The 288,358-nt window shown below is 39.3% G+C and overlaps 2 protein-coding genes across 2 annotated transcripts; both read right to left on the bottom strand.

The window, feature by feature from the left end:
- Positions 1-8,728: 8,728 nt before the first annotated feature.
- LOC134489759 (heparan sulfate glucosamine 3-O-sulfotransferase 3B1-like) lies at positions 8,729-47,282 on the bottom strand. The gene is made up of 2 exons (XM_063292625.1): positions 46,589-47,282; positions 8,729-11,876 (listed from the first exon to the last, which is right to left on the bottom strand). The coding sequence occupies exons 1-2, from the start codon at positions 47,140-47,142 to the stop codon at positions 11,258-11,260; spliced, it is 1,173 nt and encodes a 390-aa protein (XP_063148695.1). The 5' UTR covers positions 47,143-47,282; the 3' UTR covers positions 8,729-11,257.
- Positions 47,283-70,347: 23,065 nt separating this feature from the next.
- LOC134489760 (protoheme IX farnesyltransferase, mitochondrial) lies at positions 70,348-213,484 on the bottom strand. Its single transcript, XM_063292626.1, has 7 exons — positions 213,278-213,484; positions 210,493-210,619; positions 209,422-209,743; positions 195,426-195,550; positions 120,309-120,379; positions 95,044-95,276; positions 70,348-70,942 (listed from the first exon to the last, which is right to left on the bottom strand). Exons 2-7 carry the CDS (start codon positions 210,583-210,585, stop codon positions 70,536-70,538), a joined length of 1,251 nt encoding a protein of 416 aa, XP_063148696.1. The 5' UTR covers positions 210,586-210,619; positions 213,278-213,484; the 3' UTR covers positions 70,348-70,535.
- Between the last annotated feature and the right edge of the window lie 74,874 nt (positions 213,485-288,358).

Consider the following 288,358-nt stretch of genomic DNA (forward strand, 5'->3'; position numbering starts at 1 on the left):
TTGAGTCTTTATTTATTTATTTATTTGGACCCCTGAAGAAAAGGGAAATCCAAAACTAAATAATTGACTCTTGAGTCTTTATTTATTTATTTATTTATTTATTTATTTGGACCCCTGAAGAAAAGGGAAATCCAAAACTAAATAATTGACTCTTGAGTCTTTATTTATTTATTTATTTATTTATTTATTTATTTGGACCCCTGAAGAAAAGGGAAATCCAAAACTAAATAATTGACTCTTGAGTCTTAATTTCAGATCCTGGGACACAGTGTTTGGAGAGCAGATTGCTGGTTAGGCTGAATTCTTCTCCTGTGACTGAAGGAGGAACTCTCTGTCAGATTGTAGGAGCAAAGCTTGGTTTGACTCCCATCATTCAGCTGTGCTAGAGAATTACCTTGGGCTATTTCTTTAAAATACTTTGATTTGCTTTCATGCCAAGAAGACATATTAAAAAATAATTCACAACCAGATTAATGAAGGGAGGGAAAGTCATTAGAAATAAAAAAAAATGAGATGATTCTGCTATAGATGTGACTGATGTCAGTAAATAAATCATATTTGGCTGACGTGACTTAATTAGTTAGAAATACAGTCCTTTTTTTTAAGTTGCTTCAGTTAAGCTTCTAAGCTTTTGACCCATAAATTCTGAGCTAAGTATCCCAGATGTCAAGAATATTACTATAGCTCTTTACTCATGCCATTTTGATATAAAAACTGTATAATTCTGAAAGATTTGAGTTAATCTTTTCTAGAAGGCAAGATTCCACATTTTAAGGGTGATTATTTTGAAAGGTGATTATTTTGAACCCTCAGATATCTAAGGATTGGCCCTCATGTCCATAAATGAATTTATCAGCTGATGGTGTGTCTTAATAGGTGCATTTGTTATATTTCTATTTTCCTAAGTATTATCTTTTATAAGCATACATTAGCTTATAAATATGGAAATATGGAAGTTATAGTTTCCTGATAACTGAAGTAAATTAGGTTGGGGGAAGTTGAGATATGTTATCTGAAAGCACCTCAACATTTGTACTCCCAAGGTTATCATATTTATTCCACTGGGAGCAGGAGGTTTGGGGAAGGTACAGTGTTTTCTGGTATTATTTTACTTACAGCAAAACTTGCTCACTCCCTTGGAGTGTATGAGACAGCCTCCTCCTCTGGGGCTCTGCAGAATTCTAGGGTACCACAAGAGGCTGCCAGGGGCTCCACAAGAGACCATGATTGAAAAAAATAATCATTTTTTGAACTCCATGCACTGCACAATCCCAGCACTTGCAGTGGTGAGAATTTTTACACACCATGACACAGCTGCCAGCCTGCCACTTTGCTGTTGTCATAAACATTCTAAAACCTGGACTGTGTAAGTTAGAAGTGAATTGATTTTGAAGTGTTTGTATTTTTTGCCATTTTATGCAAGGATTCCCTTAGACCTGAGGATTATTTCAAGGGTTCCTCCAGAGTAAAAAGGTGGAGAAAGGCCAGTGAAAGGGATCCTATGGGTGTGAAAGGTTTATGAATGTAAAGCACACTCTGTATTCCAGTGGTCACCATGATGTATCACGTATATGATGTGAATTTTGTTGATTAGTAATGACATTCCTAGCAGGCATGGATCGATCAATTTAGCATTGCAGATCAATCGACTGGCAAAGCCTGGTGCTGAACTCTTAGGCCAGGTGAGAGTCTTATGTTTTGCTACACTACTGGACTTGAGGGGAACACACTGGGAAACCAAGCTAGGATGCTGCAGGCAGCTGGAGAGATGCTTACAAGGAAGGACAGCACACACTGGCTCAGTATACAACTACCACACATCACTCATGAGAAGTTCACTCAAATTCCTTCCTAAGCTGTAGATGACTGCCCCAAATGCTGTACCCTTTCCATGTTCAGTAGGATATATAACATGAACATAAACAAGACATACTTCCATAAGAATGTATTCATTATAGATTATATTCAACATCTCATACAGGATCGATCAACACTGTCCAGTCCTGACTTCTCTAAAAAGGACTATGTTGTTTATGTTATATTTATTTTATATAATTGAGTCATTGTTCATCCTCCATAGAGTTCTAGGAGCTCACAGCAATAGCAGTTAAAACCACGAAAGCCAAATAGAAAATATAAATCAACAGCTAAAAGGCACTCAAAGAGCATTTTAAAACATCATAAACAGCAACTGATAAAAACAGTACTGAGGATTATTTTGTTAGGGTCTTCTGAAAATAAGATTTTCACTGACTTCTGGAAAATGAGGAACTTTAGGTTGGGAAAAGCTGAGATCATGATCAGAAAGTATCCCATCCCTTTGAGGAAAGGAACAACTGCTAAAAAGACCCTTCTCCATTTCTCTCTTTCTGTCCCTTCCTTCTCAGGCATAAGCAACCAGGAGAAGCTGAAATGACATTATGTGTGACACAATGTCATCAGGCAAAGGGTGTCAATTATGCAATTTGCATCAGTTGCATCATGATTGATGCAAATTACAGAATTTGCCTCATTTGCACAATGATGTAATGATGCACATGTCACTTGCACCCCCAGTGGCTGCTCATGCACATATACACACACATTTGTGCTCATGCATAAATACAGAGAGAGAGAGAGAGTTATATGCATAAATAAGATAACTTTTGTAATTTTTTTCTACTTATTAAAGAATACATTCTATATCACTTCTCCTCAAAATTTTCAATCAGCTTACCATAAGATGTTAGAACTCCAGTAGAACCACTATGTTTAACCAATTAATAGAAAGCTTACACATTAAAATGAATGGGAGGCAGAAATGAAGTAAAGTGAAATGAATCCAATAAATAACCATCTTTCCCATTCACATAAGGAAGGCCTGGGAGAAATGATGGTCTTCAGAAGGAGCCTAAGCAGTGTAAAAGTCCCTTGGAAATCAGGAGGGAAGAGACTTTTTACCAGCTTACCAATTTGTGGCATCTGAAATAGGACTTTTCCAGGTAATCTTAATGATTATAATGTGAATAGTTACCTACTGGGTCCCAAGTTTTTTAGCTGAAGCTACCCAAAGATTTTGAAACATGTGACTGGTTCACTTTTCCCTTGATCCTTGGGGCTTCCTATGATTTCTGGCCTCTGAGTGCAATAGAGGGGCGCATTCTTCTACATAAATTTATACAGTGGGATGACATCTCAAATAAAACATTAAAGTGTTTTTAGCATGGTTAAGCTGATACTCTTTGAAGCTGTTGGTTGTGCATTTCCAGGGAAAAGCAATTCCCTTTGGAAAGGGAAATAGCCTATTAACCTGTTTGTGACTTCTTGTGTTAATCTACAAATGTGGTTTCTATTCTTTCAAACATATACAGGACTAGCTCAGTCTTTTAAAAAGCCATGCCAAAAGTACACTTTGGACAGATTCTACAGACAATTTTCCATTTGGCTGAAATGCTTCTCCCTCTTCATATTTATGAAAATTGCTAACACCTAATAAATACGAAAAAGAGACTGGTTTTCAAAAAGCTAGACATGCCTATATCCCATGCAGCTGAACTTTTCTTATTTACCTTCAGGCATTTGCTGAATGCTATTACTGCTTGGGTGGGGGGACTATCTGAGTACCAAGGCTGTGCAACAACTTAGTGCAAATGCAGATCTCAAAGTAGACTGGGGCAATTTGGAGTAAGTTGCTCAGCTCTATTTGGTACATGCAAAATACGCAACATTTGCTTTCACCAAACAAAACCATTCCTATTGCCTGGGATGATAGTAACCCTGAGATGGGTGAGGGAATCATATTCCTAGACGAAGCTTCAACCATGCTGAGGAGGATCAGTTACAGGAACATCAGTGTTGACTGAATGACATAAAACAGTTGTGATGACAAGAATCAGGTCTTGTCAGCCCATCAAGAAGGACCAGTTCAGAAAATAGACACACAAGAAATACTAGTATTATTATACAGGCTATAACAACAGAAACTTGAAAGCCTGACTGTGTTTCCCTTTCCCTTCCTTTTATACCAAAGAGAATTGATGTGGGATGATCTTTAGTTTCTTTCTCATACTTCCCAGGCTTGGGTTTTACTAACAGTTGACACATACAGTATCTCCAGGGTTATCTTTGTGCTCCTGTACAGGTCTGTTTACAATGAATCTATCTTCATCTAAGATTTGATCATGCATAATAAGGAAGAATTGGCATGTATCACCAAAATCTGTCTTATCAGATAACTATGAGGTTGATGGGAGCCACAGACCTTTACTGGGGGAATGGGCTAATTAAGAAGTTCTACCCCCACCCTGTGTCTGATGGACCAGAGGGCTTTTGGGTGGCACTTGGGGACTTTCCCAACAATTCAGAGAGCAGCCTCTGGAATATGGAGATGACTAGGAGATTGGGGAAATTGCTCCTAAGTGATCTCTCTGGATCTGCCATTGCTCCTTGATATATTGGGGAGCTTCAGGAAATGAAATGAAGAGATGCCTAGGGTGATGCTGGTGGAAGAGTGAAGTTGTTTGGGTATAGGCTTACATGTGAGTCACACAGTATGAGCAGTGAAGCATAGTTATTTTTTCCTTCTTCTTGATAGCATCAGCAGAATGCTATCCAGCAGCACTGTCCTGAGTAACCGGGACTTGTTACAGTAGGATGAGGTAAAAGATCCATTAAAGTGGATGCTGTGATTTTTTAGCTGGACATTTTGTGGATGAAATTGCTAAGATTATGCTAGGATTATGAAGAACACAAATCATAGTATATAAACACTAGGAACATAGAGAATGTAAACAAATCATAGTAAGATGGGATGGCATGAGTTGCTCCTGCTTTGGTAAAACCTTAATCAATCCTAATGTCTGAAAAGTTGAATGGGTCTTGAGAGCTAAGAGCAGAGAAGCTAATTAGAGCCTGAGAAGGATCCTCTGGAAAGTAGCCTGGAGCTTTTGAAGAAGTAAAAAAAGATGCTGGAAAAAGAATTGCTAGCAAGAAAAAGAAATTAATACTAATATCCATTTTGCCTCACAGACTTCAAAGTTTCCAATAATACATTCTAGCTTTTAACATCTTCTAATCAAGTCTTATTTTGATAGGAGAGGGGGCTAAATGGCCATCAGCTCTTCCTTCACCTGCATCATAATCCTGCCTACATTGATCATTCTCAGGAAGAATAGCTACTGTAGATGCTGGATTGTTAGGAAAGTCCCCAAGTGCCACATGGAAACACTTTGAATACATCAGGCTTATGGGGCAGACCATCTTAACAGGTCTGCCATCCCTATGTTGGTCTAGAACAGAGTATGCAACTTGACCAGAAAGTGATCTGACCACAGTAAAGGACTGGTGGTAGCTTCCACCAATTTCAGATACAATGGTCCAATGAAAGTACTAGCTCTAACTTGTGACTGCCAACATGAGTATGGGTTGATAACCTGGGACAGGACCATCCTGGATTCTTAGCTCATGATAAAAGAGTAGTGTGGCCAGAAGGTGTTTTATCCAGCTTTGGCTGGTGCATAACTTCTGGCCATTCCTGGAATGTGAGCTGCTGATTACAATTACTCATGCCCTTGTCATCTCTTGATTGGATTGCTGTAATGCACTTTACATGGGGCTGCCCTTAAAGACCCCCCAGAAACTTCATTTGGTACATGTGGCTGTCCATGAGAAAGTGGGTCAGACATGTTATTGACATGATTCACCATTATTGTGTGAGCTGCATTGGCTCTCAGTTTGTTTCTGAGTTGCAATTAAGGTGCTGGTTATCACCCATTAAGCCCTATATGTCTTGGAACCTAAGTATCTTTGAGACCACCTACTCCATGAAAAATCTGCCCACCCAATATATACAGGTAGTCCTCACTTAGCAACCACAATTGGGACTGGCAACTCCATCACTAAGCCCCACAGTTGCTAAGTGGAAAATCATGTGACTGCAATGGGCTTATGACATCACTTCCCATTTTGTCGTTAGAATCACCACAGTCATTAACCAAAATATCACATGACAGCAACTTGCAATTTTACTTCCATGTTCTCCATTAGCTCTGCTGGTCAGAAGCCAGTTGTGAAGCACACAAATGGTGATCATGTGACCGCAGGACGCTGCAATGGTCATAAGTGTGAGGATTAGTTGCAAAGCTGTTTTTTTACACTGGCATGAATTCAAACAGTTGTTAAACAAGAAAGTCAGCAAGTGAGGACTACCTGTATAAGCAAAGTACACATGTTTCAGGAAATCTAGTAAGAGTGGGCTCAGGAGCAGGCATTCTCTGTAGACCTCCCCTCCTATGAAACAGCTTGTTCCTGGAGGTGAATGTAACCCCTTCCCTCATCTTTTGAAAATTTATTTTAGACTGGAGACTAGAATTTTGTTTTTCTGTGTGGAATGGAACACCATGGAATTATACTTTTACCTGTAATTATTTTTTGTATTATTTGTACTACCATTATACAGTAACACACTTGTTATTGTATTATTTCTAAAGGTTCTATTGCAGATTCTTAGCTATAAATTGCTTTGAGTCAGTCAAGACTGAAGTGGTATAAATGCAATGTAAATAAGTAAACAATTGTCTTGAGTGTTCATTTATCTAGAGGGATGGGGGGATCTCCTTCAGTAGAAGGCTTCAAGCAGAGAGAAGGACCACTGTTGAAGAAAGGCCTCCATTTCTTGTATTGTGGGAGACTTCTTTGGTTAGACCCAAACTAATTCTATTGCTCTGGCTCAGCCATTGAAAACAACTTCATGAGTTAAAAAGAACTGAAATATATTGGAGATTTCTTTTTTATCCTATAAAAATTCCAGGTGCTTTCCAATACTCACCTTATGATGCACCTTTGATAGCTGACTTTGATAGTTAGCTTTGGGTAGATCAGTAGACATTTTAGAGGCAGGAAATCTTTTGGGAGTTGTTGAGATAATCTATGCACCACACCCAGTTGGGGCTTTGTCCATCACAGAGCAAAAAAAAAATCTGGCATATTCACTGCCATAGCCATCCATTCACCATCCATTTATCTGTTGTATCTGAACACCAAATACAAATCTATTATATTTGGGACACAAAGATTGTATTTGCATGACATGTTTATCTATGGTTTATGGAATTAACCCCATTTTCTAGTTTGTATACCATACTGACATTTAACTACTACAAAGGCTAAGTATGCATAACACTCCAGGCTAAAATGTACTTGGCATATTGTGGTTCAGCGTGCCATACATACACAACAGTCTGATAGAAGAGCACAAGGCAGTCATTTCATCTTACCAATTACAATTGTTTGTTAAGTATACACCATTTTTACTAATATTTTCCCTAAATATAATGAATACATTATTTTCATGAACATATCCATTTCATAGTTTTTCTACCATGCAGTTTACTGTCCATATTTACAAGTTGCAGTTAGAAGAATACATTTCTTCTCATTTTGCCCCTTAGAACTGCAGGGAGGAGGGGAGAAAGGAGCCCAATGTCTGAGAAGAGGAATTTTTTAAATGATGCTTTGGATGCTTTACACACCTCTTTCATTCCTTAACAATCCCATCAAGTTCCTGCAAACATTAAAGGGTTCAAATGTTTCATCCACATTCATCTAGATGGGCTTTGAGGTCCACGAGCAGGTAGTGGTGAATTACCTGTCCTAGGTCCCTAAGGAGGAGATGCTTCAGGCATCTGAGTGACCAAGAGCATTTCTGAAGCCTGGTTAAAACATGTATCTAAAACTGTAATCTTTCTGTCATTGCCAAGCACATGCCAATTGGGATTTCCCAGTGATGATCTTACGCCTTCTAGAGCAGAGTTGGGAGCAGTGCTTTCCAGATCTTGGGGAACTGTGGTCTCCAGCATCCCTCATCATTGGTCAGACTTTGCTGGGAGCTCAGTTCAGTAACAACTGGGAAGACCAAAGCTCCCCCACACATTATCACAATAAAAGCCTGGAAACCAGAAGTGCCATTCCCCTTAACCCATGTCCTTAGAAGGCAGACGTCTCTCAACCTTAGCCAAGGCTTTTAAATACTTTCTTCTGGTTTCTCAACCCTTATCATGTATCTTGCAAGGAAAGCTGATGCCCAGAACAATTCTGCTTGGCATGTGGAGGGAGAAACCACGACAGAGGAACCACTGAATTCCCAACCCTGCCCTGTTTACCCAGACAGGGCAGACAGTGGGGATAGTAGCATTTGAGAGGGGGTGGGGGGTTCCTTTTGCTGCAATATAAGTGTGGTTTTGTTTTGGTTTCTCTCTCTCTTTTTTTTTTGTTTAACTGCCTTTCAATTCTTCCAGTGGGTGGGAAATAAATGATGCCACCCCTAAAATACATACAGTATTTTGTGCATGTATCCACATCCATGTACACGTGTGTACATGTCAGTCAAGCAGAAGGATTTTGCTCTAAAAATTTCTTTATTCTGCCCTCTTTTTTGTCCTCTTCACTGGTGTTAACATGAGTATGGCTTGATAATGGCCAACTGTTCTTCTGCAGAAGAACTGCAAAATCTTTGGGGCCCGGAGCTACCCTGGGCAAGGCCATGAAGTGACATTTTTACAAAAGTAACATAAATGATGCCAGGGATGCTCTGTAGCTATCTCAGCAGTGCCCTTCCACCATAGAACAGATGCTTTCCTCTGATATCTCAGGGCAGAATATTACCTTCTACATTAGATATTTTTCCAAAGTTTTCCAAACAAAGAAATATACACCCTTGATTTGTCAATCAAGAAGAATGAGATAGCCTCCATGATTTGGTAAAATATATTTTATTTCTTCAAATAGTATGAATCAGAATTCCATTTTCCTAGAAACCTCTGTGTAAAATTAATTTGTGTTGTACATACCACAAAATATTCAATTTACAGTTTTTGCTTGTCATTCGTTTCCTTTTACACATGTACCATTCTAAGCCATAATGTGTTATAGCAAACTCAGAAATATTGCTAATATTGGGACATACTGCAGTGCTGAATGGAACTCAGCCATAAATTAATGTTATAGGGTAAAAAGACATCTAACCACACCTCCAAGTTTTGATGTATATGCTCTTGCGAATGGAACAAAAATTGGCAATATTTTATGAAGACTATTATCTATGCAGTTCAAATATCATATGATACATGCCCCTCATGGCTACTATAATATTTAGGTAAGGCCTCTTCAATTAATTGGTTTCAGAAGGTTTCCATTGAGTGGGCTGTTCAGCCACGATTAGCAGTTTAATGTTTTAACAGTGAATTGATGGCAATATCATCACTCAAAAAACACACACAAAAAAACAAGGTATATGGATACCATACCTACTATGCTTTGTGCAACTAGGGAAGTATCCTTAACCCATTCCAAGAAGAGATAGGAAAGACCAAGCATTCGCTCAGCAGTCCAATCCAAAAATAAAAAAAATACAGCTTTTGAAATGGAAAACAAGGCACCTAGAAATTAAAAATCACTCCAACGTTCCAGAACAAAGGATGTTGCTTGACTGACTGTATGAGAAAGCCATGTGGCTATCAAATACATATCAGAGTTAAATGGAAGTGTATTTTGGTGGCCATATATGCAGGATCTTCTAATGAGAAGAAGATTGGTCCAAATGTCTTCTTTACTATAGTGCTGTTTTCCATCAGATGATATAGTAAATTCCTCAAGATCAAGGATGCCCAAAATAAAGGATATTTACAGAAAAAATCTATGCCCTTGGCCAGTGTGTATAAATGAGTTTGCATATGTATTGGCAGGGTATACAGGTATACTTCTGAGGATTCCCTCAGATCAATTTTTTCATTGAGTCACTCACTATATCCAATTATTTCTCAAGGTAAGAATAAATCTGATAATCCCACCCAATCTGATCCATATTTGTCTTCGGAACTTTAAGAACTTATTTTGACTCCGCACAGTAATGCACTCAGTCTCACACATATGGAGAACAAAACTTTTGAGCAAGCAAGCAGTGACAAATCCTCTCAATCTGCAATGGGCTTTGTCTCACAGAAGTGGCCACCCTGAAGAAACTCACTCTGACATTCATCGCAGGACAGTGCTGTTGGGTATATACACAGAAGATAGCTGAAGGATTTGTGGAATTATTTGGTGAGGTTTGGATAAACGATACTTCCTGAATATCCATCCATCTCCAGTGCCTCTTTCGGCAAGTTTTGTAAAGTGTGCATTCAGCTCTGATCTATACCATTTAGCAAGATTTATTAAATTGAGTTCTAATACTGTGCTTTTGTGCTTATATTTAAACCAACTCTGTGAGGGAAGGAAGACCCATATGGGTTGAATGTGGCAATGAGCTAAAGGCATTAGCTTGTTTCGTGGGATAGGACACCACTTGCAGGATGAGCCGTCTTTGTGAGAAATAATCTAAGAATCAAAGTGGGATTCAGAAAACAAACGGAGGCCTCACCCTCCTCTTCTGTAACAGCAGTTTGAAAACTAAGCTTTAAAAAATTTAAATACTGTGTCGTTTGCAGTCTCCCAAGTAAGCACTTCACATTTCTTCAGCAGGAAGAAGTTCAAGCTGGACTAAATCCGCATTGTTCCCCCATCCAAAAAGCAAGAGATCAGAGAAATTGTAGGTGTTCACTTTGGAGCTCTACCATGTCGCAAAGCCTCTGTGAAGGGGAAGAATGCTAAGATTTGGCGAATAAAGATGGGGAACAGGAGGCAGCAACAGCTCCATAGCTGGACACTGTTTCCTTCTGTGCATATGCCACACCCAGCCGTGAAGGCAACTGCCTCAGGCTTAATTTTTTTTTTTTTTTTTACTTCCAGGCTGTTTCCAAGTCAACAAAAATACAAATGTCTGTGGATTGACCTAGGAAGGAAGAAAGCCCAGAGATGCAATATGAAGGGCCTTGTACAAAATTGTTTTGACATGCCTAGTACCCGTATCGGAAAAAAAAAGAATAATTATAATTATAATAAAGATTGTGCTTTTCTCATTGTCTCTTAACCATCATCTCCCCCTCCCCCCTTTTTTATTTTTAACATTAAAAGTTCTCCTGGGAAAACACCTGGAAGCACTTTCCAGCACAAGCCGAACCCAGACCACAAGGAACCGGGCAGGATTCAGCATGGTGGGATGTTCAAAATAAACAAGAACACAGCTATGAGCTACAGTGGGGTTAGGCAGCTTAGTGAATTAATTGCTTAAGAATTAAAAAATAAATTATTATAAAATAGATTTCTGTACATTTTACATATAGACCTATCTACATAGGTGGGGGGAAAGCAAGCTGAAAGACAGGATCAATGCTTGGAAGTGCCGTCAATCCCAGCCAAAGTCATGGCCGGTCATCTGGTAGAACTTCATGTTGAACGGCCGATAGAACTCTCGCAGCCTCTGCACTACTTTCCGGTCAATGTCGGGGTGGGTCCGTCCTTTTGTTTTGCCCAGGCAGTGGGGCTTGCTGCTGCCTTCGGCCTTTTTCAGGCATGGGAACCCCTTGGTTTTGTTGAAGTAGAAATGTTTGTCTGTGATGATCCTCTTGAGGCCTAGAAAGTCCTGGACCCGGCCCAACTCGCCTGCTGGATCACTGATCAGTCTCTCCCCACTGACAAAAAGGATCTGCCTGAGGGGGAAGTACAGGAGCCAATTTTCCAGGTGCTTGGCATAAATGCCAATCTGGATGGCACTCCAGGAGGTATCGATCAGGCCCGTAGTCCTGTTTTTGAAGGTCAGGCTCTCAAAGGTGGGGATGTCTGGCTTCTTGGAAAGGGTTTGCGTGTAGTCAGAAATGGCTCGGGTGACCGGGTCTCTCACCACCACAATGAGCTTGGTGTCCTTCGACATAGCGGAGATGCGAGCTGGTGCTTCCTTAGTGACAAAGTAGCTGGGAGTCTTCTCCATGGTGATCTGGCCATCAAGAGTTCTTGGCATCAATTCCCTGCAGAGAGAGAGGGAACAAGATCGGCAGACTGATGAGAGGCATTGGTTCAAAAGTTCATTTGTTTTTTACTATTTTTACTACTCCTGCCACTGACCATTTAACCAATTCCTGCTACTGACCATTTGGCAACAAAGCAAATTCACAAACAGCCCCAAAGCCAAAATATATCCAAACATATATAGTCCGAAATTAATTAGCTGGAATAACTTACAAGATTCAAACTGATGGATATCTGATTAATTTGAAATATAGCAGGAAAATTGGGAAGGGTATACAAGCCAATTACACTGGCAAATGTGATATTAGATCTCACAGGGCCAATTCATGCAGCATCTGATAGGAAAGTCCCACTTAGGGAAGGTGGGATATAGAAAGGTCTTTCTCTTTGTGTCCTATTTCAGATCAGGACCACTATTCCTTTGGCCTATCTGCTTTTGTCCTCTATATCAAGAAGCTACAAGCTATTAAAACATTGCATGGATCAGACATAGTTCACCAAAGAAACGCACATGAATGTATACACAAACATATGCTCCCTATGCTATTTATTACTAATGGTTATCATTTTATTATTTTACTGATTTTACTGTATTAAATTGCCTTGTATTCCATGTAGAGAACTCAGACTCTTGAACAGATTAGAAATACAATAAGTGTTCAATGCTGTTGACAACTAGTAAAATACCTTGCTCTCTTCCAAGTAGAAAAGGTTAAATGGGCCAACTGATTTGACCAAACTGTAGGATAAAATATCCCTCTGACATTCCAAATTTCCTACACAAAGGAAGTAATAACAAAGAATAACCAAACAGCTGACTTATCATCTGGAAATTTACAATCATTGCTGTGGGTTCTAATCAGTCTTTCCAGCCCATGTTGCTGTGCAGAGGTCTAGGCTGCAACATTCCAAAACCTGGAGGATATCAAGCTGAGGAAGCCTGCAATGCGTGTTCATTCATTATAAGAGGCCAATGCGCACCAAATTTTTGAGTTGCTTTCTGTATTACTTTGCATAAAGGGAGAGGCTTCGATATATATTCTTAACATTTGAAGATGCTAACTATATTTTTTAAACTAAGCAATTGGTTAAAACAGTAATTTATAACCAAATAATTACCTGTGAATTGAGAGAGGAGGCCTACATTAGCAGAGAAGCATAAATGATGCTGTTGAAAGCAAATGAAAGGATGGAGATGCAAAGGACTGCAGACATCACTGCTGAGGAGTCTGCAAGCCTTTAGAGATTAGTTTTGGGAGGGGCCGCTTCCCTGCTGAATTTTAACCATTTTTGTAAGGACTAAACCGGAGTTCTCTCTTTCATTTTTGTTCCCCTTTCATTCTCTATTCAATGGTCTTTTCTTCTCTCTCTCTCCATCCAGTTTTGTTTCCCACTTTTGCTCTCCCAGTGCTTTGGCTTTTATCCCATCTCCATTGTCCCTCCCTCCCTCCCTTCCTTCCACTGCCTATCTCAAATTCATGACTCTGTGCAGTAAAAAACATCAGAAAACTATAAAAACAACACAGACATAATCAGGACATCGCACAATTTCTCTCTCTCTCTCTCTCTCTCTCTCTCTGTGTGTGTGTATACACACACAGAGACCTAAATGCACATACACATAAACATATGCTGTCTATTCTTCCTTTGATCAGCCTCTTCCCTAAACTGGGGCCATCCAATTGTCAATGGCTGACATGCATCGTGTTTTAGGTCACAGGTACGTAATCTGCAACCCTAGGCCCACAAGCAGCTCTCAGCCTCATTGTATGTACCTTCAGAATCTCAAATTCTGCACCATTCAAAAATACTCTTGGAAAAGTGGTAGGGCCTTGCTAGGTCAGCTTGTATATGAAGAGGACAAGACAGTGAAAGGGAGGGAGGGAGGAAGGGAGGACCAAAATGAGACAGAATGGTTAGCCTCACACACCATGGCTCTGGTTTCTGATACTTAATTCAATTCTGCTTATATCATTGGCATGCATCAATCCTCCAATATATTGCCATCTCTGGTTTTGCTGAGTGATCAGCTGAACCAGACTCTCTTCAAATGGTTTAAATGGTATAAGAGTGTGGCCATAAAAAAGAAGTGACAAACAAGCTCTAAGGCTAACTGGGCAATGTTTTGGCAGGAGAAGGAGGACTGTCCTACAGACCCAATGGAACCACCTCAAGCTAAGACAAGTAACAGGCTATGTGGTTTAAGGTTTCCTCCACAAGATGCTGGCATAGGTGCAGCAATGTACTTAGCCTACCAATGGATTAGTCTGCTTTGCCTATTAGCTACTTAGTCTTCATAACATTACTATCCTGCTCAGACAGTTCTAATCCCCGAAGTTCTTTAGTCTAAACACACAGAAACCCTGAGTGCAGGAAACAAGTTCCTCAAGAAAAATGCCACCTTGTTCTGTTGTGAACAACAGTTCAGAGAGACAGATAAGGCACCAAGGCAGATGACAGGTGGCCATGTGGTAATCCAATCACAGAAAGCTTAATACCTTTTGTGACAGCATTTTGTCTGTCCAGAGGGATTCTCCTCTAATCTGTTGACACTTCTCAATAAAGAGAATTGAGGGGGAAGGGCTTTGCTAAGGAAGAGTGCATAGGATGAGGAGAAGCGCTCCACACGCTATGGCTATGTGAGGCGTACAACAAGAAGATGGCACATACTGACAGCTACACTCCTGAGCTTCTACTGTAGAGCCTAAAACTGTAGCAAGTGGAAAGCAGGGATAATTCATGCTGAAGGCCTTTCTTGCAGAAAATCCAGGGTGTATAGAAACACATTCAAGCCAACAGCAGATAAAGAACAGGACAGAAGAGAGGGTCTGATGTCTTTAAAAAATGCATGGGACATTTTCTGTTTTCCATTTTTTTTAAGGAAACAGCTGCCGTAAGATGTGGCCACTTCTTTGTCTGAGTAACCCACCCATCTTATTTTCTTTCTGAGGTTTCTCAAATATTAGTCAGCCACTGGGCAATCCACTGTTGCCTTGTTCACTTTCACAGTGAAGAAAATAATAGGATCTTCTCCACCCAATGAATAAAATGAGGAATAAGATGCAGGATTACAGCTGTCCATAGAAGGGCAAAAGGTCCATTGCTGGCTCCCAGCTAGAGGAGCGCAAAAATATTTTGAAACTGAAATGTTCTAACCTCACAAGAGGTTGTTCAACCTATTCCAAGGTCATTTCCAGAACACTTAGAAAGACGTGTTCCTTTGTTCATCCTTGAAATGTTTTGCACATCTATTCCCAGCAGCTTTGAATTGAAGTGCCATCAGTTGTTTCTTAGATATAATGGAAAGTTTCCAGATATGCTAAAAATGCAAGGAACATTTTGAAGTGGGGTCAGAAAACTGCCAAAAAATAATTCAAGAAGCAGTCTTGAAAATCAATTGACATTGCAGTCATAAACTTGGAAGAAGGGTGGCAGTCCATGTTGATGGAACCACATATTGTAGAGGGAAGAGGGAATTGCCTTGAGGAACAGGAAGAAGAGCTCCTTCCAAGACAACAGTCAGATACAAGAGAACTGTCTCTGGGGCAGGAATGTAACTTGAGTAAACATCTCAGACAAGACTCTTCCTAGTTCTCAGGAAGATAAAGGTAGGGAGGGGGGAAGTGCATTCAGACTTGCAAGATTCTAGTACTATTGCTTTATAATGAAAGTAGCCCTGACCTACATGACATTGGATTCCTAGTCCTATCTACCTTGAAGGACTGACACATATCCATAGTCTTGCTGGTTTGCTGTGTTCAGATGTTTTTGTTTTGTCCTCCCATTGATCCAAGGGTAGGAAAACAACTCTGCTGGCATCAGGACTGTCATAGTTGAAGATATTTTCAAGGAATAAGGTGGCCTTAAACTCTGCATCTTGACAAACTTCTAAAGTATTCCATTTTGCTGAACTGGATGTCTACATTTGCTTAACTTCAGGCAGTTTTTGACCAGCTATATAATTACAGCCTATCTACTTATTGTCTTTTATGTAAATGTATCAAGGATACATTGATATGAAGCAAATCCCACAATGACAACAACATTCAGCATTCTTTCAGTCAGAGCCGTATGGTACTAGCCAAAACTTCAGTGCAAACATCTCCAACATCATTATTGTAATGAAGATAATAATCATTTACATGTAATACTGCTAAATGTTTTATTCACTTTCAAGTAATTCATCTTCATTTTATTCCTGGTTATGCAACAAATAACTGAGAGTGAAATTCTCTGTCCATTGGCTCCCACAGTCCCACAGTCAAGCTGGAAGCATGGTTGAAGCTTCTCACCAATTGGACAGTACTAGCAAAAACCTTGCTTAACATTGTCCTTATGACAAATGGTACAAGATAAAACAGAAAGATAAAACCAGTCTTCCATTTTATAAGTTGCCTTTATCCTTCAAAATTAAGATTTGGGGATTCATTATTCACCAGCTAGTCAAAATTCCAACCAAAATAGTGAATGTACCTGGGCTGAATAGCTGAGTAAAAACAAACTGTAAAATTATTACAGAAGAATTGTCTTTTCAGACTCAAGCACAGAAGAAGAAGAAAACAGCAGAAGCAGGTTTAGGTTTTCAAAGAGAATAAGTATCAGCAGGATTATTGCCAGTACAATAAAAATAGTAATATGCAAGTCATGTTCTTCCTGCCACTATGCAGGAAACAAATTCTAGATGTTTATATCTATTGCACTTTATTGCATGGTAAAGCAATATCACTCCCACCCTCATTCAAAAAACCCATAGGAGGCATTACTATGTTGAAGAACCAAATGTCTCAGCCAAAATTTAGTGGAATAGAAGTTAAATAAGTACCACCAATGGTACTGTGGTTAATGTGTGTGCTTGCCAGATATTCACAGTACTGCAAGCTGCTGGCAAGAGACACAATACACGTAATACACATCTCTATAAAGAAGAAATATTCTCTGTCACATGTGCAAAGTCAGATAACCCCCCCCCCCATTCCATCCTCTGCTAGAGATCAAAAAATGAAGTTTGGCTGTTTTAAAACTAGGAGAAAACCCCAGTGAAAGTGGGGAAAGAGGATGGTTAAGGAATGGGCACTTCCATCTCTCCAACAACCTCAGAGGAAAGCTTGGAACACACAAGATGATGAAACAATCTAGGAACTTTGAAGCAGAGGAATATTTTGCTTTAGAAAGTCTTATATCTCTGTAGAAATAGGTAAAAATAGCCAGGAACATTAAACTGTTTGATTTGTTGTTGCATGTGGTGCTAATTTTCTATATATCTCTATGTAAGTTAGGATATTGTTTTTATTCACACTTCAAACTGGGTTCTTTTCCTCTACAGGATCTTGTTGTCAACAGCAATATTAATTTGGAATTCTCTATCTCATCTCATTACAAAGTAGACCATCTTGTGGTTCGCCTAGAGCACTGAATTTTCTTTTAGATCTTCCTTCAGTGGCAGTGACATTGCAGTAATTTATCTTTTTTCAATGTTGCATGTTTGCATTTTGAATATTTAAAGTTAAAAATTGGGTCCCTCCTTGTGGGGGAGATGGGCGGTTTAAATTGAGTTAAACATAACCTCAATTTTTATTTGTCATAAAAATTGAGGTTATGTTTAACTTCTTTTAAAATAAAGTTTGTTTTTGTTTATCTCTGGTGAGATTGATGTATCTCCCAAGGACAGAAGGGTCTGAATAATGCAGTAACAGACCTCTCCATTTCACAGCCAGGAGGTTGCACTATATACATTATTTTGCATTTTGCATTTTTTAACTTTTAATCACCATAAAGGAAGCACAGGTTGTTCAAGCCCTATCTGTCTCACACACTGGGGTTAAAGGATGGATGCTAGGTAAGGTGACCCCATGAATAAAGGTGGTGGAACATGAACTGCCAAGCTGCTATGTCAAAGCAGAAAGAAGGGCCAAGGATCCAGAGAGCTTCTGGGAAATATCCAGCCTTCCATCCTAGGGGCTCAGCCCTCTGCCTCAAGGACTTTTAAAACCATGTATTTTTAAAAAGAGAAGCAGAAGGAATCTCCAGAACTCTTACAAACATAATGTACATATTCAATTTAACCTATATGAGGTTTTTTTTTAAAAAAAATTAACTTACTTTGCACTTGAAAATTGTAATGCACAAGCACTGAATAGATTCCCTTGCTCTAACCCACTGCACCAGCTACCTCTATGCTGAGCTGTAATTTCAAATGCCCATTCTGCTGCCTGAGGATCCTGATGGTCTGTGATTATCACTCCTAATCTCCCATAGTTCAAATACTTGGAGCTGGGTTGACTTTCTAATATTCCATGGCAATTCACAGCCTACTGAGCACTAGTACAAAAGTAATACCAACCTGGATTTCTACCCTCCTGTCCTGGAGCAAATGGGCAGGGGATAAGAGAGAGAGATTTCTCATCTTTTCAATATATATTTCACAAGATTGATTATACAGTGCAATTTTCAACCAGGCTGCCAAAAATCCTGATTAGAGCAAATTCTTATTCCTTTGTACTCACCTGGCATTCTGTCAAGGCTTCTTATTAGATAAATGCATTTCATGCATTGTGTGCCTTGAGGCAACCTGCTTCTGGAAATCCAGTCCCTTCTATCACAGATCAGAGTAAGATATTTCCCATAGTCTTCTTACAACATAGGTGAGAATAAACATTAAAATGTCTAGTCTCACTGCATTCAGTCAATACACATTTTGGCTTATGTCTTCTCTCAGAGACACCCATCCATTAGCAAAGATTGGAACTCAATTGCTAGATCAATTAACCTTTCGCTTCACCCAAGGTAAGCTTCAAGCATCTCTGGTCTTCTTTAAAAATATATAGGAAATTATTCACTCAATTGAATACTGTACCATGTAGAACTTAACATTCTGGACTAGCATCTTCCATTATCCTGGCACATCTCTTGTCACTGGTCTTTAATCTTCTCACCAGATTGTCACAAGCCATGTGTATCAACCCATCACAAGTACTCAGTGATGCAAACAGAAAGCAAGCTGTTATTTGCAGGTAGTCTGTCATTCTTTGGGAAGATTTACACTGATGCAGAAAACTTTTGGAAGGTGTAAGCATATCCAGAGAAGAGAGGCAGCCCTTTGAGACGCAGAATGCAGCTCTTCAGATATTCTAAGATCCTTGCCTATCTACAACCAAAGTGTAAGTTGATAATTACAGTCTGTGACATTCCTGGACATAGTATGGACACATAGCTTTTTTACCTAATTTTCCTTCTAGAAACTAAAATATTTAATACAGCACCAGGACTCTGATTCATGCTGCTGAGATTGGATGAGTTATTTATGATTTTAATTATTTCTATTTACTTAGCTGTGCTTTTATTGCTTTGTGTTATTTGTAAACCACTAAAAGTCATACTGGAGTATGGTAGTATATAAACATTGTAAATAGATAGATAAAATAAATACATTATCGTGGGATGGGGGTTCTACCTAACCCCAAAACAAACATGAAGCAACTTCACTTCCCAAAGTTTGCTACATCATCTACCTCAACCACCCAAGGCCTGGAGGGAGCTTGTAATTGGCAAGACACTGTTAGAGGACTTTACACAGGTATCAGAAGCCTGGTGTTCAACCTCCAAAGCCTCTATAGATGTAGTCCTCCAATTCTAGCCTTTCATGAGACAGAACGGAAAATAAAGCACATAGGAAGTAACCACCATAGTTATTGTTTAATTAATTTTAATTACATGTAAATTAACTATAGTACAGCTTTTGTCCTAACTCTGCTTACTTTTTTGTAACCCTTGGTATGCCACCCAAACCTCAAGCATGGCTTTTGGCCTGAAAAAAAGCCACTGAGCCTGTTTTGCAACATGGCACTTCTTCTACTCTTAGTAAAGGTTCTCTCTTCCAAGTGTATTCTTGAAGAAAAGGCTAGTCTGTTAAGGCTGGTCACCTTGATGACATTCCAAAGGAAGGGTCCCTCCATTTGGATGGATAGAGTGCTTGCAACAAGCAAGGCCAAGGGAGCTTTTCCTTTGGGGATCTGCTGTTCTTGGTTTCCTGCAGGAATAATCAAACAGCCCCAGGAGGCAGGATCCTATCCTCCCTGCTGCCTAGCGTTACACCACCACCTCTGTGTTCTTGCCCCAGGAGAGGGGGTGTTCTGTACTTCTTTGGCTAAGTCACTTTCATACAGCTCCAGGTTGTTGGCCCAGAAAGAAGCTGGGGGGAGGAAATGGAAAATGAGCATGGGGACTGGATCGTAGTTAGATTAAGAGGCCACCACTGTTTATGCAGCAGTTTCTTTAGACACTCTCTCATTATTATCAGGGATTCATTAGCATGGCTTGCCTGGAGTCAAGTAATCTGTAGCCATTTCCTGCTTAGGATTTTATTGTTTTTGGTCATGTTAGAGAAACAAAAGGCAAAAGATTTCTTGGAAATAAGGTGACTCAAAAGAGGCAAAGGCAGGGGAGGAGGGGGGAGAGAGAAAATGAAACAAGAAAGTAGTTAAGGGCCTTCCCAACAAAAGGATCTTCTTCAAAGTGCTGTTCTGCTATCCCTCTTTATTTTTTAGTTCAATTACTAAGGCTTTTCCAGCATCTTTCAAGCAACATACCAAACGGTACCATATTCCAGGATGAAAGCTTAACCTCCATTCCAAAGTCCTTCTGTTTTATTAACCCAAAGCTTACGGGACAGGGTCCAATGGTTATGAGAGGTGGAGAGACCTGCTTAACGTTCTCTGCTGGCAAAGGCGTTGGATGACGCTCTGGCTTCACTAGACCAAAGGGTTTGCGCATTCATTAATACTGTTGCTCCCTGAAGCTGCATTATTCATAAGTTTCCTTAGTTCTGAGAGCAAAGGGGAGGGAGAAAAAACGCTATTACCAGACATCAGCAACTTTTATGCTTTGCATCCAGCCAAGTAAGCAACCCACAGATTATTTTAACAATGAATCAAAAAGAAGCCACAACTGTTCCTAATTTGGTATTTAAAGCCACAAGAACTGCAATGCACACTTTGGTTGCAGCCCTGCTATTTTGTATCTGCAGAACTCTTTGGAATAAAGTTGCTCGAGAACTTTGTACTGAAACACACTGTCCATCCCTGCAGGTTCAGATGCTAATCCCTATGAGAGGAGAAAAGGGTTCAGAACACTTCAGTTCTCCCAATTAGATGATCCAGATGAGACTGGAGTAGTGCACTAAAGCAAGAGGGCTGGAGAAGTTTAAACATTAGATCTCCCCCAACACACACACACACACACACACACACACAGCAAGCACAGACAAGGGCTTTTTGGCAGCAATCACGGGTGAGTGAATACATTTAAATTCAATAAGGGCTGCTTCAAAGAAGTTAAGAGTAACACAGAAGCTTTTCAAGTGGCCAAGAAGGAATGTAAAATTTGAGGCAGTTCCAAAAGCAGGAGACATTTGGACATCATGATTAATTAGGTCTTGCTTCCATGTAGCTAAATTGGTTAAACTGCATTTGTTTTGAACTTCGCACTCATACAGCTCAGCAAAAGCTGGCTTAACAAGCATTCGAAGAAGAACGGAAGAAAATTCAAAACTGCAAAAACACGGACCTCTCCTGGACAGAAGGAAGCAAATAGACGCCAACTCCTATAGGATTTAATATGGCTAGCTAGTAGAAGAGTTTGCTAGAAGACAAAAGAGTGGTAGTCTTAAAATGTATATTAAAAATCATATATTACGAATTTGGGAAACCAGTCATGTGTATCATATGTACGTTTATTAAAATTTTAATATTTTAAATTTTAAAATATTTAAATATAGGGAAATGTCAATGCATCATTGTGATTTAGTGATTAAGGATAAAACCTTCTTGAAAAGAGCTATAATATCTCAGCAGCATCTCAAGATTTTTTTTCAAGGACTCTTCCTCACAGTCACCTTAATGCATTTCCCTCCTGCCCTTGAGTTGAGAGGAAAGTACATTGGCATAAATTGTGCTGCCTCCACAGCCTACCTTCATTGCTCCTGAGCAACAAGGCCATGCATTGGGCTCATCCTCACACAGTTTAATGTGGGGTAGTTTCAAGGCACCACTTGATGGTGGATTCCCAGTTGTCCTTTCCTTTCCAAGCCTCAGGGTCACCTACTCTCCTGAGCATGTGGTAAGACAGGATTTGGGAGACTATGGGTGCCCCATCAGAGTGGTCAGTTCAATCTGTTTTCTGTCATAGAATAAGTCCTATGAGGGGAAAAGGAAAGAAAAAAGAAAGAAAAAACTAACAGCAACATGGGTTGAACTGGAAGGGAACCCTGTGGATCTGCATTTGGACTCAGGGCAGATTTAGGAAAGAACTGAGGTTCCCCATTCTCCTGTTGAGTTCAGGGTATTCTCAGGCAATTATCCCTGGCCACAAAACTTTAAAGTTAGGGTCAGGGGATATGGGAAGAGCAGGGGGAAAGACTGGCTTGGAAAAGTCTGAATGGATGCCTGCCCACTTCCCCTGTGAAGCCAAGTCAGTATTAATTGCAAAAGGTTCTAGAATCTCAACAGCTACAGAGATTACCAGCAAGGATCTGCTTCCCCTTTCACATAATAGTTTATTATTATACCACTACCTTAAGAACACATTTTACTTATATCAGCCTCCCGAAACACAAAGTACTTGGTGGATATTTTATCTGAAACACTGATTCTCTGAAGTAAAAGCAGTCATCTTCTGAAAAAATACCGAAAGTCCAGACTTTTCCAACCTGATGCTCCCCAGATGTGTGGGACTGGAATGCCATCATTGTTGTCCACATATTGAAACACCTCTGAGCAGGTGATGTTTGCTTTGTCACCAGTCTGCTTTCCAAATACAGACAAGTATTTTTTGTAAAAAATGTTACAGTACTGTACAGAATCATTTCAGTCTTCAGAATACTCAGAAACCAGATACCAAGCCACCAAAGAAGTTATTTTCAGTCCACTCCAGTGAGTGTCTCGAAGCCTGCCATCTCTCTGGAGATGATGTGGTTTCCATTTTTAGCCCCAAAGCATGGGCAGCATTTCTAAAATTTGATTACTTTGTCTGTAGCAGAGAGAGAACTCCCTGAATTGCAGTTTAGGTGAAGCAAACTGATCAGGAACAGGCAGGCAGATATGAGACACAAAAATAAAGATCTGATTTGGGTGATTTTGTGGGAAACACTTGCTTTCCTCTTACTGCAGCAGGAGATTCCTCTTCCCTAGAGCCATTTTGTTTTATCTTGTTCTGTCATTCAGGCTGGGGCCTCTAAATACCAGCCCACCTCATCACCTCCTCTCATCACCATCACCCCATTCAGTCTGCTTCTGTCCTTCCTTAGTAAGAACTAATCCAACTTCAGTCTGAAGAGGGAGGGAACTTTGAAACTGCACAAAAGACACACAGCTGCAGAGAGGCAAATGCACAACGTTCAAAGCCCTGAACTGGATCAGCTGAACAGTAGCAGCTTTACAATTTCTTACCCTTGGCCTGACTGTATGGCTGTAGGGGCAGGGGCACACTGACACTATGCTGGTGAAAAGCACATAAATGGAAAGCAGCTTTCAATGGGGACAAAGTCATTTTATTTAGCCAACAAGTGCTTTGATTACTGGACAAAATATCTGCACAACAACAGCAGCTTAACATCTTTCCACTAATTCTCCCTACCTTGAGGACACCAAGGAAGGTCAAACAGGGTCACTTATGAAAAAAGGGACTTCCTGATAGAGGAGCTAGACTTCTTTGCCTTTTCTACCAAACAAAACAAGACTTTCTTAAAGGCTATATCCAGACCATTTCAAGTATAGACCTGATATTCTTATTTCTCAGCTTGTGTGAACAAGTTCTCAATTCCCTGAATGATTTTTTTAAACATTAACACCATCTGACCTGGTCTTTTCCTCTTAGCTGCAGTTACTCCAAATACACATTTTGTCCTATTCATCAATGGCACAGAATCAATACCTCCTTCTTATCAGTGGTCTTTCTAATGGGCAGATATGAAAAGATTTAGATAAGAGATGCTTTTCAGCCAGCTTGGGAGCTAAAATGATTGAGCTAAAAAGACAAGGAGGTTTTACATATAGGCAATACTCAACACAGATCACTCCTACCATTGTTTATTTACAGAAACTTCTGAAGAGAGACTTTTCACATACCTGCAGTGTCCCACATTTCTCCTGTCATTGTACAGACCAAATGTCCTGGACCAGCTTTGTCACCATAAATAATATCACATATAAGCAAGTGTGATGTAGCTGTTGAAAGGTTGAACTATTAACTGAAATTGAAAAAGCCATAGTTCAAACTTGACCTCTGCTTTAATTCATTTGGTAGCCTTAAATAAATCATACCCTCTCAGCCTCAGTCCTTCTATTCATCATACAGGGATAATAATGGTTGACTTAACACCACCCAGTAAGGCAACCGTTCCAATGAGATCATTCAAGTTAGCATACCGAATGCTCAAAAATGCTGAAGAAGCAAAAGGAAACTTCAGAAATCAGCAACACTGGAGTTCAGTTTGAAGTTGTGCATTCAGTAACTCACAAATGTGATAAAGAAAACAGCTTTGGGGTTTACATCCTTGCAAGCCACTTCAACCAAAGTACAACTGGTCCTGGGAGCACCAATTATTATCTTATACCTCCTGCTGATCCATAACATGATTTTGTATGGCTCTGACTTTGTATCTTGGGTCAATCCATTCACTGTCACCTGCAAACTACCATTTGTGGTTTAGCATTATTCAACAAGTCATGGTTTAAATAACATTATTTGGGGACTCCACTCAGTACTCTCCTGTAGAAGGTAGGATGAGATATAGAACAGTCACTGAAAAGCCATCACCCCATTAATACCAAGAAAGAATGTGCTGCTGGGGTGCTCTCAGGAGCAAGAACTGCCAAGTGAGAAGAGCAAAGTGAGTGGTAGGAATGATGAACTATGCAAATGCCTCCAAGCAGCAAGTTGAGTTATAAACTCTGACACAATGTCCTTGATTTGCTCCATCAGCTTTCCCTTCTGCCCTATCTTTAAACAAGATAACCTATACAGATTAAGCATGTGAGGTGCTTCTCCTTCTTTTTCACCCATTCCCCCCCTTTTAGGTTGAAATTCCCCTCTTCTTGACATGTCAAACCATAGGTTCCTCAGGACTGTAGCACTTGGAGTGATAAGACCCTGGAGGGGAATGTTACAGAAATTAGGATTCTGGTTCTGATAGAATGCACTAGCTCTGAGGTGCTTTCAGCATAATTCTGTGCATATTTTCTTGGAAGATCAGTCCCATTACATTCAATACATGTTATTCTTAAGTATGTTTATGGCTGCAGCCTGAATTATTACAGGTTTTTAAGACTTTCTAAGAAGGACTTATATTTACTACCCCACCGGACAGGTCAGAGTAAGGACAAGATGAGAGACGAAATTTTTAATCACATCCTGTTCCATAAGGGGGTAGAACAATATGTCAGAAGTTGAAAAGGTCACTCTTTAAAACTACTTTATAACCAGAAGGTGACCTCAACAATGCAAACTGCACAATAATTTGTCTCATGCTGGAATAAGAGGTCTAGCAAATTAATATACTGTTGATCTTCTCTGCACACTGAGCCTTAAATGCATTTTAATACAAATGGGATTGCCTTCTCCAATCTCCTATTATTGGATGGGTGATTAGTCATAGAGACAGACAGACACTGTATCTGAAAGTGAATTAGCCTGGTCGTGAACAGGGAACATCAGTTACAAGGCATGTTTAGAATGGAAGCCATTGCAGCTCTAGACTTGTGAACATAGCTAATTTTCTGAGGAAGTACAATCTCTATAGGTCTATCTATACAGTAAGTGCTAATAAGCCATGGCATGAAGCTATAGTCTTTTTTTTTTCCTTTTAACATAATCACAGAGGTTCAGCTGCCTCCCTGTCTGAAGGTTAAGGAGCCTAATTATCAGGGTTACTCACACTGTGGAAGGGGGATACAGTTCAAATACTGGGGCAAGATGAACTGCTGATAGGGCCTCCTTCTTTCTTACAAGAATCTTGTGACTCACTAACTGAACTCAGTTTACATACAGCCTGAGCCAGAAATTGGTTTTTGTTCCAAAACAAAAGGGCTCACGGTCCTTCCAAATAGAAATCCAGTCCTAGTCACCCCAACCCTACTTCTCTTCAGCAATGTAGTTGAAGGGAAGGGCAATCAATTCCCCCTTATTCAACAGCTAGAAGTTAGATATCTTTGTTGATCTACTGCTGTCCAGTCCACCCACAGATCAACCTTCAGCTCTTCATCCATGTCACAGTGACCTGTGAATGGCCCCAAAATATAATCAACGCAGCAACAATAGTGATGTGATAGGTGCAATGGCTACCATTACTTCTATATCAACAGGTCGCCTGGAAAAACAACTCTCCAAGCATGGCAGGATTTTAAGCTGATAAAGCATCTCAGCTGCAAGATGCAAGAAGTAAACCATTAAGCTGACAGGTGGATACAATTTGCTATACAACCTTTGAAATCAGAGAGATGTGTAAGACCAGCAGACTTTCTCTTCTGATTTTCATGTTGCTTTTCCAAGCAAACAGCAAATAAATTAAACTTTCGAGGAGGGGAGAGAATCAGGTTTGTCCTGTGTACTGAATAAGTATCATATGTGTATCTGTCTGCTGGGTAAAAATCTGGGGTGGATATTTGGGCAACATCCTGGCTATAAGCAACACTTCATCTTCTGGAAGCCAGGGAAGATGAGCTAAGACATGCTGGGCAATGCAGAAAGATTGGAGAACTACAGGCACAATAGTGATGCTCAGTTCCCAGAGTGAGCACCCCACTGTCAGAGAGAAGGGCTTGAGGGAAGGAAGGTGCTACTCTGTCCAAGAGGGACATGATACCTTAAGAGAGTCCTGCTCTTTATGAGATAAACTGTGTTAATTTCATACATTTATATCACACAATTCATCCTGCTTGCACCACAGAGAGGTTTACAAAAATGCTCACACAAATACAGTTTGCAGTCCTGGAAACTGTTAAATATTTTTGTTTATGGAGCTTCTGCTGGAGTTGCCCATTTCAGGCTAGCTAGCCAGGCAAAGCTGAGGCCAAGCCTCAATGGATGGATGAGATAATGGCATAAGAGAGGAGGGATCTGAACTTGTTCAGCATGCAGAAATGCTTTGAGACAAGCCAGGCTTCACAAAAGAGATGCTTGCCAGTAGGAAGAAAATGAAAGCATTGGGTGGAATTTAACACCTGACAGGAGGCAGACTGATCCCAGGAGGAAGAGTTAACTGGAACTGGGGAGCATTAGCTTCAAGACAAACTATCCTCAGGCTAGAACTGTGAACAATTTTCATAATTCAAAGACAGATGGGGTAGGGTGAAAGCTTAATTCTAAAACATGGGTACACGGTAAGGCAGACTAGTTCAGGGTGCCTTGCAATAAAGTAGCATAAATCTATTTATACCAATACATAAAATGAAGCCATCCACCCTTGGAGAAGGGCACCATGTATCCATGTGAAGGCTGGAAGCTTCCAAAGCAAAAAAAAATAATGCTTGGTTTGAGAAAAATGCAGTTGACATCATGAAAACAGGGGAATGGTGAGGATCAGAAGAACTTCCTGGACCAAAGCTCTTTAAGAAGAACAGGGAAGAGTATATTAGTGGAGTGCCAGTACAATAAAGAGGATGGAGTGAATCTCGTAGATTTGTTCACAGGACTGCTGTGGGTAGCAAAACAGTATCAAGGTTTTGCTCATTTTTCTTTGAATACATGAACTCAGCATCATCTAACAAAACTGAATCGTGGAAGTTTCAAGACAGGCCACAAAAGCAGATACTATTCACCCAGGGCATAGTTAAACAGGAATTATTCAGAACACTATAAAAGTGGATTAGATCTATTCACAAAGAATATTAACCTTAATGGGGGGAAGAGAGAGAGAGAGAGAGAGAACATAGAAAGTCAGTAATCTCGGGAAGGCAAAGCAGGATAGGCAACAAAACTTGGATAGACAGAAAGGTTCCAATATCTAAAACAGCTTTTCCGTGAACTGGTACCTTCCACATGTGGAAGACTTCAGTCCCCAGGCAGGTTGGGAATTGGAATCCAGCACATCTGGTAGGCACCGGGCTGGGGAAGGCTGTTGAAGAGAAATGGGATTCAGATACTTCTAGCTTAACTATTCAGATAGCATCAAGGTGTCTTTGACAAAGAGAGCGACTGAGGCATGAAGGTGCTCTCTGCTGTAGGTATATATAATTTCTAGTTACACAGATAAGTTTTAATGAAAGACTCTGCATTTCCAGCTCAGTAATTTGACAGGGACAGAACAAGGTTGTAATTAAGAGCGGCTCCCCTCTCTCCACTGTTATGAAGAAAACTGGCTGTTCATCAGGGCACATTCATTGCTTCCTCCTGGCTTACCGGAAGCTGCCACTTACAGGGTAGCAATTTCTCTCTGCAGTGATAGGAAGAGAATTTAAATCAAGTCAATGCCTCTGTAATCTTAATCATCCAAGTTCACAGGAACTCCTGCACAGCAACATGTTATTATAAGTAGCCCTCTGGAATGAGTGCTCTTCATTTATTCAGATGTTTTGGATGATCCCCAGGCCGGTCTGAGATTGCTGAACAGCAATTCATATCCATTCCAACAAAGCTAAAACATCTGCCACCAGCCGGGATCTTTAGATATTTCAGGGATGCACTCTAGGGCAGGAGCAGCCAATATGGTATTCTCCAGATGCCTTGGACTACCATTCTGCCAACTGCAGCCAGCATGGGAGATGTAGTTCAAATACTGAAAGGCATCAGGCTGCTAATCCCTACTTTAAGGAATAAAAATATCAATCTGTAGCCTTTACTGATTCATCCCGATAAGCATTAGACCCACACGGGACTTCACAGAATTGAGCTTCTGCAACTGATTACCTAGCTCTTCCAAGGAAATCAAAGCACCTCAGCTCATCTATTACGTAAGTTCCATTAACTAAAAGGTTTGGATGACAGCCCCCGCTATTTACTAACCAAGTAAAGGCAGTCAGAGAAACTTCTTCCATTACAAAGATATATGAAACTTCCCAAATCCTCTGAACAAGAAACCCACTCTTAGCAAACTACAACTTCCACTCCCAGTCGGAACAGCTGATTGTCACCAAACCTTGAAATTGAAGCTTCCCTGTTTGGTCCAAACCGACCTCCTCCCAGGCCCGGTTCAAAGTTACTGCTGCCCATCGTTAAGTCACGGCAAAATGCAGCTTTGCATACGTGCAAGTGGGCATCCCTACCTTAATAACACAATGTAGGAATATGAAGGTATTCATAACCTGGCTTGTTTCATATGGCAAATGTGCCAAGTTTAAAAGGTTTCTAAAATTGTTCCTACAAATGCCAGTCCAGGTTCTCAAGCTCCATATTACAGGATTTAAACCTTCAGCCCAATGCCCTACTTGCTTCAATTTCCCCACAGATGCCTTCACAGCCTAAATTTAGCACTCAAAGACCTTGTCCTCTATTTCATGCTGAAATATCACCCTTCTTAATGTTTAAAACTTAAAGATCCATTTGGTCTCCACCCCAAACGCACCATTTTATGGGATCTTCCTAGGAGAAAAATGAAAGTATGCTTGGAACCAGAAAATAGAAGTGAGCATGGCAGCAAATCTAACAATAACTAGCCTACAGTTTCACTAGATAAGCTAAACACTTCACAGTTTAGCTGTGGAAAAACACCTGCTCACCTCAAACTTTACTTCCCCAACAGGAGAGTCTCTCACTGCTACTGTTGCTTCTTTATGGAGGGAATAGACAGTTTCATTGTCGTGTTTGCATTTAACCTCCTATTTTAAAAGTAACCAGGTGTCTTCAGATGTTTTGTACTACCAGCTCCTTAATATTCAATCTCTGATTATGCTGCCTCCAACACATCCTCACCAGAGTAATAGTTTTAAGGCATCATAATGGAAGGATGGGAATACAGCACCAAGCATCTCATAACCCAACCTTCTGGACCAGATGAGGCAATAGAACTGAGGGAACACAGACTTCTAAAATCAGGTCTAACAACTTCCTTTAATCTTAGAATAATCTGAGAGACATTTGAGGCAGGCAAAGGGACAACTCGACCCTGACCCAAACCAATAAGCAGCTGCCCAAAGGGCCATGAGAGGCAATCGTGCAAAGATGCATCTTTCCTTTCTGCAGAAAAAGAGATGAGGGTTCCTCCTCACATACGCACACACCCGTATTTCTTTTCTTTTACTCTCCGCACATTTGCATTACTGGGAGGGATACATGAAGGGAAACAGATTTTTCAAGGATGACGTAGCACTGAGTAGATATTTACCACATCCCTAGCCTGTGATGGTCTTAACTGCTGCAGAAGGAGGACTCACTTTCAAAAATGCATGCTGCTACAAGAACATTATTGGCAGAGGCCTCTATCCCATCAATCCTGCAAATTCAGACAACTTAGCCACTGTTATCAAGACTTTTGCGGAAAGACAAGAGATATTTCTACCAGTTAACAAGACCTGGAGTGAAATCCTAGCTTGCCATCTGGCATTGGAAAAACTAGTCCACGCCCTTCCCCAGCTTGTTGCCCTTTAGATATACAGTGCTGTGATCACATCTCCCTGAATTCCCAACCTACAGTGGGCAATGACTAGCTGGAAATTCTAGAAGATGTAGTGCAAACACAGCTGGAGGCCACCAGGGCATAACAGCTGGCTTGGTGAATAATATTGTGTCAGTATTGCAGTAAGAAATAAACATGCTTTGGCCTTTTGCAAAATACAACTCAATCCAACTGCTAATATATGTATATATTCAGATTATAGACACTACATTCCAACTAACCACAGCTCTGTACATCGCTTTCCCTTCTATTGAAATTGGCTTTATTCTTTTGCTGGATAATCTAAGAAATGTTCCCCTTTCCCAAGGAAAAATTGGATCCTGATTACTGGACCATACCAAACAAAAGATTAACCTCTCCAGAAAAAGTTGCTCAAGACGTATTGAGGCTTAGGGCCAAATACTGAAGTGCCAACTCCCATAATGACAGCAGCAGAATTACTTTACTTCAGCTTGATCCATACAGTTTTCTTGGCAAGGTTATGAAAATAGTCTAGTGTACCATTGCCTTCTTCCAGGACATTTTTTCAACTCTCCAGACTAGCCTACAACGGACGCGGTGGCGCTGCGGGTTAAACCGCTGAGCTGCCGATCGGAAGGTCGGCAGTTCGAAGCCGCGCGGTGGGGTGAGCTCCCGTGGCTAGTCCCAGCTCCTGCACACCTAGCAGTTCTAAAACATGCAAATGTGAGTAGATTAATAGGTACCGCTTCGGCGGGAAGGTAACGGCGTTCCGTGTCGTCATGCTGGCTACATGACCCGGAAGTGTCTACGGACAACGCCATCTCTAAGGCTTAGAAACGGAGATGAGCACCGCCCCCTAGAGTCGGACACGACTGGACTTTACGTCAAGGGAAACCTTTACCTGTACCTTAAAGAGTTGGAATTAAGAGTTCCAGTGACTGGGAGTCTGAAAGAACATCAAGTATGGTTTTTTTATGGTCTTGAGTTCAATTCATCACAAGATTTTTTTTCCTCATGCTTACTATCTACCTCAAGGAAGATTTAGAAAGGGTTGGCTGTCAACCTCATTATGTTGGAAGTATAAAATGAAGGAGGGGCTGAATGAGCAGGATGATCTTTAAATGGAAGATCATACATTTTTATTAGCTCACTTTTCCCATCTTCTTACTCCTTTCTATAGTTTTTTGTTCTTTAGTTCTTTTCTAAAGGGAGGTCCTTGAACTCTGGGCAGTGAAATGCTCAGAGAAATCTTATTTTCATTCCTTAAGTCATGAAAGCTTCAAATTAACAGTCTAGAGTGGCCCTCCAGCAATTGGAATCAGCAGGGGCCAGATCTAAATAAATAAATAAATAAATAAATAAGAATGTGAATATGTGTAACACCGTCCAAGTTTTTTTATCTTCACTTTTTTAAAAAAAAGAATAAAAGGTGTAGCTAATTTCTTTTGAGTCAAACTTGACTTCCAGTATCTTTATGGCTATACCCACATAGTCATGACAAAAATAAACACATAGAGTCTCACTGCCTTCTTCTGGGTTAATTTTTCAATATCTCAGTCTAACCTACAGCCCTGGGATTTCCTGGTCATCTCTCATCAAAATACTAACTAGCTCAGCCCTGCTTAGCTTCTGAGATTAACCAGGGTCATTCAGATACTGCTGCTATCTGGCTACTGCTTGTAGGTGCCCTTTCTTTTGTGTGCATGTCCCAGGCACACACAACTTCTGTGCCACTGTGCAAAGCACTTGCTACAACAGTGGGAATTTTTGATCCATTGTAATTGCTAATGGAAAGCCAGTTTGGTGTAGTGGTTAAGGCAGCAGATCTCCTAACAGTCAGGAATAACGCTTAGACGAGAAGTAGGTCTCTAGTGTTTATTACTGCTACATAAGACCGAAAATCCTAACAAACTGAAGAAGCATGGGAAAAACCCAGACAGATAAACCCCAAAGGTTAAGGCGGGTCTGATCTGTGTCTCTTTGAATGGCTGCTTAACTCCTCAGTACTACGCATGCATTTTCCCCCCTGGATAGAGGCCCCCTCCTGCTCGCCATCAGGACTCATGACAGCAGGCTAGATACCGGGAGACTGTGAGTTCTAGTCCTGTCTTAGGCACAAAGCCACCTGGGTGACCTTGGTCTAGTCACTTTCTCTCAGTCCTGGGATGGAGGAGGCAACGACAAACCACTTCTGAAATCTTGCCAAGAAAACTGCAGGGACTTGTCTAGGCAGTCGCCAGGAGTCAACACTGACTTGAAGGCACCAAATAAATAAATAAATAAATAAAAATCACTAATGCCCTGACTTAATGGTGCCAATACAAAGGAAGTCAATTTGTATTGAGGGAAATCATCAGCTCATTCAAAAAATTAGTTGGCATTTCTCTAATATTCCATTTTTTTTAGCTGGGTTTATTTATCATAAATGTGAGCACTCTATGGCAGTAGGCAGCAAGTAGCTTTAAACACAGGTGTAGTAAGCAGTTAAGATTTTAGACTTGCATCTAGGAATTCCATGAGCAACACTGGGGCAGCCACTTCCTCTTAGTCCAAGCCACCTGAACAGAATTGTTTCTAGGGGGTAATTGTGGGTAAACCTCGTGTGGCGCAGAGTGGTAGCTGGCAGTATTGCAACCAAAACTCCGCAACCTGGGTTCGATCCCAGTGGAAGCTGGATTCTCGGGTAGCCGTCTCAGGTCGACTCAGCCTTCCATCCTTCCGAGGTCGGTGAAATGAGCACCCAGCTTGCTGGGGAAGGTGACAACTGGGGAAGGCAATGGAAAACCACCCTGATAGAGTCTGCCAAGAAGACATCATCACGAAAGCGGCATCCCCCCAAAGGGTCAGACATGACTCGGTGCCTGCACAGGGGACCTTTCACACACACAATCTTTGTGTAAACCATCTTGAACTCTCATTCTCGGATGGGATTTAAATGCAATGAATGAACAAACACATAAAATATTATTACTGATCAGTGGTTGGCGTGTTCTTCCAAGATGCCAGACAGGAGTGTTTTTCCAGTCCTACTTCAAGCCTGGAAGGCACTGAAATAGAAAATTGAGCCTTGCAAGGATTTTCATTTCTACCACTGCAATTCGCCCTAAAATGTTGAAATGTTTTGAAGCTTTTCATTTCTCTGTTTAATTTCTTCCATGTTCGTATTTAATTATGAATAAAAAAATATTAATATTAGTAATAGTGATGCCTAAATATTTTAAAGATTTATATACTATTGGCATCCCTAAATCTCTTTTTATTTCTTTTTGAATTTTTGGTGGTGTGTGAAAAAAAATCAAATGTCATTTGTGAAAATTAACTGATAGTCCTGACACCTCTGCAAATTCCTCTAACTCCTTCTTAATATAGTTGGCTGAATGGGAAGCATATGAGAGACAGAACCATATCATCTGCAAATAGATATAAAAGATATGTCTTATTAATCAATTTTATCCCATAAATCTGAATGTTAGATCGAAGTGCTGTTGCCAGCGCTTCTATAGCTAAATTGAATAATAAAGGTGATAAGGGGCAACCCTGCTTGGTATCTCTTAAAACCATAATAGAATCTGAATCATAACTGAATCAACCATAATAGAATCTGAATCAAACCTTATCTGGAATATAGTTGGTCCATAAGTACACTCAATCATCATACAAAAGCCAGACACAAATTTAAATCTGTTTAATATTTATTTTAAGAACTGTAGTTTCATAAAATCAAAGGTTTTAACTATACCTAAAAAACATATGGCGAGTGAAAGTTTATTAATTTTACTAATTTGTATAATATTTAATAATTTCCTGATGGGGTAAATATATTTTGATTTGGAATAAAACTAGATTGATCTAGATGAATAATTTTACTTATAATCACTTTTAAATGGTTAGCTAATAATTTAGTATATAGTTTGTATTAAGAAGTGAGATGGGTCTGTAAGATGCCAATTCCTGAGAATTTTTACCCAATTTAAGAATCAGAATTCTCTTAGACTGTTTCTAAGATTCTGGTAAGGGGTCCTCCTGGTGCAAAGTATTGCATAAAAGTAGAAATTCAGGTATTAAAATTATTTGTAAAATTCCCCTGATACTCCATCAGAACCAGGAGATTTTCCATTTTGAATAGTGTTAAAGACTTCAGAGATTTCTGAAAAAGAGAAAGGAGATTCTATAAATTGTGCTGTATATCCTCTGGAACTAATTCTGGGAATGTTACTCTATTTAAATATTAATTTTTTTTTTAGTGATGGATTATTTGAGGAATATAATTGTTGAAAAAAAGTTTGAATTCTTTACTTATATATTTGGTTTTAGTGACTATTTGTCCATTGGTGTTTTTAATTGCACTAATACATTTTTTCCTTAGCTTTTTTCAATTTATTTGCCAGTATTATAGGATTTTTATTATCATGTTCATAGTATCTTTGCTTAGCAAAAATAATTTGAGAGGAGATTTTATCTGTCTCAAAATCATCTAACACTCTCCTTTCATTTACTATCTGTTTATATACACTAGCTAACACAATTCTGTTGTAACAAGGTTTCTTCAATTGCCACATTAGAAAAAATCACAAAGTTAAAATAATGAGACATCAGAGGCGGGAACCACAATTCTATCAAATTTGGATGGCTTTTATGGTTGACCTTAATAGCAGCATACTGTAATATGGTAATACTTTACATATATGGTAAATTTGTCCATGTACAGTAACTATCTCTTTACCAACTTTTTAGTACTGCAGGGTTCAGTTTTGTTTGTATTTTCTCCATTTTTTTTGTCTGTGCATCTTGGATTTACGTTAGTTTACTTACTTGATAACATTATTTATGTTTGTTTGTTAATCATAATTCAATAAAAACAATGAAAAAAATCTTTGGACCCTAAATCAAACTGGAGCTGCCACAACTTACTTCACTCATACATTGCACCAGACACATTGCGCCCACTAGTAGTTAAGTGGAAAGTTAGTAACTAATATAGCTAAAGTAAGCCTTCCAAACCATGGCCCTGCCAATCTGTTTTTAGACTGCATCTTTAGTCTTTACCAAAAAGCCTGAGAATTGATTATGTCAAACAGAGGCCAACAGTTTTAGATAGCTCCACAATGCAGCAAATATTTCTGTGGATGATAAATAATTTTACACTTTTTAGAAATCTATTCATATATAAGTTACATGAACATGCCCCAAAGCCAAATAAAACATGAGGGATGCTAGAAACAGAGGACAGTATTGATTCTTTCTCAAATACTACACAAGTGGGCGTTGAGCATGGAAATCTTGCATACAATGCCACCAGAGCTCTTCAATCACTTTGGACACCACACAGAGACAACAGGTAGCAGTGGATAGCCTTGGTTGCTTTCCAATCCTGTAATTAGACTATAAGAATAAAGGAGACCTGGTATTTGTTATGCTTTGAGGCCATATGGTTAACTACCCAGAGAGCTCTGGCCTATTTATTATCTTCTTAACTCATTGATCACCACTCCTCTTGACAGAAGGGCAAAGACTTGGGAGGAAGAATGTCTGTCATCTTTCAGCACTAAGGAGCTGATGGTGGCTTAGCAGCTCTATGCCCTACTCAGCTCAGGGGTTGAAGCTTCTGTCTTTTGGCACATCCAAGAAGCTGCTTGATAAAGCAAACATCATATGTAGTTCCTGGGTTAATATGGTGTACTGTATGCATTTTCAGATGCAGCCAATATTTTCAGTTCAACTAGCAACTCACACTTGGAGTGAGCACCATTAGTCTGATCTATCAAGTATTGAGTCTTGTTAGGACTTGTTAACAATCACCTCTTGCAGAAAAGATTCTTATACTGTGCTATAATCTATTAAAACAAAACACATCCAACATTATGAGTTGCTCAATGGTAATGGTTGATGGTTGATGGTTTGTTAAATTGCAGAATACATTGAGGAGTTTTATAAAGTTAGAACTATGGATGCAAGGTATAGGAAACTTCAGGATCCACACAGAAGTATAGATTAATTGTTTGTGTATGTATACATATAGTTATTGGTATAGGTATATCAGAAACAATATACAACATATAACATTTTATCAGTACAGAAACTGAACTTGTCCCTATAGGGTAAAAAAGGCAACTTAACATCGTTCATGTCCGAGTAAGTCAAGTAAAGAGATCTGTCTACCCTTTTAAGAATTAGGCAACTAAAAAGATTGTGCCAAGGAACTCTTGAGTTCAGCATTATACAGGAAGGTGAAGAGATGCAGCTCCTTACAAGACAAAGATACCTGCAGAAAATCTCATGATCGCTTTCCTTCCTGCCTGCCTGCCTTCCATCCTATCAAAACTGTGCCATTTTATTACTTAGCATGAAGTCCCACCACAACTTAGAACCACAACATTCTGGATTCACCAGTCAAACATGCCCAGTCTACTACACACTTGATTTTTGGTTGATGAGGGATTTCATCTGGGCAGGTGAGACTGTGAAACCTGATCAGGGAAGACAAAACAGTTCCCATCAGCGAAGTGCTGGGAAGAATACAATAATTAGCACCATATCAGGAGGCATGCATGAAAAGGCAGTGCACTGAGTTATCAGCAATAGTAATCATCCTTGTCATCTATTTAAACAATGAATTGTTTAAATAGAAATCCCACAAAAGCATGAGGGCCTTGCTGATGGATCATAAGAGCTCATTCTTTCTTTGGGATCATGTCCTTTGTAACTGACATGCTGCAACAATCTCCCTTGCTTTGGGATCTGCTGGAAGGCATAATATGCCTTGTATTGCAGATTAAAGTAGGAAACAGAGACTCCATCTTGACTCCTATTGGGCTCTTGTCTCCAAGGAGTTTCAACTATTCAAGATGCTGCAGATACAGTCTGAAATAGAAGTGGGGAACCCTGAAGTTGAAGTAGCATGAAATCAGTTCTAGAATCTTACTGTTTGGTTTATTTCTAGACACTGCATTGGGCAAAGTGTGTTGAGTTAATACAGGATTAATGCTTATTTTAGTATTGGAGTAGGCAATCTGGTGCCTTTCAGACCTCATGGACTATAGATCTCATAATAAGCAGGCATGCTCGATGATCATAGACCAGTGTTTCTCAACCTTGGCAACTTTTAAGATGTGTGGACTTCAACTCCCAGAATTCCTCATGGCTTGCTGGGGAATTCTGGAAGCTGAAGTCCACACATCTTAAAGTTGCCAAGGTTGAGAAACACTGTTACAGACTAAATGAGATGCAGCCTATTCTAATTTATATTACTGAAAACTTGCACATGCACCAATTAGGACCAGCTTTCTTAGATATCACCCCGTCTAAAAGGGAACAACAATATAGAAAGTCTCTCATAATTTGCTCTGAGAATGTTATTTCCTCCAAGAACAATGTAATCAAACAGTTTTAGGTCCCTGAACTGAACATTAACTTCAGATACATATAAACTTCAATAATGATGAACACCAATTTCAGAGTAGCCCACAGAGTTCAAGAATCTATTGTGTGAAGAACACCTGTCAGCCTTCAGAGCAGCTGTATCTTACTCATTTGGTCACCTTCCTATATGGTAGCGCAGAGATGCTTCAGAACTATCCCAACCAGCCTGCCTAAATCAAGGAACAAACAATGAGGATAATAATGACCATATGCAAGGTTACTTATGCTCAGAATTCCCAGAGAAACAGAACAGTGAAAACAGGAAGCTCCATGCAAACTTTTTTAGGGCGTGGGAGGAAAGAAGATGAAAATGCACATGTTTTTGCATTCAGAAGCAGAAGAAAAGGGGGATAGATTTCCCCATCTCCAAAGAAAGCTCATCTCTACAATCCTTGGTCTAAAAGGGAAGAAACTGTTTAGTAGAGCCAGAGTTTTAGCAAGCTATCTGAGACGGGGAACAAGGAACAGCTTCTATTCTCTCCGGGTTAAATAGCCATTTAGGCAATTTATACAGTCTGAAGGCAAACAGGATCAATTTCAGCTCCTTCAAAAGGGCAGCTAACATTTGACTGAGCATTCCAGAATCCACACTGTATTTATTTTTCGTTTTGACATTCCCAAAAAGACATTGGTTCCATGCTTGTGAAGGCTTCAACCTCAGCCTCCCATGGAAGGCTGCTACCACCAGTTACTCCTTTTGGAAAACAGGGCCTTGTGATCAAGGGAGGCTTGAGGACAGACTACACACAGCTCCATTTGGTGACTGCAAGAAACATTCCACCCATACAAGTTCAGCACGAAGGGTATATTACAAAGTGTTGGATAAAACCATATGAAATTCCGTATTAGCTATTCCATTGCAAAACACTGAGCAGACGGGTTTAACTATGTGCCCCTAAGTAGCCTGCACACGTTTCAGCACTGCAGCCATCCTTATCACCTTCACCAATGGCAGCCAATTCCCAGGTTGCCTGCTTAGGTTTACTTCCTAGTAAACCCCAGGGCTCCTCGGAGATCACATTAGACCTCCACAAAATCTTGATTAGGCTCAATGCACCTCTTTTATTTTAAAAACCCAAATAACAGAAGGGGTAAAAATCCTGCCCTTGCCCCCCTCCCCCATTGATGTCCCCATGCTTGTTGGTGTAGAGAGCTAGGAAAATGACCATGGACTGTAGAAGGCTGTAAGGGAAACAACAGTTGGAGAAGAAGCACGTGTTAAGTTCAGAGAGGTGGGGGAGTGCTACAGAAAGACTCAGACTAGTGCGCCCCCCACAACTCCCTGGGTAATAAGAGGAAGGGACGTGAAGACGCAAACAGACCTGCAGGATTCTGTTTTATAGCCTATCTCAATAAAGTATGGTCTGACTCTTACTGTGTTGCCTGCTCTGGGCTACCTTGAAGGGCTGACATCTATTGCCATTAAAAAAAGGCTGTTTAAAAAAATGGTGCTTCCAGCCACAAACTTAGCAATGCCCTGATAACAGAGTAATGTAACAGTGAAAGTTGTTGCACATTAAGAAAGCACTTCTGAAAGTTTTAAGCAATTGCTGTCTCGTTTAGGCTACACTATATGAAAGTGTATTTTCACCCATTTAGGGCTTTTACACAGTTTTCTTTTTTTTAAGATAGACACTAAGGGAGGAAAAGTACCATGGAAAATATTTCCATTTAAAGTCACTGAAAAAAAAGGTTAAGTTAGAAATGTATTTCCATAGATCTTTAGTGATCACTCGACCATTTTGGAGCTGGATAATACAAACTGACATTGTTGCAAGGAGAACTGCATTGGTTCTCATATTTGCAGACCTAAGTTCAATCAGATAAAAGACATCCTTTTGCAGTAATGTAGGTTTTTATGCACTTGCTTCTAACCTTTGGTTTATTCTGTTCACTTACCAAATTTGAGTAAAAAAAAAATCATCATTCCAAAAGGTTGAGATATATGTACAACCTAGGGAGATTTTAATAATGATTTTTTTTTTTTCTGTCCCATTTACCTTGAAATTTTGTTGGATTTTTTTAAACTACTCTTACAAAATAAAAAAGGTGCATCAATTTACCAGTTAACTATGTGATTTAGGGACTTTTACAAATAAAAGATCTATCTAATCAAACAAGAATGCATCAAGTTCTAATACAGTTACCCTTTCAATACAGTTATTCAAGGGCCAGACTTTACTTTAGCCTTCTGATATAGATGCAGCTAGACAGAGTTATAATACTGCTGCTAACTTTGGCATGCAGGTTTTAAAGTTCCTAAACAGCCAGAATGCCTTTCAGTGCCAAATATTCAAAATGACTATACATAAATTTTAAAACTTAACTTGCACAGGTCTACTGACTGCAGTGGGCATGAGCTGGTTTTAATTAAAGCCCTGCAGCACGACAAGACTGCTGAATTAGGTGGCTAGATTTTCCTATCTATGCTGATTCTGGCATACGTCCATCGCGGGACCTATCCCTGAGTAAATATGCCAACGTTTTGTGCCACGTGGCTGCAATCCTAAACCTACTAACAGTGCGATTGCATACAAGTCAATTTGTGCTCAATGGGACTTACTTCCAAGTCATACAATTGCCCTTAAAAATTTAGGATTGGCCTGCAAGAGTTTCAGGCAAGTTGCTTCAAAACCACATTGTGCAGAAGTCTTGTGTGCTGCCCATATTCGGCGATATAAACTGCAGAGCTGTACTTATTTCAGTAGTATTCCTTTTTTCCCCCTGTGATCTTTTAATAGCTCTTCCTTGGAGTCTCAACCATGCAATCGTATAATTACTAGTTTCACAAAAGTATTTTTCTTTCCAGGAGGAGAAACTGCTTGCATATTTGCTGAATTAGCCTTAGACTAATAGATTAGATACATTAATTAGAAAGAAGCATTTTATTTTAGTGAATCACTTAAGCTGAACAAGGGTGGTTGAACAAGTGCAGGCTATGCCAGCCCTAAAGCAAACAGTGATCTTAAATATTGACTTATTCCACTTATTGGAGCTAGGGATCCCATCTGCAATTAGAATTTTTTTCCCTATTTCTCACCCAGAAGGATTGATCAGCCATTTTACAGTCTAGTTCAAGCAGCTAATTTAATGCAGAACTCTTGAGATGTTTTAACATTGTCTGCCTTTTACTTCATAAAACAGAAGGCTCCCATTTATGCAGAATTATTTAACTATTTTCAGCATTTTTTCAGCAAAGATTAAGTGTTACTGAAATTTAGATCACCAGATCATTCAAAAACTATTCATGCTTAAATAGGGCATGTATGTCTTTTTCCTAAACTGCTTTTTTAATGTCTTTGTAGCAGCAAATAAAGTATCAAGATAATTAGAAAACACAGGCAATTTTACAGGTAATGTAATCAGAGGGTTTTTTTTCCTTAGAGGTTACATCTAGAAACAGTTAACATTGTTAGCAATCCTAAATCATTCAACTTTAGACACACCCTATCTGGTTTAAATTTTTGCCAGAAGCAGTATTTTCTGCAGGATAGTTTCAGAATTCAAAAGCTGAATAAAGACAGAAAAAGCAGTAATATAAATTAAAATTAGAAACACATAGATGGCCATTCTCAACATCTGCTTGTTTCAGGCAAAATTCCTCACAGCAAAACTCTAACTGAATCCAAGATGGTCACATCAAAATAACGATTATTATCACAGAACCAAAAGTTGGCTTTGGTTGAAGATCTGTCCAGAACCATGCATTTGATAAAGTTCTGAACTGAAGTTTCATGGAAAGCAGGAAAACCACTGCAGCTTCCCTTCCCCAGATAAACATCTGAGACAATAATTACATGTTTTAATATAACATTTGTACAATCATGCCATAATGCTAAACATAATACATTAAGACATGAAAGTGTTTGCTTATTACTCTAGTAAAAATCAACAGTAAGAATCACCATACAAATCAATAGCATATTACTAATGACTTACTTCAAGGCAATCTATGTGGTTCTACCATGATTAACTTGCTATTGCATGTAATATAGCCAACTCTGAAGTTGAATTGGCAGTGCAGAAAAAAACAGCATTGACCGCTGTGCAACCAAATGATCCAGGTTCTTAACATGGCATTTTAAAGCTGCAAACCTCCACATTCAGAAATCCAGCACAATATTGGTAGATTTTTTTATTTAGACATGCGTGGGATTTTCATTGTAAGTTTATTTCAATTATTTGATTGTTGAAGGGAAAGGAAACTTTATGAAAGCATTACTGACACCAGTAAATTAAGCTATCGATTGCTCTTTAAATGCCATCAGCTCTGCTCCTTGCATGAGAGTACACACACAATTGATCTCAACATTTAAATTAAGTGTTTTATAGCTGAAATCATTAATCTGACAATTAACATTATCCTTTTTGGATCACTCTGCATCTACTTCATTTCAAAGCTTTCACTTCCAAATCATAGCTTGATTCCACAATTATGCACATATCTAATCAGCTGTTAGTTCTATTGACCTCAACAAAGGCTACTCTAAAGGAAGCCTGTATATAACTGCAAGTTTAACTTATTAAAAATGTCTTAACACTGTAATTGAAGAGCTCATAAAAATTATCTATGAACAATTATAGTGTACCCAATGATTGAGTTGAAGCACTTCAGCTAACAGTTGCTATGTTGGTGCTACAGTTCCCAACAGGAGTCAACTTGATATGATTTAAGTTTTCAAGAGATCTGAACTATTTCTGGAAAGTGTTGTCAGTTACATATGCCAGTTACATTGCAACTAAAGGAAGGTAGTTGTGCTGCCTATAACCCTAAATTGCCAGGTAAGTGGATAAATACTGGATTGAAATATTCTTGTTTACAGTTTGTCTTTATTCAGGCGGCTTTACTGTCAGAGTAGTTTAGAACCACTGTATTTTCCTATTATTTGTTTATTTCATTCTTAGGTTTCATTCATTCTCAGTTTGTTGTATGTTTTTAAATAAAGCTTTCATACACTTACTCAAGAAACTGATCTGCTCACATACCCAGGAATTGATGATTTCCCCCTAAACAGTGGCAGATTGACACTGTTTGGAGAAGCATAGAGTAAGGTAAGGAGTGTTCAGTGGTACTTGATTAGGAAACTGTTACATTCCTAATCAATTAAAAATGAACACCCACCATGCATTTCAGCAGGTTCCCTACTTTGTTTAGGACAACTTTCTTCCAGCAAGCAATAATTTGATATCAATTAAGTTTGGATACTGCATATCAAGGCCTCTTAGGTGCCACTGCTTTCCGAGTATGGAATGCTCCCTTTGAACAACCAACATTGCTCCTTACTTAGGCAGCAGTAGGAAGAATAGTTGGCAATCAGAGAAAAAAGGAACATCAAGTTTTCATTATACAAATATGGCAACAATATTCTGCTGGACAGAGTAGACAGGAAATACATGCGTTAAACAGCAGGGGAAAGGAAGTGAGATATACTGCACGCTCATGCGTTATAATATCAACGTTAAGCTGTGCTAGCCTAACACAGTTGCTACTTCAAGCTAATTCCATTTTGCCTTATTTGTCTACTACAGTATGTCAAATAACACCTCCTTCTCCAACTTTTCAAGTTTTGCAACAATTTGTCTGCCATCAGATCTCCCTAATCAACACAGTTCATATCTGTATGACATGGAAACTTTTTTGATCAAGGAAGAAACGTACATGAAAAGGCACTCCTTTCTGAGGCAGTAAGACTGTTATGCCTCTGAAATGCAGAGGCTGCATTAACAGTCCATTTCATGGCCTACATTGTAGTTATATAAAAATGAACAATGCACATTTCTAGAAACCTTTTGAAACTGGACTTCAAGGGGGTGTTAACCATGGCTATGAATTTCCTGTTATTTGAAAGCAAGTCATGAGCCATATGCCTGATGAACCCGGGCAGTATTTCCCAGCCTCAATTTGAGCGCTCCACACATAGTCACATTTTCTCGTGACATAACCTGAGCATATCCAAATATCTGCCTTTAAGAATACGACTTCCCCGAGCTTCTGGTTAGCAGGCCCTATTAGAACAGGGGGAATGCACAGCTTTCGTTTTATCCCCCACAGTTAGGAGGCTTAGGCAGTGTACTGGAAAGAAGTGTAAATGCACGTTCCCTTTCCTCCCCCCTCCCCCAACCTCCTAAAATAGTTGGAAACTTTCCTTAGTTCATCTTGCAGTAACATCTAATGGTTCTCATCTTCCTGACAGGTCTGCTCGCTAGCGACAAGTTGCAGGCTGAGGAGGAGCTTTTAAAAACTGTCTTCCTTTCCTGGTCTCTTCCATCTGGGAAGGCAGAGCACCCAGGCAAACTCCACTACTGTAAGGACATCCCCACAAGCACACATAATCACAAAGTACAGTATGACAAAAGAGCTGAGCCAGGAAAGTTGGCAGCAGACCCAATCTATCGAAAAATGGACCCCCAACTGTCTGAGCAATTTTGTCAAGTAAGCCACAAATCCATCGCTCAGATTTAACTCCAGCTCTGAAACAAAACGAAAACATTTGGTGACTTGGTTATTTTTTTATTTTATTTTTTTAGGATTTAGTTCTGCTCCTTCTTCAATTCTCTTGATAGCGGACTTTGTGAAAAAGTTTTTCACATAGTATGGAAACAGAGTAGAAGATTTCCCATTATTTTTCTCTCCATACTTTTACTGAAAGAAGTGCAAAGGGTGGTGGCTGATAAGGGGGATTTCAAATTTGATCTCAGGGCAGGTCATGGAATACAAAATTAAAGCACTTTTAATTGAAACATGAAACTTTATTTAAATCACCACCGCCATATAAATCCAGCCACTTCTATACAACATTTAGTTGCTTTTAACTGGCATACACTCTTGCAACCTGTTGTACATACTTCATAATCTAAGGCCGATGGCTTCTGATGTGCTGCAGTTTACATCCGTTACGCTCCACATACTTTTGCCCAAAAGCATATTTGCATCAGAAGACTAGAGACGAAAGTTTAACTTTGCTTAACTTTTTCAGCAAAACTGCCATAGAATGCCTCAAACTTTCCATTTCCGTCTCTTGCAGCATATATCCCATATAATCACACTTACTTCATTTTCCATTTAGAATGGTTGAGCTCCTTCCCCACAAAGGAGCAGGATCACACAACTTAGGAAAGAGATCTGTTTATCGGGATCCTAACTCTTCTTTCCCCAATTCTGGCTCTGGTTTAGAAATGATGTTGAAAAGGGGTGAAAAGGCTAGGAGAAAGGGCCACAGATCAACAGGTACCAGCAAGAGAGGGAACCAGTGGAGCGAAGATTAAAAGGGCCAGGAAGCAGACCAGCTGGAGCCAGAGATTTCTAGGCTGGGAAGCTGACCCCAGTCACCGCCGCTGCAGCGATTTCTCGTTCTGCTGTCTTTAAGTCACATTCACACGGGTAGATAAGGGACACTCCCTCACTCCCGATATAACTGAATTTTACCAGAGAGGCTCCCGGTTTTAAAACTCCCCTCGCTCCCTAAACCCTTGAGCGGACGCCGAGGTTCTCGAAGTTGGTTTGGAGCGCGCTTGGGGGCTCATCAAACGTCGGTCAGGCCTGGACAGCGGAGGGCCGCTGCATTTCCTAGCTAAGAGCGCGGAAGCCGAAGCCGAAGCCGCGCACAAGAGCTGCAGTGCTCCCTTCCGCCCAGCAGAGTTTACTGCGCACCGGAGGCGTTTGCCTCCTGGCGCTCGCGTCCTCCCAGAAGGCGCTAGAGAGGAACACCGGGAACGACTCCTCGCCGGTTGAACTGGGCTACAGAGGCTGAGAAAGTGGGAGAGGCGCCGCTTTGATCTGCCACCTCTTTATTGGCCTGTGATGTGGAAAAGAGTTAGAACAGGGCTTTTCTGCCCCCACCCCCGACGGCATGATTCTGGGGAGCGGAGCGCCGGTGGGCACAGGAGCAGCTGCGAGTTCCCACATCGAGCGTTACAGGAAGGGACACTTAATGCTGCCCTGCGCCGCAAGCGGACAAATCTTTTTGCGGCGCTCCGTTTAGAAGCGGATGCCAAACGGCGACTTCGCGATTCGGTTTGAGTTTTTCATTCTTTTTTTCCTGAGCAGAGAAGAATACTTCTGCTCTCAGAGGAAAGCAGTTGATTCCTCCTCTCCCTGCCAGCTGATGCCAACCTCCTCCGTACATTTTCTTCTCTGTCTGAATAAATATCTGTAGATACATTTTAAGGAATCTCCCTCTCTTTCTCTCTTACTGAGATATGAAAGCGGAGTTAAATTGGGGGAAGAAAATTGCAAAAGAGCCGACGGTCAAGGAGCCCCCATTAGAGACTCCGCGGGGTAACGGGCCTTCGGGGACTAATTTAAGAGGAAGACGCGTGAGTTGAGCAATTAACGGGCGAAGGGAAGGTCCCTTTTGCAAGAGTAGCCCCTGGCCACTAAAGCTTTCTCGAGATCAAGCCAGGAGAAATAATTTGCGAGGGGCGAGAAGACTTTTTATTAACTCTGACTTTTCCAGGGAAAGAAGAGAACAGCCCTGGGTTAGGGCTACTACTAAGACAGAAAGTTAATCGACATGCATCCCACCACGCTGCACTTCGGTCCATGCGGCAGCTCCAGCTTCTTCTAGGTAACGGAGCAAGGGGGGGGGGGGGGGGAGACGATCAGGCCGAAGACGGCAAGCGATCCCCGTCTTTAGCTAGGTTTCACACCACCGCCGCCACCCGCTCCACCGATGGTGCTACTTTAAATGAAAGCGGGATGGGACGCCCAACCTCCCAAGTCTGGCATACCTGTACCAGGTGAGTCCTCGCTCGTAGTTGCGATCAAAAAAGTGAGGCTCGGCGCCCACCGCCCGCACGTCCGGGTGGACCCTCAGGAACTCAAGCAGCGCCCGAGTCCCGCCCTTCTTCACTCCGATGATCACTGCCTGGGGCAGCCGCTTCGTCCCAGAGCCATTCAGGAAACTGGAAATGAAGCTCGGGGAATCCGGGGCCACTCCGTTGTTGTTGCTGCCGCCACCCAGATCTTCGTCGTCTTCGTCCTCGTCGTTCTCCAGATCCGCTCTCATCTGGCCCTTGGCCGTCCGGGGTGGCGGCAGCAGCTGGCTGAGATCCGGACTGTGCGCCTTCCGAGCAGACGGAGAGGAGCCCAGCAGCAGCAGCCCCGGCGCGGCCGAAGCGCACGATCCGGTGACGCAAGAGTAGACCATGCAAAGCCACAAGGCGAGCATGATGAAGAGGAGAAGCAGCAACAGCCTCCTTCGCCCCGGCGGGAGCAGCGGCGATGAGGCAGGGGGGCCGGGAGCATCGGGGAGGCGGCCGCTGATCAGGCGCAGCTGGCCCATAGGCAGTAGCCCGCGGGCGGTAACCCCGGGACCATGATGCGCGAGGCCCGGCCGGCACGGGTCAGCACTGCAGCATCGCTCGCACCTTCCCAGCCCAGCTCCGAGCCGACGAGTGGCGACCGCACCACGGCGCCTTTGCCGGCCAGGCTGGAGCTCAGGAGGGCGGAGAACAGGCGCGCCTGACTGGCACCCTTCGGAGCCTATAAGAGCAGCCCGCCGCATGATAATTAGCCCCCCTTTTGTTGATCAAAAGCAGCCAATGGTGAGCCGGGTCTCCCCCCGTAGGGCGGGGAGCGGAGGACTGCGGGAGGCGATTAGCCATTCTTATTGGCTAATGAGCCGTTAAAGAGCCGGGGAGGCGAAAAGGTTACAGAGCAGTGAGGGATAGAGGCTGCGGGACTGGACGCTTCGCCGGCGGAGGCTGCGTTGCCGTGCCGGCGCCTTCGCTCTTTTCCCCCTGCGCTGCAGATAGCCGGGAATCCTGCTCTAGCTGATCTGGCTCCTCCAGGCGCTGTTGAAGGCGGCGGAGGGCGAGCCGAGTCAGCGGGCGGTGGCAGTCTTGAGGCCGCGAGCAAAGCCGCGTCTTTGACTAGATGGCGCCACGTGGGAAAGCGCAACTGAGCAGCGGCCAAAATAGGCCGCGCAAAGGCGGGGTAGGGTGGGAGTGAGGGTCGAGAAGAGGCTTTTCCGGCAGCTGCCGGTGAACGCTCTTCCTCTGCGGACTGAGGGCAGAGCGCTGCGTTACCATAGAGGCGCCTCCCCACCCCCGCACACACCGTGGCAGCTGTTGCCGCAAAACCCTGAACCTCGGCCCCAGTTGAGCCTCGGCCGTCGCGCGAAACCGCTTTTGGCCAGGAGTTTGCGGTCCTCTGCGACCGGGAGCTAGAGAGAGTCTCTAAGAGCTCGGTCAGCCTTGGCGTTAAGGCTGAGGCGAGATAGAGTAACTCTGTGGCTCTCGACGTCTGTGTTCCCAGGCACCTGGACCCAAATAGTTAACTACCTTTAAGCCCAATGTGTTCGGCTAGTCCAGACAGTTGGGATATCTCAGCAAACCATAGTTTTCTTGGGTATGGAAATAGGGCATGGGGCTTACATCGGAGCTTTCAGAGCATCACTTTCATTGGGACTGCTGGGATCTTAACTTTTCGGACGCTAGACGTTGCCTTCCATGAAATGGGGGACCATCGCCCCACCTCAACGACAGCGCAACCTCCCTCTGGAGCCTAGTATAGTCCCGGCAGCGCCACCAATGAAGACTACTTCCCTCCCCCCACAGACCCATGGGTGGAATTTGGTGGATTCCAAGTTCCCCCCTCCTTGCTGGAAAAAAGGGGAAAGGAAGACAAACGCTCCTAAGGCGCTCAGCCAGAGGGGCAGCTTAAGGTCCAAATCCCACCAATATGCCTCTGACTACTGAAAAGTAGATCCGGTTCAGTTCAGTAGGACCTTCTCTAAGGTCAAGGCTAGGCTGGCAGAGACCGGTCGATCCTGAGCCTTCCTTCACTCCTTGGTGCTCTGAGAGTCGTCCCCGAAGAGCCCCTATCGCCCGGCGCCCCGATCTCCACAGCAGCCCCTGCAGTCCTCCGCTTCCTCTTGTCTCCCCTGTCAGGCCTTCTCGTCTTCCACCTTGGAACTCTGGACGTGCAGGAAAGCTGCTGGCCCTTCTCCCCACAGACAAGAGGCGCAAGCTGGGGCCGATCGCGCCCGACACCGGAAAAAAAGGCGATTTGACCTTCCCGCGATTCTGCCCCTCATCGATTCTCCCAGAGCCTCCCCGACCCCCAAACCTGAAGGACTGACATTTCTCCTCCTCCTCCTCCTCTTCCTTTTCTTTATCTCTCCCTTTTGTAGCAGGCCAGAGTCTCTCATGATTTGCTCCTACCTGTCGGCCTTTGGCACTTGCTTGGGAAACTGGGAAAAGCCGCCCTTTTCTCTTCCATTGCCTCTGACTCCCATTTCTAATTAATTAATTAAACATCTCAGGCTAGTTCAGGATTTGAGATACCGAGATAGTTTTTTTCCCACGCATTCTGCAAGGAAGTGGATCGTCCAAAAGGCGGAGGAAGTTTTCCTTGGGTAAAAGATGTTCGGTTCATACAATATAAGCAAGAACGGTAGCCTGATCCGCTGAAAGAGACTCAAGGTCTTGTAGGCTTGCGCGGCATCCAGAGGTCGAGAGTGAAGTTCCGTTCGGTTCTCCCGAGCTCAGCTTCCTTGCTAAAAGCCGGGGTTAGAGTATGCTAGAGGCCATTTCTTCGCTAGTGACTTATCGGGTATTCTAGCGTCACTCAGCCGGGTATGAAATCTGCCTTCCTCGCCCCGGTAGCTTTTTGACGCTTTAAAACGCCAAAAAATCTTGGCTCTTTGTGTCAAGTGAAGACAAGCTAAAGCGCGAGAGACAGTCGGGTTTATCTCCAACTTTACAGGGGAAGGACCTTCATAGGTGAGAACAGTTAAAAAAAAATAAAACAAGCCTTACAGTTTGGAAGTGAAGGAGGGATACACCAGTACCTTCTAATAAAAGCGTAGGAAAAGTCCCTTGGCTGAATCGAGTCTACATTAGCAAATACAGCACTGAAAAAGAAATGCGCCGATGTCGTGTGAAAGCGTCCCTCCCCCTCCCCACGTTCGCCCCTTACAGATGGGAAACTCCGATTCTAGGCATTTTCGGCATATTGCAGTAAAAGCCCTGAGACTTTCTTCCGAATACCGCGTTCACACGTCAGGTGTCATTTTGAAGGACTGAAGGATTTCCTGTGATTCTGAATTCGAACCCAAGGTCCCTATTCCCCCCTTGCAAGTCAGCCTCGGACTAATGATCCATAAAAAGCTGCTTAAAATGAGAATTCATCAATCATACTTGCGAAGGAAATGCTATTTGCATGCGAGGCTGTGTATGTGTAGCGGTTGAAGCGAGTCCCCAAATACTGCGAAAGGAGAAGATGAAAATGTGTTAAATCGATCCCCCGCTTGTTAATATTGTCATTCATTATAGGTTAGGTGCATTATTGGAGTAATTGACAATCCTGGATCGTTTTTAAAAATAAAGGGCGGAAACTTACTGTTTATAAATTAAATACACAAATATTATGAAACTAACGTTTTGCTATGATCAAAGGATACTTTTTTTTTTAATTGTCTCCCTTTGTTGTATGTAGCCTAAATGCTCTGGAATGTCGGACCTAACCACTCCAAAACTTTTAAACCCGGAAAATAGCATTTTTCATGCCGCCGATGGCATAGGAAAAGGCTGGTGAAGAAGAGGCACAGGCGTCGCTTTCCTTTGTCTTTGTCCCTGGAAATTAATTATTCCTGTGACAGATCTAGATTTCGATTATTTTTATCCTCTTTCTTAATTCTGCCCAGGAAGAAGTTGAGGTTCGTTAAGCCGCTGTTAGTTGAAATAAGGCTTTCGGAGTTCTCAGCTCTTTCTTCTTTATTTTTGCTTTCTTTTTTTGAGTTTTCAGCCAAAAAAAAAACTCAACGGAACTGAATTGGGCTGACTTCCAAGGACACGTGGTTCGGATCCTGCAGGACGAGGCACTTAGTCGAAGATCCGAAGGGGGCGCCGACAACCCGATCTTTACCATGCCTCCTCGGGAGTAATCCCAGCGTCTCGTCTGGCTTCGACGGATTGCGCGGCTTCAAGCGACTTCTGCTGAGAGTAAATTGGTGAAGTTGAAGAAGCCGCTCACGGAGCCATTCCGATTCCCTCCCGTTAGGCGGAGGGCACGCCGCCTAACGGATTGCGCTGGCCGGGCGCTCCGGCGTTCAGCAGACAGACAGGAGTTTAAAGAGAGAAAAATTCAGAAAAGCCGAACGGCAGAGACAGAAACTCTCCCCTCCCCGCTCCAGAGTTTGTTTTCCCCTTTGCTCGGGCAGGGAAAGTTGGGAGCTGGAGCTGGGACTAGCACCCCTCGGGACGAAGCTGAGCAGCTCACCGAAAGTTTCTCGACCTTGATTACCTTACAAAGGCAACAAGTTCCCCCCACCCCCCGGTCATAAATTATGTTCTTAGACTGAATGAATTTTAGGACACTAGGAATGGATTTTTAATCGAAAGGGTCCCCTTCACTTCTGACCCCCCCAGCAAACCGTAGGGTGAGTGAGCGGAGAAAGAAGGGAGAATTTAGTTCTCTCGCAGCCTCGTTGGCATGTAGACGGTTTGGGCAAATCCAGAGTTCATTTCCCTTCGATTTCGGAGCACGGGATCTAAAAGGCTCCGCAACCACTGTGCGAAGACGGGGCAGTTAATCTCTTGGCCATCAATGCAGGGAAAGGTGGGGAGGCGCTTTCCGAATTCTGTCCTTGTTCAAAAAACGCGAAAACTTCTTCCCTACTTAGAGACTGAGCCCGGTCATCAGTTTCGGTTCAAAAAAGCCTACATTAAAATTCGTTATTATCTCTGGGCTGGAATCGAAGTGAATACAAGTCGGATTCTAGTACTAATCTGGCTGTAATCATTTCACTGTGTAAAACAAAAAACATAGACATTCGGAGAGAGACGAGGAAGACTGCACGCCTGGGGGATGGGGGAAGTGGAGGGTAGATTTTCTTGCAGTACTGCGGAGCAACCCACAACCTTACAGCGGGAAATAAAAGCTTTCCCCTTTCCCATACTCTTTTTGGGGCAAGGAAGGGGAGGATAAGATTCTCCCGGATCGCTCAAACTTGGCCGCGGGTGGCACTTGCGGATGTCAACGAGAAAGCGCTTAACTGTGAACAGCGGTTCTCTTGGAAGAAACGCGTGGAGTCCACCCGAAGTGCCACTGGAACGATTTCGATTTGGGGAAGCAATGGGAACAATTCTCACAGGAAGTGGAGAGAAGAATGCTCGATTCTTTCCTACTTGCCCCCCTCCCAAATAGGGCCCATCAATCTTTCGCTCAATTTCACTCCATTCTCAAGATGCCCCGAAGGTGTTCCTCCTTGACACATTCGCTGCAACCCCGCCTGCCTTCACTTAAATCCCACTGATCTCAGTGGAGGGCGGTCGGGGCGGTAGATCGTCTTTCCACCCACTTTTTTTCTTCTTCTTTCTAAAAATCCCAATGAGCCTGCTTAGAATGCCTTTTTCTCGCCCCTCACCCCCAGCCCCTTTCTTTCGTGGGATGGAAGGGATTTGTATTGAATCGCCCGGCCCTCGGCTTCTCGAGAACCTGCCAATAATCCTCCTCCGCCTTTATAAAAACAGAGACTCGGCAAGGATTCAATGGCCCCGAGGATCAGGACTCTTCAGATCCTGTGATAGCTGGGAGGAATTCAAGGCGAGAGAGATCTCCTTGATTCAGATCTGTGCCTCTCCCGGAGCCCCCCTCCCCCTGCAAGGCGTGGGAATCCAAGGCGGGATGCCCAGAATTGTTCCGGAGCCAGCAGCTCACACGAACTCAAAGCCCCCGGGCAAGCGAGGCACTGCTCGCTGAGCGAGGCTGCGGGGCAAACTCGGCTGACCGGCCCCTGCGGGGAGCGAAGCCAGCGGACGCTGCCGGGCACCTGCTTTGGCGTCCCGCGGCGGCGCGCTCCAACACCGCCGTCCGTGCCTCGGCGCGTTCACTCAGCCGCGGAGTTGACTGGGGCTGACTCTGGACCAGCCGAGCCTGCGCGAGCCTCGAAATGCGACTCGGGCCGGACTAGGCTGAGTCCGCGGGAGCGTCCGGCTCTAGCCGCGTCCACGAGGTCTCCCCCAAATCGGTGAGGATAGATTTGTGAGTCAGGCCAGGGGAAGCCGCCGAGGCCTCGTCTTCCCATTCCGCTCCAAAACGTCCCACTGGGAGTAGATTCCGCAGAAATTGCCAGCCACTGGGGACTCTCTTGCTAGGTGGCACCAGTCGGCTGATCCGGAACAGTTACGTCGGCTCGGTGGTAGTTAATGTTGAATGGGAGGCCACCAGGAAACCTCAGGGTGTAGTCTAAACCGGAAAGAAAAAAAAATCCTGCGAAAAGGGCAATGCAAACCAGTTCCATATTACTCCCAGAAAATTATATGGGCATGTCCATGACCTCACCAGGAAGGAGACTTCATCTTTTTTACCAAAGCAAGGTCTGAGGCCATGCTAATGATTTGCAGCATGCTATAGCATTGTAGGTGTGCAGCCATTCATTGCTACAGTGATAACAAAGACACTATAAATCATGATTCAGCAAACCATCGCTTTGCTTTTTGTATAAGCATAGCAACACCCACTCATTGCTTTCTGAACAACTGTTAAAGACCATCCTTATTAGTGATTTACTGCATCGTCTAGAGTTATCCGACTATTACAGTAACCACAACAGGGCCTTTTTTTTTTTTATCACCACAGTGATGGCTGGGTTATGCTATAAACATGCTATGATTTTATAGGAAATGGCATTTGATGTGTCCAAGCTTTTGACAAAACCAGCAACTTTGCCTGGTGATGAATCTTAGAACTCTTCCAGCTGGGAAGCCAAACCCTTAATGTATGTTGGGGAAAGGAAGGTTATGTTTGAAGTAAGATTACAGGTGCAATTTCTTGGCAGCAAACACTTTTTAAAAATCCTTTCATTTGGGCCTCCAGTCCCTTTTTCTCCTCCTCACCTGATCTCTCAATTGGTACAAACATCAAATGAAATATGTTCCAGGGCCATATGTTAATTCCATATCCCTGGGGGGAGGGGGGCAGGAAAATATCAAACTGAGGAGTGTGCTGGAGGGAGAATGTGGATCCTGGTGCTCTCTGTTCCCCAGGCTTGACTCATTGTGGAAAGCCCACCATTCCCAAGTTGAACAAATCCTTCTTCCCTCTTTGCTGCTGCACAGATTGTGAACAGGCAGACCCACCTATCATAGCAGAGCCGTTCCAAGCAGTTCTGTCCATACACACTTCTGTAATAGCACTCCTCCCACCATGAACCAGATTAACATATTTTTTCCCTAGAAGGCTTCATGCTCTCCCATAGTAGGATTGGGTCATTCACTTTTAGATAGTAACTTCACAAACAGTGGGCTGTGATATATATTTTTCCTGCAGCTTTATTCCAGGAGCTGGTTGGGTCATGTGAAATTGTTGAGCTCTTGCAAATGACCAGTCCTTTTGTCTCCCAATAGAGACTGACTTCTGCAGATCTGTTCAGACACCAAGACAGGTGTGTATATTGGTGAGACTGGAGCTCTGCGAGAAACATCAGCTAATCACTTTTTGCACTTTCTGTTCAGTAGTTGATCACAGAGTCAGCTGAAGTTTGCTTCTCATCTTTTCAAGATGCCAATATCCGAATGTATTGCCTTGCACCCCTTAGTTTCACCAGGTGTATGCCCAGGGCCGCAACTAGGGTCTGTGTCACCCGGGGCAAACATGGATTCCGCACCCATTTTGGCGTCCCCCCAGTGCTCATTTGGGCGCCCAACCAGCACGGCGCCTGGGGCACATGCCCCGGTTGCCCCCCCCCCCAGTTGCGGCCTTGTGTATGCCTAAAGCATCCTTTATCTTCTATATAAACAGAAAAGAAAGCAAATTGATAGGGCTGCCCACATTTGTAAGCATTTGTGCATTCCTCTGAAGGAAAAAAAAATTAGAAGCAGTTTAAAGGGAACCACTGTGAAGGGCAGGTGAATCTTAATTGCTACAACCAACTGAATTAAGGACCTTTACAAACTTCCCATTTGCCACAGTGGGAAACTGCTACTTTCTGCCACCTGGGACATTGGCATATAGCCGCAGTTCTGCATTTGGGTACTTTCTCCTAACCATGCCAACACATCACCATGACAGGAGCCCAGGGGCTGGGACAGAAAGAATCTACTCCATTCCAATGTGTGCACAGGGTGTCCCTTGAAGCACAAGGCAGAAGACATTGGTGAAATGACTGTTCTGCATTCAAGTATTATCTAGCAGTAACGCAAGGCTACATTACAACTACGAAGCCCCAATGACCACATATGACTGGCTGGTGTGATAAGTCACCTCAGTGCCAGGAGTACCCTGTGTCAGGACAGCCCCTCTGGAAGCTTAGATGCTAATCACATCATCTCTAGCAGGGACACAGGGATGGGACAGGCAACTATTCCCTGTCTTCTCATCCACAGCCCCAGGACTACTTGGAGCTTACCACAAGGCCTATTTTAGTTACCTATAAAGATAGCATGGTCAGGTTCCCTTCCCTTTCTTCTTTTCCTTGTGTTTTGCTTTAAGTGGTGGCTCTAAAGGCCCAGTAAAGAGCATTAATCACAATTAGCATTTATTTGGGCAATATCACCCTAAGTTGCAGAATGGAATGCAGTTGTGGAACTTCCTAACTAAATCCAAAAAGAAACTTATCAGGGAGACAGGTCCAACTTAATATTTTCCTTATGTATTCTCCTATGTAAAAGGACCTCTTGCCCCCAAGGAAGGAGCATTTAAACCTGGAGTTGTCACCCAGGCACCAAATGGAATGGTCTAGCAAATCTATACAGAAGATTCTGCTGTTTAGGAAATCTGTTTAATAATCACTAACTTCAGTTTGCTATTATAAACACCTCTGGCATGTATGTTGACACACTGTAATGATTTTTGAGCTGATATCAACTTCTGTACTATAAAATCAGATAGGTAAATGTAAAGGTTTCCCTTGAGATTAAGTCCAGTCATGTCCGACCCTCGGGGGTTGGTGCTCATCTCCGTTTCAAAGCTGAAGAGCCGGCGTTTGTCCGTAGACACTTCCGTGGTCATGTGGCCGGCATGACTGAACGGAACGCCTTTAAAATCAGATACCACAAGCCAAATCCCACCTATCTGTATTTCTAGATCAGCAGTGGATAAAAAGTCAATAACTGAATCAAAGCCCCCACCCCCGCCCCCAAATCTCCAGTGATAAAGAATGATTTGTGAATTTAAAAAAACGTTCACTCAGGGAGCAGACTGAGATGCAGATGACTGTGGATTTTATCAAAAGTCTAGTCTGATGTGACTTCTGGTGGGGACATGGCAGAATGAATAGCTGTGCCCACGGGCTCAGAAGGCAGAGCTGACAACACAGCAGTTTTTTCAGGCTCAGGCAGGTTTTCCTGAAACCTAGGAGTGTTTTCTGGAAAAAGGAGAACATCTGGAATCACCCCATCTGTCCTCCGGATGGCTGCTTGCAGCCAGAAGATTGCAAACAGCATTCACATTCGACTAGTAAGAACCAGCTGGGAGGCTGGGACATTACCATTTCAAACCTGTGCTGTAGCCTTAAAGGGACACTAAGACTGGCCACCCCATTTCTAAATCACCCAATTTATATTTTTTAAAAATATGTGTACCCTAAGAGAGGCTTTCTACAGCAAGGAGAAGCAGGATCTCTTGGTGCTTATCGTTATTTTTGGGATTTTTTTGAAATAATTATTTTAAAGTTTTGGACTTTGTTTTCCCTCCAATATTAAGGAGGATTGAGAGTAAATAATTGTCTCCCTGTTATGATTTTTGTACTAAATTCGAAGGTATTAGCATTTTCCTACATGTTGAATTGGCTGGTTTGAACCTTCAGTTTTCTGTTTCTACTTTCTCTTGGGAATTGTCTGCATATCTCACTTTTGCTTGTGTAAACACATTCTGGAATTCTTTCATATCTTCAAGTTTTGCTGGTTAAGCTCCTGGGGGTGCCATAATCTACAACGTGAGACATGGAGGATTTTAAACAGATTTTTTCTGACTCCTGTTAAGTTTTTATACAAGACATTCAGGACGTTATGGAAAATATTAGTTTTAAAATGTGTCATCTGGTTGGGGATGTAGTGGATGAAACTGAGGAATTCAACAGTGATAGAAATGTTTCTTCTAAGAATGAGATTGGGATTTCTGTTGAGATGCTGGATGAAGACTGGATAGTGGAGTTGGAGAAATTTAACAGAGAGAGGGATCTGCAAGCAATAAGTAAAACTGACTTTTTGATGAAATGTTATGAAAAAGAAGGTGTCATTATGTATGAGAGGTTTTCTGAAGAGAAGTTGGAATTTTTGAGGGGGGAATTGGGCTGTTTGATTTTTTCAAGAGAAAAGCTCTGTGCACATTGTGGGAATATGTAATCCTCTGGTTTATTTTGAAGTGGGTTAAGGGTTTAAGAATGTTTATCTGGATTGCTTTTAGGCTTTGACTGATGTTATTTGTTTTTAAGGATATGGATTAAGATTATTAGGGTATAAAAATGTTTATTTGGATGGTTTTAAGAATTTGATTTAAGGTCATTGTTTCAAACTGCTTTTCTTTTTTGGGTTTATTAAGATTAAGTTTATTAAAACTTGTATTATCTAGTATAATGGCAGACAATTTATGTGCTGTTTAGTTTGATTTTTATTATAGTGGACAGAAATGTATAGAATAATAGTAGGAAGGGAATAATTAAATAGATATTATCTTTGGGTAGGAAGAAATTGTGTAGGAGGTTTATATGAATTTTTCTTTTTTTTCTTTTTCTTTTAATATCAAGGGAGGGATTAACTGTACTTATTGATTTTTATAATGTGCCAATGTGGAATGATTTATAGAAATAATGTGGTTTTGGTTTAATATAGAGTAAGGGATTGATTATGGAAAATTTTTGTATATCCTTGCTGTTAAAAGTTGGAAGTCACATCTTTCTGTAACTTTGAAAATTTTTTCTCTTGTGTTTTTCACACCTTTTTAGTTTTTTTCTGTTTGTTGTAGTTTTTTGTTTTTTCGCAGCTTTTATCTTTGCTTGAAACTTAATAAAATTCTTATTAAAAGAAGTTTAGTCTGATGCCAAGGCAGATGTAAAAGCACTGCTCTGAAAGGATCTCAACTCCAGAGATTTCATGGGTTTGTAGTTTTCTTGGCAACAATGCAAACTTCTCATCCAAAACATAGATTAAAGCAATTTAAGTCACAGTTGGGAATATGTTCATGGGGAAGACAGTGGAATTTTACTTATGAATAAAGATGTGTACAGCCTATCAATTTGCTAACATGGAGTAGTACAAACAGTTCTGCACTTTGTGAACCAAGGACACTTCAGGATGAAATCTGTCATTCACCCTTCACATGTTTCCTATAAGAAATAAAGCCTGGGGCACCTCTCGTCTATACAGTTGTTATCCTTCATTGGATATTTCATTCATTTCCAGTTCTTCCCTGGAACACTTAGTTTACATGTCATCCAAGTTCTGGGCCAATAAAGGAAAAGAGATGGGCGTGATTACTCTTTTAGGTGGGGTTGATTGACAGGCATTGGCCGTCCTTGCAGGACTTGATCTAATCAATTGTCTGAGTCACTTCAGCTTATTTATTTATTTATTTATTTATTTATCAAATTTGTCACCACTCATCTCCTCCAACCGGAGGGACTCTGGGAGGTTTACAATACAGAATAAATATACAATAAAATTTGAATAAATATACAATAAAATTCGAATAAAATCCCATTAAAACTAAAACTAAAACAATTTCTTAACTACCCCAGTTCATAAAATCCAGATGGCTATGATCTCTTCAATAATTATGTAGGAGATATGTAACTAGCCTCTTTTTTCCCCCTCAAACTCTATCCAAGTATAAAATTGTAGGCATTAATTCTACGAAGTATTCCCTGAAAATCAGTCTCTTTTCCTTACTTCTTTACCTATCACTGGGTTATCCAGTTTCTAGACTGCAGTCCTTCAGCAATAGATCTGTGCCTCCCATAAAGTAGTGAGAAATCCTATGGCAAATTTGGCAGAGCAGTGTTTTACCCTTTCCATCACCTCTACTCACTGCTGTCTTTCTCCCTGACATTGGTTGTCACAACCTGACAGCCATGAAATGCTGCTCTGACTGCTTCACTCTTTAAACAAACCATGGAGTGGATGCTCCAAAGAGCCTTGTTACCCCCTTTTCGAATGTGCTAATGGGACAGCTCTCTGGAACATCCAATCTCAGAGCATTTGTCCTCCAGGAAAGGTATTGCTGAACAGGTAGACCTGAAATGGCCCTGATTATGGTGGCACTTGTGGTGTCTATCACCATTTGGCCATATGCCATTGTTCTGAGTAAAGTCTCTTCAGAATATAGCATTAATGGGTAAGGTTATCAATTCTTCCAATACTAAACAAAACAGGAAGGGAAAAAATAACAGGGAGTGGAGGTGCACATACAAATGGATGGGGTATTGATTGTGCCATGTCTTTTTTTACATGCCATCCTCCCCCAATGGACACCCCTGATCCTCCCAGCAACAGTGCATCTTGTGTTGACCTCTTCAATAGGTACTGCCATTAGGTGGCTTTATTTCTGAGTACAAATTAGTCAGTGGCAGAGCTGAACTGGAAACAATTTTTGGCTGAACCCCCCAGAAACAGCTGTGGTCAGTTCTTGTAGATGATACTGAGTTAGGAAGGCTAATTTTTCAGACTTGGAACACAACTTCCTATGGTGGTATGCCCCATCTTTGAAAGTGCTCATACACAAGACACTAACTAGCTAATAAGCAAGTACCTATCTTGCCTGGGAGTTGTTTATCAATTTTCCATCCACTACTATTATCTTTCCAAATTAATGTTTTGACATCCAATAGAAGTCAGAGATGGCAAAATATGCAGGACTATGTCTGTCTGATCTGTGGCCTGTCCCTTTTCTTCCATGGGTAGTGGCTGGCTTGGAATTATGGAAGTTGCAGTCCATTGTGTTTGGATGGCACCAAGTTGGGGAAGACTATCCTATCTGTTAATACCACTTTGCATAATTATCTATTTTATTTATTTTTATTTCTATCCCACCTTAATTATTTTTATAAATCACTCAAGGAGGTGAACATACCTAATTCTCCTTCCTCCTCCTATTTTTCCCACGACAGCAACCCTGTGAGGTGAGTTGGGCTGAGAGAGAGAGACTGGCCCAAGGTCACCCAGCCAGCTTTCATGCCTAAGGCAGGACTAGAACTCACAGACTCCTGGTTTCTACCCCAGCACCTTAACCACTAGGCCAAACTGGCCCTAATATTAAAAAAATAAATAATAACTGGCTCTAATAATAATAAATAATGACCAAGGATTCCTTTTTCCCATAGCTATACATTATAAACTTGAATGTGGCTGGGTTAAGTGGTGAAAATACTGGTTGAAAACACATCTAATGCTGAGCCAATAATTTTTAAAACTACTGTAGGGTTTACTGAACACACGACAAGCACATTCTAGTTTAGTGTGATGTGTGAATCAGGCCCTTGAGTGATGAAGGTCATCTGGAGGTTGCCATAGTAAAGATGCTTGGACAGAGTGGTTGCTTCTTTTTCTCCTTGGTTATTGCATAGAAAGGATGCCTTTTACTTTCATAGCTGAAGTGCAGGCTGTGTCTCCTTAGCCTTTTCTGCTGGCCTTGTGGTTGCACCAGGCACCTTGAGGCACAATTTCAAGCAGTCTCCACATTGTGGCTGTAATGTGTAAATTAACTTCAGCTTTATTTTGAACTATGGCCATCTCTGGCCAAAGGGAATTATTTTAATGTTGGTCCTTAACTTCCCTTGGTTTTCATTGGTTGAGTTGAGAAGGGGTGTGTTCTTCTTCTTCACCATAAACAACTCACAGTTCCATTTCCTCTTCCAAGAAACCGGAAACCATTAGACTTTTCCCCCCTCCCTCCCGACCTGCTTGAAAGTTTTAATCCTTCTTTTTGCAAACACCAGTCTTTGCTGGCTCAGAGCCATTTCGCTTGAATGGGAAGGACTATTTTCAAGTGTTCCAAGGAGAGATGAGTAGGAGTGATGTGACAGAATAGAGGGAAGAAAAAAAATGTGGGCTGGATGTCAAGGAATGTTTTTAGTGAGATGGATGGAGTGTGGATGCTGCCTGAGGTAAGGGTTAGAGAATCAAAAGGTAGGAATATTTAGAACAGCTCTGGAGAACAGGAGGCAACAGAGGACAATTGTTGTTGAGTGCAAGTAGAAAAGGGGAGGGTGTGTGTGAACAAATACAATAAATTATCTTTCCTACCATTTATCTTTCTTGAGTTCAAGTACATGATTTTCGCGGTTTAGAAAGAGAAAGAATCAAAAACTTTTGTGAATTTAACATATATATGTTAAACTGAGGTACTTCCCAAGATTCATATTCACTTGCTCCAGTTCCAGTGCTTTTATACTTCAGAATAAATCTCTCTGAATTCCAGCCCTACTTCCAGCCGTTTTTATTCAGTTCAATTGTTTCCGATTCTCAGATACTGCCTGGACAAGTGCCTGTTTTCTTGACAAGGCTTTTCAGAAGTGGTTTGCCATTGCCTCCTTCCCAGGGCTGAGACTGGCCCAAGGTCACCCAGCTGGCTTTGTGCCCAAGGCAGTACTAGAACTCATGGCCTCCCAGTTTCTAGCCTGATGTCTTAACCCCTACACCAAACTGGCTCTCACTACTTCCAGCCTTACTTTGGGACAAATATGATTAGGGCCATGCTTTTGTAAGATCAGTCTAAATGAAACCATACTTTAGGGAATTCACCCAGTCTGCACTTTTACATGATATGCAGAACCATAAACTAACACATAGGGTAGATTTGCAAATAAAATGTGATTCTTTAGCTCTATGGGTATGTTGCCTGATTTCCACCCCCCTCTTATAGAATTTACAGAATTCCCACCTTAGAATAAAGCAAAGCACAAGAGAAAAGCTTTGAGCTGGCTCTCATGTGTTATTTCTTAGGCTGCTGGATTCAGATCAGAGCATGTAGGATTTTAGTATGAACGTCTTCTCCGTGAAAGATGCAAGACTGCATTATGAATGATTTGATTTTTATTTATCAGTTATACTGGTTTATGTTGCTTCAATATTAAGCCAGACCTAAACTGAGTGCATGCCATTTAGCAATATTAGCCAGCTTCAGATTTTCCAGGTTTGGAATTTGCTACTGGCAATCAAATGAACGCAGCTCCATCCTATTGGCATTATAGGTTTAAAGGCTTCACAGCCAGCAACCTCTTACCTTGCACATTTCCCAGATAATTACAGATTAGAATAGGCTAATTTTTATTTTTGCAAAGCTGTCGGAGTTCTACGTTTGTTATTATTGTCTCCTAAGTTGCCACTTGCATAAATACATATGCAAAGCTCTTTGATCTGCAGACATAATGACATAGATTTATCAAATGTTTGCTTTATTCTGTCTTTTTCTTTTTCTTTTAAAGAACAAGGTTGATTTATGGAGTGCGATCCCTGCTGCCCTGCCTCTCTTGAAATATGAAGTGTTGGTGAATAGCTAAGGTAAAATTTAATTTCCTCCCCAGCAACCTTTGCATTTCCTAATAAATGAAGTACAACCAAACCAAACGGCTCACATCTGTTTAGCCTCCTCTCTTTTTTAGCCAAACAAATTAGCATTAGAATACCTGGGAGAGAACATGCAACATCTCCTCTCTAGATGACGGAGCACAGACAATTATTAGCAAGGGGGAAATGGGGTCTGAAAAGGCTCCAGCCTGGCTCGAACAGCTGTTTTCACATCTCCTGTTGGGTCCCGCAGTGAGGGAGACCCCGGCGGACACATTGCCACAGTCTTTTGAAGTGGGCCGGAAGGAAAACTGGTTTCAATGTTTCATTTAAATTCTCTCCATGCAAGGCTAGCATATTGCTGCTAGAAGCCCTTTAAGACCACACAGCAAAACTCATCCCTCATCTTTAAAAACTATTTAAGTCTGTCTTTTTCAAACATGACATTTCTTCAAGCCATAACTGGGTGGCAATAAAGTAACACAGCTCTGCTCTGAGATATTAATTTGAAAACGACCCATCCACCCACCCCCGTTACCAGAATATTAAAACTTAGCATACCATGCAAAAGATCAGAGTCAGCTTCATCCATTCCTCCTTAAAAGTTTTTATAACTGGAGACTCTACAACTTCTCTGAGAAATTTGCTTTCACTATTGCAGTGTTTTCCAACAACTTATTTACCCCAATCTTATGGTGTGATGTCCTATTTTTCATTAAAAAACAAACAAACTAGAAAGTTTCCTACAAATAATATGGGCAGTCCTCATTTAGCGACCGTTCAGTTGAGATGGTGACGAAAAAGTAACTTTGCAACCAATCTTGCATTTACGACCTTCACAAGTCTGTAAAGCAAAGGAAAGCTGAAGGAAGATTGTAAGCACAGCTGGGGTTTCACTTAGTGAGTGCTTCACTTAACAACTGAGTTGCTGGTCCCAATTGTGGTTGCTAAACAAAGACTACCTGTAAACTGGCAAATCAGAGAAGAATAGTCTAGAACCATTACACTGGAATCTGTTTTTCTGTGCCCAGGACTGATTGATTGATAGTATGATTGGCACAAACTCTTCAGCTTTGGAATGTAGGAAGTGTTCTTTTGCTAAATCAGTCCATCAGCCAATCTAGCTTAGTACTATTACAGTGACAGGCATTGGTTCTTCTGGAAAGGCAGATAATAACCTTGGAGATGATGGGGATTGAACCAATGTTTTTTGGTGCATGCGCATGTGCTTGTGTGTGTGTGTACACACACACATTCTACATCTAAGTAGCATCCCTTTTCCAAACCGACAGAAAGGCATGCAGTGGCCTCAATACAAATCAGATTCCAAGATTAGCAGCCAAGAATAGTATTGCAATATCTCTGGTGTGACTGTGATGCCTTACCTTCCACCTGAAATGAACCACTTCAGGCAAGAGGCGGAAGTAGGCCTTTATCAAGGCACCGTGCTTTGCTTTGTTACCACTCTCTTTTCCAGAGGTATCAAGTGCAACTCTCACACTCCCCTCTTGCTATGGAGAGTGTTCTAGCTACTGGAGAAAGCTCTGATTGGTCTCTCCATTCTTTTCCTCAGGTCACTGTCCCCAGGTTTCTCCTTCCACATCTTATATTCCAAAATGTCAGCTCTCCACCCTTTTCACTTTAGTTTAATCTTCTTTTTAATACGGTGACCGCAACTAGACATGAGACTGCACACGAGATCTCAACTGTGCCAAATCAAATAACACTATTGCCTTCTCCTGTCTGGCAAGCTGGTATGCTGTTGAAACAACTGCAGATAGTTTATGTTGTGTTTCAAGAAATATTATATTGCTGGCTCCACTTCAGATTTATTCCATGACTTCTAATTCCTTCTTGGTAATGTTAGAGCTAGACAATCTTCCTCCCTGTTTGGTAATTCTGCATTTGGTATTCCTTTCCAATGTGTCATGTTGAATGCTTTTCGTTGTCACATTTCATTTTCTTATTTTTCACTATAATACATAACACCACATTGCTCCCAAGTTTACTTAAATAAATCCAGTTCACTTTGTTTGATCTCCTCTTGTAACGGTTTCCTCTACTTTCAACACCATCCAGTCTTTTAGTTGCAGGCAAAAGGAAGTTGCCTTTCATTCCATTTCATGTTCCACGGAGTTCAGCTGAAAATGTTTTTTTTTCCCCCGAAACAAAACAAGAATTCTGAAAGTAGCAGAGCCTCCCTATCTCTCTCAAAGCATAAAAATGAGGTGTTAAATAGCTAATGGGAAGTGGTCACATTTTGGCCTTTCTTCAGAACACAACAGGCAGGAGCAACCACCTTGTCTACAAATTGTCTACAATTTAATATACTCTCTGGATGAATAATGCAGCTTGGTTCTTGGCATTCCAATTCCCCTAGGTATAAAGTATAGCAGATATAAGATAATGGCATAATAAATGTATTGCTCTACAAGGAAGGTGTATTTTTTCAGAAAGTATTAGTATGGGACATGATGCTCCTAAAGCTATTGGTTCATTGAGTTACTAGAGTGAGGTACATAGTATTTATTATTCGCCATGTTTGACCTTAAGAAGAGGAGTGATATAATACCATTCTGAATAGCTGAAAGGATGTCACCCAGAGGTTAAGACCTGTTCTCTATCATTCTAGAGTTATTTTTTTTTAAATCCATTCAATCATGTCCTATTCTCAGAGACTGCCTGGACAAGTCCCTGCAGTTTTCTTGGCAAGGTTTTTCAGAAGTGGTTTGCCATTGCCTCCTTCCTAGGGTTGAGAGAGAATGACTGGCCCAAGGTCACACAACTTGGGCTTCGTGCCCAAGGTGGGAGTAGAACTCACAGTCTCCCAGTTTCTAGCCTGGTGCCTTAACCACTACACCAGACTGGCTCTCCGATACTAGAGGTTGGGACATGGAATAATACAGTTATGGGAATTAGTATTAGAAAATTTAACATAATGGGGTGGGCGTGGGGCCTATCTAACATAAAAAGCAGTTTGATAGTGGAACAAATTAACTGAATGAGATGGTGGGCTTCTTTTCATTTGATGCATTTAAGCAAGGGTAGATCAGCATTTCTCAACCTTGGCAACTTTAAGATGTGTGGACTCCAACTCCCAGAATTCCCCAGCCAGCTTTGAGAACTCCGGAACTCCCAGAATTCCCCAGCCTTACCCTGAAATGCTGGCTGGGGAATTCTGGGAGCTGAAGTCCACACATCTTAAAGTTGCCAAGGTTGAAAAACACTGGGGTAGATGGTCATCAGGGTGAGATGCTTCAAACTGGATATCTGCTCTGAGCAGAGGGTTGGACTTGATGACCTCAGTGGCTTCTTCCAACTGTATGAGACTATGCTTCTGTCACTCCACCATCCTTGCTAATCTGCTAATAATGGGACTTGTAGCCCCACACATTTACAGGGCACTAGATGAGAAAATGATTGACAAGAACTATCTAGTCTTTCCCATGTTGCTATAAACATTTGGTGTTCAGGATAACTCCTACAGTTGGGGAGACCAAAAATGCAACTTCTATTTTCACTTAGTTTCTCTTTGAAAAGAGAGAAAAAGACAAGATAACTGCACTATTAACTCACATACTGACTGAAATGAGTGATGCAATGGGCACTTCCCATTTCAAAATTTTCCCTTGAGGCACATCTAAACTGCCACTGACCCAAACTGTCATTTTCAATCCCCAAATCCTCAGAAACATTTAAAGGTGATCCATGACTGTGTTCATTTCTGCCAATATGAAATATTAAGAACCAGGAGGAAAAATCACTGCTTTATCCTGTCTGTCTTAGGTTCTGCACAACAAAAGTCCAAAGGTTCTCCATGCAAAAAGGAAATAGGCAAGAAAAAACATACTCTCAGCCTGGCACTTTGCGCTCCAGCTCCCCTGTGCTGAAGAGAACAGAAAAATGGGCACAACTCTGGTCAGGATCACCCAGCTCCTTCTCTCTGGGCCACCGAGGGAATGCTGCACAGTTGTCACTTTAGCATCTCCTTTGCAGGACCTGAAGCTTAGGAGCTGTGAAGAAAGAAAGGCACAGCATCTCAGAACAAACTCTAGTTTTACAGCAATTTTAACTCCACCGTAGTGCTGAAAATAACTCACTGTCCAATACTGCCAATGTCTTGAGAATATAGAGGTTCCTTTCTTGTTGTGCAGAAGGTCCCTTGAAGTTGAAATTTCTCAAATTGGGAAGAAAAGCAGATGGAAATCTCTGCGGCCTGGTTTATACAACATACCAAGTCAGTGGTTCCTAAACTAGCCCAATTACCCCTTTCCCCAGTCTTGATTAATCTCATTACCCCCACAAAAAAGCAAAGAAAGAAAACAAAACGAAAAACCAAGCAGACTCTATTGATTTACGCAAGGGTCTCAGCAGCAGCAGCAGCAGCAGCAGCCCCATACTGGATCCTTGACTCACAATCAAGCAATTACAAATTGCACCGTTACCCCTAGTTTAAGAACCACTGTACTAAGCTATAATGTGGTTTGCATGGTTTTGGCTTTGTGAATTTTGTGCACTGATCCAATTGTGGCTTAAAATAACAATGGCTGAGCATGATGTATGAATCCATATGCAATATGTGATGTGGATGTCTTTCCTTTGGAACCTATGTACTGTAGGCTTCAGCCAAGGTAGGATTGAATAAATAGCTGAGATGGGGGCTACCAGAGCTGGACTGCAAAAATTCAGACCATCTCTAGAAGGGACTAAAGAGTTAAGTGTGTATATTTGTGTCTGTGGGGATCTCTTTGCTGCCTTCTAGTGTTTGTCTATATTTATGCCATTGAGGAGTGGTAGCTCTACCTAAAACATAATCAACATTATATACTTGTTTTGTGAAGATCTCTAACAGTCCCAGATTAGACATACCAAACAACAGGTGCACAGGACTGGAAAGCCTAAGCAAAATCCAGTAAAGTGCATAGATAACCATCCTTTTCACTATAGTTAAAGTAAAAAGCTGATCACTGGCTATGACAACCAGATGATGTTTCAGATCAATGTTCAAGTATATAAACATTCATATCTTTAAAGGGGGTTTATCCACACTGATGCAGAATCAGCATAAAGAAAGACTACATAGGCGAAACTGTCATTCATTCAACTAGTGGACCTTTGTTTTCACTTAAACTATGGAATTCTTAGTTAATATTTGGAAGTATTAAAATTCTTGATTAGTATCTGACCAGTTAATGAGAAAGTAATGGGTAATTGATATTGGGAAACTTCAATATAATTCCTCAGTTTTGCTAGTGAGCTGACTATAGCTACCACAAAGTTATTCAAATTAAGGAGAAAGGTTTTGCACTGTAATGTATTAAACACAGTAAATGGAAGATGCTTTTTCCTGGGGAAATAGTAATATGGTGAATCATGTCATGGCTGTGTCTTCTATTCAGATTTTGATTGTTTGGAGTAAGATGGTTTAGTTTTGATCTTAATAATGGTGTGTACACTGCACAATGCAAGTACAAATAAGTTGAGGAGAACCTAGATGATCCGCTGGGCATAGAGCAGATAGGTCTGCATGCCAGAGATGCAGTTGCAAAAACTTTTTTTCAGGCAAATACTACTGTTGCTACTACGCATACCATTACTCAGTATGGATGTAGGGACTGCTTTTTATTAGTTTCCCCATTGAAATCACAGTCCCTCCTTGGAGGAGGAAACCATTCTATTACATGATTTTTGGGATGTTAGTACAGGACTAAAGACTGCACTGTAAGTTAGCTCAATTTAATTTCTATTTAAACCAGTGCAAAAAAGTGACTTCCATAGTGTGACCAAGTATGGCTAATTTAAATCTGAATCCTACACTGGGAAATGTTGCAGAATAAGCTGTAGATGAGACTAAATAAAATCTATTGGTTATATGTGGTTTATTTCTTGGTATCAGACAGCAACATTACAGGTGATTAAGGAACCTATTTTATACTTTTTAAAAAGTGTATAGATAGCACTGGGAATATTGAGACTTGATGATATAAAAAACATTAAAATTATGCTGCAGTATAAACTATTTGTACTAACCTAACATCTTGAAGCCATAAACAAGGTTGGCATATAAAGTGAACAAGCTTCTGTTTCTGTGGTTATTCATTCATAATGGTTTCACCCTAAGGTTATTTCCTGATTGGTTCAAAATGTTTTCTCTGTTGCCAAACCCAGCTGATCCCCTCCATTTAGCATTCCAACTTACATCAAGGGTGCTTGATGAAGTATAACATGAAAGAGAAATGGAAGTCAGGGAACTACACTGGGAGAGCAGTGACTCTCTGCACACAATAAGACATTTGATTCTCTGTGATACTCCTTAGTGGAGGTCATCTTTCCTGCTTTTGTTCACAGGGAAACAATGCTGCTCCAGGCAGCATGAAAATATGTTCATAGGAGTGAAGAGTAGTAGGCCTATAGTACCAAAGAATTATGCTGTTATTAGGCGAGCAAAATTTTCATAGGATTACCAACTCTTTGCGTTAAAAACACGGTCAGATAGCTAGACTTGGGAGCTGGATTATAATATTCTGATTCCAGGGACAGGGCCTAAAACAGAATCAGCTTCTTGTGATTGAAGCCCAGCACAAATGTTCTGTGTTCAATTATTGTGTACAATATGAAGAGTCAGTAGGCTCAGCACCTTTGCTCTAAACAAAGCAAAGAGGAGCTAAAACAAAATAACTGTATTGCAGTTACATCTGGCATAACTCGTAATAGCATTTGGAAGCCTCCTGGGTATGAATTGAGAAGTTATGAGATTGATATTTCCCCACAGTAGCAGATTGAAAGTAAATTCCCAAGTATTTAAATACTATGGCCTGTTCAATCTGCTTGCCAGGGATGTTCCACATATGATGGCAGTTTGTACAACAGTTAAAAGATAGAATCACTTTTCTTTTAGAGTAGTTATTTCAAGGTCTTCATCATGACAACATATTACAAAGGCTTGCAGAATTCACTGAAGACCAATTCCCGAATTAGTAAAAGGTTTACACATCAGCAGCATATTGTAAGATGGAAATGGGATTGTTGCTTAGCACTCAAGAGGTGAACCTCATTTTTGGACATGGTTTTTCAACAGAATCACTGTAAACACTAAATAGAAGTGGGGTAAAAATAACCCTTGCTTAATACCCTTCAGAATGGGAACTGAAGCAGAGCCCTCCAGTAGCTCCACCTTGCCTGCAAAGAGATATTCTCATACAGCATCACGATCTACCTTAATAAAGGTTGACCTATAGAGGTGGCTCTCAGTTTCCTCTAGAGCCTCACTCTAGAGTTTGAAAGTCAACCTTAAAGCAATGAAGGCGGTGTAAGGAGTTCCTCCTGGGCAGTTGGAGTATTTTTCTACCAAGTTGTGCAATAAGATGCATTGATCAAAGGTTAACCATCTGGCTTGGAGCCAGTTTGTCAGTCAACACCTTCTGTTGTGTAAGCCAATCAACAAGTTTCATGTAAAGACATCTGACATACAGTTTGCTAGCCAAATCATCTTAAGAGTCATTTGACTGAAGAGATATGACCTGTCTTTCAAAATATACAAATCATAGAGAGGAGTTAGTCCCAAAATATCAGAGGTGGTAGAAGCAAATGGAAATGCGGCTGTTTCATTTATACAACACAACATTATGGTATTGGGACAACAAGGGTCACTTAGACAATGCTACTGGGACAACAAGAGTTCTGTAGGTAGCAGTCCATAGTTTTTCAAGCTTCGGAAAGTAGTTCAAGAAACAATCGGTTCTGTCAAGTACGGGGTGTACTGCTTGGAATTATAGACAGATATAATCGTCTCAGATGTACTACTGGTTGCTCTTGTCACAAAAGGGATTAGCCTTGGTATGATGGCTTTACAATGCTGTAGTACAATGCATTACAAAGAGTACTACTTTGTACTTTTTTGACTTGTTTTATGCCAAGTGTATTATTGAACATTTATTTTTAAAAAATATTCTCACTACAGTACGCTGAGAACCTTTGAAAGAGTGGGGTAGCAATAAAATAAATTAATAATAATCACAATAGTCAAACCCAAGAGCCATAAATATGCCTCAAATGAAATCATTTAATTTGAAAATAAACAACATTGTGTTAACTGGACACAAAAGATTCAGAGCATATCAACACCAACTTCTTCCATCTGCCATGATTAATCAAAACACACCATTCTGAAGGGAAGCTTCTGAAGCCTCTTTAATTTCAAAATGCATGACTTTTTCAACATGAGGCAATCTCAAGCTGTAGATTTCTTTGGGTTGTCCTCGTTGGGCAACGACTTCTTGCATGCCAGCATAAGCAAAATGAGCAATGGCAGGTGCCAGAGGCTGCACAAAAACAACTTCCTGGAGCTGGCCCGGTCAGCCTCTTTGTAGAAGCGAAAGCCAAGGTAGGAAATGTATAAGTTGATTGGAAGAGAAACTACGGGGAACGTCCATGTGGTGACATCCAGGACAGGAGCCAGTGACGTGAGTCCAATTAAGGTGAGGCAGTGACGCAGAGCCACTCGCCGGCACATTGCAGGGTGAGTGACAGACATCATGCAGTAGCCACTTCGGGAGTAATCTTCACGGAGGCCCCAGCTCAGGGCGTTGAAATGAGGGAACTGCCAGGAGTAGAGAATCCCTCCAAGCACTAGTGCTCCTGCAAGAGAAATCAAGGTATTCGATTGCTCATACAATGGCCAGAATGGATAATCAGATAACGGAAACATTTATTGTTAGGGTTGCTTTTTAGTCTGGGCAGTTATATTTTATTATTCTGTTCTTAACTATTTAAACTGTATATTCTGATGTTGTTAGCTGCCCAGAGTCTTCTGGAGTAGGCGGCCATAACAAATTTTAATAATAATAACAGTAAGAACAACAACTTGGCTGAACTTTCTGTTTGTTATTATATACAGCCGGTAAATCACTTGCAACAAAAACAGCCTGCCATAAGGCAGTAAAAAGTATACACAACAGAGCTCCAAGGAACAGTTTAGTTGCCTGTGTAACCTCTTAAATACTTGCTTTATACAAGGGAGTGATAAAATCAGGTGACAGATGCCCAAACATTACATGTATTATCATTATTACTATTATCATGATGCATGGAACAAGAAAATTTGTATGTAACATTCTCAAAAGGATCACCGCACCCCACCCCACCCCCCAGCCAAAGTATAGGTTGATCTTCATTTTAGCCAACTCTTTTTTCAGGTGGGCCCCCTTCAATTGTTGCCCACATAAATACTCTGGTTAATTAGAAATCATCACGAACAATGATCTTTCTAGGTGAACAGAATGACAAGGGTTATTAACTAAATTGAATTATTTTAGAAGAGAATAAAGCATTACTTTTCAAATCATAACTTGGGAGAGTGCAACTTACTCAGACTAAATTCCTGGACTGGGAAACCCTCCATTTGACCACTTATACCCTAGTCACTCCATGAGTGGACAACTACAATGCATTCTACATGTGGCAACCCTTGAAGACCACTCAGAAGCTACAAATGGTCCAGAATGCAGCAGCTCAAGAAGTAACAGGCATGCCTGTGTATGCTCATGTGATACCCCTGCTCTGTGAGGTGCACTGGTTGACAGCTGGCTTCTGGGTGCAATCCAGGAAGCTGGTTACAACTATAAAGCTCTTTGTGACTATCTGAAGGACTAACTGCCTCCTTACCATCCTGCACAATCAGGTGAAGTGGCTGCAGATTTTCCTAAAGCAGTCATTCTTTGCTTTCAAGAAGTATAGAAGTATTTTAAATAAAATAAATGAAAAGGTGAGAACTGAAGAGCAGAACTATAATAGTACTTAAAAAAATAACACCTGAACATTACCTTACCATGTTTCTGGTGCAGGTTTATTAAGTAGAAATGCATGAAACTAATCTTGTGGTAGTCATGCAATTTAGATGATACAAGGCTGAAAGTGCTGTAGGTGCTGATAAGCAAGTAATCACTCAGCACTACAAACTCCATGTGCCTTAGCATTTTACTGTTGTTCTGTACAAATCTGAGTACAAGATTTAAGCACACAGGATAAAAATGAGAACTTCAGTTACTTAAAATGTGGGCCTATTTATTCTGTTTGTGAGTTACCTATCCTTGGACATCCTTAAAAGTTGATGCAAAAGCAAAAATTAAAGGGAAAACGAGAACCATGCTGTAATAAGGGCCCAAGTATTTGGGCACTGTAATTGTCACAATAATTATGGAACATTTTTTTATAATTACAGTGCAAAAGTCCATGTTCAAAATCATAGGCTTCAAAAGATTGATTCTTAGGAAACTGAAATTTAGCAGAGATGCCCACTAGTCTCTTCATAAAATCTTACTGTCTTTCATGAGAGACATTTTAATAAGCTAGACCCAGAAGCTTGCCTGAATTTCATGTCTCCTCCCTTAAAAGTTGCCATCTTATGGGACTTAGGAAGTGTGCCTTTTCCGTGGCAGCCCCTGCCCTATGGAACACCCTTCCCCCTGAAATTCGGCAGGCCTCCACTCTTTTAACCTTCTGAAAAGCGCTCAAGACCTGGCTTTTCCCCCAAATGCTAAGATAGGGCGAGATCGGTGAGATGAACTTGTTGTGGGCTGCATGGGAAAGTTTAGCTACAGTGCCACGTCCTTTGGTTTCAATACTTTTGGTTTTAATATTTTTGATTGTAAAGAGTTATTTTATTTTTTGGTTGGGAGCTGCCCAGAGTTTGGTACAAGATGGGTGGCTATATAAATGTTGAAAGAAAGAAAGAAAGAAAGAAAGAAAGAAAGAAAGAAAGAAAGAAAGAAAGAAAGAAAGAAAGAAAGAAAGAAAGAAAGAAAGAACAGAATAACGCTTCTTCTGTACTGGCTGAACAGAACTTCAGTAGCAGTAGCTTTGATTTCTACTGTTTTTTCTGTGACTAAAACATTTCTTAGGATGAGGCTTTCAGAAAGGGAGAGTAAAACAACACCTTTAGGAAACTGGAATATATTGTTAGAGAATTAAGTATTTAGCATTCTGGATCTCTGTTCATATATACTTGGGCCTTGAACTTTTTCACTGGCTTAATTCTAAAAACAGTCATGGTCAGAAATTTGGGAGACTACTATCTTGAAATATAACACCGACTGTAAATTATGGAAGCATTTCCTCCAATAATTAAAGTGAATTGCTTCTGAAGAACTGCTGATCTGTGCAAATGCCTACTTGACTGTAAAGTCACCACCTAGTCAGCTAGCCTGTTAGAATACCTGAAAAATGAGCTCATCTAGAGGCTGGAGAAATTGGCCAGTCCTTAAGCGTTCCCATCTCCGGGATAGATTGGTGGTAAGGCACACCATAATGCTTAGCATTTTTGCTTACATCTAGTACTTGATTTCTGTATTCTTCAGCCAGTTTTAACTCCACCAAGTAACTGAGATGTGCCCGAGGTCTCCTTTCCTTATTCAGGACTAGACTATTCCAGGCTTTGAGCCACTGAACGAGCCACTCATTTAGTCCAAAGCATGGCTTTGTATGTTATGAAATCAAACCCACATAGGGAAGCTGCCACGTTTTGAGGCCAATGGACTTACATATTTTATTTATATGGAAAAGCTACTTATTCCCTTAAAATCTCTAAGTGGGTAACAAAAATAAAACAACTATAACCATAAAGTATTATTTAACAAAGAAAACCCAAAACACTAAAAAGTAGAACTGTAAGTATTACAGTAAATATTACCCTACACCAGTTTGGTGCAGTGGTTAAGGCACCAGGCTAGAAATCGGGAAACTGTGAGTTTCAGTTCTTCCTTAGGCATGAAGCCAGCTGCGTGACCTTGGGCCAGTCACCCCATCTTAGCCCTAGGAAGGAGGCAATGGCAAACCACTTCTGTAATCTCACCAAGAAAACTGCAGGGACTTGTCCAGGCAGTCGCCAGGAGTCAAAAACTGACTTGAAGGCACCATACAAACAAGCAAACAAAATAAAAGCCCTGGACTGCAGTTATCAGACAATTAAAATTAAATTAGGAGATGCTGTCAATAGTTTTAACTCAAATGCAGCCATTTAGCTCTTTTTTGACTATATCATATTGTTTTGGTTCTGGCTAAGCATCAGTTTAGTTTATCATTCTTGTGAGAAATTCTTGAGCCATACGTGCATTTGGATATATCATTATTTGGATATTTTTAGATAACTTACTCGTATAAATTAGTGCTCAAATCTTTTTTTCCCCCTCACATTAATTGGTATAACCCAAACCTGAGCTTTCTCTATGATCCATGACCCATTCCAAAGTGAAGTTTTTTTTAATTCCCCATATCATTAATTAGTTCTCCTTTCCGTATCTAAAAGCTATGAGTTTTGTTCCCACCACCCAGTATTTTCACCAGGACTTGAGTTTTTCTGGCATTAAGAAATACTTCCCATGGTATATACTTCCTTCCCCTCTTTTTGGGCTAATAGTAACTTCTCTTATCTTCAATTGCCATTAAAAAAATAATTCTGCTCCAATACTCAAGCCATTTTTTCTCTTATAATCTATGTGCCTGTATTAAAAATAAAAACTTTGGACTTGAACAGCTGTTTGAGCTAATCCCCCTCCATGTCAGAAGTAGCTATTCTCCATTCTGTTGAAGATCAGTATATAAATCTGCTGTGCACATGCACCACAGGAAAATATCTCTTATTCCTATTATGTCTGTATATATGTCTCTGAATGGAAGACTTATGGTAATAATGTTTTGGGAACAATGAAGTTATTTTCCACTCAAGATTGCCCTTGGGGGATGTGAAAAGTCTTGCAATGTAGCATGGTTTGTTCAACTGTGTTACCATTCACAATTTTAGACTAAGGCCAAAAACATATAATTGGAGCTTCAAACCAATTTGCTACCTCATTCAATGTCTTGGTTTCTGGCTTCATATGCGTATAGCAGAGATGGCCAACTTGGCATGTAAAATAAACACCAAATGGTAACAATGTGAGCTCAAAAACAGATGTTGAAGTCTTATTACAGTTCCTAAAGGCATTGTTTACTGCTTTGGCTACCCAAAAAACACTGTTTTGCTAAAAGCACAATTTAGGTAATTCTTCTTGAATAATATGAAGGAATTTTAAAATTACTTCCACTTTCTAAAAGCTAACTTAGTGGGAAAGTATGTGTGCATGGTGGTGGTGGTGGGGAATAAATGTCTAAGAAATCTTTACAGTTATGTAAGATGATGTAGGCATTCTGAAGTTTAAGTTCAGCCTTTAAGAGCCTCTATTTAGAAGGGTGTGTGATTATTTTCATCTGTCTTGATAAAAAAACCTAGGTCCTCCTAGCTAACATAATACTAAATAAGTTAATCTCCCTTAGTCTAGATCAGTGTTTCTTAAACGTTTTGTTCTCGGGACCCCTTCCCACTTTTAAAAATTATGGAGGACCCCAAAAGAGCTTTTGTTTGTATGGGTTCTATTTATCGATATTTACCATATTAAAATTAAAACTGACACATTCATAGAATAGTTATTTATTGAATCATGTAAAAATAAGAATATTAAACCCATTAAATATTAACATGAATAAAATATTTTTTGTGAAAAAACCCAGTATTTTTTAACAAATAAAAAAATAATGAGAAGAGTGATATTGTTTTAAATTTTTGCAAATGTCTTCAATATCTGGCAAATAATTTTGATTCTGTGGATCCCTAAGAGGGTCTTGGGGTCCCCAAAGGTCCTCGGACCACACTTTAAGAAACATTGGCCTAGATAACTGAGATTAGAATTAGAAAACAAACATAAATTCAGCTGCACCAATTTACTGTAGGATAAACACTACTGGCAATTACATAATTATAGTTTTTTCACATTTGACCTGGAAAATGAGCCAAAGTATTACTGAGCCTTATTTATGTATAAAGAATTCTGTTTCCATTATCTGAATATAACCATCAGTAAAACTGATCAAGCAAAATAGGCAAACTATTTTTCAGAATTAAAGGTATAGCTATAATAGGCTGAAAATTTTGTTAAAATTCCTGAAGTATGTGGTTAGTTTAATTTCTGCACCGTATGACACGTCAAAAGGTTTTTTGGAAGTGGTTTGCCCCTTCTTCCTATGTCAAGGTAACTCTCTCCTATTCAGTAATGTAGAGCTTTTGCTTTTGGAAATATACACCATCAAGAAAGGGATCTTGCTTAGCTTTTTTATATGAATGTAGTGAATTACAAGAGAAATTCTTAATTTTACAACTGCTCCCCAAATAGATATAAATTATGTCATGCCAAAGTCATACAGGCTACATAATCATAAGTTTTGGATTATTTTCTATATAAAAAAACAGCTATATGTGTTGTTTGTTATAACAAATGGTTAGGATGCTTTTTCAGCAAATGGGAAATAGAACATTGGGAGATATATTTGTTAATTGATTAGATCATTGCCAAATGGGCTCCTTTGGGCTATGTAAATTTTTACCTTTGTAGTTTACCAGTAACACACTTATTGCTTCTGACTGTAATAGAGCTGGAAGTTACCTGATAGAATCATACTGAGCAAAATATAGCTAATACGAAACTTAACAATTTGACGATGACCACTACATTTCACTTGTTTTCAATAATTACTGATTCAAAGTCATTGTTTGGAATGACAAAATATTCAAAAGTTACTATGTATAGAACACAAATGATTTACATAGTCTTTTATAGGGTACAAAGAAAATGACAGGTCCCTGCCTGAACGTTATCATTTAAAATGATACAGGGTGTTAATAAAGGGAAAGAGAATAGAGGCCATTTCCTCACTAGTGACTAACCATAATTTATACCGTCATTCACCCATTGCTGTGCCAATACAACAGTAATGAAGGCAGGCTTTGCAGAGTCACGATGAGGACTGGATGATGTTTTAAGATCCTAAACAAGCTCATACATACAGGGAATGCAGGGGAGGAGACCACCTTGGGGTCCACAGGAAGATGACGTCTTGTGGTTTCCTTTGCTGTCCAGTCCTTGTCCCACACCTTCAACAACTCTGGTTGTACAGGGCCTCGAAAGGAGTCACAGAGGAGGAATGCCAAAGAAGGTAGCAGAGAACAAGTCAGATGTCACCACTGCTACCAGGCTTCTCTTCCAGAAGAGGATATGATAGGCCACTCCAATCTGACCTTTGACAGTCAGACTTCAGGCCAGAATACAGCACAGAAACTGCATTGGTTACATTTCTGGATGTCTTTGGAGAGACCAAGATCAGGGTAGTGTAACCCTCCAGGTCTTCAATATCTTGGCAGTTTTGTTTACAATTGCGCATGTTATACCTCTAGACTGCCTCTGTGGGATTGAAGTGGGAGGCATTATTCTTTAGAGGTTCCCCTCTTTCCTAGGGAAGTGGTTCCAGCAAGTGTTGGTGGTGGAATATAGATCTGCCTGAAGACCTCTACTTTGTGGAGTGCCTCAGGGGTTTCTATTTTCCACACTTCTCTTTCTACATGAAACCATTGGGGAAGGTCCTCTTTGAGCATGTGGTCAGGTATCATCAGTATGTGGATAATTCCCAATAACACTTCTTGGCCTCAGGCCAAATAGGTGGTGCACTAGAGGTGCTAACCCAGTACTTGATGATGAACAGACAGAATCCCTTCAAGACTTTGGATTTGGGTTTGTGGACCAAACACTTCCAGATTAGTTCCATCCTTAATTCAGAACAGGGCTGCACTTTCCTGTTGTGAGGTGGCTTGCAATTTAGGGGTCCTCTTGGGCTTACAACTCCTGCTCAGGAAGCAAATGGCAGTTGTGGCCAAGTGGGCTTCTGCCAATTATACCTTGTGTGTCAATTGTGGCCATTCCTGGATTGGGAGGCCCCGTTTATAATCACTCATGCTCTAGTTAGCTCCCATTTGGGTCACTGTAATGCAGTCTTTACCTCCATGAAAAGCATTTGGAAGCTGTAGCTGGTATAAAATATGGCAGCCTAGACAGTGATAGGTGTACCCCAATATAGCTGGGTGATCTTACTGCTTCAAGAACTGCATTGGCTACCAGTGGGCTTCTGGGTATCACCTTTAAAGCCCTACATAGCTTCAGACCAGGCTATCTGGGGACTGCTCTTTCATCCTTGATCTGCCCATCCCATCAGATCCAATAGAGCCAACTCCCTCTGGGTCCCACCTACATTAAAATCTTCTCTGATGGGATCCCAGAAATGGACATCTTTTTATTGCTGTTGGCTCACTTCAGGATTCCTCCTCTATGGAGATCCAGTTGGCATCCTGTGATGAAGATCTGAAACTAGTGAGTGTGTAATTTTGTCTACTGTTGATAGTTTTGATAATTGTTAAGTTTTATTTATATTACACACAGGTTTAATTATTATTTTTGAGGGGCTGTTTTTTGTTTATGAATTGGTTTTGACTGTCAGCTGCTCAGAGCTTTTGGAAATGGCATACAGAAGTAGTAAATTAGAGGGGGGAGGGGTTGACTCTTGCAGAAGCCTTAGTTGATTTACAGCTCTGAACCAGCCTAAACTTCCTATCTCTCCAAATCACATTCTGTGTTTCCATGACAGACTGAACTACAAATTATCTTAGTCACATTTCAGTCTTATGTGTTGTATGAACCTTGCCTGCATGACAGTTTATAGTTCAGTGTGACATGGATACTCAGGAAATTGGAATAGCAGAATAAACCATGCCTCTGTTAACAGTGCAGTAAGCCTGTGGTATGAACACAACTGCAAAGTCCCCTAAGGAAAGCATTTAAAATATGAACTTCATTTTGACATTTCACTTTTAATCTTCTACCTCAAAGCAAACCTGAATGCATCAATTCTCTACAGGAGTAAGTCGACCACAGGAATCACTGAGTTACCTTAGTCTAGCTTAGTCTTTTATACAAACGATCACCTTTTCCCATCTGAACTGGTGCACAGCCCGATTAAAGCAGGAGCTCCATCTAGGCTGATCTGGGAATGATAACCCACTTCAAGTTCACTGGAGCTTACTTCCCAATAATTATATGAACAGAGTAAGTCTCAGACGGTTTTTATTTTTTAAAATATCCAGTATGATCTCAGGATAAGTGAGTTAGATTTCCGGCCTTATGGAATAATTTCTTCACCCTCACTCCCAAGAAAGTAGATGGCATAGATGATTTAATCTCTTATTTAAGGGAAACCAGAAGAAGATGAGAAGCTTAGGTTCTGATCCAGTTCTCGGTGAAAGTCCGATTTATTTCCAGTGGGAGATCAAACATCCACCACAAACTATACTGAATTTTGTGGGGTTGTCAAAGACTCCAGTACAGTCAAGACATCTTACTTGAGATTTACTTCCTAGTAACCACATTTGTTTGACGGTCCCCAGATGGATGGTATTTCTAAGGCTTCCTATGGCCTTTCCTTATTACCAGCTATTGTCTTCTTCCTCCATCCTTGAATCAACAACAACAGAATTTAAAGGAGCAAGAAATAAGAAGAATGGCAAGACCTTGCAGGCACAGACCAAGTGCTTCCACTGGATTGACAAATGGAAGGATTTATCTTGCCCAAAGGATGGGAAAGATTGAGCAGTAGAGAGCTCTACACTTTCTATAGGAGAATGGAAGGTGGACAGTAGAAGATTAGAGAGGATGAGGCTGCAGTAATTAAAATAGGAGTTCATCACCTCTTGAACTAGAATTTTCAACAAGGGTCCAAGACTGTATTCACAACATGTTTACAGTATGTTTCCATAACATTGGTTCAGTTAATGAGGCTCTAATCAAATTAATTTCAGTTCTATTATTCTCACACACTACTGTCCACTACTGTCAAGTCAACTCACTTGTTCTTGCTACTACTCTGGTGCCCCCTGCTGACTACTTTTTAATAGAGACTCAGGATGTAGGACAAACTGGAGCAGCTGTCCCATATGGGTGGTTGAATATATATATATATTTATTTGAAAGCACTAGGAACTTAATACAGCTGTGTACAGTGGAGATGGCAATGGATTTATTGACTGGGCATTGACTCTGATTGCATCTCAGGTATCTCAATGGCAGAATCACTACTGTTTTTGTGTTTGCAAAAGAAAGCATGAGGCTGGGTGGGGAAGAATTGACTGACTTTTGCCTTATTAAATATAAAACAACTGCCTACTAGCACTGTCTCCATATTTATTAGACAAACAGCACAGTATTTTGCCTTCATGTACCCTGCACTATCCATCAGTGCTGAGATGTCTATCTCTTTTCCAAATTGAGTAAGATGTTTCTTGGGTCATTGTCTTTTTTGAGGAGGATGAAAAGTTTCAGGGCTTTACTAAAGAACTATTGCAGCAAAAATCTCTATATAATTCTTCATGACCAGGGTAACATGCCTCAGGCAAAGAGGCTTTACAATTTTTTCTGTGTTTACTCAGTTACACATTTTGCCTGAAGGTGGTTCAGAACACAAGCTAGTTCCTGTCTGTCTGTCTGTCTGTCTACCTACCTACCTACCTACCTACTGAAGGAAACTTCATTTGAAGTTTCATCAGTGTCACTGCTTCCAAACAAAGTGAGGTGTTTTCTTTACTACCCTTCTTCTGGGCAGCTGAGGGCTCTACCAAGAGGAAGGGTCACATACAATTGTCTTTTTCCTTTTCTCTTGGTGTTTTGTTGTTAAGCCTATCCATCTGCCACATGTCACTTACTGATAAGAAGTGCCCACTTTAAAATCCCGTTGTAAATAGATGTGGGCTGACATAATTAATGTTTATCCCATGACCCAATTTGAATTACAAAGTCAAGGCAATTTGAAAATCAGCCTCAGTGTGATTAACATTAGTACACACAGGCAGTCTATAAATTCCATAGCCCCAGGAATTATTTAAATTATCTGAAAATGAATGAAAATTAGGGCAAGATGTCTTTCAGGAAAATAGAAGGCAGAAGTGGGGTGTCTGAGATAAACTAAATAGTCCCTTGAGAAAACATTCTTGAGCCCAGTAATACCAATGTCTCTAGGCCACTGCGGGTCTCTAATGTCTAACAGAGTTGCCAGGCTGTTATCTGCTCTGCCACCACCACCACAGTACCAGAATAAATCCCCTTACCTGATAAAGCCTACTATGGCAAAGATCCCTCTTGCAAACTGGATTGTTTCACATTTGATACATTGTCTCAGCATGGGAATACCATGCTAAACAGTCTCTAGGATTCATTGCAAAAGTTGGGACCTAGACACCCTCTTGCAAGGCTAGCAGGACCTACTGCTTTCATACGGAAATGCGGTAATAATAGAAAAGTCCGACTGTAGATGGCAATACTTTCTGTAATGAGGGTTATTCTCTTACAATCTGTATTTCTTTTTCTTGTATAATATTTGTTGTTGTTTATTCGTTTAGTCGCTTCCGACTCTTCGTGACTTCATGGACCAGCCCACGCCAGAGCTTCCTGTCGGTTGTCGACACCCCCAGCTCCCCCAGGGACAAGTCCGTCACCTCTAGAATATCATCCATCCATCTTGCCTTTGGTCGGCCCCTCTTCCTTTTGCCCTCCACTCTCCCTAGCATCAGCATCTTCTCCAGGGTGTCCTGTCTTCTCATTATGTGGCCAAAGTATTTCATTTTTGCCTTTAATACCATTCCCTCAAGTGAGCAGTCTGGCTTGATTTCCTGGAGTATGGACTGGTTTGATCTTCTTGCAGTCCAAGGCACTCTCAGAATTTTCCTCCAACACCACAGTTCCAAAGCACCTATCTTCCTTCTCTCAGCCTTCCTTATGGTCCAGCTCTCGCAGCCATATGTTACTACGGGGAACACCATTGCTTTAACTATGTGGGCCTTTGTTGTCAGTGTGATGTCTCTGCTCTTAACTATTTTATGGAGATTTGTCATTGCTCTTCTCCCAAGGATTAAGCGTCTTCTGATTTCCTGACTGCAGTCAGCATCTGCAGTAATCTTTGCACCTAGGAATACAAAGTCTTTCACTGCTTCTACATTTTCTCCCTCTATTTGCCAGTTATCAATCAAGCTGGTTGCCATAATCTTGGTTTTTTTGAGGTTTAGCTGCAAGCCAGCTTTTGCACTTTCTTCTTTCACCTTCGTCATAAGGCTCCTAAGTTCCTCTTCACTTTCAGCCATCAAAGTGGTATCATCTGCATATCTGAGATTGTTAATGTTTCTTCCAGAGATTTTAACTCCAGCCTTGCATTCCTCAAGCCCAGCATGTGGCATGATGTGTTCTGCGTACAAGTTGAATAGGTAGGGTGAGAGTATACAGCCCTGCCGTACTCCTTTCCCAATCTTAAACCAGTCCGTTGTTCCATGGTCTGTTCTTACTGTTGCTACTTGGTCGTTATACAGATTCTTCAGGAGGCATACAAGATGACTTGGGGTCCCCATACCACTAAGAACTTGCCACAATTTGTTATGGTCCACACAGTCAAAGGCTTTAGAATAGTCAATAAAACAGAAATAGATGTTTTTCTGAAACTCCCTGGCTTTTTCCATTATCCAGCAGATATTGGCAATTTGGTCCCTAGTTCCTCTGCCTTTTCTAAACCCAGCTTGTACATCTGGCAATTCTCGCTCCATGAACTGCTGAAGTCTACCTTGAAGGATCTTGAGCATTACCTTACTGGCATGTGAAATGAGTGCCACTGTTCGATAGTTTGAACATTCTTTAGTGTTCCCCTTTTTTGGTATGGGGATATAAGTTGATTTTTTCCAATCTGATGGCCATTCTTGTGTTTTCCAAATTTGCTGGCATATAGCATGCATTACCTTGACAGCATCATCTTGCAAGATTTTGAACAGTTCAGCTGGGATGCCATCATCTCCTGCTGCCTTCTTATTAGCAATGCTTCTTAAGGCCCACTCAACCTCACTCTTCAGGATGTCTGGCTCTAGCTCACTGACCACACCGTCAAAGCTATCCCCAATATTGTTATCCTTCCTATACAGGTCTTCTGTATATTCTTGCCACCTTTTCTTGATCTCTTCTTATTCTGTTAGGTCCTTGCCATCTTTGTTTTTGATCATACCCATTTTGGCCTGGAATTTACCTCCGATGTTTCTAATTTTCTGGAAGAGGTCTCTTGTCCTTCCTATTCTATTGTCTTCTTCCAGTCCCGCGCATTGCTTGTTTAAAAATAATTCCTTATCTCTTCTGGCTAACCTCTGGAATATTGCATTTAATTGGGCATATCTCCCCCTATCACTGTTGCCTTTTGCTTTCCTTCTTTCTTGGGCTACTTCTAGTGTCTCAGCAGACAACCATTTTGCCTTCTTGGTTTTCTCTTTCTTTGGGATGTATTTTGTTGCCGCCTCCCGAACAATGCTGCCAACTTCTGTCCAGAGTTCTTCCGGGACCCTATCTACTAAGTCCAGTCCCTTAAATCGATTCTTCACCTCCACTGCATATTCCTTAGGAATATTAGTGAGCTCATATCTAGCTGATCTGTTGGTCTTCCCTAATCTCTTTAGTCTGATCCTAAATTGTGCAAGAAAGAAGTTCGTGATCTGAACTATAGTCAGCTCCAGGTCTTGTTTTTACTGACTGTACAGATGTCCGCCACCTTTGGCTGCAAGGGATGTAGTCGATCTGATTTCGGTGTTGTCCATCTGGTGAAGTCCATGTATAAAGCCGTCTCTTAGGTTGTTGGAAGAGAGTGTTTGTTATGCAGAGTGAATTGTCTTGGCAAAATTCTATCAGCCTACGTCCTGCTTCGTTTTGTTCTCCCAGGCCATACTTACCTGTAATTCCAGGTGTCATTTGACTGCCCACCTTAGCATTCCAGTCTCCTGTGATGAAAATAACATCTCTTTTAGGTGTGTTGTCCAGTAGGTGCTGCAGATCCTCATAGAACTGCTCTACTTCAGCTTCTTCAGCATTTGTGGTTGGGGCGTATATTTGGATCACTGTGATGTTAGATGGCTTGCCCTGAATTCGAATTGAGATCATTCTGTCGTTTTTTGGATTGTATCCAAGCACTGCTTTAGCCACTTTACTATTAATTATGAAGGCTACTCCATTTCTTCTGTGGTCCTCTTGTCCACAGTAGTAGATCTGGTGGTCATTTGATGTGAAGTGGCCCATTCCAGTCCATTTCAGTTCACTGACGCCCAAAATGTCTATCTTTAATCTTGACATCTCACCAATAACCACATCCAATTTGCCCGGGCTCATAGATCTTACATTCCAGATTCCAATGGTGTGTTGATCCTTAGAACATCGGATTCGCCGTTCACCACCAGCACCGTCGGCCGCTAGCCGTCCTTTCGGCTTTGAGCTAGCTGCGTCATCACATATGGGGCTAGTTGAACTCATCCTCTATTCCTCCCCAGTAGCATTTTGACCATCTTCTGACCTGGGGGTCTCATCTTCCGATGGTATACCGACATATCTCTGGTTGTACTAATCCATTTAGTCTTCATGGCAAGAATACTGGGGTGTGTTGCCATTACCTTCCCCAGGGATCGCATTTAGTCTGAGCTCTCTGTCATGACCTTCCCGTCTTGGGTGGCCCTTCACGGTTTAGCTCATGGCATCATTGAGGTGCTCAAGCTCCAGCACCACGACAAGGTAACCATCCTTTGCTGAAGTGTATAATATTAAGTTGATTATTTTAAATTTCTACTTGCTGTTTGGAGCTAAATAAAGACAAGATTTTGATAAACAGGACAGATGACTGCATAAAGTTACAGAATTAAGGCAGAGATGACTGAGATGCTTTGTAAGAATAATAACTGATATTACAATAATTGTAATAATGAAAGTATAACTCAGAAAACATACCCAAAATTGAAAATTATTTTTTTAATCAACTAGCACATTATATATATGAATTAATGGTAGTCTATTGACTACAGTAATGATTTGAATTCAATGCATAATAAATATCTGCATCCGAATTCCAAACCTATACTAGACTTTTTTTTTCCAAATGAAACTAAGCAAATTAAGTAATACTACAAATGTGAATTATTCAGCTAAATAAGACCAATTTAGATTTGGAGATTTCTCTATTTTTGATGCATTATTTTGTACTTTCAATTTTTTTTTTTAATTTTTGTGAAGGGATAAAACACAGAGTTAGGATTCAAGGAGCATTTTCAAAAGAAAAGTTCTCCATAAATACTAATATTTGTGCTATATTGGAATTATCCCAATTTATCTTTAATCTGAACAAAAATTAACTCCACCTTCAGAACAGGACTGTAAATATACAAATACCTTTGACTAGTCATTCTCTGTCTAGATTAACTGCATTTTCATTTCTTTTTTGCAAAGTTGAAATTTGTTTTTAGGTTCTCTAGTTTACAGCACAATTCTAGTCATGGAATTGCAGAACCACTAAATAGAACTAAATAGTATTCTGTGAATCAAGAAGAAGAGGGGTATATTAATAATAAAATCTTGCCCAAATAATGAATTGATGATTCACTCTGAATGGCTAGATTTAACAAAGCAAATAAACAAATTCCTTCTCCTATAAAAAATAAGGTACAGCAAGTACCAGTAAAATTTTGGATATATTTCTGCCTAGTTCTCTTTTCCTTGTTGAATTACTTTTTCAGTAGAGTAACTTTACCTTCTCTATTTTTAACCAGGCACAAATGTATTTCTGCCCTTTTACTTAAAATTACATATGCTAGTTAATTTATTTTATTTATTTATTATTCAAATTTCTATCACTGCCCATCTCCCCCCAAAAAAGGGGACTCTTAATGATGACGTACTAATGGATTCCAGAAATCTGGTATGGAAGTCTGCCTCCTTGCCACACTGACAAAGGTATTCACAATCTCTCTTCAAAAAATAAGGTTTTTTTTTAATCCCCTTTTTTTCTCCTCTCTTCCAGACAAACATTTGAATGAATTCTTATGAAATGAAGCCCTGAACTACGAGTTATGCTTAGAGTACATATTTTGGGAATTGCCCTTTATTTTAGATTATGCATTAGTAATTATGTATTTATTACAATGATTTTTATACTGCCCACCCTAGAGATTATACATAAATAATGAATTATTGTTTACATTTAAAACTTATATGCTCTGACAGAAGTTCCAACATTTATAATGAAAATATAAATGCCAAACAGACAATGAGAGAATGTGTAACCTATGCAATCAAAACTTTCAACGAAATTACACAGAAAAGACCCAGAGCACACCAAATGACAGAAAGTGGCAATTCAATACAACTCCCAGAGTGAATGCTACTGCATGCAAGTCCAACAACAACAAAAGAATGAAGTGAGACAGACCTGGCATGGTCTGGACATATTTCTATTTAGTGGGAGATATCGTGAAAGAATGCTTAAAGAGTGTGCAAATAGCGGCGTTTGCAAAGCCAAGCAAGCCAAAGTAGTTGCCTGTGCAAAACCATGGTGAAAACTATTCCTTTCTTCATGGATGCTATCTAAAGACTCCTATATGACAGCTTCAGTGGTATGAGATGCCACTCCTCTGTAGGTTCTGAGCCACAGGGATGGGGAAATTGAGGGAACAGCATGGCATGGCAGCTTTCGTTTGGAGCCAAAGGAGGACTGCTTTCTGATACAGTCTCAATAAGACATGAAGAAATAATATTTATGAATTACTTTCACAGCTGGGAGAATGGTAAGTTGATGAAAAGCGCAAATCACTTAAGTACATGTGGACCAAAATATTTTGCAGAACTCCTTCCAATCAAAAGTTCTGCAGGAGCAAATATGATGTTTTATATATTACTTGTAAATTTTAGTTCTGCTATTCAACAGTCCAGAATTTTACACACAGAAGAACAAGAATTTGCCATTAGTAAAAACAACAACAACAAACAAAACAATCCTCTATGGCCTTAATGGGAGAAGCTGGTAGCATTTTTTATTTTCAAAAGCAAGCAACTGAGCAGACTAGCAGCAAAAGAACTTTTCTCAAAGGGAGTTTCTATCATGTGGAGCATTGCACACAATACAGGGTACATTCTATGTCAACAAAATGAAATTCATCTCCTGTATCACAGTGTCCAAATTTTACAGTCAGAATTGTCAGGGCCAGTTTGGATTCAGAAGAGTCTGAGCTGGAAGATGCTGCACTTGATGCAGGAAGAGCCTAGCAATCAGGGGAACATGATGAGGGGCTGGATCCAGGACCTCTCCCAGTCCTATAGCACACTGTACAGAGTGCCAAGGAGTGCAAAGGCGTTTTGCATGGCTTCTCACCTGTCAGGGTCATTTCTGCCCTTGACTGTCTACACCCACAGCAGATACTATTGAAGCGCTATTGTTGCCAGCAACCTTCTGTTGGAAACAACCACTTTGCTTACCGGAACTGCTGTGTGCTGGTCTCCTGAACCTATTGCCTGTGGAAGCTCTGGCCCTGGAACCCGGACCAGCTGACCACCGATGTCTGGACTCCTGGATGATGACCTGACTATGCTTTTGCTTTCACCACTTGGAGTCTGGCTGTTTGGAATCCTTTGCAAGTAAGCCCAATAGGGACTGGGATTTTGTTACTCCATGGGTGCACTTGGAGACACTCCCTGCTTGCCTTTGCTTGAAACTGTCTTTCATTTAAACCCCTCAGTGTGCATGTGTGTGGGAGACTGGCTTGGGACAGGACAATAATGATCAGTAACAGGTGGTTTCACATGACATCAAAGGCAGAAGGGGTCACCTGAGGCCTTTTGTAGCCCTGGAGCCGCCTTTGGCCACAGCTGTTAAAAACCAGGAAAACAATTGTAATGTAAGGCCTAAAATTGGCTAAACGTATATATTTAAACAAACTCCTCAGACTTTTTCTAAAATTCAAGAGAAAGAAAGAGAAAGAAAGAAAGTTAAGCACAGCTCCTGGCTATTAAAAGACTGCTCATATCTTAGGAGTGAATCAACAGCAAGATTTTAAAGGAATGTGAAAATGCTGATGGCAAAGGCTAAACAGGAAAAGATCAGGCATAGCTAATTTCACAGGACAGATGCACACTAACAGCTTGCTTGGTTTTTGACATACCCAAACACAGTGTTGCTGAAAGTCACAGACTATGTGTAATGATTGCCCTAGCCCCAAATACTCAGACTCACAAGAGGATGCTGAATGAAATCTGATTTATTGAAGTACGAGAGACAAATACAGAGAAAGCTGAGAATGAGCAAAAGCGCGCCAAATACAAACTTAAACCCTTGCTTCAAACGTATCCCGCCTCCCTCGTAACAGCCCCGCCCGGCACAGGTGCTAGCAATCGTCAGAGTTGCTAGCCTGGGAAAGTAACCTTGAGCGCAGTAGATAATACAAATACATTCCAAAGCAAAGCCAAAAGATAATGGTTCCCATCCTCCCTAGACAACTGAAACACGCATCCAATTAATGACATGCGAAACGTTACGATGCATCAAAGACATTGAAACGGCGCACATGACATACCGCCTCCCTAAAAATACCCCTAGGGACCAGGCTTCGAGGGATAAGCGGAGTGGAAACGGGCCACCAGAAGCGGGGAAGCCACATCTGGTGCAGCGACCCACTCAGGATGAGGGAAATGTTTCCAACGAACTAAATATTGCAAAGTATTGCGAAGGCGTCTAGAGTCGAGGATTTCTTTAACTTCGAAGTGTTGCTGACCATCAATCATGATGGGGGTGGGGGGTGGAGGTTGCCGATGCCAGCGATCAGAAGGAATAGTCGGTTTGAGTAAGCTGCAATGAAAAACAGGGTGTAAGCGTTTCAGGTTATGAGGCAAGTCAAGTTTAAAAGTCACAGGGTTAATCTGAGCAACGATTGGGAAAGGACCCACAAATTTAGGTGCCAGTTTCTTTGAAGGTTGTGCAGATTTGATAAACTTGGTAGAAAGGTAGACCGAGTCCCCAACTTGGAATGCAGGGTGTGGGGCACGTTTCCGATCAGCATACAGTTTATAATCTGCTTGTGCATCAGCCAATGCCTGTTGAATCATTGGCCAAGAGTCAGCCAGTTGTGTTGACCAATCATCTGTAGTGACTGCACTGGCAGGAGGTTGTGGGAGATCAGTGATAGGTACAAAATCTTTACCCAGAGCCACTCGAAACGGGGTTTGTCCAGTGCTTTGATGCACTGCATTGTTGTAAGCTACTTCAGCAAATGGTAAGAGGTCTACCCAATTGTCCTGCTGATAATTCACAAAAGCGCGAAGGTATTGCTCCAGAGTAGAGTTAACAGCCTCAGTGGCCCCGTCCGTCTGAGGATGCCAAGCCGTGGACAGGGCTTGCTTCGTGCCTAACAGCTTGAGAAAAGCCCGCCAAAACTGTGAGGTAAATTGTGTACCCCTGTCCGAAATCAAGCGGGAGGGACATCCGTGTAGCCTGTACACGTGTACAAGGAACAGGCGGGCCAATTGACGTGCCGACGGAATGGACACGCAAGGAATAAAGTGAGCCTGTTTGGAAAAATAGTCTTTGACCACCCAAATGACCGTTTTGCGTTGGCTGGGTGGGAGCTCTACAATAAAGTCCATGGAAATTTCTTCCCAAGGGGAAGAGGGGGTTGCCACCGGCTGCAGCAGTCCCTGGGGCTTGCCCACCTTGCGCTTGGACATTGCACAGACAGTGCAGGAAGCAATGTAGTCTTTGACATCTTTGCGTAATGTAGGCCACCAGAATTGCCTCCGAACGAGGTGCAGGGTTTTCACAAACCCAAAGTGACCTGCGAGTTTGTCATCGTGGGAACGTGTTAACACATCTTTCCTGAGGGTTTCAGGAACGTAGAGGCGGTCGGATTTCCAAGCGAAGCCTCTGTCAAAAGTAACAGTATCTTTATTTTCAAGCAACCAAGTATCAGTTTTCAGCTCTTTTAGAAACTTTTGTTGCAACTGGGAGGGAATTGACAAAGTGCTTGGCTGAGCAGCGGTTGTGGTAGGCGGTTGCTGCGCGCGCGTTTGGCTTCGCGTCACAGCCTGCATGCCCAATTGGGGCGCCGTCCAGAGGGTGGTCACCACATCTGGCGCCGCCCCAGAGTCCTGAGGTTGCCTGGACAAGGCATCAGCCAAGAAATTCTTTTTCCCTGGAATAAATTTGAACTGAAAGTTGAAGCGATTGAAAAATTGCGCCCAACGAACCTGTTTAGGGCTCAGTTTTCGAGGGGTACTAAGAGCCTCCAAGTTTTTATGATCAGTCCAGACCTCAAAGGGATGATTTGCCCCTTCCAATAGGTGCCGCCAAGCTTCTAATGCAGCTTTCACTGCAAATGCCTCCTTCTCCCAAACATGCCAACGTCTCTCAGTCTCGGAGAATTTGCGGGATAGATAGGCACAGGGTTTGAGGCATCCTGCCTCATCTTTTTGCATCAATAATGCCCCAATAGAATAATCGGAGGCATCTGCCTGTACCACGAAAGGCTTGGAGGGATCAGGATGTTGTAAAATGGGCTCTTTGACGAACGCTGCTTTCAGCCGCTCAAACGCCGTTTGACAAGCGGGCGTCCACCTCAACAGCGCTCCGGGATTTTTGACTCTCCTAGTATCTCCCACCCCTTTTGTTCGAAGCAGCTCCGTTAGGGGCAAGGCAATCTCAGCGAACCCCCTGATGAACAATCTGTAGTAGTTGCTGAACCCCAAGAAACTTTGAAGTTGCCTGCGGGTGCGGGGACTCTCCCAGTCCATGATAGCCTGCACCTTGGCAGGGTCCATTTCTATACCTTTATCAGAAATCCTATACCCCAAGTAGTCAATTTGGGTCTGATGAAAGGCACATTTTGATAGCTTTGCATACAATTCAGCAGATCTGAGTTTACACAAGACTTTCTTTACCAGAGCTACATGCTCTTTCATGGTTTCCGTATAAATCAATACATCATCCAAATACACCAATACACCTTTAAACAGATGTTCATGCAAAACTTCATTGATTAATTGCATAAATACCCCAGGGGCCCCAGCCAACCCAAACGGCAACACCTTATACTGGAAGGCTCCCAACGGGCAATTAAATGCAGTTTTCCACTCATCACCCTCCTTGATTCGTACACGATAGTAGGCTTCTCTTAAATCCAGTTTAGAGAAGATCTTGCCCTTGGCCAGATGTGACAACATGTCCTTTATCAATGGCAAGGGATATTTGTTGGAAATTGAGACGGCATTTAATCCGCGGAAATCCGTACAAAGTCTCAATGTGCCGTCCTTTTTTGGGCGAAAAAGAACCGGCGCCCCCACGGGTGAATTCGCCGGCTCAATAAATCCGCGCTCCAAATTTTTGTCCACAAATTCCCTCAACAGAGTCAGTTCCTTTTGCGTCATGGAATAAATTTTTGGTTTAGGCAATTGAGTGTTGGGTAGCAGTTCTATGGCACAGTCCGTTTTTCGATGGGGAGGCAACTGGTCAGCTTCCTTTTCACCAAATACATCAGCAAACATCCTGTACTCAGCCGGCAAGCCTTCCAGAGGAGAGGCCGGGTAAGGCGGAGTCGCAGCTGCCGCAACCCCCACCATCTCCTCTGGGGCACCCTTCCCCTCTGCCGCTTGATAAAATCCATCCCTAAACGTGATAGTTCGGTAGACCCAGTTTATTTGGGGATTTTGCTGCACCAACCAGGGTACCCCCAACACCACCAATGGTCCCCCAACCGGAGCCACTACAAAAGATAACCCTTCCTGGTGACTGCCCAGTTGCAAGGCTACACGCCCTGTAAAATGGGTGACCGGTTTGCCCCCTGCCACGGACCCATCCAATTGAGTAAAAGCGATGGGTCGCTGTAAAGGGAACGTGGGGAGCTCCAAAGCTGCCACCACGTCGGGGTGCATAAGACACCGGGAACAGCCCGAATCAATCATGGCCCATACTTCCACAGTCTTGGATTGGGAGCCCAATTTCAATTTCACCATGAGTATGCGGTAAGTGCCACTCACCGATGGAGGCTCGCGCCCGTCCTCTACCACCTGCCCAGCGGCGCCCTTTAGAGCAGGTGGCTGGCGTTTCCCGCCGGCTGCGGGATTTCGGTCTCCCCCTCAATTTCGAAGAACATCACATCGTCTCCCTCGGTTTCAGCCACCGCAGCTTTCTGTTTCCTCGGCAATGCAGGGGATTTTGCTGGCGGTTTTCCGGGCCGTTCCTCTACCTTCGCTTTTGGGCATGCTGCCACTCGATGCCCCTCCTTACCACATCTCAGACACAAGCCTTTTGCGTATCGCTTCTCCCGCTCCTCGTCCCAGGGTCGTTGTCCCGGTTTCCCCCCGGTGGTCGATGGGCGGCTGGGCTTCACCTCCCGCCCTGACTTGGCGGTCTTCCGCTGGGCAAAGATCTCCTGGGCATGTTCAGCCCTCCCCGCCAGCAGGATCCACTCATACAGCGTGTATGGGTCGTCCCTCCCCAGGGACCATCGTAGCACTTCTGTATTCAAGCCATCCTTGAAGAGCTCGATAATGGTTGCCTGGGACCAGTCATCCACCTTCCCAGCTAGCGCTTTAAACTCCAAAGCATAATCAGCCACTGATCTGAACCCCTGCTTGAGTTCCTTCAGGGCTCGCTTTGCTCTCTCCTTTGCTAAGGGGTCTTCGAAGTGTTGCTTCAACGCCCCGAGGAACTCCTCGAGACTTTCCAGTTCAGGCGCCTCCGACTGGCACATCTGGACATACCAGTCTGCCGCCCTCCCCTTCAGTTTGGTGGCAATGGTGATGATCCTTGCCTTTTCCGATTGGAAAAACGCCCCCCATTCTTCCATGTAGGCTTTCGCGTTCGTCAGGAAGAACGAGAGTTTGGTCGGATCCCCATCAAACTTGACAGGGAAGTCTCGCATGCCGCCTCCCGCCGCGCTGCGCCCCACCACCGGTGCTGCCGCGGCTCGTGTTTCCCTGGCTCGGGGCGGCACGGGGCCCCGGGGCGATCGCCCTGGCGATGCTGCGATTTCCATCTGGACCGACTGGTCCCCTTCGCGCCTCCGCACCACCCGTCGCCGTTCCGGGGACAGCCCCTGGGACGAGGGGGTTGAATGCCTTTGGCTTGATTCTTCCCGGACCTCTCGCAACGAGGTCACATCCAAGCTCAGCTGTTTCAATATAGCTTCCAACGAATCCATTTTGGACTCCAACACTCGGATCCGATCCGGAGTGGGTGAGCCCTCCGTTGGCTGCACCTGCACCACGTTGGGGGATAATGGGTATCTCTGCCTCCAGGAGGGACCCCCCGTTGCCGTGGCATCTCCTTGGGTCTCATCCCAGGTGAGCAGCTCGCCCGCCGAAGTTACGGTGGTCTCTGGGGCCGTCTTCAGCCCCCCGGCTTCACTCTCCGACTCGGAGCTCGCCTCCTCTCGGATGGCTGACAGCTCCCCACCCTGGGACGGTCGGCCGGACTGCCTCACGGTCGAGTCCGGTTCCCCTTCCTCCATCATCATGATGTCGGGTTCAGTCATCGCGGGCTCTCTCCCTCACAGGGTTAGACGCTTGTCTTTCCTGGACAGGGGCCAGCGGAGTTAGGAACTTATATTCTCAGCTTTATGTAATGATTGCCCTAGCCCCAAATACTCAGACTCACAAGAGGATGCTGAATGAAATCTGATTTATTGAAGTACGAGAGACAAATACAGAGAAAGCTGAGAATGAGCAAAAGCGCGCCAAATACAAACTTAAACCCTTGCTTCAAACGTATCCCGCCTCCCTCGTAACAGCCCCGCCCGGCACAGGTGCTAGCAATCGTCAGAGTTGCTAGCCTGGGAAAGTAACCTTGAGCGCAGTAGATAATACAAATACATTCCAAAGCAAAGCCAAAAGATAATGGTTCCCATCCTCCCTAGACAACTGAAACACGCATCCAATTAATGACATGCGAAACGTTACGATGCATCAAAGACATTGAAACGGCGCACATGACACTATGTGTAACTTCTGGTACAAGGAAGTCACTCTAATCCTTTGGTGATGATTCTTTCTAAACCAAACGATCCCCGGTTCCTGGTTTCACCCAGAGATCAGTTGGAAAACTGCTCTGCCATCCTACTGACGTTAAGCAATAGCAGCCTGGTTTCATTTTGGTTCAAGTATAGCTGTTGTACAAATAGCCCAAAATGTCCACCAGTGTCTACTTCACTTCTCTTCTCGATACCATTGTCTAATCCATGTAGTGAAACTTCTCAATTCAGTCTTGCCAAGGGGACTTTTGTTAAATAAATAGCATTTAAAGAAATATATCCTGCAAGCCATGAGTGTCAACCTCTTACAGCACCTAGCAGTGACAGATGAATCTTACATGACCACATAAATACATCAATACCATTCCTCTTCAGTCCTGCACTACCTACCAGCTTTTTAAAATAAAGTATGAACTCCATCAATTTTGCACCAGAAGCCAAGCTACCATGTGGTTTACATGCCTGTTACCCATTTTTCTGTGATTTTATTGCATCACCCACTATTACAAACTCCATGGCCTCCATGCCTGGAGCCATTCCCATGATATAACAGCCTATTATTAAAATGGATTATTTTTAAGTGTTTTACTCTCCTTGGAGTGATCTCATCCTTGCTAAAGACTCTTTTCCACCCTGGGATTGGATGTCAGTCCCATGCCCCTGCATATTTTGTCCAAAAAACTCTATGCATGTTTGGGGGTATCTGACAGGTCCTGGAACAGAGATAATCTTGATTTTTATTCATATAGCAGTATGTAGGGGGGAGTACTATGCACTACATTATGGAAAGTGTAGATTCTAGAAAATGTAAACACTATTTCAGCAAGTGTTGATAAAAAAGGGAATATTTTATTTGCAACAGAGACTCATGAGAAACAAAGCACTTATTTCCATAATATAGTTGCTTTCTGCTGGTCCCAAAGCAAAAAGGAATTTTTAAAGTTCCCATTCCTGTCTGTGATATGATGGATTTTCACTTCATACTCACCTGCATCCAGACTACCAGTTGCTGCTATCCAGCCCACAACTGGAGGAACGGCACCAACCACAGCTCCTACCCACGTATTCACAATGCTAATTCTTTTCAGAGGCGTATAGCAGCAGGAGTACAGGACTATGTTGAAGGCTCCTAAGGCACCAATAAGAGGATTTACTCCAAGGATCAGCAAGGTTATTGCTGGAACTGCACAGCAGATTCCGAAGGAGACAGCAAGCAGAGGGCTGTTTAAAAACAAGGACAAAGAATTTGGAAGATATCAGTGAAGGATCTAAGACCAACATCTGTTAGAGTTTCTCCTGCCCTAAACTTCCCACATTTTTAAGCTATGACAATTTGACAATCAGCATCTGTAGAAGTGTGCATCTTTCGTAGCATACTTTAGTAACCAGCAAAACTGACCATCGGATGAAAAAGAAAGACAAAACACACTGCACCCCTATGTTGCTTCCTGGCTTCTTCCGTAGCATGATGGAAGTACGGAAAATCTGGTGAATCTCTGTAGGCAGATTATGTAGATAGTTGGAAATAAGCGTGATTTGCATTAAATATATTACACATTAAACATCCATCCTGAAATTCAGATACTGCTTCTACGAAGTTATACATATATTTCCTGCGCTAAATTTTAATTACACCATGCACTGCTATATAGAAATCTGTACTCAAAATGTATTGCCCTGGAAAAATTTTTTTATCAAAACTCTATAAACCTAAAGTATGGATTTTATTAGTGTTCCAGCCATAACGATGTCAACTCTCAAAAGTACGGAAGAAATTATTTCTAATGACACATCTAAACATTTGGTGTGGATTTTTATAGCCCCACACAGACCACTCACTTCATAGTGTTTATTCAGAATCACAAAATAACCGTAGGACTGGCTCTGCACAAATCTTGTTAGAATGCTAAGAAGGAAGAGATGTCTGCCTTTAATTTAACTTTTAATCAAATGGACCAAGCCAACAATTTGATAAACTGAAACATGATTTGACCCATTTTACAAGACCAATTGTGGATTTTGCTAATTTAATTTAGTGGATCGCAATGTTTATTATATTTTTTTCACAAGCTTTTGAGCCAAGAAAACTATATGCAGCTTTCAATGAAAACATGTGAAGCACTAACACAGGGGCCTAATTTCACACAACACGTGTAAACTATGACAGAATGTGGTTATATGACAAGTTTTATTGTGTGAACCCACCACTTGCAAATGGAGGCAAGCCTACAGATTGATTAATTCTGCCTCAGTGGGACGTGTGAACTTATCCCCATTCAAGCCATTAGCAAATGTTAACGGTAGTATTTTTGCTGAATGGGCTAAGGAAAAGGAAGGACTGTAACAAAAGAGAAGAAACAGCCTGCAATTCTGTTTATTGCTTTGGGTAATGTTACAGTTGTTCTGTTGTGCAAAAGCAGGAATTAAACTTTCTCCTTACAATGGAAATAGAAAGCAGTAAATAGGGTCATAGTCCTGTTGGAAATCTGCCTACTTGATTACAGGTCCTGTAGCAGCCAAAACATCAAGGTTGGAGAGGAGGGGCTGCTGTGATCATCGCAATGACTGGTAGCATTATCCCAGATGTGACTGACTGTGAGTGTCTGTGGCTGAAACTGGTGCCCAGAGATAAGGTAAAGCTGCTGCTGGTGTGCTGATCCCTTAGCTGCTCAGCAGCGGCTCTTCAGTGCATCTGGATCTCATCTCACACCTGGTGTTGGAGTCCTCAAGGCTTATGATCCTGGGTAACCTTAATCTTCATGCCCTAAAAGGGGAATCTGGAGCGGCTCATGAGTTCATGGCCTCCATGGTGACCATGAGCTTATCACAAGTAATAGCGGTCCTGAGCTGGGCTGCCTGTCAGGAATCCCTGGATGCCATGGGCAAGGAAGCTCTTGAGACACTAACTCATGCTCTGATCACCATATGACAGAAGTTTTGCAATGTGATCTGTCTGGGGCTGCCTTTGATGATGATTCAGAAGCTATAACTGATGCAGAATATAGTAACCAGAATACAGCTGGGGAAACCCACTACTGTAGAATTACTTACATTCTGAGGTTGCTGCACTGACCACCAATAGGCTTCTGGGCCCAGCTCAAAGTGCTAGATATCACCTATATAGCCCCATACAGCATGGCCCAGAGATACATCAGGGGCTGTCTTGCCGGCTATGATTCTGCCTATCTGGTCTGAACATCTATAGAGAACCTGTTGAGTCTTGCCACCAGAGGAGGTACAAGGGATATAGATCAGGTGACAGGGCTTCTCTGTAAGAGCCCTAAACTTTGAAATATGCTGTCCCTGGAGGTATGGTTGGCCCCAACCCTTGTCCATTCTGAAGGACCTGAAGACCATTTTTTTCCAATGGCCTTTGGCCCATAGTGTGACTGTAGGCAACCAATGAATTAGTTTTATGTTTTACTGGAGGCTGGAATATTATTCTTTTTTGTGTTATATTTTATTTGTTGTGCCTTCACCTCTTGATAACAATTAACTAATAAACCATGGCAATTGACTTGTTATCCACACAGATGAAAACTGAGTAAGGTCTTAGGAGCATGCTTACCTAATGTGTTTTAAAGAAACAAAAGCAATTGCATGTTAAAATCTGCAAGATTTCATTCTGCTAAAGAGTAGCTTTCTTGAAGTGCCTTATAATGCTACAAACAGCATTATGCTACAATCTGTTCATCTCTTAAAACAAACAAAACCCAAACCCAAACAAGAATGTGAAAAGCAGTATCCACCCTGAATGATGTTGAAGGAAAATCTATGCTGTCTAACAAAGGGCTTCATATGTAGAGTATCAATCATACTGTATCAAATGCATAGTGTTCCTATTTTGGCTGAAACTGCTTCTCTCAGAGGGAAAAGGCCATCGTTATTAGGCCATCTGAAACACATTAAATCCAAAAGGCAATATTAACCAGGATTGGAGTTCTGTCTTCTGAATAGAAAAACTTATTAAAAAATCCTATACATTTTATTTATTTATAATTATATGTACTGTACTCTCCATGAACATGGTTATAGCAGAGGAGATGTAACTGGCCAAAAAGAACTGCTTATCTGGTTCCATGGGGTTGCAGGAGTCATCTGTGTTATAAGGCCAAACAGGTTTGGACCACTGGTCAAAAATAATTTTTCACATCTGACAAAACCATCTCAGTGAAGGGCTGATTATACTGTGTGGAAAAAACAGTGCCACAGGCTTACAGTATGACTGAAACATTCTTAAATGAATACAGGTGCTAGCCTGTGATGGTGCTGGTTAAAATTTACCCCTTTTTAAAATCCATAAAAGCTACTCTGTGCAAATGTGTTTGGTTACACCAATAAGTGATTCACAAGTAGAGCTTAATAATAGAAGTCAAGGCTTTCTACATGGAATAAATTCCTGCATTTTGTATAATATGGAATACTTTCTCCCAGAAAACACCAACTATCCAACACTTAATTCTAGAAAGAAAGATTCAACTCAGGTTCAAAGTCTACAGTAGAGAAAAAAAGAGCAAGTTTACTCTGGCAAGTTCAATGCAGTCACTCTGAAGAGTATTTGTGTGACAGTCACAGACCCCGCAGGGTACAACATGTTCCATTTCCCTGAGTGTAACATCTGTTCAGCTGTTAAGTCTCAAACAGATTTTTCTGTTTGCAGACATAGCCTGGGACCTGATAATCCAGCTGGTATATTCTGTTTCTAAATCACCAGTTATAACGAAGTAGTAATCAAGAATTATGACAAATCCTTGATGAGGCATGAACAGGACATATTCTGTTCACTTAAGGTAAGACAAAAGGGAGTCAAAGCTATCTCATATCCATAAAATACGTAAATCTCAGGCAAACATACACAGCTGTTTCTGACATTCCCCTGAACCATCTCCACTTACTCCCAAAGCGCCTAAAGGCAAACAACTAGTTCTTGCTGAAAACAGAAATAGGTATTATTTTATAGAACAGGTTATTCTAATTTGCTTTCATAATTATCAGTGAACCTTCATGATACTACTAATTACCCAAAGCATAGCATAGGCAAAGGTAAAGGTTTCCCTTGACATTAAGTCCAGTCGTGTTCGACTCTAGGGGGCGGTGCTCATCTCCGTTTCAAAGCCGAAGAGCCGGCGTTTGTCCGTAGACACTTCCGTGGTCATGTGGCCGGCATGACTAAACAGAACGCCATTACCTGCCCGCCGAAGCGGTACCTATTAATCTACTCACATGCATGTTTGCATGTTTTCGAACTGCTAGGTTGGCAGGAGCTGGGACTAGCAACGGGAGCTCACCCCGTCACACAGATTCGAACCACCGACCTTCCAATCAGCAAGCTCAGCAGCTCAGCAGTTTAACCTGCAGCGCCACCACGTCCCCTAAGCATAGCATATCCTACCCTATATTCTTCTAAACTCTATTTCAAAAAAGGTACCAAGGCATAGCAGTGATGTGGTTTTTGATTATACAGTGATTATCAATGGTAATGCTCCAGAAATTAAATTATGAACATTTATCCTGTTTATTCTAAAGGACAGCAGCTCTTTAAGATCAAAGACACAGACTTGGAAGACACAACTTCTTTGATCTTTTGGTTCTTTTCTCACAATGTCACACTATTTCCAGATGGATTCAAATTCTTTTGAAAGGGCCAATATGCAAGACACCAAAAATAGGAGAGGTGGGAAGAAGAGAATAGGAGTTTTCCAGTCTTTCCACAATGTACCACAAAAGAAAAGCTATAAAGTCCTGACTTTATAGCATCTACAATAATTAAAGTCCAGTCTTACATATTTGTAGTCTTAATCCTTTTACGTACTTAAACAGAATCACCAATCCTTGTGGCTAAGAAAAGCTACCCAATGATCTAAAGCAGTTATAAATGACTACAAAAGTAGATAGCATCAAATCAAAAGTCCTTGCCCTGACTCGGGTTTTATTTCATTTGCATCAAAAAAAGGAAGGAAGGAAGGAAGGAAGGAAGGAAGGAAGGAAGGAAGGAAGGAAGGAAAAGATGCTGTTCATGTATTTCATTTAGTAAGTATTAATTTATACCCTCTCCCCCCTTTCTTTCTTTGCTATACCCCTGCCACTTTCTTCATTTGCTCCTGGCCTCTTTTTCTGGCCCTGTCCACTTCCTGAGTGCAGCCTTGGCCCACCAAACTGCGGAAACATGAATGCTGCACTTGGAGCACTAAAAGGCTGTCTAGCTCTGCTCTGTAACAACAGAACAAACCAGTCATTAGCTGGGGAACCACAGCAATTGTGAGAGCAGCAACGGTCAATTGTATGAAGCCTGTAGTTAATTATGAAGCCTGTCGTTAATTAAGGTCTCGGGGCCCCACATTTCTGACCTGGTATGCTGACACCTTGTGTTCACCCACAGAACGGGCTACTGTGGGTGAACCTGACTGCTTCAAATGGCTTGGGCTAACTTCTGAGTGAATGATAATGAAGGAAGCATTCGTAACAAATTAAAAAGTCACCACAAACATGAGAATCCTGGCAGTTCCCCAGTGCTGAAAGCACACGCTAACTTGATCCACATATCATTTCAGGCAGTTATATTTATACGTAGCATAATGCAAACCACATTTACTAGCATTTTCAGGTTGGAAAAATACTGTAACAGTAACAATAAAAGTGAAACTAATATGGAAGGAACACCCCCTGCCCTCTGTACTAGTAGTTATTTCATGGAAGATTATTTTTCTTTAAAATGAAAGAAAAGAAAAGAAAAGAAAACAAAACAAAACACCCATGAAGTAACTTGGGCACTGTCAGAATTACAAGAGATTTATCTGGCATCTGTGTAAAATACTGCCATTCACATATCAACCTAAAGCTTTAAACTGTTATAAAAAAAGTATTCATTATGCTCCTCCTTAAATGCAGCTAAAAGATGGCATTTGCAACCTCCAGAATGTTTGAAGACAGATAGGGCAAATATGTTTTAACATGTCATTAGTGGTTTTAATCAGAAATTTTGTTCATGTCTAATGAGATATATCTTCCAATTAAAAGGAAAACATCCTCTAAGCATGAGCATTACTGATTTATTGCTAGAGCCACCTTTTCTTCTTTGATGATGGCATACTTGGGCAATAACAATGGCTTGCCTTAAGAGGAGGAACGCTGCTATTGCACTTTCTCTGGCTTTTATATGCTTAGGAATGAGCACGAAAACTGACAATAGAACTGCTCTTTGTAAAGATACAAAATTACATTAACCCAAAGTGTAATGAAGTAAAAGGATGCTCGTTTAAGCAAACAAAAGGCATTACTGAAGGGGTGGGGGGAGAATACTAAGATGCATATTCACTGATTCCTCCAGCCACTCATGCAAAAAGGTTCATGACTCATGAAAAGGACTGGAGGCTGTTTGGTTTTAAAATTGAAATGCAAAACTAAATTACAGTTTTAATTGAGAACTCAAGCCTCCTTCCATCAATCCCGGGGCTTCGGGAGATGGGGTTCCTCTCCACCACTCATGCCTGAAGCATGAGAGATGGGGCTGTCTTTCGTGAGGGTAGCAAAGAATGAGAAAGTCTCAAAGTCCTTTCCCAGGATTTTTTAAAAGCTTCACCTATCCATGCAAATAAATATATAGTATCCTGACTTTACCTTCTGGACATGTAGATTTTTATCAATCTTCACAACGTGGGACTTAATAACAGGCCGGCAAAGATAAGATACGGCAGAAAGTCCTTTATGCATGTTTGGAACGTGCATAAAGGACTTTCACAGAACACTGTGCACTTTAGCTGGAATATTTCACCTCAGAGGATAGAAACTGGGTAAGGCAAACAATGAATCCCAGATTTACTCTTGCCATAATCTACACATTTCTTTGATCATTCAGTATACACTGGCATAAGGATGCAAAAATACCCAACGGCAGAAAGGTTTAATCCTATGATCAGGGATTGCTCATAACATCCTAAAGCTGTTACACTTCTATTTTACTGAAAGAGAAATCTCAAAGACTGATCAAAAAAGACAAAAAGTGTAAATCAGGTGTCATCCTAGAAGATACCAAACAGGTCTATCACAATCTTTTAATTCAGGCTGGTTTGGGACCAGACCTTGTCAGGCAAGTCTATACCTCTGACATTTCTGCTGAAATGCACTTAGCCATACTTCTGAACTGCCAGGGAAGACTAAACAAAGGTAAAAATGACTTCCCCAAGACTTGATATCAGCAGAGAGTGAGTTTTGTGTAGGGATTAAGGCACAGGGCTAGAAAGCGGGAGATAGTGAGTTCTAGCCCTGCCTTAGGCACGAAACCAGCTGGTGACTTTGGGCCAGTCAAAACCTTGCCAAGAAAACTACAGGGACTAGTCCAGGCAGTCGCCAGGGGTAAAACAACACAACACAACACAACAGTAATGCTGAGGGACCCTAGCTCAATGATTTGGTCATTGGTATACAACTTCCCTCAGATTTCAAGTCTTCACCAGTCTTTTAATATTTTTTGTATACTGGACCACTGGGACAAACTGTAGAGGCGTTTGGAATGCGTTATTATTAGTATTATTTCTCACTTTCATCTAATATGAAGAAAACAATTACCAATAGAAGAGATGATGTACAATGCTACTGTATATAAACAGGGAGCAAACACCACACTCATTCGCACTGATGATGTTACCTAGTTGGGTAATGAAATGTCTGCAAGCAAACAACCAAGCTCAGAGAGCACCAAGGACTCCACAGAAAACAATTAATATTCAAAATTATTGGAGATGACTACAGCCATTGTAATGTTTCCTTTCCTGCTAGCAAATATTTTGTATTGACTTTAAGACAAACAACTTTCTGGAAATCTTTAAAATTAACATGGAAAGATTTTGGATATTATTCTGTTCTGGCGTGAAATGAGATCTGATATTCCAGGATTAATTGCTTACAGTTGTGTATTGGACAGTTTCAATAAGCTCCTAAGTCAAGTTTTAGTTGGCTGGGTGTGGTCTGTTTTATTTATTCTTTAAATGATATATTAATAGTATTTAATATATTTTAAAAAATTATTTCTGTTAATTTTTATGGGTGCTGAGTGTCACCCTTCTTGGAGAAAGAAGGATATAAACCCAATAATAAAAATACATAAACTAAAAGTTAATTGGGGCTAAGCATAGGAGGGAAAATTCTTCCATCACAATTTTTATACAAATATGCCTACTTTTTAAAAAAAAATCTGTTCAGTTGTGTCCGATTCTCAGAGACTGCCTGGAAAAGTCCCTGCAGTTTTCTTGGCAAGGCTTTTTCAGAAGTGGTTTGCCATTGCCTCCTTCCTAGGGCTGAGATAAAGTGACTGGCCCAAGGTCACCCAGCTGGCTTTGTGTGTAAGGTGGGACTAGAACTCACAGTCTCCAGGTTTCTGGCCTGGTGCCTTAACCACTACACCAAACTGGCTCTCATGCCTACTTTACACTTCCCTAATAAGCAGAATGACTGAGAACACACACACATTATTCTGACATTTGCACTTTTAAAAATGTACACCAAAATGCATAGATTGCAATACAAAAATGCTTGTGAAAGTGCATGTATTACCAATATTCATGCAGATTTTTGTTTTCAGCTGAACATGCACATTAAACATGCACATGAACAGGTATGGAACATGACCTGTAAATTGAGAAATCTGAGGAAAACAAATGTGATAGAATTATCAATATCTAATTCATCAAATCAGGCAGCTGTGGAGAGATACTCCAAGAGATACATGAAGGAATTCAGAAGTATCACCCCTACTAACAGCACCGTGCTCTTCCTTATCTTGTCAAATACTCGTGCTTATTAAAGTCCAGATTATGAACAGCTAAAATAGCACACAATTGAGCCAATACATCCCAGTTACATTCATCCTAGTATAATAGCTAACAAGACACTTTATTTTGTTAAGTGAGTAATGTGGAATCCCACAATTAGGACCGGTAAAGGCCTTTATGCTTAAAAGCACTTAAGGAAGGAATTTTGACAGACATCATAATATTTAATCTCCTGATAAAGGTTTAACAACCTCAATTGTCTGAAAAACAGAAATGCCTTTGATGTACAAAGACTTAGAAAGGAAGAATAGTTGAGCTGCTAATACCTCTGTTACTCTATGTGGCAACCCAGACTCATCAGTGATAAACTGAAAGTGTTCTTGACTTATACTGAAATTATCTGGCTGAGATGAAAGATGCACAATGAAGGCTAAAATCTTCAACATAAAGGTTTATTTGCACTGTATCTCCACAAATGCTTGTTGAGTATTCCTCAATATGTAGTTTGGGGAGGCAAAACAAAGACATTTTAAGAACTGTTGATTGAATATATGCTTTTAGTTACACTTGTATAGTGTGGTAGGAAAATAATATGAATGCCTGTTAGACTTCTGTACAGTGTAATACACATAGACCTAGTAGAACATACAGTGAAATTATTGTAGAAATATGTTTCTCAAGTTCTTGCATAACTTTAGTAAAAGGAAGTCTGAAAAGCCAAATTATATCTTTCTTTGTTTTATTGTTATTTTTCTTTTAATACAGTTCTGAAGAACACATTTCATATGAGCAGGGGCAGTGCGTATTTGTGTATTCAACCTTTTATTAATAGGTCAGTTCTTAATAAAAATCCAACTATAGGACTTAGCTTTCTTTTCATATGTGAAAAGCAAGTTAGGGAAGATTAAGCCAGCTAACAGTACATTATGAAAGTTTCATCTTCTTGCAGTCTCATTTTTGTTCATGCATCATGGAAGTAAAACAAAACAATGTGAAAAGCTAGTCCACAGGTTTTCTCTTTCATATCAGATTTTTAGATTTTCTCATAGGTAGGCACAGCAAATGTGTTTGTATCATCCTTCTCAGAAACTATTAGCTAGAAGACTGTGTTAAATAAGAGTTTCCACTCTCATTTCCAACATTCCCCAAAAAGTTTTTTAAAAGACTATGGGTATTTGGGCTCCATGACAGTCATTATTTTGCCTCTGACCAATGATTTAAAGTATCTGCAACCCAGAAGTAGGCTGGAACAATAGCATAATAGTGGTGGGAATAACAGGAATCTGATTCTTAACTCTCCTACTGTACTGTAAAACCAAATACCCCAGGGACCCATGCAATGAAAGCCTTCAAAAAGATGAATAGGGGTTCCCAATATTCACCCACTCACAAGTATGAAACATTTCAGTACTCTAATTATGCTTTGAAACAAGTGAGGTGGACAGACACACATACTGTATACACACAATCACACATATATATGAACATGTACGTCCCTCCAAAGGGTCAGACATGACTTGGTGCTTGCATAGGGGACCTTTCCCCTCATGTGTGTGCACATATCTATCTATCTATCTATCTATCTATCTATCTATCTAGATAGATAGATAGATAGATAGATAGATAGATAGATAGATAGATATCATCTGATTTAGATTAAAAGTATGCTTACAAAGGTGAACATAAAATCAATTTTTAGAAAGCGTCTAGTACTCTAAGAAACTTTTAAAAGTTAAAATCAAGTTCATAAAAAAAAGATGTTAAGTTCTTTATTCAGGTTTTTTAAACAGAATTGAATGCATTAGATTAGTGTTGTTTTCTATTTAATAATTAATAATTATTACCACCAAACAACAACTGATTTCTTAGGTTATATATTATAAATGCAATGTATTATATTGGTTAGTTTACAAATTAAAATCTCTTAGTGTAATGGTTACAAGCAATTCAGAAAATATATGAATAAAAACTTAGAAATTCTAAATAATAGCCAACATTTCATGAACAGATTTTTGCTCATACAGTGAATGGGACCTTTCCTACTTTCCCCTGTAGTTTCGTCACCTCTAATTTTTTTCCAGAGTCCCCAACCCCCAGGAATAGCTCTTGTGGATTCTGGGAGTTAGAGGAAAGAGGGGTAATCTGTTTTGCTCTATTATATCAGGAGAAGATGCTTGTAAGAAGCCATCTTTTAAAAGCCACTTGTTTAGATTACAGCTATAAAAACCAATTCAACTGACAGAAACGTGGCTGAGAAAAACAAATATCTCTTGGATTCCTGACATGGCACTTCTACTCCAAAGTTGCCAGCTGCCCATTCTTTGCAAAGAAATGTGTATTGGCCACATTAAAATATCATGTAGCTGTGTAAATTCATTTCTTTCTCTCTAAGCAAGGAAACAGATAATATATGACATCCCAGCTTTGCTGTCAGAGAGCATATAAGCTGTTGTTTGAAAATGTAATTGACCCTGCATTTTAACCAAACTGAAGGCAATTAGTTTTCCTAGACCTTAAGCAATCTCAGTTGCAGATGTTCCATCTCTTTTGCCCAGAATTACAGATGTTAGCAACTTTATAAACAAATCAGCCTGGTTTAAAGCAGTCACTTGTCTGAAAAATGGTCCATCACTCCTTCTCATTTTTACAAAATTCAGTACTGGACCAAATCTTCTTTAAGAATAATTCATTTATTTTATTTTTTCATAATTATGAGCCAGGACTTGTATTTTTTAATTTTGCTATAATTAGTATTGCTACTATTTTTTTTCTTGTTTCTTGTATTGTTTTTAGGTTGATTTTTCTATGGTTTTCATTTATTTATATACTGCTCAGAAAGCTGGGGTTACTGGTGATTTAGAAGGGCAATGAATATATCATATTATACTGACTGATTACAAGGCAATCAATCAAAATATATTTAGAAAGTAAAACAACGAAGAAAAAGATTTACTTAACTTTATTTTTCATACTATTTTAACAGTTCTTCTGAGAATCTCTATTACAATAAATTGACAAGATATGATATGAGAACAGAAACAGCATGGTAAAAACAGCCGAAGTTCTTTTTCTTCAAGCACGTATTCTGCAGACAATCAAATTCTTATTGCCAAATGTATTTTTTCCAGTTGGAAAGGGAGGTGAAGAATGATATCAATGCATGAAGCCTACAATTCACTAGAGTTTAATTTGTATAGCAAGGTTCTTCATTATTTCAATGCTGCTCTTATATGAAATTATGAACCACAGATATAATTCAGAATCACCCAGAGGTGTATGTGAAATAGCCTAAACATCCTCTGAAGTCAGTTTCAACTTATCATTTCATACACCAGAGATCTCCTATAAGGCAACATAATTCTGAGAATGCAAAAAACTTGTTTCAGAGGACGTTGAGGCTTCACTCTATCAATCTCATAGCTCTAGCTTCCTATGAAATTATGTATATGAATTATTATTGACCACCTGCAGAATAAAATATGTATTAATAGCATATCTATTATTTACATCCTATTGACAAGCTTGACTGAATCCCAAGAAATGGAAAAATAGAAAGAAAAGAAAAATATAAAGGAGAATGGCTGGAGTCATAATTAGGAAGATTCTGCCATCAAATTCTGATCCTACTTCCTCTTAGATAATAATATAATATGAAATAATATATAATATTATAGCTAATGACAGTGAATATATTCACCATTATCCATGGCTATTAACTATCCCAGGACTATAATTGAAGGATGGCATATAAATAACAGCAACATATATTATTTTATATTAGAGTGGCTGTTTCACCATCTCCCTTCAGTATTTTTTCTATGGGCAGGATGTCTATTCCCTACTCAGCCTTTTCTACATTTGGTACATTGAAGAAACCATTCTTTAATGGTTTCTGTTTATAGCACATTATCACCTTTTCTGCAAGAGGTGTTCACTCTTTTAAATATTTGTGCAGGAACCCTGAGCAGATCATTAGAAATGCAAAGTAAATCAAACTAACATAGAAATGAATATACAAATTCCATTATCCAGACAGGTCCCCTTTCAGCAAAAATTATTAGAATATAAACTGTGATTTTATCAAGTAGATTCCAATAAAATGTGTGAGAGAGTTCGTTGTGTATCTTAGTCTCTAGAATGCAAACTTTGCAGCAGCAATGACTATGCTAGCAATGCCTAATTAAAGTGTAAGCCCTGGTATCAGACTTGCCAAGTTGATAATATGTAAGCTGTCCCTTGTTTAAAGACCTAATAAACCCAACCATTTACAGAAGAAATGCACTTTTTACGTGACTTACTGCAAATAGAATTCGAGGTGCAAGCCATTTAGCATCCTAGACAGTTTGGTAATGGACTTGCTGAGTAGTGTCATTTTTGAAACTACTTGGCACATGTTGAATAATGGGCCACTGTTGGTAAGATAAAGTCCTACAAGATTAAAAACAGAGCAAAGTGCCAAGGAGTAGGATTGCCTTAAAGCAAAATGTACAAACAAAATGTAAATAAATTTAACAGACCCCAGAAGGGGAGTCTGTTCTCAGACAAAAGTTATTACCATTATTTAACCAAACCAAATGGACATTTTTGATTTGAGAATATGTATCCAGTTGCTTGTGGTCTCTAAATATTAAGAAGTGCAATTTCTTCCTTGCTATTCTCATAACAAAAAGTCAAGTCTCTTTCGACTCCTGGCAGCTTTGTAGACATGTCCATGCAGATTTCTTGACAACCGCAGGGAAGCAGTTTGCCATTGCCTTCTGTCAGGTCAACTCTCCAGTTTAGCCCCCACCTGTAGTTCCCTTAGACTGTTGCCCTTCCAAGTATCATGTAGACTTGACCCAGTATAGCTTCTGAGCCCAGAGAATATCAGTTTATTTCTGCCTGATATTGACAAAATTATCTGCATCACTTGCCTTGTCTCTAGTTCCCAATGTCTGTTAAAAACACCAAGGAGCCATTTATAGCCTCTTAGGCTTTCCCTAAGAATTCAGCAGAGGCACCTGCTTCTTCTGATGTTGACATTCTTCTGAGTTTTGACACACATAAAGTTTAGACTACAATCTTCCACTACAAACCACAGCATCCCCTGATGATGCCTTGATTACAACACAGTATCTGTATGATTCATAATTATTGTATTAGGAACTGACTTTAGTGGTATTATTAGAATGACTGTGGATGTCTAAAAGCAGATTGCTTGGTAAGAAACTGTTGGTACTTTTTAGTCCTTTATGACAATGGCTATGAATTTTAAGGGACTCAAGGAAAAGTCTTCAATGGTATTCATACTGTAATATTTTGGCACCACTTTCACCCTGATCTCCATGAAACACTTCGTTATGTAAATATATATATTATTCTGAGAGGCTGTGAAGTTATGTATCATACCTCTGAGGGAGGCTTTTGGTTCAAACACTCATCACTTATAATTGTGCTATGTATGACATGGTATATTAGTATATTTTATTGTTATAAGGAAATGATTTGACTTGATGTTATTTTTACTAGTATAACAGCTACTGTTACCATGCTAACCCACCAATGTTTTCCTAACAAATACTGTATATTCATGCATATTATATTCATGCACATTATCTCTATCCCCAGTAAGATGTTTAAAACCACTACTGGATCTTCTATAAAATCACAGAACCAGTTTTAGTAGTTTATTTGATTGATGCTTTTAATAGTGAAATTGCCAATACTCACATCATATAATATAATACAATACTATTAAATGTTTTCCTTGAATTTCTCTCTTCAATGTTAGATTTGGGGTTTTATTTAGGAGAAGAACATCTGACCTTAGATTGCCCCTTGAATTTTAGAGACTAGCTCTTCACAGTAACAGAAAATCCTATGCCAGCATAGGAATATTTTATTTTATTGCTTAGAATAAGCAATATCACGTTTCATAATGTTTATCTAAGTTTATTTGGGGAATAAATAAATAGAGTTTAAAATCTTGCTACCATGCCACCACCCCAAAAATAATGTTAGGTTCTTATATTAAGGTTATCTCCGCTCTTATTTTTCTCCTAGGTGTAGTATGCTGTGTGGGAGCGAGAAATATTATATTTTATCACATTTACCCACAGGAACAGGAAATTATGAATAATTAAAACTTTAACTATAACATTGTATGAACAGATAATATGATTATATATATTGTTTAGAGGCACAGAACTCCCTGCTTATTTATGGAATGATACTTTACGTTTTTGGATGGGCCACCAATGTTTATCTGTTTATTTCTTTTATACATACTATTTCTTTACTCTCTTACCTCTCCTCTCATCCCTCTCTCAATGTTCTCTTAGTTTTCTAACCTGCCCACCTTACACAAAAGGGCCCAGTTGCCCTTCAGTAGAAGCCATTGTTCTACCATTTCATACATAAATGGTACAGTAGGGGCTGGACAGGGGATTTTGACTGAAAGTCCTAAGACTCTCATATTGTTCACCATGTCCCCAAATGCAGAAAATATTTATGTCATCTTGATAACAGTCTCTCACTGTTTTCATCAGGATGGAAAAAGTTAATCTGTGTGTCTGTTTCTGTACATTTTCCTACTGACATCTGTCCATCCAGATCAACTACCAAATAGCTTATTATGTTGACATGTCTACTACACAACTATTTTTTTAGTTGCATGTCACAACAGACCAGAATCTAAAATTCTACTTTCTCATGACTGCTTCTGAAGAGAAGAAAGTTATCTGCCATAATTTCTCAAGAAAATTGAAATGGCAAAAATGGGGCACCCCAAAGGTTTACTTATATTGGAGGTCATAGTGAGAAGGATTATAGGATACAATTCTTGCCCTCCTTCAAATGAGCTAGTCTCTAGCTCCTACTAGGTTGTTACACAGTAGGCTAAGACAACTCCATTAGGAGTGTGTATCGCTCCCCAGCAGTGGTCTTCAGAAGCAGATGGAGGGCTGTTTACTCAAATACACCATGACTCCTGGCTTATACATGAGCATCTGGGATGTTTCCTAACTGGATGTGATGCACAATGCACTCAAATTTATCAACTGTCCCACATGCAATTAAAGGCCTCGATAAATAATTCCATGGCAAAGGCCTCACAGCTGAATTGAAAAGCAGCAAAGCGTGAGGGGTCAAATGTTTCCGTAGGATTTCTATTTAATACATACAATTACTTATAATGGAATGTCCCTACCAACTTGCAGCAGTCTTTTTCCAGAGAGCATAACCAAGAGAAACAGTGCACTGAATAGCCAATGACTTCTGTAAACATTAAAGTAAAACCATTTTGCACCATACACGTTTTTTCTCTTGAACAGAATTTTCTTTAAAAAAATTCACAGCACAAATTTCCACACCAGAAATATGCAGTCAGATCTGAGAAAAGCATAGGGAAGCAGAGCAGGAGATCTTGTATTGACCATAAACTGAGTAATCTCTAAGTGTGGATAAATAGCCACTGCTGTTCCATACAGTAGGCATTATAACATTCCATTAGTCCACCCTTTGATGTGGGTTTTATCCCCTCTAAACTGTGTTCTAGCCTAAGGATTTTCTTTTCACTGTCAGTTATATAGCTAACTGACTGAGAGAAGTGAATAAGTGCCCCACAGCTCAGAATGCAAGGGTAACATTTTCACAAGTAATTGGACATGTCAAAATATAAAGCTACCTTATTACATTTTTTGTTTACCACATTCAGGCAATGTCAGCTTCTTACTTTTAGGAGAAAATGTACAAAAGAAAAGAAACTCAGCAGGGTGGAATACACTTAATTTCATAAAGATTGCATACCTCCAGGTTAAACATTTGAGGAGAACACTGCTATGCTGTCTCTTTAGAACCATGCCATTTTCAAAGAGGAACATCCCCCTTTATCAAGCATGAAATTAAACAAAAGTATTTGCAGCTTCAGTTCAAAGCCAGTTACCTACAAACAGATATTTATGAGACCAGTGACATTTGAAAATCCTCTGTGAATTGTGTTTAAGAATCTGGCAGTGCAAGAATGTCCCAATGACTTGAAATGAACAAGAGGTGATATTTAGCAGTTGGGATTGCTCCATCTGTATGCTACAATAACGGCAGACATTATTCATATGATAAGAGATACCTGTTGTGTCATGCAAGCAGCACTTGCCACAAAGAATGAGATATCTGGCACTGTGAAAAAGCTATTAATTATTTAATATAAAAGGTTATATTCCACATAGTTATGGCTTTGTCTATGCATGTGTGTTTATTCACAAATGTAGATAAAATTAAGTATTAGACAACAATGTATATATTTAGGCCTCAACCTTTTGAGAAGGTTACAATATATGAGAGTTGGACCACTAACAGGGCCTTGTTTACAATTAAAGAAAATAGATATTTATACTTATCTCAACCTTTCCAATGAGCTAAGCTGTTTGGTAGTCTGATGACCACTCTAAAAGAACTTCTATTGGTCCTTAGTTGAAGGCCAATACAGACTGAGAAAGTTCTATGCTATTAGCTAAGGGCTACGGTCAGATGAGATTTTTTTTTTTTTGGTGCCTTCAAGTCAGTTGACTCCTGGTGACTGCCTGGACAAGTCCTTGCAGTTTTCTTGGCAAGAGCGCAGAAGTGAAATGCAGCATTCTTCAATGCCATTCTGCTGAAGAAAGAGAAAATATTTGAAGAAGAAAATAGGCCAAAGTAAGGAAGAAGACCATACATAATAAAAGGGCATATACAAAGAAGTATAGCTGGGTTTGAAAAAAGGCTCACTGTGCTTCAAAGAGCAGAATCAGCTCTTCCATTAGTCAAGGTGAGGCATCTGCGTCACTTGACAGATGCTGGGATACAAGAGTGGCAGTTTTCCAGCCCATTATTTCTTCTGGAGGACAGAGTGAGTATGCCACATAGCTGATCTTTCATCCTTAATTTAGTATGCTGCCCTTAGGTGTTGTGGAAGCCTCTATCATTTTGGCATTGTATTTTTACTTGAATTATGGAAATCTGATTGGCTTCTATATGTGGTATAGATATTGCCTTGTTTGACTCCATGTCAATACCTGAACCAAAAATCTTGCAGACAGGGATTCTAGGACACAGTTGTTAAGACAGTTTTTATAACCACCCAGTCACTCTCGAGTGAGATGGGTGGTGAAGAAATTTGAAATATAAAGAAACAAACAAATAAATGATACCAGAAAAACCATTATAGGTAGTCCTTGTTTAACAATGATAATTGGGACTGGAATTTCCATCACTAAGCGGTGAGGTTGTAAAGTGTGACATGACATGACCGTATTGCCTAGTGACAGCAATCCCAGTAATCCCTGTTGCTGTCGTTAAGCGAGGACCTCCTTGAGATTTCCTGCCAGTTTCCAACAAGCAAAGTCAATGGGGAAGCTGGCAGAAAGTCACAAGTCCTGAGCGGCTCACAAGCAGGCCAATGGGTGGGTAAGTGGCTGCTATGGCGCGGCTGGGTAGGGATGTATGGCTGCTGCTGGGTGTGAGAGGGCATGCAGGGGCTGCCGCAGTGTGAGTGTGGCCGGGGTGGCAGCTGCTGCTGGGTGTGTGAGGGTACGCAGGTGGCTGCTGCAGCACAGCATGAGCGCAGCCATGTGTGCTATGGAATGTGGGCAGGGGGGTCCTGTGGCCAGGCATGTGCTACAGAGTATGAGATCCTGGGGATCTCGTACTCCATAGCTGGGCTCCTTGGGAGAAAATGTGGCAGGAACAACTTACAGGAGCAACTTGTGACCTCCTCTGCTGGCTTCCCCATTGACTTTGTTTGTGGGAAGCTGGCAGGGAAGGTTGTAAATGGCAATCATGTGACTGCAGGATGCTGCAACTACCGTAAGTGCGAGCTGGTTGCCAAGCATCCAGATTGTGATCACATGACTGCAGCGATGCTGGGATGGCTGGAACTTTGAGGACCAGTTATAACTACCACTTGTTCAGTGCCATCGTAACTTTGAATGGTCACTGAACTAGTGCTCATTAACCAAGGCCTACCTGTAGTACAAAGAAAACAATCCAGTGTAAACTGGATCATTCAAGCCACATATATAGTAGACTGAAAGTTCAAGCCTTATTTGTCTTTCTTCTACTCCTACATCTTAACAGGTGTCTTGAGGGAGAAGCACTGTTGCACTGTTACTGAAATGGACCAGGCAGGTCTTGGACACTTTGATTAGATCTTATCCAATCTAGTCCTCACACTAGATTGGTTGAGTGAGTGACAAAATCTTTGCACTATTCAGAGAAAGAAAAAGGGTTGGTAGCTGGTGACATTTTGAGAAGAATTTAGGGTGCCACCAGATAGCTGAGAAATCAGTCTTCAGTATGGTGATCCTGGCCTTGGTAAAGTTATTTTCAAAAACAAATCCTCATTTAAAATGAGTAACTATTAGGTAAAGGAAGAGGAGAATGTAGGAGAGATAGAAAATAAGACTTCAGCTCAGAAGCTAGCTCTGTTATATGTGAACGCTGGCTCTACTGAAGACAGAGGAAGTAGGCCTTGATTGAAATGCAGATAATTAAAACATCTGCACTAGTAACGTTTTACTGCAGAACAATATATTCATTCATTAATTTGTTCATTCAGCTTTTTTATCACTACAATCATACAACTCTGGTATGATGTTAAGATGAATCCTTATTATAAACATATTCTCTAGATGCATGTTTAAGACTTTTTCCAGAAAACAAAACCATTCCTCTGAATCCAGTTTTTATTCCTGCATATGAAGCAAAAGTTCAGGCCAAGAAATTAACTACAAAATAGAGGTGGGATCTAAGCTACAAATGCCAAACAATTTATTTGTTTCCATAAAGTAAAACAAAATAATTTCACAGAAAGCAAACATCTCTTTACAGTGGTATCTTAAAAACAATTCAAACAGAAATTAAAAAAAATAAAATAAGGAGGGGTACAGGACCTGGCAAGCAATAAACACACACACACACACACACACACACAAACACACACACACAGAGACAGACACGGTTATAGGAGATCCTTTGGGGATCCTCTGTTTCAAGTGCCATGCAAATTTAATGGTAAAGTTTAAAAAAGTTTTGAAAAACAGAATGGAAATTTGAGTTGCACTTTGTTTAGATATATCATGAATATCTTGCCATGCCATACAAACTCATAGTCCTAAGTTTGTGGGTGGATAATATGCACTGAGTGGAAAGGATGTTTATCAAGATGATAAGTTAAGAATGGCTGCTGAATGGAATTGCTTTAACAAACTATCAAATGTCTGTAATACATTGCTAAAACTACTTGTGAGGATAAAATATGCCTAGCAAATATAAATGTTTCTTTGTTGTCACCCAGTCAGAAGTGATGAATTTAGTATCCTAATAATAATTAGGAGTGTTATGCTTTCATCAGGACCACCTTGGTTACTGCCACATCCAACTGGCTTCCTTGATGTCATGTGGTGGAGCTGTGCCAGAACTCTCCTGCTACAGTGAGTTTGGGATACCATTAGCCATTTCACAAACTGTGGAAGAATAAATAACTCAAACAATTTGCTCAGCCTTGGGGCAATTTCTGGTTGGAACAATTAACAAAATCTCTTTCCCAAGTTACAGCTTACCATGACAGGCAAATGTGCCCAAAATTATCCCATATTTATTCAGCATATTTGTCAGCAGCTATATTCATACTTAATAAATAAATAACAGACTACCCTCTTCAAAAGCAAAAAAAAAATCATTATAAGAATATTATAAGAATATTGATTCTTATAAAACTAAAGTAAAATAAGATTAAAATAGTTTCAAAGCTTGGTCCCTTATAGCCCTGTTATAAACAAAAACAAAATAATTGAAGCTGGGTTGATAACACAATAAACAGTATATATCTGCACACATAAAATTAAAAATATCCATAATAGATAGTGTGCATCTAACAAAGCCTATTGATTCAGACAAGATGCATCCATTTAAATATCAAACATAAAATCAGAATAGAAGGAAACAAACTATCTGTTCTTCCCTAACAGGTTTGGTAGGATATGAGAGGAGACATACAGGCAGGCTGAAATGATGGACTGGTGCAAAGTGGAATGCTTTGTTTACTTTGATCTTAAACTGATTTTTAAAGGGAATGTTAGTTTATTATGAAAAGAAGAGGGGTGAGGTATTTTTATTCCTGCACTTTTATATTCTATATTCCATTCTTATTTCTTGTTATGTATTTTATATTTATGTATATACTTGTCAATCTGTATATATGTATGCATGCATTATCAATTTATCAACTGATATATATGTATATTTATATTCACTTACTTTTTGGGTTTTATATTGTTGTTTTCTGGCCTTATGGCTGTAATAAAGTTATTTGATTTGATTTGACGGTACTGTTACAAAATCTACAGAGAAATTCAGAAAAAGCTGTAATCCAATTATAAGCAGGCAGTTTTATTCAGCATTGGAAGAGGAATGTAGACACATACATAATACAGAGTTGAAATACAGTCAAACCAGATTGGGGGGGGCATATGTGTGAATTTAATAGGGAGACCAGGAGCTTCCCCCCAAAAGCACCAAGCTAGTACTGTATACTCTGAGCTTAATAATACCATTTACTAAAACTGATTTCAGACTCAATCACTTCCTTAAGGGAGCCAAATTTTTGTAAGGCACACTTATCTAAGAAGATTTGCAGACTACTTCATGGGATTCTGGGAAAAACTTTGAATGTATAAAACTGTGAAGCTATATCTATTGGATTATAAACATAAAAAAATTGTAGTGTTCATTTAGATGTATATAACAGTTACTATTGGCTCTCAGGAAAAATGTCCTATACTTAAATCAATGATAGCAGGTTGCTATTTTAGGACATCAAAAGGAAAGTAACTTTCCTGCCACCATAGACATAGACTTTTTTATATCAGAATACTGGTCTACTTCAGTATCTCCCTGTAATGTAAATATTCTTGTGTTTTGCCTCCTTGATGGATCTGATAAACAATGGTTTAACTCCTTCTCAAAGGCTCCATTTTGAATAAAGATTTAACTGCTTCGAATACAGTAGGAACCTAGCACAGGTTTATAGACTTTATGTTTACACTAAACAATTAGACTCTCTTTATATCGTCTGTCATCTTGACATCTTATTTCTATAACCTTCTTGACCCCTTTAATTGTATCAATGTCCCTCTGGAATTGTGACATCTAGAACTGATATACAGAAGAGTGTATCTCTACAAAGGACTCTTCCACTGACATGGCAGCTTGAAGACTTTGGAGGATGTCAAAATAGAGGAATGCAGACCAAACTATTTCTGCTTTTTAGTTGATATATCTTCTTTGGAGTGGCTCTACACATAGAGAAAGTACCTTATACTACCTCTACAAACATGAATAAGGTACAATGTATTTATCAATAAAATGTCATGGAAATCTAAATAAAACATATGTTGATGAATGGTAGCAAAAAAAAAAAAAAAACACCTGGAAAAATAGTAAGTTTTCAGGTACCCCTTAAAAGTGATGAAGGAAAAATGAGGCACTGCTAACAGGGCCACATGGTAAAAACCCCACCATCTACTGTTCTGATGACAGCAACAAACTATATATGAGAAGGCTATCAAAAGATGATCTGTGTATTCATGAATCTTTAAGTGTTTTATCAGCAATTATTTCCCAGTTTAGTACTGTATGTAATATCAATAGGCTTCAAAACATTTTCTCAGTAAATAGTTGTCCCTGTATTTACAGCATCAAAAAGTTAAACTAAGAGAACAAGAATAGACTAGCCCATCATTAAACTTGATGAAAGTCAAATGTATCACATAAAAAAACCCAACAATGCTTTGAAGGCATGCAGAATTCCTTGTGCGTGCCCCAAACATGTTTGGAATGATTCCCATAATATAAGATACCAGCTTTTCAAACACAACCATCTCTATGTAGTTTTGATTTGCCTTCAGTATAACTGTAGAAGAGATTTAACCAAAGCTTCAAACAATAGGACAACACCCCACAAAAAGATGGATCTTGTGCTACGTAGAATTTTGGCCAGCTGAAGGAATAGTGGCAGTTGATGGCTAACATGAAATTTACAGGAACTTATCATTAAAAGTTATGACACTTTAAATAACATTAAATTGACTGTACATGAATGGATAGTGGGATGGGTGATTGTTTGAGGTCCCCAAAATGATTACAACAGGCAGGACAAAGAGAACAATATAGATGTAGTAATACAGTTTCAAGTTTTTTGGATGTGATTTTGGCCAAATGGTGTTCCTTTAAGGAAGAAACACTTTTGGAAATATAAACTTATGCACATTATTTGACTTGCATGAAGGTGCCTTCTTTTCCCAGATGTTGGTGATACATAACTTAAGAGAAATCTAAAACTTTTAGAAAAAAATTATATTCAAACCTAATTTATTGGGAATACAAATCTCTACTATATCATCTAAATAATTATGTGGGCAAACATATGCATTTTATATATGTGCTCCGATGTTTCAGAGCTCTGACCCTTAATGTATTTTAGAGCATTTTTTTATGGGACATACATGCAAGCATTGAATCTCCTGTGTGGAGTTATTGTCAATGTAATTCAGATCAGAAGAAAAAGTAACTTTAATTTTATCTGGGAATGAGAAAGGAGGAGTTTTATTTCACACATAGTTACCTAACCAAATTCAAAGACTAAAGTGAAGGATATAGATTCCTTTCACTGAATTTTGGCTGGGTCCAAGTTTTGGCTTACTGTGTGCTCAACAGATGTCCTCATTAAAATTTTCCTCATGATGTTTTTAAAATAAAATTAACTGAACTTAGAAATCTATAATTAGCACCACCTCACAGAACAAATCAGAACAAGTTTACTAAAGTACTCTATTTACAATGAGGGTGACTTTACCCCCAGGGCATGCTTTACTATTTTGTTTCAATTTTCATGTAATTTCATCCATCACTTTTCTTCAATCCTCCAAAGATGATGGATAAAACACAGAAATAAATAGGACCAACTGTTCACAGATGCCTAAGGGAAAACATAATTTTGTTATAAATAATCCTTGGCACAAATCATGGAAATGCAATCTGAAAATTGTTTGTTGAATAGTTTATGAATAAGGGCTTTAGTTTAAAGTTTGCAAATAAGGTGCAGCATTCTCCATTCCCCCAGAACTTGGAACCCAATCCTTTAAGAAACTGAACAGACACACAAGCAGAAATCAAGGTTGCTTTAAGTTTGTGTTCAAACAGAAGCCTCATGGGACCTTGGCTTTTTATTTATATGTATACACAGAGAAAAGAGCATGCACAAAAGATGACACATATTTAAGAATTCTTTCTGTAAAAAATCAGCAAAAAAAAGAGTTGCAATGATTTATAGAGAAAGGATAACTATATTTGATATATTGTATTTAGCAGCACACTCTCTAAGACTTTAGATAAATAAAGAAATAAGCAAGTTATGATATACATTCAGTCATCTTGGTGTTTTCAGAAAGGTCATACTTCAATTACAGAATGGTAATATTTTAAATGGAAAGTTAAAGAAGGTACTTTATCACTAAAGGTGGTATGCATGTACAAAACTACACAATCAAGATGTGAGGTGGGAACAGGATGCAGGTCTGACATGTTCAGGAGTTGCAGGAAACAGCACATTCCCAGCTAGTTCCAACTGCAGTGATATGGCTGTGGTTTGGTTGCTATTTCAACTGCCAGGCTCCTGAATCATTCTAATAATTTAAATCCCCGGTGATTATGTCACTGGCAAAAGAAAACTTACTGTGCTTCCATTCTACTTTTTCTTTTTTTAGTTGTTCAGTTGTGTCTGATTCTTGGAGACTGCCTGGACAAGCCCCTGCAGTTTTCTTGGTAAGTTTTTTCAGAAGTGGTTTGCCATTGCCTCCTTCCTAGGGCTGAGAGAAAGTGTCTGGCCCAAGGTCACCCACCTGGCTTTGTGCCTAAGGCAGGACTAGAACTCACGGTCTCCTGGTTTCTAGCCTGCTGCCTTAACCACTACACCAAACTTGCTCTCTTCATTCTACTTGAATATCACAAACCTTAACCACCATGATCAGTGATCAGGTATTATATGGTTTGTGTCCCAAATATCAAAAGAGCACTAGCCTATTTACTCCTGATAGGTAAGGTAAGTTCCTTTTAAGAATTACTGTGGGAGATCCATAGTTGCTTTTTGGCAATTCACAGGACCTAGTAGAATCACCATTTTGCTTCTAACGTTTATTTATTTCTGTTTAATGGAGTATACAATAATAAGAGTCTGTAACTCTTAATGTGAATATCTATAATGGCCCTTGTACAATATATGAACATGATGAAGGCAAGTTTATATACTTTCTGTGTAGTATTATAAGTGTTCAGAATTATCCAAGCATTAAAAAAAACCTGTTTCTTTCCATGTCTTTTATTCTTTACTTAACTAAGCACAAGGAAAAATTGAAAATGGGGAAAATAAATACAAAAACAATTTCTGCTTCAAGAGAGCAGATGTGTGCAACCTTACCTGATCTGTCCTTGCACCAGAGGTCTGTTTTTTGTCCTGTTCATATTTGCATCAAATGGAACCTCAAAGAACTACAAAAGAAAAAAGAAAACAACTTATAAGAGATGCATTTGGACTGCTGAACAGATTAAATATTTTTGCAGCTCCTCGGTCTTCATTTGAAAAAATTCCAAAGTGCAACTGAAGTAGCACATTTTATTTTACATTAATTTTTCCTACATTTCCTTAAAGGGCAGGGGAACTGCCTGGACAAAAACATTTAAAACAAGCCTACTAAAGCCCCACCCCTCAGTGCTTCTTTTTGACAAGTCTGGCAATGGTTCTGAAAAAGCACCCATCTTTCTTCTGACCAATTTTTAAAATAAAAGTGTACAAATAATCCTTGTTAATCACAAGTTCTTTGTTTTAAAGATTAATGTTGTAAAATTTTCCAACAGCACCAAATTTTGAAGCCTATGACCCAATCAAGAGTCAGTCAATTCTAGCAAATGCTACTGCTAAATTCTGATACTGCTAAATACTACTGATTCAAGACAATCCTTTTTCACACAAGTCAAAGGAGTTAAGATGGCAGTTCAACTCAGCCTAAATAGTCCTGTTAGTCCATTCTGCAAGGCAAATATGTCCACAGCTATTAAAGCAAAACTTGGAGCTACAAATAATGTCTATCATTTTTATTTAATCATGAAAACAATATAAAAATAATTAGCAACAGGCTTCAGTAGGTCTCAATCCCTTTTATGAAATTAAATACTCATATGAGTTTCTAGGATGACCTTGTGATTGTTCCCTTAATAGAAGACCTTAAAAATAAAAGGGCAAAGAACCATATTTTTTTGTTGTCTGAAACCACAAAAGGCAGGGCTTGCACAATAGGCAGATGTCAACACCTGCTGACAGAAGAAAATAACTGAGGTATCAGCTAACTCGTCCTATGCTCCTGGTCACTGCTAAGAAATATATTTTTTCTATGTACAATTCATTAACTTTCAACTGGGACAGATGAGCAAATCAATGCAGGAACTGTAATGGTAGTAGTATTAACTTAGGCCAATCAGATATGGGGCAGCAGTCAAGAAAAAAAAGGCAAATGTTTGCACTGGCAATCCAAAAGTATTAAAAATATCTGGGTCTTATTTTTCTTAGACAGTAAGAAGGGTGATCCTTGAAAGCAGTAATTTGCAGTGGATAGAATTGGTGTCTAGTATTTTATATTTCAACAGAAAAGATTATTTTTACTAACAAAAACTTTCAGGAGAGGCCATTTTAAAGAATCATACTATAACAACTAAGTTATCAATATTTAGACAATGTGTATAAATGTTTTCAGTTTTATGGAAAATGGTACAACGAATACTCAAATGCTATAGATTAAATCACAGCATTTGTGGTTTTACTGAGATTATTCTAGAGGAAAAAGATGGATGGATGGATGGATGCATAGATAGATCTCCGTATCAGAATTATTCCACTGTCAATACTTTTGACTGTCACATCTCCAATTAGTGAGACCAAAAAAATATTTCCTTATTCACAAAAACATAATGGGTTTTATCCACTGATCATAAATACAATAAAAATGCAGTTGAATGGTGAGAGATTCAGGATGAAATATTTACGTATCTTCACTATCATACAATATAATTATAGCCACCAACTTGGATTTCTGTAACAGAGAATTCAGGTAGAATAAAGCTACCAATTGTTACCAAGTCCGAGTGTTTTGCTTTTAGCTTCAGTAAAGATGCTTTGAACACCAGATGTTGTAAGAGTGCTCCTGCCTTCACAGAGGGATTGTACGCTTATAGAAGCATTTCACTGACCACTATGGGAACAAAATGCTAGACTAAATGGGTCTCAAATCTAACCTCTTTTTCATGTTTTTACAGATTACAGTACTAAAGATCTTGTCTTATAATGTAATACATACAATTTGGCTTTTTAAATAATTCAGCTGATACAATTCTTCAGCTTTAGGAATTAACAGTAACATATTCCTTGGGGCTGTTTAGTTTCATTGCTACATTTTTTCTAGGTGAGTAAAAAAACCTGTAGTGGAGGAGAGGGAAGTCTGCATGGAAATATCAACCCTAGTTCCCAACTTGTTTCCTTAATTTGTCTTTTTTGGGATACTTAAAAGTAATTTTTATAAATAGACTGTATCTAAGAAAAATTATTTATACAACTACTTCAGATGCAAATAATGTCAGCAAGGTATCTGTTACCAGATTTTCTGTACTTCCCCCCAGAAGTTTGGGGAGGAAAATATCCCTCTAATTTTCCTTAAGAATGTATTTCAAATGTCATTCATTTGTAGATCCAAACATGGGGTAAGACTCGGTTTTAGATTATATCATTACCGACTTAAAAGTTTTGCTTGTTTTAGCAAATAAAAAATCTGTAAGATGAAACCTAGATAGATAAATATTTTAGCTGCCTACAAAAGGCTGTTTCCTCAGGAAGTCTGAATGCATCATTTCAATTGGCTGAAGCAGAATATTATCTTCCCTACAATTCTGGCAATTTCAAGAGCAGGAGGATGCACAGAGAATTAAATCTATAGCAACAGAGCACCATTAACCCTCATAACTTGGCAGTGATATTAAGACTATACAGAACTTTTGAAATCAGTAGAAATAAATATTTAAATCATGATGTTGAGAAAAACCACATTAAATATGGCTTGTGGGTAAATTTCTGTTAAAGATCATTCCCATTACATAGCTTTCATTGAACTGACAACCTAATTACATTTTGTAGTTCTAAAAGTGTGAGGTCAACTGCCATTTTATTGTTTAATGTTAGGAACAATCATATGTTTCTCATCAGTTTTCTTTGGGACTGGCCTTCACTTATCAAGTTTATGAACGAATTAAGACTGTTTGAAAATGTCAGATTTTACGATGCAAATATAAAACTGATGTTTGAATATCAATCAGATTTAGAGCACAGATTAAAAAGCTCTCTAGCTCAGTGGTTTTCAGCTGATGGGTCATGACTCACAAATCGGTAACGGGACAACCTAAGATATTACCACCACATTTTTCTCTTTTAGTGGCTGTTAAATGTCTTTGGTGAGTCACTCTAAAAAGAAAATACATATACATCTTTTCAGTGAAGTACAGAAAGAGGAAAAGATATATAGAGGAAAGGGAGAAAGAAAAAAATAACTGTGACCATGTATGCAATAGATTTATGACTTATTTGCCAATGAAAGAAGTGAAACTATAGTACAGTAAGAATATAAGAAAAACTGTCCTCTGGATCAGATCAAAGATTTAATTGTTACAGCATTCTCTTTCTACAATGACTAATACTGGCACAGCTGGAAGCCAACAGGGGAACTAAAAAAGCAGGTGCACCTTCCTGGCCATGTCTGTCAGCAACTGGTAAGAAAAGTATAATGTAATATTCAGCTTTCATGACAAAAAGCCACTAACATTCTATGTTCTATGATAGTGTATAATTATAGTTGAAAGTTGTTCAAATTGATGGCCGCTATACCTTGTAATATTGACTTTTAGGGCTGTGCATCCTTTGAAAATGATTTGGTAGACGTGTTTTGGAATGTGGAAAGCCCAAGTGCAGCACTCCTTTAAAACAGCTCTGCTTTTTTCTCCCCAGAGTTCTCTGCAAACCTGAAAAAAATGCTACTAGTTTAAAGAGGTGCTGCACTGGCAACTCTTGCATATTCTAAAGGATTTCTTCCAAATCATTTTCAAAGGATGCACAATCCTACAGAATTCTGTATTTAACTATGCACTGCGTGAAGAAATACTTTCTTTGTTCTGGATCTCCCATTAACTCATTTCATAAGATGATCTTGAATTCTAATATGAGAGGAACAAAATCTTATCCCTGTCTCCTTTCTTTTCTTAATCCTTTTTTCTTGCCCCTCCCTTAGCTGATTTTTTCCCCCTAAAGTTAAAGAGTCACAAATATGGTCAAAAGCTGCAAGAAAGTGATTATGGAAAGCTAAGGAACTGGCAATCAGGCTTATAACTAATAGAAGGAAAATGAAGGGCTTACATGGCAATTACATAAACGTATTCCATTCATTGCTTGTACACATGCTGAAAACCTATTTTGGCAATGGCTTCTTTGAAATACACATTGAGTGAACATGTTGGAAACAACATGTTTTCACTTTCAATGATATACTGTACATACATCATTTTTACTTACAGGAAATGGCTTTTCACATATGAAAAATGAAAACCACATTATGAATGGGAAAAAAAAATAGAACTATTAGCTGTCATTCAAAATTTGTTCTCAGAACATTTAGCATAAACCAGTGACAGTGCAAATTCACAAAGAAGCTGATAATTTCACCCAGAACAGCCCGAGGTCACTGCAGTAATACATTTAATACATGGGTTTTTCTTACTTTTGCATAAAAACAACTATTATTCTGGGCAAATTATCTACACAGCTAAAGGTTCTTATTTCTTTTTGTTGATTTCTGGCTAAGTGCAAGAAGCTGCTTCTCTTAAGAAGTATAATAATGATGTAAATTACAGTTATTAAATGAAGTATGTTAAAAAGCCATAAGGAAAAATATGAGAATCCAGGAACCATGTGGAAAAGTCTGCTGAAATACTGTGATTTTTAGAGATCAATTATCTATTTGTGTCTATTTGCCTGGCATTCCAGTTTAAAATCATGATGGGTGCTTTCAGACAGAAAGCTTGTAGCTACCAGTCAAAATGTACTTTGCAGTTATTCTGTTTTTCTTCCTCTCCTGAATGGAAAGAAGATGGATAGAAAGAGCAGTCTGAAATTAGAAGAGTGTCATAAATGACAATGATGTTGGTTTTGCCCACAGAAATTATCTTGAAAGAAGCACAATGAAAATTTCACCTGGAAGCAAAAAGATGCAATACCTGAATATATGTATATATCAGCTAACTATGGAAACTCCCAGAGAATCTTAATTAAGACAAATTAATACACTTAAAAATATTAGTTCCCAACTTCTATCCACCTGAACAAAAAAAAAAAAAAACCCTAAAGAAAAAAACCCCTATAATAATGTAATTTGCTAACCACTTTATTTTTAAATAAAGTGATGAGAATACTTCTGAAATTTAAACTGAGTTACTCAGTGAGTCACTCCATGATATTGAAACTATAAATACCATTGTCTATGTAACCAGAACATGCATCGTTCATGATCAAGATGGAATGTCAGTAAAGTTTTGGGAAAGAGAGAATACTTGACTGGAACTATGAACAGAACCACTCAATATTATAAGACTTCGTTGCAAATCTTATCTGCATTCTACGAATACCAGAATTTTCAGAAAGGTTCATTGCTTCTGTATTCCCAGCCTTGGTAACTAAGTAGAATTTCTTCTAGGTAGTACTTGGATGGAACACAATCAGGAATACCAGAACTGTATGTTAAACTGGGGAAAGTTGAAAATTTTCTAGATGAAGGAAATGACAAATTCTGCACTGTTGCAAAAAAAAAAAAAAAACACCCTGCAAAAAGGTGTCCATGAAGTAATTAGAATTTGAATGAGATGCTTATTTTTATTATTTTTAATAGTATTAAAAAATCTGCCTATGTATTTTTAAGATTAATTTCTGTGTTTGGCATGGGAAACAAAAGTCTACAACAGGGCCAGAGCAAATCCTGAAAACATCCTACACTATTTCATCAAAGGAAAACCTCAGAAGCCTTTTGGGAGTAGGAGTAGTAGAGAATGTTTGATTTCATAAACTGCACCTAACACCTGCCTGTCCTCAAGATCTGAACATAAAGCAGAACCAATGGGATTTGAAGTTGGTCTTTTGGAGACTTTTAGGCAGCTAGACATTTGTTCAATGAAACTAATTTGCTATTTACAGATGTCTTAGTAATTTTCCACTTCAAATTAGTGTCAAATTAAAAACAAGTTCAACATACATCTAAAGTATGCTAAACTGTAACGGAATGCCATATGCCTAGCTTGTAGGTAGCTGAGGCTTTCACTTGGGCTAAAAAGCTAGATAGCCACATCCTGTGTACATTATTTACACAAAAATCTACAACCATTTGATCTTCTCAAGTAGAAGGAAACTACCACCCTGCCAATATGGAGTATGATAAAATATTTAGTCAGTATTTTTGCAATTAAATGTTAAAGCTTTGCTGCAGCTCCTACCCAAAATATACAACATTATTTATAAATGACCTAAATGAAACTTAAGAAGATGTATTGATAAGCATATGTACTATATGCTTACGAGGATAAGCTTGGAATTAGCTTACACGTGAGTATGTAAGCTACAGTCTTACACATACACTTTGGAGGATGAGAGGCTATAGTAAACACAGCGATTGCTCTATCCTTATAAGCAGTTTAGACAGCATTTCCTGTATGATATTGAAAGATGCCTCTGACTCAAAGATTACCTCACTTTTGCATGATTGTATATTCTGCCTTTAACACTATTGTTGGTAGAAAGCCAGGACATAAAGGTAAGAGGTATCTCTAAAGTGACATGTAATTGATGGATATATGAAGTATGCAAAAAGTTTAGCAAAACACATTTAAAATGAATGAGGAAAATAATTGCAGCACATTCAAAGTTATGTGAAGTCCCAATGATACAAAATATAGCAAAACTCACACTTAAAATAAACTTCATTTTAGTTCAGGAATTAATAGGATGCTCAACTTTTACTACTGATTCAGCAAGACCAAGGGTTCTGCAAATTAATATATAAAATTCCAAGGCAGTTGTGATTGACATGGAAAATGGAATGAAAAATTGCAGGTTATACATAAATGATGAAAACTAGAGCAGGCTGATAAATTTGTGTACCTTGGTAGAAAGTTTACCAAAGATGGGAAAATGAGCAGAGAAAATTTAAGACATGCAAATACTGGTAGAAAGGTAGTAGACAGTTTGTCTCTGGTCTCTTGCAAGGAATGAATGTTTATTGAATGAAGCAAAAATGGCCATGTCTAAGATCATTCTTTTGGCCACTTTGTTATATGGACTTGAGAGTGGGTGTGTCAGGAGAAATATAACACTAAGTTGAATGCATTGGAAATGGGGTACTAAAGAAGTGTGTGTGTGTGTGTGTGTGGTAACACCCCCACCCCAAAGAATGCTGAATAAAAGTGGACTAAATAAAAAAGTGAGTAAGAAGTGAGTGAACAGTTGGAAAGGAAGAAGTAGGCTGAGAACATTTGGTCATTTAGAGAAAATGAACTGAAGATTGAATTGTAAAACCAGTATAGGAAAGACTAAATGGGTTGAGAGGAAAAGAAAGATGGAAAAAGTTGTAAAGGGATGATGTTGAAAAGACCCTCAAAGAGAAGTGAGAAGTTTAAAGAAGAAAACATATTGTATATATCTATGTGTGGATGAGGTACGTAGAAGCAAGATTGCTTCAAAAGGACAGAAAGGTATGGAGATGTACAGCTGTGTTGGCATAAACTAGTTTTTGCTATATTTCCTTGTCTTTTCCCTCATTTCCTGCCTTTAATTTTTTTTTTGTCCACTGTTCTGTTTTCCTACATTATGCATTATTACACTAGAAGGAAATATTAAGATGGACATGAATGTATATTTGTATGATACTAGGAAGTGCAAATCTCTGAGGTAAGTTTAAAGTATTTATAGTAGCTTTGGGGAATACCCATTCAAAAATGCACATGCTTTTTCAAAACCATCTGAGTAATGGAGAATAGTTGTTAATGACATCATTCATTAAATAGTGGATTTGCTTCCCATCCAAGTTCTTATATGTTAAAAATGTGATTTGAGACTCTCCTTGTGGTATTAATTTTTTTAATATTTTAAAGCAAAAGAGATTGCAGTTTCTTTTATTATTTTTAAGAGATAGAGATTGCTGCTTTGGATTTGTTGGATCATTATTTCCACTCTATTTTGCTTTGAGGTCCTCTAAACATTAATAAATACCAGTGTTGCTTTTCACCTTGGCTTATGTTTCAATTTTTTTACTGGCAGAATTACAGTAATCTGAGGGAGTATATAGCTTTCCTTTTCCTGCTTTTCAACAATAAACATATTGTTTAGCAAAGAAATAGCTGCGTTAATTCTAAATACCTTAAACTGAATTTATTCTGGAAAATTAGATGAACAAAAACATCCATTGCTCAAGACACAGAAATCTTTTTTCATGTGGTTTAAAATCTTACCTAATTTCAGCACTCAAAAATATATAAACGTTTCTAGTATCTACAGTAAATGTTCTACTTCTACATAAGCTTGTTGAGGTTTGTAAAACTAAAATGCTGTTTAAATAAGGTTACTTATTGCCAGGTGATTGCATGAGAAATTCCAGATAACTTTGCTAGAAATAGATGATCAAGGACCAAATTTTAAAGACACACACCCAAAAACATGAAAAAGCTTAAAATGTGTTAGGATTGCTAGAAATAATTTCTCCTATACTTCTCTTTCTTATCTGCTACGTGAGAACACTTGAAGATTTTAATATTCAGGATGTTTGTGTTATTGGGTATTCTTTGTGTTTTTGTGTGCACAACTATATAATGTTGGCTTCTGGATCCTGGTTCAAAATGAAACTAATACATGTATATATAAAGTTTTTCAACTGCACACATGCATACTGGACATATGTGTGCATGAAAGAGAAACACATCATGTGAAATATATTGACTCAGGGTGGAACGTAAACAGAATGCTTACATACTGTAGTGGGCATCCAATTTTTTAATGCCTGAGAGGGGAGTTGTTGTACCAGAATCAAAGCAGAAATCACTTATATTTGCTAAATTTCTTTATACTGGAAGCTGATGATGTTCCTCTAAACGTTCTCCCTATCTGATACTTGTTTTATTTTTCTCCTTAATCTTAATATTTACTTTATTGAAAAGTCTAATCACTTTTTGCTAATAGTTGGTAGTGCCTATTTCTGAAGTTTCTGAAAGATTCTTGTGTTGTATTTATACAATGGAAATTTGTGATGAAGCAGGAAAGCTTGTTTGCTCTCCTGAGTGGTTTCTAAAATGAAAGTAATTGTTTGTGGAATCTCATGTTTGGGAATGTATATCTATCGAAACATATTTGCCAGACTTTCCACTTGTAAACCTTTTCTGAGATTGATGGGCAAATATCTTGCTATTTTATGTTTGAGTTTGGCAATATTTAAAATGCAAACACTATTTACCGATTGTACAGAGCTTGAAGATACAGTGCCTCAGCAAGAATTTGAATGCTTATTAACTAATAAATCCATTTGAGGCTGTCAGTTTCATTTTCTTAAGTGATGTAGGAGAAAAGAATAGTGGAACCTCTGTAATTCACTTTTTTTCATCATGATATTTGTTTATATGTTCGGTTATACTTGGATTTTAAAGGAACAACTTTGTTAAATGTACTATGCTGTATGTAAAGGCCAGAGTATATATAATAAAATAACAAACTGGTGAGAGCAATAGTAAATGCCTCCTTGGCTTCTCAAGAAGCCATTGCTTGACCCAAGTGTACAGGTAGTCCTCATTTACCAACTGCTTCATTTAGCAACCATTCAGTTATAACAATGATGGAAAAGTAGCTTTTGTGACCAATCCTCACATTTACAACCTTCGCAGGTCTGTAAAGCAAAGGATAGCTGAAGTAAGATCATAAACATAGTCACAGTTTCACTTAGTGACCACTTCACTTAAAGACTGAGTTGCTGGTCACAATTGTGGTCACTAAGCAAGGACTACCTGTATTGGGTAATTGTCTTCAATCTACCCTTTTGGAGGAAAGTTGTTAAGAAAGTGGTAAACCTGAAGTTACAGAGAGCCCTGCACACAGCAAATTATCTGGGTCTGTTCCAGTCTGAATTCAGGCTGGCCTATGGCACTGAGACCACATTAATAATTCTTGTGGATGGCAGCACTAGAATGGGAATAGTGTTGCCCTCATGGTCCTACTTGATCACCCATATGCCTTCTGAATTGCATCCGGGGGTTGAGAGTGGGAGTAATATACTGCAGTGGTTATTCTTTCCGGGACATTTTCAGTTGGGGGAAGGCTGAGCCCCAAGGCTCTCCATTAAGGGGTATCATAGGAGCCTACCATTTATTTATTTGGTTTATATGACCACTTTTTTCAAATACATACTCTGGGCAGCTAACAAAATTAAAAGAACATAAAGCATACAGCAGCCAGGGAAATTTACAAAAACATCAATCACTCATTCAGTACAAACAAGAGGCAAGTTTCATCATGTACCTGAGGCCCCAGGCTTGAGCAGAGAGCCGGGCCTGGGTACATGATGGAGCCTGTCTCTGTTGATCCCTCCTATTTAACATGTGGATATGTATGACATCACTGAAATAGATTATCCACCAGCATGGTGTTGGAGGAAAATTCTGAGAGTGCCTTGGACTGCAAGAAGATCAAACCAGTCCATACTCCAGGAAATAAAGCCAGACTGCTCACTTGAGGGAATGATATTAAAGGCAAAACTGAAATACTTTGGCCACATCATGAGAAGACAGGACACCCTGGAGAAGATGCTGATGCTAGGGAGAGTGGAAAAGGGGCCGACCAAGGGCAAGATGGATAGATGATATTCTAGAGGTGATGGATTTGTCCCTGGGGGAGCTGGGGGTTTTGACGACCGACAGGAAGCTCTGGCGTGGGCTGGTCCATGAAGTCACGAAGAGTTGGAAGTGACTAAATGAATAAACAACAACAATGGTATCAGGTATCATCAGTGTGCTGATGATATCAATTTACACGTTCTCAACACTGGGCCAGAGAGAAGATGCAGTTGAAATGCCTGGAGGCTATGAGGATCTGAATGGGGAAAAACAAATTCAGGGGCAATCCCAGTAAGGTGGTGTGGATGAGACCAGTCATATTTCATCTTAGGTTCTGGATGAGATTGGGTTCCCATGGACTAACTTGGGAGTCATCCTGGACTTCCAGTTCCTGTTTGAGGAGTAAGTGGCAGCTGTCTTTAGAAGGGATTTTGCGCAACCCCATTTTCTGCACCAGTTATGAGCATTCACAGCCACTCATGCCTTGGTCATATCTTGATTGCTCTACTGCAATGTGCTTCCATGTCGCAGCTCTTGAAAACCACCTGGAAGCTACAGCTGGCCTAGAACGCAGCAACTTAAGTTGTTGACAGCACCTCAATTCAGAGAGCACCTCTCAATTCAACATCATTATTGTGGAATCCTTGGTGCTCTCTGAGCCTTGTTGCTTTCTTGCAGACATTTCATTGCCAGACTAGGCAACATCTTCAGTATGAAAAGGGTGTGGGACTTGCTCTTTGTTTATATACCGTGGCTTGTCCTGCTTGTGTTGGTGGAGGTGTTGTTCTCTTCTTGGGAGTTCCTTGATTGGGCTGTTGTTTGCTGCTTGGTTGATTGATTAATAGTTCCTTGATTAGGGTATATTGTGCTGTTTGTTCCTCTAGTGTTAATCTCTGCATATCTGGGCGTTGATTGCTGGCAAGGAGATGTCCTGGTCTTTTGGCTTTTCTACTGTCTCTTTTGAATGGTATGTAAATGTTGTTTACCTCTGTGTGTCTGTTGATGGCTGCTTTGTCTGAGTGCCAGGCTTCCAGGAATTCTCTAGTGTTTTTGGATTTGGCTTGGTTTAGGATGCTCAGTTTCCCAGCTGAAAGTATGGTTGAGTCTGTCCATGTGTTGTGAGATTGAGTTTTCATCATGTCTTCTGACTGCTACTTGGTGTTCATGGATGCGCTCTGCTAGTGTTCTGCCTGTCTGTCCTACATAGTGGCTACAGTCCTTACACTCTATGTTGTAGATAACTCCTGTTTTTAATTCTTGGGCTATTGGGTCTTTTGGGTTGCTTAAGATGTTTTCAAGGGTTTGGGTTAGTTTTTGTGCTACGGTGATGCCGTGTGGTTGTAACAGTCTGTTGGTAGTTTCTGAGATGTTTCTGATGTTTTATCATATAGCTTTCACTTCGGTTTGATTAAAATATGAAGAATGTTAACTTACTACAACTAATCTTATGCCAGAAACTTCTATCTCTCTTAGTAGAAACTAAGTTCTCAACAGTATTATGGTACAGATGAATTCTCTTTGAATTTACAAAGTGTTGATTTTTTTTTGGGGGGGGGTGTCTGCATATTTAATGGTAACTAATTTAAAAAAGCAAATATCTCTTGTTTTTTAAGAGTCTTAATAGGAGAAGAACTTAAGGACAACATTTATTTAAAAAACAATGTGCTCAGTTTGTACTGTAACATAGAATTCTGAGAGAAAAGAAGCAAGACAGAAATCCAAGAGAGTTTCGTAGATTTGGGGGAGGGTACAAGTAAGTTTACTGTGGTATAGTATCCCTATATCACTTACTTATGGCAACAAACTAAAGATCCACTATGGTATGTACTGTATGCTGCCTTCAGCTCCTGGAGGAAAGGTGAGACATAAATCTAACAAATAAATAGATAAATCTGGAACATGGCCATGTGGGAGCTAAGTGTCAACCTACAGAAATGTTGGAAACTACCACCTGTTGTTGTTATTGTTTTATCCAGAAGGAAAGGCATTCCTTAGAGCACTCCTCAAATTACACGGTATGCATATGTAGTATCTACTGCCAGTTTTTGTGGAAAAGGAGATTACGTTACCATATGGATGTCACAAACTCTCCCTCTCCTTTCTATTTTCAGTTGCTGTTGTTGAGGCCAGCAGCCCTTCCACTGTATTTCCATGGCCTTGTTAAATTACTGTCTATAATTCTTGTGAAGGGCTTTGAAGAGAAGTGTAAACCACACCTTAATGGGAGTAAAGTAAATGTAGTCCTTTAAGTCAAATTCCATTCCTGGTGACAGACAGTCATGTAGCTTTCTTGCCAACTGTACAGAAGTGGTTTACCATTGCCGCCTTCTTCTGGTGGTGGTGGCGGCGGCTTTTACTTCCCAGTCTAGTTTGCAGCTCGGTTAGACTCCTATCAAAGTACAACCAGTCCCAACCCTATTTAGCTTCAAATTACAGTCTTTCCATTGTTAGAACAAAAAGACACATCTGCTTATCTAAAGAAGGAATGGAAACTAGCTTGAAATAAGCAAAAAAATCTACAGCTAAATGGCCTAATAGTCATTAGGGTTTGGACTGGAAGCACTGAAGGTAGACTGAATTATCAATCATTGAAAGCATAATGTTCTTGCAATAACTACATGAATCCAGTAGTAATCTACCTATGGAAAGCTTTGTGCTGAAAGATACAAATACTTTAAATAACTTTATACAGTTAATTCTTCTAGCATTCACAATCTACAATTCATGGAAACTGCTAAATGCTCCTCACCATGCAAGAGTAAAATGTTTTATTCTTTAAACAAAGACACTGAGATACATTAACAATTATTCACATCATCAAAGCCACATAAAGCATCACTAAAATTAGTTTTGAGTATCCTTGCAGGAGATTAATTATCCCAATTTCATAGATGAAATACCCAAGATATGCTAATAGCAAAGCAAGATTACATGATTGTCCAAACAGAAGACAGATGGGTACACATACACTTTAGAATTGCTATTAGAATTAAAAGTTCTTCACACCTTTATACTGAATTATCTAAGACACAATGCTTCTGTAATGTAGACAAATTAAGTGTTTATCTTCAAACAGTGAAACTGGCAGCCAACAACTTTTAAATCATAATAAATGTTTTTATCATGTAATATGAAATCAGTAACTATGGCAAAGAACAACAAAAATGACACATAAATGTCATTGTAGGTTACAGTTATTCCTATGGAAAAATACAGTCTTAATGTTCAGACTAAGTGTTTTGCTGATTGTTAGATAACTGAAATGAGAATAAGAGGCTTAGGCTGAATTCTAACAATTCTGAACCCATAATGTTGGTCCAGTAATGTGTGTGAAACAGCAAACTTTCCCTTGAGCACTCTGTTCATCCTATTCAACATAGCTAGGAACTTTAACTAGGATCAAAACATAGTTTCTAATCTAGGTTTGGAAGGATTGTTTATAGCTTCTTGATTTGCAAATTCTGATCTGGTTGATTTCCCTGAGAAGACAAAAGAATTAGGAAATAGTTATGTCTAAAGCAAAGGTAGGAATATTTCTGGGCCTTGAGGGACATATTTTTCTTTTCTACTTCACTTGGTGCTACAGGGGCCATTGCCAGTGAAACCATGACATCAAAAAGTGGTCAAATCGAAATTGTTCACCACATTTTCTTTAGCATCTTTTGGAGGTGGGGAAGTTTAAGGGATGAAATGGGTGTCTTAATGGGTGTCTTAAGGGACCTATTTCAGCCCTTAAACTCTCCAATATTTATTTCTATCCCACTAGAATTGTGGGATATAAAAAGGTTCCATGAGAGATGTGAACAAGCAACATCAAGTAAAATTTATTTATGAGGAGGTTGTTTCCCCTACCCATGCATCCTTTTATGGTCATCTAGTAAGCTTCAGTGACTCAGGATGGATTTGGACCTGGGTTTCTGTAATCCTAGTCCAGGAGTATATAAATATACTGTATATAACATAAAAACTAGGATAAGTGGCAATCAAAGGTAAATTCCTCACTGGTGGGCTTTTTGTCAAGAGTGTTGAGCTAGAGAACAAGACATGTGACTTAGGAAATCAACCCCAGCTGGAATGCAACCAGGATTTGTTGTTGTTGTTTATTCGTTTAGTCGCTTCCGACTCTTCGTGACTTCATGGACCAGCCCACGCCAGAGCTTCCTGTCGGTCGTCAACATCCCCAGCTCCCCCAGGGACGAGTCCGTCACCTCTAGAATATCATCCATCCATCTTGCCCTTGGTCGGCCCCTCTTCCTTTTGCCTTCCACTCTCCCTAGCATCAGCATCTTCTCCAGGGTGTCCTGTCTTCTCATTATGTGGCCAAAGTATTTCAGTTTTGCCTTTAATATCATTCACTCAAGTGAGCAGTCTGGCTTTATTTCCTGGAGGATGGACTGGTTTGATCTTCTTGCAGTCCAAGGCACTCTCAGAATTTTCCTCCAACACCACAGTTCAAAAGCATCGATCTTCCTTCGCTCAGCCTTCCTTATGGTCCAGCTCTCGCAGCCATATGTTACTACAGGGAACACCATTGCTTTAACTATGCGGGCCTTTGTTGTCAGTGTGATGTCTCTGCTCTTAACTATTTTATCGAGATTTGTCATTGCTCTTCTCCCAAGGAGTAAGCGTCTTCTGATTTCCTGACTGCAGTCAGCATCTGCAGTAATCTTTGCACCTAGGAATACAAAGTCTTTCACTGCTTCTACATTTTCTCCCTCTATTTGCCAGTTATCAATCAAGCTGGTTGCCATAATCTTGGTTTTTTTGAGGTTTAGCTGCAAGCCAGCTTTTGCACTTTCTTCTTTCACCTTCATCATAAGGCTCCTCAGTTCCTCTTCACTTTCAGCCATCAAAGTGGTATCATCTGCATATCTGAGATTGTTAATGTTTCTTCCAGAGATTTTAACTCCAGCCTTGGATTCCTCAAGACCAGCTTGTCGCATGATGTGTTCTGCATACAAGTTGAATAGGTAGGGTGAGAGTATACAGCCCTGCCGTACTCCTTTCCCAATCTTAAACCAGTCCGTTGTTCCGTGGTCTGTTCTTACTGTTGCTACTTGGTCGTTATACAGATTCTTCAGGAGGCAGACAAGATGACTTGGTATCCCCATACCACTAAGAACTTGCCACAATTTGTTATGGTCCACACAGTCAAAGGCTTTAGAATAGTCAATAAAACAGAAATAGATGTTTTTCTGAAACTCCCTGGCTTTTTCCATTAGCAACCAGGATACCTCACTAAAAAGAATGTATTTGCAAATGGATTGCCATTGTGAAAATCATTAGAGCACGTAACTTCTGAGTCAACTTAGAGAAGTCCGGTTGATGAAAACCAAAGTGATTATGAAGAACTTCAGAAGACATTCAAAAATGCCATGCAGAGCTCCTGGGAGAAAGGATATAAGTTCTATAGAGTGAACTATGGTTAATAGATTTCCTCTTAATCAAATTTCAAGAATATCCAGAATTATGGCTTCAGTAGCAGTAGTCTTTATATGACTGGACCAGAAGATGATTTCTTGATCCTGAGGTGGTGCAGACACTGAGTAATAAGCAACTTTATCATGGAGGGCATGGTGTAACATTTTTATTGATATAATTACTGGCCGAATTCCCAAGGTGTTAAGCAAGCCATATTATGATTTATTTATTTTAATTCAGATTGATATATGATAAGGGATAAGCAAATGAGCTATGGTATCTTTAAGTTTACAACCTGATTTGAGAATATGTTTTGTATTTGCTTACCAAGTACAAAAACTGTTAACAAAGATATGCAAAGTGGAACCCTGCTTACTACTGGTCCTTCTCTGATATCTCTGATATATCTCTGATATATAATATATATATATATATATAATTTTAGTATTGGTGATTTTATGATGTGAGGTTTTAAGGTGAATTTTATTGTAAACCGCCCAGTGTCCCCCTTTTAGGGGGAGATGGGCGGTGATAGAAATGTGAATAATAAATAAATAAAAATAAATATCTCACTTGTTTTATGCCTTGCTCAGCCTCTAACCAATCTAGAGGAACAAAGAAAGAGCAGGAAATACAGGAGAGAAAATAACCCAGGAATTGACCTTTGCTTTTCCAAAAGTCTGACTCTAGCTTATTTCTAGCTTAATTGGCTAGAAAAATCTTGAAGCATATTTTAAAAAAAAGCTGTCTACATTTTGGTAATGGTCATATATCATACTCAATTATCATAAACTACTGTATTTAAATAGGAAAACCGTTACACTTAATTCAAAGGCTTATCACATCTGCAAACCATATTAAAATTGTGATATCCACATGTAAATGGCTTCTTGAGAATATTTGTTCAGCTACAGTTAAAATGAAGCTTAAGTCCTGCTACCTTGAAACTCAACAAGAAAGATTAAAGGTTAAATTCATGAAATCCAGTTGTTAAAGTAAAACTCCCATCATGTTTAACTGGACCTTAAAGCAAAAGACTGATACAATGGGGGAAAAAAAATTAAGGGCTATACCATATGTTAAGTAATAAAATTAGCAAGCCTAGTAAGGTTCAAATACAGCTATTATACACAACTGGACAAAAAAAGGGGGGGACAAATCATTAAGCAATCTGAGAATCCCCAAACAAAGGAACTGTAACATTCTGAACTGTAAAAGAAAGGAAACATGTCTAATCCCTCTGGAGTTTAAGTATGTATTTCAACTGGGTTATCCCATTGCTCAAAAGAACACAGAAACACACACAAACCTACAGACATAGAATATATCCACTGTGTTACTATAGGCAGGGAGCCAAATTGCTTCAGTACCCAACAGCCCTGGCACCTGTTGGTTTTGTCATCAACAAATATATTACCATTTCTCTGGCACAGAGGGAAGCAAACACCATATTAGAAATGCTTGCCTATCTCCACAGAGGCAATTGGCATGTCCTTTATGGGAATTTAGTGAACTGGAAGACCTGGTTATGAGAAAAAAACTTTATAAAGATTTGATTTTTTTTTTCTATTTCAATTTTCCACATGTCCCCAAAGTATGTGGATGCTACATAATGTAAAGCTCTTGCAGCCCAGGCTGCACTTTTGTCTTTCCTAGCTACATTTTTAACCAGATTACATAGGTGCATCCTCCAAATGAAATCTAGATTAGAGATTTGCAAGGCAATCGAGAGACGAACTACTCAGAAAATAGTTTTGCTATTTTTATCCTATAGAAATTTCACATAGTAAATGAAGTGTATAAATAAGAAATGGTAGCCAAGAAAAAAGCCTTTAATTAATCCAGTTTCTAGTAGGAAAATGTATACATTTCTACTTCACCTGATTCATATAACACTTCCATTTACCTATACATCTTATGAGATACAGCAAGAAATAGAGAAAAAAGAGCACGCTCCCATGGCGGTGTTATTCACTCAGTTGAATTATCAGCAACAAGACTTATCAACATCCTAAGCTTAAACAACACAAGCAATATGTAAGGCACTGGGCAAGCAATATGGGCTAATGCTATTAAAGAAGATTTGAGGGAAACAAACAAGAGGATAGTACAATATGCTATATACACATGGGCAGCTAAAAAATTTAAAGTATGTGAGATCCAGAAAAGCAGAGTCCCTAAACCCTAAAGTTCCTAAAGTGCTGTTGGATAAAAGATGAATTCAGGTGAACCTCTAGAATAAGAAATAACCACAATAAATCCAAATCTTTACAGATTCTAGTGTACTGAGGGTAGGGATTGTTTCATTAACTCTTTCCTTAATACAGACACAAATAAGAATGGTGTTATGGTGAATTGTCTCCTTTTCAGTGGAATGCTTATGGTAAAGCCACTGAGTAGTCATGATACAATAGTCTCATCTAAGTCACTCATATGTTGGTATGAGTTCTTTATGGAAACAACTTTCTGCAAATCCTCCACCAAATCAGAATTTGTCATAGAACAAGAGATAAAACAGTTTTATTAACCTTTTGAAAGAATATATAAAATATTTTATAAATGATGGATAATAAATGCCTTTTGAAGGAAATAACTAACACATACACACATACAGATAGAGAGAGAGAGAGAGAGAATAAATGCTTTTGAAACCCACCAAGGAAACAATTAGATTACTAAGATGAACAAATCATACAATAATAAATGTTGGAAATGCCACAACAAAGAAGGAACATTTTACTGTATGTGGCGGTTATGCAAAAATACTCAAAAGTACTGGAAAGAAATACACCAACACATCTAGAAAATTCTGAAAATAAACTTTGAATTAAAACCACAAATATTTTTGTTAGGTATTATCCCAGAGAATATAAATGAAAAATATCACGATTTATAAGATATATCTGATGGTGGCAAGAATCAATCTGAGACCACATTGGAAAAGAGAAACCTTCCCAACAATACAAGACTGGGAGACTAAAATTGGAGAATACATGGCAATGGGAAAATTGTATATATTCACAGCAGAAGTCTACCCAAATTCATGCAGGAATGATTCTCTTATATTACAACGTATTTGAGGGACCACCTCTCCCTGATTACATCTGCCCATCCCATCAGATCTGGCAGAAGAGGTATACTGCAGGTCCGAATATGGTTTCTGAAGAAAAAGAGAAGCTGTTCAAACACTCTAAATTGAAATGAGCAATAATCACAGATGTCCAAAGCATATAAAAACATTTAAGCAGAAATTAGCAGTTGGAAAAAGCAAAAAAAAAAAAAAGAGGACAAAATGGGGAGGGGGGCTACTAGCATGCTTTTCCTATACTTTTTGTTTATTTGTTTTGCCTTTTTAAAATTTGTGTTTTTTGTAGTAACATTTTCACTTCAATCTCCCTCTAGTGTAAAGTTTATTTTATGTATGTATGTATTCCTTTCCCTTTTCTTTGGTTTTGCTTTTTTGTTGTTTATTTCACCTAATTAATAAAGGAAAGAATTGGAAAGCCATACCAATAGAAAAAATGGATAAATATTAGGGACATGGAGTGAGCAAAGTTCAGAGTGTTGAAGGAATGAAAGCACAGATGTTTTCATGCAAAGTAGAAAAAATTCAAATCTTGGCCATGCTTCCAGGGAAAACACCACATGATTCTGCTCAGAAACTTAAGGAGAGCACATGTTAGGGCTCTGAAAGGTCTCCAGCTATGAAGGGAGACCATCACTGAAGATCATTTAAGTAGGAAACCAGGCAACATTCTGACAGCTTTCAGCAGCTGTACCTGTGGTCTCTACCATTTGACTTTGCTCCTGCCAACTGCTGAGATCACTACTACTCTCTCGCTTGTCACTTTGTATCCACATCAATGAAGACAACATAGCATAAGCTTGTTAATTCACATGGAAGATGGAGATGTATGGAACTATGGAAAGACTGCTGAAACGCTGAAAAAATACTGATGTCATCTGCAGGAAGGAGAGGATGTCTATATAAATATTGTGTCTTACACAGCGGCTCCAACATTCCACATTTTCTCACTATGTTAACAGGCTATATATCATTGACTATGTGATTTTAAAAGCCATTCAATATACACATATACCAGAATATTTGAGATATGAATGACCAAGATAATCTTTGATCTAATATTTCAAACGATCACTTTGCATAGTAAAATAAAAATGAAGGCATTATAAGAAGATAAAGAGCCTAGATCAAGTGTACTTTTCTCTATTAAAATAGCAGCGCTTTGAATGCAAAATGATATCATGCTTTTCTTGGCCAAGTCCTCTTGGGAAGAGTAACCCTCACCCCACCCCAGCAAGACAGAAAATCCTGAGCTACAATCTACCGTAGGCCATGAAATCTCAAATCTCACAGAGGAGATGCTACTGAAGGAGACATCAGGAAATGTTTAGAAGTGGTAACTGCAGAAGTTCTCACCAATTACAGAAGTGTTCACCTGAACACTCCAAAGCAAAAGACTACTTGGGAGTAACAGCTTATCATGAAGGGAGAACGATCAAGAATACTGGGGATTGCCTGCAGCTACATCTCTGGAGTATAAAATCCTTCAATGTAGGTTTGTTAATTTAGAACAATATCTGAACCCAGTGGCAGTACCAGAACTGCATAACTAATCACAGAGAGGGCTTTTACAATTTTACTGGGGCTGCAGTTCTACCTTCCAGTAGCAAACACACTGCTATCATCATATTTCTTCTCAGGATATCACCTTGCTTTTTAATATGTATCCTTTGGAAAGAAAGAAAGAAATTCCAAAAGCCACATGAAAGCTCACCAGGACATGCAATTCTGCAGTTGCTTGTAGTCAGATATTTTTTTGACATTTCCAGAAACTTTTGCAGACTTTATCAGTTTTCTGAATTATGTTTCCTGTGCTACAGGAAATATTAGAAGATTTCAAGGTAAATAGGTAATATATATTGCAAATTGTTCTCCAGCATAACTCTCTTCCCTAGAGATAATCAAACTGCAACTAACTGGAGGGTATGCTGTAATGCAGATGAAAAACAAAAATTATGTAATGTTTGAGAAAACAGGAGGTATAGGGGAAAATAACTTTAGTTTGCCTAAATCTATTTTCAGACACAGGGAAAAAAATATTGCTGTACCAAAAGTCAAACAAAAATACTTGTCTACAGATATATGAGAATTGTTTGTATTTTATATACAAAGCAATTCAAGCACTAAGTTTACTTGAAAGAGATTACTAAGAACAGAATCAATAGCCAGTAGCAAAATACACTGGCCACATTTAATCACATGAAATAGGAAGAACCAGAATACCACATCATTTCTTTGTCTTAGAATAGGCTAATTCAAAAACTAAAATCAATTCTTTCAAACTGAAAAGGAGCATATGCATTAATTTGGCCTGATTATGTACCAGAAATGGGTGATCAATTTTCTAGCAAAATCACACCAAGATCTCCAGCTACCAATGTGACTTTACAGATGTGAAGAAAGTTTAAGTGAACAGATTCATCCAAAAATCTTCAATAGGAAATTATATTAATTTTGGAAACCATCAATTCCAATTCTTATTGTGTGCTTTTAATTAGCCAGATATATTGAGGGGTGGGTACTCAGGTCATCCTCCAACACATTTACAAGCCTACAAAAATGTTGGTAGGCTTTTGAACTCTTGTTTTGTTGCTATCGTAGTAATTATTTCACTGACATTAATTTCTTTTGACTGATTGATGAAGCTATAGATAAGTAACCTACGTTAACTTATGGTTTTATAAATTATAGAACCTAAAGTAGCCAGATAACTCTAGTTTCAAGAGACATTCCTTATTTTTAATCAGAGAATGCCATAAGCAATATCCATATTTTATTGGTAAAATTTGTTTTCAAATGGCATTTTATTATCTATTTAATGATCTTAATAAAATTAGGGATGCCATGAGTCCCTCTATATATTCCACATCACTGATCTGTCATAAAGGTTTTGTATAATAAAAATAGGTGTAACTTCTAAATTGTGATTAGGAGATGTATAAGGTAGGAAAAAATACTGGCTACAATGTAACCACATTTTTCAAAACTGCTTTCAACCCAAAATACAGTACAATCAGTTCTGACACTTAAGCAACTTAAATATATTTACTTTTTTGTTGTTTGAAAACGCAGGAAATATGTCGTTTTACTTCACGGGAGCTCATAAAAAAAGAACAAAACAATGGTTACAGAAACCCTAAGAGGTTTGTATCCAAATACTACATTTTAACTAAAACAAAGTGGTCAGTTTGAAACTTACAAATCATAAAGCATTTTCAGTCTCCTCCCTCCTTGGTTAATGCTTTCCATCAGTTATTTACAAACATTACCATAATCATTCCTACGAACAGTAATCTTATTAATTCCCATTAAATTTAGTGAGATGAATTTCAAAGACAACTATTCTGGGATTGGACTAAATCTAACATATTAAAATTCTATAAAAGTTACATATTGAGTTATTGTGTATTTGTCCCATCAGTCTTCCTGCTCACTCCAGGAAGGATTTTTAAAGTAAATATTACTGAGAAAGTAATGGAAAGAAAACCCTTGAATATTAAGTTAAGATTACAGTGATTTACACAAGTGTTCATTTTCAACAACTAAGATATCAAATAAGAACTTTACTTCAATGGGAAAATTATGGGAAGTCTTTAATTAACATGATTACATTTGACAAATTTTATTTCAATCATTTACATAAGGTGCAATCATCGGGTTACAAGAAATTTTACACATTCAGACTACAAAGTAGCATGTATATTATTTAGAATTTTACAGGGCAGGACTGACTGTTTTTTTCCCTGGATATAACATACATTACCTTCCATTCCCATTCATAAAAATATATTAGAACTTTTCATATAGATATACCATACCTGCAAACTGGAAATTAAATTTTACAGAGGAGTGATCAGACAAATATAAGGTTTCACTTTTGCTCATCATGATACCTTTTTGATTATCAGACTGGCAATCAAACATAACCAGTTAAATTCCAAAGAAATTAACTTCATCAATAAATATCAGACATTTTAAAAGTTTCAAAATATATCACAATTATGCTTAAGAACTTAAAATTTATATTTTAAGAATCAATTCAAAAACTGCCAAAAAGGGATTGAGATCCTGAGCAATTTAAAAAGAACTTTAACACTATCCATGTTAGCTTGCTGGCTATAAAATGTAGGTCTTGTATGGAATCAGAGGGACACAGAAATATATACAACATTCCATTAAGATGTGGTAAATGTCATTGAGCTTACAATATAATCCTAAGGATGTCTACCTAAAAGGAAATTTATTATTTCAATAGAACCTTTTTCAAATTTAGTGTACTGGATTACAGCCTTAGCCTTCCATTTCTGTTACTGATATATGTTCAGAGCCTTTAAAATTCAGTATTAGTATATTTTTTTTCTTCCCAGTGCCTCTGTACTAAATAAATCTGCTTTTCCAAAGGTCAAATGTTTACAAGAGATTAAATATTGTTGATGGTAAAACATTTTAACATTTTTTTTTAATTTAAACAAAAATAAAGTGGAATTTTGTTACTACATACATAAAATGGAAGAATGCTAAACATTAAAGCAACTTCTGTGATCTTGTAATGTAATGTAAAGATAATTAGAAATGATAGCTTTTTAACTGATTCAGAGGTGCATGAAAAAGATACAGAAATTGATAACATCAGGAGAGTTTCAGATTTTTCCAAAATATTAGCTTCATATAATACGGCAGAATTCAATCTATTCTTTACTTCCCACTAACAGTAACAAGGCAAGCATTGTTTTATCATTATAAGCGTCATGGAAAAATCAGATCAGACAATAACTGACAAATCAGAAAAATATCTCAGTAGTCAAAATGTATAGCCTATGACCAAAAAAAAGCTTATTTTCACAAAAACGAACATACCAGATTTGACTAACTTTCTTCAACATAAAAATTTTGACAAAATACTTTTCACCTGGATAGTTTTCATTACGGTTATAGTTTATTTTAATTTAAACAATGTGCAAATGTTTTACTATAATTATACTAAAGCAGATTAGCAAAAAGCAATATAGAAGTAAATTTTCAGGACGATGACCTAAATATATATGAGCAGATAGTCAACTAAATTTTTTTCATTTAAGGGTCAGCAATTCAACCAAAGAATAAGCTCCCTCTTTCAGCTTATTTTTTACTTTGCATAGTATTTTCATTCTTGCCTAAGGGTGCACTCTGAACTAACTGAGAGCAATGCACTCTACATGGGGCTACCCTTGAAAAGTATCCGGAAGCTTCAGCTGGTCCAGAATGCAGCCGCGCGAGCTGTCTTTGGTGCCCCCAGAAGGGCACATGTAACACCACTGCTGCGCGAGCTGCATTGGGTACCAGTTTGCTTCCGGGTCCAATTCAAGGTGTTGGTTATTACCTTTAAAGACCTACATGGCATGGGGCCAGGTTACCTGAGGGACCGCCTCTTCCCTATTACATCAGCCCGTCCCACCCGATTGTGCAGAGAGGGCATGCTGCGGACCCCGTCTCTAAGACTCTGTTTGGCAGGGTCCAGGAAGTGGGCCTTCTCTGCAGTGGCACCTGCCCTATGGAACATGCTGCCCCAGGAGGTGAGATTGGCCCCATCGCTCCTGGCCTTTCGGAGGAGTCTGAAGACTTGGTTCTGCTGCCTCGCTTGGGGCGGAGAGGGGAACAGATCTACATGGAGATGGCTGCTATAGACCACTCCTCCCACACTTGGACTGCTTTAGATTCTTTTGCCACTTGGACTTTTTTATTTTTTATTCTTATTATATATTATTCTTATTTATTATTGTAATTTTATATTGTTGATTTTATTATTGTTGTTTTAATTGATTACTGTAAACCACCCAGAGTCCCCCGATGGGAGGAGATGGGTGGGGACAAATTAGATAAATAAATAGATAAATAAATAATTAACTGAAGTAATAGGAAACTGCCCCTAAACAGAATAGGGGCAAGATTTTTTTTCTAAATCACTGTTGGGTTGATATTAAGATCATTTTCAAAATACTACTCTGATCAGACCCCCCCAAAATAAACAGTGTATCAAATTACCCATTTAAGAACATTATTCTCAAAAGTATAGTGCTATCAAGTACAGCTACACATTTATTTTATTTTTTCTACCAATTTAACACTTTAAAAACATACTTGGAATTGTATTATATTGGATGAAAAAAGGAGCCAACGTTCTAAAAAATATTGATTGTAGAAAGAAAAAGTTTAAAAACTTTTTAAAAACATACTTGGAATTGTATTATATTGGATGAAAAAAGGAGCCAACGTTCTAAAAAATATTGATTGTAGAAAGAAAAAGTTTATTATTACTTTAAAAATAATTTTTATGGTCAGTCTCTGCAAAGTGTAATCCTCTGAAGGTTTACTTTAAAGTTATGACTATACTAAACTACCTAAAATAGTGCACTGTGATATTTTAAATTAAATTATCAAAATTCTGCATCTTGGAAAATGAATACTTCGTTTTCTTGTTACAAAAAAGCAGATTATTAGAGAGGAACGAGAAGAGATGGGATGAAATGAAAGCAAAGTTTTTATTTTACATAAGAGTTATTAGGGCTCACTAAGAAATGAATTTATTGGTAAAAAGCACCATTGTGTTCGAAAAATACCCCCCACTTCCTTTAAACCCTATGTTCAGCTCAAATATGTTAGTTGGCAAGAGGGATGGCATCGTGTGGCTCTCCAGAACTTGTTGTGTTCAAGCTCCTATCAGACACTTGTTAGCAATGAGCAATGATGAGGGAAGGTGGGATCTGCAATCCAATGTTAACTTGATAGCTACATATTCCCTTAAATCTGTGGAAGATCTACATATGAATGTGCACAAATCTGCCATTTTAGATAGTATGACATTCATCCCGACACAGTTATAACACATGGTATATTTTCATGGAAAAAAACCAACCATTTTCAGATGAAGTAGAAATATTCATACATAAGACATAATGCATCAATCTAAAACAAAATAGAAGGTTTTTATGATTTAGTAATATAATATGATTTAGTAATATTTAAAAAAAAAAAATAAATAGCAAGAAATGTAATCTACAGAAATAATAAGCCCAAGTTGTTGGAAATAACCAGCAATATGTATTGTCCTGTTCAGACTATGAAGCTGCCAGACAAGGTTATTATCAAAACCACTCTTTATTAATACAATTATTTACAAATAATAAGCCCTTGTGATCAGTGAAGTAGGCTGGTTCTGATCAAGATCACCCGGACAACAATGGAAGAACCGACAAGGTTGCAGGAGGAGTCTGTGGCAAAACAGCTAGGCAGGATTCACTGACTGGAGCTGGGACACTGGAAGAGGATAGGGCACGTGGCAAAACTGGAACTGGAGATGAGTGTCTACGATCTGGAACACCACCCAAACTAGGCTGGCACCTGGAAGCTAGGCAAGACCGAACTGGAACCACCGGGCAAGGCTTGGCTTTATAGGCAGGACTGGACTGAACTGAACAATCCAGGTTGGACTGGATACACTGGACTGCTGAAACCTCATATGTATTTAGGACATCTACAATTACTTGAATATTACTTGAATATTTTGCTGGTTTGTTGTAAGTATCAGCATTCACACTGCTATCCTCTGCTTATCCTGTTATACAACTAACATAAATGTTGGGCAACATTTCTGAAGGGAACACAGAAAATTATTTTGCTTTTTTCACAATCTATATACAATTAAAACTGCCATGTCTGTTTGTAACCTTCAATTGGGTGAAACAGTGCATCATAGAGCAACGTTTTTTTAACCAAGGTACCTCAAATGGGCTAACTTAAAGAATGCGTCCAAAATCTGGAATCCATGACTCCTGTGGGATTGAAATTTGGCAAAGTTGTGCCCACTTCAGCACCACCATGCCTTCTTACTATACTTCCCAGAAACCCATAAGTTGCGTGGCACAAGGGAAGATGGGAGGGGTGTATTTTTCATGCCCCCTCTGGCCCCTGCGCCCAATCGGCTGGTGGCAAGGCCCGATGGGTGAGCAGTAATTGGCTACTTTAGAACTGACGCTGAAATTTGAAATCTCTTAACGGTGGTAGGTGGCGAGGGAAAGACAAGGGAGTGACTTAGATGCCGGCTGGCAAGTTAGGGCTGGCTGGGGGGCACCAGTAGTCAAAGTCTGAGTCCTTTTCCTCCCTGGAGGGAGGGGGCCCTTGGGAACACACCAGGATGTGGAGCAGGGATGCAGTTTTCCTTGTGGTCCACAGCTCCCTTTGTTCCCCTTCCCCCCAGCAAAGTGGCAGGCAGTTCCAAGGGTCACCCGAGGAGGAGGAGGAGTGATTTCTGACACTCCCTGCCAGCTTCCCACAAGCAAAATAAATAGGGAAGCCAGCAGGAGGTCAGAAGTTGCTCCCACTCCCACTGCTTTTTTGCCTGCCCATGGTTATCCTGTTTCTCTGTTTAGGTAAGGAAATATCTCTGAAAGGATGACCCAACAGGTCATGGGTTGTCTAGTAGACTGATTAAATAGGTCTACATTGTGCAGATGGCACAACAAAATCTATTTAGATCAGAACATAAACATTATGAAAATAATATAAACTAACACATTTGAAAAAGACACAGATTTGCCTCTTCTTTAAGTTGCAGGCTATTATTTTTATACTTCAAGCCTGATAGGTTTTAGAATTCCTCCTGAACAATATATTGTACTAACATGCATTTTATAGGAACTGCGCTAATTGAATTTTATAAACTATGGTGTCTCCTTTTGGAGATTAAAAATGTTCGATTTGTAACAGAACCTTAAGATATACTCTGAAATTGTAGAGGACATAATTAGTTTTAATTATGTGGATGGCCATCAATATTTTCTAGACCATGTTATCTCCATGAAAAGTATATGTTACAAAGACACCTCAACAGAAAATTAGAACAGATATTGCCAATTAAATTCCTTCTGAAGCTACACATGAAATTCTAGCATTACTAAAAACACAGAACCTTTCTTACATTTAAAATGTTTTTCTGTTCTACAACCTCAATAGTGCTCCTACAGCACACACAAAACTACCATGAGAGCTTGACTTCTCCACTCACATTAAGAGAGAAGCCAGTTCAATATGCTATAGGGATTAATTTATGAAGCTGCTCCCTCAAGTGAAGTTAATAGACAAGCAATTGATCAGAAAGAGCTTTGGTGCACACTGTATCTCTAGTGTGTGGAAGCAGCTGTTACACTGAAGTCAATGAGTATTTCATACGATATTGTCCTGCATGCTTTTGTTGCTATAGATCATGTTATTATGGCAAATTTAATGGTAAATGTGCTCAACCGTGAAGTAGTTGGATACATTCTCTGAACACTGTGGATAATATACAGAAACAAACAACATAGGAGATACTGCATAATTCCCTGTCAATGTACATAGTTGCCAAACCAGACTGGGAACTTTGCACAACCTGGCACCATAAAAAGGGAATTTCATACATTACCCAGTCACTGTAATTTCATGTTGGATTTTGCATATATTAACCAATAACTATGCATTTTTCATAGCCTTTATCCTTACATGTAATAGACAGATAATCATACCACAAAAACTGTGCTGTCTCAGATCCAATATCCATTTCATTCAGATTTGTATTCCCACACTATCCAACAAAATGCCAATAGAAAGACCACCACTACCACCCGTGCTTCTGATATCAGCGGTAATAGTTCACCATCACTGTTAGACTTTGATAGGTTAAATCTCCATGCACTTATCGAATCACTTTTTAAAGCCATTCAAGTTGGTGGGCATAATTACATCTGTGCCATGTTTTCAAGGTTAACTGCTGAAAAATATCTGGAAGATGAGTCCAAAACAATAAATCCCAGAATACCCAACTTCAAGGGAATCTCAGTACCTCCCTTATTTCATTTCTTGGCCAGACAATATAGACCTACCACTATTATTATTATTATTATTATTATTATTATTATTATTATTATTAAGGTTCAGGGGAAATCCATGCTGACAACTATGGTTTCACAACAATATAGAAGACTTGAAGCTTCCCCCCAAAACAAAACAAAATAAAAGCCCTAAGGACAGTGTCAAACATCAGTTGACCTTCCAAGAGCACCTGCATTCTGCTAGCTAGACATATACTTTTTTTTTTTTTTTTTTTAGCAAACTCAGGTCCACTGAACACTCTCTGGGTCCTGGTAATTCATTATGATTCCAAGATATAGGAATCCAATATTCTTCAGGATATACAAGCCACAGGTATCTTCTCTGAAGACTGCAGCCTAACAAGGTTAGGCTGTTCAAATAACAGATTTCAGATGTTAATATGCACTGCATTTTAAGTACTTTAAAAGTAGATTAAAATAATATTTCATTATTTATTCTTTTGCCTAATGGAGATACCATTTTGGAACACTACACTTTTCTGGATCTGGATTTGTGGTGAACCAACACAACTTAAATTCTGCACATAATTCGAGATCATTTGTGAACAAGTTTAAAAGCAGTGGTTCCAGTAAAAATTGGAGGAGGGGATCACACTTTTTTGCATCTCTTCATTGCAATGAATGACCGCTTCTCTTATTTAATCAACTACCAATCTATTAGAGAAACTCTCCTTAATTCCATAACTGCTACAATAGCTCCAACTAAAGTTTTGAGGATCCCCCTATACACAGAGGTATATTACCCAAAGAACAATAAAAAGACAGGACAAGGTTTTGAAGAAGCCGTGTTTCTACATTTTTTTCCAATTTAGCTGGAGCAGAATTTAAGATAGTTGGGTTTAATCTTGTGGATCCCTTTTAGAAACTGATGCAACATTAGCTGTTTTCCAGACCTGGAAAACAACATTTGATGGTAGGAATGCACTGCCTATTTTGATTAAAAAAAAATAGCAATTTCACATTTGAGTTTAAAATTGATTGAATACCATATGAACTAAGCTATTTGTCAAAGAATATCATAGCAGACTTATTTGCCTCAGCTTTCTAAGATTCTTTTCTTGGAAACATCAATTCAGATACTGGTAGCTATTCTACATCTTGTGAAGGAAAGAGATGCTAAGAATTCATTCAATTTCTCAGACTTTTCTCTATCCTCCTTTAATTCAGTTCATCCATACTAAATAGTATATACATTTTGGATACACTCTTACATATATGGCTTTAATGAAACACGAGTAGAGTGTTTTTGAACATTGCTGCAATTCATGTCTTGGCTGAAACACAAAAAGGGTTTTATTACTAATGTTTTTTATTAGTCATTGCCAAGTTTTTCCTAGTTATTTTTGCCTCATCCTGGAACTTTTTGTTCCCTTTGGTTTCCCATTTAATGGATGCCATCTGTATTTTGTGCACATGTGTGCATTCTAGTAAAGTACCTGCTTCTACTCTGCTTAATGATTTTTGTATTCATCTTCTATATTATTAGCCCGTGTTCCTCAAAATTCTGATCGGTATTATTTACTGTAACGTTGCATTTCTTTACTGCATAAGTATGCTCCTTTTTCATTCTCTCATTTTGACAATACATTAATATTTTAATTTTTCCTAACACCTTCCTTAACAGTATATATTATCCATCTTGGTGACCTCTTGTACTCAGATATACCATTTGTGACATGAAATATACATACTAGCTAATCTTCTATTATTACAGTTTCAAGTAACCCTTGGTGTTCTGAAGAGTTCTGATCTTCTTGACCAGGGATGTCCTGCACAACTTTGGCCTCTAAAGCTATGATGTCCCCCAAAGTCTTTAGTGCTGCCTTCAGAGGCCCTATATCAGTTATTACCAAGTAATGCTTAATGAAAGAGTATGAGTAAATTAATAGCTGTCTGACTGAAGTAATAAAATTAACAATGACTAATTTAATATTTACATGGGACACGGTGGTGCTGCGGGTTAAACCGCTGAGCTGTCGATCGGAACGTCGGCGGTTCGAAACCGCGCGGCGGGGTGAGCTCCCGTTGCTCGTCCCAGCTTCTGCACACCAAGCAGTTCGAAAACATGCAAATGTGAGTAGATTAATTGGTACCGCTTCGGCGGGAAGGTAACGGCGTTCCGTGTCGTCATGCTGGCCACATGACCCGGAAGTGTCTATGACAACGCCGGCTCCAAGGCTTTGAAACGGAGATGAGCACCGCCCCCTAGAGTCGGACACGACTGGACTTTACGTCAAGGGAAACCTTTACCTTTACCTAATTTAATATTTAATAAAACACAAGTATTTATATAAATAAATCAAGTTAGATTTTTATCCTGGACCTATCCATGTTTTGTAATATGGTCTGCAGCATAAGATTCAAAGCCCAAATAAGGCCTCAACCCAGAAAATACTGTTCAACTTTTTTTCACATGACTTTTTAATTCTTGCTTCATTTTTCAAATGTCTATACTCCTGAAGTAAAATTGTGATTAATTTCCCATGTATATTTTCCTCATATGTAAATTAACTTGTATTCTGACTCCAGTCAAAATTTCCAATCACTGTACTCTAGTGTGAGTAAAGATCTCCTTATAACTAGTAGCTGAATGAATGCAATTTGGGAAGAACAGGGGATGGGGTCGCATGCATGGCCATAATCTTGAGCCAGTTTGAACCTCTCCACACAGTCAGCCAAATATTTATTTACCACATATGTATTTATGGTTTCAATAAAATAATATAATAATATAACTCAGCTATAATATAAATTATATTATTAGCATAATAATATTACAATTATATAATAAAACAGTCAAGTACAATTCAGTAACACAATATAACATAATACACTAAATAAAACTGCAACTCACTAATACAACATACCATTACTCTGTATTCTGAAGGACTTCTTGAATAACCAGAACTTGAGAACTTTCTGGAAGATCACAAATGAAAGGACCACCTTTGCCTCGGGGAACAAGCTGTTCCAAAAGAAAGGAGTTCTTACAGATATCCTCTTTCATATTAAATCCTGCTAATATCTTGATAGTCTTTCCATAGGCACTCTCTGCTTGCACACAATGGGCAGGAAGATTCTATTCAGAAAAGGTGGTATCAAATATCCAGGCACCAAGCCATATCTGGCTTAATTCCTAGAAAGATACCAGTGGCCAATATAGGTCCTGTAATATTGGTGTTATATGGTAATACTGGATATGACCCATTATCAAGCAGACAACTGCATTCTATATAGGGTAAATGTTGTAGATGATCTTCAAGAGTAGCCCCATGTAAAGCAAATTGCACTAGTCTAATCAAGAGGTGACAAAGGCATGAATGATAGTAGTCAAGCTCTATATTACAGGAACTGGTATACCAGTCAAGCAGTTTCCACCTGCTCTTCCAACAGGAGCTTTGAATCCAGAATGATCTCCAGACTGCACACCTGCTCTTCAACTCTATCAAGAGTCAAAGATGGAACAGCCTAAAATCAGGAGATGAAGCTGCTGAGAGATCCATCAAAACAAGGATGATGGGTGACTGATGTGGCTTCCTTCCCATAACTGGGACTGAATCCTGATGGTCAGGTTCCAGTTATCCATTCTTACAGCTTTCTCTGTAATTGCTACCCACAACCTTCTCTATGACCTTACTCAAGAAGGGAAGGTTGAAGAAGGAGTGGTAGTTGTCCCAATTTATTGGGACAATGGCAGACCTCTTGATGAAGGGATGAATCAGAATCATCCCTTCTGATTCCCATCTCAGAATGAGGCACTGATTATTGCCCAGACCCAGGTACTTGCCTCCCCCAGTAGATCTAACCAGCCAAGAAAGACAAGAGGTTGTAGAAAACCCTGTACAGTTCCTCAAGATACACAGGCTCAAAACACTTCCAGGTGACACTGTAAGATCTCATGTTTTTCACCTCCTTTGAATCTGGCCATCTGAGTTTCACCTTCAAGCAAATATGAGCAGTTTTATTCATAAAATACCCAACTAAGTGGTCACAGCAGACTACATGAAGAGGGCATATATCTGGATGGAATATGGCAAACTTCTCTCTTGAATTATGAGTGGATAGCTTGTACATGCCTGCTGTCAGTCCTACAAGATGGACCAGACCAGTGAATCAATTCCACATGAAAGCTAAAGTACTTTTATTGAGATTGGCTATAATAACTGAATCTTACAACTCTGATTGTGTTGCATCTCCTCCTCCTTCAGTGAGTTATGGAGGCATCTGCCTGAGCCACTTCTGAATATTATCCTGTTCTGAACTTTAAAAATGCTTCTGCCCATTTTCCCTAGGTAACAGTTCCTGCATATCTCTGTCATGGTCATCTTCCTTATTCTCTACACCTGCTAACGTTTCAGATTTTATTAATATACTTATCCAAAGAAGTAAATTATTTTCTATTTGAATGGAGGAGGAAATGTTGACGGTCTTGGTCTTCTTGCCCAATTGCTAAAATGGGCCATTTGCTTATTATCCTGATCTTTTATGGGCTGATTATTTTATGCAAAGCTACTGAAACTTTTATTTCTCCTTCTAGTCCCCTGCTACATTTCCACATAAACACCCTTTTTTGTCTGTAATCTTTTTTCACTCATTGGCCTGCAAGTTCCCTGGAGCTGGCTGACTTGTTATGGATGCTGTGCAACTTCTTTTTACTTCACAACCAGCTAAGTGATTTATTTGAAACAAATAAAGAGTCCCTTCTACCACAATTACATGCCACAGCACACATGGCAGTTATGAAACACAAGTTGAAATGCCAAAAACAAAAGAAACAAACACAGTGAAAAAATGTTCCAAAAATGCAAGCAGAGTTAAGCATACTCTTTGGTCTTTTGCACTTGGTTTTTTCAGACTTTTTTCTTTTGCAAAAGTAGGCTTATGCTACAAGTATGTGCACATTTTCTAGGTCAGAGATCAATGATCATTTTGCAGCCAAGAGAAACACTTTCCCCCCCACTTTTGGCCACCAAGCATGTGGGGCATGATGCAGAGCCATCATGGGAATGGCAAAGACTAAAATGTTTCAACTTTTGATATTTTAGAAGACTTGGGGCAGTTTAAAATGGCAAAGGAGGTTCATTAAGTCTTTAGGGATACATTACTTATTGTGCCCTTGTATTATTACCCCTCCCCTCCAAAACCTGATAAAAATTACATGTATTTGACTTACCACCAAATATTAGCAGCACAATTCTAGAGCTAGGTAGCTACATACAGTTGCCCACCTCTCTTTTAGGTAAAAGAGTACAGTGGACACTATTTATGCATACTGAAAAAAAAGCCTCATTTTTTATTTGTAGTAATTAGACTGTGTTTAGATATAACAGCCCACTCTCTACTGTAATATTTGGTGTTGCCTCTGAATGGTTCTTTTGATTATTTTTTTTACATAAGCTGCTTGGCCATGCTAGGCATTTGCTTATATAGCCATCTACAATCAAGTTCAACTTGCTGGTACCTTGCAAACTAAGCTGCTCATCTACACTTTTGAGGGAAAACATCAGGATTAACACTGGCATACCACAAGAATTCATGTTAGTCACAAGACCTGATCTGGAGTAAATGAGAAATATGCACGGGAATTCACAACAACACATTATGACACTGTGGAAAACTTATTTTAAAGTAATGAGAATAAAATACTGATATCACACCAAGGAGAAACTTGTAGGGAACTTGTTATGTTCCAGTAGTGCTGATACTAGTATAGAAGTGTTATTATAGTACTATAATAATATAGTGTATTATTATAGTAGTGCATCCATCCTTGCTCTTCTTGACCTCTCAGCAGCTTTCGATACTCAGCATCATGATATCCTTTTGGGGCAGCTCAGGGAGTGGGGGGTGGGCGGCGTGGTTTTGCGCTGGTTCGCCTCCTCCCTCCAGGGCCGGTCCCAGTTGGTGGTGATAGGGAGTGAGAGATCCGACCCTCAACCCCTCTGCTTTGGAGTGCCGCAGGGTTCGGTCCTCTCTCCTCTCTTATTCCACATCTACATGAAACCACTGTGTGAGATCATCCATCGCGACGGGGTGAGGTATCGTCAGTATGCTGATGATACCCAATTACGCTTCTCCATCCTGGGTGAGGTAAGTGATGCGGTGACTGCCCTTTCTCAGTGCCTGGGGGCTGTGGGGGTCTGGATGGGGAACAACAGGTTTCAGCTGAACCCTGGTAAGATGGAGTGGCTGTGAGTTGACGGAACTTCTGCTTCCAGGAAATTGTCATCTTTAGTTCTGGATGGGGTGACACTGCCCCAGACAGACCCGGTGCGTAACTTGGGGGTTCTCCTGGACTCACGACTCCTGCTTCAAGAGCAGGTGGCAGTTGTGGCCAGGAAGGCCTTTGCTCAACTTTGGGTTGTGCGTCAGTTATGCCTGTTCCTGGAGCGAGAAGCCCTCTGAAGCCACTCATGCCCTGGTCATCTCCCATATAGGCTACTGCGCTCTACATGGGGCTACCCTTGAAGAGTATCCGGAAGCTTCAGATGGTCCAGAATGCAGCCACATGGGCTATTCTTGATGCCCCTACATCAGCTCATATAACACCTTTGTTGCGCGAGCTGCACTGGGTGCCACTTTGCTTCCAGGTCCAATTCAAGGTGTTGGTTATCACCTTTAAAGCCCTACATGGCATGGGGCCAGGTTACCTGAGGGACCGTCTCATCCCCATAACATCGACCCGTCCCACCTGATCATCCAGAGAGGGCATGTTACGGACCCCGTCTGTAAGAGAATTTCATCTGGTGGGGTCCAGGAAATGAGCCTTCTCTGCAGTGGCCCCCGCCCTTTGGAACATCTTGCCCCCAGAGGTGAGGCAGGCCCCTTCACTCCTGACCTTCAGGAAGGCCCTGAAGACTTGGTTCTGCCATCTTGCTTGGGGCAGGAAGGTGGGTAGCCATTCTTGGGGGTGGCCTGCGCCTTAAAAGCACCTCCCACAGGATTGGAATCTTAGAGCCACTTGGATTTTATATTTATTTATATTGTATTTACTGTATATTTGTAACCTGTTTTTATTTTTATGGGATTTTAACATTTATTGTTATTGTATTAATTTTATTGTAATCCGCCCAGAGACCCTCTTTTGGGAAGATGGGTGGTAACAAAATTTGAATAATAAATAAATAAATATTCTGTTATGAAAACACTATCATTTTTATTGTTATGTATCCATGATTTTTTTGCTATGGAAAGGGTTAAAATAGTATAAGGATTAAGCAGTCCTAATTTAAAATCTCATGTCAGGTAGGGATCACAAACAAGACATCATCTGAACTCAGGCTGCCCCTTTAATCAGAAAATAATCATAATCAATGGGTGTGGCGAACCACATAAGATTTGGACACAGACAACAGAGCACAAATCTGCATGGAATTTGTATACTTAAATATATCTTATTTAAGATATATATGAGGAAGCTGAAAGAGATATAGCTACCCTCAGCAAGGCTGGCACACTGAAATGGATGAACTGCTATAAATGCACCTTTCAAATTAGAAAATATCTACATACAGAAATGCTGAGGCAACTCAGGAAGGTATTCACTCGAGTGAGATTTGAACAGCTAGATACAATAGTTGAATATGAAAAGTTTAACCAAGTTCCTTTCCATGAATGTACATGTATTTGTGGTGCTCCCAAGATAGAGGACATAGCACATATGTTATTTGAATGCCAGTTGCATTGTAAAGAGAGAGATCAATATCTTGGACCACACATTAGACAAACGGCCCATTGGGATCCATACATTAGAACAGTATATTTTATGTGTTCTCAGAACCCAAGTATTACATACAGTAAGGCCTTTTATTTGAATAAAACAGTACAACTGAGAACTGCATATGTGGATCTAATTGGGGTAAATTGTAGGGGTGGTACAGAAAAGTGAATTGTATTTTCTTTTAGTTCTGCCTTTTACTCTAATTTGTTTTGTATGGTTGTATTATTGCCTTGTATTTTGTATTCTGATACGGCCTCATAGCTAATCAATAAAGTTGTCATCGTCATCATCATCATCATCATCATGGATATATTTAAATTTCAAAGAAAGTAAAGGCAAAAATGCTAGTTTTTTCAAATCTCTCCAAACTGAATTTACTTCCTAAGTCCAGATCTTTCTATATGAGTAGTTCCTTTTCAAGCACAACTAATTTCCACTAATGTGAGTAAGTGTTAAACGCACAAAATAAGTATCAAGTAAAAACATCTGTAAGGTTTTTTCCCCCACTTCTTTAAATATTTTGGAGCAAAACAGAATTTCTAACATTTGACCAATCCAACAGCAAAATAAAGGAAAATTACCACCCCCTTTAATTTTACAACGCCCACATACATTACACATAATCAATTGTCTATTACTCTCAGTCACCAACAATTCTTATCCCCATAAACATACACTTTCATAAAAGTGCTGCACAATTCCGTCGGAAGGATTCAAAATGTTGAATGAGTGATAGAAGGAATGAGTTTTGGAGAAAAAGGAAATGGGAGTAAAGGAGAAAGGCTGGAGACTGGAAAGAAGGGAGTGGGATTAGAAGTAGGACTATGACAAGACAGCACTGAGGATGCAGAGTAAAACCAGTTTTAAGACTGAGAAAAGCTTTAAGATTGAGAAAAAAGTAAAATCTTGGGCATTATTTGACAATTATGAATTCTATGTTATTTCAAAATAATTATGTTAAGACATGGAATGAAATTAAGAAGAACATGTTAAGATGGGAGAAATTAAAACTGTCACTGTTGGGGAGAATTTCTGTGATAAAAATGAACGTTTTGCCTAGAATGATGTTTTTGTTTCGGACAATACCTGTTTTGACAACTGATGTACCATTCAAGCAATGGCGAAAAGAAATATCAAAATTTGGATGGCAAAGGAAAAACCCACAAGTTAAATACAAAGTATTACAAGATGCAAAGAAAAAAGGAGGATTGGGTTTACCAGATTTGAAATTAAATTTTGCAGGTTGTTGTTTGGTTTGGATAAAAGAATGGGTGATTCTGAGAAACAAAAGACTTTTAGAGTTAGAAGAATACGATCTGAGGTTTAGATGGCATAGATATTTATGGTATCACAAAGTTAAAGCTAATGTAGATTTTAAAAACCATTTTATTAGACATGCCATACTGAGAATATGGAATAGATATAAACCCTGTGCCCAAAAACACCTCTATGGATCTCAGCACAAGAAGCATTTTATAGAACAGAAACAACCAGCAAAGATAAAAAGTTAATGTACCAGGAATTATTGGAGAATCACCAAGGGCTATATAAAATTAAATCAAGACAGCAACAAATGGCAGAAGGATATAGTCAGAGGTTTTCCCATTTACAGTTATCGGAAAGATTTAAAATGAATAAAAAGAGTTACGATATGGAGCAAAGCAAGACAGAATTTGAAGTGTGATTGTGTACCAATGATGAAAACAATTTCTGAAATGTATACACTTTTGTTGAAATTTTGAAATGGAAGAACAGGTAAAAGAATGCATGATAAAGTGGGCTAAGAATTTTGGTTATAATATACAAATGGATCAGTGGGAAAATATGTGGTCAAAAGGGTTGAAATTTACATTATGTTATAATCTTAACAACAAATAATCTTAAAGAAGATTTTTATAAAATGATGTATGTTGGTACATGATGCCAGAGAAATTATCTAGAATGTATAAAGGCATTCCAAATATATGTTGGAAATGTGAACAACATTATCATGCTTGGTTGCATGTAAAAAAGCTAAAAAAATTGGATTCTAATACACATATTGATACAGAGGATTTTAAAGATTAATATTTAATTGAAGCCAGAACTTTTTCTTTTAGATGGATAAACAGTTAGAAAAGAGTCATGGAAGATTATTTCAATATATGATTACTGTCGCGAGATTACTATATGCACAAAGATGGAAAGATTCGGCATTACCTACCTGGTAATGGTTGGTGAAATTGACAGAACTTGCTGAGATGGCCAAACTGACTTCTTTGATTAGAGAAAGGTCATTATTGACATTCATCAATGACTGGAAACTCCTTGGGACTGGGATTTTTGCATAAAAAAGAAAATGATTTTGTGACTTATGGTTTTGATGATTAGAAAGAATAGGTTATAAAATGAAGGGAATTATGTTGTAATCTGAGAGAGAGGGTTGATTAGAATTGTACAAGCAAGATCTGAAGCCACTTTTCTGTCTGTCTATCTTTTCATGTATTCCGTTCTTTTATTTTTTCTATCTTTTTTTCTTTGTCTCTTCTTTGTCTCTTCCTTTCTTTTCTCTTTTTCTTTTTCACATTCACTATATTTTTTCTTTGAATGTATTTATTATATATGTAAAAACTTTTAATAAAAACCATTTTTCTTAAAAAAGGACACACCGTAAAACTAGAAAGAATAACATAAAGAGACGTACTAAATGAAGAATATTTTTTCTATTCCTCCATTCTTGCCTATAGAAGCTCGATATTCCAATGTTTCATTCTTCTTCTGTTGGACAAGAAAGAGCTGGACTGAATGGGAAGATCAAGTCCAGATGAATAAGTAAACAGTGCTCTGAATCTGCCAAGGTGCTTTATAAATTTTATATTTTATATTTTGAACTTTTATATTATACTTATATACTGTATATTTATATTTATATTTATACTGCATTGTTTTAGCAATATGGTATTTTTTTTATTTTTAATTGTCTGTAAACTGCCCAGTCATTGTAATATGAGATAGACTGTGGAGAAATATGACAAATAAATAAATAAATGCAGAGTAATAATGTATTCAAGTAAACAAAAGTTACACAGAAGATACAACATCAGAATAAGTTTGTTTTTTCAGCCTCTAACATTCCCATACAGTCAAGGACTTCCTCATTCACTGCAATGCTGGACACCTTAAGTGTGTATGCCTTACAATGGAAAGCTGGCCTCATTTTTTTTTTTAAAGCAATAAATGAAGAAGTCCTTGTACATTACAGAGGTACTGAAGTTCAGCTCAATACAATTATACTTGCCTGAAAGGAAAACAAGGCTGAATTTAAGATGATTATGCCAACTTTCGTATCTATGCCTCAGCAAGGGAAGGCCAGCCAAAAAAACCTGTCTCCTTCCAAAACAGAATTTTCAGCAAATAACATGACCCTCCTATTTTTAACACTTGGAATCAGACCACTGAATATCAAGTCCAAGGACAGGAATAAAAATTAAAGCATCCCAAACAGAGGGCTATCTAGCCTTTATTTCAGTGCATTTAGTGAGCAGAATCTACCACCTCTCTGTGCAATTGCTTTTACTTCCTTTTAACTAAATTGAGAATCTTCCCACACTTGTTATACCTTCATTTGCTTATAATTACTTTAATAATGCATATTTCATTATTTATTTTATTATCAAAATCTTATTTTAATTTGTAATCAGGTGAACAGTTCACAGCTACGAAAAAGTATAACATCCAACCATTTACAATGTGGGAACTTTTCAAATTTTGAATTCATAAATAAATATTTACAAGCAGACCTAATATACACATGCAATCTAATACTTTAAGTGGTTTTTGTTGACTTACTTGGAGTATCGGTCATTGGTTAATACACTTCATTTTAGAACAGTAACAGAAAATGTTGCGGGGGGGGGGAGCCTATATGGTATAAGACTGGAAAATGGTGAAGGGAGAAAAGGAGAGTAAGATTGAGGCTTAGTAACAAATCAGTAGATGCCTCTTTTTAATTGCACCCCTTCCCCACATTTGAAGCATTTTTCTAATTGACACTGAATTAACCCTCTTTGTGGCAAACATTTTAATGGAAACCGCTTGATGGTTTTGGCTCATGGTAGAGGTGTAACAAATAAGATTTAGTGGGAAGAGGGAACAGCAATGTCATACTGAACAGTACATTGGCTTTCTTCTTTTTATCTACATGGGAAGCTATGCATGGCCCACTTGCCTTTGACCAGTAAATGGGCACATTTAAAACAATGAATTAATTATGCATTCCCCATGAGTTTAGAGACTGTGCTTAATATGATTAGTGCTGCTGTCTACCCAACTTAAGGACTGACATGTATTTCAAAAACTAAAAGTGGGGGTAAGATGTCTTCCGATATCCAGAACATTAATTCTGAAATCCTCTCAGTGCTTGCATACTAAAAGTGGCACCTTCTCAAAAGAACCATAAAAGAAACAGGTCAATATACTCTTTTCGTACTGTCTGGGGGGCTATTCTTTACTTTCACTGAAGACCCAAAAAGAAAGAAGAATAGGGAAAGAAAAAAAGACCCTCTCCCCATGATTAATGTTCAACATTCCACAACATATTTATAAAGAAATCTTAGAAAGCAGCTTCCTTGGTAATTTGGTTTAAATTATCTATGATGTTTGATGTTATGTGAAATATAAATAAATGAATATTTTACTCTATCTAATAACCTGATTTTCAGCTTCCTTTTGCAAACAAGGAATTTTGTATTTTTGTGTTTAAGCAAAATGGGTTAGGGTTACACATTTCATAGCAGTATTTCAAAAGTCTTATTTAAAGCAACCAATAAAATAGTGCATATATGTTATTTCAATTTACATAATAGTTTCATAGCCTACCTACCACCAAACTAATTTTGAATGTCTATCAAGATTATTTCTAGCATGCATGTGTTTATAATTAATCCAACACAAATGGCTGTCAATCGGAAAAAAATAATCTTAGCTATTACAGCTCATTCCAACAACCAAACTTTGAGGCAGAGGAGAAATAACTCTGTTGCCTATCCCCCCGCCCCCCGCAAAATGAAATGAAATGAAATGAAAATTAGAACTCCACCGCAACTAGCTGGCAGGAGAATATTTTCACAGCTGCTTTGCCACAAAGAAACCCAAATCGAAATGCAATTCATTATGTTCGCTTTTGAGAAACCATTTGCAGACAGTTTCACACAACTCTAGGAGTAAACCCTTGCTGTTTCCACACGATAAGATAAATTTGTAGTGCCGAACTGCACATTGATGAGAAAGACTGTATATGCTGATTACAGTGTCTGGAAGACCACCCGGTAAGCCAGATGCAATGAGAGTTTTCTTTTTTGTCAACTAATAAGAGTTTACACCAGTATAGACTGACTGTTGAATACAGAATATCATAGGTTATTTATGCTAGAATCTTTGAGAGCTAAAGGGAATTTACACAACTCTACGACTGGGGAGTACTAAATATTTATACTAATTATAACATGTAACCTTTAGCTGAATAATATACAACCCCAGGCCAAAATTATCTCTTAGAAGATACTGAATCAGAAAACAAAAAGCACCTTGCTTACTCCTACTAAGACAACTGAAATGCTTAGAGTGTATCTCCACATTCTAGAGATGCACGTTTCACTTTGATTACAATTATTCAAATGTTTGTTCATGAAAAGGACTAAATAAATCTGCAAAAGCAAAAAGTAGTAACTATTTACAGTGATACTGGTAGCAATGACTTCCACAATAGTCTTAGAGGAGTAGTATACTACTAGCTCATTTCTTTCTTTTCTCAAGGTTGTTTGTTCAATTCTTTTATGTCTTGGTTCTCCAATGTCATATCAATGGCTGCCAATGTGCCTGCAGACACCTCCTGTGGTAACCCCAGACTCAATGATCCCAACGAATTTGTTTACCTGTTTTTGCTTTTAACTGAAAACAAAATAAATGACAAACTAGCACCCTTCAAAGCAAAACACCAATTTCAAGCATGGTTTTTATTCCAGAGAACCTTTCTAATTTCTATGTATATTGGAGGCATACTTATAAAATAAAAATGATGACATAATGCAACCCAGTGCACAGTTTAAAAGAGTGACAGCCTGCTCAGGGGAGTCAAAAGGGTAATCCGAGATCAGATATAGCATTCTGTGAGTCTAGAGGGAGTGGTTTCAACAACCTCACCAGTAGCCCTTGGATGAACAAGTGTCTTATGACTGGCCACATCCACCATAATAGTCATTTTATGAGAATGCCCCAAGTTAGTGTTTAACTCCCAAATGTGCCCACCACCCAAAAAAGACTGGAAATCCCTGTCTTATATTTTCTTTGAGAAATTATTATTTGCTGGATATTGTTCTTATTCTTCAAGATACTTTGCCCATTTATTTCTCAATCTGTTATAAAAATGTTGACAGCCACTGAATGTGGGTTATTTATTTACCACCTAATTTATTATTTTTGCAAGTACAATCAAAGAAAAAAAACAAGAACAGAATAAAAAGAACAGAAAGGTTAAAAAGAGATTTACAAACATTGTAACAATGGCTAATAAAATTTAAAAGACATTTATAAATCTGCATGCTGGAGTATCTTACATCACTTTGAAATGTTATGTCAGTGCTAAAATAAGTCACTATTTAAATTGGGCTACATTATTATAATAAACAACTACAAGTATATTTATATTCAAAATATAAATTACAGATTTAGATAAAGAAACTGCCTGATCTATGAATTTGAACGCATTTAGCAAATCATAAGAAAATTATGATCTTATGTTAAAGAAAACCCAAATTTTGGATATGATAGGAACCATTTGTAAAAATATACTCCAAAACTGGCTTCCACATTATGTTAAATTCTGTATCAGATTGGTTTTTCAAATATGAAAATAATTTTGACATTGAAGCATACTCCTGTAACTTAGTTTTCCATTCTATCGAAAGAATTGTTCATGATTTCCAGAACTTTTGTTGATGTTACCATGTACAAAGCCCATTCAGTATGATTTATGGAAACATAGGATTTAGTAATATTTTAAAAGGTGGCAGTCTGGAAGGAAAAATCCACCTTTAAAATTTGTTTCATGCTGGTATAAATCATCGTCACCCAATATGTGGGGGGGAGATCCAACCTGATTATTGCATTTCCAACACTTTTTAAAGAATATATTATCTATTTTGGCAATCAATACCAGAATAATCAGTAGAACATCTTTACCAGTTTAATTATACACAGTCTCTGACTTGCTCACTTTCTGAATGATATTTCACCCAAAATTTATACATAAGCTCCAGTAAATGGTGTTAACTTTGTATAGTAAGTTTTTAAAATCAAGTCAGTTCTCTAAGTGTTCCACCTTGTTTTTGTAATTCCTTTCAGAATATGCAACTTACATGAAGATACTGAAACCAATGAGTTGATTCTGCCCATTCAGAACAGAGAGTTTAAAGGATTTCATCCTTGCCTTAGTAATCATTAACTCTTGCAGGCCATATGAATGACTATCCCTCCACTAATCAAAATGTCTTTGTATATTCTCCTTCATGACAATAAATATTTAATATTGAGAAAAGGTGTGATATATCTGAACTGATTCTTTCGGTTTGCCCCATGTTTTTTTTTTTTTTGGTCCTTCAACTCAGTTTTTGATTCCTGGCAACTTGACTGGACAAGTCCCTGCAATTTTCTTGGCAAGATTTCAGAAGTGGTTTGCTTCTTTCCAAGGAATAAGAGGGGGGTAACTGGCCCAGGTTGACCCAGATGGCTTTAGACTACAACTAACTGTCTCCTGGTTTCTAGCCCAGTGCCTTAACCCCTACACCAAACTGTATCTCTACACTACACCAAACATGGCTCAAAACCATGCTTTTAAGACTACTTATAACTGAATGACTTCAGCAAAGGATCGTTACCTTGTCGTGGTTCTGGAGCTTGAGCACCTCAATGACGCCATGAGCTAAACCGTGAAGGGCCACCCAAGACAGAAAGGTCATGACAGAAAGGTCAGACTAAATGCGATCCCTGGGGAAGGTAATGGCAACCCACCCCAGTATTCTTGCCATAAAAACTAAATGGATCAGTACAACCAGAGATATGTCAGCATACCATCGGAAGATGAGACTCCCAGATCGGAAGATGGTCAAAATGCTACTGGGAAGGAACAGAGGATGAGTTCAACTAGCCCCATATGTGATGACGCAGCTAGCTCAAAGCCGAAAGGACGGTTAGCGGCCGACGGTGCTGGTGGTGAACGGCGAATCCGATGTTCTAAGGATCAACACACCATTGGAACCTGGAATGTAAGATCTATGAGCCAGAGCAAATTGGATGTGGTTATTGGTGAGATGTCAAGATTAAAGATAGACATTTTGGGCGTCAGTGAATTGAAATGGACTGGAATGGGCCACTTCACATCAAATGACCACCAGATCTAGTACTGTGGACAAGAGGACCACAAAAGAAATGGAGTAGCCTTCCTAATTAATAGTAAAGTGGCTAAAGCAGAGCTTGGATACAATCCAAAAAACAACAGAATGATCTCAATTCGAATTCAGGGCAAGCCATCTAACATCACAGTGATCCAAATATACGCCCCAACCACAGAGGCTGAAGAAGCTGAAGTAGAGCAGTTCTATGAGGATCTGCAGCACCTACTGGACAACACGCCTAAAAGAGACGTTATTTTCATCACAGGAGACTGGAATGCTAAGGTGGGCAGTCAGATGACACCTGGAATTACAGGTAAGCATAGCCTAGGAGAACAAAACGAAGCAGGACATAGGCTGATAGAATTTTGCCAAGACAATTCACTCTGCATAACAAACACTCTCTTCCAACAACCTAAGAGATGGCTTTATACATGGACTTCACCAGATGGACAACATCGAAATCAGATTGACTACATCCTTTGCAGCCAAAGGTGGCGGACACCTATACAGTCGGTAAAAACAAGACCTGGAGCTGACTGTACTTCCGATCACAAACTTCTTATTGCACAATTTAGGATCAGACTAAAGAGATTAGGGAAGACCCACAGATCAGCTAGATTTGAGCTCCCTAATATTCCTAAGGAATATGCAGTGGAGGTGAAGAATAGATTTAAGGGACTGGACTTAGTAGATAGGGTCCCGGAAGAACTATGGACAGAAGTTCGCAACATTGTTCAGGAGGTGGCAACAAAATACATCCCAAAGAAAGAGAAAACCAAGAAGGCAAAATGGCTGTCTGCTGAGACACTAGAAGTAGCCCAAGAAAGAAGGAAAGCAAAAGGCAACAGCGATAGGGGGAGATATGCCCAATTAAATGCAAAATTCCAGAGGTTAGCCAGAAGAGATAAGGAATTATTTTTAAACAAGCAACGTGCGGAAGTGGAAGAAGACAATAGAATAGGAAGGACAAGAGACCTCTTCCAGAAAATTAGAAACATTGGAGGTAAATTCCAGGCAAATATGGGTATGATCAAAAACAAAGATGGCAAGGACCTAACAACAAGAAGAAGAGATCAAGAAAAGGTGGCAAGAATATATGGAAGAACTGTATAGGAAGGATAACAATATCGGGGATAGCTTTGACAGTGTGGTCAGGGAGTTAGAGCCAGACATCCTGAAGAGTGAGGTTGAATGGACCTTGAGAAGCATTGCTAGTAACAAGGCAGCAGGAGACAACGGCATCCCAGCTGAATTGTTCAAAATCTTGCAACATTATGCTGTCAAGGTAATGCATGCAATATGCCAGCAAATTTAGAAAACAGAACAATGGACATCAGATTGGAAAAAATCAACTTATATTCCCATATCAAAAAAGGGAAACACTAAAGAATGTTCAAACTGTTGAACAGTGGCACTTTTTTCACATGCCAGTAAGGTACTGCTCAAGAGTCTGCAAGGTAGACTTTGTATTTCTAGGTGCGAAGATTACTGCAGATGCTGACTGCAGTCAGGAAATCAGAAGACGTTTAATCCTTGGGAGAAGAGGAATGACAAATCTCAATAAAATAGTTAAGAGCAGACATCATGCTGACTAGAAAGGTCCACATAGTTAAAGCAATGGTGTTCCCAGTAGTAACATATGGCTGCCAGAGCTGGACCATAAGGAAGGCTGAGAGAAGGAAGATAGATGCTTTGGAACTGTGGTGTTGGAGGAAAATTCTGAGGGTGCCTTGGACTGCAAGAAGATCAAACCAGTCCATACTCCAGGAAATAAAACCAGACTGCTCACCTGAGGGAATGATATTAAAGGCAAAACTGAAATACTTTGGCCACATAATGAGAAGACAGGACACCCTGGAGAAGATGATGATGCTAGGGAAATTGGAAAACAAAAGGAAGAGGGGCCGACCAAGGGCAAGATCGATGGATGATATTCTAGAGGTGACGGACTCATCCCTGGGGGTGTTGACGACCGACAGGAAGCTCTGGCGTGGGCTGTTCTATGAAGTCACGAAGAGTCGGAAGCGACTAAACGAATAAACAACAAAAATAACTGAATGATCCCCGATAGATTGTATTTCTCTATTTGTATCACACCAAAGATATTTGTGCAGCCCTTCTAAAAGTCACATTGCTTCCACAGAAGCAATCCAGCCATAAAATGTTACAATCCAATCAGTTACACAAGTCAAAAAACTACCCTGGTAATTTAAATCCACCTCATTCTTTCACGTCTTGCAAAAGTTTAACTTTATTCTGGATCTTTCATTAGACCATATAAAATTAGTTGTTTGTCTCTGCTAGTCATTTGAGGTATTTTCTTCAATTTTTATAGGGATCATTTGAAATAAAAAGTTATGCTTTGTCAAGAAGTTTGTTTTTACTGCTGTAATTCTTCCTAACCAGGACAGTTTCAGCTTTTTCCATCTTGAACCATTTCCCATTACATTTCTCCAAATCTAGAAATAATTATTCTTAAATTATATCTATCTATCTATCTATCTATCTATCTATCTATCTATCTATCTATCTATCCCGCCTTTATTATTAATCCCCAGATAGTTGATTTCTTTAGCACTAATGTTAAAGCTCGTTTGATGTAAGTATTGTTCTTTATCATGTAAGTTCCATGTCAACATGGAAGTCTTGTTTTTATTAATCTGATAACCTGATAATACTATACTATTGTATATATTCCATTATCAGTTCTGAAGGGTCCTTTGATTGAAAAATTTTAAGTATGTCACCTGCATACTTATTTTAATTTATGCTCTTGATTCAATAGTTAGAATCCTGAAATTCTAGTATCAGTATCTTCTTTACCAGTGGTTGTAATGCCAAAAGAAATAAAGAAGAATAGGGACAATCTTCTGTTGTTCCCATCAGTGCAGCACATTTTTGTAAAGTCCATTTACGATCATCTTAGCTGTTTGCTCTTTTTAGATACTTTGTGTCTATGTAAGAAAATTCATACCATTAATTTTTCAGAGTTGTAAAATACAAAAGGCCATTCCAAATTATCAAAGGCTTTCTCCACATCTAAGAAAACATGGCCAAGTTCTTAATTTTCTTGTTTATATAATCAACAGCATTCAAAATCTATCTAACATTTTCCATCATGTATCTCTTTGGATCAAATCCAGTCTGATCAGGATATCACTTCTTTTTGCAAGTATTGTAGTTAAGTGTATATAATCTACATTAAATAACAGGATAGGTCTATATGACTTTTAATTATTCCTATATACCATTGTACTTCATAAAGACTCCTGGCAGTTATCTACACATTATACAAATCTATACATCCACACTAAACCAAAATTAATAATTAATTAATCAAGTAAAAGAAAACAACGATGGTATAAAACTTAAGAATAGCAAAACATTTCATAAAACTAGATTGTCTTCACAGACAGCATGAACTGATCCAATCAATCTGCCTAGGAACTGTTGGGGAGAAAATTTACCACACAGTTATTTTATTCGTGTTATTTTAGTAAAAGACTCCTGTAGCTTTTTCCTCAAAGTCACATAACACAAAACTGGGAGATGAAGAAAATTACTTTCTTGACAATATCAGTTAAGTTGCATCCTTAAAACAGAACTGAGCAAACAGAAATAAAATAATGATACATATCATGCTTGCTACTAGCACCTGTAAAATCCAGAAACAAAGAAAAAACTTACCTACATCGCTCCATTTTATATGGACAAATCAATGTATTTTGATAGACTTTCAAGCTAAATTACATACACCTGGTGCACCAGTATTAACACCTAAACCTTACTGCAAAATGAGAATGCTAACCTATAGATACTAAACTAATACAGATTGAATTTCAAATGCTTAGCTCTGGAACAAAGCAGATTTATGCATCAATTTCAGTTGCCTTGGAAAAAACCATTCACTTTACAATAAATCTACGTAATAACTCATAAAAATAATGTTTCTCAATTTAGATTTTTTTTACTGCAATTTTGTATAATTAACATTATGATCTGCATAAAATTGTATTATATCAGCCTCCTTCTTGCTTTATGTTATTTCCAACCTTTTCACAACTATGTTATGTGATGAGAAAATTCCTGCTATAGGTTTAATTTCAGTCATTAATAAAGCCAATTATTTTACCTCACATGGTGTTTCAGAGGTCAAATTATTAAATTAACAGTGCAAAAGTTAAGATTACGGGTTTCTTTTCCCATTTATTTTTCGATGTGGTAGCTATTAAAAGATTACTTCCTTCTATGGGATTGGAATTAAACATTTGGAATCAAAAAGGCCATAGGATATAGATATCATTGCTTAGCACATTAATCTTTAAATAACATAATTTTATCCAGGGGTAGCTAGAAGGTTCTAATAATAAACTCTGCTGTGAGTTGCAGTACAAAAGCAAAGAATTCTGATAACTAATTGGGTCTGGAGTGAGATATCATCAATATGCTAATGTTACCTAGTTATACATCACTACCCCAGGCCTAATGGGTAATTCAGCAGAAGCCCTGACCCTCAATCTGGATGGGGCAAAACATGCTAGAACTCAACCCAAGCAAGGTAGAATGACCGTTAATTCAGAGGTCTACTGATTCCAGGATAATACTATCTTTGATTTGCAATCTGGAGTTCCTTATGGACACTCAAGAAGCAGGTAAAAGCTATGTCTAGGAGACCCCTTGCCCAGCTTCAGCCACTTGTGAGTTTACCTGAAACAGGATACATTAAGGACAATCATTCATGCCCTTGTTATCATTTGATAACATGGGGCTGCCTTAGAAGACCACTCAAAAACTTCAGTCAGAAGAATGCAGCAGCCCACTTGCTTCTACTATAGCACACCGCTGCTTTGGGAGCTGCATCAGCCACCAGCATGTTTCTAACTGCATTTAAGGTGATGGTCACTACCTTTAAAACTCTATATAGTCTGCCTTCTCCAGTTAGATTCTGCCCACCTAATCAGGATAACTACAGAGCACATACTAATGGTGCCCACTTACCAGGAGGTACAGTGAGAGGGGGCTCAAAGAGAGTTGTTGTCTGTGGTAGCTTCTTGTTTTTGGAACAGTCTGCTCTCTAAAGCCAGGATGGCCCTCCATATCATGGCCTTTTGGAGGCTGGTAGAAACCCGGCTGTTCCAGAAGGGACTACCTGTGGATCCATTGGTAGCTATATCTGCTGTTTCAGTTTTAATGATTAAAGTAACTGTATTACTGATTACTGTTATTTTAAGCTGTTATTATTATGGCCTGTACCCTGCCTAGAATCTGGAGCAGGATTTCTCAACCAGGGTTCTCTGGAACCCTAGCGTTCCATGAGAGGTCACTGGGGGTTCCCTGGGAGATCACAATTTATTTAAAAAGTTATTTCAAATTTGGGCAACTTCACATGAAAGAGGTAAGTTTCATTCTTTATTTCTAGTTTAAGAACACTGTTAATGCACATATACAGGCCTACACATGAAACGAATATAATAATTTTGTAACTTCTGGCCTACATTTGAGCCTGAATGTTCTCTGAGGCCTGAAAAATATTTGAAAGGTTCCTCCGGGGTCAAAAGGTTGAGAAAGGCTGATTTATAAGGATTGCAGTGGTACATGGATAAATGCATCAAATAAATAAATGAAAGTTTAGGAGAAGCAGCAAATAACTCAGTTCTGCCCCAAATGATACTGCTGTAAATGAAGAAAAATTGGAATAATAAGAGTGCATTTTAATGGAAAAAACTGCCATTCTTTGCTAGTACTCATAATAAATGCTTCCATTTAGGATTTTTAAATTCTAGATGTCCCTTTTGCATCAGACTCCACTAGTGAAATCACAGGAGCAGCAAAAGAATGAAGTAGATTCTGCAAACTTGAAGTATGTTTACTATAGTTATAATCTATCTTAAAAGTATTAAAATGTATATATACAACCTAAGAAATTACAGCAACTGACTATAATGCATCTTTAATTTTTCTTAATATAATGGATCTGGACTTGAATGATTGAGAATATGGCAGAAAAGAACATATAATTGCTGAGGAAACCAGACAACTTGTGGAATTCCATCCAAAAGAAAACCTGATTGACACCACCACTGTTCTTTTGATATAATGCAAAAGTACGTTGGCTAACATTGACATTTAACTGCTACTTGAATTAACTGTGGTGTATTCTGTATATTGGAACATTTTATTGCTACTGTGTTTTCCTCATAAAAATGTTTGTATGGGATTTTATTAAGATCTGTTTTATGTAGGAGAATATTGTCCTCTGAAAATTTTAGCTTTTGCTGCACTGTCACATTTATATCATCCACTACTTTCTCCCCAAACTTAGTAAGTATAGGAACTGTAAGAATATATGTTTTAAAGAGGCATTATCCTTATTATATCTCCAACACAATGCTGTCTTAGACAGTTCTTTTCTATACAAGCGTAATCGAGTCCAATAAATTCTAAATATTATTCTTTGTTGTATAAGTTGTAATTTAAGGTCCACTGACATTCTTGCTGTAGAAGTTAAGACACTCTCCCATTGTATAGGCAATATAGAAACCTCTAATTCTTTATTCCACTCATAAGTTTATGTAGGAGCCACTTTTCCTGCATGTACATAGTACTTGTACAGGCTCAGGAAAATACTCAGGTGAGCTAAGAAAGCATTTCAGAAGCAAAATGTTGCTTATACCAAAAGGAGATGGTGTATGAGTAAATGTGTGAATGCATTTATGTTATGCTTATTAGGTAACAAGTTGAAAAAAACAAATATAAGGCTTCACAATTTTGTTCAATTCTTTTCTTGGCCAACAGAGACATGTAAAAGTATACTGTATATTGCTAACCAGATGCTATCTATACAACTCAGCCAGGAAGAAAAAGTTTGTTGTTTTTAATTATATACCTGGTTTCTCTGAAGGTAAAGAGTTTCATTCTCTTCTCCTTAAATGACAACTCAGATATAGGGTAACTTTGGTATTGACACGCAATACCGGACTTCATATATTAGACTTGTTTCAGAATGAATAAATTATTCTTTAGTCACCAGTCTTTTCTTTGTATGTGTACCATTCTGTCACTCTACAAAGCATCATTATTAGAAGGTATCATTGGTTCAAGAACATAAACAAAGTACTCCTGGGTCAGATCAAAATGGAAAATCAGGGATACCTAAGAGACTGCCTTTCTCAATCTGCTAAATGCTGTAGAACTAGCAGAAATAGTTTCCAGTACACTCTTCCACTTTACTCTTTGTAGATCATTATCCCTAATTACAGGCTATAATGCTCTACTATTTTTTTCATGATTTCCAAATACTTCCCTTCCTTTAATTTCATTTTTAAGCATATAAGACATCCTTCTAACACTCAAGAGAACTAGTAGGGAAGAACAAAAACCTGCACATTTAGCCAAGTCCATGAAAACAAAACAACAACAAAAGATTATCCAAACATTAAGTACATATTTTTCAATGAACATATGCTAAAGTGTACAAAAAATTACCTTAATGTAAGCCATGTTTCAGTTTTTCAAACTCAGTAAAAATTATGAAAACAAAGAATCAGAAATAGAAACTGCTTATAGTAATAATATTTCAGATTCAGAAAATGAGATCGATTAGGTAATGTTTCATGTGCAAAAAGGTTTATTTTAACTCTTTTTTCTCAGCTTTTAGAAAAAAAGAGTCTTCGGTATCGGTTTGTTATAGTAGAGAATAAAATCCTGAAGTTTCTATATGTGTTTGTATAATTATATACTATGGAGGTCAATAGTCAGAATATAACACTTAACTGTAGTACTCACGGTTCTGTCTGATTTCTGCCTATTTTGCTTGATGGTTTGTCCTAAAACGCAGTTTTAAGAAATTGCAGATTATGGCTCCAGTTATATCACAAATTAATAGGGACGCGGTGGCGCTGCGGGTTAAACCGCTGAGCTGTCGATCGGAAGGTCGGCGGTTCGAAACCGCGCAGCGGGGTGAGCTCCTGTTGCTAGTCCCAGCTCCTGCTCACCTAGCAGTTCGAAAACATGCAAATGTGAGTAGATCAATAGGTACCGCTTCGGCGGGAAGGTAACGGCATTCCGAGTCGTCATGCTGGCCACATGACCCGGAAGTGTCTATGACAATGCCGGCTCCAAGGCTTAGAAACGGAGATGAGCACCGCCCCCTAGAGTTGGATTCGACTGGACTTTACGTCAAGGGAAACCTTTACCTTTACCTATATCACAAATTAAAATATATTCAATCATTAAACGTACAATTATTTTCTGAATAACCTTTACTATTCAGTATATAGTATAATTCAATATTATACATAAAATTTACTTATATAAGCAATCCACATTATACATATTTCTTTGAACAGTATTGCTAGAACTTGATTTTTGGCTTTTTGCCTGGTGATAGAAAAGAAAGGATGACCATGCCCTAAAGAGCATTTTGCACAATGTTAGAGAGATCTTTGAGAGGCATAAGTATGTTAAGAGATGGAAACTTAAGTGAGTCAAACAGATGATTTACCTTGAAGATACAGCATGACACATCTGGTAACGAATAATGTGGTTTACCAAAAGATTGCTAAGAAATGAGTATGTTATTATCAATAACTTTCACAGCTGCAATTAATTTTCAGTTGGTTTTAGCTGCTCCCCTAGGTAGCATACAATTTCACCTTGCCTTGCATTTTACTATAATTCAGCTGAATTCACATATGAAAAACACCAATCACTGCCTAAGAAAAGATGTAACTTAGCAACTGTATTCTTTTTCTTAACCAGAGAAAATGCAGGATGTTTAAATATTTACACACAATCATCAATAAGCTTTCAAAAAAGAGCATACTAAATTCTCAAGCAGTAGCATTTCTTCATCATGATATGTAATTACAGCTCAGAAAGGGTTAATCAAATTATATTTCCATACTGAAGTAGGGAATGTATATTACAGAAGCATTCCCCCCTCCCCCCTTTGGCACAATGCATAGTGGATAAACTTCTTAGTGGATATAATTGAAGGTTACTTTTTCAAAAAAGACTCTCTAAGACTCAATTCAATACTGAACTGAAATATTTGCAAATGCATCCCTATTGAGTCCTAGTGCAGAAAATGTACTGAACTCTAGAGTACCCATTTAACCCCAAAGTCCAACCTGTCTTTAAGGAATGCTTATAAAGTAGATGGTATCCTCAGGCTACTTTACTTGGTAGCAAGACATCAATGGCATGTAGAAATATATTCCTTTGATCAGGTTGCTGCTTCAAAAAAGATCCTGAAATTTCATCCATGTATGAAAATTTACACTAAGAAAAATGCTACAAAACTGGATTCCACTTACAGTTGTAATAGAAATTATTCAACCCTCATTGCAAATCAGGTTGATTGTCAAAATGTACAGACTTTCAGCTGTTTGCAATGAACAACTTGAACAAAAGAAATTGAAATAGTTCAACATAACAAGTGCTTCTAGTGGTGTCCCCAAAGTCAACTGAAAATGCAACTTATAATGACTTCTCCAGTCTCAAATTACTCAACCCCTTCATGGCAAGCAACTTCAGTACTTAGTAGAACACCCTGACCTGCTGCAAATGAGATGCATAGCCAGACACCAGCTTCTGGCAGTGTTCCTAAGGAATCTTAGCCCATTCCTCATGAGCAATGGCTTCCAGTTCAGTAATATTCTTGGGTTTGTGTGCTGCAACTGCCTCCTTCAAATCCCACCAGAGATTTTCTATGGGGTTCAAGTCAGGTGACTGTGATGACCACTGTAGAATCTTCTAGGACTTCTTCTGCATCCAAGCCTTAGTGGAATTTGAGGTATGCTTGGGATCATTGTCCTGTTGGAAGTCCAATGACGCCCAAGCTTCAGCTTCCCTACAGAAGGCATGACATTTTTTCCTATGATTTCCTGATGCTTCAATGAATCCATCTTGCCGTCCACACGCTGCAGGTTTCCAGTGCCAGAGGATGCAAAGCAGCCCCAGAGCATCACTGAGCCACCACCATGCTTAATTGTAGGCAGAGTGTTCCCTTCTTCCTCCAGACATACTGCTGATCCATCGGGCCGAAAAGTTCCAGTTTTCTTTCATCACTCCACAGAACAGAATCCCAAAACTTCTGTGGCTTATTTATATGATTTTGAGCATATTGGAGCTGACTTTTCTTGTGCTTTTGGGTCAGTAGTGGTGTACGTCTTGGAGTTCTGGCATGGAAACCTTCTGTGTTTAGTATGCGCCTTATTGTCATCACTGAAACCTCAGTGTCTGTTGCCACCAAGTCTTGCTGAAGATCTTGTGCAGTCACACATTTCTCTCAGCCTGCCTTCTCAGAAATCTGGTTGCAGCCATTGACAGCTTCCTTTTTCTGCCCTGTCCAGGTAGAGTAACCACTGTTCCTTTAACTTTGAACTTGCGAACTATGCTTCCAACTGTGTCTCTAGGAACATTCAGTGCCTTTGCTATCTTTTTGTATCCTGTTCCTTGTTTGTGAAGGGTGATGATCTCTTCTCTTACCTTTTTGGACCATTCTTTTGACTTAGCCATACTGTATTTCTAACATGCAGTCAAACGTGACACTCAACAAACCCCCAGCCAGTTAGGTATTTCATGTGTTCCAGCTCAAGCACATCTGGTGCAACTAATGAAGCCCTTGATTAGTTGCATCAGGTGTGCTTGAGACGACTCCTGTTTTGCATACTGTATGTGTACTGTTGTGACGGATTCTATTCAGGGGGTTGAATAATTTTGAGACTGGAGAAGTCATTATAAGTTGCATTTTCAGTTGAATTTGGGGACGCCACTAGAAGCATTTATTGTGTTGAGCTATTTCAATTGCTTTTGTTTGATTTGTTCACTGCAAACAGCTGAAAGTCCATACATTTTGACAATCAATCTGATTTGCAATGGGGCTTGAATAATTTCAATTACAACTGTATATCTATATTCCCTCATTAAAATGGACTCCTTTGATATATTCAGAAATAAATAATGCCTTGATTTGCAGATACCACTTAATTTCAACTTATCCATTTCATTAAAGCATAAAAAATTACTAAAAGGTGGAGAGCAAATATCACATAACCACCATGCAAACCCAATAAATATTGGGGGTTTCACAGATGTTAATTCATCTCTTTCTCTTTCTGTTTAGCAACCTAAAAACTAGAATTTTAGACACTTTTCAAAAGCTCTCCAGTGAAATATTACAACATTAAATCAGTTACTGACTGCTTCATTTTGGGGGGGGGGGGTTAAGGAGAGAGCATTCCATTCTAAAACCACTAAACCTTAATAAGTTTGGAAGAAACACAGCTATTTCCTAACCACTTAAAGAACAAGAGGGTGTGACTGTCTGTGGGGAAGGATGACTGAGTTTTGAAGTTCAATCATTAGTTCTATTAAGATATGAAGCAGACACCCTAAGAATGGCACAAGATGTAAATGAACTTTGGAGTAAAGTAGCTTAATTTGACAGCTGTTTGACAACTGCAAAAAGAAAACTGACTTCAGACAATTGTTTGGAAATTAAACTATTAAACCAAAGAAGTCCCCATGGAAAGATATAATATATACTATAATAATTCTTCATACGAAAATAGATAAATGTAGACTGGAATTTTTATTGTCTTTGAGTTGGTCATGTTAAAAGAATTTCAGTGACACAAAGAGCCTGCAATGTACTTCATTTTTTGGAGTTCATGCTATTTTAGAAAATAGAACCCCCATTTCTGAAAGGTACCAAATAATTGTAAATAAGCATTTGTGACTTTTAAGAATGTTTATAGGAAGTGTTTATAAAGCAGAAGTTAGGTGATTCAGAACCAACTATTTAGATGATCACTTTTAAAGTCTGAAGTTGAAAGCCAAAGGACTGTAAGTATTTATTTAGGTGTGCCTGAAGATATTACCTCAAATTTTGTTACATAAAGTTTTTTTCGTTAAAGGTAAAGGTAAAGGTTTCCCTTGACGTAAAGTCCAGTCGAATCCGACTCTAGGGGGCGGTGCTCATCTCCGTTTCTAAGCCTTGGAGCCGGCGTTGTCATAGACACTTCCGGGTCATGTGGCCAGCATGACGACTCGGAACGCCGTTTTTTCGTTAAGTAATGAATAAATAATGAATGCGACATTTCTGAGGACCTCTGAAAAATAGTTGTTGATGCTCACCAGGCTGGAAAAGGTTACAAATCTATTTCCAAAGAGTTTGGACTCCACCAGTCGACTGTCAGGCAGATGGTGTACAAATGGAGGCAATTCAGCACCATTGTTACCATTGCCAGTAGTGGTCGACCAACCAAGATCACACCAAGAGTAAGGTGTCTGATACTCCGGGAGGTCACAAAGAACCCCAGGGTAATGTCTAAGGAACTAAAGGCTTCTCTTGCATTGGTGAATGTCAGTGTTCCTGAGATCACCATCAGAAGAACACCGAACAACAGTGGTGTGTGTGGCAGGGCTTCAAGGAGAAAGCCACTACTCTCCAAAAAGAACATTGCTGCCCATCTGCAGTTTGCGAAAGACCACATGGATAAGCCAGAAAGTTACCAGAATAATGTTCTGTGGATGGATGAGACCAAAATAGAGTTGTCTGGCTTGAATGAAAAGCAATATGTCTGGCAAAAGGCAAATACTGCATTCTAGTGTAAGAACCTTATCCCATCTGTGAAACACAGTAATGGAAGTATCATGGTTTGGGACTACTTTACTGCCTCTGGACCAGGATGGCTTGCCATCATTGATGGAATTATGAATTCTGAATTATATCAGCAAATTTTACAGGAAGATGTCAGGGTATCTGTCTGTGAACTGAAGCTCAAGAAAAACTGGGTCATGCAGCAAGACAAGAACCCAAAACACACAAGTTGCATGACCAAATAATGGTTAAAGCAGAAGAAAGTTAATGTTCTGGAATGGCCAAGTTAAAGTCCTGACATTAATCCTATAGAAATCAGGTTGTGGAAGAATCTGAAGAGTCAGTTCATGCAAGGAAGCCCACCAACATCCCCGAGTTGAAGCTGTTCCATATGGAGGAATGGGCTAAAATTCCTCCAAGCTGATGTGCAGGACTGATCAACAGTTATTGGAAATGTTTAGCTGCAGTTATTTTTGCCCAAGGGGGGCACACCCATTACTGAAAGCAAAGGTTAACATACTTTTGCTACACAAATATGTAGGTTTTGATCATTTTCCTCAATAAATAACTGTACAAACATAATGTTCTTGACACATTTGTTTAATTGGGTTCTCTTTATCTAGTTTTAGGACTTGTGTGGAGAACAGATCATGTTTTAGGTCATACATATGAAGAAATATTGAACATTCAAAAGGGTTCACAAACTTTCAAGCAACATTGTAAAAACTAAGTTTGGAACACAATGGAAATATAAATTGAATTGGGAAGCGCTAACTCTAAGAGAATAGTGGAATATCAAGCAGGTAACCAATTTACAATGGAAGTAATAGCAACCACATAGATAGATATTTTCTATAATAATCTGTCCTCAATGTGGTCTTCAGGTCTTCCAACATTGATAGATACAAACCCTGTAAAACCCACTAGCAATACATAACTAATTAACTCAAGTAAATATAAACAATATATAATGTAAAAGCCAGATGGACTTGTCACCAAGGCCAGTCTAGAAGCTGCATGTCCCCAATCATACAAGCACCTTTATTTCTCATAATGAAACAAAACCAGTAAGACTAAAAGTCATCCATCAACCAAAGAGTAGGGGGAGCCAATTTAAAAGCTGTGGGACTAAGACCTTAACTTTGAATTTGCTGCCAGAATAATAGGTACAGCCAAAAGTGCCAAGGAGGCTGAACAAATAGCCTTTATGACATGTTACTGTTAACAATGCAGAGGGAAGAATGCCACACTGCAGTGCCAGAAAGGCCAGAATTAAATTTTATAATGACATCTTGCTCTAACTGGTAGCCAGTGCACAGCTTTGCAATGCATCGAAACATGAGAGAATCAACTGAGACTGCAGTATTTGGAACCTGGGTCAACAGAGCAGAAGTAGAAAAGGGAAGGCCTGCAGGTAAACTGCCACAATAATCTAGACATGAAGCAACCAAAACATGGATGAGATGCTTTGCTGAATAAGATGTCAAGAACTGGCAAATGTGGCAAGATTAACATGGCAGGCCTTCAAAGTAGCCACAATGAATGACTGAAAGAACAATCTGTCATCCACCTACACGCCCAATTTACTGGCAACCAAGACAGGGGCAACCTCATGGCCCTGTAGCAGACAGAAAAATCATTAAAGAGGCAAGAGGAGGGGCAGGGCAATTTGACTGAAACACTAAACTGTGTAATTTTCCCTTGTCCTCTGTTTATTAGGGCCCTACTAACAATTCAGAGGAGGCACCTGGAGGCCTTTTCGCAGTCTTTTGAGCACGTCTGTGCTTCACTTCAGCAGAAATCCCACTAGAAATGCCTTCTGTTGATAGACATTGATTGATTATGTGTCATCAAGTCAGTGTCAACTCTTAGCAACCACATAGATTTCCTCCATGACAATCTATCCCTAATCTGGTCACAGACATACATGGTCTTAAAACTTGGAAAGGGCCTTGAACAGCTTTGAGAGATGTGGTTGCCTTGAAAGTATATGCAGGATCAGAAGAGCACTTTGCTTGCTTTGCAAAGCACTCATCTAAATAGTTTGCATGGCATTACCGTTTCTATATGGGGAAAAACACACATAAATTTGATTCTAACACTTTCTAGCACATGCACACAAATATTGGGTAATTTAGCAGAAGCAATGGCAATTCCTACCATCAATCTTATTCCAACAATCTTATTCTTATTTACACTGTACATTTTTATTTTTAAAGCTTAACATCCTCTGTTAATGAAAATGTTCATTGAAGGGTAAAGGCCAGAAAATTCTTGACCAGAAATCCTAAGGACAATCATGACAATTAAATACCTCACAGGAAATTCTTTACTTTTGAGACATATGCTACTACTGGGGACTTTATGGTCTTACCATAAAGAAACCTAACTTGCTTACAACAAGAAAAACTTCAGTGTCAGAGTGGAGACAGCCAGGATTAAACAGGCTGCTCTCTCTCTATCACACTTTAACTGTCTAGAATTCTGTAGAAGTTGGGATACAAACACCCAGAGGATCAAGCTGTACTTGTCACAAAGTGACACGTTAAATAGGGCAGATGCTAAGTTGTGTATAACCTTTTCCTCCAGTTATTAGCTCAGTCAGCTTGCCAAAACTATTTCTCAAATATTTTTGCAAAACAGAGCACTTCCAAGAAACTGTTTTGTCTCCTGCACTGTGTAATAAACAGAAGACTTACTTTCTGAAGCTGCTAATGTATCTTGTAAAAGACTACCAGAAAGCTCTCTCTCCCTCTCTCTCCCTCTCTTTCAAGAGCTTTGAAAATAAAGGAGTTCAATTTCACTTTTGGGGAAAAACAGGGCTGGACTGGATTGCCATGTGTCTTTCTGACAAAATATGTTTTATCTATAATAATAAAGAAGCGGCTGTACAGAAAAGAAATAGAAAAGAAACTTTTGTTAGTGATATTTCATGAAAGTGTAACATCCACCAACACTCATTTCTTTGCAAGTGTACAGAACAGAGCAAAACCGAACACTTAAAACCACTGTGTACTTGTACATTTTTGTAGACCTGTCTTAGAACTGTTAAAACTATATGGTTGGTATAAACGGAGTGATACTAGATTCCCATTATTAAAAAACAATGCACTAGTATTTCAGACAATACTTACTTCCTACTCTCTCCTTATGATAGTGATCAAGCATTGATTCTGTAAAATAGAGCTATTTTTGTACCAAAATCGTTTGTTTGCTGAAAGTCAACAGATTTGCTGTATCGTTGATGGCTTTAACTTCAATCAAGAATTACTTAGGCAGATAAGGCAGTACATTAGCAGTGATACAAATGATAGCACTGTTGGAAACAATGTTTTCATGATAAACAAAACGTTTAAGGCTGATAAAAGACCAGAAATATTTGATATGACCAGTATTTTTAAGTTCAGAGTATTCACTATGACACATACTATCAGCCCTTGGAGGTAGGCCTGGGCAAGGACTATTGGAACTCTATTGTTATAGGGTATAATAACACACCTCTACTTTGAACTTGTTAAAAACAAGGATAATTATAGATTTATATCATTCCTGCAACCTGTTTCTTATCCATGCAGCGGACCGTCTTGTAGGAAAGAGATCACATTAATTAAAGCACACTTTTCCTATGTAAAATTATTGGCAGATATTTTTCCTGTAAGAACATTTACCAATTTATTCCTTGAATTATTATGATTTTATAAAATCATATATTGAGAAATTGGGCTTTGCAAAATGTTCAATCCTAGAGACAACATTTTCTGAGAAAGCCTGGAATGTTCTATTCTTCCTCTGAATCATTCTGGGAGTGGTATGGCCGTTCCCCTGAAGTACACCTTCTGGAATAAGATGTAATTAAGGGAATTCCAGATAGGCTCCAGCCTCGAAACAACATAATCTAGAAGACGAGTGGAATGTTTCAGTGTTTCCCAGAATAATTTCCACATTAGTTAATATCCCCCATTTTGGAATTGTAAAGAAGAGAAAATGGAATACAATTTTTATAAATAAATGGGAATTTATTATGGCCTCAAATTAATGCAGGATCTAAAGCAAAATTTTAAAAAGCATGCAGAATAGAGACAATATCAACTTAAAATCATCAACCCATTCAATAAATAACAGAAACCAAATGCAAATTAAATTGGACTATTTTGATAGTTTTCCTTTTGTGACTCATCAGCAATGGCACAAAACTTTGTCTCTTTTTCAGAAATTGCTGGAAAGCTGACAGAAGATAGATATCATTCATTAGATCTGCCTGGCACATTCACAGAACAGACACAAGCTATATACAACAGATATCTCTGTGATGTAAGCAATGCAAAAGAAAACATCTCACCTCTGCTTTATCCACACAGTAGGGCATATATGTTCAGTAAATGGAATATTTTAATCTACCCTCAAGCAAAGCTGATGACAAGATATTGAAACGGTGCAGAACATTAGCACCACATGGATTGGTGTTATAAAAAACCAACACACCTCTTCATAAAATCCCTGATACTAAGATGACTGGAATCTGCACTTACATCATTTTGGAGTTCTATATACCAAGCATGTCTAAGAACATGGTTTGATCTCCATAATCCCACTATAACAAAAAACTCAAAGGAAAATCTGTATGGCAGAAGTTTTTTGTTCAATGCCCTCTTCTAGATGGTTTGGAAACCAACCAACAAACTTAAAGGACTTAGGCCAGCTGATTGATTGATTGATTGATTGCCCAAAATTAGATCAGACCCAAATGTAAGTCTCACGTTTACTCATACTAGACTCCATGTACAATGTTACAGAGAGAATGAAATAAATATTATTCACAGATCCAGAAGCTCGGAACTAGAGTTCTCAAGACAAAAAGCTCCAGAAGGAAGGATGGCATGATTTTTGTTGATTTTTCCTTCTCCTGCAGAAACAGAGGAAGTAGAAGAAAGGGGCTTCAGGAGGAAAGCAACAAAAATTCTTTTATACTTCCAGTGATAGTCTTTGATAGATCTGGGTCACTTTTGCGTAATGTTCACAGAAACAACACTCTGGAACCACATCAGAAAATATTCAGGTGTTAACAGTGAGAACCACACAGAATGCTAAAAATATATATAGAAATGTCAAAAGTAAGCAACTTTGTAATGTTTTCGTAACTTAATATTAAATTTTAATACGTTCATGCTATGCAACATATATTCTTAATCTAAAGCAGTTGAAGCAGTTATTCAGATTACACAGCCTACAGAATGAAACTTAATCATTCTTGTGTTTTAAGAGACAAGCATATTTTGGAATGTAAAGCCACTGCAGATTACACAGGCAGATTAATCTTATTAACTACTAAATTCCCTTTGTCTGATGTTATCTCTACATTCCATCACTGCTGGTCTTTAATATGTCTTTGTTCTTCCAGCCATCAGAGTTTATAGGAAAAATCTGGAGTGCATCTAAAAAGGAGCAACGCAACTGAAGTTTTCTTGAAGATCTATCATAAAGGTAAATTGTTTCCCTCTCTCTAAACTCCCACTTTTAAAAGATTAGTTAAATGACAACATGCTGCAGTTCCCACAGCCTCTAAAAACATCTGGAGAGAATATAAACTAACCTTGATAGGACTAATACAGAATGCAATTCACACACACACACACAACCAAACCCCCAACTTCAAGAGTTAATGTGCAACCTCTGGCAGTTGCAGCTTAATTTAAAGTCAGTCTGTAATAAAATCTGCCTCATCCATTTAATCGTGGATGAGTGAGCCAACCTCATATGCATTACTGAAACCTGGCTGGGCACAGGGGTAGGATCCTCTCAGAGATGTGCCCACCTGAGTATTTTTGTGTGGCCCCAGCCATGATTCTGGGGAAGGAATGGTGCAGTGGCATCCAAAAGACCATAATGTGCCACAGATAGCCTGATGTGAAACTCGTTTTGTGAAGTTGGCTTTGAAGGATGAGATTGCTGCTTTCATACCAGCCTCCCTGCTGTATAGCTGTTTTTCTGCCCAGACTTACGTTTCTGGGGGACTTCAATCTACCTTCTCTCGGCCTGGGGTCAGAAGTTACTTGGAAGTCCCATAGCAACCATGGATTGATCCAAGCTATTGATGCCCTGACCTCTGCAAAAGCCACATATCAGATCTGGATTTTGTATCAGGGCAGTGGTGACATGATCTGGAATTGGGAGAGATTTCTCATCACAGACAGATCACACTCCCTGCTATCCAGGGACAAAGGACCTATTCAACTGATGGATCCTGGTGCTTGATGGGGTCTTGCTCTATTATCTGGGAGGAATCTGAGCTGGTTTGTCTTGAAAAAGTGGACAAAGTCCTTGGAGCTTTGAGTGCATTAGATCCCTGTCCTGGCTTGCTAAAGCCTCCTGGGAGATGACATATGGTTGGATCCACCTAATGGTGAAAGCCTCTCTAAAGAGACAGTTCTGCCTACTTTGAGAGAAATGGTAGGTTGTTGGCAGCTGAAGAAGCCATTGCTGGATCCTACTGAACTGGACAGATTTCATTTGGTCTCCAAACTTCCCTTTTGGGGGAAAGTTGTTGAGAGGGTGGTAGATTTGCAGCTCCAAAGATAGCTGGAGAAAGCTGATTATCTAGACCCTTTTCAGTCAAGTTTTTAGGCCAGGTTATAATACCAATTTGGCATTGATAATACTTGTGGATGATCTCCAGCAATCTCAGGATGGGGGCAGTGCATTGATCCTGACCCTCCCTAATCTCTCAGTTTTCAGTACCATTGATCATGGTATTCTTCAACCTTAAGGAGTTGGGGACACTGCTTTGGGTTGGTTCTCCTCCCTCTACCAAGGCTAGTTGCAGTCAAAGTTGTGGGGGAAAAGAGAACTAGCCCCAGGTCTCTGCACTGTGGGGTCTCCACCTTCAGGGCTCCACCTCCTCCTCACTATTTAACATCTACATGAAGCTGCTGAGTAGGGTCATTTGTTGCCACAGGCTTAAATGACTTCATGACACTAAGCTGTACATCTCTGCTTTTTACTATCCAAGTAATGCCATCACTTTTTCCCAATGCCTGGAAGCTATAAGGGTCTAGATGGGGAAGAACAGGTTTCAACTCAACTCTAGCAAGACTGAATGATTGTGGATGTTAAGGCCGTTTAAAAAAGGTGATTTACTTTTTTTTTTTTTTTTTACTAAGGATGGAATAGCACTACCCCACTCTTGGTGTGCAATGTGGGGACCTTTATGGACTTGCAGCTCCTGCTCAAGGAGCAAATGGCAACCAAGGCCAGTAGGTCCTTTGCACTAATTCAACTTGCATACCAACTGTGTCCTTTTCTGGAACAGGAGGCTCTGATCACAGTCATCCATGTCTTAGTTACCTCCCAGCTGGACTATTGCAATGTACTGTATGTTGGCAGAGTGCTAGAAAGCCTTTGGCCCAGGAGAGATCAGAAATGTCACACACCAGGCATTTCTATAAAAATAAATTTATTACAGAAAGCACAAAAACATATTTACAGGCTTCTGCATTCTTTACAGGCTCTCAGTGAGAGCTGCTACATGCCTACACAGAAGGGAAACAGAAACTAAAACAAGTCCAGGCAAGTTCTTTCCCCCCAGGTGCAAAAAGTAACATCCGAAAAGGGGACAATTAAATTCAACCTCTTCACCCGGCCAAAATGATTAGTTACCATAGCAACCTTAATCTGTAGTAGAAAACATTAACACTGTACTCATGACTGTCCTTGAAGAACATTCAGAAACTGCAGCTGGTCCTGAATGCAGTTGTGTCAGCAGTTTTGGGTGCACCATGGTATGCCTATATAGCAGTACTGCTTCACAAGTTTCATTGGCTCCCAGTGGGCTTCCAGATCTAATTTAAGGTGTTGGTGGTCACCTATAAAGCCCTACATGGCACAGAGCCAGGTTATTTGTGGAACCACCTCTCACCAATGTTGCCTATCCCACCAGATCTGGCAGGGTAGGCATTCTCCAGATTTCCTTTGTGAAGTAAAGTTATCTGGCATCTAATCTAAGAAGCATGCCTTCCTTGTCTCTGTGCCTTCTCTGCCTCCTGTCATGCAGTACCTGCTTTATGGAAATAGCATCTTTCTTTCTTTCTTTCTTATTTATTTATTTATTTATATTTTGAATTTCATCACTGCCCATCGAAATAGCATCTTTCTTATTTATATATATATATATATATATATATATATATATATATATATATTGAATTTCATCACTGCCCATCCCACTCAGAGAGAGCCTGGACCGAGTCTGAGATTTGGATGGCCTCAATCCTATTAGCCTTCTGGAAAGCCTTGAAGACCTGGCTTTTCCCACAGGCATTGGGGTCAGATAGTTCATTGAACCCAGCATGTATGAGATTATGATTGTGTGATAAATTCTAGGTCCCTTGGTTACACTGTAATATTGTATTTTCTACGTATTATCTAGAGTCACTAGGTGAGATAGAAACCCATATAAATTTTATAAATAACTAAAAGACCCGATTCTCCTTTTCTCCCTTGTAAGAGTCATTAATTAGTGTAAACTACATAAAAGTAAGAATAACCAATTTACAAATCTCGGCAGCAATATTACAAAGATTCAAAAATTACTGAAGATGAGGGTGAGATACACAAGCAAAGGGCTTACCTAAAACGCAGTCAACTCCCATGATATATCTACAAGAAACCAAGCACTTGCTCAATTTTTTTTGCATCTAATGGTAACTTCAAGTATGTTGTCCTTCGATGAACATTTCTTGTTTTGTTTTGCTTTGTTTTGTTTTGACTATTAAATCAGTTTCATACATTTCTTGATTTTGGTACTTTGTAAATACAGAAAGCATAAAACAAGTGACAGACAAGGGTAACAAAAGCTATGTGATTTAATGGTTGTGCAGCTTCATCTTTCAATTCTCTTGTACATTTATTAATGCTAGAGATGCTACAGATGATGCATAATTATCAAAGAAAAGAAGGTAGCTGAATTTTGGCTTCAAAGAAATCAAGCACTCTAATTCTATAGTGCTAGTAGTGATAAAAAAATCATGGGAAACAAGAGCAGTATCAAGTGATGAAATGTATCTCCTAAAATGTAGACATACTGTATAAACTATCTATTAGCTATGAAATGACTGTAAGATAGTATGTAGTATAAGGAGTATTCAAGAGGATTGAAGAAAAAAGAGGGAATTTTCATTTAATTATTGTACCATTATTGGGCAAAGAAGCACAATTCCTATACTCAATAGCCACTTTTATCGATGTAGGATATTTTTAATTCATTTTCCTTAAAAAAAATCTATTAGAATTTGTTAGAAGAGACTCTGTAATGGAAACAAATACAGATGAATGCTCATACACCCAAATACGCACAGGAATTACTATTCCAGACTAGTAAGGAGGCTGCTTGGAGCTACATTTTTGGGAAGAGTCTCTGCAGGGTAGTAACAAAACTGTTAAAGAGCATTGTTGGTATACCACAGAGAAATATGATACAGTATTGCTCAGAAAAATACCAAGGAACTCTCCATCATACGCCAGGCAGGGTTTTGTAAGATCTTTACTTTTTGAAAGCTTTTTTAAGCAAATGAAATAAGTACTTAACAATAAATTTTAGCCTAGGAACATTCCCAGTGAATTGAATACATTACAGAAATTGTACCACAAATTGTTTCCTTGGCATTCAGATCCCCACTATTAAATACTCAGAACTTTAACCAAAATTGAAAACTGTTTTTTTAAAGAAAAAAAAAATACAGCTGAGAGTCACAGGATTATAGGACGAGATTGCAAGCAACCTGAACATTGTTCCATTCTAGTGGTCTGAAAGCACACAAGTAAATAAAATAATATCAGAAAGAGAGAAATCCATGGGATCTTCTTTACTTTATTATTATAATTTTTATTTTGTTGGTTTACAAAGCCATTCAATTTGCCATATAAAACAATCGCAGAAACCAAATATTAGAAAAGCCTCCCCTTTTCTAATCATCACCTGCATGCTCCATTCGTACCCATAGTATGCTTATAACCCAATATGCCTTCTTAACAACATCACTCAGTAATTTATAACATTCTACCAAGATCCTTTATCAAGTTTCAACCACAGGTCAAATAATTTATGCTTTGGAAAGATGATCTCTGCCTTTAAAATTTATTGTTCTTATGAAGGTTGGGTCTCTAAGTGCTCATCATTTTTACTGCTTAAGGTTGAGCCATTCCTTCTCAGTATTGAAGATTTCTTCATGCTCACTTGATCTTGTGGAGTTCCAATTATGAATCATCTCACGACTCATAACTTATGAGTCTCACAGTAACCACTAATGAAGGCTGCCAAGCAGTTAAAAATCAAAGCAACATATATCAGAACTTTTCTGAGCACAGAGATAGACTTCCAGCATTGCACTTCCCAGATATTTATTACATACTGTAAATTACATCATCGGCTGCCTCCTACACTGACAGTCTTGTACTCCAGAACTTAAACACCAGGTTTTAATAACCACAACTTGGGAATCTTTTGATCATCGGAGAAAGATGAAAGGAAGAACTGCCTGCTGCAGGCCGTCTGCTCAGTCAAAACAAAAAGAAACTTTAGAGAAAAAACTAACGGAGACGCATCAGGTGTTAATCTCAAATGCACTATACAGAAGCCAAGCATATTGACTCGCAGGTCTCTATTCATTCCAAAAGTTCTAGATGGCTATGAATCTTCTCATCCTGTTTTTTAAAGCATTTCATCCAAGGGTCACAACATATTACATGTAACTTGAAAGATTTCTCCAGATAAAATTGAGACCTACTCGCATGAGTATTGATCTAACTTCACGTTAACTCCTGGGGAGTAGAAAACAAGTTTTTAAAGGAAGCCAAAGGGAGGTTGTAATGATGAATTAAGTCTTTCCATCAGTTTCTGGACAGAAGACAACAAGCTGATCCTCTCCCTCTCAATCGATGAAATATGGGCTGTTACTTGGGCAATACTTTCCAACACTCCAGCCAATACAAACTGGTAAGGATCACTAGGAAGTTGCTCATTTTTTAGGTTTCTTGCTTTTGACTTTTCTACAGAAAATCAAAGCCACATCATTTATCCACCTAACTGATTTCTGGCAGGTGGCCAAGCACCACCAGCAGGATGGCTCCCTTTTGGTATTATGTACTTCAGTTGGAAAGTCTACAACCGACTTGATCCAGGAAGAGAATCCAGGAATTAATGCTTTTTCCTAATCACCTGTAGTTAAGAATAAAATTTAGCTATATAAAAAAATGGCCATTGTGAAACAAGCTCATCACTTTCAATATGCAAGGTTACAGTTTCAAACATATCCAGGCTAATTAAGTAGAAAGTGATAAATGAATTGACCATAAGTATTTGAATTGACTGTAAGTATTTGCCTATTTACTGAACCTATTTAAAAGCTGGAAAGTACAATAGCAATAAAAATGTATCAAAGGGGGGGAGAGGAAATCAGTACTAGATATTGTTAAAATTAAACACCTAAGAATCCTCTGAAAATAAAATTTTCTGCTGAACAGATAGGGAAAAAAATTGAAATCAGAAAACTTCTCCATGGCCAAATTCCAAAGACAGACACTAGAATGAAAAAAAAAAAAGAATTTCTGTTTATCACTGATCTTTTTTCAGATTCTTATTATTTACTGGGGGTGGGAGATTTTAGAATAAGGCCTGAGAGAGAGCAAATGTAAGATTTGTATGTCAGAGGAGGTCCTCTGAATATAAAATTACTGATGGAGCAGTCCACATTTTTAAAATCATACCTCACCTCTTGCCACAGATCTCATGTTGCATTTTGGACGCGGTACAGCTAAGGAAGCCTCTCTTCTATGGGAAACTTGCTGATTGAACTGCTACCTGGTTGAGGCCCTCAAAAGCAGCAGTAGTAGTAAACATAGTAACCGTTTTTAAATCCTCCATTGGCTGAGATGATCATTTCAGTGACATTGCAGCTAAGCCTTCCAACAGGCTTCATCCCAACATTAGAAGTAAAGCCAAGGAAGATCTTGCCGCAGGGCTGCCAGCATGATTCTTGCCCACCTCTTCAGTTCCAAAAGTACCGCAAGACAAATGCTTATGCCATGACACACTCCATAGAGGGTTTTAGAGGTAAAAGAAGCATTGTGAATTACAAAACATGGGATTATACAATACCAGGGAAACTGTTTCTGTTCCACTTAAATGTGTCGTCTCTTTTGCCTTATCCATAGTTTCTGGACAATCAAACATTCTGTGTACATCACACTGAAATTTTTAAATAGGGTTCTACCCATGGACATAAACTAGGCAATATAATTCACATACAAATTTCACTTCAAAAAATACGAAAGAGAGAGAGGGAGATTTTGACATGAAATTACCACATCCTTTTGTATAAATTCTGGAGAATCAACCTTAGTCCTTTTTATTTGTTCTATTTTCCTAGGTGACCACATTTACTTTCATTTCCATTTTAAGTTTTATGTTAAATTTAAGATACACAATTCCATCTGGTTCTTTTTCAAGGTACTATCAGTCAAACCTAACCACAACAGTTTATCTTTCAGCTACTAAATTCAAACCATTTTAAACATCCTGCTTTCATTTTTGCAACTTCTCCCTCTTTGAACCATTCAAGTCTGAGAAGAATTTATTTGACTTATTTTAAGATTTCAAAGCCATGGATTTTGTTGTAAACACCACTACATGTTTTATCTACACTGCAGTAGAATGTTGCTGAATTTTAACAATATATTTGTTATTGTATATTTTTTACACATAAAGATATTATAATACACTACTATAGCCCTGATTTTCAGTTTTCATAAAGATTGGACACCAGATTTACAAGTCTAAAATGGATCTTTAACTAAAAACAGGTTGAAAATGTGATTAATATTGTGGAAAAAAAATAGTAAAATATTTCTGGAAGAGAAATGGGATCGGAAGATAGAAATTTCATTTTCTTTCCCTATGGGCTTGGGAGATAGGATTTATAAAAGTGAAATGAAAGACAATCTGGGGGCTGTAGAAGAGGTATTTTATATAAATACACATCTCATAATTCAACAGCCTTTTGTTCTAGCCTTGGGTAGGTCTTTATAAGATGCCACAGTAGGTATTTGTTCAGAAAGATTGGCTCTTCCTCTTTAGGAGCAAGAAGTTCCATTTAATGCACTTTACAATATAATTACCAGTATATGGCATAATGCATGGAATTTATATCTGAAAAATTATGCTATAATAAACTTTGTGTGTCCCCCCAAAAAACAATTTCCTGTTCATCCTTAATACTATCACTAATCAATTACATGTGCATATTCTAAATGAAAACATAAAAATTGTGAACACTTAATAAATTTGTAAGCAATATATGTGAAAGGTCCCCTGTGCAAGCACCGAGTCATGTCTGACCCTTTGGGGGGATGCCACTTTCATGATGTTTTCTTGGCAGACTATAGAGCAGGGTGGTTTGCCGTTGCCTTCCCCAGTCGTCGCCTTCCCCAGCAAGCTGGGTACTCATTTTACCAACCTTGGAAGGATGGAAGGCTGAATTGACTTGAGCCAGCTACCCCAAGAGAATCCAGCTTCCGCTGGGATCAAACTCGGGTCGTGGGGAGAGTTTCAGTTGCAATGCTGCCACCTACCGCTCTGCGCCACACGAGGCTCAAGTAATATATACAAATGACTAATAGGACTACGTGATCACTGGGGTTGCTCAGACAGTGAACCATGCATCACTTTTTAGTATGTGAGTCCAAAACTGTCTTCTAATGAACAGTTTTGGCTTACTCGGCTTATCCACGAGTATATATGATATACCTTAGTATCATCAAATATGAAATTGCTCGCTGGCCGAACCTAAGTAAGTTAAGATGCATATTATACATAACTATTTTTTTTAACATTCTATATAATAAAGAGCAAAGGATAGGGATAGGCCATGTTTGTTTTCCTCCCTGAAGACAATAAAAACCATGTAAGTTGCAAGGGCAGCCTAGATACCTTCTTGGAAGAGAACATGAAGGGGCTAAAGACAAACCTATTCATCCTCCAATTTACTAGAGAAGACAAATTCTTGGACTGGACGCTGAAAGCTCTAATATAGGGAAACAAAACCAAGACGTCTCCCAGAAGATGAAAGAAAACCAAGTGGAAGGGATGGAGAAGTGGAGGAATGTGACACAAAGGAAAGCTCCTTTTCTTTGCAGCTTTAGAAGACATTCCAGAGCCTTCCTGCTAGCAGAATTTCTAGACCTCCAGATGAAGAACAGCTGCCAAAAGCCTTGGCGACTGAGGAAGAGGATGCTTCAGGTCTGCAAAGGAGAGGATTCCTGCCTCTGCCCCACAGAGGAGGAAGTGACAGAGACTCCCTACTGAGAGGAACCTAAGCAGCAATCTGTCAATCTCACATTCTAACAAGTGTCGTCATTATGGATGATAAAACATGCTTTTAGACATTAATGAGGGGATATAAAAATTAAAAAGAAGAAGAGTATGCACCTTTAACTTTTTAAAGGTGGGTATTGAAATGGAGGCACATCTATCCTGCACACAGTTGTTTTCATACATCATTATAATTAAATGAAGTAAATTGCAATTTATAGTTGTAACTGTCAGTTTTCCCATAACCTTTCTTTATGTATTGAATCAAGGCCACCTTCAAATCAATAAAGGCAATGCAGAGCAAAGGTCTAATCAATGCACTGAACAAATGTTGACCAACTAGACCTGAGTCATCCTCACAGCTTGAATTAGTCAATTAACAAATTAATCATATACGGTATGTGCCTGGTGCATACTTTGCTAATCATATTGGGTGGATGGGTGAAAGGGACCAATTGGGTGAAGACTGAACAGATCACTCCTGTTGCCTTTCTCACTATGGAACATTATTCCATAGGCATCTGGAAGAAATGGACAGTGTGTATGAACAGGAAGAAACACCTCTTTCTACCAATCTAGACCTTTCGCTGCAAGGAGGAATACAAGGAAGATTTCTACCAATCTAGGCCTTGAAAACACTGCAAGGAGGAATACTGAAGTGAACAACTGACTATGGAGATAGCGCCAATGGAAACACTTTGGATTCTTTAATCATAGTATGAATTTCCATAATGACAGATCCCTGGCTAGAGATGGGATGTACCTCACGAGAGCTATGAAGAATGTATTGGGAAGACACTTTGTAAATCTGACCCAAAGGGCTTTAAACTGAATCCTATGCGGAAGGGGGAGAGAACTTAGAAGATTGTGGGACACCATGTACTAGTAGTAATACAGAAGATATGTTGGCATCCAATAATAAGTATGTAGGTAGAGAGAGGAACAGCTCACATTATCTTACCCAAGGTCTCTAGAGTCTTTACTTAAGTGCATGGAATATGGGACACACAGGAAGAATTATTAGTCTTATTGTGGGAAGGCAAAATAATTCAATAAACATTACTGAAACCTAGGAGGAGGAAACTCATGAGTAGAATGCAAGGGGGTTAAATGGTGTAACTTATTCAAAATGAATAGGGCATACAAAAGGCAGGAGGACTGGCATTATATGTGAAGGAAGTTATATCCAACCATTTGGGCATGAAGGTCCAAATACAGGAAAATGGAAACAATTATACAGTAATATTATTATGGGGGTATGCCATAGATAAGGTTTTTCCAAACTGTATTCCTTGAAACAGTAGAATTCCTTGAGAACCTGATGGGGAGAGATGTAAGGAAAAAACAAAAAACCCTAATCTGCCTCTTGATCAGGAATTCCAGGAAACAAACAGGTTTCATATCTAGAAAAAGTCTGAAAACTCCTGCTATAGGCCACCAAGTCTGGCATGCGATCTGGGATATGGTAGTAATGGACTTCTCATTGGAGAGCAGGTTGCACTAAGTGATCTCCAAGGTGTCTTCCAACCCTTACATTTTATGATTATATGAATATTACTTTCCAGAATCTGCTATCACGTCTGAAAAATACACATTCTCAGTTAAAACTACAATTCAAAACAGCCTACATATTATATCTTAGTTTGAAAGTAGCAATAAACTGTAGTCTCTTTTTACATGATAAGTACAGATTTTGCAAGCATCCTTATTCCCTCCTTTCATGTACCATTTCAATTAACTACTGTTCAGTCAACTAAACCTAAATCTCAACTATCCTTAAAACTAAAAATAGTTTAATTAAAGTAGTTTGTTGACTTAGAATAAAGCATAATTTGAATTAATTATAGTTTGAGGGTTGGACATAATTCTAAGCTACAATTAGTTACAAATGAAAAAGGAGCCTTCTGGTAGCCTTTTCTTGGCTAAATGGGAGGAAGAATTACAAGAGGCTTGCTTGCTTGCTTGCTTGCTTGCTTGCTTGCTTGCTTGCTTATTTATTTATTTATTTATTTATTTATTTCCTGCCTTTATTATTTTTATAAATAATTCAAAGCGGCGAACATACCTAATACTCCTTCCTCTTCCTATTTTCCCCACAACAACAACCCTGTGAGGGCTGAGAGAGAGCGACTGGCCCAAGGTCACCCAGCCAGCTTTCACGCCTAAGGCAGGACTAGAACTCACAGTCTCCTGGTTTCTAGCCCAGCACCTTAACCACTAGGCCAAACTAGCTTAGACTCATATATGGAAGGATAAGCAGTTATTTAGTGCTACATTTTAATGAATGAGTTCATTTATAAAAGTTACACCTATTTCTTTCCAATTCTCTTTAAACTCATTCAAATGAGGCTGAACTCTCTAAATTGGGAAATTCAGAAATAGCATGCAGAATGCAAAGAATAGCTTTATTCTTTTTTCAGGGGGAAGTTTTTCCCAAACTGTTTTTTAAATTTAAAGAAAGAAAGTTTGCCTTTATCAGTGATACCTGCTGGAATGACAGGCAATGCTTCAGGCAATGCTTCAGGTAATCCTCTCTGTTTCGATTCGGTGACTATGGGATCCTCCATATCCTACTATTCCAAAAGCCTTTTATAATTTAGATGCCAATACAACTAAAGGAAAGATGTACATATGATCTATCTATATAGCACTATAAATCTGAAGAGATTTTGATTCTGTGCATGGACTTCTATATACCTGACTTTCCAAGGAGAAACTGTGAGCTAATATAATCCATTCTGAGAGTTCCCTAAATCCAATTTAAGTCAGTGCACTGAGACATGTATTAGTTGCATTACACAATCAAAAGACAGAAAGGAAGTCCTTTATTCAGACATTAGATGATAGCAGATTTGAGAACACTGCCCAGGAGATCTAACTGTACCTTACGCTTCACACAATTCACTCCTACTGTGCATACATGATACCACTTTGTTGCTTGAATTCACATTTTTATTTCTAGATGCTTACCTTTTGATTCACCATAGCATAACTTCAATACTACAAATAAAAACTTTTAAGTAGTTTCTGATAAAAACTTCTGAAAAAGCTAATAATAAAACACTGACCTGATTGATGGAATTAGCTGCACATGATGATAGGCCTGTTCCAAGGGTGACCAACAGGAAGCAGCTTAAGTCAAATGGCACGGGTGCAAGCGCAAATCCAGCTGAAGCCGTACCTACAACCAGGACTGTAATATAAACAAACAATTCAGCACTAATAAACTAAAAGAAGAAAATTTACACTTCTGTATCCAATACAAGTCAATTACATTATTAATAATATAATTCTGTCCTGGACAACAGTGCTACATTTATGAACAGCAACAGTCCTGCCTTCTGCCTTAAGTGAATGCAGGGAAAACAGGGCAAATTCTCCCTTTAATAAGAGTATTACTACACAGTGCTCTTCTACACTTAACTGGTTCCAGTATTTTCAAGAAAGTAGCACTGCAACAAAAGAATTACAGAAACAAAGGAGAACACTGAGAAGCATGACTGAATTTGGAAATCTTATCTATATACTACTAAAACTCTCATTGTGTTTCTCTGTTTGTACCCTCAAGTTAGCCCAAACGGTGCATTCAACCGCAACAATTTTTGAAGCAAGGTACCTACAGTAAAATGCATTAGCTTAAAGAATGTGTAAAACATCCAGGACCCATTACTCCTGTGAAATTGAAATTTCCACGATGGCCATACCAGTTTTATTTGCAAAGTTGTGGCCTTTGCAATACCTCATGGTCACGTGATCATTATTTCCTTTTTTAAAATAAAACTTTAGTAAAGCACTTTCAAAATATACATAAAAACTAACAAGATTGAAACAAAGATGCCTAAAAACAAAAAGAAGCAGAACTAAAAAGGTGTGAAAAAGAAACAGAACTAAAAAGGTGTGAAAAAACACAAAACAAACTACTACAAAGTGACTTCCGACTTTCTGTAACAAAGACATACACAAATCAATATCAATCTCTTACTCCAATTCGTATTACAGTAAACATTATTTCTATAAAGCATTTAAATTCTCATTATTACATTCCCTTCTAAAACAACATTACCCTCCCAATTAAAGAAAAACACGTAAAACCAGACATAATTCGGAACCTAATATAGTAGCAAACACTGCCCTTCTTCACTATAATTCGCTCCTATCTGCCACCTAAACTAACATTAACCAAAAATATAAAAAGTATCCAAGCAACATAAACATTTATCTAAACCCTTAAAAAACCAACCTGAGAACCACATTTAAACAATAACCTAGGCACTTGGCTAGGCTAAATGCCTTAGCAAGAACGTAGGAATTTGCAAATCAGCATAACCATTTATCCAAACCTTTAAGAAACCGTCCTGATAAACACATTTAGACGATTATCCCCCTTCAGAATAAACCAAGGCGTTTGCATGTCTCAGTATTAGGTACAGAGCTTTCTTCTTGTCAGTTTCAAATTCTACAACCTGCTTTAAAAAGCCCAAACATTTGTCCAAAATCTTCCGGCCTCTAGAATTTAGTTCTCTTTCTTGATCGTGGTGTGGTGGCAACGCTGTCTTCTTACCTTCAACTTTTGACAACTCAAATTTCCTTTGACTATTTAAACGTAAGTCACCAATTCTCATCTTTTTCTTTGGAGAAACCACTTTACTCTTAAGGTAGTTTTCAGCCTTATCAGTTTCTCTAGATTCTTGTGACAATCTGGACTCTACAAATTCTGAGAAATGCTCCAAGTCTTGAATATCAGCATTGTAGAGATCTTTAAATATCAAATTAATTTCCTCCATATTTCTTAACAGTAAGATACATTATGGCGCCCTCTAGTGCCTCAGGAAGGTAAAGTCATTAACGCTGTAACTGAACACTCTCCAGCCTTTTTATCTCCGGTGTGGCCAATCAGGAAAATAAAAAGTAGTAACAAACAGCATTCCCATGGGAAAGTGAAAGCAAATAGATCAGAACTCCAATCCACAGATTCAATGAAGAAGAAAAAGTTTTATATTCCTCAAAAATCACTTTAATAAAAAAGTAATAAAAAACAAAATTCTTTAATCTGTTTAACAAATTATATATAAAAAGCCAAATTACCAAGTTAATAATTTCCAAAAATAATGAGAGTCACCAAGAGATTCCGCATTTCTTTGTTGTAAAAAGCCTCTCTTTGGCAAAATTCAAACAAACAAACAACAACAACAAAAACTTCATGCTCTAAAAGTGGGGTGGGCAGATTTAAGGTCTGTTTTGGCTTCAGAGAGGCTTGGGAAGAAGATGACAGCCCCACCTCCCAGCTGATCACTTACCAGTAGATCACGAAATGCCATTTTGTGGTCTTCTGGCTGTGACAAGCTGTCTGGAGAACATATGGGGTGATTCCTGGGGTTCTCCTTAATCCAGAGAACGCTTCTGGGCTCCAAGGAAACCTGCCTGAGCCCAAGAAAAAAAGCCTCTCTGACTGGTCAGTCCACAGACAGCAGAAAAAACCAGCTCAAGCCACCATTGTCCCCACCAGAAGTCACGTGATTATGATTTCTGACACTCCCTGCCAGCTTCCTACAAGCAAAGTCAGTGGCGAAGCTGCTAGGAAGTCAGAAGTCACTCCCACTCCCGCTGCTTTTTTGCCTGCCCATGGTCATTCTGTTCATCTGTTTAGGTAAGTAAATATTGACCTATTATTGAAGTTTGTTTGCCACTACAATTATTTTTCTATTTATTTTTCTAACTCTTCTTAGATGATCACAGGACTGTCCAGCATTGGGGTAAAAAAAAATAGGGTCAGCCTAAAATTTAATGTTCATTCTGGTCACATCAGACTGCACTATCTTTCTCTCAAAGGATGACCCACGGATCACAGGGTTGTCTAGTAACACATAATTACGAACATTTGTTAAGCACAATTTATAATTAACTATTTATTAGTGAAATATGACTTATGTTTCTTTCTCCCTTTTTCTTTAATTACTTCAATTCCATTATGTTAGCCAGCAGGTTTTGAAGGTTAATAGACAACATGTTTTGATTAAAAAATAGATATGAAATGTCTTATAGATATACTAGAGTATATTAGCTATCATATTTTAGATTTGTTGCTTATCAGCCTATATTTTACTGTTTATACAGATATTTTAAATCTATATAATCTTTTATATTCTTTTAAAATTGTACATTTGTACTGTTTTCTCTATTCTTTTATTTAATCATTTAAAAAAAATAAGAGAGGAAGGATGTTCCCACAGAAATGTTTTCCCCTTGTGTAATTATGCTCTTTATGTGAGTTAACAATCTCCTCTAGGGAATGAATTATATCCTTTCACTGTCAGGGCTAAAGTTTTGTAGAATACAGGCATAATCCCAGTATCTACACTATTTATATAGCTCTTTAATTTCCCTTCTACACGTATAACCATTAAAAGTGGTATATGGAGAACTGACAGTCTATTCATCCACATTTTATCCATATTTATTCATCCACATTTAGAGGCCACCTGACTCTGTAGCAACTCTGGGTGGCTTATGAACAAAAAGAACAACATAGAAAGAGGTGGGAGCAGCTAAAAATACAAATGGCATATGTTGCTGCCTTCCTATTTGGTTTTTATCAAGTTTTGCTATACATACCAGGTTTCCATTAGTAAGGCATATGTTTTATTTGACATTGTGACTAGAAGTTTAATTAAAACTTATCAGGGAAAATGCCTTAAACTTCTGTATAATAGCACAATACTAACCCACTTATAAATAGGGAAATAAAGAGCAGTCTGCACAACATTGTTATTATAATGCCCCCAAAGAAATTCCAGCACACCAGACCAATGTTCTAATTAAAGTCTTCATTGATTTCCCCAAGTTAATTTCATTGGAACTTATCAGGATCTCATTAAAGCAGCTGTAATACATTCTGCTTTATCCAATTGGGTGGCTATTGCTTGCTCAGTATCTTATACCCACAAACAAAGTTCTTAAGTGTCAAGTACATCATCTCAGTCTTGCCTAAAGCAACTACATGTCTCAATTCAAACAAATATTTTCAGCAACGCCTTTAACTCTTAAGGCATGACAACTATAAAGTATTCTCATATTAAGCTTCCCATGGAGATTCTTGAAGATTATAGTTGCTGTTGTTGTTGTTATTATTATTATTATTATTATTATTAAAATTTAATTACCGCCCATCTCCCCCAAAAGAGGGACTCTGGGCAGTTTACAGTAAAATCAATCTCCAATCATAAATGTTAAAATCTCATAAAACCAGACCCATTACAATTATTATAAAATGCAATAAATAAATATAAAATCCAAGAGGGTATAAAATTCCAAGCTGGTGGGAGGGCCTCTAGGGTGCGAGCCACCCCCAAGAATGGTTACCCACTTTCCCACCCCAGGCGAGACGGCAGAACCAAGTCTTCAGGGCCTTCCGGAAGGTCAGGAGTGAAGAGGCCTGCCTCACCTCCGGGGGCAAGATGTTCCCAAGGGCGGGGGCCACTGCAGAGAAGGCCCGTTTCCTGGGCCCCGCCAGATGAAATTCTCTTACGGACGGGGTCCGTAACATGCCCTCTCTGGATGGTTGGGTGGGGTGGGCTGATGTAATGGGGAAGAGGCAGTCCCTCAGGTAACCTGGCCCCATGCCATGTAGGGCTTTAAAGGTGATAACCAACACCTTGAATTGGACCCAGAAGCAAACTGGCACCCAGTGCAGCTCGCACAGCAAAGGTGTTATATGTGCCGACCTAGGGGCAGCAAAAATGGCCCGCACAGCTGCATTTTGGACCAGCTGAAGCTTCTGGATACTCTTCAAGGGTAGCCCCATGTAGAGCGCATTGCAGTAGTCTATATGGGAGATGACCAGGGCGTGAGTGACTATTCGGAGGGCTTCCCGTTCCAGGAACAGGCGTAACTGGTGCACAACCCAAAGTTGTGCAAAGGCTCTCCTGGCCACAACTGCCACCTGCTCTTTGAGCAGGAGTCGTGAGTCCAGGAAAACCCCCAGATTACACACTGAGTCTGTCTGGGGCAGTGCAACCCCATCCAGAACTAAAGATGACAATTTCCCGGAAGGCGAGGCACCATCAATCCACAGCCACTCCATCTTATCAGGGTTCAGCTGAAGCCTGTTGTTCCCCAACCAGGCCCCCACAGCCCCCAGGCACTGAGAAAGGGCAGTCACTGCATCACTTACCTCACCCGGGATGGAGATGTATAATTGGGTATCATCGGCATACTGATGATACCTCATCCCATGGTGACGGATGATCTTACCCAGTGGTTTCATGTAGTTGTTAAATAAGAGAAGAGAGAGAACCGAACCCTGCAGGACCCCACAGTAAAGGGGTCGAGGGTCAGATCTCTCCTCTCCTATCACCACCAATTGGGATCAGCCCTGGAGGAAGGAGGTGAACCAGCGCAAGACTACGCCACCCACAGCCAACTCCCTGAGCTGTCCCAAAAGGATATCATGGTTGATGGTATCAAAAGCCACTGAGAGATCAAGGAGAGCAAGGATAGATGCACTACCTCCATCCCGCTCCTGCCAGAGATCATCCATAAGTGCGACCAATGCAGTTTCTGTCCCATATCCTGCCCTGAAACCTGACTGAAAGGGGACCAGATAATCCATTTCATCCAGAATCCTCTGGAGTTGCAACGCCACCACCTTCTCAACCACCTTCCCCAAAAAGGGGAGGTGGGAGACTGGATGAAAATTGCCCAGTATAGTAGGGTCCAGCGATGGCTTCTTGAGGAGGGGGTGCACCAGTGCATCCTTAAAGGCTGGCAGGAACACCCCCTCACTCAAGGATGTATTTACCATTGCTTGAACCCAACCACATGTCACCTCCCGAGCTGCCTTCACCAGCCAGGAGGGGCATGGATCTAACTGACAGGTGGTGGCATTCACAATCTGGAGGATCCTGTCCACTTCCTCGGGTCCAACAGGATCAAACTACTTCCAGATAACAAGGCTAAAAATGTTCCCTTGGCATCTCCTCAGACTCTGCTTCACGCATGGAGTCCAACCTAGAACGGATCTGAGTGATTTTATCCTGCAGATGCTCAGAAAACTCTTCCACACGGCCCTGTAGGTGGGTCACTGGGCCCACCTTCCCCAAAAGGGTACGTGTGATCTTAAACAGGGCTGTCGGATGGCAATCTGCAGATGCAATAAGAGTGGAGAAATACTGCCATTTCACCGTTCTTACCGCCACAAGGTAGGCCTTAATAGTGGGTCTAGCTGATGTTCGGTCAGATTCGGTCTTTGTCTTCCTCCAGCGGCACTCTAGACGTCTCTTACGCCTCTTCAAGATCCTCAGCTCCTCCGTAAACCACGGGGAGTGACGGGTTGGATGAGGCAAGAGAGGCCAGACAGGTGCGATCCTATCCAAGGCCCCGGCCACCTCCCTATTTCAGGCAGCAGCCAGGGCCTCCGCTGAACTGTGCAGCAGATCCTCTGGTATAACCCCCAGCTCCCTCTGAAACCTCACTGGGTCCATCAGTCACCGGGGGTGGACCAGTCGAATGGGTCCCGCCTCCCTGAGGAGGGGGGCAGCATAAGAGAATCTCAGGGCCACCAGGGCGTGATCTGACCATGACAATGGGGATAGATGTGGCTCTCCCCTCAGATTACGTTGCCACTGCTCCGACAAGAAAACCAAGTCCACTGTCTCGAGTCGGATCCCAGATAATCTGGGACAGGCCCATGGCTGCCATGGTAGCCATGAACTCCCGAGCTGCCTCCGAGGCACGCCCCAGGGAAGGCAGATTGAAGTCTCCCAGAACCATAAGTCTGGGGAACTCCACTGCCAACCCTGAGACGACCTCCAGCAGCTCAGGCAGGGAGGATGCTACGCAGCAGGGAGGCTGGTACAGTAGCAGCACTCCCAACCGTTCTCGGGAACCCAACTTCAAAAACAGGGTCTCACACCCGGGCACTTGTGGAGCAGGGCCCCTGAAGGTCACCAGAGACTCTCGGATGACAACAGCCACCCCACCTCCCACAGAACATGGTGATCTATCCCAAGATAAGATGTTTTTTCTGAACACAAGTGTTTCACATATTTATGTATTAAGTATAACCTCTGCATACCATAGACTCCATAGGAACTCCTGAAGATTTACACAGATCAAGAACAATACAACCATAAAGTCCTGCAAATAACATTATCTCCTTTCACATCCAGCTCAGCAACAACAATTGCACAATACTCTCTGGAGTATATCCATGAAGAATTGTTCCTTCACTCTCCCTCCCTAAATCTCAATCTCAAGATCCCTAATTGGGAAGTATACTCTTAAGAAGTAGAGTAGGAAGTCCTGTGGGCACCTATGTATCAAGCCATAGGGCTTCAGAAGTGACAACCAGCACTCTGCATTGTACTTGCAAACCTAATGGCACCCAATGCAGTACCTCAACACTGGTGTTATATATAAAAGCCCCATGTAGAATATATTTCAGTAGTCCATGCTAGAGATGATAAAGGCATGGGTGATTGTTATCAGGACCTCATGTTCCAAATAGAACTGCAAGTGATACACCAACTGAAGCTGTGCAAACACTCCCTACCCAAGCCCTCCACCTTTGTACTAGCAGCAACTATGAATCTAGGATGACGCCTGAGTCACAGACCTGCTCCTTAAAGGGCACTGTTATCAGGCACTGTTATCTTGTCCAGAGTAATAACCTCAGTCAAACGATAATCAGATCAATTTTTATAAATAGTACCTCTGTCTTATAAGGGTTTAATTTTAGCTTGTAGAAGGTATAGGGAATGGTCTTGAAGGACAGGAGAAAGAGCCGCTACCATGGCAATGGTCAGATAAGCTGGGCTTGAGCCCAGGCCAAGAAACTAATTTTGGAAAATGTCTCAGACAAGCCTCTCCCTAGTTCAAGAGGGAAGGAGGAAGCACATTCACCCCTGTAAGGTTTTTTTACAGTAGCTGTCACAATAAAAGTAGTCCTGACCTATATGGCATTGGATTCTTAGTCTGGTCTACTTGTATGGCTGACACTTCTCCTCCAATCCTTCACAGTCTCCAGACATTGGGTCAAGACTTTCACAGATCCCCACCCTGGCCTGGGTAGTGATGTACAGTATATCTGAATATTATCATCTCACCTCACCCAGCTGATTGACATCTCCCAAAGGTTTCATATAGATAGAACTGACTGAAACCACCCAGTAAGACAGGAGTGGAACCAATGAAGCATACTGCAGACAGTCCTCGCTTAACAACCCTAATTGGACTGTCAACTCTGCTGCTAAACAAAGCGGTTGCTAAGTGGGAAATCACATGACCACAACTGTGCTTTCCAGATGGAAAGAGACAAGACTACTCAGTTGCACATCTTCAGCTTCTGTTTGCCTCCTAACCACTCCCTCGCCCTTTGGAATACTCAAGTGCCTGCTTACTGTCTTGTACACATCAAAAGCATTGTGATTGCGCTGCAGCCTGGGGCTGGGAGCCACAGGTGTGCTATGCAAACAGTTTACTCTCTTGAAATCTCTTCCTCTCCAATCTCTCTGCTCTGTGGGGGGGGGGGGAGTGATTTCTGTAGGCAATCTCTCTTTTGCCTGACCCTCCCCCCCACAAAGAGATTGAAGAGGGATTTCAAGAGAGTAAGCTGTTTTTTCTTCTACATATCGAGAACAATGCAATCACGCTGGCGGCATGAAAGGGTCAGGCAAAGGAGAGACTGCCCATAAAAATCGCTTGCTCCCCCCCACCACCTCACAGAGCAGAGAGACTGGAGAGGAAGAGATTTCAAAAGAGTAAGCTGTTTTTTCTTCTACATATCGAGAACAATGCAATCATGCTGGCGGCATGAAAGGGTCAGGCAAAGGAGAGATTTCCTACAGAAATTGCTTGTCCCCCCCCCGCCCCCCCGGAGCAGAGTGATTGGAAAGAAAGAGATTTCAAGAGAGTACTGTAAGCTGTTTGCATAGCATGACTGCAGCTCCCAGCCCCGGGCTTTCTTGCAATCCCTTTCTTTCCAATCAATGTGTTATGCGGTGCGGGGGGGAACCACAGGTCAGACATAGGATAATATATACTGACTGTAATGGTGGTCACGTAACTGAGGGACAGGGCAAAGGTTGTAAATAGTTGTAAATGGGCCATAGTTATTTTTTTCAGCACCATTGTAACTTCGAATGATCACTGAATGAATGGTTGGTAAGTGAGGACTACCTGTACTCTTAATTGCCAACCCTTAGAAGTAGTAGAATGTCACTAAGAGATCTAAAAGGACTAGGTGGGATATGTTCTCTTCACCCTGGGGCTGCAGGCAATATTTGCTGTTTTTTTCCCCTTACCCTACTGCCTCAAATGTCTCCACCTAATTCATGGTGTTCTTCATCATACAAGCCTGCATACAAACCATTATCATAAATTTTATGATAAATGTGTAGCTAAAACAAGGAAAAGTGTAGTTTTGTTTTAATGGGAATAGTTGGAGAATTTCATCATATTACTCTAAATTTTCCCCAAGGAAAGCTACAATTCTTCTGAAGTGTCTATATCAATATTTCTTTCTTGCTCACTGAAACACTGTTAACAGTAAAGTTAGTGGTAGGAGACTCACCAATTTGTTTACATATTAAACCTAGATTCGTTTGTAGTTATATGCATGTTTCACTGGCAGTTACATCATGAATATTAAAAAGAGTCCATATTCCTAAAATATTCTCACATTTAACAGTAATTTGAAACAAATGTAAGATTCTTTTAAAAAAAATAGAAATAGTCTTGAAAAAACGTAGACTCTAATGCTAACAACATTCACCCATGATACTAAATCAGGATCATTAATACACAAGCCTCTGCAAACCTATCCTGTTCTCCAATTTGCTAAATAACCTAGCAAACACTTCACAAATTGTGCTAATTTATTTAGCCATTTACTATAATATGTGTTAAACCAGGACTTGTTTAGATTCTATGTAAACAGTTGCTAGAGTTCATAATTATTTTTTCTTTATTCATAGAATCAGATACTTAATTCTCCTTTAAGTCCCCCTTTGGGGGAGAAGGGCAGTGACAGAAATTTGAAATATAAATAAATAAATCTTTTCCTTCTCCAGATTCAAAATAGTACAACTTATTAGCCTACTTAATACATAGACTAAGTTATAATACTGTATCTATGTGGTCCTGAGAACCCAAGCAAAGAAGAAATGATGCCTATATGATAAGCATGGAACACGCTGCCCCCGGAGGTGAGGTGAGGCCCCATCATTCCTGGCCTTCTGGAGGAGCCTGAAGACCTGGCTCTGCTGCCTCGCTTGGGGCAGAGAGGGGAATAGTTCTATGTGGGGATGGCTGCTATCCTAGACCACTCCTCCCACTGTATCAGATTCTTTTGCCACTTGGATTTTATTCATATTCTTATTTTTACTCCTATTTTTTATATTTATTTATTAGGAGTAATGATATATTTATATATTGTATTTATATTGTATGTTTGCTGTTTTGATTGACTATTTTACTGTAAACTGCCCTGAGTCCCCCGATGGGAGGAGATGGGTGGGGACAAATTTAATAAATAAATAAATAAGAATGTGTACAGCATAGTATAGCGCCAAGATGTTTAGAAAATCAAATTAAAATAAAATCTGAAATTTTAAGAATGTCTGCTATCAGTCACTCAATTGGAAAAATTTTAACACTACAGGTAGTCCTCGCTTTGTGACCACAATTGGGACTGGCAACTCTGCCACTACCTGCCTCGGTCACTAAGCAGAAAATCACATCACCACGACAGACTTACAACCTCACTTCTCCTTCAGTCGCTAAGTGAAGTGCCACTGTCATTAAGTGAAACATCATGTGACCACGACTTACGATTTTACTTCCACTTTCTCTATTAACACTGCTTGTTGCAAGCCAGTTGTGAAGCACACAAATGGCAATCACATGACTGCAAGATGCTGTAGAGTTGTTAATGTGTGCCAATTGCAAAGCACCCAAATGGTGATCACGTGACCATTGCGAGGACTGGTCGCAAAGCTATTTTGTTTTTACACCATTGTAATTCAAACAGTTGCTAAATGAGGCAGTCAGTAAGCAAGGACTACCTGTATAGCAGATTTTTTACTAATACACATATTACAATATTTGGAATAATTTGAGGATTCAAATTATTTCTGAACTGTGAACACAAATGTTATTTTTTTAAAAAAATATCATGGGCTTTGTTACAAAACTGCTGCTGTGGGAACATAGCATTTATTACTAAACTGAATATCTATTTCTCAGAATGCAAATTGATACAAACAAGTAACTTGTCCAGAACTTAAATGCAGTGTAGAAGTAGCATCTGATAATTGAAACAAGCCACTATTTCTGCTCCAAAATACCCATTCACAAAGCCAAGCCAATTAATATTCTCAAATTATTTCTAAATAAATTCATCTGTAATTCTTCATGTATTCAAACATGTAAACACATTCCTTCATAACTTTGACTTTTGCTGGTTAAGCTCCTAGGGGGCGCCATAATCTACTGCATGAGACATGGAGGACCTTAAACAGACCTTCTCTGACTTCCATCGAGATTTTAAGCAGATTCTTTCTGATTCTTACCAAGCTTTTATGCAAGGCATTCAGGACATTGTGGAAAATATGAGCTTTAAAATGTCTCATCTGGTTGGGGATGTCGTGGATGAAATTGAGGAATTGAACAGCGACAGGAATGTCTCTCTGACTTCTGCTGAGATGTTGGATGAAGATTGGAGAGTTGAGTTGAAGATATTAAAGGGAGAGATCGAGTTGCAAGCCATAAGTGAAATGGATCTTTTGATGGAGTGCCTTGGAAAAGAAGGGGTTATTATGTATGGGAGGTTTCCTGAAGTGAAGGTGGAGTTTTTGTGGGGGGCAGTTGGGCTGTTTGATTTCTTTAAGAAAAAGGCTCTGTATGTATTGTGGGGATATGTAAATACTTTGGTCTATTTTGAGGTGGGATAAGAGTTTAAGAATATTTAACTGGATTGCTTTAAGGGTTTGGCTGATTTCATTTATCTTTAATGATTTAGATTAAGATTATTAAGGCATAATAAAAAATAATGTTTGGTTATGGGTTTAACATGATTATTAAAATTGCTGTATTATCAAGTATAATGGTAGACAATTTATATGTTTTCTTTTTAGTTTGATCTTTATTATAGTAGACAGGAATGTACAGAATAATGGTAGGAAGGAAATAACTAAATAAATGTTATCTTTGTGGGGGAAGTTGATTAGGAGCTTTATATATGTATACTCTTTTCTCTTTTAACATAAGGGAAGGGAGCAACTATACTTAGTGATTTTTATAATGTGCCAATGGTATGATTTATAGAAATAATGTGATCTTGGTTTATTATAGAGTAAGTGATTGATTATGGAAAATTGTTGTATATCCTTGCTATTAAAAGTCAGAAGTCACCTCTTTCTGTAACTTCCAAAAAAATTCTCGTGTTTCTACACCTTTTTAGTTTCTTTTTCTCTTTGTAGTTTTTATCTTTGCCTGAAATTTAATAAAATTCTTATAAAAAAAAGAAGTCACAGTCATGTGAGGTCCTTGCTTAACGACCCACAGTGATCCACTTACTTGCGATACTGATTCTTAAACTGGACTTACAAAAAATAAATCAGTACTGGTTCTCTTGGGACTGATGGAGAAACAGCATGAGCAACAACATGCGACTTTGCTTTTATACATGATTAGAGGAACAAGACTTTTATACGCACAAAGATGGAAAGATCCACAAATCCCTACAGTGGATGTCTGAATTATTAAACTGATGGAATAGGCCCAAATGGCCAAGTTAACAGAGTTGATAGAGAAAATACCATTTCTTGATTTGTTTATGTTTGGCAACCACTTTTAGACTATTTGCTTGTGTTGGAAAAAAATGAAGCTTTAATTTTGGGCTTTGATGATTAAAAGGTCTGATTTTATAGAAATAACGTTACTATAAATTAAATAAGGTTTAACTATTGGTAAGAGATTATATTTGTAATTGCATTTATATCTGTATTGGAGAAATTCGGAAGTCACTTTCCTTTTCTATTTCTTTCTAACTTTGCACTCTTAGAGCTTTTCTTTTTTCTTTAGATCTATACTCTACCTTTTCTATACTTTATTTTGTATTTCAACTATGTTTTGAAAAACAATGAAGTTCTTTTAAAAAATGACGATACTGGGGACTGCTGGAACTACCATCTCTAAGCAACGCATTCACGTGATATCGTGCTTTTTGAACACATCACTTGCTGATGGAAATTCTGGTCCCAATTACTGTCATTAAGTGAGGACTACTGTATGCTCAATATGCTTTAAAAAAAGCCCCTTTTCTGCCCATCCTCACCTCCAATCTCCACCCATTTAATTAAATAGCTCCCTAACAGGTACAGAGGCACCAATGTATGTCACCAAAGAAAATACAGCAAAACTGCTCTTTTGATGCAAACCTACTGATCTCATTCTAGCAGATATCTTGAAATCTTAAAAGCCATTGGGAAAATTTTGTGGATGTGTCTCTCTCTGCTGTGTCTGAAAGATATTAGAGCCCAGTTGGCAGAAAAATCACTACAAACCCTATTCATCTGCAGAGGTCCCCCCCCCCGCCCAATTCAATCTGTTAATGATGCAGATTGGTTTTAAAAAGAACTATGAACACTTTTAAATGAAAATGTTCCCTACCATAGAACAAAATACTAATTCAAATCCAAAGAACAGAAATTTCAAAACGGCTTATGAAGAACTGCATTTCAAATACAGTTTGAGAAATTTTGTGATGATGAGCATTTGAAAGCACAAAAGACAATGTAACTGAATGTCTCTTTATGTGGGAATATGAAAACCAATTCTCTAATGCTACATTTCCTTACATGAAGTGACTAATAATAGACAAGGAACTAGGGCTGTAATAATGCCAAAACATGTTTACTGAATTCAGGAACTCCTTGTTTTTGCTAAATAGATGTAGGATTAGGTTGTAGAACTTTTTTAAAAAAGGCATGGAAAATCAAAATAGAAAAAGCAAACAGGAAAACATGTATAATGAAAACAGTCCCATGAAAGAAAAAAGAGAACTACCTGTAAGTTTAATTTTGGTCAAACGAGCCAAAACTCCAGGTAAAGTATCCAACTTTAATTTCATTTCTTTCCAATCTTTTTCTTCGTTGGCTGCTGATCCTTTCACAGTTTTTGCACCAGTAGTGGCTGCTGTAAACTTCAGTGTTTCTTCATTCATCACTGGTTTCTCTGAGAAGGGAGGCAGAACAGGTGAAATCGATTTCACCTCATGGACAATCATTGTCTCTTCACTTGAACGCTGTCCTTCCAGGCAAGGAGGTACAGTTGCTTCTGGCTTCAGCTTTGCTTGCTGGAAAAGTGTTTTCTTATGCTGCATTACATACTGAAAAACAAAAACACTTTTTTTGTAAAATAGCCATTTTGACATATTTAGGCTACTTCAAATCATTTATTTATGTATTTATTTAGCCTCCTACACAGGCAGTTTTGATTGCCCTATCAATTATTTTCCATCTTAATATTTAGAAGACATCTCTGCAAGCAGTGAAAAGATGTCTCTGACCAGTTTGCTATGACTTTCTCTACTCATTTCATTCTCTTGTGTCACCATTCATTCTACTCAGCAAGTTTATCAAAACTAGGAGAGCATACTCAAGAGGCTTTGAGGATTAGATGAAAAGAAAACAGTGAATTATCACCCATTCCTTATGCAGGAGGATATCTAGATATAACCAAAGAGCAACAACAATTTAATTGTGTCCCCCCATTACTTTTTCTCCCTTTAGGATGCTTAATGTGCATATATTCATCTTCCATTTGTAAATTCCACATACTGCAGTGCCATCCATCAAAAAGTGGATATGGGAACCTATGAAGAAAATGTGTTGGCAGAGATGGAAAGGAAGAAAAGAAGAGGACAACCAGCAACAAAGTGGATGGACTCAATTACAGTGGTGATGGGTTAACTGTTGGAAGACTTGAAGGGCCAGATCAGGGACAGAAGGTCTATCTATGTGGTTGCTAAGAATTGACAATGACATGATGGCTCATAATCAATCAATCAATACAGAAATTGTATAGTTGTAATCGGTTCCAGCTCCTGATGTGGTATGCAGTGTTACATAAGCTTACCTTTCGCCTGAAGAAGTTCAGCTGCTGAAATGTTACTCCCTTTAGTTTGATGACTCTAAAGAAACATGCAAACTTGCATGGCATCTGTTGCATGATGCTTTTTTCTTGGACGTCCTATAAAATGTTCCTGCAAAAACATTTGCAATAAATATTAGATCAAATTACAGCAGTAAACAAGAAGTGTGCATCAAACACAGTACAATGAAAGTTCTGCCAAGCCATTCTATATGAACCACAGTTCAGCAAAACAAAATTCAGAACTTCTTTGCTGTTCTCAGTAGCCTAAATAAAGTTTCCAGAGATCCCAGTGCAAGAAAGGTAAGACTAGTATACATATTTCTACTTTTCCCTGAATCTACTCCGAGGGCATTTTATCTCACCAGCCTACTTGCTCCCCAGTTTGCTTGCTTGCTTGCTTGCTTCCTCCTTACATCCACTGACCCAGGCCATTTATTTGTTTGTTTAACAGCATTGGTATACCATTACTTTGCAGAGCTACTCCCAACAGTTTACAATAAAATAAATTACAAATAAAAACTATAAAACAATAAGATGCAAGTAAAAAAGTATATTAAAATGGAGAAATATGCAAGAGAAACCCTCTACCCATGGCATCTAATCTCAATAGCAACCATCATGCTCCAGGTGCTCTCTCAAACAATACTACTTCCATGGCTTTATCAAACAAGAACAAACTGGGAGCCAACCTTACCTTGCACTGACCTTTCCAGTGTTTTCCCTTCCCTCCTCCCTCTGCCTCCTTTCAGCTGCCAGGGCCTATGTCCCAATGCAGCATATCCTATCAGCCTATCTCCACCTGATCTTCCCTTCCCTCAGCTACAACTGTCACCATCCTAGGGTGGCACGTGCTATTGGCCAGCCTGCCAGTACATCCCCTTTCCTCCTTTTCCTCAGTTGCCACTGCCAAAGTCCTTGGGGTTTTTCCCACTCTTATCCTCTAACACTTGTGTCCAGAATGGCTATGTTTTGGTCCATAGCTGGATTGAAACAGCCTTCTTTCATTCCATATCCAAACACACACCTTAGTTCAGATATAAACCATCTCAGAAATAGTTGTTCTGTGCATGACATTTTGCATTCTCCTAAAACAAAATTACATAAATCCTCAACTTCAACAGCAGGAGAAAGATGCACAAAAGAAGATAAAGAAAAAACATGAGATTACATACTACTTGCAAAATACAAAATTACATCCATACTAAGTAAGAAATCATTTAGTATTCCTTTTCAAACAATCAAGCTAACTTCTTTCACTCCTACTACTCCCAGTGGCTATAAAATTGTTTATAACTAGTCAAGCATCAGTAAGATGGAACATTTACTTAAAAGTAGCTCATAAAAGTACTGAACATTAACATCAGGATTGTTTTATTTTATTGTTGCACCAGCTGCAACATGTTTATTACAGAACTTAAAAATTACTAGCTATGATATAAGGCAACTGTAAAACTTCAGCTTTTTAATTGTCATAGTAAAAAAATCTTATGACAACAAAGAAAAACACTGAAACAACGTTTAAGAATCCAAAGTATGTGTTCCAGATGCTCAAACTGATATACCATAGTTCTACTGAATGCCCACTAAAAAGTAGTTTCAGTACCTCAAACAAAAAGTATGCTTTAATAACTATCTTTTATATGTACATAAAATATGCTGGAGAGCTAGTTTGGTGTAGCGGTTAAGGCACCAGGCTAGAAACTGGGAGACCGTGAGTTCTAGTCCTGCCTTAGGCACAAAGCCAGCTGGGTGACCTTGGGCCAGTCACTCTATCAACCCTAGGACAGAGCGAAGGGCAGATTGCTTCCAAAAATCTTGCCAAGAAAACTGAAAGGACTAGTTCAGGCAGTTGCCAGCAGTCAAAAACTGACTCGAAGGCATAAAATAAAACAAAACAATAAAATATGCTTGTAAGCATGTATTAATCTTTACATAACAAACAAGTATTAAAGAGTACAAGTATTTAGTATTAAGTATTTAATGGGAACATAAGTCTCAAGCAAGCAGAAAAACACTCTTCTAGCCACATAGACATTTTAAAATTAGAGTTCTTTTTATAGTGATGGGGAAACTTAAACATTCCGACATTATTAAAAAGCTTTACTTTCACTACCAAGAATTAGCACTACCAAATTAAGGATAAATATTCTGGCAAATGGTGCAAGCAAATGATGGACTAGAAAAAATGATGACGCTCAACACGATTGAGGATTTCGGAAGGGGACAGAAACGAAGGCATTACAGAAACTTCCTTGTAAGAGATTTGATTTAACGTCATGATTGATCAAGATGGCTACCATTTGTCCGAGCTGTCATCGGGACTAGAATTCGATTCAGGGATAACTAATTAAAATATAATGAATCGAAATATATATTCATTCTCTGTCTTTAATTATTGCTTAACGTCCCTTATCAGCTAGCGCTCAACCGCTGCCCGCAGATGATCTCAGGTTTTTAAACTTCTGAGATACAGTTCCTTACGAAGTCTTGGAAAGAAGCTCCCAGTAACTAGGCTAGCAGCGCTGAGCTCGATGGACTGCCTAAAAACACGACCTCGACCTCCAATCACCCTTTCAAACGTCCGGAGCAAAGGCAGAAATCTCGCGAAGCGAAAGATGATGGGCATAAAAGGGAAGACACATTCCTCCATCCACCGTTCCAATCTACAGCTCTTATCGGATAATAAATCCAGGGACACGCCGCCACTCTCTAAAGCGGAAGCAAGCCAGCAAGCCTGAGGCATCGACCTTTCCCACAGAAATGTTACCTTGAGGCACCCCCGCAACCGCCGCGAAGAGAACAACAGCAACGGTCGGGTGAGGTGTTTCAGCCTCAGTGCTGGCCGAAACCTGAGGTAAAGCGGATGTTGGAGGGACCGGTCCCGGCCCCAACGCTCAGCCTGTCCTTCATTTCCTTCAACACGACTCTCTGGGCGCCGCCATCTTGGACAAGAGACTGACCTTTCCCGGCTCCGAATTTCTCTTCATTTCCGTGTCACTAGGCGGGACTTCCGGAGGGGGCGAGTACCCGTGGCGTCTGGGTTCTCGCTGAGGGGGGCTCGCGAAGTTTCCCGCAGCGTAGGGGCCTTTTGCCCAGGGGGGGTTTGCCGCGCGGCACCCTGAAGGCTGGCAGCGGGTTGCCCTGTCGAGGACGTAGGTTGTTGGTTCTAGTGTTAACGGAGCTTGGAGAGCTTTGCAACACGGGAACACATGTTTGCCTTTCAATCATACCTTTTTTTTTTTAATGGACATCGAGTCGGCAAAGGTGGTTTCTTTTCCTGCACAATAGCTTAGAGATTGAAGTGATTGAGACCGTGGCGTTCAGCAAACTGCATGGCTGAACAAGGATTGCAGTTGATCGCTAAGCTCTTCCAAACTCTCGCACATCACACTCAGTCCTTATCATTTCTCCAAGAGCTGGCCCCTTTACTTAGGTGGTTTTGTGACGAGAATACGTGTACGTTTTTTTAGGTGATGCTTTTAATTTTGGGGTATCGAAACAGAGTGGGAAAGCTCCCTAAAAGAAGAGGAAGGCAAGCAAGTAATAGCAAGCGCAGAAGCCTGTTCATCTGACACTTCCACAAAGTCTTTACTACCAACTCTTGTATGGGAAAATCATTTTAAAAAACTCTGATTATAAGCTGCTTTGAGAGGATTGTTATGCTGAAAGGTAGACTATAAATACATTTCAAATAGAATAAGAAATATGGCTGGTCTAAACTGCTTTTTTTTTCCTTGCTGGGGAAGGGAATGTATTTTTTACACAATCCAAGTCTTAAATTGAAGAGTTAATGCCCAAATAATGGGCTACATTCCCATTAAAAAAATAAATTCAGTAGTAAGTCAAATGTACCATTCACAATAGGAAAAAAAATGCAGACTCTGTAAGTTTTTCCATTTGCTTTGAAATTCTTGGCATGGACGCTGCATGGTCTGTGTTTAAATAAATCAGTGCAGTTTTATGGATGGCTACAGAAATAGCTACTCACACATTTTTATTGTACCACCTTTGGCTGCCTCCGTGTTCCTATGGTGTAATAAAGGGGGGGGGGGGCAAAGAGAATTTTCCAAAATTCATGTGTCTGGGACTTAATGCTTTTCCTAGGCAGACCAGGAATGACTTATAGCTTAATTTAATTCTGAGGTATATGATTTTATTAATTATAAATATTTCAATTTCATATACTTTTATTTTACTTATGATTATGCAAATTGCTTTTTTATCTGTATTTTTTAACATCATTGTAAGCTGCATATGAGTTTTGGGTACAAGTCAGCATAAACATTCACAAATGTTGAATGTTGTTTGCTTTTATAGCACTATAGTAAATAGTCTTGATTCAGGATATCTGAAGGAATCTCTCCTCCCATCCTAATTTCCCACTGATCTGTTCAAGAGCCTTTTTCTTTGTCCCAAAAGAAGGCTTTCTCTCTGTCCCCTGTCAAACTATTGTCTGTAGGACTAGCATTGATGATGTTATTTAATCGGGTAATGAAATGTCTGCAAGCAAACGACCAAGCTCAGAGAGCACCAAGGACTCCACAATATTGTTGTTTATTTTATGTTGCTGTCTCTGAGCAGTTTACATACCCAACGTTTGTAAATCAGTTTGAAACAATAGATAACAAAATACAACTTCCATCTCTATACCAAGGAACATAAAACTATTCAGTATTACACAACGTTGGATGCTGCTAATACCTCTGGGCCAAATTGTAAAATCAACAGCTGTTTTAATTGAATATACTCTCATTCTTCAGTTTTAAAAATGCAACTTCCTTTTTCAACACCTCAAAATGTTTTTAAAATATGATTCATAATTTTATTGATCTAAAGTATTAATACCCCTATTAACCCAGATCCCACCCTCCGGATTTACCTGCAATTCTCAGCCTGGAATTATGCCAAAAGGTAATTTTATCATATGAATAAAGATCAAATTATACTTCCTTCCCAAATCTTCCAAATATGCCTTGCAGCCTTCAGGGCTGGAAATGCAGTAGAATCTTAACTGAAAAAGAACATGAGCTCTTGTTCTGATGTTGGGTGAGTACAGTAGTACAGTACACATGTATTACAGCCCTCAGGCCAGATATTCAAAATATATAATAGTAACAATCTTACATATATATATATATATGTATGTATGTATGTATATATATATATGTATATATATGTATATGTATATGTATATATGTACATGTACAGTATATGTATATGTATATGTATAAAACAATTAGTATGATACGATCTAAAATTAAGAGGAATAATACTAAAATAAAATAACTATGTTAAGAAATTCTAAACCTAAGTAATGGTGGGGTGTATTGTGCAGATGGTAGCACAAAACTGGGCAACCTGGGAGGATATTTTAGGGTCCTTGTCCGAAAGAAGTAGCATTAAATAGAAATTACACCCCCTGCCTGGAAATTTCTTCAATATCAGATATATAAGGATTTGTCTAGAGGCCTTATATAGGGAACAGTATAATAACATATGGCTTAGGATTTCTACTGAGCTGGCACAACATGTACATAACTGAAGGTGCATAGGAGTACCCTTAAAATGTCCAAAAAGGACTGCTGAGGGCAGCGCATCCAGCCTGGCTAAAGTGAAAGCTTTACGAAATTTCAAAATTGTGATGGATGATAAATAAGAAGCTGGAATGAACTGTTCTGGAAGAAAATGACAGATACTGGGGTGTAGCACCTTACTTAAATTTGTTTGTAGATCTATATCCCAGATTTGTTGTTTCAGGGTGGTTCTAGCATTATCAAATCCAATGAGCACAGACTTTCCATAAAGAAGCCCAGCAATTTAATTTTGTCTAAGGCTTTTTTTAGCCAAGATGACTTAAAATGATCTCTAAATATTAATGGGGCTAAACCTATAGGCAACATAATTAACTTTAGCCAGAAGGTAGGAAGGAACCATGCTCTGGCATCCTATGAAACTACCTATTTCTACCCATAGGATGGCATTTTTGATACTTTTTGGTGCCATCAATATGGCTCTAATAAACTTATTCTGGATGGTTTCAATAGAATTGAGCTTAGCAAGGGAGCAGATCTGAGAGCCATAGAGAAGCTGAGGGACTACGTTAGCTTGAAAGACCTTGCAAGCTGCAGGAATATAATGGGCTCCTTTTGAATGGTAGAATCTTGCAATTGCTGATGAGGTACACTGTGCAACACTTGCCCAGTATAGAAAATGAGCGTTCCAAGATAGGGAAGCATGGAACTGCACTCCAAGGTATTTATAGGTGCGCACCTGTAGTTTTCTCATAATTTATTGAAAGTTTTTGATCTGTGCAGAATAAAGCTAGTGCCCTAAGTGCTTTTCTCATTCCCACTTGTGAGGTAGACATAATGACTACATCATCGGCATACAGTAGTGCTGGAATTGCACGATCTGCCAAAATAGGTGGATGATGGGCTGAAACAGCAAGCGCTTGGATTATTGGATTTAGATACAAATTGAAAAGTAATGGAGCTAATGTGTAGCCTTGTCTTATCCCTCTGTAAGCTGGGACTGCTTTAGATAAATGTCCCCAGGGGGTGCATCTAATTTTCAGGGAGGTGTTTGAATAAAGCGACTGAATAAGAGCTAGCAGCTTTTTGTCAATCATGGAATGTCTCAGACTTTTGCGTGTGTGTGTGTGTGTGTGTGTCAGAAACACCTACCAAGGCACTTCTGTATTGAACTGTATTGACATCATTTGCTGATGATGTCACCGTTGCCTGGGGATGCCCGAGAGGGCTCCTTTCATGTCCCTGTTATTTTCCCACCAAAGTGGTACCTATTTATCTACCTGCATTTGCATGCTTTCAAACTGCTAGGTTAGCAGGAGCTGACGGGAGCTCACTCTGTCACGTGGCTTGCGCTCTAGGGTTTCGAATGCCAAGCTGCCTACCTTAATGGTCCTCTGACTCAGTGCCTTAACCACTGTGCCACCGTGGCCCCTATCTCTCAGACTATTCCACAATCTCTCCCTTGGTATTAGATCAAAAGCTGACTTAAAATCAACAAAGGCTGCAAAAAAGGGAACCACGGGGTGTGTGTGTCTGTGTGTGTAGAATATTTTTCTGCCAAATGGTGAAGAACCAAACAATGATCTAGCATTGAACTTTCTTCTCTAAATCTGGCCTGTTCTTCAGCAATAATATTTTCATTTTGTACCCAATCCAGTAATTTTAAATATAAAAATCTGGCATAAAGTTTATTGTCTTTAATAAACTGATAGGCTTATAATTGTAGGGTCGAGTCTATTTCCTTTATTTTTATATATCAGTATAACAATGGACTGATTCCAGTCAGATGGAAATTGTCCTGTGTTATTAATGTGTATAAATAAGGTGGCCAAAACAGGCCCACCATTCTTTGTTTTCCCTTATTAATTCTGGGTGGATAAAATCACCTCCAGATGCTTTACCTGCTTTTAATTGGACAATAAGATCTTTAACCTCAGCTATGGATACTGGTGGCCAATCTGGGAGGTCATTACAAGAGGGTATCACACCTGACTTTACAGCAGATACCCTTTTAAATATGTTATTAAAATGATCCTGCAGATACTAGTGTAATAGGGCCAAAATGTCTATCTGTAAGAGACTGATTTATTAAACACCAGAACCAAGTGGAATTCTTGAGCTTTGCTGCTAAAATTAAATTACTCCAATTTTCTCTTATAGCATGCTGTTTCTTTATCTTCAAGAGATCTTTATATATATATTTTAATATTAAGTAATTTTGAAGCATTTGAAGAATTTTTCTGGTGAAAGGAAGTTACTGCATTTAAGAGAGCCTTTTAGCTTTAATGCAGTCATCATACCAAGATTTAGATCTTTTATGTGCATAAACACAATTAGCTGTTGTAAATCTTGTCAGTGAGGCTTGAAAATTAACAATAATTGAATGATACAGTGATACTACTTGTTCATATGAATCAGATGAGCAAATTAGGTTATGCATTTGAAGCAGGGGTTCTGAGGTCAAAAATCCTGACATAATTTGCTATCATGTCAGTACTCAGACTCTATCATAATAATAGCTAGTGATTTTAACACATGTATTGGCCTATCTGATGCCTCTCTTTAAACTCATTTTAAGTGGCCAATGCCCCCTAAAACTGATGTGGGCTATTTATCAGCCAGACAATCTAAAGACCAAAAATGTAATATTGCAGGATTTTGTTTGGCTCAATTTGTGGACAGTTTGGATCTGGTTATACTTAATGGCACTGTTGGGTGACATAAAAGGGGAGTTTACATTCTGGTGCCCAAACGAGGCCAGTGTGGTTGATTATATTATGATTTCCTGGAACTTTGTATGTCATACAACTTACTTTTATATTGGAACTCGCCCTGATAGTGACCACTTTCCACTAATTTGTCTTTTTGATTCTAAAACAAATCTTGAATCATTAGAAGTCACCTACTGCCCCATTGACATTACAGTGAAGGAACAAGTACAAAATAAATGGTCTCAGGATTTGGCTAAAGTTATGTCTGGGTGAATGTGTGTCCCATAACAACTTTCTAAATGGTTTCATAATGGTTTTTGGAGTTGATCATCTGGATTCCATAAAGACATAGAGCTCAGGATGTATGCCCGATGATGAATCTAAAAGGAAAGTTAAAGCCCCCATCATCATACAGTAAGCATAATTTAGATAGAATCTGTGGGGTTGTCCTTCCTATAAAAACCTTAATAATTTATCATTCTGCTGGGGAATCCCTTTGAGTACATAGATCAATTTTGATATAATCTTCATTTTTACATTTATCTTTTTCCATAAGTTCACTGGGATTTTTAACTCTGTTTGTATCAAGGTTGATATGAGATAAGCAATTTGAAGTACTTACCTCTACAGATAAATAAATATTGTTTAGGGAAATATTTACAAGATAAACACCAAGTCAAGCCCCATGTTTTACAGATTTCCACTGATACTTTATCTATCTATCTATCTATCTATCTATCTATCTATCTATCTATCTAATTTATTCCCGCCCATCTCCTCCCGTCGGAGGCCTCTGGGCGGTTTACAACAAGTGATTAAAACCATCAGAATAATACAAAAAATAAAATACAGTAAAAATACTATAAATTGAAATAAAAATAAAGAATAAAAAATCCAAATGATGAAACATCTAAAACAGTCCAAGTGTGGGAGGAGTGGTCTATAACAACCATCCCCATGTAACTCTATTCCCCTCTCCACCCCAAGCGAGGCAGCAGAACCAGGTCTACATTAGCATCTAAAAGAAGTATAGAAAATTTTCTTCAGTTAATTATCCTGATAAGTTCCAAACTGTTGTATTATAGCAATAAAATTTGGTAGAAAACATAATATTATAAGAATTTATGCTCAGCTCCAACCACTTTTATATCAAGAACATTTTTGATTGTCCAGAAAGACAGGCTAGTGGTTCCAGAATTAAATATAAGAGAGGTAAAAGGGAATCCTTGATGAGTCCATAAGATATCTTCATAGGTAAAGAAATAATTTCCTTTGTTATAATCTTGGCTGAAGGTTATAAAATTTGTTATTTTTATCCAGTTAATTAAAAAAGGAGGAAATTTGTATTTGGCCAAAATGTGATCCTCAAATTTGAACTCCACAATATCCTTTTCCGTGTCCCAAGAGACCATCACTTGCAGTTTTTTCTGAATGAATCTCTAAAATATCAGTAATTTATACCTAGAATATCAATTAGTAACCTAATATTATCTGAGGCTTTGTTGACCTTTTATAGGTTGTGTATGGTCCATCAAAGGTAATAAGTATCATGTATAGTTTATGTGCCAGGTCACTGTCAAAGTTCTTACATCAGCATTTTACAAGAAAATAAGGAATAGCTTGCATAGCCAGAATATTTACCAGTCTTCAAAATCATAGTTCCATAAGCCTAATTTTAAATGTTAGAAAAACTTTATTCAAAAAAGTACCATTATGGACCTCAAAACAATATATGAGCAACACACACAAATAGGATCTCCTATACCACTTAATATGATAGCTATAAGGACTGAAAAGTTTCTACAGGCTTAATAGTGTCTATTATTTTCTGCAGAGATACAAGTACAGTACAGCTAACAGATACTCAGCTTCATCATCATTTAAAATATGAATAACCTTGCTTAGTAATCTTTGGCTTAGCATTATAGAGTTCATTATAAAAATAAACGCTGATTTATTAGATCAGAGTCATATACTTACTGCATCCTTAATAATAGAAATGATACTACTTTATTGTTGCTATTTCAGTCAAGAGGGCAATAATTTACCATTTATTTCCTCTTACTCTCAGTATGCAGTTCATTATTATTCTGAACCAGGGAATTAAGTTCCAGTTTAGCAGCTTTAGCTAGTTCTGGCATAGGTTGTCTTACATATATATTCTAAAGTTCTTTAATTTTATTTTCAACATTTCTTGCATAGATTTTTTATTATCCCCCCATAAAGCATAAACAATAATATGACCATGAATATATGCCTTAAAAGCATTCCAGACACCCATTAAGCTCTTAGAGAGTCTATTATATTTTGAAAATATTTGAAAATATTCAAAATCTTGTTTCACAAAATATGTGTTATAAAACATCTTACAAAATGATGCATTTAAGTACCTCACTGAAAAAATAGGATGATTTTCTCTTATAGTAGTTGATGTTACTAGAGCATGATTGGATATTGTAGTAGGACCTATCTCTGAACAACTAAGATTGAAATACTAAAAAATAGTCAAGTCTGATATGGTTTAGGGGGACAATGTATATTCTTCTTGCAAGGGATTTAAGAGTTGTTATATATCCACCAAATTAAATTTCAGCATTAAAGCTTGTAGTATTTATCATGAACAAGAATTACATTTTGCTAGAGCAGTATTAAGAAGTAACAAGGATTTAAAATTTGATTAAAATCTCCAGCCATAATTACCTGATCTTCAGCTAAATTAAATGATACTCAAAATACTGAAGTAAAGCATACGTATAGTCCTTGGCAGGGCTATAGTAATAAATACAATACACATTAAATCGTGGACAAAAAAATATTATTGTGGATCACAACTCCTTGTTTCTATTTCTCGTCCTACTATACATTTTAAAGATTTCGTAGTAAAAATAACTACATTTATTTATTTATTTATTTTTCTATCCCACCTTTATTACTTTCTATAAATAACTCAAGGTGGCAAACGTACCTAATACTCCTTCCTCCTCCTATTTGCCCCACAACAACCCTGTGAGGTGAGTTGGGCTGAGAGAGAGGGACTGGCCCAAGGGAAGCCTGGGAGTTGAAGTCCACACATCTTAAAGTTGCTGAGGTTGAGAAACACTGATCTAGATAAACAACTTGTGCAGTAGAATAATGTAGAACATGAGATGGTTCAGTCAACTCCCCACCACTCATGGCTGAAGACTGCAGCTGCAAACAAAGATAACTTATACATAACTATTAAAGCCATGTAGTTTGGTCCTTCATCCTTTGGCTACGATTTCTGTCAGGCACTGGCATGTTTACACTCTGCTGATTACTGTGGTATTAGAAGCTATTCTGGTATTCCCTAAAGAAACTGTGGCTGGAAAGTATTCAGAAGCTTCTTTCTTTTGCTCAGCCAAATAATCCAGTGATGGTTTCAGAATTATAGACAAGCTGGAGGCTTGCGTGTTTACCTTCCCTGAGGAGTTTTGAATGGGGCTATGGATTTCTCTGCCTTTCTAGTAGAAAGTGGGAAGCAAAATGCTGAGAACCTTGAATAACCTTTCTCCGTCAGCCTCCGTAACTTATTTGGACATTCCTTACATTCATCAGAGCTTGTTGTTTAAACAGCAAATCCTTGTTGAGAGGCTGTTTCTTTGTAATAGTTCTAATAAAGATAAGGAAAAACACAGATTTTTACAGGCCTGCTAAACTTGTCGACCTCCAAGCCAAATCCAAACAGCCAGATATGTTAGTCCATCAAGGTCTTGATAAACTGCTTATTTTCACAGTATTTCCCAAACTGCAAATATAGAATGAAGGAGGGAGTGCTAAGATCATGACTGATGGCTGATGATCTGCATTCAGCTTGTTAGCTCAGAAGGCACCAACTGACTCCTGAAAGTTGCTTGATAACTGCCATGGGAAAGGAAAATATATAAATTGGTCTAAATGACTGATAGGTGGGAACAAGGTGCTGGCTCTTTGACTCAAAATAGTCAGCAAGGTTTTGAATGAGAAATGGATAACTTACCCAATGCCTGCCTACCTGCCAATTATGAGCTGAAGTTCACAAGTACTCCCAGGTAGAGCTTCATGCCTACTTTTTCTTTAAATGGCTTCAGGGAAGTCACACTCCTTTCTACACAGCACTTTTTGTTGGCCTGTGTCTTTCTTGGCCTTAGGAAAGCACGGATAGGTTTCTTTTTGGATCAGGATCGCAGCAAGAAGGAAGAAATTGCAATAGTTCCAGCATGGGCAGGAATGCAATTAACCCAGTTTTCAATTGCTTTTAGCTCCTGAGGAAGGAATTTTAAAGGGACAATGTGGAACACTTGAAAAGAGTCAGAAAAATTCAGAATGTTTCGGATGGTTTTATTTTGTAATGTATTGTTTTAATTTGTAAACTAATTAAACTGACTTCTCAAGGGATCCTGACATTTCTTTTTCTCCATTCTCATTCTCTAATTTCCTAAAAACAAAAATTTGCATGCTCTTATTAGTTCTTGGAAGTCTACACTGAAAATAGAAATCCTGCTCCGGTGTATGTTTTTGTATAGCTGTTTGAAATTTTAAAATAAAAGTTGCCTAATGATCTGATTCGAAATATAATTGTTCATGCATGAACACTGTTTTTTTGCATACATAAACTATCCAACATTTAGTGTTTGTTTTTGAATTTAATTTTCATTATAAATGTTACTTTTGTAGGAAATGGTCATATTTTCTTTTCTATCAGTTGGTTGCATCATTCTCTTCAACTATAACATGGTAGTGCTATCTGCCCAGCTTTCCAATTAATTGACAGTAAGAGAAAAACCCCTATTCAGAACAGTTTCACACCATTCTGTGGCCAAATACATGTTTTCCACTTATTGTGGATGGAGATCGCTTATCAAGAGAAGGTCCACGTCTTTATTTGTTCCATCCACCTTGTCTGGTTTGAAATAGCAAGACAAATCTTTAGACAAAAGCCTATAGGGAATGTTTACAGTAAAATCAATAAACAAGAGCGTTGAAGCTTCAGTCTGAGGGTCAAAACAAAAAGCTCTATCTACAACCAGGGTTCAGATGGCTAAGTAGCAAGATATCAGTCCAGCCAAAGGTTAGGATTTTCAGGAAAGTTATTGTGGCTTGTAGCCAGAACACACAATTAGACTGTACAAAGTCATTGCTCCTCTTAACTGCTCTCAGGTAGAAGCTGTTAGATGGGATGCTCCAGCCTTTATTCAATCATAGCTGTGGCTGGTCAGAACAGCTGCTTGGAATAAGAGCCTACTGCAGAATAGACAACTAAATTGTTCCTCTAAGTCAGTGTTTCTCAACCTTGGCAACTTGAAGATGTGTGGACTTCAATTCCCAGGATTCCCTAGCCAGCCATGAGTTGAGAAACACTGGTCTATGTTCTTTGGTACTAGAAAAACAAACCCTCCCAAATGACTTCCTAGCTTTTCATCTTGCTAACTGGGAATTATGGAAATCCTAACCATCATATGTACAGGATGCTAAGTTACCTTGCACTGATCTAGTAAACAGCTGGTGGCTTACATTATACATATACAAAAGCAATTTTTTTTTTAGCCGTCCAGTGTCCCCCTTTTGGGGGAGATGGGTGGTAACAAAATTTGAATAATAAATAAATAAATAAAATAAAGTTAGATTATTGAAAAATCAGACAAGCCGGAAGAAATTCTAAGCCCCATAGTTAGGCTTCCTGTTCCCAATAACCTAAGCTCCTTTATGAGTCAGCTTTTTTTCCTTATTTTTGCATGTCCATTCCTTAGAGCAAAAGACTCCATACTTTCCCTAAAGTATGGTTTTATGAGGTCAAATGGGATGTGATATTTTATCTCATTTCCTATTTGTTCAGAGGAGATTTTCTTATAGAAAGTTAGTGATTGCTCCTTTGAGGCCGGCTACTTCTATAATACATTTTCAGTTTCCTGTTTGGCTTTGATGTATTAATGATAATATTCTGTTATAGCTCAAAGTCAGATGTCACTTCTAAAACACCTTTTAATAGGCTATATTTTATTAAGCTAATGGCTAAGATGTGCTGTTTTTATTGCTCATGTTTCATTGAGTGCAATATAAACAGCACATCACAGTGTATGTTGTTTCGCAATGATCTGTGATATTTAACAATAGGAGACCCATTAACGTTAATTATAGCCACAAATTAACAGCATTACGCAGTCTCTTTGCTATTAGTACCAAACATGAATAGGACTAGAAAGCTCAATTAAGTTTTTGAAGTCAAATGCGTTGACTTCATATGACAAAAGGCAAATTTGACTCCTTTTTATGATTTTCAAAGCTACCTTTCGTTCTTCATGAGACAGAACACCAGCAAGCCTCCTTTCTAGGTTGGCTGGTTTATATATTTATACACACACTGTAAAAACTATGCTAATAGTTCAAAATGGTTTTGAAGTTAGCACAGATACTTGGTGTATTATCCAATGCAGATTTTTTTTAAGTACAAACATTTTGGGAGGGGGAGGGAATGTTAGTATGGTAGACTTTTATAGCTCCTTTTAAAATGTAACTGTCAGGTTATTTCAAAAAGTGCTATTCCATAGTTGAAAATCTTGCATGGTTTTGGTGCTATTTTTTTTCAGCCTAGTTTGCCTGGTTTGGCAATGTTTATGTACTGCACATGCTTGTGTAACCTAAAGAGAGCTATTCAAGGTTAAACAAGTAAAATATATGCAAATTTAATTTTTTTTAAAGGTATTAACACCCTACTGTTCTAAGAAGAAATATTTCAGAAGGAATAATGGCTCTACCAAAAGTTTTCATATTAACAACTTCTTTCTACTTACTGCTTTAGATGAGAATAACATCTGGGAATTTCAAGCAGCTTCAGATATGTTGCTGCTGCTTTTCAAGTATGATTGATATGAAAAATACCTGTGTGTCCTTCCATCTTCATTTGCAAGCAACCCATCTTTTAATTTCTATCAGCATATACTCTATATCTATTAATATATCTATATCTGCTCCTTATCCAGCTGAAGGACCAGGTTAAGGAAGGATCATCATGGAGAAAATCTATGTGGTTGCTAAGAGCTGACAGTGACATGATAGGATGTAATCATCATAATCACTTCTTATCCAGCTGTTCATCCTTCTCCATGTGTTTCACCTGTCTTTGATGGGCATTTTGTATCCATTTTGTGTCCCTCTGCAAACATAAAGTTCAACTACAAACCTTTATCCGCATATACTCCATCCTTGCCTGCTTCTCATACAACTTCATTTCACACTTTCTTCACATTTTATCCTTATTTAGGGATAAATTCAAATCAAAACATGAGTGGCTGCTAACACATGATAAACATTTAAGTATCCTGTCACCATCATTTTTGTGATAGGCTCTGGCTATAACAGTTGATCTATAAAGAAGATACTAAGCGAACAATATGTTATACAGTAATGATAATTACATCCTGTGAATCTTTTCTTATTTTCTGCTTCACTCATATTTGAACCTAATTGCTGTTTTATTCTGTCAAAATTTCTGATTGTCTGCATATCTGAATTTTCAAAATCTTTTCTCAACAGTATCAATTTTACTCTAGTCATCTCTGGATACAGAATGAAATCCATAATAGAGAATCACTGATTTAAAGAACATTGTTAGGGAATTCAGATTTTCCAAATTCTAGGCAAAAAATATTTATTGAGGAAAGGAGTTTTCCATCCTACATTACATATGCATAGTTTTCATGTTAATAACAGATATCAGTCAGTAGAACTGACTGGCTTATAATGGAAATATAATTCCCAAGTCTTATGAATAGGCCTAGCAATGCAATTATATAGCTGATGCGGGGTTCCATAAATAAACCTTTTATACTTATGAAGACAACCCAAGGTCAATTTAAGGAGAGCTCTGATGTTTGCTTTACCTATTTCACTGAATGGAGACAATTGTATATTGGTGAAATTGTGTTACATATGCTTTCATTACAAATAAATCAGTCCTAGAATAGGGTAGGATTCTCAGTATGTTGAAAAGCATATTCACTCATTTTTATCAGTCTGACAAATGTGTCTTCATCTTATTATTCAAAGTTCTTTCTGTTTAATATGGTATAGTTTATGTTCTCCTGTTCCTTTTTCATACTACAATCTCCATGCTACAAAATGCTGCTTTCTGATAAGGTTTGAAAAACTCCAGACCTTATAGCTTAGCTTTCTGCCTGGGGTTGAAGCCTCCCTCATATCCCAGCTCTGCACTCTCAATGATTTAATGTTTGATTTCATGATGAAACCATGACAGTATACAGATACTACCAAAGGTGCCAGAAAATAATTAAGCCAGTCTTTGACAGAGAAGAAAACAATAAGCTTTTGGGGAAAGCTCTGTACAAGGAATCTGAATGATACCAAACTAGTGGAAAAGCTTACCCATGTTTCTTTAAGCTTCACTTATTCCTTTTATGCTTAAAAAAAGGGAGGAGGGGGTAATGATATTAATGACTATTATGTCAGCAGGTTTTGAGATGTATGTTAAGATCCCAGAAGACATATCTTAGTTGCCAAAATGACACTTTTAGAAATAGGGAAAAATCAATTGAACTCCAATAATTTAATTTTAAATGCTTCAATATATTTCAAATGAATTATCCGTAAGTATTTTACAATAAACTTTTCAGGTTAAAAATTGCATCTTGAATTTCAAAACAGCATTTGAAGCCGTTTACACCTATTCTTACACCTAATGTTACCCTAAGCAAAGTGTTCCTTTTTTGAATCATTTAGTTATAGGCTAAACAGGATGCTTCATAGACAGTGGGCTTTATTATACTAATAGTCTTGTAGTAGTAAGCCCTTGTAATATATATTTTAGAGCAACCTTCCCAGGCTAGTGCCCTCCATATGTATTGGGCTATAACTCCCATCAACTGGGGCTGATGAGAGTTGAATTCCAACATATTTGGAAGACCTCAAGATGGGGAAGTGTTATCTGTCGTTCTGGCACCAGGCAGATTCAGGCTCAGATTCTCTGATAGTCATAAAACTCATTAATATCCATAGGCTAGTTGTCTTACAGCTTAACCTTCATAAGATTGTTGTTTGTGAATGAGTGATATGAGAAGAGCAATCAATGCTCCCCACAGTTTTACAGATGAAGGGATGGGATTAAAATGTAGTGGATATTACAGAATGGTGTCATGTTCACTGTTTCAATGTGCACTGTACATCGTAACGTTTCACATGCCATGGCGCTGACGCGTGTTTCTGTTTGGGAGGGAGCTGCTGTGAAACCTTGTACCAAGCTCTGTATCTATGTTCATTTCAATGTGTGTTTGTGTTTGGGTTATGTGCTCTGTTCAAGGACTTTTCCCACAGACCATCAGAAGCTGTTAGGAGCACCTGGGATTGTGAGCTTGGGAAGATTCTACGGGGGGAGGGATCTCATTGTACCGAGGGTTTTTAGTTTGCATTTGGCATGCTTTTATCATGCTCAGCTTTCTTTGTGATCCTGCATACTATTCTTTAATAAATCAGATATCTTTGCATTCCTGCTCATGAGTCTGAGAGTGTTTTAGAATAGGCATTCATTACATAAAGCTGAGAATCATTAAAGTTGTACCGTTAGCTCCTACCAAGATCAGTTTCTTGTGAGGGAAAATAGTTAATGATGGCCGAGTCCAAGCTCACGACTGGGGGACTTGAGGAGCCGGCTAGCTTGATACCCGAGTCGATGGTCAAGAGCGGGGAACTGAGCCTCACCCCAGAACCTTCAGATTTCTGGCAGGATTCGTGTTCCAGCCCTGAGGTGGAGGAATCTAACACTGGGGGAGAACCAGAGCAACTGGCACCCAGCGAATCACCCGCAGAGTTGATCACCTGGGATGCAATGGGAGAACCCCAGCCAGGGACGTCCCAGGCATCCTGCTGACCCCAGACGTAGAATCTACCACAGTATCAACGGAGAGACAGCCTAACACACAAGGGAGGGAGGAATCTCAAACCCCTGAAAGGCTAAGAGTGATGGAGGCCAAAATAGAATCGATGGAGTACATGCTAAGAAACCTGTCTCTGTCATTGGGGGGGGGCAGGGGAGGCACGGAGAAGATCCCAGCTTCACACAACCATCCCCCATCCTCCCATCCGGACCACCGGCGGAGCGGGGCCGGAGATGGCTCTGAGATGAATCTCCACCCCGCAGGCTCGATCACCAGTGTCCCCCCCCCCAAAGAGGGAAAGCTACTGTAAACTGGGGCCCAAGCACTCAAGCAGCTGCCGATTCTGCTCCAACCGGAGTGGGGGTGAGAGACTTTTCTGTCAAGTTTGATGGGGATCCAACCAAGTTATCTTTCTTTCTAACTAATTGTCATGTTCACCGTTTCAATGTGCATTGTATATCGTAACGTTTCGGATGTCAAACTAAGTTGCTGATGCGTGTTCTGTCTAGAAGGGGGCTGTGAACTCCTGCTGGGTTTGTTATCTGTGTTCAGGGGAATGGAATGTGTTTGGGTTATCTCGCGTGTTCAAGGTTTCTTTCCCAGGACATCAGCAGAAACGGTTACCAGCACCTGAGGGGGGGGGAGTTTGAAACGGCCGGGCGAGGGGAGGGATTGCCATGCCGCGCCCTAGTTTGGCACATTTAGAAGGCTTGCCCGATCGATACCAAGACTTTGCAGATGTCTTTGGGGAAATGGAAGCAGATCAGCTATCCCCCCCCCCCATCGGAAAACTGACTGTGCAATAGAGTTGGTTCCCAACGCTCAATTGCCCAAGCCAAAAATTTATCCAATGACTCAGAAGGAGCTTGAGGCATTATGGGACTTTATTGACAAAAATCTGTCAAGGGGGTTTATTGAACCTGCAAATTCCCCAGTTGGGGCCCCTGTGCTATTCTGGGAAAAGAAAGATGGCACGCTTTGACTCTGTACAGACTATCGGGGGTTAAATTCCATCTCAATTTGCAACAAGTACCCTCTTCTGCTCATGAAGGACATGTTAGCTCACTTGTCTAAGGGCAAGATTTTCTCCAAGCTCAATCTTCGTGAAGCCTATTTTTGCATCTGCATACGAGCTGGAGATGAGTGGAAAACCGCTTTTAATTGTCCACTGGGTTCATTTCAGTACAAAGTCCTCCCTTTTGGGTTGGCAGGGGCACCCGGAGTCTTCATGCAATTGATTAATGAAGTATTACATGATCATTTGTTTAAAGGGGTCCTGGTTTATTTAGACGATGTTCTCATTTACACTGATTTACTCCGTACCAAGGGCTTGGGGGAGACGTGCAAAGTAAAAAACCTGGGGCAGTGCTGAATTGGACGCCTGAATGCCAGGCAGCATTTGAGAAGTTAAAAACCCTCTTCACTGCTGAGCCTATTCTACAGCACCCCAATCCTGAACGCCCCTTTGTGGTCCAAGTTGATGCTTCTGACTCCTCAGCTGGGGCTATATTGTTACAGAGAGATTCTGAAAATCACTTAAAACCCTGCGCTTATTTGTCCAGAAAATTTTCTGAAACCGAACGTCGGTGGCATGTTTGGGAAAAGGAGGCTTTTGCTGTAAAAGCCGCTTTGGAAGCCTGGCGTCACCTCCTGGAAGGCGCTAAATGCCCTTTCAAAGTTTGGACTGATCACAGGAATTTGGAAGCCCTCCACACACCCCGGTGTCTCAGTCCTAAACAAATTTGCTGGGCTCAATTTTTCAGTCGCTTTAACTTCCAGTTAAAATTTATTCCAGGAAAGAAAAACTTTCTGGCCGATGCTTTGTCACGTTTACCTCAGGACCTTGACCAGGGGGCAGATGTGGTTGGGACTGTTCTCACTGAACCACAACTGGGCTTAGTTGCTGTCACCCAGAGCCAGACCCGTGCGCAGGCATCCCCGCCCCCAGCCCAGTCTGGGAAGCAGAATGTGCAAGTTCCTTGTCAGTTACAGAAAGACTTTCTTCAGGCGCTGAAATCTGACACTTGGTTGCTAGCTAACAAAGACACTGTTTCTTTTGAAAATGGTCTGGCATGGGTGCAACACCGCCTTTATGTACCCGAAACTTTATGACCTGACATTTTACAGTGTTCCCATGATGATAAACTTGCTGGGCATTTTGGTTTTGTTAAAACATTAATTTGGTTCATCATAAATTCTGGTGGCCCACCTTGAGACGCGATGTAAAAGACTATGTGGCTTCCTGTCCTGTTTGTGCAATGTCCAAGCGAAAAGTGGGGAAACCGCAGGGGCTTCTGCAGCCTGTGGTCAGCCCGTCCCGTCCCTGGGACAAGATTTCTATGGATTTTATTGTGGATCTTCCTCCCAGTCAGAAGAAAACTGTCATTTGGGTTGTGAAAGATTTTTTTTCCAAACAAGCCCATTTCATTCCATGTGCGTCCATCCCATCGGCCCCGCAATTGGCGCACCTATTTCTCATCCACATCTACCGCCTCCACGGTAGCCTCTCCCATTTGGTCAGCGACCGCAGGACACAGTTTGCTTCCCAGTTTTGGAAATCATTTTTAAAATTGATTGGCACCAAACAGGTGCTGTCCACCTCGTCCCATCCTGAGACTGACGGATCTACTGAGATTTTGAACTCTGCCCTTGAACAATTTCTTAGAGCATACATTAACTACCATCAGGACAATTGGGTGGAGTTGCTGCCTTTTGCTGAAGTGGCTTACAACAATGCTGTCCATCAGAGTACCGGGCAAACCCCTTTTCATGTGGTTTCTGGTCACGACTTTGTTCCCATCCCTGAACTGCCACAACCCCCTCCCCACACATGTTCTGCCTCTGAGTGGGCTGTTAAGCTTGCTGATTCCTGGCCGGTGGTTCAACAGGCTTTGGCTGATGCCCAGGCTGCTTACAAGTTTCAAGCCGATAAGCATCGTTCTTTGCAACACGATTTCAAGATTGGGGATCAAGTGTATCTATCTACCAAATTCATCAAGTCCCCACAACCCTCTAAAAAACTTGCTCCCAAGTTCATTGGTCCTTTCCCTATTGTTGGTCTTATCAATCCAGTTATTGTTAAGTTGGATCTGTCTCACAATTTGAAACGCTTGCACCCTGTTTTCCATTGCAGCTTGCTCAAGCCTGTCCACCACTCTTCCCGCTGGCACCCCCAACCTCCTCCTCCTGCTCCGATCATGATTGACGGCCAACAGCACTTTGAGGTCAAGGAGGTCGTTGATTCTCGCAAGCTTCGCGGCACCCTCCAGTATCTGGTCCGATGGAAACACTTTCCTCATCCTGAATGGGTGTTTCCTCGCCACATTAATGCTCCTGATTTAATTCACCGTTTCCATTTGGCGTACCCTTTAAAGCCTGTTGCTTAGTGTTTTCTTTCTTTTGGGGGGGCAGTATGTCATGTTCACTGTTTCAATGTGCACTGTACATCGTAACATTTCACATGCCATGGCGCTGACGCGCGTTTCTGTTTGGCAGGGAGCTGCTGTGAAACCTTGTACCAAGCTCTGTATCTATGTTCATTTCAATGGAATGTGTTTGGGTTATGTGCTCTGTTCAAGGACTTTTCCCACAGACCATCAGAAGCCATTAGGAGCACCTGGGATTGTGAGCTTGGGAAGATTCTATGGGGGGAGGGATCTCATTTGTACCAAGGGTTTTTAGTTTGCATTTGGCACACTTTTATCATGCTCACCTTTCTTTGTGATCCTGCATACTATTCTTTAATAAATCAAATATCTTTGCATTCCTGCTCATGAGTCTGAGAGTGTTTTAGAATAGGCATTCATTACAAATGGTCAATACAAAAATTAAATTATCTTGCAAGAGATAGAAATGAAAACAGTAGATCTACAGCCACTTGGTTCCCCAATGCAGAGCAGTTGCCAACAGAACCCTTTGATGGCTGATCAGCCTAGAAATCGAAGAAGCAAAGAAACAAATATTTTGACTAAACTAAAATTGAAAGTGAGGGGTCTTCTCAGGTGAAAACGTGAGAAATGCTGAGGAAAATCAAAAGGTTATCAAGACTAGTAAAAATCTCTTACTGTGATCTTCTATATCCCCAACACATTGCAGGCCTAACCAATCTGTGTCTACCTGGAAATCAATCCTGATGAATTCAGTGAGGCTTACTCCCAGGTAAATCTTTATAGAAGTCTTTAGTCACCAGATAGAAAAAGGTAATGTTGAGTTTTTTTCATTAAAACAAACACCCAAACTTAGAATTTTTGTGGGGAACCAAAGAAAATGCACTAAACAGTGAAATTATTCAGAACAACTTAATTTCTTCAGCTGTAACTCAGTTTTAATTACAGGAGATCTAGAAGTGAATCTAAAGGATTCTGCTCATAGAAAGTGTGAAGAATGGCAAGCTTTGCAGTGAAGACTTCAATGAAACAGAAGTTACAAATCTTATTAAACCTGAGAAGAAATTCTTCTACTTGGCCTTTTTAGTGGCTTCGCCATTACGATTGCCAGGTAAGTCAGGGAAAACAATTACTGAATGGATCCCACAAATAAGAATATTCTGGGGGAGAAATTCAGTGGATAACAAGGAGGAGGATTTCTGAAAATCGCTTTCTTAACAAATAAGTCTTCCCACATCAAGGTGACATAAAAATTAGAGCTATGCAACTCTGAACCATTAAAGCAGACTTTTTATTTTTTCAGACTTGCAAGGCTACTTTAAGTCACATGACACCCAAGAGCAGCTTCTAAAGAAGCTGTGTGAGCCAGGAAAAACGATACAGCTGCTTTAACTATTCAAAAAGGGGTGCTTCATACGCACCCCCACACATTCCTAAACACCTCTTTCAAAGGCTTTGTACAGTCTTAAAAACACTGTAAATCAGAATAGGAATACTGTTTACACTCTAGTAGCACCAGTTTGAGCCAACCAACTCCCACTGAAGGCTCCATTTTTAAGGCTGCTCCCTTAGGGCAGTTTTCTCCATCAACCACTTGTTAACACACTGGGCCATTCATTTTCTTTTTCAATGAATTTGCAATGTGCTGGATGGGAGCCAGAAGCTGAGCTGGGGGAAAAATATTTATTTATATGTACACAGAATAATTCATGTCTGCCACCAAATATATACTTTCCCCCTCATCCACATGGCATTTGAAAACATTTGCAGTTCTTTCAGTCTGTTGGCAGCAGCTTTCCTTGGCTCAACCTTTTCTTGAATTTCTGAAAGTGGCTGAATGCTTTAATTCAGTGACAGGCAGAGAAGGTCCTTTACGGACTGTTCTGCCAGTTCATAATTCAAAGATTCCTCTGTAGCATGCAGTATATGGCCAATTTCCTTGCATCACTATACAGGTAGTATCTGGAGGTTGGTTGGTTTTTTTATACATTTTGTTTTCTTGATAATTTCTACATTTCCATGTTGCAGAGATGAGAGCCCTATGTACCAGCAAAGCAAATTATCAGGCTAAGATTTATTTTTCCTTCCTTACCCTTTTAAAGCCACACAACAACTGCTGTTTCATGAGCCACATTGACAGGAATAACTATACGTATCCTATGGAAAACTCTTGAGCATCAGGCCCTTCAAAGATGATGGGAGCTACATTCTTTGTAGTGTTGTGGTTCTATTCCCTGGAGTGAACTTCTGATTAGTTTAAAAATAGTATATATTTTCCTATCAAGGTACTCTTCGATTCTGGCTATAATCCAAGCTGTTGAATTTGCCTTGTCTCTCTCTTAGTCAAATCATCCAGAATATATTCTAGTTTGCCAAAATATTCTGTGTTCCTGCCAAAGTGCCTTGCTTGAAAAAATATCAACCTATAACCAATTGGAGAGTAAGATGTAGAAGAAACTCTTTATCTCTGCCAAATCATTTGTAAATAGCCAATTTGCAGCAGTGCAATGATGCCTCACTGTTCAGTTTCTTTTTATTGACATAGAGAAAGAGCTAAGCCATGGTTTGCTTTACCATAAGCCACAATTAGCTGGGTTCACACAACAGGCTAAGCCAAAACCTAACAAACCACATAATGAGTGAATAGTTTAGTGGCTTTGTGCCTAGGCGATCCATGTGCAAATTTCATTCTTAGCCAAAGAAAAGCAGGCTGGATTTATTTTCTCTCTATTCCACCTCTGTAGTAGAGGGCCTGAGGTAGAGATGGGAGATGGCAGCCTCCTGCCTATAGCATTATTGGCAGCAGTAGGAAAAACTACAATTCCACTCTCCTCGCTAGTACTAAAAATACAATGCTAAGAAATAACTAACAAATTGACGCCTTTTATAAAAGAGCCAGTTTGGTCTAGTGGTTAAGGCAATGGGCTAGAAACCAGGAGACTGAGAGTTCAAGTCCCACCTTAGACGTGAAAGCCGGCTGGGTGACCTTGGGCCAGTCTCTCTCAGCCCAACCCACCTCACAGGGTTGTTGTTGTGGGGAAAATAGGAGGAGGAAGGAGTATTAGGTATGTTCGCCGCCTTGCATTATTTATAAAAATAATAAAGGTGGGACTAAAATTTTTTTTAAAAAAAAATCATGTCACTGGGATGACTGTCTCATTCTACCTAATTGTGGGGCCAACCCTGAAATAACGATGTTGTCCCTCATCCATAAGCAAGGCCACCAACATGCTTTTCCCTAAGCCAGAACAGGGCAAACCACAGGTCATGGGCCACATTCAGCCCCCAAGACCCCCTTTATGGCCCCCAGACCCTGAGGCTGCACCTTCAAACTTTGGTTTCTGCTTTCAGTAGTACAACTGGGCTTTTGGGGGGTAGGTGGGAATAGCAGTGGTTTACTTACCAGAGACCTCTGGTTCCCAGTTCCTCTTCAATATTTTGACCATATTCTTTCAAGTGATGTCAAGATGTTACCAATTGGCCTTGGGAAGGGATAGCCTCTGCAAAGCTGAAAGGCTGCTCTAACATCTCAGAAGCTTCTGCTTCTGCTCTAAGCCATAAGCAAGGTTGCACATTGCCTGGACCCAGTTATTCACTTTGCATATTGTCTGAGCCCAGGCACTGTAATTTTTAAACTGATTATGGCTGTTGTAAAATAACGGTTCCATGCCTAATGAGTAGAAGCAAAAAGAAAAGGTTATTCAGCAACTATAGTTGTGTCACAAAAGCAGACACCAGCACCAGAATGGTTACAGTACTTAGAAACATGCACAGTACAATGTGTCCATTTCTCACTGGCTTAATGTATGCTTTTGCCTTACCTGTATATGGTGAAGCTTACATTTTTTGCATATATAAAGGCACTTTGTCCCCTATATAGTATTTTAAAATGCTGACTGGTCCTTTCCCTATTCTAGAATGTCCTGACATGAATACTGATTCATTTACTTTGGTTTTCTTGTACGTGGCCTGTCTGCCTAGAGACAATGGAGAAGCACCTGTTGTTTAGTGTGCCATGTAAATCCCATAAATTGTCTTTGATTCAGATAACCAGACATAAGCAAACTATGGCTTGATTTACATAGGATTTGTGATCTTTCTACGTAGTTTTGTGCCCCTGAAATAAGGTGTGGAGAAAGAACAAGCAGCACACATGTATCAATCCTGTGTGATTACACAGAACTTCACCTCCACAGGGTTCACTTCAATGAGGCCCAGCAGTGACATAATTTACCTTGTCAACCTGCTTCATGTTGCTTCTGAGGCCTCCCCAGAGTGTTCAGGGCTTGAGAGCGGATTCTGCACAGACACCTGTTTCAGCTTCTGGATCACTGAAGGAAGCTTCAGACACAAGACAAACACAGCAGCCTTGTTTTGCTCTTCAGAAGTGGGGAACTGCATTGTTTTGGAGAAGTTCAGTGCATGAAGTAATATTGTCCCTCTGAATTCTTGCACAGCCTGAATATGCAGGAGCATGCACACATACACTTTGAAAGCAGAGCCAGAACAAGGTCTCAGCCCAAGCTCTTCCCTGATGCTGCCTAATGCTGGCTAACTAACCTTCCATTCTAAAAACAAAAGTATTGTCAATCAGGCATGTTCTGCCCACCCCATTTAGCACAGACGCACACAGAAGAAATGACTAAACACTTTGTGCCAATGTACTGTACTGCACTATTATTACAGAAATTTACTAAATATCCCCTTTCATATGTAAACACAGACAATTCCAGCCACACATGAAATGAAGCCACCTTGAAGAGGCCTTTCTCTCTGCCAAGGCTGGAGCCTCAGGTTTTTCCCACTCTGCAGCCTGGAATGGGGAGTATGTCATTAACTCTGAGGCTGCTATAGTGTTGGTGATTTTGCTGGAAGATTGATGAGGATGAATTAAGTAGAGGTGTGAACCCCTTTCCCTTAGGGGTGCATGGTACAGAACTTCTTATGTTTTTATACGTTCATGTAAGGTTTCAGTATTGTAGTACAGAACTAAGCAAGCATTCATTTTAGCCACTAAAGGGTTGAACTTGGGTTATGCTTTGTTCTGGTGAGACACCTGTGTAAGTAGGATGATCTTTCTCATCTTCAATCCAATTAACCCTGACAAACAGATTGTCCCTAACTGTGAAATGGTCTCATTGCCACCTGGTATAAACAAAAACTCCTTAACCTTGATTATCTCATTCCCGGTAGGAATCCTCAGCCTTGAACCTTGACAGTTGCATTCTTGGTAGAAGAGCAAAGAATTCCAGTCTAAGATGGACTTGTCCTCCTTGTCTTGGTAAAATCCAGCGAGAGGAGACCATTGAAAAGCAGGTGTGCTTAATTATGGTTCAGAGCTTATATAAGCTAGTCAGAAATCTTCATGAAATGGAACTTTGATGCAGACCTACCTGGGAGGGTGCTGCATGTTTGCTGGCCTTGAAAGGGTCCACCTGCTGTCATCCCTTTGGGGTTCCCTGACTGGCAGAAGGGCTGTAAGGTCTTTCTTTTTTTATCTTATTGTATTCTTCAGTATCTTCAGCAAAGGATCGTTACCTTGTTGTGGTGCTGGAGCTTGAGCACCTCAATGATGCCATGAGCTAAACTGTGAAGGGCCACCCAAGACGGGAAGGTCATGACAGAGAGGTCAGGCTAAATGCGATCCCTGGGGAAGGTAATGGCAACCCACCCCAGTATTCTTGCCATGAAAACTAAATGGATCAGTACAACCAGAGATATGTCGGTATACCATCGGAAGATGAGATCCCCAGGTCGGAAGATGGTCAAAATGCTGCTGGGGAGGAACAGAGGATGAGTTCAGCTAGCCCCAGACGTGATGACGCAGCTAGCTCAAAGCCGAAAGGATGGCTAGCAGCCGACGGTGCTGGTGGTGAATGGCGAATCCGATGTTCTAAGGATCAACACACCATTGGAACCTGGAATGTAAGATCTATGAGCCAGAGCAAATTGGATGTGGTTATTGGTGAGATGTCCAGATTAAAGATACACATTTTGGGCATCAGTGAACTGAAATGGACTGGAATGGGCCACTTCACATCAAATGACCACCAGATCTACTGCTGTGGACAAGAGGACCACAGAAGAAATGGAGTAACCTTCCTAATTAATAGTAAAGTGGCTAAAGCAGTGCTTGGATACAATCCAAAAAACGACAGAATGATCTCAATTCGAATTCAGGGCAAGCCATCTAACATCACAGTGATCCAAATATACGCCCCAACAACAGATGCTGAAGAAGCTGAAGTAGAGCAGTTCTATGAGGATCTGCAGCACCTACTGGACAACACGCCTAAAAGAGATGTTATTTTCATCACGGGAGACTGGAATCTCAACATTACTGGTGGAGCTGCTGCTGCTGCTGCTGCTGGTGCCAGTTGTGGGTTAATCGGAGCTGGTTGTTGTAACTGCTGTAGCATGGCAGCTTCTAATGTGTTGATCTGGAGATCTACTTGTTGCTGGTGTTGTTGTAGGGCTGCTGCCAATTGCTGGATGGCGAGCCGCATTTCTTGGTTTTCTGAAGACATTTCTAAACTTATCTGCTTAATTGCTTGTTCCTCCCTCTTTCGATGGGAGTAGGAGTTTGTTAGGATTGATGTCCTAACTACCAGGAAACACACTGAGACAATGAACTGGTCTCTAATATTTATTACTAGTACTTAACAAGAATCCTAACAAACTGAAGAAGCGTGGGAAAAACCCAGACATATAACCCCCAAGGGTTAAGGCGGTCCCGATCTGTGTCTCTTTGAATGGCTGAACAGTTCCTCAGTGCTACGCATGCGCTTGACAGTCTGGGTGGGAGCCCCCTGCTCGCCATCCTTACTCATGACAGCTTGGATACAATCCAAAAAACGATAGAATGATCTCAATTTGAATTCAGGGCAAGCCATCTAACATCACAGTTATCCAAATATACGCCCCAACCACAGATGCTGAAGAGGCTGAACTAGAGCAGTTCTATGAGGATCTGCAGCACCTACTGGACAACACGCCTAAAAGAGATGTTATTTTCATCACGGGAGACTGGAATGCTAAGGTGGGCAGTCAAATGACACCTGGAATTACAGGTAAGCATGGCCTGGGAGAACAAAACGAAGCAGGACATGGGCTGATAGAATTTTGCCAAGACAACTCACTCTGCATAACAAACACTCTCTTCCAACAACCTAAGAGACGGCTTTATACATGGACTTCCCCAGATGGACAACACCGAAACCAGATTGACTACATCCTTTGCAGCCAAAGGTGGCGGACATCTATACAGTCGGTAAAAACAAGACCTGGAGCTGACTGTAGTTCAGATCACGAACTTCTTATTGCACAATTTAGGATCAGACTAAAGAGATTAGGGAAGACCCACAGATCAGCAAGATATGAGCTCACTAATATTCCTAAGGAATATGCAGTGGAGGTGAAGAATAGATTTAAGGGACTGGACTTAGTAGATAGGGTCCTGGAAGAACTATGGACAGAAGTTTGCAACATTGTTCAGGAGGCGGCAACAGAATACATCCCAAAGAAAGAGAAAACCAAGAAGGCAAAATGGCTGTCTGCTGAGACACTAGAAGTAGCCCAAGAAAGAAGGAAAGCAAAAGGCAACAGTGATAGGGGGAGATATGCCCAATTAAATGCAAAATTCCAGAGGTTAGCCAGAAGAGATAAGGAATTATTTTTAAACAAGCAATGTGTGGAAGTGGAAGAAGACAATAGAATAGGAAGGACAAGAGACCTCTTCCAGAAAATTAGAAACATCGGAGGTAAATTCCAGGCCAAAACGGGCATCAAAAACAATGATGGCAAGGTCCTAACAGAAGAAGAAGAGATCAAGAGAAGGTGGCAAGAATATACAGAAGACCTGCATAGGAAGGATAACAATATCGGGGATAGCTTTGACGGTGTGGTCAGTGAGCTAGAGCCAGACATCCTGAAGAGTGAGGTTGAATGGGCCTTAAGAAGCATTGCTAATAACAAGGCAGCAGGAGACGACAGCATCCCAGCTGAACTGTTCAAAATCTTGCAAGATGATGCTGTCAAGGTAATGCATGCCAGCAAATTTGGAAAACACAAGAATGGCTATCAGACTGGAAAAAATCAACTTATATCCCCATACCAAAAAAGGAAAACACTAAAGAATGTTCAAACTATCGAACAGTGGCACTCATTTCACATGCCAGTAAGGTAATGCTCAAGATCCTGCAAGGTAGACTTCAGCAATTCATGGAGCGAGAATTGCCAGATGTACAAGCTGGGTTTAGAAAAGGCAGAGGAACTAGGGACCAAATTGCCAATATCCGCTGGATAATGGAAAAAGCCAGGGAGTTTCAGAAAAACACCTATTTCTGTTTTATTGACTATTCTAAAGACTTTGACTGTGTGGACTAGAACAAATTGTGGCAAGTTCTTAGTGGTATGGGGATACCAAGTCACCTTGTCTGCCTCCTGAAGAATCTGTATAACGACCAAGTAGCAACAGTAAGAACAGACCATGAAACAACGGACTGCTTTAAGATTGGGAAAGGAGTATGGCAGGGCTGTATACTCTCACCCTACCTATTCAACTTGTACGGAGAACACATCATGCGACATGCTGGGCTTGAGGAATCCAAAGCTGGAGTTAAAATCGCTGGAAGAAACATTAACAATCTCAGATATGCAGATGATACCATTTTGATGGCTGAAAGCGAAGTAGAACTGAGGAGCCTTATGCTGAAGGTGAAAGAAGAAAGTGCAAAAGCTGGCTTGCAGCTAAACCTCAAAAAAACCAAGATTATGGCAACCAGCTTGATTGATAACTGGCAGATAGAGGGAGAAAATGTAGAAGCAGTGAAAGACTTTGTATTTCTAGGTGCGAAGATTACTGCAGATGCTGACTGCAGTCAGGAAATCAGAAGACGCTTAATCCTTTGGAGAAGAACAATGACAAATCTCGATAAAATAGTTAAGAGCAGAGACATCACACTGACAACAAAGGCCCGCATAGTTAAAGCAATGGTGTTCCCTGTAGTAACATATGGCTGTGAGAGCTGGACCATAAGGAAGGCTGAGAGAAGGAAGATCGATGCTTTTGAACTGTGGTGTTGGAGGAAAATTCTGAGAGTGCCTTGGACTGCAAGAAGATCAAACCAGTCCATCCTCCAGGAAATAAAGCCAGACTGCTCACTGGAGGGAATGATATTAAAGGCAAAACTGAAATACTTTGGCCACATCATGAGAAGACAGGACACCCTGGAGAAGATGCTGATGCTAGGGAGAGTGGAGGGCAAAAGGAAGAGGGGCCGACCAAGGGCAAGATGGATGGATGATATTCTAGAGGTGACGGACTCGTCCCTGGGGGAGCTGGGGGTGTTGACGACCGACAGGAAGCTCTGGCGTGGGCTGGTCCATGAAGTCACGAAGAGTCGGAAGCGACTAAACGAATAAACAACAATTCTTCAGTATTCCTGAAAATTATTGTATTGCTCTCTCATGTTATATTTTTATGTTATTTTCTTATAATGCCTTGGAATAAGACTTTAAGTATTCATGTTGTGTGGTCATTGCTTCTGAATCCAAAAGAACCTGTGAGCCAGCCCTACAGGGCTGGGGACAGAGCGATACAGCCGCCTTATTTACTTATCCCTTATTTTATTCAGAAACAGTGATTGCTTTGAGTTTCAGCAGTTTGGTGATTCTAAAGCCACTCTTCATTTCATCTATATTTATTGATAGAAACACTTTTGTCTTTTTAGTTCCCCTTCTTCGCTGTAATTTCTAAAAGCTCTTTTTAATAGCTATGGGAACATTTTCTCATGTTGTTAGTCTCACCACTTCCCAGTAAGCACTGACTGCTTGTGATATAGCTTCTAATCTTCTCTCCAATTGTTTTATGTCCCTTCTTTCACTGGTAACCCAATCCTGTGAAAATGGACCAGACAGTTAATTCCACTGTACTTCCAACCCTCATCCAATAGAGTGGCAAACAGTCAAGTATTCTGGAAGGAAGCCTCACTGGATGCAATAGGACCAACTTTACAGTTAGAGAACAATTTGGTGGGCTCTGCCCTCTAATAATGCTCTGCCTTTTCTGCAAATTTTGACTATCTATCTATCTATCTATCTATCTATCTATCTATCTATCTATCTATCTATCTATCAAATTTCTATCACCTCCCATCTCTCCTGAAAAGGGGACTCTGGGTGGTTTACAATAAAATCACAATTAAAACATATAAATTACAATATAAATAGATCTATAAAAATAAAATAGATATAAAATATAAAATCCAAGCAGCGCAGATCTTGTTTGTTGGGGAGAGATCTATGATACTAGCTATGAAGCTATTTAACTTCAAATAGCTGTAAATACTGTTATGCATTTATGTATTTCTATGCTAGATGAAGGGAGGTCACACCTCCAAGTTTCCATATTCATTATTTAATTATTATCTCACCTGTATTATTTTTATAAATAACTCAAGGTGGCAAACATACCTAATACGCCTTCTTCCTCCTATTTTCCCCACAACAACCACCCTGTGAGGTGAGTTGGGCTGAAAGGGAGTGACTGGTCCAAGGTCAGCCATAATCCAGAATTGGGTAGAGGTCAGGATGAAGTATCCTCCAATCAACATAAGGTGAGTCTAGTTACTTTCAGGCCAAGATCTGGCCAGAAAACAGGTCTGTTATACTTTCACAGTCCTTAAGAAATTCACATGGTTGATTTATCTCAGATCAGTAACCTAGGTCTATGGTATCTCCAGTGGTAAGTCTCCAGGATCTCAGGTTGAAGTGTTTCTCGCCGCTGGTTTCCTGGTCCTTTTTGTGGAGATGGCAGTATTTGAACTTGAGACATGCAAATCATGTTCTCTCTCACTGAGAGGTAGTAACTTCCCAAAGATTACTTTTGGAAGGAATGTGAAAAGGTGAAGTATGTTGAATGCTGAACAGTGAAGAACACTATATAAAGGCTAATCATGCCATGAATAACAATATTGCTGTTTCTGCTTCTTTTCACAATTCTTCTCTTGTTTAATGTTTTCCCTGATGCTGAGCCATATTTTTGTGGCTTTTAAAACCACTAAGCGTCAATCCCTTGGGAGGTTTTTCTGTGTAATCCCATTAAAATGAATGGGAGCTACACATGATCACACCAGTTCACTTACAGAAGGTAGTTTCACACAGCATAACAGTAATTATGTTTTTCTCACTTCAGTTCAAGGCTTTCTCTTCCCCTTGTTCAATCAAAACTTCTAAGTTCAAGAGCAAGTTTTCTTTTCTGTCCTGAATGTTCTTAACTTCTCCAGCAGCTCAGAAAACTACTTGGCTCTATCAGAAAGGAATCCATTCCACCGTTTAATTAAAAGTTTCCATTGCTTGTTCTTGATGGCCTCTGGGTGGGGAGGCTAAATCCACAAGAACAGTGAAGGGCTTTCATATGCTTTATAGGAAAAATCTCTGCTGCCATTTATAGCATACAGAGCCAACTATAACCCATCTGAAAAACAAAAAGGCCAACCCAGATGCATAAAGCAGCCTTCTCTCAGACCAGCTGCAAGCTACTCTCTCAAACCTATCAGTTCAAAACATAATACTGGGTCTTACATTAGTCATAAAATCTGTGGTTCACACTCAAGCCATCACTGAAGGCTGAATATTGGGAGATCCAAAGTATGTTTATTCAAGTCAGAAACACCATATTGATGAATTCTCATCATAGTTCAGGAAATGGGAACAATGAGTTTGACAGTGGAGCTTTCAGAACAAGCGTCTATTTGGGACCTTAGAAAACCTTCTCCCCACATTTATTGAAGTGTCAATGCTTTTGATTCCTAACCCATGCTTCTGGGTTGGGGCTCAAATCAGCCTAGGTTTAACTGTGAAGTATTTCATCTGTCTATACCAGTGTTTTTCAACCTTGGCAACTTCAAGATGTGTGGACTTCACACCCAGAATTCTCCAGCCAGCCATGGAGAACCTTAACCTTGCCAAGGTTGAGAAACACTGGTCTGTACTAAGGTAGCTTCCTCCTGCTTGAAGAAAAAAAATCCATCACCCCATTAAATTGCCTGTTGTCAAAAGGGCAACCATACCTCGAAAAGCCCAAGAGCAGTTAGAAAGGATAGAGGTCCTTCTCTTCTTCCTTGGTTAATTATTGTAAAGTTTATTTTAAAAATGACCGTTATTAACAGCATTACTTCTGATGATTCTTCTTCCAGTACAGTAATAGGGACTCTACACTGACATAAATATCAGAGTACCTATCCAGATGGTCTTATACTGGTTTAAAACTGGTAAGCAGTTAGCACTCTAATTTATTTATGTCCTATCTAACTGAAAGGGGAAGCTAAGGGTGACATTTCCAAGTTGAAGGGAAAATTAGAAGAGATGGTGGGACATTGCATGCTGAGGGAGGTATGTCACTTGCCTGGAAACAATACTATCCCAATTCATGCTGTTTTTTCACAGAATGGAATGTGCAGGAAATGTGCAGTGTTGTAGTCGTCACAACTTTCCACTCACTGCTGGGGAGCTTTCACTCAGTCCTGTAGACTGGCATGAGGCTTCTTTAAGAAGAGGGATGTCATTCTCCTTTTGAGGAGTCGGGGCTTTATGCTGCATTTTTTGTGAGCTTGACCCACATTTTAATACACATTTGAACCTGGCCCATTCTGTTGTGTTGTACTACCTCTTAAAACAGCTTTTTCCTGAGCTCCTTAGAAGCTGGTATTTGCACTGAGAGTCGCTTCCGTTGGCAGTGGTCAGAGCTTTCCATCCTAATGCAGAAGGCAGCTTCAGATGAACATTTTTTGTGGAAACTAAACAAGGGGAACAGAACTAATCATTCCATCACGGTTTATAGTCTCTGTATTGTAGGATCACCAGGCATTGCTAACAACAATGTTCAGCTTTATGTTCAATGTCCTACAGATACAAGAGAGAGGTCATGACAGAAGAGATGACAGAAGAAAAAAAAAAGTAGCAAGCAGTAATATGGTCATGCCCTTGAGAATATACTGCTACTGTCTCTGGGAACCACTGTCTTCCAGCTGCACAGTCAAGGTTCAGGAGTTGCCTGGGGGACTGTAAGATCCACTTTACTAGTTCAGAGCTGGGAAGGGCAAGACAAACAGCTGAAGCTAAAATAAGTTTATGGAGCATATGATGCTTTAGGAGGAAAACAGGCCTAAGCAGAGCTCTATCATGCATAAGAACCCTGAAAGTATTAAAATGCTTTAGGATTAAAACAGTATTTGTTTGTGTGTTCGTTTGTTTAAAAGAAAACCTGCAACCAGCAATGCCATGCTCTGTGACTTCATAAACAACGGGGAATAACTTGTCAACACCATTACAGAGGAAGTTCCAGGGAAAGAGTAATAAATTGCACAATGCTTTCCTGCAGCAGTTCTCAAACATTTTGGTCCTAGGACTCCTTGTATTCTTAAAAATGATTGAGGACCCCAAAGAATTTTGGATTCTGTGGGTTAGAACTATCGATATTTACTGTATTAGAAATTAAAACTGAGGCATTTTAAAATATTTATTTGATTTATTTGATTTAGGTGGACCCTCTGAAAGCACTTTGACAACTGCTGCTTCAATGTACTGATTTGAATTTGTCTGTATTTATTGGGTTGGTACTCTATCACTTATACAAAGGATGGTAGTTAAAGTAAAAATGAAATAGAAAACAAAATTCCTGGCAGATTTTAAGATGCAAGTAAAAGATATTAATTGATATCAGATCCATGCTGAATAAAAACATAATTACTTGGACCAAGAGAAGAATTTCTCCCACACAAATGTAAAAGCCCGATAGGCTTATAAGGCAAAATAATTTTCTTCCCAACGGTATCCTAATCATACAGGCATTTACGTTTTTCTATAGTCAGTATATTGAATTGTACCCTGAAGGTGACCAGTACCCAATGGTACCCCTCCTATATTTTCCTAGTGATTTGACCCTCATTCGTTCTCTCTGTATGACCAAACTACCTCAGTATACTTAATAAATACCACTCAGTCACTTTTGTATTCTTTCCACATTCATTCACACCAATTCCTTCTTAAAACTATATTTTTCTTTTACTACACGCACTTCTTAAATAATCCATTCCCTCTGCATTCAAGTTACTTTTATGTTTTTCCTGGCACACCCAAGTATCACTTCCATATAACATCACAGGCAGAAGCAGGCTATAATATAGAGCTATTTTTTTTTTCTTTCAACAAACATTCATTACTTGTAAAAGACCACAAACGACTCGCTATTGTTCTAGCAGCATTTGCATGTCTTCAACTTTTTCCATTCCTTTTTTACATCTTCAGCAAACTTTCTACCAAGATATAAAATTCATCCGCTGCTTCTACTTTTTGCCATTTATACATAATTCACAATTGGTCATGGCATTTACTTTCCCAAACACAACTACCTGTTCTTTGATACATTAGTTTTCAAATCCATATCCCTCAATGCATTATACAGTCTCTAATATTTGCTGCAAATCATGTAGGTTCTCAGCCAAAAATATAGCATAATCTGTATATATGCATATGCACATTCATGGTTCCAACTAACTTATGTCTAATGTCATCACAAATGTTCCTTATACATTGAACCATAAATATATTAAACAACGAACATCATACATCCCTCCCTGCTAAATCTTGAACCATTTGCTTAGCGTTCCATTTATTCTCATACATGTTTTACTTCTATCCTATATTATTCTTTATGACATTCAGCAATGAACCATATTTGCACAAAACATTCCATAAGTCAAATCTATTCCCTTTATTGTATGTTTTTTAAGTCAAGAAATGTACAAGAAATGTACAATAAATTCTCTCACATTCATACATTTCTTAGTGGTGTGCTTAAGAGCAAAAGTCTGGTCTGCACATCACTTTGCAAATTTTGTTCATTGTCATCTTGTACCCCTTCTACAAAAATTCTACCAAATACTTTTCCAGGGACATTTAGCAAATTAATCCTTTTGTAATGTTTCAGCTTACTCTTGCTACCTTACAGTTTATATACAGGAACAATAATCACATCTTCCAATTATCAGGCACAGATGCAATCTTCACACATATATTAGACAAATCACACAGTCACTCCATAAGCAAACACACATCCTTATTTTAACACATCTGCAGTTATGCCATCTACACCTGCAGTCTTATAGTTGTTCAACATTCTCATAAGATTTATGATTTCCTTTTCATGTATTTTTTTCATGGACATTAACATTTCTAGCATTCATGTCAATTCCACTATTACAGAAAAATCATTGATTTTACTTCATGGCTGCTACTGAAAAAGCAATTCATTCATTACATTGTTACAGCAATTGCAGCTACTTTGGCTCCATAATATAAAATCCTCGGTGACTACTTTTGTTATTAATATAATTTTACTATAACTTATTTGTTTTGGTATATTGTCAACAGTGATTCATAAACAGTTATTTTTATATTGCCACTTTAATCTGCAATCAAAAAGTGACATAAATCATCTTCATAATGACTGCATTCTTGTATGCTTTCAGAAACACTATGGCTGTGGATTACATTTCCACCTTTTTAAAGCATTTTTGAATGGTTAAAGAAAATTTTAATGTAAGTGAGAATTGTTCCCTGGGTCTGGGATGCCAGCTAGAAAAGGTCTGTGAGATGATGTGAGGTTGAGGTCAGTTTTGAAACTGGTCCATAAAGAAATGGAGGTGCCATGATGTCTGGAGATGGGGATAATGTTCTTTGGATTCATTTTCTTACTTTTTAAACTCCCAGTGCTGCTATTTGCGTGAATTTCCACTGGATTTCCTTTGTGTGATATCTTCTGAGTAGTCACTCAGGTCTCACTTGCCACCCATGTGTGGTATGAGGCTTTCTATAAACCTCTGTTTGTTATTCAGTGTATGAAATAAACACTTGATGGAAGACAGAAAGGCAGAAGCCAACAGTTCATGAGAAGCAGCAAAGCTGTACTATAGAATTTCGTTGAAGATAAAACAGCTGAATTCAACCAAAGCATATTCAATGCCAGATGACAAAAATCAAGCCAGTTTGATATCCACTCTTCAGAGAAGCTGAAGCTGATACAAGGCAAGACTGGGCTATTACAATCTTTGCCACAGCCATCTTCCCCTCTGTAAACAACTCATATATGCATGCAACTTATTTTTCAGTGACCTTACCTGCAAAGAATGAGACTGGGTAATAGTAGGCAAGCTTGAGAGAATACATACACAGAGATCAGGGGTGGTGGAGTTGGATGATGATGGTTATAGTCCCTATTTTGAAAGGCTGTTTCTTCTTTTCAAGCAGTTAGGATATTTATATAGGATAGAAATATGGAAGACTGATTACTGCCATTGTAACCCTGTTAACTTGTTTGTTGTGATTGAGGTTTGAAAATGCATTAGAAAAACTGTCTGAAAGAACATTTAGCAATGTTGTGGCTCCTAAGGAGCAACCAGAAGGATATTCACAGCAGTGAAGTTCTGGTTGAATGTTGCACTACATGCAACTCCTGATATCCTCTCTTATTTTTGCTTAATCCATATGGAATTCTCATTCACACATACACAGACTCATACATATCAACACTGCAAATACCATTTCTAGAGCAAAAAAACACTTAGTACTTTCCCCAGATATTTATATTTTTCATGGAAAACATTCAAATATGCAACTCTCTACTTGTGACTGGAAGCAATAGGGTCCAAACACTATTTTAGCTATATATTATTTCCCTCAAGGTATAAATTGGCCTTTGGAGTCTCCCTTTCATAAACATAGAGATCTACTACATACAAGGTATACCAGGATATACTTCAGGATATAAAAGGGAGGTTCCCATAGAACTAGCAGTACATTGCAAGATCAATGTGGCTACTCAGAAACTTCCAGGAACGAGGTCTTTTTTCCTCCCTATCTCCCCACCTTGGTTGGAACATTCAGTTGTGCTGTCTTTCCCATCTTTTTTATTCTTCAGTGAACACTGTCAGTGGGAACTCTCAACCACATCCATTGTCTTCGAACCTATGGACCTGCCATAAATGAAAGTGGCATTTATGATCAGGCTGCATTCACCCTTCATTAGGGTTGTCACAATTCTCCATTGGATTGTAGTTTGGCAGGGCTGGAAATGAACAATAGTGCCAGAGTTGAATTATAGGCAGAAGAATGAGATAAACAGGGGCAGGGAATGAAGACCCATGGGACAAGTCAAGAACTAGGACCAAAGGCCAGGCAGGCTCAAAGCTTGTCAGCACTGCCCAGTTGCCCCACTGCCAGAACAGGCAGGCAAGCATTTCAGGAGGGCAGAAATGGATGACATTGCCTTGTTTTAATTCATCACTCACCTTCAAAGTGTTCTTAGGGTGTGTTTCTCTGCTGTGCTTCTGAAATACACTTTTCCCTGTTAATGTTGTCTAGTGTATTCCTGCCCATTTGTGGCAGGCTAACCTCAGCAGTTCATTGGCTACTTTGCAGAGGAAAAACCATGCCTTCAACTGAGTCAATGCTTATCATGCTTATATATAGGCATGTGATTTTTCTTTCCTGGATTAAATAGTATGACCAGACTTTTAAATAAATAAATAAATAAATAAATAATTCCAGGATCTTATCATTTGTAGAAGTAGAAGGGTTCACTCCAGCTCTCAGATAGCCCAAAGCTTTGTTAATTAAATAAATACTTTCAAAGTTTATGTTAGGTTTCAAGCTGGCAACCTCCACAATACTAAACAAAAGTTTTAATCACTCTGCTATTTTAGCGTGCAGGTAAATAGAGGTATAGAACCTACTGGAGTGCATTGTGGGAGAAAATGATTTTTTAAGCTGCTTATTGTACCTGCATGTATCTGTAATTTTATGTTTTAACCTCATATATATAAAAAATAATTTTCTATGCATATGTGATCGTGTGTGCATGTGTGCACTGTATTGGATCTTTACTGCCAATGGGTATAAGTAAATACATCAAAGTTCTAATATGATGCCTAGTTAAGTAAGGTTTTGAAGTACTATCAAATACGATTGCATAAGGAAAACAAAGGATTTTTTTTAAAAAAAATGAGTATGTTGTCATTAAGTACTGTCTGGGTACTGGTAGGAAGATTTAAAGATACGTTGTCCTAGGTAAGAAAAAGATGAAATCTACCCCTCCTCTATATACTACCTTCAAACCTTCAAAAACAAAGTCTGCTATAACACTTTTATGCTTTGTTTCTGTCCTAACAACCAGGAAACACACTGAGACAAGGAACTGGTCTCTAATATTTATTACCAGTACTTAACAGGAATCCTAACAAACTGAAGAAGCGTGGGAAGAACCCAGACATATAACCCCCAAGGGTTAAGGCGGTCCCGATCTGTGTCTCTTTGAATGGCTGAACAGTTCCTCAGTGCTACGCATGCGCTTGACAGTCTGGGTGGGAGCCCCCTGCTCGCCATCCTTACTCATGACAGTTTCAATCTTCTGTGATTAGGGCTTAGTTTGAAAGCAACAATTAAGATACTGTCTACCAAGTAAAGCTATCTGAAATGATGTTTCATCTTCCCATTGTAGATTTAGATGGATTCTATGAAGAGGTCTTTTCCCTTGAGATGCTTACTGAGTGTCACTGTGGAAACAAATAACTCTGGAGCAGCAAAAAAGATAGTGACTGAAAGGGCACAGCATGGAGGGCAAAAAACTTCAGGTATTAGCAACAAATTGTAGAGAACAGGAGGAGCAACTGCTACAGTATGAACCAAAGTCTCAGAAGAGAATCAAGACAGTTGCTAAAGAGGCAACAGATGTTCTATGTCAAGGACAAGGGATTACAGAGAGATGGTGTCCTCATGTTTGAGGATGTGCATGTTTTTTTCAAAAACTGGATCTGAAATATTTTGGCAGGAGATTCTGCAAGCAATTCCCTCTCGCTGCTTTCTTTATTATAGTCCATTTGCTGTTTGTGAGCAGCAGTTAATAGTCCCTCTGTTACTGTGGGGGCTGGTACCCGATTTCTGCTACACCTTCATAATGGGACCTTGCAAACTGGAGGGAGGGAGAGTGTGACAGCATGTTATTCATAAAGAAAGGAAAAACAAATATGCAAATCTAAATGGATCATAAATAACAGCTGAAAATCTGACAGGCTGCAAATGAATTAACATGTGCAGATATGGTGGGTGTGAAGATACTGACCTCAGTCCTTGTCAGCTTCTAGGAAACACAAAGCCAGGCTTGTAAATAGCATTACAATATAAGATCTAGATGGCAGAATATCAGAATGAAAATACCAGCCTTATGCCAGAATTAAGTAAAATCAGCGCATGGACGAAACATCAAGGACAAGGAAACAAAATTGCCCATGATCCTATTCATGGATGGTGTGCAGAGATCTGGTTTACATAGGTTCTCTGCTCCTAACCTGAACTTTTCAGGGCACAGATGATCTGGCTGGAGACTATTGACCATTGCACAGGTATAGGTATAGGCATAAGCATTGTGTTTGTCCATCTGTGGAAGTAAAGGCCAACCACCAAAATCCTGTACTTAGTTCATGGCTTTCAAATTATTCTATCTATATAGGAATAGAGAGATTTTTCATTTAAATGGTTGCTAAATGGTTTATTTGGAAAAAGCATTTTCCCATACCTGCATGAGAGAAAATCTGAAGGACCATCCAAATTGATGTTCTGTTCTTGGGCAAACACAGATATCACTTGCTCCCTGTGGGAAGGCAGTCACTGTAAATATGGTCTTTATTCTATTACTTTGTTTATGGGAAATAAATTAAGACGAGCTTAAAATCTTCTTATAGGAAGGTATAACTGAACTCTGGCATGATGACTCTAATGATTGGAATACAGAAATTGGAGAATACAATTTGTTCAAAGGAAGAGAAACAATAGAAAGGGAAGAAGAGTTGTGCTGTATGTTACAAAATATCTACATTTTCCCAGTAATCCAAAGTAACGAACTTGTAATGCTGTGGAGAGTATCTCAGTTCAAATAAGTAGACAAGGGAACAATCAGCCAAGGAAAATATGTAGGATAGCATTTCCAAAAACAAACTTCAGTTCTTTAAAAGAGACATGAAGTAATAGTGGTGGGAGATTTTAATTATCTCAAAATCTGTTGGGAGACAAACTGCTAGTTATGGACCTTCCAGAAATTGTTTGTTAGTTTGTCCTCCAGCAGTAGAGGAAGCGAACAAGAGAATCAGCTATTCCTGATTGAACTTACTTATGGAAAGTGACTGTGTAATCCTGGAGTTCTTGATTTTAACGGAGACTAAAGCTAAGTGTAGCCAAAAAAGGCTACTATATTCAGATCAGTTTGAATATTCTTTGAAATGCATTAACCATGACTACTGGGAATCAGGAGAGAAAGCTGGAAAGTTACTGGATCACCAGCTGAAACAATAAAAACAGCATTTTATAGCTGGAATTAGGGCTAACGATAGTTATATACTGAGACAGAACCTATTTATTACTATATAAAGAAAGAGAGGTATATATATTGTAACTGAACAGCAAATCATTAATTTTGAGAGAGGTATTGAAGTGGAAGAGATCTATCAGGAAGATTTTTTTAAAAAAGTGGCACAAACATTAAAATTACAAGAAAACATAAAGACAATTCAATCTATGAAATTGGAGGAAGCCTCTGGACCTGATGGATTTCTAGTTGAATGGTACAGAACCTTTATAGCATCTAGTATATTACTGGAAGCATATAAAGAATCATTAAAGCTTTCTCCATTTTCCCTCCCTCATTTTATGAGGCCTATATTACAATAATCTGAAAGCCTAAGAAAGACCCCCACCATCATTATAGACTAATAGCTTTGCTCAGTGTGGATGCTAAAATATTAACTAACATCAGTTGGTAGGTTACAGAATATAATGCCATTTATAATACACCCATCTCTGTATGGATTCATAAAAAATAGACAAGCATTTGATAATATTCATCTGGCTATTGGTATTTTGGATTTTGCAGCAGATAAATTAGAATCCACTGTTCTAATGTTGGCATTGAAAAGGTCTCTGATATGATTCTGATTTAATTTGTGAAGTGTGCTCTAAGAAGATATAGATTTCCACCTTTTTTATCTTTATTTGGTATCTTTATTCACTGGCCAGGGTCATTACAAATGGCTTTCTTTCTTGACACATTGTTTAATCATGGCATTCATCAAGGATGCCCCTTGTCCCCATTAATTTATAATCTGGTTCTTGAACACTTAGCTTCTCCCATTAGACAATCTCAAAATATTAAGGTTGTTGGTGGCACATTGAATTTGTATTCAGAGTTTTTATATGTCAAGGGTTACTTTGGAAATTACTTAGTGTTATTACCAAGCTTATTGAAATTGCACAGCAATATGGTTTATACTCTGGTTATGCTATCAATTGGAAAAAGTCTAATTTGTTGCCTTCAAGATCTACCATGGTTATAGAGTACTGCAAGAAACTGGGATTTGCAATTTGTACAGACTTTATAAAATACTTGGCTTCATATTTTATCAAAATATATCTCAGTATGTTGAATTAACTATGTCAAAAAAGTATAGATACAATTTCAATAGCTATAACTTGATGGCTAAGACTTCTATTAACTGGCTGGGGTAGGATTAATGTAATTAAGACGGATATCACATAGAGACGAATGTATGTTTTAAGAGGGATTCCTATATTCACCTCTATCAGATACTTTACACAGACAGACACATTTTTGGCAGACAAATACCTTTGGCCAAACTGAGGTTGCCTGATAATGAAAGCAGCTTTAACCTACCAGGTCTTTTATTTTATAATTGGGCTTTTAGTTTAACATCTATATTCTTGTGGAATGAGACATTTTCTGAATATTACTCTCTTTGGACCTATTCAGACAGCAAGTTTGTAATTCCTCTGAAATCTTGGCAAGTTTTAGGGTCTGAATCTAGTAAACAAAGATTGTCATTTCCAGATTTGAAATCTTCCAGCCATATTTGATTAGTAGAAGTAAGCAGTTAGGTTTTGATCCAGAATCACACAAGAAATTTGTGGAATAATTCAAATTTGAAGAACAGGGAAGATATTTCTCCTGGAACATCTGAGCCAAACAAGAGATAAACATCTTAAATCAGTTAGTTTGTAATTGTTGTTTTAAAGACTGAGAGGCTACATTCTGAATATGGTTTACCCATAACATTTGCTGGGGAATATATGCAATTGACACATGTTCTGACAAAACAGTATGGCCCAGGTGTTTAGCAGCCTTGGAAAGAGGATGATAAAAACACAGTTGTTCCCCAACATGGGGAAAAATGGAAGACAGCAGAAGAAACCAATATAGCTGCACAAAAAACCTTAGTGAAATCTGAAAACTGAAAAAATATATCTAGTAGGCAAAAAGACAGGCAAGTTACCAAAGAAGAGTGGGTATAAGTAGTCTGGATTTGTAGTGATGATAGTTTCCAAATCACAGGCTATTCCAGCTTCTTCTGTATTGGCCAGACCCCATTACCTTACCATGTCCAGCACTGAGCACCATGCTTTAAGAAGTTGCTGAATAGAAAGAAGACAACAAGTATGGTCAGCCCCATGAAGAAAGACGGAAAGAATTAAGAATATTTAGCCTGCTTGAGAAGAGAAAACTAGGGGGTATATGAGATGCCACTTTGAAAGGATATCACACAGAATAAGATCACGTCCTATTCCCTATCTGTAATGGTATGTGGGAATGGCCTTGGGAGATAGAAGGAAGAGCTGCAAGCTAGACAACCATCATGCAAAAGGTATCTCAGCCCACAGAAACAAAAGAGTGGGAAGCGTCTCAGAAAAGACCCTCCCAAGTTTTCTGGAAAGTAAAAGTAAAGGAGGTGAGAAACACTTTCAGACTTGTAAGGTTCTATTACTGTAACATTACAATAAAGGTAGTGTTAGTACTCATGGTTTGAACTTCTTCTCTGGATTACCTCAAAGGGCTGACACCATCATTCGAGAATGCAAGACATGGAGAGAGGGTTTTAAGTTAAAGGAAGGCACATTCTGGACAAATTAGGAAAAACCTAACACAAATTGACAATGGAAACCCAGTTACTAAGGGAGGAGATAGACTTCCCTTCTCTGGATACGTTCAGACAAAGGCTGGACAGTCATCTGCTGAGGATGCTTCGTTTTAGATTTTTGCACTGAGTAGGGTTTAGGATTTGATGCCCTAAATGGCCCCTTCCAACTATATGATTCTATGCTTTTATTTGTGCTTCACCTCAACTATTCATTGAGTGGAAGGACAACTGATACATTTGCTAAACTAGCTCACTAAACAATGCTATTGACTGTATAATGAAAATTTAGTTACACATAACTCAGTTCCATTCATGATTGTTCTCTGGCACAACTGTGGTAAAATTTCCCCACCAGGATGGTAAACATTGTTGGAAAATTACTGTAGATGATTTCCAGTCTAGTTTACACCCATTACACTCTCAGCCAATCTCTATATCCAGGTCAGATCAGAGCAAGCACACATACCACTCAGTTCAGCTAGTAAAAAAAAAGAGATGTTTGTTTATTAAACATCAGCAAACATTAAAAATGTTTAATTGGCAAAAATGAAATAAAAATCTGGCAAAAGCAGGGAGAGAAACAAGAGGATTTAAATAACAATCTACAGTATCTATATCAAAAGGCACAGAATTTTCCGGAACCGAGGCTGTGGGTCATTAGCATGGGCCGTCTCAAAGGGAATGGCCCTTGGTCATTCCAGCTTTAACCCTTTTATTTACATAACACTAGCAGGAGAGAGATGGAAAGTAGGACACCAGGTCATCCTTCCTATACTCTGCACCATAAAGGGAACCATTTGGTGGTCATGGATGAATTATCCCAAAGGAATTAAATACAGCAGCTCTCCACATAATTGTTAGTGTACTCTGGTAAATTACCTGTTGAAAAATTATTATGCCATAGTTCAGAAACAAGCAAATCCGAACTCTCATGGTATTAATTTGTATGTACGCCACCCAGAGTCACTACGTAAAATGAGCCGCTATATAAATATGATAGATAAATAAATAAATCTTCTGCATCCCACTTCCATCACTTCCATGAGGCATAAAGTCCAATATGCCATGTGTGGACTATTCAGTTGAGCAGTTACTGGTATTCCCATACAGGTAGTCCTCGTTTAGCAACCACAATTGGGACCAGCAACTTGGTTGTTAAATGAAACAGTTGCTAAGTGAAACTGTGACTGTGTTTACGATCTTACTTCAGCTTTCCTTAGCTTTACAGACCTGAGAAGGTCATATAAATGCAAGGACTGGTCATAAAGTTACTCTTTCATCACTGCCGTAACTGTGAGCAGTCGCTAAACAAGGCAATTGCTAAATGAGGACTACCTGTATTTTATACACCCACGTGTGTGTGTCTGTGTGTGTGTACACACAGACACACACACACACACACACACACACAGACCTGTAACTGCTTCTGCTGGAGGCAAATTTCAAATTGCAATATTTTATTTTAAATTTGCTTGTGATAACATTCTATAACCCTCATTGGTTGTAGCCCCACTGAAAAGATAAACAACTATTTGTTTTTCTCCTAATTTATTCATAATGTTACTTATATTCATAATTTTTTTCTTTATATTTATATTATCTCCTTCTGCCTCTTCTTCCCTTTACAAAAGGCACTTTGGACTTCTGATTATTTTTCTTGCTTTACCCTGAAATTTTCCATTATTACTCCAGTATGAGACAGGATGATCAGATCTGCAAATACTATATCAGGTTTTTGCTAGAGCATTTATGTACAGGTAAATTATCTTTCATAAGCAACAGCAACAGTAAAGCTGCAATGAAACTTGGTTTCCAGCGAGCTATCAATCACAATCCCAAGACTGTGTGGTAGCCAAGCCATAGTCGAAACTGTCTATGGAAGAATCAGCCCTATTGAAAACAGGGAATTTATTTCCAAGTGTACCTGCACAGAATCACACTGCTGGTTATTTTCTCCAGATGCTCCAGTCAGGTTGGGAAAGATGTTCATTGGGTTTGGTATGATTGCCTGGAAAAGTGCACAAGACCTCTGGCAGGCTTATCTTCGGGATCCTTGGCCAAGATGAATAATATGCCCATGATTTGGTAGAACTGGCTTTCTGAGCAGTATAGAAAGGCTTAAGGACATGCCAAAAGCAACAGAACCTATATCCTCCACTATGCTTTAAATTTATGTTAGAAAAAATTGACAATGAGCTAGATATTTGAACAGTCCTAGATCAGTCCTAGCCCCATCCAGCTGGCATTCAGTCTCACTTGGCAGCCAATCAGATGTGTCAGGAAGCTCAAAGCTAGGAGATCAAGGCAGCCTTCTCCCATTGCTACTCCCAAAATTCCAAAGATAAATGAATCCCAACTGAAATATGTTTTGCATAATAATAAGAGGAGGAGGAGGAGGAGGTTTAATGGACATATGTAAGCATTCAGAAAAGACTGCTATAAACAACTTTTTCAGCCAATTTTCTAAGTGGAAAGGTGTACCACCTCCCCCCCACCCAAAAAAGCACATTTGTTTGGTTAGGCTAACTAATGAATCATTTGTGCTGTCCTGAGGTGACTGGCTTTGGCATTTGGCCACCAATTTGGTAAGCAAGCTTGACCTTTACTTTCCATCTTATTTTGGGTGAAACAGATCTACTCTCAGCTCACCTACTGAGCTGCAGCTCTATTTATTTGTGAGATTCCATGCTGGTTGGCCAGAAACCCTGAAGGGGAGTGTATGCTGAAGGTCTGCTTCGGATTGGTGTGTGTTGCAAAGAAGCGTTTGTTGGGTCTGTGAAGAAAATCTGTTGTGCAGGACACACAAGAGCCATCTCTGTTTTGAGTATAGTATATGAAAATCCCAGTGAAAGATTGCAAAACATATCTAATAACTGTGAATAAACTCCATGTCCTTAATAAAAATAATAAAACAGAAGGAACTGTTTGATCTAATACACACTGGAGCCAGAACTAGACTGAAAGCCAGGTGAAAATGAATGCTATTAATTAAATATATAGGTTTAGAGTGAATAGGGTCTTTTAGAGCTGCACTGAAAGACTATATCCAGGATATTCTTGAGACTATTTCACCTTATTAGTAACCCTTAGCACTGACAAGATCATAAGGGATTTCCATTAATTCCCCTCACAATGTCATGACTTCTTTTCCTGCATTAGTCATTTTCTTTCACTAATCTTTTTCTTTTTGTCGGGCTGGTGATGGAGGGATGCTATTAAAACACTATCTGGATGGGCTGCAAATTTAGCTAAAGAATAAAAAAAAATGTAAATTGCAGCTATCTCGGGTTCCTTGACTCCAAAAAGACTTTGTGGGCCCCCAGCAATTCTCGAGGACCAGGGGTCACAGGGTCTGACTGTGCTGCAGTCTTTTATCCTATGACCACTACAAGGAGTGGATTCACCCTTCCTGTTGTTAAGAAAAGGCACTGCAGTCCACAGTTAGTTTACTCCTACCACTTCACACTTTTCTAAAAGAAGTATGAATCTGACAACCTCAAAGGTTGGCTGCAAGGGAGGAATGGCCTGAGAGACAGGAGGGAGCTACATAGCAAGAAAAGGGCAGAGATATTTTGATAAAAAAACAAATAACACACACTTAGTTTTTAAAGCCGAAAGGAAGGTTACCGGCCGACGGTGCTGGTGGTGAATGGCGAATCCGATGTTCTAAGGATCAACACACCATTGGAACCTGGAACGTAAGATCTATGAGCCAGGGCAAATTGGATGTGGTTATTGGTGAGATGTCAAGATTAAAGATAGACATTTTGGGCGTCAGTGAACTGAAATGGACTGGAATGGGCCACTTCACATCAGATGACCACCAGATCTACTACTGTGGACAAGAGGACCACAGAAGAAATGGAGTAGCCTTCATAATTAATAGTAAAGTGGCTAAAGCAGTGCTTGGATACAATCCAAAAAACGATAGAATGATCTCAATTTGAATTCAGGGCAAGCCATCTAACTTCACAGTGATCCAAATATACGCCCCAACCACAGATGCTGAAGAGGCTGAACTAGAGCAGTTCTATGAGGATCTGCAGCAACTACTGGACAACACACCTAAAAGAGATGTTATTTTCATCACGGGAGACTGGAATGCTAAGGTGGGCAGTCAAATGACACCTGGAATTACAGGTAAGCATGGCCTGGGAGAACAAAACGAAGCAGGACATAGGCTGATAGAATTTTGCCAAGACAACTCACTCTGCATAACAAACACTCTCTTCCAACAGCCTAAGAGATGGCTTTATCCATGGACTTCCCCAGATGGACAAAACTGAAACCAGATTGACTACATCCTTTGCAGCCAAAGGTGGCGGACATCTATAGAGTCAGTAAAAACAAGACCTAGAGCTGACTGTAGTTCCGATCACGAACTTCTTATTGCACAATTTAGGATCAGACTAAAGAGATTAGGGAAGACCCACAGATCAGCTAAATATGAGCTCACTAATATTCCTAAGGAATATGCAGTGGAGGTGAAGGATAGATTTAAGGGACTGGACTTAGTAGATAGGGTCCCGGAAGAACTATGGACAGAAGTTGGCAACATTGTTCAGGAGGCGGCAACAAAATACATCCCAAAGAAAGAGAAAACCAAGAAGGCAAAATGGCTGTCTGCTGAGACACTAGAAGTAGCCCAAGAAAGAAGGAAAGCAAAAGGCAACAGTGATAGGGGGAGATATGCCCAATTAAATGCAAAATTCCAGAGGCTAGCCAGAAGAGATAAGGAATTATTTTTAAACAAGCAATGTGCGGAAGTGGAAGAAGACAATAGAATAGGAAGGACAAGAGACCTCTTCCAGAAAATTAGAAACATTGGAGGTAAATTCCAGGCCAAAATGGGTATGATCAAAAACAAAGATGGCAAGGACCTAACAGAAGAAGAAGAGATCAAGAAAAGGTGGCAAGAATATACGGAAGACCTGTATAGGAATGATAACAATATCGGGGATAGCTTTGACGGTGTGGTCAGTGAGCTAGAGCCAGACATCCTGAAGAGTGAGGTTGAGTGGGCCTTAAGAAGCATTGATAATAACAAGGCAGCAGGAGACGACGGCATCCCAGCTGAACTGTTCAAAATCTTGCAAGATGATGCTGTCAAGGTAATGCATGCTAGATGCCAGCAAATTTGGAAAACACAAGTATGGCCATCAGATTGGAAAAAATCAATTTATATCCCCATACCAAAAAAGGGAAACACTAAAGAATGTTCAAACTATTGAACAGTGGCACTCATTTCACAGGCCAGTAAGGTAATGCTCAAGATCCTGCGAGGTAGACTTCAGCAATTCATGGAGCGAGAATTGCCAGATGTACAAGCTGGGTTTAGAAAAGGAACTAGGGACCAAATTGCCAATATCCGATGGATTATGGAAAAAGCCAGGGAGTTTCAGAAAAACTATTTCTCTTTTATTGACTATTCTAAAGACTTTGACTGTGTGGACCATAACAAATTGTGGCAAGTTCTTAGTGGTATGGGGATACCAAGTCACCTTGTCTGCCTCCTGAAGAATCTGTATAACGACCAAGTAGCAACAGTAAGAACAGACCATGGAACAATGGACTGGTTTAAGATTGGGAAAGGAGTATGGCAGGGCTGTATACTCTCACCCTACCTATTCAACTTGTACAGAGAATACATCATGCGACATGCTGGGCTTGAGGAATCCAAGGCTGGAGTTAAAATCGCTGGAAGAAACATTAACAATCTCAGATATGCAGATGATACCACTTTGATGGCTGAAAGTGAAGAGGAACTGAGGAGCCTTATGCTGAAGGTGAAAGAAGAAAGTGCAAAAGCTGGCTTGCAGCTAAACCTCAAAAAAACCAAGATTATGGCAACCAGCTTGATTGATAACTGGCAAATAGAGGGAGAAAATGTAGAAGCAGTGAAAGACTTTGTATTTCTAGGTGCAAAGATTACTGCAGATGCTGACTGCAGTCAGGAAATCAGAAGATGCTTAATCCTTGGGAGAAGAGCAATGACAAATCTCAATAAAATAGTTAAGAGCAGAGACATCACACTGACAACAAAGGTCCGCATAGTTAAAGCAATGGTGTTCCCCATAGTAACATATGGCTGCGAGAGCTGGACCATAAGGAAGGCTGAGAGAAGGAAGATCAATGCTTTTGAACTGTGGTGTTGGAGGAAAATTCTGAGAGTGCCTTGGACTGCAAGAAGATCAAACCAGTCCATACTCCAGGAAATTAAGCCAGACTGCTCACTGGAGGGAATGATATTAAAGGCAAAACTGAAATACTTTGGCCACATAATGAGAAGACAGGACACCCTGGAGAAGATGCTGATGCTAGGGAGAGTGGAGGGCAAAAGGAAGAGGGGCTGACCAAGGGCAAGGTGGATAGATGATATTGCAGAGGTGATGGATTTGTCCCTGGGGGAGCTGGGGGTGTTGACGACCGACAGGAAGCTCTGGTGTGGGCTGGTCCATGAAGTCACGAAGAGTCAGAAGAGACTAAACGAATAAACAACCAGAAGTTTCCTATAACGTTTTATGCTGGGTGTGTGTGGCCCTCACTGCTTCCTCAGCCAGTAGAAGTTTGGAAATAACTTTCAAGTTCTGGATAAAATGTGTCTGTGAGTGTGTGTGTGTGTCTCTGAGAGAGAGAGAGAGAGAGAGAGAGAGAGAGAGAGAGAGAGGGAGAGAGAATACATATGAGGACAAGGAATGAGTATAATTTCAATGTATTGGAAAGTCCTCAGCTCTGAGCTCCTTCTTGTTTTCCATTGTTTATGGAATGAACCATCATGGAATCATTAACTTAATTGTGGGAGTGGGCTAAATAAATCTGAAGAATTCTGTGGCACTCTCTCACACCAGGCCCAATCAGAAGTGCCTGCATAAATAGCCACTATATTCGCTCATCTTAAATTCAATCCAGTTAAGACAGTGTAAGATACTGTAGAAACCATGAAGACCCCATCCCCAGTCTTTAGATAAAGGCTGCATGTGCCCCACAGCACTCCACTTTCAGCCTCTTAGAGCCCCCCAGAGGATGAGTCTGAATTTTTCAGACCTTTTTTGTTTAAAGTACATTAAATCTTGTGGAGGTTTAAGATACCCATTGTAGGCCTTAAAAAACCCAGTCTTCTCTATTAGTCTAACTTTCCAATGTGGGAGGGGGCTTGATAGATAAAATGGGTGCAGTAAGCCTCTGCCACAAACCTCCAAAATGGAAACAAGTTTTGAACTGTCACAAGCCATGGACCCTATGGCCCTAGTCAGGAAAGAAATACTATCCGGCCAAGAAAGTGGTGGAAGTTTATCTCCCTCTCTCTCTCGCTCTCTCTCTCTCTCACACAAAGATAGATAGATAGATAGATAGATAGATAGATAGATAGATAGATAGGTAGAGAGATAGAGAGATAGAGAGATAGAGAGATAGAGAGATAGAGAGATAGATAGATATAATCTCATTGTTAAGACAAGAAGTTAGTTTCATATTAAAGGAAATCAGGCATGCCAGTGACTAGCTGGGTCACCTGTGTTTCCTTATCTCAGCAGGAGAGGCAAAATTGGCAACAAGAGGATTGAAAAAGTTCATACAGAACAGGTGTCTTGAAGATTGTTAGCCGTGAGAGTTAATAAGAGTTACCACTGGTCTGGGGAGAGGTTACCTGAAAATACCAATTGTGGTGGAAACATGGTAGAAGTTTATGTCTCCATCTCCTGTTTGCAAGTACCCCAGTATTATCTATATAATACTAAGTGAAAGGGACATCCTGCAGAGTAGTTACATATAACTATATGCCTTCCAGACAGGTTTTAAGCGCATGCTTGGTACAGGCTTGGTTCCTGGCTTCAGGGGAAAAAAGATTCTTCCCTTGATGTCCAGGATGCTCATCTGAAGAAGCAGACACAAAGGGATTGATGTATTAGGCCTTCATGGTTCATAACTTTTAGGATGACAATTTTTATGCAGTCATGGAGAATGAAGCTCTCAGGAAGACCATGGTGGAAAAAGAAAATGATTGCTCAGAGCTATTTTTCAGTGACGAACAGACAGTGGGTGAGTCATTGGGGTGATCTGTTCATTAGAAACATAGACATCAGGCTTTACAACAGATGCATAGACCACTTTGTGGATTGTTTTCCTATTGTTTTGACTATTACATGTGACCTGGATAGCCCAATAGATGGTGGTTATGTGGTTCTCTGGATTGCTATATGTTTCACTCACAAAGCCAGATAGAAAGTTTAGGCATCTCAATTTATGGATGAAACAGAGGTACAGAAAAAGGATTTAGAGTTGTTAGTAAGGCCATGCAAAAATCTATTTTATATTTTCTCAGAAGTGTTCTCTGCAAAAAAAGAAACTTCTGTTTTCTTACCTTATTTTGCATGCACTTGAAAATTTCATTTGAATGTCTCTACATTGTGTTTTTGAATGGACTTTCTAGTTGGAAAACATAGATTGGTTGTGTTTTACATATCTTTCCATGATCCTGAAGCCTTTCTGGCTGTCCACAAATCCTAATCTGAAGAAGCCTAGTAGGAGAAGTTTCCTCATGGTATTTTTGTTTGATGTTTTAAAAAAACAATTATTATTATTATTATTATTATTATTATTATTATTATTATTATTATCCTGCCCAGCTCCCAGATGACTGAATATGGTTAGCCAGCCAGGGAGGCTGCAGACTTCTGGAATGATTATTGTACCTCTCAAACATCTTTTGGCCATCTCGTAATTAAATCAGTACAAGGATACTATATCCCACTTACGAGAATTTCAAAAAAATTCTATTCTGTTTTCTTTCATAATATGAGAATGAGAAGTGGTAGGAGAGATTTTTTTCCCCCCAGCATTTTTGCTTAGGGACCGGTGAATGTTTTAAGATTAAGTTAGGTTTTTACACAAAGAGCTAGAATAAACTAGAATAAACTAGAATGAAAGTCCACTGCTAAATGTAAGATCAAGTGGGTATAGCAGAGTAGTTTTCATATATATATATATATATATATATATATATATATATATATATATATATATAATTTTATTAAGAATTTAAAACAGTAAATAAATCTAACAAGAACTAATATATAGTAAAGAAAAGGAAGAAAAAAAGAAAAAGAAAAAAATTAAAAGTGCAAAAAGAAAAAATGAAAAGAAATACAATTCCGATTTTCTTTACAGCAACTGTAAGTACAAATACAAATTACCTTTTACCCTATGGTTACAAAAAAACCCTCTCTTTTTTCTATTATCTTTTTTTTTCTAATCATCAAAACCATCAATCAGGTATAGCAGAGTAGTTTTCAAATGGTCTCTTCGCAGAAAATTGACCAAGCTACAGAGTTTGATTCATGTTGAATTGTCCAAAAAGACAAGTGTGATACATTTTTCATTGCCCAAACACTCAGCCAGATATGCATGCTAGTAAGACAATAAAATATTGGGGGTGGGGTGGGGAGAAATCTTCCTGGAATCCATAACCTTTTGTGGCCAAGTGGGTACACTGGATTTCATAAAGCAAATTATGTACATTTTCACAAAATATCTGCCATGGGGGCAGGGTGTGGCTAGTTTGATAAACACCCATTTATCAGAAAGCAAATAGGTAAGGATGTTCCTGCTGTCCTTTCTAGCCTCAAGATACGTTCTACCATCTCCAGCTTTCCTTGTGTTCTGGGCAGGAAAGCACCACTGTAGTTCAGTGGGCTGTGGCAACTCTCAATTTTTATCTTCTTCTTTTTTTTAAAATCCTATTGGATCCAGTTCCCTGCAAAATGCCAGATTTTTTGTGTGTTTTAGTTAAATGGAATTTTGTTCTAAAAAACAAAGTCAGCTGGACCAGGGAGATTGGTTCGCACCAAGAAATATGTCTCCAAGTACATTTGGAGAGGTGTACCATATATAGATGTCTACATGCCAGTATTAGAAGTCCGCAGTCCAAGATAATTGAACTTCATGTTTGGCTTTAGAAAAAGAATATTGACTTGTCCATTGTGTTTTGACCAGTTACCACCTTTTCTGGTAATCCTCAATTAATAAATCCCTCTGGTCAAAAGCTTTTTGAAGAAAGTGGGAAAATCACTCAATAGTCTTTGTCAGTTAATCCTGACATAGTTTACTATCCACTTTTTCTAAGGCATATACATTTATGTAGTATAAATAATTGATTCAATTCTGTTGTTTCTAGTTTGTTTGCTTCTAATTGTAAAACACTGAAAAACATCTTTCTATCGCTTTGGCTGAAAATTTCCCCAATGTGAAAGAGTTTTAAAATCTTTGTATTTCTCCTTAAAATTACACACAGAGAAACATTTCTTCATTTTTGTTTGCTTTTCCTTTAATTCTTGGTTTGTTTATTTTTTTTAAATTTGATAATTTCAAGGTTTTGTTTTGATGTTTTGTTTGTTCCATTAAACAGCAATTAAAAAGGAACATTGATTCAGTGGACATAATTGAAGGAAACAGATTGAACAGAGAAAATCAATGAAGTGTGATCCTCTCTGGATACAAAGCTATACAAAGGACAGAGTAGTATTTCTATACACCTGGCAGAGGGAACAATGTTAAATAAACTTGTTTGTGTGTCTGTGTGTGTGCAATATTATGCAAATGTAATCCATTGCAATATTGCAAATGATCCATTGCAATATTATGCAAATGTAAACAAAGAGTGAGAAGTAGTCAGTCAAAAAAAAAAAAGGCAGAAGAGAAAAGACAAGGAAACCAACTACATTCATATACATCCCTATAGTTGTCTAGCTTGAAAACCATTCTTATTTCTACCACATCCATACACCAATTCCTGCATGGCTTTTGATAATTTAAACTCATCTCTCTTTTTAAGGATCTCACCAATTCCATCCATCCAACTTTCTTGGTTTTCCTCTTTTTTTTGATCCATTCATTGTTTGTTCATATATTTTGTTTTCCAATTTCATCCTCATGAATTCTCTCTGTGACCAAGAATTCAACATTGTCTGTATCCAAAAGTACACACACATTCATTAGCATAATCCCACACACTTTTGTGGCACTTTGAAATGTATTTTTTCCACTCTGTTCTGAGCAGCTCCATAGCTTCTTTCTTATATCCACTTTCCATTCATACATCGAGAAAGTAAGCTGTCTACTAATACATTTTTTACACGGGACTTGCACTTTCTCTTCTTGCAACCATTCTACTTTCAGTCTACTTTCTTTCACTTCTTTCCTTTTATTCCATGTTCCCTAAACCAAGATCCACAATTGACACTACCAAGTAATGGTCTATCCCCCATTCAGAACCTCTCATCACCTTTTTATCTTTCTCCAATTGTCTCATTTGTTCATCATTAACAAACAAATCTGTCATGTTTTTTGTTGTTGTTTATTCGTTTAGTCACTTCCGACTCTTCGTGACTTCATGGACCAGCCCCCACCAGAGCTTCCTGTCGGTCGTCAACACCCCCAGCTCCCCCAGGGACAAGTCCGTCACCTCTAGAATATCATCCATCCATCTTGCCCTTCATCGGCCCCTCTTCCTCTTCCCCTCCACTCCCCCTAGCATCAGCATCTTCTCCAGGGTGTCCTGTCTTCTCATTATGTGGCCAAAGTATTTCAGTTTTGCCTTTAATATCATTCCCTCAAGTGAGCAGTCTGGCTTAATTTCCTGGAGTATGGACTGGTTTGATCTTCTTGCAGTCCAAGGCACTCTCAGAATTTTCCTCCAACACCACAGTTCAAAAGCATCGATCTTCCTTCGCTCAGCCTTCTTTATGGTCCAGCTCTCGCAGCCATATGTTACTATGGGGAACACCATTGCTTTAACTATGCGGACCTTTGTTGTCAGTGTGATGTCTCTGCTCTTAATTATTTTATCAAGATTTGTCATTGCTCTTCTCCCAAGGATTAAGCGTCTTCTGATTTCCTGACTGCAGACAGCATCCGCAATAATCTTCGCACCTAGAAATACAAAGTCTTTCACTGCTTCTACATTTTCTCCCTCTATTTCCAGTTATCAATCAAGCTGGTTGCCATAATCTTGGTTTTTTTGAGGTTTAGCTGCAAGCCAGCTTTTGCACTTTCTTCCTTCACCTTCAGCATAAGGCTCCTCAGTTCCTCTTCGCTTTCAGCCATCAAAGTGGTATCATCTGCATATCTGAGATTGTTAATATTTCTTCCAGCGATTTTAACTCCAGCCTTGGATTCCTCAAGCCCAGCATGTCGCATGATGTGTTCTGCGTACAAGTTGAATAGGTAGGGTGAGAGGATACAGCCCTGCCGTACTCCTTTCCCAATCTTAAACCAGTCCGTTGTTCCGTGGTCTATTCTTACTGTTGCTACTTGGTCGTTATACAGATTCTTCAGGAGGCAGACAAGGTGACTTGGTATCCCCATACCACTAAGAACTTGCCACAATTTGTTCTGGTCCACACAGTCAAAGGCTTTAGAATAGTCAATAAAAGAGAAATAGATGTTTTTCTGAAACTCCCTGGCCTTTTCCATTATCCATTGGATATTGGCAATTTGGTCCCAAGTTCCTCTGCCTTTTCTAAACCCAGCTTGTACATCTAGCAATTCTCGCTCCATGAACCACTGAAGTCTACCTTGTAGGATCTTGAGCATTACCTTACTGGCACGTGAAATGAGTGCCACTGTTCGATAGTTTGAACATTCTTTAGTGTTTCCCTTTTTTGGTATGGGGATTTAAGTTGATTTTTTCCAGTCTGATGCCCATTGTTGTGTTTTCCAAATTTGCTGGCATATAGCATGCATTACCTTGACAGCATCATCTTGCAAGATTTTGAACAGTTCAGCTGGGATGCCGTTGTCTCCTGCTGCCTTGTTATTATCAATGCTTCTTAAGGCCCACTCAACCTCACTCTTCAGGATGTCTGGCTCTAGCTCACTGACCACACCGTCAAAGCTATCCCCGATATTGTTATCATTCCTATACAGGTCTTCTGTATATTCCTGCCACCTTTTCTTGATCTCTTCTTCTTCTGTTAGGTCCTTGCCATCTTTGTTTTTGATCATACCCATTTTGGCCTGGAATTTACCTCCAATGTTTCTAATTTTCTGGAAGAGGTCTCTTGTCCTTTCTATTCTATTGTCTTCTTCCACTTCTGCACATTGCTTGTTTAAAAATAATTCCTTATCTCTTCTGGCTAACCTCTGGAATTTTGCATTTAATTGGGCATATCTCCCCCTATCACTGTTGCCTTTTGCTTTCCTTCTAGTGTCTCAGCAGACAGCCATTTTGCCTTCTTGGTTTTCTCTTTCTTTGGAATGTATTTTGTTGCTGCCTCCTGAACAATGTTGCAGACTTATGTCCATAGTTCTTCCGGGACCCTATCTACTAAGTCCAGTCCCTTAAATCTATTCTTCACCTCCACTGCATATTCCTTAGGAATATTAGTGAGTTCATATCTAGCTGATCTGTGGGTCTTCCCTAATCTCTTTAGTCTGATCCTAAATTGTGCAATAAGAAGTTCGTGATCGGAACTACAGTCAGCTCTAGGTCTTGTTTTTACCGACTGTATAGATGTCTGCCACCTTTGGCTGCAAAGGATGTAGTCAATCTGATTTCGGTGTTGTCCATCTGGGGAAGTCCATGTATAAAGCCATCTCTTAGGTTGCTGGAAGAGAGTGTTTGTTATGCAGAGTGAGTTGTCTTGGCAAAATTCTATCAGCCTATGTCCTGCTTCGTCTTGTTCTCCCAGGCCATGCTTACCTGTAATTCCAGGTATCATCTGACTGCCCACCTTAGCATTCCAGTCTCCTGTGATGAAAATAACATCTCTTTTAGGCGTGTCGTCCAGTAGGTGCTGCAGATCCTCATAGAACTGCTCTACTTCAGCTTCTTCAGCATTTGTGGTTGGGGCATATATTTGGATCACTGTGATGTTAGATGGCTTGCCCTGAATTCGAATTGAGATCATTCTGTCGTTTTTTGGATTGTATCCAAGCACTGCTTTTGCCACTTTACTATTAATTATGAAGGCTACTCCATTTCTTCTGTGGTCCTCTTGTCCACAGTAGATCTGCTGGTCATCTGATGTGAAGTGGCCCATCCCAGTCCATTTCAGTTCACTGACGCCCAAAATGTCTGTCTTTAATCTTGACTTCTCACCAATAACCACATCCAATTTGCCCTGGCTCATAGATCTTACATTCCAGGTTCCAATGGTGTGTTGATCCTTAGAACATCGGATTCGCCATTCACCACCAGCACCGTCGGCCGCTAGCCGTCCTTTTGGCTTTGAGCTAGCTGCGTCATCACGTCTGGGGCTAGTTGAACTCATCCTCTGTTCCTCCCCAGTAGCATTTTGACCATCTTCTGACCTGGGGGTCTCATCTTCCGATGGTATACCGACATATCTCTGGTTGTACTGATCCATTTAGTTTTCACGGCAAGAATACTGGGGTGGGTTGCCATTACCTTCCCCAGGGATCGCATTTAGTCTGACCTCTCTGTCATGACCTTCCCGTCTTGGGTGGCCCTTCACAGTTTAGCTCATGGCATCATTGAGTTGCTCAAGCTCCCGCACCACAAGGTAACAATCCTTTGCTGAGGATTTTTACATTTACATTAATTTCTTTGCAATATATATGCATGAGTGACTTTGTATTAGAAATCAATAGGCTGTTTTCTAAAGAGATAGTCACCAATTAGTCATCATTCTCGTTCATTTTTATGTATCCAAATAGACAAATCACTTTTTAAAAACTCTCCTATCTCAATCCCACCCATACTTTCAGGTCATTTAGCAGAACTGTTTTCTCCTGAATACCGTTCATTCACAAAGTTGTATATTTTCCACCAAATTTCATCTCTGATTCTTCTATTTTCATCATTTACTGGATTTTAACAAAAACCTCCCACCAACCTATGGATTGCTACTTTCATACACTCAAGAACCTAGTTGATACGTTGAACTCACAGCCACTCCATTAGCAAACCATATCTGTTTTCAACATTTCTCCAATTATTCCACCTACAGCTGCATCTTTACAATTTTTCAATACTTTCACAGCATTTATGATGACATTTTCATCATTTTTTTGGACAATAATATTTATAGCTTTAGTTTTGGCTCTACACTTCAACATATTACTGTCATTTCTATGGATATACAGGATATAGCAAAAGTCAGGCCTCATAGATAACATATTATATAAATTGCATTAAATGTTCAAATTGGTTGCCATTTTCTTCTAAACACTTCCTTACTTGTTTGATGCATCACCTTGAAATATTCCTAAGTACAGTAACATTTTCTCTGGAAAAAAATAAAATAAACCATAGTGTAATTGGTCTGTCCGGGCTAACTTTTGATATACTCTGTATATCTCTAAAATACTTCTTCCAGAATTCTCTCACTTCGGTTTCATTCAAGGTACATTTCTTTACTTTTATGCTTAATTCCAGTTAATCTACTGGTGCCCCCCTTGCTTAACCCTTTTTGTCCACTTCCAATTTTTTTTTTTATTTCCATGAAAACATTCTGATCTATTGCTTCCATAATCAAGCCTAAACCTAGCTCCACTCTTCCCCTTTTCAGTAAACAGTAAACTCATAGTTCAAGTCTTTGTAGAAAAAGGACACCAAACTCTATATATATATATATTTGCAATTGTACAATAGGTGTTAAAATTGATTCTGATTACATGGAAAAATAACTAAGTTGGTTTTTGAGGCAGTGCAACTGAAACTTACTTTAAAAATAGTGACAAATCAGATCAGACCTCATATTATTATAATTACTATGATAAATACTGTGCAATGAAAGAATCCATTTAGCAGATCCAAATAGCAGCTGTGAAAACTTCCTTATATTTTTAGTATCTACACTTAAACCTTAAAGCTTATATAACTAGTAATTCTATTTGACAGGAAAATAAACTTAAAATTGGGGAGTCTTCTTTTGGGATTCACCTTATTGCTTTGGAAATAATCAGAGACTTCAGGGACGGATTTGCGTCTGAAGAAGAACTTCAGATAAGTGATATATAAAGTTTTTTATAGAATATATTGTCTGTTGCTACCTACTGCAGCACATCCATCAGTGTTCCAGATTTCCTTTGTATTCTTGTGAAGGTCACCTATGTTTAAATATAAATATAAAGCTTGCCTTGAGAGAATGTGATCCATTGCAGCAGCTGTAATAGCAACAGCTTGAGCAATTAATACAATAATGCAATATCCCATCTCCTGTGGGTGATTAAAGATCTCATTCCATTCATCCTCATTACTTAAACTTGAAGATAGGGATGGGGATGATCAGCCCAGAGGATATATGTCCCAAAAAATCATTGTTTGTACATGGGCCCTAAGTTTACTGTAGAGTCCTTTTTTTTAATTATGTCTGTCTGTCTGTCTGTCTGTCTGTCTGTCTATCTACCTATCATCTATTCTTGGTAGTTTGCTGGGAATCCAGGAACAGTTTGATAAGTAAGATTTCAAATAGCTAAATTATGTCAGATATCCTAGAAATTGCATGTGCAATCAAAATAATGCACTGCAAGCAAACAAGTATGCAACACCAGTGGCTGCTTCTCATATAGAAAAGTAGGTTTAGAAGGAACAGGTGTAGTGGTATTTAGGGATGTTTAGCTATTTAGCTGCCTACAGTTTTCCCACTCCATCTCCCTCCAAGCCTCTTCCATTGTGGATTCCAAGAGTTTATCGAAGGTCTATAAAATAATCTCCCATTGTTGTCATCCTTTTGGCAATATGATGGAATGGATAGCCGTTGATTTCTGACATACGCAGCTAGATTAAAACAACAGCAACAACAATCCACAGTTAGGAAACAGTGCTTATTTTTTCCATGCGATCATAGAAGCATTCACAAATAAGTAGGTGGGGTGACTTTCTCCTTTGAATATTTCAATCATTCCTCTTGTCTTTTGTTACAAAGCACATCAAGCTTGAGAAAGTCTGTATATTAAACGGAACCACCACCACCACCACCACCACCTTTTTCTTTTCCTTCATAGTTAATCCTAATAGGGTTACCTATAATTTAGTGTGTGAATGCTCTAGCAGCAATTTTCTCCTGGCCAGCCAAGCTGGGTGCTTTCTGTAAGTTAAGCGATATGAGTGAAATATGGAAGCAGACAGGGAGGAAGTATAGTTATATTCATTCATTGCTTATGTTGTACAGGCTGTCAGAACTAATGAAATTTTATGATAGACGGGCAGCTATCAGCTTCCTGGCATTATTTATCTTTCTTCCTCCTGGCTCCATGCATGCTTCTGATGATTTTTCATCCATCTTTTTTTTTTTAAATGCCAAGATGACGAAGCACAGACATCACCTCTCCACACAAAACTAGCTAACTGTATCAGGGCATAAACATAATTAGCATTCATCTGATGTGTGTAATGTAAGAAAGGTATGAAGAGTGCTTTATCTTGTAGAAATCTTCAAAAGTATCTACAAAAAGAAACCCTTCTTTTATTCTTCTATTCTTCAATGACTTTCCAAAAACTTCTAGGATCATTCTGTGACTGAGAGCACCTCCCTCTTTACTCTTCCTGGTAGAACAGATGTTTGCATGCACATTATTCTGATTGAGGAATCTGCTACCTCCTTTTTTCTCATTAATTAAAAGAAGTGTCACTAAAGGATGACACATTGGTTTGTGATAGCCTTGAAGTAGATGATCTGCATTGGTCGAAAGCATATGAGTAAGACTAACTCTAATCTCACCTATTAATAAAAAGCACCATTGCTGGATTGGAATAGGACAAATTCATATTAGGAAAAAACATGTTGATGGTTTATGTTATTTGTAGAAGTCATTTGATGCTGAGTAAATTCTTTAGTGTACCCCCCTCCCATACACACATTCCAAAACAACGAAATAAAAATGGAAATCACATTGCAGTTCCACAACTTTCTGTCATCAAATCCCAGGCTCCGGCCTTAAGTTGCCATTATTATGTTTTGAGGTCAAGCAATCTAATTTATATTAGATCATCCATATTTTAATTATCATTGCCTTAACTCTTGAAGGTTAAGAGGTATTTGAGAGGAGTCCTCCTGGACTCATGGCTACTGCTTGATAGGTAAGTGGAAGCTGTGGCTGGAGGGTGTTTGCGCAGTATCAGCTGGGGTGCTAGTTCCAGCTCTACCTGGAGCAAGGTGGGTTTTTTGCCACAGTCACTCATACTCATACCACCACCCATTTGGATGACTGCAATTTCCTCTGCAAGGGCTGCCTCTGAAGACTACTCAAAAACTGCAATTGGTGCAAAATATGGCGGACCATTATTAGTTAATCAAAGTCACTATAGCCATAGAACACATGTTCTACAGTCACTTCATTGGTTACCAGTAAGTTTCCAGGTGCAATTCAAAGTCCTGTTTTTGACTTATAAATCCTACATGGCTTGGTACCATGGTGCTTACATCTTCTCTGCTTAGAAGTGATCTGCCCAACTTATCCAGTGCAGACTTCCTTCCAATATCTTTTAATGGTGCCTATGGAAGGATGAACTGCCCTGAAAGAAGAAAATGTTATGTGTGATTATCAAGAACAAAGTGTTTTTCCCCATAGTGGTCTGACTGTCAGATGCACAGCTTAGGCATATAGGCAGTTTCAGACAATAACAACAACAACAATAATCTCCTTATAATTGCCTGCAAACTGGCATGTAGGTTTTGAAAAGCAGGATCAAAGAAAAAGAGCAGGTAGATGGAAGGGGGGTGTCTTCTAGGTTTGGCAAGAGATGAGGTTGGAATGACCAGACATGGAGCAGAGGAGGCAGCAGCTAGGAGAGCCAGGAACAGATGATCTATGGCTAAGGAGAAGAACCAAGAAGGAGCCTGAAGCAGCTGAAGTCAAAGAAGAACCTGCAGAAAAGAGCCAACAGAAAGGAAAACACAGCCCTGGATTCTGGATGGTGGCATTGCAAACTCCATGTGGTTTAGGTGCTGAGTAACAGGGCAAAAGTGTGTTGAGAAGGAGGGAAGTTGTTAGCACTTCTAAGCCTGTGCTATAGATAAGTCAGTGTGGGAGGAGGAAGTGAAGCATTTTGTATTGGAAGCAAAGGAGTAGAAATTCAAGTCATTTAGTTCTCTTGGTATACCGTATAGTTAGATTTTATTATGGTGCATAATACTATTAGGGTACGCAATACCTGTGTGTGTGTCTTTACACACACACACTTGTTCACCAATGTTTATGTAAATATACTGTACATTAAGCTTGCATAGCAATAAACAGCACTGTATATGCATAGCAATATAACAGCACTTGTTAGCTGTGCGTGCATGTCTGGCTTTGTTCTACTCCATTCCCACCCTCTGACAGCCCCCTGTGTAGGGGAGGTGAGGGGTCCTGGGGCTCACAGGCGGTGTTTTTCTGTTCCTGTCCCCAGGTGGTTGAACACTCTTCCCCTTGAAAGAAGATTGTTGCCCACATTGTTGGACTTCTGGAAACTGCTAAAGACACAATTGTTCTGGAGAGCCTTTGGGCAGTGAATGGTCACCACTGTGCTTATTGTTTTGTGCTAGCTTTGTATTTTACTGATTTTTATGTTTCTCTCTTTTTCTATTTTAAGGTATAAACCACCAGGAATCATGTTTTTGAGTCTGGCAATTTCTAAACACAATAAATAAATACATTTTTTTTAAATGATACTTCTTTCCTTAGTTTATCCTTGGTCCAGTATTTTATATAGTTGAATAATAATTTTTCACAATTAGTTTATTATCCATTACAGAAGATTTGTTACACTGTTAATTATTTCTAGGCTTAAAACTTCATTACTTCCAGATCTAAAAGATCCAATTTAATATGAAGAATGTATCTCGATTGACATAAACATGGTAGAACAGTTATGACTATTTAAATCAAAGTTGTCTCCTCTTTTAATCTCAGGCTTTTTAATGTATGAGTCCGCACATTCATTTCATTTTTGCATAATATTTAGTATAATGATGATTATGATGAAGAACCCTTACTAATAGATACTTAGTTTTCATAAGTGTTGATAACAAACAAGCTGCATTTCATGTTTAAATCTACTGCTAAGGAGGGTCAAACATGGCAGTGGCAAGTCACCTTTTTTCTTATTTTCCTAGTGGAATTAACTCCATCTTAAATTATCCTATGCCCCATGGAAAAAATCCATGAGTACAACACTGGATTTTTTCTATCACTTTGAATCTAAAGTAGATTAGGAATCTGAGTGTTGAGTCAAACTCACATCCCTTCATGGCTGCTCCAGAAGACATTGATTCTATCAGATCCAGATGGAGTAGTTTTTCAATACTTAGCTCTGTTCTACTTATCATAACCTCTGTGGATCTGATAATAATTCCTACAAAAAGACATCACTGGGTTTTGTCAGAAAAAATAAGCCCTGAAACTCATCCATGCTGTATGGAAAGCTCTGAAAAGATTCACTTTGACAGCCATTAATTAGGAATGGGGAAGGATGAGATGATTTTTTTTTCCTATGAGTATTTCTCTGGAAAGATAGATTTGTAAGAATATAGCCCTTAAGATAATATAGACGTATTCAGTGAAACAGATGACATGACTTCATTTTGTTCTGTATGTTCTCCTTTCCAGATTTTTCTCTGAAAATGGTAGCCAAATGTTAGCCTTGGGGAAAAAAAGAAAAAGTGCAAACATAATGTCATCTCTTCTTTGTTATACGAGACAAGAAAGGAGATGTGATATGAGAGAGCCATATGTTCCTTTTATCAATAGTTCCCCACGTTTCATATCTTAAGTCCCATCTATCACTCTATCAAAGATCCTGGGTCCAAATATGATAGAAACAAAAAGAACACTTTCTCCAAGAAGGATATCACTGTTATCATTTATGGTATTTTTAAAGACTTAAAGTTTTATTGATTTATCTTGTGTTCCATTTAGATTTCTTTTACGTCCCACTTGCAGTTCACGAACAATTGGTTGAGAAACAGTATCTTCTACCCTTTATTTAAGGCCATAAGTGTTACATCAACACAGGCTTACATGAGACATGTCTTTAAATATGTTTTATGTAATATGTAACAAAAAAGAATGCTTTTCTTTTTTGTTACATGTTACATAAAACATATTTAAATACATTTATTTACATAAGTATTTAAAGTATCTATTCTTAGTTTTGTTCAGTTAAAAAAAAAGGGGGGGGGAGGATATTTATGAAGTCAGTGGTTTGGATACCAAGTTAGCCATACGTTAGAATGACCCACTGAAACCAACAGAACAAGTTAAGGATAATTCTAAGTGTGGCTAAGTTTGAATTCAGCTGTCTGATTCAAAAGAACAATATTTTGAAACTTGAGTTCATCTGCCAATCACAGCCAGGATATCAGGAGCCAGAACCTGACACATTCTCATAGGTTCCAGTTTGGCTACAGGGACAGATTGACTCACTCTTTCCTACACTAATGATTTCATAAACCCTTAAACCCTCTGGAATGGCAGTCCCAGACTACATGTATTAGATGTTAAGTCATAAACTCCTAACTTCAGTGGTCCTTAAAAGGGAATGAAAAAAGGCTTACACAAGTCCTTTCCATTATCAAGGACCTCAGATTCAACACCTCCTTTCTTTTCCTTCATTCCTGAACCAAGGGAAATATTTTCCATTGACCTGCCAGCAGGGCTATAAAGGAATGTACTCATTAATCTTACTGAAATAAAAAGCTTGGATTACCATCTTTGACTAAGTTTTGGGCGCGGGGGGACTTATTTCCTGAAGTAGGAGTGAATAGAGACTATATATGGTTGGGTTTAATTGCTTCTAAGGTCTGTGATACCACTCCTGGCTGCCAATATTTGTGAGGTTTAATTCACTAATTGACATTTACCTTTCCCACTCATCAGCATCAGAACAAATTTTCCCACATAACATAGATCTCTGCCCCTGGACTAACCTTTCCTGATGCTGCATCAACAGAGCAATGCTAATAAAAATATCCATCTGTGCTTCAAGATAAACAAAGCATTAATACATCAAACTGTGGCTTAGATTACATTAGAGGCAGCTTTAATGATATTGCACATCTGTTAGGGTGCATTTCCTGTCCAGGCATGCTTCGTTGGCTTGTCTTTCTCTGGTGATATCTTTATATGGAATAAAAACCAGGGTGCACATTTTGTTATGTTCAGTCAGCTTCTGTGACAGAAGCAACAGGCTTTGCCCATTATAAAATGCCTTTTTTCCAACACAGACTCATGCTCAAAGAGGTTATTTGGCTTAATGTATGAACTAAAACATAATTGTCATTAAAATTCAACATGAATTTTCTCTCTGTTCACATTTCAGAACTCAGTAAAATGTCACCTTCTTCTTAGCAGCAGTGCTGGGGTTGATAAATATGTCAGAACTAGACAGCAGAATGGTTCTTAAACTGTCTGTAGCATATAACTAGACTGAAAAACCTATAGTGAGAGTTATAAATAAAGTGGAAGTCTCCCTGAACGAGACCACTTCAGGTGTTCACAGAATGAAATATTACACAGGTACACAGAAAGTATGAGAGAGTTGAAGCCTAGCCTTCCCTTCATGTTATTTTCAATATGAAGGTAGATACCCACAGGAAAAGCTATCTAGTCCAGCACTTTTTGTCACTGAGTGGTTCTGCTCCCTGTAATCAAAATACCTACAGTCTAGGTGTCAGGTTCTTGGACTCTAACTAAAACCAAAAGTTAAATTATTCTTTCAAACACATTTCTCACATATCACTGTATTAAAAACAAAGGGAGGAGGTTACAAGAATTGAACTATCTGCAAAAATACAGTCAAAATATTCCCAGCATACATTAGGGCAGAGTCTGTCTCACTTTCTTTCTGTGAACTGGTCAATTGGCAAGTGCTTTTCCTGAAAATGAAGAAATTTGCAGGTGACTGTATAAAACCATAACTCTGAATTTTTATAAGCCTGGGAACCAGCTATTAAACTAGAAACCGGCATACTTTCTCATTGCTGGTTTGTGCAGGCTCATTGCCCAAATTTCCAGTCATTGTAAAATTGACAGCCAAGAAAAATCTTGTCTATGAATAGCTAATGTTCAAGTACTTCCTTGCCATCACAGGCATTGTAAGGATCATTAATAAGTTTTACTAGGTGCGTAATAACTAGCTGAATAAAGCACTGTTAAACTTGGAGGATTACTTATTACTTCCACCAGATTGTTCCTCATGAAGAGGTTCCTTTTGGCTGTCTACCATGAAATTATCTCAAAATGGGGGAAATGATCAATCCCTTGCTACAACTTTTTTTAATGGCTGTAAATGAAAGAATCATGCATCCTTCATTCTAGACTTCCAGACATCTCATTCTTCTTGCTTCTCCTGGTAACAACTCTCAAATATTAAATTACACAAACCAATTGTGTGCTGATAAGGCTTTGTTACAGACAGTTAGCTTTGCACTTGATTTTGGAGCACAAAGAAGGTTCTTTGTAATGAAAATTCCACCATGGATATACCAAATATGCAATATCATAATATATTTTAGATCATTTATATAAATATGGAATATGATGAACTAATGTTCTTCTGCTAAGCCAAAATGGGACTGTGATCCTATTTCATTATCGGAGCAAACCTGTAATGATTAGCAGGGATAATACAGGGAGCTAACCTGTAATGATTCAGAGGTTGCCACAAATGTCGGAGCATCTCCAAGGCTGAACTGCAACATCCAAAGCATCTTCGGGGCAGGAAGAATTATAACAAAGAATTGCAACAAAAATATACATCTTAGCCATGCATTTTATGCTGGAAGCAAAACAATGATGTTTTGCTCTCTAGTGGCATGCCTTTGTCCTAAATTTGGGGATGTTCATTCTATAGAATAATAATAATGGCAGGGTAGCTTCATCTTTCCAGCTATGGATAGGAATATACGGCCTTCCAAGATGTTGCTGATCTGTGCTGGCTGTGATTGCTGGGAGTTGTAATTCAGCTACAGCTAGGCTCCACTGGAACCTGCAAAAGACTGACACGTGCGTTCTGTGTAAAACGGCAGTCCCATCCACAATCTCTGAAACATACTTTCTAACGCTCCAAAAATAAGGACTGGGCCTTGTATTTCAGATGAACTTTGTTTCAAATAGAAAGTACCAAGCAGGTCGTTTCACCCAGCTTCGTGGTGGAGTGAGCTCTGGGATAGCATGTGCTTAGAGCAGTGTTTCTCAACCTTGGCAACTTTAAGGTGTGTGGACTTCAACTCGGTTAGATGCTCTGGCTTAGATGCTCTGGTTTCAGCACATAACATTTGCTTGTGGTGCTTGCTTTGCTGTCTCAGGTCAACTATCCTGACTCGTATAGTTCCTACATCAATGGTCTAGAGCATCCCCTCAACTGATCTTACGTTATGGGAAGAACATCCCCTGAAGTCACATTTCCATGAAACTAAAAATGCACATAGTGTTTAAAAGCCATAGTTCCCCCTCCCTTGAAGAAAAAGCTATTCCTATTCATTTGATACCTGCAGCCCCCGCCATACTCATCAGGCTTACATGTACTTCCTACAGAAGACACTCAATGTAAGGATAGCTATGCATTACTAAATTTGGTTTTACAATATTTTGGACTTAAAACAGCCTTCTCAGGAGCAAAGAAGCAAGCAAATTATTTTCTCTCTTTTAAGATTCATGATCTGCAGTTGATTTTGGCCAAATTATCATTCCTACCATTCCAATAACCTCACTGGAAATTCTTTACAGAGCACTGCAGTCTTGACTGGGCAGAATAACAGGCATCAGTCTGGGCAACAGGAGGTTTAATTTCCCTACAGCCTCTTTGCAGGGCAACTGCAGTGAAATGAAGCCAGGGGAAGCAAACTTAAGAGAATTGGTGGCCTGCAGGCTATAAACAGCCACAGCATCGATCCAGCTAGATCACTAACTATTCTTGGGTGTTACCCTTTAATACCTTTTAATCTACCCTCCAGAAAATAATATAGGAAACTGAACTACAAAATCTCTGAAGTCACAGCCAGGGCTGCAACTGGGGCGGGGGGGGGGGGGCAAGCGGGGCATGTGCCCCAGGCACCGCACTGGTGGGAGTGCCAAAATGACCCCTGGGGGGCACCAAAATGAGCACTGGGGGGTGCCAAAATGGGCGCAGAATCCATGTTTGCCCCGGACGACACAGACCCCAGTTGCGGGCCTGGTCACAGCCATTCTTAGGGTACAAGAAAGAGAAATGAAACAATAGAGTCAGCAGTGCCATTCTCTCACAGAGGTGATTTATGACCCTGGATTGGATGGTGTTGTAAAAGAGGAAAAAATGAAGAAGAGGGCTGTTAGTAATTCCCTTACTGAGTATTGTAGGCCCGACAACTTTTTAACTCACAGGTTTTTTTTTTTTTAACAAAAGAGTGGCAGTTACACTCTGGAAAGTTGCATAAGACTCATACATGTATTTATTTATAAATGTTTGTTTCACATTATCTTCACAACAACCGTGCAAGATCTAGTCAGTGGCTGAAATAGGATGTAAACCTGGGTCTCCTTGTGTCAACCTTGTGAAGTACTAGCTCTAACTTTATTCTAAGGTTACATTAACAGAATCTTGCAAGTCTGAAAGTACATCTCTCCCCCATCCACTTTACAGTCCAAGAAACTTGGGAGGGTCCCTTCTGAGGCATTTGCCACATCTCCATTCCTTCTGAGGACTCAGCTCCTGCTTGTCTGACCATTGTCTAGTCTGTGGATCTTCGTCCTGTCTCCCAAGGTTATTCCCACATACCACTACATCTAGCCTAAGATTTTAACAATTGCCCCAGCACCTGGTCCAGGAGATTTAAAGTAATTCAAAGTAAAAAAAATCCATTCCCTGGCGTATTTTCATCATTTGCTCTCCTGTTTTTTTCATTTTGCTGTTCACAGTTTTCAGGCGGAACACATGGAGAAGACTGAATCACAATAGGAGTTGTGTAGCAATGCCTTTTCTTTGTAACTTGTGAGCATCTTACCATCTTCTTTCAGCAGCTGACAGATCGATACTTTCTTTTTCCTGTATGTTAAACATATCTAAAGAAACTCTTTTATTATTGTTAGTAGTCATTAACCTCAGCTCATTCTGAGCTTTCCTTTTATTGACACCAGCTCTACAGTTCTGAGATACCTGTTTATACCCTTCTTTCCTCAAGTGACTCTTTCTTTCTTATATGAGTCTTTATTAGTTTTCTGATCCCAAGTAAGCTTTTTGTGTAACAACATTCACTTTTTCTGCTAATCTTCGTTATTTTACTATGTTGGAATTGTTTGCAATTGTATTTTTAATATCTCTTTCTTTAGGAACCCCCATCCATTTCTGCTCCGCAAAGGATCGTTACCTTGTCGTGGTGCTGGAGCTTGAGCACCTCAATGATGCCATGAGCTAAACCGTGAAGGGCCACCCAAGACGGGAAGGTCATGACAGAGAGGTCAGACTAAATGCGATCCCTGGGGAAGGTAATGGCAACCCACCCCAGTATTCTTGCCGTGAAAACTAAATGGATCAGTACAACCAGAGATATGTCGGTATACCATCGGAAGATGAGACCCCCAGGTCGGAAGATGGTCAAAATGCTACTGGGGAGGAACAGAGGATGAGTTCAACTAGCCCCAGTCGTGATGACGCAGCTAGCTCAAAGCCGAAAGGACGGTTAGCGGCCGACGGTGCTGGTGGTGAACGGCGAATCCGATGTTCTAAGGATCAACACACCATTGGAACCTGGAATGTAAGATCTATGAGCCAGGGCAAATTGGATGTAGTTATTGGTGAGATGTCAAGATTAAAGATAGACATTCTGGGCGTCAGTGAACTGAAATGGACTGGAATGGACCACTTCACATCAAATGACCACCAGATCTACTACTGTGGACAAGAGGACCACAGAAGAAATGGAGTAGCCTTCATAATTAATAGTAAAGTGGCTAAAGCAGTGCTTGGATACAACCCCAAAAACGACAGAATGATCTCAATTCGAATTCAGGGCAAGCCATCTAACATCACAGTGATCCAAATATACGCCCCAACCACAAATGCTGAAGAAGCTGAAGTAGAGCAGTTCTATGAGGATCTGCAGCACCTACTGGACAACACGCCTAAAAGAGATGTTATTTTCATCACAGGAGACTGGAATGCTAAGGTGGGCAGTCAAATGACACCTCGAATTACAGGTAAGTATGGCCTGGGAGAACAAAACGAAGCAGGACATAGGCTGATAGAATTTTGCCAAGACAATTCACTCTGCATAACAAACACTCTCTTCCAACAACCTAAGAGACGGCTTTACACATGGACTTCACCAGATGGACAACACCGAAATCAGATTGATTACATCCTTTGCAGCCAAAGGTGGCAGACATCTGTACAGTCGGTAAAAACTAGGCCTGGAGCTGACTGTAGTTCAGACCATGAACTTCTTCTTGCACAATTTAGGATCAGACTAAAGAGATTAGGGAAGACCCACAGATCAGCTAGATATGAGCTCACGAATATTCCTCAGGAATATGCAGTGGAGGTGAAGAATAGATTTAAGGGACTGGACTTAGTAGATAGGGTCCCGGAAGAACTCTGGACAGAAGTTGGCAGCATTGTTCAGGAGGCGGCAACAAAATACATCCCAAAGAAAGAGAAAACCAAGAAGGCAAAATGGCTGTCTGCTGAGACACTAGAAGTAGCCCAAGAAAGAAGGAAAGCAAAAGGCAACAGCGATAGGGGGAGATATGCCCAATTAAATGCAAAATTCCAGAGGTTAGCCAGAAGAGATAAGGAATTATTTTTAAACAAGCAATGCGCGGAAGTGGAAGAAGACAATAGAATAGGAAGGACAAGAGACCTCTTCCAGAAAATTAGAAACATTGGAGGTAAATTCCAGGCAAAAATGGGTATGATCAAAAACAAAGATGGCAAGGACCTAACAGAAGAAGAAGAGATCAAGAAAAGGTGGCAAGAATATACAGAAGACCTGTATAGGAAGGATAACAATATCGGGGATAGCTTTGACGGTGTGGTCAGTGAGCTAGAGCCAGACATCCTGAAGAGTGAGGTTGAGTGGGCCTTAAGAAGCATTGCTAATAACAAGGCAGCAGGAGAAGACGGCATCCCAGCTGAACTGTTCAAAATCTTGCAAGATGATGCTGTCAAGGTAATGCATGCTATATGCCAGCAAATTTGGAAAACACAAGAATGGCCATCAGATTGGAAAAAATCAACTTATATCCCCATACCAAAAAAGGGAAACACTAAAGAATGTTCAAACTATTGAACAGTGGCACTCATTTCACATGCCAGTAAGGTAATGCTCAAGATCCTGCAAGGTAGACTTCAGCAGTTCATGGAGCGAGAATTGCCAGATGTACAAGCTGGGTTTAGAAAAGGCAGAGGAACTAGGGAACAAATTGCCAATATCCGCTGGATAATGGAAAAAGCCAGGGAGTTTCAGAAAAACATCTATTTCTGTTTTATTGACTATTCTAAAGCCTTTGACTGTGTGGACCATAACAAATTGTGGCAAGTTCTTAGTGGTATGGGGATACCAAGTCATCTTGTATGCCTCCTGAAGAATCTGTATAATGACCAAGTAGCAACAGTAAGAACAGACCACGGAACAACGGACTGGTTTAAGATTGGGAAAGGAGTACGGCAGGGCTGTATACTCTCACCCTACCTATTCAACTTGTATGCAGAACACATCATGCGACAAGCTGGTCTTGAGGAATCCAAGGCTGGAGTTAAAATCTCTGGAAGAAACATTAACAATCTCAGATATGCAGATGATACCACTTTGATGGCTGAAAGTGAAGAGGAACTGAGGAGCCTTATGATGAAGGTGAAAGAAGAAAGTGCAAAAGCTGGCTTGCAGCTAAACCTCAAAAAAACCAAGGTTATGGCAACCAGCTTGATTGATAACTGGCAAATAGAGGGAGAAAATGTAGAAGCAGTGAAAGACTTTGTATTCCTAGGTGCAAAGATTACTGCAGATGCTGACTGCAGTCAGGAAATCAGAAGACGCTTAATCCTTGGGAGAAGAGCAATGACAAATCTCGATAAAATAGTTAAGAGCAGAGACATCACACTGACAACAAAGGCCCGCATAGTTAAAGCAATGGTGTTCCCTGTAGTAACATATGGCTGCGAGAGCTGGACCATAAGGAAGGCTGAGCGAAGGAAGATCGATGCTTTTGAACTGTGGTGTTGGAGGAAAATTCTGAGAGTGCCTTGGACTGCAAGAAGATCCAACCAGTCCATCCTCCAGGAAATAAAGCCAGACTGCTCACTTGAGGGAATGATATTAAAGGCAAAACTGAAATACTTTGGCCACATAATGAGAAGACAGGACACCCTGGAGAAGATGCTGATGCTAGGGAGAGTGGAAGGCAAAAGGAAGAGGGGCCGACCAAGGGCAAGATGGATGGATGATATTCTAGAGGTGACGGACTCGTCCCTGGGGGAGCTGGGGATGTTGACGACCGACAGGAAGCTCTGGCGTGGGCTGGTCCATGAAGTCACGAAGAGTCGGAAGCGACTAAACGAATAAACAACAAAACAAATCCATTTCTGAGCTTCTTTTATCGTTCATGTTTCCCTACCATGGGATCCTACTGACCATTTCTCTAAGTTTAGTAGAATTCAATTTTTTGAAGTCCAGAAAATGTACTTGACTACGGTCAGTTTCAGTTTCCCTTAAAAGTGTGGATTCCACCATTATGTGCTAACTTTTCCCCAATGTTCCTGCTATTATTACTTCCTTAATTCTTCCCTGATCAGTATCAAGACAATGATAGCTGATCCTTTTCTACTGTTTTCCACTCTTTCAAGGAGAAACCTGTCAGCAAGTCAAGTTAGGAGTTTCCTGAAAGGATCAAGGGTTTGTCTCTCACCAAAAATCAGTTTAATTAAAATTCTCCATCACTATCATTGCATGCCTCTTTGACAGCTCTGCTTTTTCTTTCTGTTCCTGAAGGCATCATCCACATCTTTTCCTTGGTTTGACAAGAAATAGTAGTTACCAATGACAATATTTTATTTGTTTCGCTACTTATTTTGAACCACATGCTCTCTACAGAACTGCCAAATTCATTCATTTGGATTTCTCAGCAGGACTGGATATTTTTAACACACAGTGCAATCTCTCTTCCCATTTTATCATTTCTGTTCCTTTTGAACAAATTGTATCCTTTAATTGGATTCAATTAAAGGTCACTGGCATTATCCCACCAGGTTCCCATTGTAGATATTAGATAATAGTTTTCTTTCTGTTCTAAAAGACCAAACCAATCTTGTTTATTTCTCATACCTGAGCATTAGTGTATATACAGTGAAGGTCATGAACGATAGGAGCTTATGTTCTTTCTGATTTTTCTTTAAATGGTTTAAAAGGCTCCATTATAGCAACGCTTCCATTTTCCACAGTGCTCAAGTCTTTATCTAGGACTTTACTTCAGGGTTTTCATTTCTACAGCCTCACAGGATTCAGTTCAAAGCCCTCCTAATCAAGCTTACCATGCTTCATACAACTACATTGTTTCTGGTTCTTATGAGTTGTACTTCATCTTGTGTAACAATCCATCATCTAAAAATTCAAACCATCATCCCAGAAATCAACTATCTCTCATCAGCATGATTTGTGTAAGTAGTCATTGACTTGCAATATTCTTCCTTCCTTTTCTGGTCCTCTTCCATGGACTGAAAGGATGAACAAGGATACCATCTGAAACCCCAGGATATTGATCTTCCAAGATTTTCAGTCTATGGTGATAATATTGCAGTTTTTACAGTATCATTTATTTCCACATATATTAGCAGGAATGGATAATAGTCAATGGGCAGAGTGAAGTTATCCTATCTTGTCTCTGATCCTACACACTTCATGAGATGATGGATCTAGTCAGCATATACTGTATTTGTTTCAGCTTTTCATAGTAGTGAGTCACCAAGTACCTTAGAGTTATTTCCACTTTTTGTGTTGTAAAGCCTTCTTTCTTTGAATAAATTCTCATTATTTCTTATCAACTAAAGTATAGTCATTCACTGCTTCAGTCCTACCAGAGCTTGCATTTCCAGCAAATATATGCCTGACTGTATTCTGGTAGGAAGACAAGCATAACACAACTACAGACTCCTGTCCTTTCATCTTCACTTTTGCTTCCTAGGACAGCACCAGCAGACAGACTTTTATTTTTTCTTGATCCCTTCTCAGGCTATTAAGATTATCAGGTACAAAGTCTTGGCTTTTAAACTCCCCTGGCAAACTTCTCTTAGATCTCCTTGCACACTTGCTCAGTGAGCTTCATTCCTGGAAATTGACTGCCTTATATTCCTTTTACAATCTCTGTTTACTCAGCAGGAAACAATAACTTGACCAAGAGCTCTCAGAATACATTTCTTGCAATCAGCAACTGTTCAGAAGACTATTTCAGCCCCCAAGCTCAGCTTGCAGTCCCTCAGATGCTCTGATCATTTTTTTCTTTTCCTACTAAACTCTTGTTAGTTGTCCTTGTTTGCTAATTCTGGATTCACTCACCCAGATATGAAAGAGGTCATTTATATGATATCTCTCAAAGCAAAATTATGGAAACAGAGGAGAATAGTACTATTTTGAAAGGTGACATCCCTTTTTAATGGTTTGAATTGGCTTTTCCAGTTCAATTATTTATAATCCCATTTATAACTTGTATTATCTTTCTGCTATAATCTTAAATTTGCTTGTTTCAGGCCCCTTTGGACCTCCTAAATAAAAATATTCAAGTTGGTTGTTCTAATTCTGGGCATTTTTTTCATGTAGCTTTCTATTCAACACAGTACATTTTATATGGCATTCTATTTAACTTTTATCTATAAAGAGTTAGGTTATATAGAAATTCAACATTCTTTTTTAAAAATCCAAAAAACCTTCCCCTAAGATATGGACAGTAAAGAAAGTAGGCAGGCAAAGTCAGCGACTGAGAACTTTTCTTAGTTCTCCAATACATGTTTTCTCAAGGTAGTCTTTCCTTCCCATTCCAGTCCTTCACTACCTTCATGACATGCTGGGTGCTAAGTCTCTTTATTCCTCAACTATCTATCATCTGTCATGATGATTAAAGTTCTTGCTGCCAACTCCAAATTACTCTAAACAAAGCTAAACAAATTAAAAGAAAAACAATTGCATAAAAAACAACAAACAACCACAAAACATTGACAGTCCAAGGGAACAAAACTCAGAGAGAGCATCAATCTCTGAGATATCTCACAGATCATGGGCTTCAGGGTCAGCCTCTCCACCAACCAATACTGACTGGAACCAGACACAAAGAGAGGAGAAAAACCACTATAATATTGTGTATCCCATTCCCACTCACGAACCCAATCTAGAAGAATGCCATGCTTGATAATGAAAGCCATTGAGAGATCAAAGAGGGCTGGGGTGGTAGCATAGCTCATGAGTAAGCGTAACCAATACCATCTCCATACTAGATCCAGAACTGAAAAGGGAAGGTTGAAGACAGGATGAAAATTGTCCAGGATACTTGGGTCCAGTGATAATTTCTTGAGGAGCAAGTGTACCACTGCCTCCCACAAGGCAGTGGAGCCACCTGCTCTTTCAGGAAGAGGCCAGCACCACAGGAAATGTAGTCCTCAAGGTGTAATGTGTTCTCAATGCCAGATGTGAGCACATGGGCCACTGCATTCTGGACCATTTGCAGCTTCTGATTGTCTTTTAAAGGCAGCCCCAAGTATGGCACCTTATAGAAGTCCAAACAGGTGGTGATGAGGGCATGAACCTCCTGCCCTAGGTATGCCCACAACTGGTGCACTAGCCAAAGCTGAGCAAAGCCCCCTTTCCCACAGCCTCTACTTGTTGTTCAAGCAGGAGAAATAAGTCCAGAAAGACCCCTAAGTCATGGAACTGCTCTCTCCGGACCTAGGCTTCCCCATTAATAGATACCACTGAAGCAAACAAAGAGCCTCAATGAACAAACAGCATCTCTCTCTTGCTTGGGCTCAACTTTAGCCTATTCTGTCCCAACTTAGGCCCTCACAGCCTATAGGCATGAGACAAGACTTCAGTGGCTAGAAGGGGGTCACAGTGTAAAGCTAAGGCTAATAATGTATTTTAAATGCATTTCAGTACTCCTTTTGAAGTATGATATGAACCACAAAGTGTAGAGAAACAGGAAGGTTACTTATGCTCTGCTAAAAATTTGGCCTGAGAGGTACGAATCAGGGTGGTTTGTGTCAGAATTCACAATGATTGAATTCCTCAAACTTATGCTGCACTGAAGCTTGTGTTACAATTTATTTCATCCTTGTGACACGTTTGCTTCTTCCCTCTACCACACACCACCAGATGTCTGCTATCTTCAAGTCAGTTATAT

The sequence above is a fragment of the Candoia aspera genome, chromosome 2 (genome assembly GCF_035149785.1).
Source record: "Candoia aspera isolate rCanAsp1 chromosome 2, rCanAsp1.hap2, whole genome shotgun sequence".
Taxonomy (NCBI): Eukaryota; Metazoa; Chordata; class Lepidosauria; order Squamata; family Boidae; genus Candoia; species Candoia aspera.

Coding starts and splice junctions, on each gene's coding strand:
- LOC134489760 (XM_063292626.1), bottom strand. CDS start 210,585: ATGCAACAGATGCCATGCAAGTTTGCATGTTTCTTTAGAGTCATCAAA. Junction 209,744..210,492: donor TGAACTTCTTCAGGCGAAAG/GTAAGCTTATGT, acceptor TTTGTTTTTCAG/TATGTAATGCAGCATAAGAA. Junction 195,551..209,421: donor GACCAAAATTAAACTTACAG/GTAGTTCTCTTT, acceptor TTTATATTACAG/TCCTGGTTGTAGGTACGGCT.
- LOC134489759 (XM_063292625.1), bottom strand. CDS start 47,142: ATGGGCCAGCTGCGCCTGATCAGCGGCCGCCTCCCCGATGCTCCCGGC. Junction 11,877..46,588: donor CGAGGACTCACCTGGTACAG/GTATGCCAGACT, acceptor CTCTCTCTGCAG/GGAATTGATGCCAAGAACTC.